We start from the raw sequence: 288,358 nt of genomic DNA, 5'->3' as shown, positions 1-288,358 counted from the left end.
AAATGGAGAACAAAACTATAAATGACAGAATGTTGCTTCTGAAAATAACTGCTATTTCATAAAGAACAAATTGCATACTATTTTCTTGATTCATAAATGTACATCTACAGCCCACCTTAAGGTGCAACTATCAGGGACTACACCCATAAACTAGTAACAAACAAGACCATAATCAGGACTTGTAACCAAAGTCTGTCTCCCAAAACTTTTTCACTGTAAAGAGGAGACTTTAGGGGGATCATTTAGTTCTGTGTTTAAAGGGTCTCACACTATCTTAGCAGTTAAATATGTTTCAATTTCTTAAGTTTTAACAATAAAAATTCCATTAGTAGAAAAAATACTAGATTAATTTCTAAGAATAATTTCTAAGAGTAAGAGAATGAAAAGGAATGGAAAACAAAAAGCTTCATTTTTTAATTTAGATTTGAAAATTCTAGGTATTTCATACACTTACAGCCCACCTCCTGGTCAACACTCCTCATCTGATCTGAAATGTCTTGTGTATTGTTATAATTTCAAGTTTATTGTAAGAGAAACCTGCTTTCATAAAATAACTTACATTACATACATAGTTTTTTTATGCAAATAATGTATATTTCATTTATAGTTCCAAAGCCTTCTCACCTTCACCAGCATTCATACGTTGGTGTTTTACTGCAGTTTACATGCAGTTGTTTTACTGCATGCAGCAGTAAAATCCTTGGGGCATATCGCTAATTGTCAACGAGAAAGGTAAGGAAACCAGATGAACAGTATAAATTGCATGTGAAGGCTGAAATTAATGTTGAATTTAAGTTTCCTTGCAAGTTCCATTTAGGGTATTTAAAATTACTCCAAATGCATGATACACAGAAAGAAAAATAACTATACATGATGTTTACAATTCAAGTAATGAAATATTGCATGATATTATTTTAATGTATTATTATTACCATTATTATTATGCGGGTTTGTGTTTTTTTTTTCAAGAAAAATATACACAAGGTATATATACAAGGTAATAGCATCTACTAATAATTTTTTTTCCCTGTGGAATAAACAGATCTTTGTGGCTGAAACAAAACGTCTACTTAGCCTTGCCCTATTCTGCTGAACAGAACAGTCTCACTACCACAATCATATCATGGGTTCCATGTCAAAATTTTTTACAGCTGTTCTGAATGTTGCTTTTGCTGGCTCCTTCCTTGTGCAAAAGAAGTCATAATAAAACTGCAGTGAAATCTAAAAAAGGAAAATTACTCAGATATAGAATAATAACTTCTCAAAGAAAGACTCTTCCAAGGTGGTTCTGATTCTTATAAAACTTGGAATTCTACATTTTCCAGACACAGATTTGATTTCCAGAGGGTGTTAATAGTAGTGCAGAAAAGAGATGTAACATGTCACTGGAGGCATTGCTTTCTGTCCCCTTATATTTTGTTTTATCAATGTGTCGTGGTTTATACCCTAGTCAGACAGTTTGCTCGCTCACTCCCAGTGAGTGGTGCCGGGCTGAGAGCAATTGAGCCCCCCCTCCCAGGGCTCTCACCTTCCCACTACCGTGAGGGATGGGGAGGAGGACCAAACGAGTGCAACTTCCACAGGTTGAGACAAGAACGGTCCAGCAACCAATGTACAACACAAGTCACCACCGCTACCACCAACGACAACAATGATAAGAGAAAATAACAAGGGAAGAGAATACAATACCACTCGCCAAGAAATGAGTCCAACCCAGAAGCCCGTGTCCTTCCGGGTAACTCCCAGTTACCCCCACCCTGGGCATGACGTGCTGTTGTATGGAATACCTCTTTGGCTAGCCTGGGTCAGGCGCCCCATCTCTGCTTCCTCCCGGCTTCCCCTCCTCCCTGGCAGAGCATGAGCCTCACAAAGTCCTTGGTCAGGGTAAACATCATTTAGCAACAATTCAAAACATCGGTATCACCAGCACTGTTCCCAGGCTGGAAGTCAAAACACAGCACTGCACCAGCTACCACAAAGGAGAAAAATGACTGCTACTGCTGAACCCAGGACACAATGTCTTGTGAACTTTATTTCTATGTAGTTATTATGCACTGAATTTTGTGGTATATTATTCATTTGTTGTGTTTTCTACTCTTTTGCCTACTCAGAAGAGTACAGATTGTGTGTGGGCATACATTCTTTAATTGTGAGTGCACAGCTTGTTTGTGGAGGATTGTAGCTATCCCAGGACAAGCTCATGGAGTCATAGGAACACAAGAACTGACACTCTGCAAATGAGACACTTATAGCCCCAGCTCTGAAGAAGGTGTGGGATAATGTCCTGCCTGCGTGTCTGGCTCAATCTGTAGTTAATTTATTTGAGAAAAATGGTGGAAGCCTAGACCATCCTGCTAGATGATATGGCTCAACTTTCCTGGCTCTTCCTGAAAAATAGTTTGTGTTCTGAAGCACAGAATTTTCATATCTGGAAGCCTGTGCACCATGTACATCTTACAGAATCTAGCCCTTCATAGATTATCCCTCTGGAAAGATCATGATTTTATCCAAAAAGTGAATCCTAAATAAGTTTTGTTGAGGAAACTTCTTAACGTACCTATTGCAGAGTAAGTGGATAATATTTTATGTTCATGATATGAGAGTCTGGTTTTTATGTGGTTTTGCTTATTTATAAATGGGAAGACTAAGCTAACATGCTACCTAATTGAAGAGTCGAGATTTCTGCACCTCGTTTTCTCAACTTTATTAAATGGCCCTTTGGGATTTAAAACATGTACCTGAGGGAAATGTCTTGTTTAAGATAATGGGAAATTTTAACCACTGTTCATTAACTTCTAACAATGAAGCCCTGATGAAGCAGGTGCCAAGAAACCAGGTAATTAAAACCTGTTGAATAAAGCAAGACAGTAATGCAGATAGATATACACTAAAACACTTGAGGGATTTTAGAAAGCAACCTAGGAAGTTGTTCTGCTCCCTGACAGATAAAGTCTTTACTAAGACTTGAGAATTTGCCTTTCTGTGTCTCACACTAGAGTGACAGGCTTGGTATACCAGGGGATAGAAATCTAATCCTTTCTAATGGATGATAGAGCTCAAATCTTTTGACCTCCCAGGATAAAAACGAGAACAAATCTTAGATATTTTGTAACAGTTCTGATACCTTCATGTAAGAAAAGATACTACAACAGGAAAAGTTACACTTAGGGCAACAAGGATGATCAAAAGTATGACATGGCTTCTGTATGAAGGATGATTAAATAGTAGTCTGGTCTGGAAGAGAAACGATGTAAGGTGGATATGGCAGAATGTCATGACTGTCAGGGAGAAGGTAAATAGGGAAAGATTGTTTACTGTCTTTTCAGTAGGGGACATAAGATGAGACAAGTATGTGTCAAGCTCTAAACAAATAAAAGAAGATACTTCTTTAGATATAGCTTTCCATGGAATTCTCTGCTACAGGATATTAGAGGTACTCTGAGAGTAAAAAACAGAATGTCACATGTACAAGGGGAAAAATTCACTGACAGCTACAGGAGAGTAGTACCTTTCTACATGCTGTCCCTGGCCACTATAGATTTGGTGTGTATTTTAAGGAGTGTCTTTGCTGTGTTTGCTAGAGATCTGCTATTGGCTATGTCATGTACACAAAATCAGAATAACTGCTTCATTGGTCTCATATGATATAACTTAGGTTATTCCTGCAAATGTGTCTTGTTACAGAAAATTCTATTGCCTAACTGTAGTTCCTACCAATGCCCACAGCTCCAATTCTGATTACGTTTTGTTTGGAAACTAATTTCTGTGGTCACAGAGTTAAATAGGAAGTCTGTGACTTCAGAGTAGTGGTTTAGCTATAAAAACTTGCCTTTACACAAATACTGTACCAGGAACAAGAGGGACTACATGAAAAGCTAAGAGCTCTAGGGAAAAAAAAGACAAACCAAACCCTTCAGTATCATCTATAATATTCGGCAAAAATAAATAACATTGTATAAGTATGTATATTTAACAATGATGGGACTATCTCAAGTACAGAGCATGTAATTATGTATGAAACCTGCTCAGTTCTTTCATGCATGTTGTACTGAGTTTGAGTGGCAAGGTTTTGTTAGGTGGAGGGCCACAGGGGTAGCCTTTGTGAGAAGCTGCTAGAAGCTTCCCCCATGTATGACAGAGCCAGTGCCAACTGGCTCCAAGACATATTTGCTGCTGGCCAAGTCTCAGCCCATCAGAGATGGTGGTAGAGCCTCTGGGATAACAGATTTAAGAGGAAAAAGTTGCTGCACAACAGCAACTGCAGCTGGAGAAAGGAGTGAGAATATGTGAGATCAACAACTCTTTAGACATCAATGTCAAGTGCAGAAGGAAGGGAGGAGGTTTTCCAAGTGCTGGAGCAGAGTAGAGGTGAGGCAGACCATGGTGAGGCAGGCTGTGCCCCTTCAGCCCATGGAGGTCCCTGGTGGAGCATATCTCCACCTGCAGCCCAGGAAAGACTCAGCACCACTGCAGGTGGCTGCTTGAAAGAGGCTGTGACTCTGTGGGAAACCTGTGCTAGAGCAGAATCCTGGCAGGCCCTGTGGCCCCATGAAGACAGGAGCAGGTTTGCTGCAGGATGTGTGACCCTACAGTGGATCCACACTGCAGCAATCTGTTCCTGAAGGACAGAACCTCATGACAGGGACACACACCATGGAGCAGTTCATTAAGAACTGTATCTCATGGGAAGGACTCACATTGGAGGAATTTGAGGAGGATTGTCTCCCCTGAAAGGGACCCCATGCTGAAGCAGGGAAGAGTGTGAGCAGTCCCATCCCTGAAGAGGTAGGAGTGACAGAGACAGTGTGTGATGAACTGACCACAACATCCATTTCTTGTCCCCCTGTGTGGCTCATCAGGAAGAGATAAAGAATTCAGGAGTGAAGCTGAGCCCAGTAAGAAGGGAGGGGTGGGGAGTCGTGTTTTTAAGATTTGGGTTTACTTCTTAGTACCTACTGTAATTTTGATTGGTAATAAAATAAACTAATTTCCCTAAGTTGAGTCTGTTTTACCAATGACTGTACTTGGTGAATGATTTCACCTTGTCCCTATCTCGGCCCATGAGCCTCTCATATTTTCTCTTCCCTGTCCAGTTTATGAGGCGCAATCATAAGAGTGGCTTTGGTGTCCAGTCAGGGTCAACTAATGATGCATTTGTATGTGTGGGAAGTTAAATTAAACCTGCAGAGGTGTAAAGGAACAACTGTTCCTAGTCACCTTTCACTGAAATTTTCCCTAACAATTTACATATACAGCATGTGTTACAAAATCAAGATATGCTTTCAGATGGGTCTATATACCTATGGAGGATTTTCAAAAGCTTACCTCAAAGGAAAAGGGCCTATTTCTTTTGAAAATTATGTTCACCACAATGTGGCTTTTTTTTGAGAAAAAACTAGAAATAACATTTTTTGCTTTGATACACACCACAGAGATAAAATAGGGGTCTTTCCATTTTCTGAAAGATAGAAGCAGTTTTATATAAGGTTGTGTTATCTCTATTTTTTAATATTAGGAAAACTATCAATCACTATTATGGACTGCACATTTTTGAACAATGTCTCTATCTCTCTATTGATGAAAAGACATTTTTGCGGAAGAATTGGTTACAGAATAGGATAAACTCTCTTTGTTTACTCTTTTAGTTGGTTGGAGTGTGGTGTTGCACAATGACATCTTTCGGCTAGTTAACTGTCAATGTTGTTTTGGTTACTAGTGGAAAAAAATCCATTCATGTATTAGGCCTTTAGATCTCTCTGAAATTGCTTATGATTTCACTCTGTCAGTAAAGCATTGAATAAGGAGGAGTGGGTGGGTATTTCATTATTTACATCTAAGATCTTTTCATAAAGAATACCAGTTCAGCTACTGTTTCAGTCCTGAATCAGTAAATGCTTTTTGCTTTTTTTTAATGAACAAACATCAGAAGGAGGGAAAATTTTGGTGATGCTCATATTCAATTCAACAAACCAACACAAACCAATTAAATTACATTGATTTCGTAATCTGGAATCATATTAGACCTCTACATAAACATCTTTGGCCTTTATACTTTGAAGGCATTACTACTAAAACGGTTCAAGTTATTATTACAGAAAACTATGAGACAGTGACTAATAGCATATATTTTGGTTGTAATTATGCCCAGATTTAAACAGAATGACACAAAACTAGGGAAAATCAGTATTACATCCATATATACTCTTAATCTCATAAGCATGAAAAATGAATGAGAAGTTGGAGCTTTAAGAAAAGGATTAAAATGCCAATTTTTTAACCTGGTGGATCAGAACAATGGCAGTCCTAAATGCTCATTATTACTGGTAAATATCTCTTCTTATTCAGGCTTCCAAACAATGCTTTAATAAACCAGGTGCATTATTTTATTGTTAGCCCTTGATTTCTACTTCATTTTCTGTATCCTGTGATGGTTACAGATACAGTTAATAGGCATTTAATCAGCTGTCAGTAATATATTTGTTACCATTTTCAGATAATTGCATTTAGAGTGGTCCTGTCTAGAATGTGAAACAGGTATTAACAATGCTATCCTTTACTTCAAGTAGCTAAGCTTTCTCAGTGGCAGATGAACGCATCTGCTGTTTTCTTGACATATATACGAAGCTTTCAGCTTCTAGAGTACCCTGGCATCTCTCACTCTTCTCACTTTAAATCAAGTAATTTTACCCTACACCATTTGCCATCTAACAGTAATTAATTTTATGGTATATTTGGCAACAGTTGCATATTGATTCATTAATGACTCTGATATTTGGTTTATTATGTTGTTTTAAACTTTATCACAATTAAGAGAGCAGATACATCTGAAGGAGTGGTTCTCTGTAAGCTTTTTCCACACATCTATTTGTCCTTGACAGTACTGTGATGGATAAATAACCATACCAAGTGAAAATATATTGATTTAAGTCCATCAGGATCGTGTACGCTGAGCACACTGCTGGATAGAATCAAACAATTCCAATTACACTGAGCTAATACAGAAAATTGCCCATTACTTGTTTTACTTTTTCTTGTTGGAATGAGATATTTACTGCTGATATTGCTGATTCTCTTATTACCTAAGTGTATGTATCAAGGTATCATGAAATAAAATCAAGAATAAAAAAAAAAATGTAAAGCATGTTCTTCAAGAAGAGAAAGGATAACTGGTTGGACTCTTTACACACATAGAAATGTCACTTACATCTACTCTGATGCATAATTTTTTGTTGTACTGAACAAAACATTATCAATTTTGTGAATTTTTTCAACTGCAAGAAAATTGAGTTCACACAAACTCTGAAGTATGCAAACATTTAATTTCATAGGTTTTAAAAAATAACATATCCAGACTTTCCAAGCATAGCTACACTGCACAGTGCACTGCAACATCAGTATCACAGTTAGCTCTGAGTGGAAGCTACTTCCACACAGATCAATTAGCTCTGCAGAGTATATAAACCCTGAAGAAGTAACACTGCACTGAATATGATTGGACTTTCTCTGAACAATGTTTTAGAGGCACACCTGTATAGACTTTTCCTTTGTTCAAAACCACGTTTTGCTCAGAATTAAAGGAATTTAATTACCTTTATAATTAAAAAAGGTAAAATCAACCACAATTAACAATTTTCCGCTTTCGAACTTTATTCTCACATATTCACTTGAGAGAAAAAAAAAAGAGAGAGAAAATAAATATATATTAATCTAAAATGATCTTTTTTTTTTCCCTGGGTTTTGTTTTTCTTTGTTTTGTCACTAAAATGGAGCAGGGAAACACCATAACAACCAGAAATATAAATACTAGTCACTCAGCACAAATACTGACATTTTTCAGCGTAATTCATCCTTGTGTTTTAAGTAGCTTTCAGTCTAAAAGTAAAGTATGGAGATTTGAAATATTGATATTAGAATGGTGTTCAGTTCAAAGGGTGTAGTTCTGAGAACTGGCCATTGAAAGTGACCCAATTCACACACAGGATAGGTGGTTCTGGTGGCAGAAACAGACATACATAAAATGTAGGCTGAAATCTAAATTTCATTACAGGACCTTGAAGCAAGGACAAGAAATTGTGAGATGATTTTCTGAAGAGCCAGTGGAGAGTTTCAAGGAGGGAGTAATCATAGTCTGACTAATGGCTAGCTAAGCTAATTTTTAATGGCCTACAAAGAACAGCAGTACTAATCATAAGTAATTCATAGACCTAAGCTGCGTTCATATTTGCTGGATAAACCCTCTATTCCATAACTGCTTCCTGAAGCTTCTTTTATTATTCCCTGAATCTTCTCCTAGATATTCTCTTTGCACAAAGGGGCTATTCCTTTCATGGTTAAGTCTAACAGTAATGCACTGGAACACATCAGCATGAAATATGGGGTTTGATTTTTCGATGTTCTTGATCATATTTTTAAAGTATAGATACTGAAACTACTTTAGGGCATAACTGAAGAGCCCTTTTAAAATGTCCCTGCTGGCCATAGTGTGCTGATGAGCTTGATAGTGAAACTGTCTTTGCTGATATAATATTATCTTTGCTAGGCTGTAAACAATGGCTTTAATCAAGATCCTTTAGAGACAACATGTTCTTTTAGGGTTTACTGATTTTTATGGAATCAGAGTAAGGGTTTTGCTTTTGCTCCTGTTGTGTAATTCTCCCCACCCTCAATGTCTTCTTATCCTTATAAATCTTAACATCTAAAGGCAATTGCTTAAACTGTTTTTAAGGCACTCACAGCTGTTAATATTACAGATTACTGTATGCTCTAAGTAATGTCTTTGCTATATCTTGTTGAAAAAGAAAGACAAGATGTGGTAAAATTTCCTCTTTGGAAAACGTTTCATTCTATTTCTGAAGCATGCACACGAGAAAGAGTTGCACTCTTTGTACTGAAAACCCTCTCAGTTTCTAAAATGATAGGCATCAGTATACCTACATGCTGGGGAGGGACTGTTCATTAGGGACTGTAGTGAGAGGACAGGGGGTAACGGGTTAAGACTTAAACAGGGGAAGTTGAGATCGGATATAAGGAGGAAGTTCTTTACTGTAAGGGTGATGAGGCACTGGAATGGGTTGCCCAGGGAGGTTGTGAATGCTCCATCCTTGGTGGTGTTCAAGGCCAGGATGGACAAAGCCTTGGGTGGCATAGTTTAGTGTGAGATGTCCCTTCCCGTGGCAGGAGGGGCTGGAACTATATGATCTTAAGGTCCTTTCCAACCCTAACTATTCTATGATTCTCCGATTCTACACTGAGGAGTTCATGATTCCTAAACAAAACCAACAAAAGTAGGTAATTTGGGTCCATGAATGCACACTTGACAGGCACAAATGGCTTATCATGTTTATCGTGGGTTGGCCTCAGCTCACAGCCAAGCGTTTGCACAGCCACTCACTCACCTCTAACCCCCTCAGGTGGTACAGGAAGAATGAGAATCAGAGAGACAATACTAGTGGGTTGACTGGGAAATTCCGGTTGTAACTGTTCAGCAGTGGTAATCTGTGACCAAGAAACTACTCTAACCTTGATGTCACCTCTGCTATTCCTCACACTTTTCTCTGGCACCCAGCTCTATCCCTATCATCTTCTGCCATTTCTTAAATACACTTACCCAGAGGCGCCATTATCTTGGCTGATAGGCTGCAGTGGCTCCATTGGAGACTGCTGGAACAGACTGTGTCCATCATGGGGCAGCCCCAACCTCTCCTTAATACTTACCAGTGAAAAAAGCAGAAAAGTCAACAGTTCTTTTATTAAATGCATTTTATTTTGAACAAGGTGTTTTTTTTTGTTTGTTTTTTTTTTTTTACTTTGTAATATGGCACAGCACACAAAAGAAGCACTGAAATTAAAAGTCATTTAGCCTAATTCTAAACACTTCTCTTACAAAATGTAGAAATGGAGAATGTTCTTTTCTTTTGGAAGGCAGTTCTTCATATTTGAAGTGTTTTGATTGATTATGACTCTGTAGAGTTTTCTTAAGGAACTCCTCTTACACATTCCTCCCTGAAATGCAGTCTATTCCAAGTGACACATGAAAATCAGATCTGCAGCTTCAACACCTAGTTTATGTGCTCATAGGGGGAAGTTCTGGAATACAAAATTGCTACCTGCATGGCATGCCTGTAGCCTGGATTTTGGTAAATTGTATGTAAGGATCCTTCCTCTCCCACTCAGAAAAGTCAAATGCCAATTTACCTGTAACTTTCTAAACCTTTAAAAGAAATCCCAAACTTAGCGTGGCCCTCTGGTAGTTCTGTTTATTGGGTTGATGTATTACAGAAGAAACAGCTGTAGACCTTAATATCTTTTTTACTGATACTTTCCATGTCAAAAATATTTTTATTTTATTGCATCCAGGATTATCAAGAGTCTTTAAATATTTTAAAGAACCATAGAATCATTCAGTTTGGAAAAGACTTTTAAGATCATGGAGTCCAACCATAAAGCTAACACACCACCCTCTAGTTGGTTTAGAGGTTTGTCTATGTTACTTAGGTGACCAGTAGCAGCTGCTTAGAGAAACTATATAAAATGCAAGTATAGGGCAAGCAGTCATTTTTTAATTCTGATGTTTGGTGTACAAGTCTGCTCAGGCAGGGGTGGTTTTTGAACTCCTGAATGTCGTTCCTCATTTAGGAACTGGTTTTGACAGAACACCAGTATCACCCAACCACCCATCCACCCATGTGTGCAGTATTTCAGTATGTCACCTCCTAAGCACATGTATTAAGCAAGTACTTCTAAGGTGGATGAAAAAAGATGGCTGCTTCTTCCCTTACAAAAAATACCCTCCAACTTGAAGGAAGATGTGTCAAGCCCAGCAAAATAGTTACACCCATATGCCTATTGCCATGTATAGCCCTATCTAACAAGAGCAGGCATGAATATTTCTGTGGTCTTCCCAACCCCAATTACTAAGGGAAAAAATGTCTCATAGCACTGCATAAAAACCTCAGATGTCTTAAAAACCAGAAGGGGACCTCAGTCACATGCAAGTCATCCCTCACAGAGTCTGACAGCTACAGTCTGCCTGCCTGTACACATTCTGATTATAAAATGAGGTAACCCTAGTGTGGTCTCCTATCTATCTGACCTTGCATATTCTGGGGCAAGATGTGACTTCCTGGAAAAAGTAGCTCATGTGTCTGCCCACTGTGCAGTCTTCATGAAGGAGAACAGCGTGATTGTATAGCTCTGTGTCCTGGGTTCAGCAGTAGCAGTCATTTCTTCTCCTTCTTAGTAGCTGGTGCAGCGCTGTGTTTTTGACTTTTGGCCTGGGAACAGCATTGATATCACCGATGTTTTTAGTCACTGCTCAAATGTTTAGGCTGACCAAGGGCTTTCTGAGTCTCATGCTCTGCCAGGGAGGAGGGGAAGCCGGGAGGAAGCAGAGACAGGACACCTGACCCAAACTGACAAAAGAGGTATTCCATACCACAGCACATCATGCCCAGGATGTAACTGAGAGTTACCCGGAAGGGCTAGTTCACTGCAGGGTGGGGTGAGTTATTGGTCGGTGGGTGGTGAGGTATTGTATTTTCTTCCCTTGTTATTTCCTTTATCATTATTATTATTGGTGGTAGCATTAGTGATTTGTGTTATACCTTAGTTACTGGGCTGTTCTTATCTCAACCCATGGGAGTTATATTCTTTTGATTCTCTTCCCCATCCCTCCGAGAGTGGGGGGAGGAAGGGGGGGAATGAGTGAAAGAGCTGCGTGGCTGGGCTTAAACCACTACACTCTGCTAATGCCCACCCCACTGTTAGGGTGGAATAATTTCTAGGTGCTCTGTCAACTGTGGATTTTTCAGTGTTATGAACATTTAGTAAATGGAATTGTCTCTTTTTAGCTAAGGGAAGTCAAACTAAAGAAGTTGAGTTTTTTTCATCAGACTTAACAGTTGCTTATCAGTCATAATATTTTGGATATATTTTCTTCAAAGACACTACATCCCAAACCCCAACCCACAATATGGTGGAAAAGATGAATGCCACACTGTGATATGAATTCAAAAACAAAGCTTTTACTCATGTAAAATGCAAACTTAGAGTGTTTTTAGTGGCAAATGCATTTCTATTCAAAATGAAAAGTGTAGGCATATTTAAGGTTCAGTAATATGGAATCATATTTTTAGCAAAACCAAAGAGTTTAGTTTACTGATTTCTGTATAGAATATATGCAGGTTATTTTGAAACTAAGCTTAGATACAGTTTACCTTTTTCTGACAGTCACTGCTTCCCCATGTGCTAGAATAGACAGGAATACTATTCGTATGCTAACTGGACAAGAAGACTCATTACAGTATCACAGTATCACAGTATGTTGGAGATTGGAAGGGACCTCAAAAGTCATCTCAGAGCAGGAACACCTAGATAACGTTACACAGGAATGTGTCCATTTGAATGTCTCCAGGGAAGGAGACTCCACAACCTCCCTGGGCAGCCTGTTCCAGTGTTCCGTCACCCTCACTGAGAAGAAGTTCCTTCTCATTTAAGTGGAACCTCTTGTGTTCCATTTTTACCCCTTGTCCTATCATTGTTTGCCACTGAGTAAGCCTGGCTCCATCCTCGTTTACTGACACTCCCCCTTTATATATTTATAGACACTTATAAGGTCACCCCTCAGTCCTCTAAACTATAAAGACCCAGCTCCCTCAGTCTTTCCTCATAAGGGAGATGCTCCACTCCCTTAATCATCTTGGTTGCCCTGCGCTGGACTCTCTCCAGCAGCTCCCTGTCCTTCTTGAACTGAGGGGCCCATGGACACAATATTCCAGTGGGGTCTCACCAGGGCAGAGTAGAGGGGAAGGAGGACCTAATACATCCCAGGATGCCATAGTGTTGGCTCATGGTCATCCTGTCGTCCACTAGGACCCCCAGGTCCCTCTCCCCTACACTGCTCTCTAGCAGGTCGTTCCCCAACCTATACTGGAACCTGGGGTTGTTCCTGCCCAGATGCAGGACTCTACACTTTCCCTTGTTATATTTCATCCCGTTATTCCCTGCCCAACTCTCCAGCCTGTCCAGGTCTCGCTGGATGGCAGCACAGCCTTCTGGCGTGTCAGCCACTCCTCCCAGCTTAGTGTCATCAGCAAACTTGCTGATAGTACACTCAATATCTAAATCATTGATGAATATATTAAATAATACCGGTCCCAGTACTGACCCTTGAGGCACTCCACTAGTTACAGGCCTCCAACTAGACTCCGCCCCTGCACTGTCACTGCTGTCACTGCAGCGTATCATCAATATTTGTATTTCATATTTGGCTATCCATTTTTCCCAAGTTACTAGAAGGAGCACCCAATTATGCTCATCAATGCATCCATTAGTCTTGATACTATGTCCATCTGCCATGGACTAGTGTAAAGATAAAATAATATAAGAAAAAAAAAAGAAAACCGTTAATGTAATTCTGTCAATGTCTCAAAAATGTTGATGAAACATTTCCATAGTTTGCAAATGTTTTACATATTTACCAACAGGAATCAGTAAGCTGCCCAGAAAATGGCTCTTACTTGGCAGGTGGCTTTTTTTTTTAAGTTATTTATTTTTATCTTTCTGTCTTGTGTTTGGTTTTGGTTTTAGTTTCTTTTTGTTTTTTTGTTTTTTTGCTTTTTAATAGCAGATTTAAACTCTCAGGTTGGTAGTCCAAAATAATTAGACTGGACCCACTATTAGCACACTGCTGAAGGCACTAAGATAATTAATTATACCAAGTCAGAAAGAATCTAGTAAGATGCTGACACTTTGTAACACCCAGAATCTATCACAAACAAACCAAATCTGAAAGAAACAAGAGAGGAAGCAGCATTACAGTGTTCCAAAGATATTTTGGTGATTTGATCTATAGTATATTGCTGTGGTGAGTAGCTCGAGAGATGACGCCTTCAACACCTGAGCAGGGGGAAGCTCAGCGTCCAGGAACCTCAATTGAGAGCAACAACGGCCACCGAGGGAGCCTCAAGTCCTCGACAGGACCTGCCCAGGAGCCGGCAGCTCAGCTGACGAGAGCGAGCAGCTGACTCACACGGGGCGGAGCCAGGAGCAGCGGCACCAGCCCTGGGTGGGTAAAAACCTGCCCCAGGGAGCGCGGCGCGGCAGTTGGCGGGCAGTCAACGTAGTTTGTGCGGGCCGGTGAGCGGGATGGTGAGCACTCGCCGTACGACCAGGGCCGGCTCTGGGAGTTCTGCTCTGGCTGCCCCGGCGGTGGCCAGCCTGGGCACCCAGACAGAGCCGATGAGAGAGGAGGCTGCGGTGCAGAGCTGGGAGTGTAGAGAGTGCCTGCACTGGTCTGGTGAGGGGAGGGTGCGCAATGGGCAGGGCTGCACTCCGTCCTCCCGGGTGGAGGTCCTCCTGCAGCAGGGGCTGAACTGCGGGATGCTGTTAATAGGCTGCGAGATGTCAGGGAAGCTGAGAGGAAGCAAGAATGCTTGCTCCCGGCCCAAACTGTGCAGGGGCCTCAAGCGTCCACTGCAGCTCATGGAGGAAAGAAGGAGGCCGTTAACTCAGGAAGCTGGGAACTAGTAAGAAAAAAAAAGAGGAAGACAATTAAAAGCAAGGGACTTCCTCCTAAATCTGATGTCCCCACCCAGAACCACTTTGCTGTCCTGCAGGGAGCTAAGGAGGAAACACACACCAGAAACAGCCAGCTGATGCGCTGGTAAAGATCTCTACTGGTGCTGTCAGGAAAAAGCGGTGGGTCGTAGTAGTAGGGGACTCTACTTTGAAAGGCACAGAGGCACCCATCTGTTGGCCTGACCCAGTCTCAAGGGAGGTGTGTCGCCTACCAGGGGCACGGATCAGGGATGTTGCAGAGAGGCTGCCTGCTCTAGTAAGTCCCACAGGCTATTACCCACTTCTAGTGATCCATGTGGGTGCTAGTGGTATAGATAGCAGTAGCCCAGAGAACATAAAGAAGGACTATAGATCCCTGGGAGAGGTGGTTAGGGGCTCTGGAGCTCAGATTATCTTTTCATCAATTCTCCAGGATAAAGGGGAGGACCTTAAAAAGGCTAGGAAGATTGGCTAGGTTAATAAATGGTTAGAACAGTGATGCCATAGTCAGGGGTTTGGGTATTTAGAACATGGGCGTAGGACTCCAGGTCTAGTGGGGGCTTGTGGAGCTGCTCTGACAACAAGAGGAGGAGCAGTTTTGGTATGAGGCTTGCCAGGCTGGTCAAGAAAGCCTTAAACTAGATGTGTTGAGGGAGAGGGGCATCATTCCATCCCAACTCCCTCAGTCAGTTGCCAGCACCTATAATGAATGCTCGGAGCAATGTAGAGATATTCCAGCTGCTCCAGCCAATTAGCCAGCTTCATTTGGAGCTCAGCTCAGATGCTTCTATACAAATGCCTGTAGCATGGGGAACAAAAAAGAGAAATTAGAGATGTGTGCACGTCTACAGGGATATGATATCATTGGTATCACAGAAACATGGTGGGATGGCTCCTATGACTGGAGCGTTGGAATGAAAGCTTACAGGCTTTTTAAAAAAGACAGGTCTGGCAGACGGGGAGGGGGGTTGCTTTATATGTTAGGGATAGGCTGGAGAGTATGGAACTCTGTCTGGGGACAGGTGATCTGTCAACAGAGAGTTTGTGGGTCAGGGTTAAAGGGAATATAGCTATGGGAGACATTACTGTGGATTTTTTCCTCTTACCGCTGGTGGCATCTAGTCCTCTGATGACCTGTGATCACATAGCATTTTACTCCAGTTTCACACAAGTGCAAATAGCCACATACGTTTGTGGTGAACCACATCCATGGTATTTCATTCATGCAAGCATCATTTTGATGAACCATATCCATGGTATTTCATTCATGTAAGCAGCATTTTGATACTACAGCATCCTGCCCCTTGAGAGTGCAAAGCTGCCCATAGAAGTAAGCATGCAACATAAAAGTTCATTTATCTACAGGAAAGAAATATTTGCCTGTTCTACTAGAATAACCAATAAACATGTTTGTCAGAGTTTGTGTGATGTGTCTTATTATTCATCTTTTTGATTGCCTTCTTCCTATGTTTTCATATCAATTCCAAACTCTTCTATTCCACTCTACCTTTTTTCTCTAAAGACTGCAATAATTTCTGGGACAAGTGGCCATATTAAATTCATATGCTTTTCCAAATTGTACCATATCCTGCAATCAGACACATTATGGGTCACTCAAGGTGAGTCAAGAAATAGAAATTTCCATTGAGTTGTTTACATATGTATGTATACAAATGAGAAATACGGAATGCAGTGTCAAAAAGCAAGAAAATGTAATCATGAATTTATATTAAATTTACCATTCAAGTGGAAAAAAGCTTCTGTAAAACAATGAAGTCACCCGGGATCTGTCAGCTACAAACAAAAGGCAGTGGAAGTGATTACCACTAATATTACATGTAGGAAAGTGGCATCTATACATGCAACAACTATTTTTTTTAGAGCACTATTTGGTGGCATTGAAAAGAGCAATACTTCCCTCTTGCTTTGCCTTTCTCCTTGAAGGTACTCTTTTTTTTTTTATGAGGAAGTGCAATGTGAATTGGAACAGATACAATCACTGGGTTTGAATTCAATTATTTCCTGATTTTCCTTTTAGGGCATGACCTGCAATCCTATAATGTTCAGCATGCCTATAAGTTTAAATTTTTAACCAGAGCAACCATGATATCTACTTTTGTCACTAGTGCTCTTTGATCATTTTTATTTATGCCCTCCATGTTACTGAGTACCTTACTGTGGCACCACCTGCATCCTTGTGTTTTGCTGCCATGAAAATACACAATAAATAAACAAAAAGAATATGGTTCAACAAACTCCAAATATATTGTTTAATATTCTAGGGTTAAATAATAGGAAGAATATCAACATAGAAGAGGCATAGACAAAAGCAAAATAAAGATTTCCTCAACTAAGTCATTTGTGCTCCTGATTTCCCTGTGTCCTTTTACCTGTGCAGATACACACATCTCCACATAGTCGAGCCACTGTGCTGGGAATTCAGCAATGCTCACTCCAAAAACATGCAAAATGGACAGAGCAGCACTTTGTCCAAGGACAGAGCTGCAGAGGGAGGACTAGGACTGCAACCAAAATGCATGGTTAATCAGAGGTACTGTCCATTCAGAACTGTTGCTATCAATGTGTTTCCACTGCGCAAGGCAGTGTAGCAGAGTGTCCTGGGTTCAGCAGTAGCAGTCATTTTTTCTCCTTAGTAGCTGGTGCCATGCTGTGGTTTTGACTTTTGGCCTGGGAACAGCATTGATAACACCGATGGTTTTAGTTATTGCTCAAATGTTTAGGCTGACCAAGGACTTTCTGACCCTCATGCTCTGCCAGGGAGGAGGGGAAGCCAGGAGGAAGCAGAGACAGGAAACCTGACGCAAAGCCAAAGAGGTATTCCATACCACAGTGCATCATGCCCAGGATGTAACTGAGAGTTACCCAGAAGGGCTGGCTCACTGCTTGGTCAGGCTGGTTTTCGACGGGTGGTGTATTCTCTTCCCTTGTTATTTCCCTTATCATTATTATTATTATTGGTCGTAGCATTAGTGATTTGTGTTATACTGTAGTTACTGGGCTGTTCTTATCTCAACCCATGGGAGTTACATGCTTTCCATTCTCTTCCCTGTCCCTCCGGGAGCCGGGGAGGAAGGGAGGGAGAAAAGGCCGGGGGGAGGGGAGAAGGGGGGGGGGGGAGGTGGACTGCATGGCTAACTTGACGACAAGTTTTAAACCACGACACAGACAACAAAGCTGAAGGTCATCTTCTCACTTCTAATCCAACTGCAGCAGTTTGGAGCTTGAAATGGTCTAATTTGTCTTGCTTTTGAAAACAAGAGAAAATTTTCCAGCTAAGAACCAGAAAACAACTTGAAAAACAGTACCATTCTTCTCAGCTAACTCTTTAGGGACTATTCCAGGGTCAACTCCTGTGATAACATTTATTTGGCATATACTAGTCTGGCTGAGAGCAAAACCAGTAGCTGAAATAGCTTAACTGTGCTTGGAATGCAAAACCTTCAAGAAAAAGAATATCAAATTAAAAAAAAAAGCAAAACTAAATGCCAAAAAAATTCCCTCAAAAAAAAAACCCAAACAAAACAACCAAACCAAAAAAAACCCACCACCACAACAACAAAAGAAACCCAACAAAAACCAAAAAACACAAAACCAAACCAAAAAGAAAAAAAAAAAAAAACAAAAAAGGAGGGGGAAGAAAAAGAAGTACCAAGGTTACACTGATCACTTAGTTTTGGAGGAGAAACATGCAAGAATTTGTTATACTCTACAAATACTTGCATGGAAATTTAGTAAGGAACTAACTTTTTCATTTTGGATTAAGCCAAGACTGAATTTTTTCTAATTTCATAATTTGTTGTTTTCATTAGAAATCTTATTTAAGTATTTTTATTTGAGAGTAATGTTTATTTGAGGACAGTTTCTAGTGAATTGCAGGTCTTGTGTCAGTTAAACAGTGGAGCAGCCTCCATATGGTGGAAAGGTCTTTTGAATGGTTAGATCCTTTTTAAACACTGAATAGTTTTGTCTAAATAAATATTCCCAGTAGTAAATAACGCTGATCTACAGCACATCTGCAAAATCTAGTCATTCTTCTTTCCTCACAGGCTTTCCATTGTGCTTAGGTGTGTGCTGCGAGTTTACTGTGCACAAACACTTATTGAGAACAAAATTTATGTCAATATACTAATCTGACCTCTTGATCTAAACTGACTAGACCCTGGGGTTTTGAGGTTAAGGATGTTTGAATTAATGGCCTCCGTGACAGAGTTCAGGAACTTCAACAATTAAAATTTTCAGAGATATTTTGCTACCATAAATCGAAGCAATTCCAACTTTTAATAGTATTGGTAGGATTTTCAAGTATATCTGAAGGGAACTAATCTCCCATATCCCTTTGGCACTCAGATGGATCTCTTTTTCGGAAAATCCTGTCTATATTGTCTTGCCCATGACTCTTGTGATTTTGAAGGAACTGAATGGATTTCAAGGGCGGAAGGATACAAACACATCTACTGGGAACTTCTGTATAACCCATGCCATTTAGCTTCATCCATTTATTGATCTCTGTCATGGTTTAAACCTGGCTGGCAACTATTAACTCTCAAATTTACCAGCAAAAATTAACTATCTCAGCTGAAACCAGGACACTCTAAGCATAATACTCATATTTAACAAGTGTATGGCTGTCTACTATGTGTGAGAAGATATTGAACAATGGAAATGGCACCTTTCCTAGACAGTGTATTTAGATAGTGTATTTTCATTGCTTTATCACTGTTTGCTTAAAATAATTTTTTTTTTGTGTTGAAATTTAAACTAGACTAGCTTTAATTTCCAGAGGCTTCCAGCAGTGATTTCTCTACCAGATGAAATACTTCCGTTTTAGAATTTTATCCCCCTGAAAACCATCTACACTAGATATATATATAATGCTAGTAATGTGTTCTTCCTTGTGATAAAAAACCCAAACAAACCTTTCACTCTGGGGCATTTTTACTCCAGGTGCTATATCACTTCTATTGCTCTTCTAAGCTTTCTTCATACCTTTCTTCAAAGTGTAGGCACCAAAGATGAAGAAACTCTTCTAGTATCAGACTTGACAGTGTCACACATAGAGAATCACCTCTCCACTGAGAAATGCTTCTCTTAAATTGGATTAAAATCCAATAATTGACTAGGAAGACTTTTGCCCCCTTACTATGCAAATGAAAAGGAATTCAGTCTGTAAGAAATAGGAAGCTTGTTAGCTGGCATAAGTAAAATTATTTCTAAGAGGTAATAAAGATTAAAGTCTACCTTTATACCAAGAGAGCATTTAGCTTGTCTTCTGGGCTAATAAACATTGTCCTGCTATGTGTGTAGATAACATACCAATGTTGTTATGACACTAAGAATCTTGATTCTTGCATGGTTAACTTACAGAAGCATGACAACCATGGTGATGTTGTCAGTGATGCTGTAATGTGTCCTTGTCAGTGCTTAGAATATCTCCAAAATAAAGGAAGGTACATGACCATGTATGGCTTTTGTATGAATATATTAATAGATTAATTAAAATAAAATTTTGAGGGTTGTTTCTTTGAAGCTTTTACTCAAAGATAAGATCTATGATATCTGCCACTTATTATGTTGCTGCCAAATCATTAATATGTGGAAAGAAATTACTGCTAGCTTTTGTTCTAATGAAAGAACTCTCCAGATTTCAACAGTATGTGACAGTTAATTCACATCTTGTCTAGTTTCTGCTGTGCAAATGTTCAACACCCCAGGAATAACTTCAAATATTAAGTGACTACTCATAAGGACAAGCTTATAAAAGGAACAGGTGTATAACTGGCCATGCCTCTATGTGGCAGTCAACACTAAGGATTTCATTAGCTTGATTTAAGTCAGCCTCCCACAGGCAGCTCATGTTGAATTGTTTTAGTTCTGTTATGAACTCCAGATTTTTTTTCCACAATCATAATTTTCTAGGATACAGTTGCAAATGCTAGAGATGTAGACTCTGGTTCAGAGTGTCTGTAACCTTGTTTCTTTAGCTACATTAGGACTCATTAAATTACATGGTCTGATGCAGTCAACAGTTTCAGTAGCTTGGAATGAACACCTACCCACCATTATTTGATACTCTACAAGTCCATCCACCATTTGAAAAACAGTGATTTGATATTTATTTCCAGACCACTAAGAGGAATATTGAACAAGGTCAGGTCTAATACTAATGACTGCAAACAGTGCTAGCAACATTCCTGTACAGAGGTGGCTCCCCTTTGGCAACTACTTTGAGAGCAGTTAGTCAGTACTTAATCCATTTAACACAAGCCTTATTTGCCTTATGGAAAGTTCATTTTTACATTGGAAAATCCATGATAAAAAGTCAAGTTTCTTACAGAATACTTAAGTATTTTAAGTCCATATATCAAGCAGGAAAACATCAGTAAACTGGTGAAACTCTAATGCTTTGGAAAACAGAATACCACAGGATTAACATTTTTCAGCAAGAGACCTCCTTAACACTAAAATTGTGGAAATTAGCTTTAATGGACAGTATAGATTTAGTTGAATGCAGTTTTCAGGTTTTGTTGTGACAGAATTACATAAAGGATCACTGTGATTCAACTATCATTTCCTTCCTTCAGTTTTATAAAACTTCTGAGGTTGAAAAAAGGGTCTGTCAATGAAAGATCTTCATACCCTTTCTCTGGTTGCATGTGTTATCTATGTGTGAAAATAAAGTATAAAAAAAAATCAATACATTGGAAATGAACCTGAGAAACCTAGGACTTGGAAATTGTTTGATACTTTACTAGGAAAATCTGACCATCCCAGTGAATTCAGCGTTTTAAATCTATCTCATTAGGGGTTTATGGGGTTTATGGATTGGCTTTTTTTTTTTTTAATTCCCCCAGTGGTGAGAGTCAACTGGTGTTAAAGATACGTATCTAGGATTGGTGTTCACTTTCTCTAGCCTTTATGGTATGACAATTAACTATTTGGTTAATCTTTTAGGTAAGAGATAAAGAGAAATCCTAAAATGAATCATCTTCTGAATCTCATTCTTCAATTTACAAGAGACATGGAAGTGATTAAATGTTAAAGTTGGCAGAGGTGACTCCTATCCCCTAGTATTCATTATTTCAAGGTCTCCTAACGCACTCTGCAAAGCTTCTTAAAAGTAGACTTTTGTGGTATTATTTTGTATTATGTTACAATGCATAGTTTCAGGAATAACTGTCAGGCATAAGTATGGTGACAAGGTGGAATAGTGACCCTGAGATATAGTTACATACATCCTAAGAAAGAACTTATCCAATTTAGTTAGAAGATTATTCCTGTCCACTCGGACCTCCTGATGCACAGTAGTTACAATTCAGTACCTAAGACAAAGAATACATAGATTTAAATATAAAGTAAGAAAAAAAAAAAAGAGATTCTCAAGTAGATATTTTGTGTCTGCAGTGAGTAACAGCCATGCCACTGAATGCTACCAGATTTTACCCAGGTAAAACATGCAAAACACGCATTTGCTGCTAGGTAGCATGATAATGTTTTTTATTTCCAGAAAGAGTGAAGGTCAAAGGGAGCCAGGCTGGACTAGTGAGCTTGGGTGGTAAAACTGTCAGTTGAAAGACATTTTCTGTTCACTCTATTGCCACAGAAAAGCTGAGATTATCTTGGAGTTACAGCTTCTGAAAAAGTGGAAAGTTGATACATTCCTGCATCATTGCTTTTCAACCCCAAGTCTGTTGTGCTATCCTTAGGATACTCACTGATTCAGTTCTATCCATGGATTAGCACTTTAATCAAGGAAAAATGGAGAAACACATTTCATGGCATTTCAGATTCCAGTGTGGGGGCAGAAGATGACCATTTGAACTGGGAGAAAGTGAGTGACTGACTACAAGCATAAGTAATTCTTGTGTCAAGACTTTGACAACTCGTTTGTTGGAAAACCAATTTTACTGGTTACAGTCTACACTTAATAGATGTGCCATCCAGGGATGTGTCAACTCCCTTGCAGCATACCAATTAATGGTAGTTACTGGTGGTGAAAGTAGCTCTTTTAATCTTATTAAAAAGGTGGCATACAATATAAGTTCCGTTGTGGAAATGTCTGAATGAGTTTTATCTGCTGAAAAAAAGAACACCACCATATAATAACACACTATACAAAAACCTGCCAGCCTCCTTCTGCTTTTTAACTAGCTATCTTTTGCTTTCTGATAGAGTTCACACTTTTAAAATCTTAGAATCATAGAATAGCTAGGGTTGGAAGGGACGTTAAGATCATCTAGTTCCAACTTTCTCAGCCAACTTTCTCATTGCCATTTATGGCAATTTTTAAATCATAGAATATAATTTATATCTGTCCTGGGTTCAGCAGTAGCAGTCACTTTTCTCCTTTGTGGTAGCTGGTGCAGTGCTGTGTTTTGACTTCCAGTCTGGGAACAGTGCTGGTGATACCGATGTTTTCGCTTGTTGCTAAGTGATGTTTACCCTGACCAAGGACTTTGTGAGGCTCATGCTCTGCCAGGGAGGAGGGGAAGCCAGGAGGAAGCAGAGATGGGGTGCCTGACCCAGGCTAGCCAAAGAGGTATTCCATACCACAGCACGTCATGCCCGGGGTGGGGTGGGGGGTAATAGAAGTACTTAGCAATTACACATCATTTTTCTCCTTCTCGGGTGGTCAACCTGTGAAGGAAACATTCTTTTCCCCTCCCAGTCCTCCCCCCTGACCATTTACATTTGAGAGTTTTGAAGTTTTTGAATGGCCTCTTAATGCTGTTGAGACTTGTTTGCTGATCGTGATGGGAATCGCCATGTTGGCACGCATACAGAGTGTGTTTTGCCCACGACTGATTTCAAGACTTAAGCAGAGTCAGGTCTGGGTTTTGTCTGGCATCAAACGACGATATAGGAGGACCAAGAAATTTTCCCTGAGACTGGACAGTCATGAGTGGCAGGGTGTGTGGGATAGTATGGGCAAGTATCTAGGTCAGTGGGCCCCTCCAGTACTTTGGAATTTCACCACCGAACAACTGCAAAATCCAGAAGAATTAGTAAAACATTCAAATGAGGTGTGTGGTCATTCTGGCCATACCAGAGACGGACAAATCATGGCAACGTGCTGGAGCTTGGCCTATGCTTACAAGGCCTTGTTCAACACTATCCAGCACCTTCAAAAGGAAAAGAATGTCGGTGGATCTGAGGGCAAAGCAGCAGTCAGCACAGCTACTCCAGCTCCAGGCACAGCAGCTTCACCACCCCCAGCGACAAGTACAGTCGCTACTCAAACTTTGGTTGCAATGAACAGCACAGCTACCCCAGCGGCAAGTACAGCAGCTACTCAAACTTTGACTGCAACAGACAGCGCGGCTACCCCAGCTCCAAGCACAGCAGCTACACCACCCCCAGCAACAAGTACAGTCGCTACTCAAACCCCAGTGATAATCACTGCAGCCAAACCAGAGGACCAATTTGTACCAATATCGGTTGCCCCTGTACATAAGAGAAAAAGAAAAAAAGAGGCAAAAAGGGTGAAGCAAGATGAAGAAACAATGTATTCACCACCCGGTCTAGCATCTGATCAGGAGTCATCATCACATGACGAAGAAGAAGAAGAAGAGGTAACTTCTTGACCTTGGACCTCGACCGAGCTACGGAACATGCAAAAAGATTTTACCCGTCAACCAGGGGAGCACATCATCACCTGGTTACTCCGATGCTGGGACAATGGGGCCGATGGTCACGAACTAGAAGGTACAGAAGCCAAGCAGCTGGGATCACTTGCTAGAGAAGGGGGAATTGACAAAGCAATTGCAAGAGAGAAAAAGTCCCTCAGTCTTTGGAAGTGGCTCTTGGCAGCTGTGAAAGAAAGGTTTCCATACAAGGACGATGTTATGAGTCATTTGGCCAAGTGGACTACTATAGACAAAGGCATCCAGTCTCTGAGAGAATCAACCATCGTAGAGATGATCTATCACATCAAGCTGAATAATGGGGATATACCCATAGATCCAGATGAAGTTGAATGTACATGACCCATGTGGCGAAAACTTACACGGAATGCACCGTCATCATATGCTCATTCATTGGCAACAGTAACCTGGAATGACATAGTACCACTAACAGTGGATGAAGTGGTTCATAAACTCTGAGAGTTCGAAGACAATCTCACCCCTTCCATCATCTCAGCTGTGGAAAAACTGTCCCAGGACCTCAAACAATTGAGGGACGATCTATCTGATTTACCAGCTCCTCACGTGTACCAAAACATGTCTCAGCTATTAACAAAAGTCGTCCTATTGTTCGAGAGAGGAGATACAGGAGGTATACGCCACAGGCTACTCTATGGTTTTACCTGCGGGATAATGGAGAAGACATGAAAAAGTGGGATGGAAAACCTACTTCAGCTTTGGAGGAACGGGTGAGTGAACTGAAGAGGGGAGCAAGGGCCAAGACTGATCGTCCCATGAGAGCTACGGCTTCAGTCTCTGGTGAGCAGTTTCCCAGATGGAGTGGAAGAGCTGATTTTACTCCAGCTCATGTGATAATGAAGAATAATCCCTTTCACCGCGACTTAAGTGTCCAACGCTGTAATGACCATTAGAGGGGCCCTGCCTCCAGCCAGGTGGAGGTAGGGGACCATTGGATTTACTGGACTGTGTGGATCAGATGGCCTGGCACATCAGTCCCACAGAAGTATAAGGCTCTAGTAGATACCGGTGCACAGTGTACCCTGATGCCATCAAGCTGTCAAGGGGTGGAACCCATCTATATTTCTGGAGTGACAGGAGGATCCCAAGAGTTGACTGTGCTGGAGGCTGAAATCAGCCTGACTGGGAGGGAATGGCAAAAGAACCCTATTGTGACTGGTCCAGAGACACCATGCACCCTCGACATAGACTACCTCAAGAGAGGGTACTTCAATGACCCAAAAGGGTACCGGTGGGCTTTTGGTGTTGCTGCTTTGGAGACAGGAAATTGAGCAGCTGTCCACCTTGCCTGGTCTCTCAGATGATCCTTCTGTTGTGGGTTGGTGAAGGTCAAACAACAACAAGTGCCAATCACGACCACAACAGTGCACCGGCGGCAATATCACACCAACCGAGACTCCCTGATTCCCATCCATCAGCTGATCCGTAGAGTGGAGAGTCAGGGAGTGATCAGCAGGACCTGCTCACCCTTTAATAGCCCCGTATGGCCACTGTGAAAGTCTAATGGAGAATGGAGACTAACAGTAGACTATCGTGGCCTGAATGAAGTCACACCACCATTGAGTGCTGCCGTACCGGACATGCTAGGACTTCAGTATGAGCTGGAGTCAAAGGCAGCCAAGTGGTATGCCTTGACTGATATTGCCAATGCATTTTTCTCAATTCCTTTGGCAGCAGAGTGCAGGCCACAGTTTTTTACTTGGAGGGGTGCCCAGTTCACCTGGAACCGACTGCCCCAGGGATGGAAACACAGCCCTACCATTTGCCATGGACTGATCCAGACTGCACTGAACAGGGGCAAGCTCCAGAACACCTGCAATACATTGATGACATTATTGTGTGGGGTGATACAACAGAAGAAGTCTTTGAGAAAGGGAGGAAAATAATCCAAATCCTGCTGAAAGCCGGTTTTGCCATAAAACGGAGTAAGGTCAAGAGACCTGCACAGGAGATTCAATTTTTGGGAATAAAATAGCAAGATGGATGTAGGCAGATCCCCACAGATGTGATCAACAAGATAACAGCAATGTCTCCACCAACTAATAAGAAAGAAACACAAGCTTTCTTGGGTGTTGTGGGGTTCTGGAGAATGCACATCCCAAATTACAGTTTGATTGTAAGCCCTCTCTATCATGTGACCCGGAAGAAGAATGATTTTAAATGGGGCCCTGAGCAACAACAAGCCTTTGAGTAAATTTAACGCAAGATAGTTCATGCAGTAGCCCTTGGACCTGTCCAGACTGGGCCAGAGGTAGAAAATGTACTGTACACTGCAGCTGGGGAGAACGGTCCTACCTGGAGCCTCTGGCAGAAAGCTCCAGGGGAGACTCGAGGTCAACCCCTCAGCTTTTGGAGTCAGGGATACAAAGGATCTGAGGCCAGCTATACCCCAACTGAGAAAGAGATACTGGCAGCCTATGAAGGGGTTCGAGCTGCTTCGGAAGTGATTGGCACTGAAGCACAGCTTCTCCTGGCACCCTGGTTGCCTGTGCTGGGCTGGATGTTCAAAGGCAGGGTCTCCTCTACACATCATGCAACTGATGCTACATGGAGTAAATGGGCTGCACTAATTACACAACGAACTCGAATAGGAAATCCCAGTCGTCCAGGCATTCTAGAAGTCATCATGGACTGGCCAGAGGGCAGAGATTTCGGAATGTCACCAGAGAAGGAGGTGATGCGTGCTGAAGAGGCCCCACCATATAATAAACTGCCAGGAAGTGAAAAGCAGTATGCCTTGTTTACTGATGGGTTCTGCCATATTGTGGGAAAGCATCGGAGATGGAAGGCAGCTGTATGGAGTCCTGGACGACAAGTTGCAGAAACTGCTGAAGGAGAGGGTGAATCGAGTCAGTTTGCCGAGGTGAAAGCCATCCAGCTGGCCCTGGACATTGCTGAACAAGAAAAGTGGCCAGTACTTTACCTCTATATTGACTCATGGATGGTGGCAAATGCCCTGTGGGTGTGGTTGAAGCAATGGAAACAGAGCAACTGGCAACACAGAGGTAAACCCATCTGGGCTGCTGCACTGTGGAAAGATATTGCTGCCCGGGTGCAGAACCTGTTGGTGAAGGTACGTCATGTAGATCCCCATGTACCCAAGAGTTGGGCCACTGAGGAACACCAGAACAACCAACAAGTGGATAAAGCGGCTAAGATTGAAGTGGCTCAGATGGACTTAGATTGGCAACATAAAGGTGAATTATTTTTGGCCTGGTGGGCCCATGACACGTCAGGCCATCAGGGCAGAGATGCAACATATAGATGGGCCCGTGATCGAGGGGTGGACTTAACAATGGACACTATTGCCCAGGTTATTCATGAGTGTGAAACATGTGCTGCAATTAAACAAGCCAAGCGGTTAAAGCCTCTTTGGTATGGAGGACAATGGTTGAAGTATAAATATGGGGAAGCCTGGCAAATTGACTATATCACACTGCCGACAACCCGCCAAGGCAAGCGCCATGTGCTTATCATGGTGGAAGCAACCACCGAATGGCTGGAAACATACGCTGTGCCCCATGCCACTGCCCGGAACCCTGTCCTGGGCCTTGAGAAACAGATTCTGTGGCGACACGGCACCCCAGAGAGAATTGAGTCAGACAATGGGACTCATTTCCGGAATAACCTTATAGATATTTGGGCCAAAGAGCATGGCATTGAGTGGGTATATCACATCCCCTACCATGCACCAGCCTCTGGGAAAATCGAATGGTACAATGGGCTGTTAAAAACTACACTGAGAGCAATGGGTGGGGGAACTTTCAAGCATTGGGATACACACTTACCAAAGGCCACCTGGTTGGTCAACCCCAGAGGATCTGCCAACAGGGCTGGCCCAGCCCAGTCAGAACTTTTACATATTGTAGAGGGGGACAAAGTTCCTGTGGTGCATATGAAGAATTTGCTGGGGAAGACAGTCTGGGTTATTCCTGCTTCAGGTGAAGACAAACCCACTCGTGGGATTGCTTTTGCTCAGGGACCCGGATATACTTGGTGGGTAATGCGGGAAGATGGGGAAGTCCGATGTATACCTCAAGGGGATTTGATTTTAGGGGAAAACAGCCAATGAACTTAATTGTATGCTGTTGCCTGCTGTGTAATACTTTTATAGCCCATCAACTAGATGTCTCCAGGTCACCAGTGACTAGCCATGACTTCCCTCCAACCATCATCCCAACAGAGAATGAACTTTGATAGAACCGGATGAGTTCCACAGTAAAGGAACGACCAGCATCAGCAGGCAACGATCCAGTACTGCACACAGCCTTTCCTGCCCTGAAAGATTGTTACAAGAGATGGAACCTGACATCATGGAGTGAATGGACTCGGCAGCATTGTAGGGATTGGTCCATGCACTAAGAAAATGATCTCTTTCTCTTGGTCTGTGTGTATATGGATGTATATATGTGGGAGAGCGATGGTATATTGAAAATGTGGGATCTGAGCATGACATGAATGGTATGGAAAAAGGGGTGAATAATGTCCTGGGTTCAGTAGTAGCAGTCATTTTTCTCCTTTGTGGTAGCTGGTGCAGTGCTGTGTTTTGACTTCCAGCCTGGGAACAGTGCTGGTGATACCGATGTTTCCAGTTGTTGCTAAATGATGTTTACCCTGACCAAGGACTTTGTGAGGCTCATGCTCTGCCGGGGAGGAGGGGAAGCCAGGAGGAAACAGAGATGGGGTGCCTGACCTGGGCTAGCCAGGGAGGTATTCCATACCACAGCACGTCATGCCCGGTGTGGGGTGGGGGGGTAACTGGGAGTTACCCGGAAGGACACGGGTTTCTGTGTTGGACGCGTTTTTGGTGGGTGGTATTGTATTCTCTTCCCTTGTTATTTTCTCTTATCATTGTTGTCGTTGGTGGCAGCGGTGGTGATTTGTGTTGTACATTGGTTACTGGACTGTTCTTGTCTCAACCTGTGGGAGTTGCACTCGTTCGATCCTCCTCCCTTTTCCTCCGGGAGCGGGGAAGGGGAATGCCCCGGGAGGGGGCCTTGGTTGCTCTCAGCCCAGCACCACTCACTGGGAGCGAGTGAACCAGCTGTCTGGCTAGGGTTTAAACCACCACAGTATCATAACCTAATATATAATAAAGTATATTTTTTAATAATTTATAAGATACATTAAATATTTTATACATATAAGACATACACATGTATGTATATGACTTTTGAAAGTCTTCAGTTTCTTTTTATAGTCCCCCAAAACAATGGAGTTCATAAAAGGAAACTGCAGGTAAGCAAAATGCCCAGTAGCTCAAAGTCTGTAAGATGCAACCTCCTTGTGAAAATCTGTTATTCCAGAAGGCTTGCTTCCATGTTGCAAGAAGTCAGCGTATTCTGAAGAGTGTACTACATGTGGAAATGAACTAGGGAGCACAGGACTACGACTTTCCTCTGAAGAGAGGCAGTGTTTCAATTATCTCAAAATATTTTGAGAATGTCTGTAAGTAATAAGAAAACTGAAGCTGAACACACTGAGATATTGGAAACATTCTTTGGGTTTGTTTTTTTTTTTTTTTAGAGAAACCAAAGTTTTTAGAGGAAATTGGAAATTCAGAGGGCAAGATTATTTCTACCTATTCTGATTTGTTTTGGTTTGTTTTGTTCAGTTTTTAGTTTAACTGCACTTGTGGTGACCTTGAATGTACTTTCTCTGAACATGTACAAAACAAACATCCCCATAACAGGAATGATTAAACAGTGAATTTGATCTTTCTAGATGTCTAGGACAGGTTTGATATCATAAAAATATGCTCCATTCTGGATGCATCTTCCTAACAGCTGCAGAAGGCATCTGTCCACTTCCATGGACAGCCAATACAGTCAGTTTCAAACACTCCAAACACTACATATACCTCCAAACTCATGGACAGTAACAGATTTACTTATTTTTACATGCTGGGAGCATCTTCACTGACTTTGGTGGAACTATTCCCAGTGCATAAAGTGAGGCATGTTCATGAAATCTAGGCAGGATTTGGGCTTAAGACATTAAGTTTTCATTGTGCTCTGCAGAAGACTGATGGAGGAGCTAATTTGACTAATGCCAGCATCCTTTTCACTAAAAGTATACTTTTGTATACTGTATATGTTCAGCAGTGGGTAGTTACTGATGACTTTTTTGCTGCTCTAGTAGCCTTTTCAATATGTAAATGTTAAGCATCAGTGAGCTGGCATTTCTTACTTTAACTGGCATATGAATAGGCTGTTCCTCTGTAGCAGTTCCAGAAGACTGTTATGGGCCTGAGCTAAGTAAAATAGGTGAAGATATTTCAGTAAATGCAGAAATTGCTAGCACCATCTATTGGTAAAAAATATAGAAAATTGAAAAGATTTTCACAAAATATGCATGTACTCAAATTAGAGTCTGATTGAATAAATGAGTGCTCTTGTTTTAATTATTTTAAATGCCATTAAAATATATGTAAATAAATCTTTTTATAACCAGACATTTCGTCTAGGGTTTGCATCTTATTGAAAACACTTGTGACTTTAAAACGCTCACTGTTTTGTAGAAAGTCCTGATGAGTCTCTAAAAAACATTCTTTCCTTGGAAAGGCTAACCAACCTGGGAAACTGGATGGAATCCTGGCTGTAACACAGGTTTTAAAAATTAATTAAATCTCAGTGTTAGTCTACAGAGAGAATATTATGCCTAACTAATATTTGTATTTTATTATCCAAATGTTTTCATTTTCTGCAACAAAGACAAAAGACACCAAGAATGAAAGGAGTTCAGTACCTGTAGAAACCGAGAAAAAGATTCCTGAGGAATAGCTGGCTTTGAGTTAGAGAGCATTGTCACTATGTAGTCATCTAGCCCATACATGAATGAGCTCATATTCTTATTGTGCTCACACATTGACTCAGGTACTGCAGTAATAAAACCGAGTGAAGGACTTGACAGGCTTGACAGATAAGACACATGTTGATCTGTTCTTGATATGATGATATATTGACTTCTGTGTGATCTTTGAAAAAGACAGAGACACAAAGTACGGCATGTTTCAAATGAGATTTCTAGTGGCTAAAGCAGACTTCTGGAAAAATATTTATAGGTCTCTTATACTGTTGTATGTCATAGCGTTTCTTCAAGTAGTGTTCCTCTGGTTCATGAGCTCAGAGCCTTTTACTTTTAAATCAAGTTTTACTGCTATCTGATATGGAATTGCAAAAACTGAATGAAAAATGACTGTGAATATGGTGGAACATCCACAGCTAGACTTTATTTTTCTTTATATTCATGTTTTACACAACAGTACAGGGAGTTTATACACGAAGTAATGTGTAGTGGTAACATTGTGAGGGATTTGATAGCAGTGACTTTTTTTCTTTCTGATATATAAGAGATATAAGATATAATGAGCTGTTCTGCATTTTTCTGTCATGGCTAGTCTTCAATTCATCCTGGTAAAGTCACTTTCAGAAACCTATTCTTCCCTTGTGGGATTGCCAAAATAACTGGTAGGGCCCCAAGCTGAGGCTAAAGATAATATTTGAATTGTTTCTATGAAGCATTTAATTATGTCTGAAATTCTGATTGAAGGTCAGGATGCATGGGAGCATAGAAGTACTCAGGTTTTTAATACATTGCCAGTTATAGTAATCACCAGGGAAGCAGAGGCAAGAAGATATTCTGATTCCAAGTATAACAATGAGTAGGATGCATTAATTTCTTCACCTCGAACCTAATGTACCTCAGCAGTTCATTCCTTTCCTCAAGAAAATAATTCCAAAGGAATACTTTAGGAACTGTTAGGTGGAAAGATTCAGAAGATTTTTACAAGGGGTGTATTCTGTCATGAGAGATATCCAGGGGTACTTAAAGAACATGCTAAGTAAAGGCAGAAGGGAGTCTCTGGGCACTCTCTTGGTTCCTGTGCCCTTCTGTGGAGTTGAAGGTTCTGTAGGAGTTTCCCCTGCTGCTGCACAGAGTACAACCTTTGGGGGCCTGGTCATCAGCAGTCTCTGCCTTCACATCTTTATTCACTGCCTCACATATGCTAGCTGCTTCTTTGGCAACACGGTGATCACTGGAATTAAGTAGCTTAAAAACAGTCCTAGAAACAGAGATTACTTTCATCCTATCACTATTTATAGGGTGGACTGGGTTATAGGGTGACCCTGAAAATAGCTATAGAAGATCAGGGAACAGGGTCACAGACAAATGAAAGATATGCTTGTGGCTTTTCCATTGAAGTCTGTGTCTTGTGGAGTCACATGATAGTTTATTTTACAAGCAGAAGAGCAGGAGTGATGTAACAGGTCTAAAGTGTTTCCAACATCTAAGAAAGATGATGGTTAAACTGTGTTCTGTTTTTTTTGCTTTTATCACACACTTTCTGTGTCTTCTTAGAGAAAACGCCCTCAAATGGGTTTATTTGCTGATAAAATTGCATCTGTCCCCTTCACCTCAAAAAAATGTGCTCCAGATTGAGTAATGTATTTTACCTGCTAATTAGAATTGGTCTCTGCTAAGGTGAAAGCAATCACAATGGACACAGCAAAATATGAAAGAATTCCCAGGCTAGCTCTGAAAGAGTTAGTACTAGGATAAGGAGAGACTCATAAGCAAAGTCTAGTCCTTATTATTAGTCTAGCACAGCCAATTAGATTGTGTGAGTACTGTGTTAGTATAGCTAGCACACTTATTAATGCGTTAACTTTACATTGTACATACCCCATGTGGCAACCAAACTCTGCCATATACCACAGCCTTGACAGGGAAAACCAACATCAAGTCCACCTGGTGGAATTTGAGCCAGTGCAGTTGGAAGAAGGAGAAAAATTAGCAGTTCCTATGTGAATTCTAACTGGTACTGGTTTCAAAAGTCCTGTGTCAAAGCGCTTAATACTATATAAATAATATCCCAGTTTCCTCTTTGGGTCAGCTGTCATGTGTTTTCCCCTGAGGTTAGGAAAGGAAACCTGAATATAATAAAGTCTAACGTATGATAGTTTATATTCATTATGGAAATATTTGCATCATGTTCCCTTGCAGAAAGCATTCTTTTTCATTTTTTATCACTAAGCTAGCTTCAGACATGAAAAAAGCTGTAGCTAGAGGGGGTCCTCTTTAGAAGGCATTTCAAAACTCCTGAAACAAAAATAAACTATTGAAAATAATGAGCTTTTGATATAGGATCTCAGTAAATGTTATAGGGAAATTTTTTTGCAACATTGTAATCACATGAAAACTTTTTCTCTCCTGAGAATCAGTATCTTCTTGCTTATCATTGGATAAGACTCAGCAGTTGGTTACAGTGCTCACTGACCTTTTTTACTGGATCATCTTCCCCCACCTCCCCCAAAAAAACCAACAAACTGTGCTGCTGCATCATTTGCTAAAAGAATTGTCAACCAAATAAGTGAATTTCAAAAGCTCTTTGTTCACTCTCAAGTCTTCTTGCCGTGCATAAGCACTGTCATTGCCCGGCTCTACCTTCCGTCTTGCAAGCAAAGCAGGCTTTGTAACAAATCTTTTCAATCCAAACTAGCTGTTTCCTATTGCTGTTGGGAGTTTAAACTTTGTTTTCTTGAAATAAAAGGTACAGATAATAGAGATTTTGATTTTTGGACAGTCAACAGTTTAAGTAACAATTCATAAAAGAAGCTGAGTCTTCCTAATCAGCTATATGCATCTCAAAATCCAACTGCAGGCTAAACTCAAAATGTTCCATGTGAGAAGTCACACAGGAGTGCTTTAACCCAGCTTGGGTCAAACTAAAAGTTTAGGCTTAAGGTAGGAATTAATCTCAATTTAAGTCATAAAGACAAAATCGCATATACAGAAATCAATTTGTTATTATTATAATTTTTAATGAGAAGTCAATATTTCTTAAAGGGCATACATGGATTGTATAAAAAACAACCTTCCAAACACCATTTGGCTGCCTAACTGTCATCTCCCAGCTCTGATCTATCATAAAAACATTCTTTAGTTTATTCCGATATGGAAAAGAAAAAAAAATATCTAGTTTTTACAAAACAATAAATTAGTATTACACCTAATTCCACTTTTCTCCCCTTGCTGAAAGTCAGCGCAATAAGTAGACTTTGCCTTCTTGGTATAACAGAAATTGAACCATTCCATGGTTGCAAAATAATTTCACAATCATTTTACTAAATCACTAAACAGAATCACATCAATCTTGCACAGTAATAGTAATGCAGTATATATATACTAGGTTAATGAGATAAGCTCTGACACTAAAGCTTTTCAGTGGGGATTCTAATATGGTTGAGGATACTCTTTCATTTATAGTCCTATTTTCAAGCTCTTATCCATTTGCAGAGTATTGCCTTATGAGGTGAAATTCGTCAGGCTGCATCCAAAAGGTAGACTATTTTGTGTAAGGAAAACTTGCAATATTCTCTTTTATTGTATATAAGAATACAGCTATTTCTTCATGGTGTTCACATATTTCAGTCCTTTCTTCTTTACGAGCATGCTCATGCTCTTTCTCTTCCCTCTCCCGCGCCTTTGTTGTTAGCTCAGAAATTATTTTGTTTTTAACAGAACAGAAAACACAGTTTTCCCAGAGCACAGGTTGTGCTTGGCTATGTTACATACAAGCGAAAGAGAAAATGAGAAATAAAGGACGTGAAGTACATCATTTTTCAGACTGATGTAAGAGGCTGATCCTGTAGTGACTCTGCATGCAGAATATTCATTAAGAGCAAAGCAATACAGAATGCCCATACAGTTGGCCACCCTGTTGGAATAAATATAGCTGGCATATAAACCTGAATGGACTGTTGATCTGGCTGTCATTTCTAGATGATCTTGATCTTAAATCTGCTCCCTTTTGTGGCCACTGCTGTGCCTGACATTTTCCGTAATGACACTAGGTAAAGATCTATTGTTTCTCCAGAGCAAGTAGGCTTCATCGGCAGCAAGGAATAGCTCCACTGGAGGTGACTTTCAAGTACAGGATACACACTAGTTTAACAGACTGGGGTATAATTCAACTTGTTTTGCACACAAAGTCCCTGCCAAACTGGCAGGGCTGGAAGAAGGGCATTTCCCTCATAGCCTCTAACCTTCCTCCTAGTCTCTGAGGTATGATGGCCCAACTGCCCTGCTATGGGAGCCTGCCCTACCTAGAAGCTACCATGTTTCTACAGCACTTCCTAGAAGGACCACTGGAAAAAACATGAGTGCCCAGAGAAGAGCTGTTAAGGAAGATGTCATAAAAACTCTGGGAAATACTTTACAGAGAGAGTGTTTTGGACCACCCCCTGGTGAAAACAATGCTGAGAGGTGTTTTAATAACAATGCAATTTTACTGGAATAAAACCAAGGGTAATAAAGGGATCTTAAATCCGTTGGAAAAGGGCAGAGCAAGGTGCAAGTACTTGGATAACAATTGTATATGGATAGATTCTCCATTTCTTAATGTCTTCAAATCAAAATAAACACAATTTGAAGAAGTGTGCTTGAACCAAAAGTAAGCTCATGATTCGCTACGTAGAGACTGGCTGAGATCCCTGCCTGTATGCATATTCTCAGTCAGTAAAATCCCTATCTACAGCCAAGTGTGTGCAATCTTGAAATCCCAAACTGCAGCTCCCTGGGACATAAGTGTGCCCCGTTTTTGCTCAGCCTACGGTTCACTGCGGGTGGTAGGTGCTGCCTCAATAGGCCAGATGAGCTGATACAACTGGTAGTCAGAAAGGGTTTCACCGGTTGTTCAGTCCCATCATCAGCTAAGCAGATAGGAAAAATGTGTGTAGTTAAAAGTAAAAACTGAAAATTTGAGAGCAGATTAAAAAGAAAGATAAAGCATATTTAACAATCACATTTCTCATTAGCTACCACAATGTTTCAGTTAACTTGGCCTTTCTCAACTTTGGTCTGTGTTGCCCTGGGGAGTTTCTTTTGTTCCTTTTTTTTAACATAGTCTCTCTCTCTTCCTGTGCTCGCTCTCTGGCAGGACTTTGAGAAACCCTTTTTCCTTTGTCCAGTTTGGAATGTTAATTTTTATTTTTTTTTTAAATTTGCCCTCCAGGAGAACTTTTTCCTTATTTTTTCACTTAGAAATCTTGTCCGTATCTGACACCAATTATCATAGCTTTTCTCTCTTCTATTAACCTCTGCCAAGGGATTTGAGGTATCATATGTAGACAGAAATATTACAGCCTGCAGTTTTGGGAAACTGAATTTCCCTTCCCTCCTCTCCAGTTTTCCCCTATTTTCATTCCCATTACAATTTTTAATGTGTTCTTTTTACCTCAGGTTAACTACTCTCATTTATACCATTTTTCAAAACTGACAAGAATGTATGTTTCATGTGTGCTAAGAAACAGTTATTGTACAAACAGCTGATTAATGCCAGAATGACCACTTGTCTTGCAGCACTGTATATAACTATGTAGAAAAAAGAGAAAAACAGAAATAAACATCTAGGAATGAGTTGTTAGCTGCCTAAAGTATCGTCCCACTTGCCACAGATACTAGCAATTTCAGATTGGACTTTGTCATGTATTTATTTTATGGAAAGACAAAGTAAATGATCAGACAGTTAAAGCAACAGTCAAGATTAGCTTATGTTGCAGAAAAGTACAGTTACCTGATGGGACAGCACAGCTACACTTCACATTCTGCCCATACCACAGTGGCATGATCAAACTGCATGCATATGCTATTAGCCAGGCACTTTCTTTGAGAAATTACTTAATTCTTCTACCTCTCTCTTCTTCTAACTTTCTATGAGTTTCTTTGAAACCCTATTCCCAATGGAAAATTTAGCATTAGCTTTAGAAGTTCCTTAAATCTGTTTGATAAGGTAAATCTTAGCACATCTTACTGCAGGCTTTTTATTGCTGGGGGGGGGGGGGGGGTGTACATTGATTTTGGACCACAAGCATTCTAATCTCTTTGTAAATATCTTTACTTGATTGACAGCGGTGTGTCTCAAGAGACACTGGGAGCTGTAGTCTCTTATTTAAAAGTTTTCCATCCCTGTCTTCTCAAATGACATTTCTGAAAATATCTATCACAAGACACTGTCATTGGACAAATAAAGGACCTGCATGATAGCAGTTCAGATACACACAGACTCTCTGCTTCAATGACAGGTCCTGCTGTTGGCTACTTGATATAATAGAAGAGTTCAGATCTGTCAATAGATGCAGAGGGAAGGACACAGGACAGTATCTGAAATGGCACTGCACATGCTCAGTGGAGACAGGAGAGCTGTCTGTGTGGAGTAAGTGCAGATTGCAGCAGAGATAGAGCTCCTTGGGAAATGATAACATTTGTTGAAAGGGCAAGAGAGACATCCGCTCACAGAACTTGCACGCGGTTAGATGTGCATCAGTACAGTTCATGCATTATAACAATTGTGTGCTTATTTTCAAATGAAGCTCTGTGCTTTCTTTACAGGCTTTGTAAAGCTCTTTATGGTATTTCTTCCAGTTATGTCTGTTGTGGTTGTTGGGTTTTTGTTTGTTTGTTTTGCTGTTTCTTTGTTGTTTTTTTTTTGAATGGTGAAATTTTCTTGTCAAAGTAACTTTAAAGGGAAAAATTATTTTCTGCTTCAGTATTGCTCTTGGTTTTATCCAGTAGACCTTGTCTAACAGAATAGCTGGAAAAAAAGTAATAGGGGGAAGGAGTGGGCTTTCCTTAACAAAACAACTAAGAGAATAAATCAGTCTGGGGAGGTTTTCAAAGATACTGTGAGGCATAAATAATTCTCCCATGCCTTGTTTCCACAGTAATGAAAGAAAGTTAAGTCCCTACACCTGAAGGATCTGTCTTGATTTTCACTGAAACCTGAGATCCAAAGTGTTAATTTTTACAGTATTTAGAAGCATTTTAAGCACACAGCAATGAAAATATAGGCAGACATTGTCATATCCTAAAACAGTACACAGGCTGGATTTTCTCATGACCCGACAGTGAAAACTAGCAAAGCAGAGATAACGGCATGAGGAAATACCACAATCCAAGATGTCAACACATTTAACTTAGTTTGAGCATATGATCCTCTGCACGAATTCCCAAGGTGTTATTTTTGTTTGGTACAAGCTGTGTTGTTATAGCTATCTCAAGAAAGATAGCTATAGCTACCTTCCTTTCACAGAAACATGTTTGTTATATATGCATACAGTTTATTCATAAAAGAAAAAATAAAGAGGATATGAAATACAGAAAAGATAGGAAATCTGAACTGAATGGAGTTGGTAATTAGGATTCAATACAGTCTTTTTGCCTAATGCTGGTTTTGGTGTGGTTTTGAAATACATTCTTAAGCCAAAAAAAAAAACAGAAAAAGAAAAAAGATACATGGAAGCATCCTTAGACCAAAACCTGTAAAAAAAAGAGTGATTTTCCCTCCCTCTTAATGTTTACAGGATGCTTATCTGCAGTTACATTAGAAATGACTGTACTGTCCTCGGAATTACCGTGTAAAAGTCTGCCATTTGGGTTAAAATTCTCAGGCTCATTAGTGTTCTTTAAGGGCTCAAGTTTCAAAGAGAGTTAATGGAATATTTCTCACAGATCACATAATGTATTTTAGGAACTTTTACCTTTAATTAAGAGTCTATAAGTTGCTTTGAGCTCCTTTGGTGAAAAAATGCTATAGAATGCTTTTGTACTTACTATTTTTGAGATAAGCCAAGCTAGAACAGAAACATTTTTTCTTGGAAAGGTATTTTTCACCATTCTGACCTGTCATTGTGTCTTTATTTCTTAGCTCATTTGGAATTTTTTTCTTCTTCTTCCATGTACTTTCTACTAAATTAAGAGTTTAAACTGGGGGAATAATAGAATCCTTGTAAGCTCTGTCTGTACTCACTATTCATTATTTATCTGGTGACCAGGTACAGTAGAGGCAGGCACAAAGCTAAATGCTATTGGAGTAACTTTTGATGCAGACAGTTCATTGTCTGAGAAAAAAAGCATTTAAGCCTCAATGTTCTCAGTTCCATGATTTTCAACACTACCTCTTCCCCCTCCTCCTTTCCTTTTCATAAACCGCTTTACTCCAATGTCCTTTTGATTGCTGTAACTGGCACTGTCTGCAAAATCCAGTACAATGGTACTATTCATGCTGGCTGTGCCATTTATAGATTCCATAGCATGCTCTATCCCTATGGTAAAGATCATACCGCCTTGTCACTTTCCGTCTTTTGAGGAAGTGATTGCTGAAGCAAAGGCCAGTATTTTGGATCTGATTAGTACATCCAAGCTCTAAAAAGCTGAAATCAAGAAGGAAGGATTGGAAACTCGTGTGTGTGCACGCACAGAAGGTATAATGAGGCACACAGTGTCTCACAACACTGACATGGTCACACTTCAGCAGCAAGAGTGCCAGATGCGCTGTTCATTAGTACGCCCTGCCTGACCATCCACAGAGCAGCATCAGTATCCTCTGCAGGGGTGCCGCTCTCCTGCCTTCTAGCTAGTAATGTACCACAAAGCAGACAGGAACAAAAGTGAGAAAATTTTAAGGAAAATATTCATACTGACAAAGTGAACTCTAAATTAACGTGTTAATATTAGTTTATCTCTCAACTAAATCTATCAGGTTTTAATGTTCCCATTTCATGCTATTGCCCTTCTTGCAGTTTTTATCATTTTACGAAGTTCCTAGAAGCATGAAATGTCACTCTTGGGCATGCTATTGAACAAATTTTTCTCAGTTTTCTTTCTAATTGTTGCTTTATTATTTACAAATTATATTTTGTGCTTTCTTATAAGTCTGGTTTTGTTTTTTGGTTTTTGTTCATTTTACATTTACAGTAGTTATTTTTTCTCATAAAATGTCAATTTTCATGAAGAATCCAAAGGTGTGTGTTGGGGAGCAGAGATCAATATCAGCATGTGCAATATTCTAACCTTACATATGAATCTAGACTTCATAGCCCAAGATGTGAAGGAGAGAAGAACAAATAGAAATGGGGAAGAGAAAACAAGCAGAAGGAAGAGGAAAGGAAGAGGAAAGGAAAGGAAGGCAAGGCAAGGCAAGGCAAGGGAATTTTAAATACATATAAAAGAAGATCTGTTCTGGTCTTTGGGTAACCTGGATGTTTGTTTATGTTAGTTCCTCTTTTATTATATTAGGAGTTAAGTATACTGTGTGGTAACTCTTGGGAAACCCAAAAAGCAGCATACAGTCAAACACCATAAAAAGACTCAGTTCATTTTTTATTAGGGAAGCAGTTTTGGAATGTATGGAGGGTCAGATTAAGACTGCTACCCATAGTACTACATCATCTGTCTACACCTGAAACTGAATAATTTTTACTACAAAACATTGTTTCTTCTCTTTCAAATGCATTATCTGAATTTTAGATCATAGTTTTTGAAAACAGGAGCTAGATTTTCTTCTAAGCAAGTGACTTTATTTCAGTTAACAAAGCAGGGTTTAACAGCTTTTGTGAGTCTCCCAGATTTTACATTTATCTTGCTTGTTTCCATTTTTTAACTTATTAATATTTAGAAGAGTCTTTACAGTTTAACCTACCGAATTGATTAACCAAAATCAAATCAAGTCCAACCTCAAATCCCCTCAAGAAGGTGAGTTGAAAAAACTCTATGGACCAATTCATGTGCAAGTCTGTGAGACCAATGATAAGAAACTCCCGGGTAAACAAGTCTGATGATGTCTGCTTGATAAATGTGGTGAAAGTTCCAGAGCTCTGCATGATTTCCAGTTAAAAATATCTTTGTTTTCAGTCACTAATACAGCTTGAATCCTTCTACATTGCAAACTCATCAAGGAAAAGTAACATCTGATATTTCTGAGGAAACTTAGGGGGGTAGCTTCAAGCACAGGACATGATGGAAGTTCAGTTTAAGGTTCCAATGGATGGATGAGCTTGGCATGAAAAGATGGAATGGGCTTAGTGATTCAGAATAAAAAGTAAAACTCCTTGAAAACAGAGTGACAAATGTTATGACTTTCCTGCTCTGTATGTGTAAAAAATTACCTGAATTTGAGACAAACCCCTGTATTTGTAGGACCAGGAAAAAAAGGATGAATAGTCTACCAATGCAAAAGAACACCAATATTATTTACACTAAGACTGGGATGGCCTGCAATGACCTGGATCTGTGTCAAAACAAATATTTATTTTATATTTATTTGCTGAAAGGCATTTCAGCCTCACCTGAAGGAAAACCCCGAGACTGTTAGGCAAACATTTTGGCAGCTAGCAGAGTGCGCTATAATGTTTTGACTTGACACTGGTGTTCATATAACACATCTAGAAAATAGAAGAGTCTTTTTTTTTTTTTTCTGTGAACAGTAGAGAAATCCTTGAAAAGAGAAGTGCTAAGTTCTTTGCCCATGAAAGACTCAGAAGTTTTGTATTTCAAATACAAAGGCTTGTGCTTTGGTTTAATAAAGATATAACACCTCTTATTTTAAATCTTGCCTCTTTTACTCAAAAGAGATAATATCAGAACTTTTCTCTGCACTGGAGATTTACCAGTTCAACAAAAAAACAAATCAATAAAGAATTCAGAATATCAAAATATATTCTAGATAAATTTTATCCTTATTCTAACTGAAACATGTCTTATGAACTGCTTACATCATAAAGCATCATAAGCTTTTTTATCATGACAACTTTATTTCCAGCACTTAACTCATTATGTCAGCCCATGTCTTCTAATTCTATTTTGAGACTTGAAGAGGTAATAAAACTCTTAACACTCTGCAAAGGAATAATTTTCACCAAATAATGTTTAGCCTAAGTCACGATGTTTGGTTCTACAGCTATCCTATTACAATCATCACAAAGAAAACTCCTTCTAAAATTACTCTTATTGAAATGCAGATTGTCAGATTTAAACTCTGATAAAAGTTGAATGTTTCAGGTTATGATTAGTTCAAAACCTAGACTAGCCCTTTAAGTAACTCCTGACTGATGGAACAGGATATGGCTAGTATATAATACATACCTTCATTGTTCTTTTCTTGCAAAAGCACCTTTACAATAAAGGATGCTGAATAAAAAGATTCTGAAAGACCAACAGTTCCTACTATTTAAAAGTAAAACATCAGCGTGTCTCTCATTTGTGCACAGCAAGCTTACTACTTCCTTTTCCATTTTCTTTTGGCAGAAATGCTATCTTGCAGCAGCGCTGTTCAGCATACCCAGGGGAGACAAATGTCAGTCTCCCAGATGGCAAACTGCCAGCCTGGTGATGCCACACTGAAAGGCACTGAGGGAATTCACTTTGTTGCAGAAGCAAAAAAATATCATTTCCTAACACACCTGATGTACATACTTGCTTCACAGCAGCTGATGAAGTGGCCAGAAAAGTTTCAGCAGCCCTCCTCAGATGCCTGTTTAGATAGCATTAAGTTTCTACATGGCCCCAGCAGCTGTTTAAAGTTTTTGCTGATTTACAAAAAAGAAACTTCCTTCTTATGAGAAACAAGCATTAAAATCTACCTCTGTCAAACTGGCATATTTCCAGCTTAAACTGAGACATCCTCTGTTTCATAAAAATGCTACCTAAATTTGTTAAGTCAGATGTCTAGCTAACATTGTTATGCACTTTTTGCCTCTAGATAACAAAAGCTACTGTACAACCAGAATCCTGAGTGGAAAATTACTTTGCTATCATTACTACTGTATTCTAGTATGGTATCTTTATGAAGTTGGCAAGTTATTAGAATACCTGTCACTGGGGACAGCCTGGTCTGGGAAAAAAACCCACAACATGTTATTAAGTATACTAATAAAAATTTTAAATGCTGGGATTTATCTGATCATAGATGTTTTTCAAGTGTAGAATACAAATGTCTTACAAATTAATGGCCTATCACCCACTGGATGACTTTCTTGTACAGGAATACAATTGTTTTAGAAACATATAAATACTTTATTTTATTAAAAAAAAAGATTTTAAAAAATCATACAATTTTAATTCAATATTTTCTGTGGAAAACTGTCATGTTTCTAGGTCTGTGCTGCTAAAGCCCTTTGTCATAAGAGGTAAAAGAGTAGCCTTGTTCTGCCTGGGGGGAGTCTGTCAGAGGCTAGTACTTTCACAGGTAAAAAGTTAACAGTGATGATATAGATTCTTCATGCACTAGTTACTTGCTCTTCCAATTCTGAGTGGATGAAGGAGCCATGTAACACAGCTTAAAATGCATTTACATCTGTCTTGCACTATAGGAGTGTCTTGCTGAAGAAGGACAAGATGTGTAGAGGTCAGACAAGGTTCCAGTTGGTCTTTACTTTCACACAAACAGCACAGAGCTGATTTCAGCTGAATGTTGTTTTGAATATATTTAGAGAATTACAATGCATTTTGACTTTCAGCAGAGAAACAACCCTTGGAGATACAGCACTAACCAGTTGATGGGTGTAAGTGGATAATGCGATACAACTGAGTTCCTGAGTAACTCTCTCCCTGCACAGTTCCTGTCAGATCTCTTTTAAGGTGTGCAAAGAGCTCTATATAACAGTTATTTTATCAGCAATGAGCAAAGTTCTCTATCCCACCTGGAATACTGCATCTGGCTCAGAGGGCCTCAACATAAGAGGGACATGAACCTGCTCGAGCAAGTCCAGAGGAGGGTCACAAAGATGATCAGAGGGCTGGAGCATCTCTGCTACAAAGATGCTCAGGCTCAAAGAGTTGGACTTGTTCCGCATGGAGAAGAGAAGGCTCATGGGAGACCTTACAGCAGCCTTCCAGGACCAAAAACGGGCCTATAGGAAATCTGGAGAGGAACTTTTTACCTGTATAGCAGGTAGTGACAGGACAAGGGGGAATGGCCTTAAGGTGAAAGAGGGAAGATTTAAATTAGACATTAGGAAAAAAAATAATTCTATATGGTGGTGAGACACTGGAGCAGTTTGCCCAGGGAAGCTGTGGCTGCCCTATCCCTGGCGGTGTTCAAGGCCAGGTTGGATGGGGCTTTTAGCACCCTGATCTAGTGGAAGGTGTCCCTGCCCGTGGCAGGGTTTCTTCCAACCCAAGCCATTCTATGGTTCTATATATGGTTCTAACATATTTTATTTTACAAACATTATTATATTCAAATCCATGTAACACCAAAAAGTAAATTGTAGCAATGACTCATGTAAAGAGGTTTTAATGGCAAGAAAGTAAAATGTAATATTTTTTTACAGCAAGTAGTTTGAAAAAAAAATATGTTCATACATTCAAACTCATGAATTACTTCAAAACTAAGTTATCTGAAAAGATAAAATTAGGACGTTCTGGCTTCAGCTTATTACATTTAATGCTTTTTAATGAGTTGGTTTCAAATTAAGACCCCAAAAAACCTAATAATTTATTACTTACAAAACACATTTTGAGGTAGACGTGCATAACAATATTAGCCAGCAAAAAAAATCATACTATCATATTAAGATGCTCAACACGGTATTGTATTAATGTTTATATGCACGTTACTGCAGTTACTGGTTTGTATTCGGAAAAGATCATTTATGCATATATTTGTGCATGTTTGTTCATGCATAAGGTTCACTACAACTGTTCCATCTGTAATTACAAATTTGATCATCTTTTGTCATGTAGGGCTTATTCAGAACAAAGTTTCATTACTCCATGATCCAGTAATGGCCATTTGGAACTTCTTTTGGCGTCCAACCAACATATCTCAAAATACTAAAATGTTATTGCCAGAAATCAAATTTAATAATGTTTCTAGTCCAACCAAAACAAAAAAAAAATCTTGTGAAAAATGCATATAAGCCTGGCCAAGCAGAGTTTTGAATGGATTTAAAAACTAGCAACATTTTGACTAATACTTGAAGAACTCAATGTTTTTTCTTTTCCCTGTTGAGCAATACTTTATAGGTACAATTTCACTCTTGTTTGTTTATTCTATGGTTATTCAACTGCACTATAGAATGATAAAATGTACTATTAATTGGTTTTTGCCATCAGATGATTGATTTATTTTCTCGTAATACATACATGACCAGCTGGAAAGCCAACTCCTCACTTAAATTCTAGAAAAAAAGGCTCACATTATTTAATCAAGGAGGGAACATAACATGTGCTTAGGTGTTATTTAATTTGCTAGCTTGTTATTTTACTGCAAGGAGGCTCTGCTCTTCCAAGCTGTTTCTTGAGATGTGCTCTTTTCTTCCATGAACTAAAGGGGCATTCATGAATCCTCTGTAGGTTGTTAAAGCATGCTCATCACTCTAATACGGGAAAGCTCTTAGTACTGCTTTGATCAAGGTGAGTAACATCTATCACACATTTGTTCCCTCCATCCACTGGAGGAGAAGTGTGGGCAGTTGAGTGTTTTGTCTTGGATTTTACAAATACACACATGCATGCATACAGTGCTTGAATACCACTTTTGAAAACTTTTGCAGCTTGCTTATGGTACAATTTTTAATGTCAACTGGAGACAAAATGTCACAGACATGACCTTCTTTATAGACGGAAGTAAGATGACACAATGACAGTTGGCAGACCGGGAAAGGTGACTGTCGTGGTTTAAACCCAGTCAGGTAACTTGTTCACTCACTCCCCCCCTTCTTTCCCTCCCCCTACTCCCGGAGGGACAGAGAGGAGAATCGAAAAGAATGCAACTCCCACGGGTTGAGATAAGAACAGTTTAGTAACTAAGGTATAACACAAATCACTACTGCTACTACCAATAATAACAATGATAAAGGAAATAACAAGGGAAGAGAATACATCATCTCACCACCAGCCGACCGATAACTTGCCCCCCAAGCCTGACCAAGCACTGACCCATACCTCCTCCAACCCTGCAGACTCCCAGCCCTTCTGGGTAACTCCCAGTTACATCCTGGGCATGACATGCTGTGGTATGGAATACCTCTTTAGTCAGTCTGGGTCAGGTGTCCTGTCTCTGCTTCCTTCTGGCTTTCCCTCCTCCCTGGCAGAGCATGAGGCTCACAAAGTCCTTGGCCAAACCAAAACATCCTTGTTATCAGCTCTGTTCCCAGGCCGAAAGTCAAAACACTGCACTGCACCAGCTACTAAGAAGGAAAAAAATGACAGCTACTGCTGAACCCAGGACAGTGACTAAAATGATTTAAAAGAGGAAGGACAGATGACCAGTTAATGAAACAAGGGCAGTAGCCCTGCACTGATGCTTGAACCTCTTTGCACAGTGGAAAAGGCCCTGTTTTATCAGAACTCAAACAGATTTGGAAATATTCTTCATCTTTTGTAAAGTTTTTCTTTTTCTCAAGAGTTTTCATCTAACTGCAGGTAGAATTAAATAATCACATGCAAGTATTTAATATTTATTTTGTTTTTACTTTTTTGGTTTATACTAAGAGGGTGAAAGGCCAACAAACTCTAAAGCACCCAGAGTTCATCAGTCCTGAGCTGCTGCCAGTTTATCCAGTTTATAGCTTTCTTTACTGTATTTTTTTCATTATTATTATTTCATTCTTATAAGGTCTCCTTTTCTGATCTAACCTGGTTTTTACTAGAGTTGGAAAGGGTCCAATTCACAGGTGAATGTTGCCCCAGCTGCTCAGAATATCACATTCTCTCCAGTAATCACTTAATGGATAATAAAATCTAAGACAGGATTCAGTGGCTCCCAAGAGCATTATGTTCCTCAGCACTTATAAAACCTCAGAAAATGAAACTTTCTCATTGGAATGTGGGTTAAAATGTCAAATTCAACTTTCTAAATTACTGCCAAAAATATAGGGATATACTGCACTCTAAGATTGTAACCCTGGATTCAAAACCATGACAAAATTAGTCCTCAGTATTTTTCAGTCCTCAGAATCATCTTGCAAATACAGCACAACTAATGCTTCATGTAAGATTTGGCTGCAAATTCCTTGCTGACATAGTTTTCCCAGGACCTTTAATAGATATTCTCTGCCAAATGTCAAATTGTGCAGCATTTGAAGCCTTACCTGTCTTCACGTATCACTTGAGTGAGGAGTAAAGTTGGGGGTTGTACAACTTCCTTTGCTTTTCATGCCCTCTCCAACCCCTGTGAAGTCAAGGACAGAGAAGGAAACTCCTTTATGCCCATTTGTCTGCTTCCCTCTTTCCAGTGAGCTTCACACCCTTTCACACAACCAAAAGGAAATATGTGAGTTACCAGTCCCATATTCCCACAAGATGTCATCCCAACAAGGTAAATAGGCATTAAGTGTTGGGAATAAACAGAGCATGGATTTGGTTCCCTCAGTCTATCAAACACCAGCTACTTAAATGAGAGATCACTGAGCAAGATGAAGACTCTTATGGCTGGTGACTGATTTCCTTTTTTGGTTTTGTGCCTGACTCCATCTCATACTGCAGGTTGGACACCTCTGGGGGTTGTAGTTGTGTTTCTGCCAATTCTCCTTCCTCTTGCTTCCAAAGATGGGAACCATGACAGCTTCACTGAGTTTCCCCACTGTTAGAAGCAACTTTTACATACACAGGATAGGAGTAAGAGGCTCCACAGTTCCTCTGCTGGACATAAGTTGTACACACAAGCATACACGTGCATATGTGCGTGCCCTATATATAGGAACACATTCATAAAAGCATAAAAAATACAACTTTAATTTTAATTCTGTCCTCTTCTTTAGGTAGGTTAAATTCTGACTTCTGTGGGATCTCCTGTTTTTTGTTTCTTTTTTTTAATGTGCAACCTATTCTTCTATGACTGTTTGGGAATTTTGAGCTTTCATATGTTAAATTTATATGATATCAGTTTTCTCAGTACAGTAATAGCAACTGCTTCTCTAGCTATACTTTAGTGCAGAAACACAAGACAGAGAATCTTCCACTTTATCCTCGGGTATGGCTGTGGATGTTGTGCATGCATAACCCAGCCCTCCCTTTCTATCAACAGCCTCTCCTCCCCATCCCCATCCTGAATTTCTTCTGAATTTCTTCACAGCAGCTGTTCTTGATAACACTTAAAAAGTGATTATATCTGTTGTCAAATTGGGTAAATTATTAACATCAAAGTCAGAAGCAGGCTCCCTGACATTAAATTTCAGAATTTCCACAAGAAAAGAAGGACAAGTCAGAGGAGACAATAATGGGTGGAAATGGTTGGAGGACAGTTGGCTGGAGGAAATGATGAGTGCATAAAAAGAAGACTAATTGATCAGAAAATTACTTCAAATTTTAGCTTGTATTAGAGATGCTTTTCTGTTTTCTGTTATGTTTCCAATATATGGATAATCCTTGCAGCGAGGAGTGCTGAGAGTGGAGAGACCCAAAGTCTGGCCTGTGCAGAGGTACAGCCAGATTAGGAAAACTAATACCTTTTCAACCTCTTTTTTTTTAACTTGTGACTTAGGTGTGGCAGTGAGCTAATACTATCACCTCTTGTTTAACAACAGCTTGCCATTATTTTGGGTTATCCAGCAAGGAGTTTCTGACTAGTTTCATGAAATGATAATTTATTGAATTCTAAGAGAAGAACAATGAAGATAAATTGGGATATGTCTAAATTAAATTAAAAATTATTACTTGTACAAAATCTAGACTGTGGCTGGCTGTACAACCAAATTTGCAGTTAACATTGTTAGGAATTAAAGGTATGTTACTGATAGAGATGGATGTCTCACTTTCTTAGTTTCAACCTGTGCCGTTTAAAATAAATATTATAATAATTGATCTCTGTGAATGATGTGCATGTGCTAAATGACACTTGATGTATGACACCAACTTCCTGCTTTTGGCACTGATGGATGAGCTTAGTCTTCCTATAATGAAAAGATGGTCAAACTTTCAATTATACATATCACACCTCCACAGACAAAGTGTGATGAAAATAGATTTGATACCGTTCAGCTACCGCCAATCTAACAGTAGCACAGACCAAAAAAAAAAGATTTAATCGAAACTCTGTGAGGATGAAATGGATACCATTTACCATTTAATATTAACTCCTGAATATATTACTCTGTGGCATTAAATGTGAAATGAACACCTCTTTTTATTTCAGAGCATTTGTTGCATTGCCTCCTCTGGGATCAGTTGCACCATAAGTGGGATTCATGCAGACCATAAAGCACCCTGGGGAAACCCACAGGAAAAAAAATTACCACAGCAAAGAAAAAAAAACCATACTTTTTCATGCACACCTTGAAGAACAGCAACATAATATCTGCAGTGCATTGTTATATGGTACAGGTAAACACCACTAGTCAGGGATTCAACTATTTTCCAACCCTAACTATTCTATGATTCTATGATTCTATTTTTGCTAATTATTCATACACTTTCAGGATAATCTTAGAAGATGATACCATATTTGTAGCAGTGGAGTTTTTCCCCTGGAAAAAGTCGAATTTACTGAGGATCTTTCTGGAGTTCTATCCCTCTCCTTCCCTTCCACAAGTACTGCAATTGCACCTACCCAATTGTTCTGCAATTGCAACTGTGTAAGAGTTTTCCTCAAAATAATGGCATCAGAGGTCAGCTTCTGCAGGACACTTCATGGGTATTCCAGATATTGTCCTTTTACATCTAATTGTGAAAACTTCATTATCATCTTTATAAATGTCTAATTCTTTGGGGGATTTCTACAGAAGTTGTTCAAATTAATTTGTGATGTGGATAATTTATTTTATTAATCTCATATAGATATGAAGACAGACTTTCAAGGTACTATAAAATGCTGTAACTAGATATCTAAGTTTTCATTGCAGTCCGTTGAAATAAGGTTGATCGAGTCTTGAGAGTTATTTTACTGAAAAATATAGGCAAATAGTAGAGGATACTCAGCTATGGTACTCAGTACTTCCACTGAGCTCCCTTTGCACAAATGGATAAATTCAGTCTCAGTGTCCTAAAATGAGTTAAATCTTCCCCTGTCCTTAAATTACAGACAAGTCTATCCCAGCTCAATAATCACTTCCTTCAGGTTAATTTGAAATTTTCTTTGCTCTTAAATGTACATCACTAAGAATCACAAGCAGATGAGGAAAATAGCATATCTCTTTATAATTAATTCTAAATTGAGAAACTTTAGCTAAATCTCATCTTTTCCATAGCCTCTTTAAATTTCACGTCAATATTTTCAAATCTTCCTGATGAACAATTATTTTTGTACTTTAATTTTAAACTGCAATGCTTCTTTCCAGTTTTCCTTCCGTGCCTTTGTTGAGACAGGACTCCACTAACTGATAAAGAATTTAGAGAGAGAGCTTGCAATTGATATTGAAATAAGATTACATTAATTTCATTTATTTTCTGTCCAATATATGACACAGCTGCAGACCATTACCAGATGTCCCTTTCCAGATCCAGCTGTGCGTGCTACCTTTGGGTGTTAATACTTCCAGCTGCTTGCCACAGCTCATCAGCTGATGAAGGTAATTTGAGCTAGCCCTTCTCAAATCATATGTTTTAAGGGGTTACTCTCCAAGCCTTTCATAGAGCTGGGCAGCAATTAGTATCTTGCAGAATAGCAGTGGGAAGAAACAGGGTGTCAATAACCATCTCATGTGGTATAGATATTCAGAAATAAATCTCAGTTTGTGGTGCATAATTTTTATCATTGAGGTTTGTTGGGCTGATATTTTCATCCACAAGAATTTCCCCTGGTTAGTAAAGATTAGTGTATAATTTAGTAATCCAGTGGTATAAGGAATAAGAAATGTGAAGAGGTTGTTTTCCAAGATTAGTTTCCTCTCCACCCTCCTTTATATACAAAATGCAAGGTGGATACATTCTCTTTGAAGAATTTAAAACACCACCCTGGTCTGTCTAATGTAACAACATCTCTTCTGAGACTTCTCTTTCTCCATACTGGATTCCTAACCAGGCTTGGGGAAGTTAATAAAACCCCTTTGGACCTTTGCTGAAGTTTCTGTTTACGCTTCTCAATCCAAAGCCTCTTTTTCAACCTATGAATAATAATAGTTTCTTATATTTCATTTGACAACATAGTTCATTTTTTAATTGATGAAAAACACCTCTACTATTTTTTATGAATGTTAAATCATGCAAAGATAATTCCTATATTTAGTTACACCCATAATAGAAAAAAGGATTGGATAGTGCTCAGAAATCACATCTGTTTCCCAGTGTGGCATAAGAATTCTTCATGCATGGAGAAGTTACTGAGTTTATTTTCAGACATTATTCACCGGACCCTAGATCTGAGTGCCCTTTAGAACATGTTTACCATTTCAGTCAGATTGGTCTTCAAAATTACTAATAATTAAATTCTAAAAAGCATAAGGATGACCTTGACTTGCAACTGAGTGGTTCTTTTTCTCCAGAGGACTGTTCATTTCTGTTTAATTTAAAATATGCTATATTTTCAATGATGTACTTCAAATATTGTATTTTAAAGAATTTGTTGGTGCCTGGATGTTGCAAAAGATAAAATTTGCTCTAAGGACATATTATTTATTTGAAATATCCACACCTTGGGAACACTGTGTGATGCACTGAATGTTTTTTCAGCCACATAATGGGTATACAGTGGATACATTCATGATATATTTAGAAATCTGTGCTTAGAAGAATTAGTAATCAATCTCAATCTATTTATAATTTTCAAATTATTTACCAGAAAAAATAATCATTTTCAAATATATTTAGCATATTTTCAATGAATGTTTTAAAACTGACTAATTTTGACCCTGGTAGTTATTAACAAAAAAATAACAGTGCAACATCTGTTAATATCCACAAAACAAGATCATATTAGAAAGTGTTAGAGGTAATGTCCATGGAAGAGAAATTCAGGTCAGATTCTGCATTTAAAAACATAAGTAAATACGTGGAACAATCTGTTTTTACAAAGACTATGAAATCTGTCTGATGAAATCAGTAACTTCAGTTTTATGGTATCTAAAATGTCTATAAAAAAAATTGAACCTCTCTCATGTAAAGGAAACGTAGTGTATTCAAAAAAAAGAACCTACTAAAATATATTTGAGACTTTCATGAAGTCTTTCATGCCTCGGTCTTCACTGGCAAAGGCTCTGACCAAACCACCCAAGTCTTGGAAGGCAGATGCAGGGACTGTGAGAATGAAGACCTTGCGCCCACTGTAGGAGAGGATCTGGTTCGAGACAATCTTAAAAACCTGAACATGCACAAGTCCATGGGTCCTGATGAGATCCATCTGCGGGTCCTGAAGGAGCTGGCAAATGAAGTTGCAAAGCCGCTGGCCATCATATTTGAGAAATCATGGCAGTCAGGTGAAGTTCCCCATGATTGGTAAAAGGGAAGTATAACCTCCAGTTTCAAGAAGGGGAAAATGGATGAGCCAGGGAATTACAGACCAGTCAGTGTCAGCTCTGTGCCTGGCAAAATCTTGGAGCAGATTCTCCTGGAAGGCATGCTAATGCACATGAAAATCAACAAGGTGCTTGGTGACAGCCAGCATGGCTTCACCAAGGGGAAATCCTGCCTGACCAATTTGGTGGCCTTCTATGATGGGGCTACAGAACTGATGGACAGGGGTAGAGCAGTTGATGTCATCCACCTGGACTTGTGTAAAGCGTTTGACACTGTCCCACACGACATCCTTGTCTCTAAATTGGAGAGACATCAATTTGATGGATGGACCACTCGGTGGATAAAGAACTGGCTGGATGGCCGCACACAAAGAGTTGTGGTCAATGGCTCAATGTCCAGCTGGAGACCAGTAACGAGTGGCGTCCCTCAGGGATCAATGCTGGGACCGGTCTTGTTTAACATCTTGGTCCCTGACATGGACAGTGGGTTTGAGTGCGCCCTCAGCAAGTTTGCCCATGACACCAAGCTATGCGGTTTGGTTGATACGCTGGAGGGAAGGAATGCCATCCAGAGGGACCTTGACAAGCTTGTGAGGTGGGCTGATGCCAACCTCATGAAGTTTAACCATGCCAAGTGCAAGGTCCTACACCTGGGTCGGAGCAATCCCAGGCACAGCTACAGGTTGGGCAGAGAAGAGATTCAGAGCAGCCCTGCGGAGAAGGACTTGGGGGTGCTGGTTGATGAGAAAATGAACATGAGCTGGCTTCAGTGTGCGCTTGCAGACCAGAAAGCCAACCGTATCCTGGGCTGCATCCAGGATGTGACCAGCAGGTTGAAGGAGGTGATCCTGCCCCTGTACTCTGCTCTCGTGAGACCTCACCTGGAGTACTGTGTGCAGTTCTGGTGTCCTCAACATAAAAAGGACATGGAACTGTTGGAACAAGTCCGGAGAAGGGCCATGAGGATGATCAGGGGACTGGAGCACCTCCCGTATGAAGATAGGCTGAGAAAGTTGGGGCTGTTCAGCCTGGAGAAGAGAAGGCTGCGTGGAGACCTCATAGCAGCCTTCCAGTATCTGAAGGGGGCCTATAGGGATGCTGGGGAGGGACTCTTCATTAGAGACTGTAGTGACAGGACAAGGGGTAATGGGTTCAAACTTAAACAGGGGAAGTTTAGGTTGGATATAAGAAGGAAATTCTATCCTGTTAGGGTGGTGAGGCACTGGAATGGGTTGCCCAGGGAGGTTGTGAATGCTCCATCCCTGGCAGTGTTCAAGACCAGGTTGGACGAGGCCTTGGGTGATATGATTTAGCGTAAGGTGTCCCTGCCCACGGCAGGGAGGTTAGAACTAGATGATCTTAAGGTCCTTTCCAACCCTAACTATTCTATGATTCTATGATTCTAAATATCTAATGGTAATCTGCTCAATAGTTATATAACTGTCAAAATGAGCTGAAGGAGGAGTAGAAGTACTCATATTAAGCAAGTATTTATCACTTCAAGAATATTTTAGCAAAGATATAATCCAAGACAAGAGTACATTTGACCTTTTAATGTACAAAATCATTCCTCAGTAGTGTTGCATTTCAGTATAGACCTATAACCACAGTGTAGCATAAAGAGTAGCTCTCTGCTTGGCACTCACACTGAGAGTGAAGAGGCTGAATATTAGAAAATAGTATGATGATGGTGAGATGATGTTTATGTACATTGTACAAGAAGATGAAAAAAAATTGCAGGTTTGGCTGTATATGTCTATAATTGCAGAACCAGTTGATAGAAAGATGCTTTGCTCTTAAGCCATACAGTATTTGGGGGGGCATTAATTGAAGTGGCAATGTAGAGGAAACAAAGAACATAGTCCTCCTGTGATAAAGAATGAACAAAACCCTGAACAGAAAACAGTAAAGAGCCTAGTATAAGTCCTGCTTCTAAATCTAATAATAACAGGATCTAGCTGCCAGAAATATCCAGTCGTCTCGCAAGCCATAAAGGCTTCCTACTTGTGAATTGACATGTAGAACACAGTTGTTGAGAGGAAAAAGAAAATATAGGTGAACAAATTAGTATCTCCCAAAGAAAAAACCTTACTGTGGAGGAGCTGTTTGTCTTTCCCTATACAGATAGGCAGGGGATATGTATAGCCTGACTCCTCAGCATTAGAGATTGTTAGACGTTGTGCTGTGAAGCTGTCAGAAGCTGAAGTGTAACTTATATGAGTATTTAACTTATACTTACATTTGTAAAATATTATTCTGTTATTAGATACTTTTTTTTTGATATGGGGAAGTGCTGTTTTCATGGTTTTATAGACAAAGACTTGAAGTATAAAATTTATGTCTGAAAAATTCATGCTTAGATGGCTTAAATGCACTCTTTCTAAGGATTTTGAAACCAAATCTGGTCTGGTGTCCTAAGTACAGAACTTTGACTACAGTGCCTGGTTTACAATCAACACTAAAAATAGCTTCTGCCCCAGGGAGCTACTGGATGAAGCCTATTATTATGGCACAAATATAACATAGAACAGCATAGCATAGCATCCCATCCCATCTCATCACTTTTATTTCTTAATTTCTAAGTTTCCTCATCTCAATTGTTGTACCTCCAGTCTGAGGGTAAAACAAGCTAAAGGATTATGCAGTTTTGGTTCATTTTATCATTGCAAGTCAGAGGATGCAGCACATTTTTCTAGTGAGATGGTAATAAAAAATAATGTAAGAGCAAAAGATGGATATTCTCAACATACTAAAATATACATAATTAATATATTTTAATTAAAAGAACTTCAAATGGAGTGAATTTTTTTTCTTATCTTTTGAAACAATTTACTGAAACCGACTTTTGTTTTCTAACATTCTCATTAGAATTACTTTAATGTGTAATGGGACAGATAACTTAAAAATGAAAACTTACAGAATTTTTAACTTAGCAGATGAGAATATAAGAATATTTCACTGCTTAATCTTTACTTTTAAGTTTTTTCAATCATGAAGTTTGTCATATTTAAGATTTTTGTGCACTTTTCCACAAACGTTCACTTCAGAATCTCTACTTTTTCTTTAAAAAACATGTCCTGCAAATAATTAACCCTCTGCTAATAAACACCAAGGGGGTTTGTATGGCTGCTGGGTTTTTTTAATACCTGTTTTTCAATATTTTTTTTTTCTTTAAGTCTTTTAAAATATGGTGCCTTTTCTGACTTCTCGGATTAAGACCAAGATAGATAGATAGAAAAAGCATCTTAATCAGATGTGGCATGCATAGAATCAAAACTTTTTAACAAAGCCCAACCAAAAAAAGTAGGTATTTCCCCCTGAAATTGTCTGAGAACCTAAAAGCAACTCAAAAATCCACCACCACTACCAAAACTGTCAAGTAAGTTCTTATATAAAATTCTCTTCTGTCTTAGAAGGAAAGTATCAGGAAAATAAAATAAGCCAATGTTACTCTTGCTAGACATCTTCTTCAGAAAAATAACGATTATTATTATTAATATTATTAATATTAATGTTTTTATTTTTCATTTAAATCCAATATTAAATAATAAAAAATACTTTTGTTTAGAATTAAGAATAATAAATTATAGATGCAAAAATAAATTTTACATTTTTACCCTGGTAAATTAAAAAAAATAACAAAAACCAAAAACAGAGCAGGGAGTTTCTCAAAAATTATGAATTAGTTAATGACTTGCATATTTACATAAATAAACAAAAATAAAGAGCTAAAGGGAATAACCTGGCTATTGAAGGGGTGCTTTGAAAGAGGTGCAATCCACTGAGGAAAAGGTCACAAGATCCAAACAGCATGCAATGAGCAAACATATGTTGAATGGTTGTTGGTCTCATGGGACACATACTACCCAGCTACCAGTTGCTTATTTTGTAGCAGAGCACTCTGTTGGGATTTGCCAAATCAATGAGCTGAACTGCTGACACCTGCGAGCCACAACATGCAGAAACTCAGTCTGTTGTGATTTGCAGTTATCGTAAGTCTCACAGTCACAGAAAGGTAGAACTATCTGGGATTTAAAAAGCATGAGGAATACAGGAGAAACATTTCTTAGATATCCTCTTCCACAGGAGCAATATGTCTCAAGACCTGACTCGTTCAGACAAAAATGCAAGCCTTGATTGTCACCTTTTTTTAGTACTCACAATGTCACAGACTGCGTTATCTATTTTGATCTCTTAGCAATTTTTTTTCTTCAAAGATATCAAAATAGCCATAATCCCTGATTTACAAACTGTAGCTTTTGAGAAGCATAGACTCACAGAACCATTCTGCTATAACTTCCAGAGCGGCAAACTGGAAGCCTAAATGATCCATATGGTTGCATGGTGAATTTCCTAGAAAATTATGCCATATGATCAGTGTACATATTTCTAAACCTTTTCTGCTTGCAAGAATGTTTCAGAGGCAGGTTTCTATGTACCAGAAAAGTCTGGGCTGCCTCGACTGACAATGTAACAATAAAAGGAGATTTGCCAAGATCCACCACTTAGAAGGTTTTATAGCTTTGGATACATTGAGACTGAATGATAATGCAGGGAAATCCTTCCAAAAGGACCTAACATCTCAGTGCCAGGAAAGAATGGCTCTATGACTATCAGAAGTCTAAGGTATCAACAGCCTCCTTGATGACTGCAGGTGGCAGCCATTACCAAGGTGGCAAATGCGACTTTAAAAAAATAAAGGATCGGGGGGGTGGAACTAGAAGATCCGAAGGTTCTTTCCAACCCTAACTATTCTATGATTCTGTGATTCTAGAATGTATTTTTAGACACTATACTCTTCCCAAAAAGAGATTGGACGTAAGATATAACCAACATCTCTATGGGGCAAAATGAGACAAAGTCTTTTAGAGCTGTAAATAAGAGATGGAAGCCATACTTGTAAAGAGAAAAATAAATCTTTCTAGCTTGGTTTCTCTGGGATGCATATTAAGTAAAAAAACACATATAGAAGTGGGTAAACTGGGAGAGAAAGCTTGTGCAAAAGTATTTAGACTGTTTAAGTGCTTAAGATGACTAAAGCAAAGAAGATGAAAATATTGATGGAGCACCTATGTAAAAAGCATTCAACACTTGTTGTGGGTTATAGCCATCTCTCCAAGATGGAGTGATAACATGGGCCTGAATAATGGCCAGGTTGCATCCAGCAGTGTGGTAGAGGGGGCTGCAACTATAATTCCATGAAGATGGAATGAATTTATGAAGATTATAATCTTCATAAGGGACAATAAAAAGAAATAAGGGTGGTTGTTCAAGCCCTATCATGGGTGTGCCATGTCTTTTTCTGATCCTTTCCTACTTGAACTCTGTTCCATCTTTTCCTCTACTCTGCTCTAGTGAGACCCCATTTGGAGTACTGCATCCAGCTCGAGTCCTCAGTACAGGAAAGACATAGACCTGTTGGACAGGGTCCAGAGGAGAGCCACAAAAATGATCAGAATGGTGGAGCCCCTCTCCTATGAAGACAGGCTGAGAGAGTTGGGCTTGTTCAGTCTGGAGAAGACTCTGGAGACACATTATTGTGGCCTTTCAGATTGTAAAAGGGGCCTATAAGAAAGATGGGGAGAGAACTTTAACAGGGCCTGCTGTGATAGGATGAGGGGTAGTGGTTTTAAACTGAAAGGGGGAGATTCAGGCTGGACACAAGGAAGACTGTTTTTACCATGTGGGTGGTAAAACACTGGCACACACTGCCACATCTACCATGTTGAGGTGGTAGATGCAGCATCCCTGGAGACGTTCAAGGCCAGGCTGGGTGAAGTTCTTAGCACCCTGATCTACTTGAAGATGTCCCTGCTCACTGCAGGGATGTTGGACTAGATGAACTTTGAAGGTCCCTTTCAACCCAAACTATTCTGATTCTATGGCCAACTCAGTAAGTGATATCTCAGTGTGCTGAGGACTTTCTGATAAGACATATCATGTGTGAAAACAGAGGAGCTCTGGAGCAAGCATCATGGTCTTATGCTGATCTGTAGGAAACAGCTTCTGGATCATCTTCTGGAGATACATTACCACCAAACAGCCTAAGGTGCACAGGAAGAGCCAGGGAGGCTCAACATTATTGAATTTTTCTCTTAGACAATAATTCTATTAGTCACTCATAGAAAAAAAAAATAAAAAAAAAATTCTCTAAGTCCAGTCTGATCTTGGTGTTTGATCATGAAGATCCTTCAGCAGAAACTTATAGATTAATATTGCAGGATTCCCGAATCTTATGACACATTTGGTTGCTTTCAGAGTTATTCTTTTTGCCCTTAAGAAGAAGTTATAACAACAAACTGAAAGTAGCTCAGCACGATTCGATACAGTTGGGAGCCTTTTAAATAACTCTTTCCAGTAAGCTTTGGGAACATATGAAAAGATCTTTGGCCATCAGCATAGCTGTTTCTGAATTTAGCAAGTTTTTACTGTAAATGAAAAATTTAAGCTCCACATTCTTTTTAGCTTTACATCATCACTGAACAGATTTCAACATAATAATCATGTTATTTACTGCTTGGTCAGAGTTAGGATTAGTTTGGCACCACAGAAGGGATAGCTGAGAATATGAGATTCAGTTAAAATTACTTCCAGGGTCTTTTTGAAAGTTAATAGTCTTTAAATTGAATCAGGAATACATCTTTTGATATTGGGGGTTTGAGTGAGGGGATAGTATATGGGAGGATTTATTTTTTGAAAAAAAAAAAAAAAAAGGAGTTACTGTGTTGTTCTTGAATTTTCTGGCTAGAGTTTCATTCTAAAACTGCAGGATATTACATGCTGGAAGTTCAGGATATTCCAAGGTCAGAATTAAGCTTCTCTGAGCCAAGTTCTTGATCTTTGAAACATAGACTAGTTTTAGCTAGATTAAAAATATCAGACTTTCCCTTAAATTATATAAACTCTTTAACTTTGGTCACTCATGTTATCTTGCAAATACTATACTAATTCCTCTGCAAATTAAAGAAGTGAAGACTGACAGTGCCACAATATCTGTTTAGGTCAAAACTTTCAGTTATTCCGGAAATAAATCTCTTGTTGTCATAATCTGGTTAGATCAGCTCTGTAGTTCTGTTAAGAAAGGAATTTGAAATTTAAGGTCTTCACTAAAAATGGGCAAAGATGGTGAGACTAAATTATTCTGTTATTTTCAAAGGTATCACACTAACAAACGGAGCCTGCAGAACCTAATAGTTTAACATTCAAAAGAACAATAAAATCAATCTGCCAGTGCAACAAACGTACTAACATGTAAGCAAAAAGTATAGTAATAAACCTTGGCTGTTCCTGGGTAACCATAGTAGCTGTGTGGAGTGAACACTCAACTATTAATTGTCAGTTCCCCTAAAACTCTCACCTAAGAGTGATACTGCCACTGAACTAACTGCCCAAAAGTAGTGTCATTTGGCATTCAGAGGACGTAGGTGTGTGTTTTGGAGGCCTTGAGAATCTTCAAAGAAGTCAAACGAAGTCTTACTTTGACCAATATTGGGTGGATCAGTATGGATTCATAGCTAAAGAGAATGTTTGTTTTCTAATTAATTAATTAATTAATGGGGTATAGGAAAAACAATATTTGTTTTACTATGCCCTGCATTGCAAGATTCATGATAAGCTTGTTTAAGTTCAGTCAATAGATAAAACTTCTCTCATGACACAGTTGGAATTAGTGGACAAACTGAGATACCATTTTCTGCAAATATTTGCCAAAGACATACAAAAGGACTTCTATCAAGCTTCCATGCTTTTTTAAGAATTGCTATAATGCCCCTCCCAGGCCTTTCTGGAACTAAAAGCTTTTATCACACAGCTAAAAAAAATGCTGGGCTGTAGCTTTTTTGAAAGGGATGACATTATTCGGATGGATCTCCAGGCACCAGTGGCTGCACATGACAGCAAGGAGACACAGTCATGTTCACAAGGGAATGGGTGACGAACCAAATACTTAGCTCCACTAAGGGGTGAAGAACCTATTAAGGAAATGGGTGCTGAACTGTGCAGATCATGATATCCTTGTGAAATAAAATCCACAATTGTGAAACAATATATAATTGGGTTGCAAAATGCTCAAGATGTCTAAATCCTTTTCTAAAATGCTGTCCTGTAAACTTCTTGACTTTACAAAACTGAACAGGAAATATTGTATGAAAATGCCTTCCCATGATTTTCTAGTATTTTGTGCTTTCAAAAGAAAATATTATGAGTACATAAGTACTTTTGCTCTGGGATCAGAATGTAAAACTATGGAGGTGTCTGAAGTCAATTTTTTTCAATTTTGTTCAATATTTCAGTCTCAAAATTGTAGCCAAGATTCTTACAAATTTCTAGTTTTTCTATACTAGTCCTACCACATAGAACGTGGTGGAACTGATCAGAAAGTATAGTTTCTATTTCCCAAGAAATTAAAAAATATATTTTTCAAAGTGGTTTTTAAAAATACTAATTACAAATATGTTTGTTTGTTTGTTTGTTTGAAAGAATGAAAGTTTAAACCTAAACCCCAAATTAATTAATTAAATGAAGCCTCCATTTGGGAAATGTTGAAAGGAGATTGTTACCAGTAGTAAAAGTTTTCAGAATTTTCAAGTGTCTTCTTCATCAGTAAATAGATCTGATACAGCTCAAGGATTCTGTGTGCTGGAATTCCTAGAACTTCAAATCCATGTCTTAAATCCCAGAAGACTCAATGAAAGAAAGATTATCAGGGCTTCTAGGGATTTTGGCTTGGGAGAAACATTCTCAGGATTTCTTGCCTTCCTTGAAATCACTGGGTCAAAAGCAATGAGAGTCAACAGTGTGGGAATATTTCAGAGTTGTGGCTTCCAATTCAGCAGCCACCAGGCAGTTAAAATAATGGTGTGCTCTGTTCTAAGTTCAAAAAAGAAAAAAACAAACACCATTCCTTTGCTTGAGAGTTTATCTTTTGCTTGAAAGTTTATCTTTTGTTGAGAAAACATTTAGCATAGGGGAAAAAAATATAGCTACAGTAGAATATTTAAGCAAGTTACATGTTCTAATAAAGAGATAAAAATCGGGCCTACTCATTTCTGTTGTTTTACAGACTGTATAGAAAAGATCTGATTACCTTACGAAATAGGTGTCAGAACAGGGATTAAAAAGCATGGTTTAGAATGTAATCTTTTAGACATGTGATGTTCTCTCCAAGGAAATTACAGATGTCTTGTCATTCAAGTTCTTTGCAAATAAAATTAGGAAACAGGAAAATACATAGTAGGGATAAAGCCTGCAAAAGACAGCTGGGAATAATGAATGTTGCTCCTTTAATTATAATTCTATTACTGGAAAGATAATGCAACAGGAAAAGCAAGTCGTCTTTTAAAGAGAAGTTTTTAATGAGATTGAACCTCTGAAAGACATATCCAGGTGTTCAGGCTAAACTGATCGCAGAGCTATAAAAAGACAAATATGTACAGGTAGTACAAATTTCCTCCCACTCAGAGGTGTGTTAATTTCATTCAGTCACCTTACATTGTCTCTGACAAAAATTCTCCGTTATTTGTGATTCTTTTGCTTTTTAGCTTAATTTCCTGTGGATAAACAGTATATATGATTATTACTGTCTATGCATATGTCATATGTCTGTTCTCTGAGTTTTAATAAAATTGGAGCAAGCAGAATGTGTTGTAAAGATAATTATTCCTACTAGAAAATGCATGAAAACAAGAAGGAAGAATAGAAAATCTATTAGTGTCCCACAGACCCAGAGCATACTTACAAGTGCCAGAATCAGGACCAAACCTTCAAACAATTCTCAGATCTTCTTAGCAACCTCAAAAAGACAGAAATCTATGGGAAATCACATTCACTAGTTCATATGCTCAAGGAACTATTTTTATTCTTTTGTATTTCTCAGCAAATGGCAAGCTTCCATGCAATTTGCCTGGAGGTTAACATCAAGCATTCTCAGAAACAGATTAGAAATGAATATTTTTTTTCAATATTGGTATGATCTGGGATTAGCAAAGAAAGGATCAAGAAGTTAGAAACTTCACTGATTTACTTATTTCTGTACTAAACCTGTGAATAACCATACCATGGGAATTTCTTCTCTGAGCTGCTGTAAAAATGTGTGACTTATCTATTATCTGTTTATGTCTACTAAGCCTACTATGCCCAGTCTTATATTCTGATGATAACACAATGGTATCCTCAATATCTGGCATCTAGGTAATTATAAAATAATTACTATTGGCTGCTGTGAAAAAAAATTAATGAAATATCATTCCAGATTTGAGCAAGCTTTTCTGGAGCAAATTGTAAAGCATACAGACATCACTAAATATTTCTATAAGCAGCTGCATAATTATGGCCAGCAGTGAAGAGGAAATCAATCAGCAGCACAGCCACATAGAATGAAAAGACACAAATAAGTAGAAAGGCTTAGCTTTCTGTTCTGTGATCTTCCTAGGCACAGAGGTGAGGCTGACAGGTAACCCAGGGTACCCTACATGCTACATAGGATGCCTGTTTGCATCCACAGAATAATTTCACTGGGAGAAGACTACACACAGAGCCATATTGAGAACCAGAGATGACCTCCCTTCCAAACAGCAACACTACACAGCTCTGCCCTTCAGAGATGGCCTGACATTTCTGTTTCACTTGCCTCCACTTCTTTCTAATGAAGCAGACATCAATAGCTAAGCAACTATCCACATCTGATCTTAGGTCAGTGCTCGCCAAACTCAGCACATCTGGGATAGCATAAAAAACACTGCTCACCAGCACATCGTGAATAGACTGCCAGGTAGATATTCCAGAGCTCAGTAAAGGTCACATCCAGCCCTGTAGGAGTTTGTAACCTCAGTTCTGGGAAAATGTCATCATTTGGTATAGTCAGTGTAGGTTCCTCAGAGTATGCTACCTGCTGAAATCTTAAATTGTCTCCAACTTGGATTAAACTGCAATTTAAAGCCTTATAAATTGTCTAACCTTTAATAATTTTCCACAGGGATAACAAAATGTGTACATCTCACCCCAAACCACCTTCAAATCTTGTTTTCAAAAAGTCATGAGGGGACATGAAAGTATCTAGGCTTTAAGACAGGCAGAAGACAGAATTAACATCATTAATCCTTGAAGAAGCTAAAGCATTTAGGCAAAATTTTCACCAAATAAGGAAAAATGCTCTGATCTTGTGACAGACAAAGCATAAAGAATGTTAACACGAATATGTAAAATTTGCAAAGCTATGAACAACTGGAAACAAGCTCTGCTATTATAAAATACGTGGCAGCTCTAATAGTAGGTGTTGTTATCAGCCCTACCTGCAGTAGTGTGTAAAGTACAAAAGGTATATTTACATACCCCAGTGAAAACAGGAGAGATTTTTAATACCTCCCATTACCATAACAAATTGGTTTGTTGGATCTGTCATTTCATTAGAGAAAGTAGAAGGGGAAAATGTAAGCATAACTGCAATAGTACCCGCTATGATATTACTGGCACTGTACAGTAGATTATACATTATTAAAATCTACTCTAACTCTGCTGCCCATCTGGACATGAGCTGTACATGCTGCAAGCACTGGATTCATGCAGTACTGGTAGGAAGACTGTAGTACTGTGGGAGGTGATCCAAAAAGAATGACAAGCCTATTAATAAGAACTTTCATTCCATTGTTACCATGGTTTGTACCTTTTCCGTTTGCTGTTTGGACTGTGGAAAATGTCGACAACATTACTTAATGAAAGATTCTATCAGAGAAAACTCTGGGAGTGGTGAGCCCTGCTGGCAGTTTACAGGAGTTCATAAAGAGCAACCCAAGTGCTCTCCAAATTAAGAACGCATTTTTTCACATGAACTAGGATAATGAGCAAGGCTGACTACCCTAGTAGGAATTAGGATAAAAAAAAGCATAACAGATACATCAATTTCAGAAGTTAAAAATAATTCAGAATATTCTGTCGGAGATTGCAGCTTTGTGTCTAACTGTAAGAGGTAGCCTTGCCTTTGTAAATTATGGGCATTGCATGCAAACAATGGCTTCATTTATTGGTCTGCTGTATGTGTGCTTACAGTGCTTGCAATTGAAGATGATTATGGTCAATGATTCTAGTAATGTGTACTTTCAAAACAGCAGGACAGTGTAATTTGTATCAAACCTATTCAGTATCTCTTCAGGCATTTTGCCTAGTTTAATCTTAACCCACTGCTTGCTGTAGAAGAAACCTCTCAAATTTTCACAGCTGTCTTGAGTAGATTTCATGGTACTTTCACAGTGCACTCAAAAGAAATGAAAACTTCCACTGCCTTCATATCATCTGGATGACTTCTAGCCTGTCATACTTTAATATGACAAGGCCAAGATCTCTAGAACATGAAACAGTTGTATGTAGGACACAGGACAAGAGCAAAACATCTGTCTGTGAACAGTTGACAACATATTCACAAAGAAAATTAAGTGTTCCTGAACAGTGGACTCAGATTTCTATAATTCTTGGAATAATGAAAAAAAGTCCATAGTTAGGTATCCTTTTCAAGAGGCAGAACTAAGTTGCCAGGGCACTTTACTGCATGTCTAAACAAAAGAACTTCCTCAGCTCACCATTTAAATATGGGCACAGTGTATGGGTAAATCTAGAAGCCCTTATCTTAACTCTGGGTTACAGAGAAGGAAAAGAGAAATTAGAGGCATGCTAAACACATAGAAAAACAAACAAGTAAGGCTGAAAAAGGATTTGAACTTAACTGAGATCTTAACTGGCTTTCTTTGCAGTGTTTTAAAGGCAAGAATATATTCCCATCCCAGTTGTGTTTGATGTCAATATTGTGTTTGCTTTTTTTTTTTTTTAGTTCTCTCTACTGTTTTTGTACTTTGTGAAGCCAGTCAATAATTTTCATGCACAATAAAGACAATTAACATGACTGTCAGCTTGGCCAGTTTGGTCTGACACATAACCTATTTTTGTGCAAATATGTATTTACTGAAATGTTGGCTTTTATTCTGGAAGGTTGCCTGAGTTTTTTCCCAGACTTACCAAATTGCTTATTGATTTTATAATTACTGAGGGTTTGTGATTGCTTTGGTTTTCTTGTCTTGTGTTCTGTAATGCCTTGTTGGTGTCACTTGTGCTCTTTTCTGCTAGGCCATAGAGTTCAGCATGTGGCTCAAGAATTGGGATTTTCAAGAGTTTTAGAAAAAGCAAGCATGAAAATACTTTTTTTAGCTTGTAATGCTTTCATAACTCTTGCAGGGACTCAAGGCTGCTGGGATTTCTAGACTGCAGGATAGAATACTGAGTATTCACGTAATACTTTCTCTCTACATAAGAACTGCAATTTTTGCTCCATTCTGGCTCCCACTGTGAGAGTGTGGGAGGAGACTACAGGGAATGACCCTCCTTTTTATGTCAGCTCTGCCTCACTTCTACCACTGAAATTACAATTCACTGTCTTCAATTGTCTTGCCATCTCTTCCCTAGGGGAAAAGGCAAACTGCTCCCTGAAGTCCATACTTTATATTTAAAATTTCAGTGAGTAGACTATTCATGGGAACTTTTTCACTCTACTGAAAATTCAAGATGACTGTAAAAGGAAAGCAAAATCTAAACCTTGAAATAAAATGAGAAACCTATTACCATGAGAGTGCATAGCATAAACATATGCATCTGATGTAGGTCTTTCACAAACAACTTACTGTCTTGTCAAAGGGAGATGAATGAAATCCCACAAAGAGTCTGAACTCCTCATACATTTTCATAGTTGCAGCTGTAGCTTTCAAGGGTTCCATTTCAAAAGGGAAATAAGTCAGAACTGCTTACATACAAAAATATACAACAATCCTACAACCCAGGAGGAACTCTGATTTTGAGCAATACAATTGTATTGCAAATCCAATATCATAAAATTCTTTTCATTGACTAAATTCTAATGGAAATAGCTCAATTTATCAGGAAAGAAACAATTTTTCTAGCCCAAATAAAACGTTATGCTGCTTGAAAAATATTAGGAGGGTTTGAGGTGAAAGATGAACATTTGCTTTCACATGGAAGAGGCCATAAGTGGTGGGGAATAGTGGTTGTAAGCTGTGATACTGGAACTAGACATGGAGTAAATTAATATATCTCCATTGACTTCAGCAAATCTGGGAAACTTTAATAAACTTATGTTAATGCAGTTTAGGTGTCTTTTAGATGCCTATATTATAAAAGGAGGTTTCTATTAAATTTATAAACCATCAAACCATTTTTTTTTAATGCTCATTTTGGTAGCTGATGGACTCAAGGATAGTAATTGTAGTTAAACTTTGCCTCCCGAATATCAAAACTCGTGCTTTGAAAAAGAAGTGATGACTCACGAAAAACACTAATATGCATCCTAGAAACTGAAATATATCAGGAGAGACAAGTTCACAGGCTATTATGTAACTGCAGCTTTTTCAGAACTTTTCCAAGTCCAATAAAAAACGTTTTTCTGTTCTTAGATGAAACTGAAAATGATTCTGATTTTTGAGCACTTAAAGATGAAAACCTGAACAAAACAATATCCCAACATATTGCATTGAAATCAGACAAAAAAAGATAAATAAAATGCTTTAATGCTCTCCATTATAAACATTTACGAAAAATGTTAGCACAGTACTGACAAAAAAGATAATAAATGCAAAGCATCCTAAAATGTCCTTTAACAGTTCCAGACACCTTCTTTCACTAAGTTTTGAGGACACAAGTAATTTCAGTCATTTACTTTTATGGCTGAGTAATTTCACAGAGAAACCATTTCAATCTAGCTTGAAGTTACGAAAAGTATACTCAGCAACTGTCCAATTGTATAGTGTTGACACACTGCAGGCAGTTGGTATATTTGCTGACTTTTTATTTTGCAAATGTAATATGTGTGGATGCATAAACTTCTTTAAGAAGCAAAGGTTCTGCTTACAAGTTCTTACTATTTCTGGAACCTCAGAAAAAATGAAGAGTGAAGGTTGCATTATTGTTTTCATAATTTTCCGTGTATCAGCTAATGACATGTAATACAAACCCAGGTTACTTGGTGCTTTATTCTGAGTTTCTGTTCAAATGGAGCAGTGTTTTATGCTTCAACATAAGCAATCCTTGATTTATCTTCATACAATAGCTTCTATTACTAAAATCAGTTGTAATAAATTGTGGTTTGCAAAAAGCCGTAATTGTTGCAAAACAAACTTCAGTCAACTGTATAGATGAGTCACTTATAGCAAGAGAAGTGGATTTTTATTCATAGAATCATAGAATAGTTAGGGTTGGAAAGGACCTTAAGATCCTCTAGTTCCACCCCCCCGCCATGGGCAGGGACACCTCACATTAAACCATGTCACTCAAGGCTCTGTCCAACCTGGCCTTGAACACTGACAGGGATGGAGCATTCACAACTTCCTTGGGCAACCTATTCCAGTGCCTCACCACCCTAACAGGAAATAAATTCTTCCTTATATTCAATCTAAACTTCCCCTGTTTAAGTTTTAACCTGCTACCCCTTGTCCTATCGCTACAGTCCCTAATGAAGAGTCCCTCCACAGCATCCTTATAGGCCCCCTTCAGATACTGGAAGGCTGCTATGAGGTCTCCACACAGCCTTCTCTTCTCCAGGATGAACAGCCCCAAATTTCTGAGCCTATCTTCATACAGGAGGTGCTCCAGTCCCCTGATCATCCTTGTGGCCCTCCTCTGGACTTGCTCCAACAGTTCCATGTCCTTTTTATGTTGAGGACACCAGAATTGCACACAATGAATACTCCAAGTGAGGAGTAGGTAGGTGGGGTATTTAGAACTTTAGGCAATGTCTTGTAGGAGTTATTGCTTATTAGGGTATTTATTAGAATGGATACTGCTTATTGTTTAACATAAGACCTATTTTCCTTTCTCTTTCTTGACATTATTGCCTGAAATCAGATTATTGACTAGTTTTTATTCTTGCAAGCTGGTATATATCTTCTCATAGTGGTCTCCAAACTTCTCAACACAGTGACTTCACTCTTGGAATTTAATTGAAATATGTTTCTTTATGAGATAGCCTTTTGCAATTTTGTGCAGTGTTAGCAGAGTTAGGATTTTATAACTGCTAGAACCCGACTGACTATATGAAAAGCAATTTCAGTCCATTAGAAAAGATAATGACCTCAGTAAAGGGACTAAGAGCAAGCTAAGGCTTTGCGTTTTGCAGCTTTAAAAATGCAAGATCATCCACTTGTGGTTGTTTTGAATAGGATATAATTTCTGATTTTACAAGTAGCAGTGTTTGAATTGCAAGGATATTCATCTAATGTGCTTCAGCTGTTATCCTTTAACTAGAGTTTATCATGGCCGTGTGTACATCATAAGTATATTAGGGATCATGAAATAATTGAAGTAAGTCAGAGAAAAGGTCCAAAAGTGAATTAAATAAAAATTGTGTGATTCGGAGGGTCATCTCTAATTTCTACATATTTAAAAAACAAAAAATTTGTCATGTTTCACATTTTTAAACATTCCTTTGAAGCTGTAAAACTTTACATTTTTGTCACTTGTGTTCTTTCTTTCTCATTTAAGGGTGTTTTTCCAGCTAAAGATGGTATTGCACCACTGGAGAACATCCATTTCTGAAGACTTTTATCAGGATGACACTGAAACTCTGAGGCAGTTGTGTAATTGTCACAGAGGGTACATGGCATTTTGTGGAGACTCAGCATTTCCTCCTACATGAAAAGAAAAGCTTCCAGGAGGAAGATATTCTTTAGGTATTCTGTGTTCTTATAAGCCTGAGATGGTAACCACATTACAATAATCTCATTAAATATAGAATAAGACTAAACAGCAGACACAGTTTCCTATTAGCATATTATTCTCTTTTCTTCCAAAGACAGCTGGTAACCTTTCATTTTCTGACATCTACTACAGGGGCAAACTGTAGAGATTTGCTCTCTAATTGACACTGAATCCCAAGTTCCATGTATTCTGTGTATTCTTTCAATAGGTAAGGATCAGAAGGTAAGATATTTTCCTGATACCACAAGCTGCTTTATGAAAGTGACTGCTAGTAGGGGTTCCGATTTTAATCTGTACTGGAGGCAGTCACATCGTAGATGCAAATTGCAATAACTTCCACACTATTTTTTTTTCATTCTTATATCCATAACTGTTTCTCTCAACCTGAGAATCACTCTTTGTGGCTCTTATGACATATCTATTTTGTGATAGATGTTCTTTTTTAAGAACTTTACTTGACTGGAATTGCAAAGTAAATTTCTAGTTTATGCAAGACTTGCCCCAGCTGAAACGTGTAACATACTGTAAAATTACTTAAATGTGCCTGGGCACACGTATGCATGTATTCAAAAGTACTAGTTTCCCAGGCTATAGAGTATTTCAGTGACAATCTTATACAAACTTTTTTTCAAACAAACAAACAATATGGTTTTTATGAATCCTGTATATTTTTTCTTTCTCTTTACCTTTTAGGTTTTTTTTAATATTATGTATTATTGATGTTATTGAATTCTTGGGATAGAAGCATTATTTTGTTATACCTTTATACAGTGCTTAGCACAAGAGGCTGTTTTTCTAAGGTTCCTAGATGCAATTGTAAAGTAAATAATACTTTCTATTGTCTTCTGTCTCTTTGAAATACAAGAAAATTTACACACACGATTTTGTATTATTTGCTGTTGGGTTTGATTTGTTGTTTCGTTGGTTTTGTTTAGGTTTGGGTTTTTTTTCAGTAAAAGGTTCAATACCACTGCAAGGTTATAGTAAATTATGAATGCCTGGTAAACAGCCTACCTTTACAATGTTATTCCTAACAATAAAAATTATCAAGAGCTTTTATGTCAGGTATATTTAAAGATCTTTGCTCAGAAGCAGTGATACAGAATGAGATGCAACAGCCTGTATGGGTTGCAAATGCAACTGTAAATAAATATTTTATATCATGCATAGACATAGCTATTTGATAAGTGAGTACCTGACGTTAAAATTCATACGTATTTATTGACATTAGTGTCTTCAGGGTTGTCATGTAGATTAAATATTCTGCCAGCATTTTGTTAATAACCTGATACTTAATCAGGTTTTTAACAAAATAATTAATAGGTAAGTTTTTAAGTTTATGGCTGCTCTTTTTGATTAATATAGTATTATATGATCAGGTATTCAAAATAAATGAGATTCAAGAGAGTTTTATTGACTGTCAACAGTTGTTTCATAGAATCATAGAATAGTTAGGGTTGGAAAGGACCTTAAGATCATCTAGTTCCAACCCCCCTGCCAGGGGCAGGGGCACCTTACACTAAACCATGTCACCCAAGGCTTTGTCCAACCTGGCCTTGAGCACTGACAGGGATGGAGCATTCACAACCTCCCTAGGCAACCCATTCCAGGCCATTGACCACAACTCTTTGTGAGCAGCCATCCAGCCAGTTCTTTATCCACCGAGTGGTCCATCCATCAAATTGAGGTCTCTCCAATTTAGAGACAAGGATGTAGTGTGGGACAGTGTCAAACGCTTTGTACAAATCCAGGTAGATGACTTCAAATGCTCTACCCCTGTCCATCAGTTCTGTAGCCCCATCATAGAAGGCCACCAAATTGGTCAGGCAGGATTTCCCCTTAGTGAAGCCATGCTGGCTGTCACCAAGCACCTTGTTGGTTTTCATGTGCCTTAGCATGCCTTCCAGGAGAATCTGCTCTAAGATTTTGCCAGGCACAGAGCTGGCACTGACTGGTCTGTAATTCCCTGGGTCATCCATTTTCCCCTTCTTGAAAATGGGGCTTATATTTCCCTTTTTCCAGTCATGGGGAACTTCACCTGACTGCCATGATTTCTCAAATATGATGGCCAGTGGCTTAACAACTTCATTTGCCAGCTCCTTCAGGACCTGCAGATGGATTTCATCAGGACCCATGGACTTGTGCATGTTCAGGTTTTTAAGATGGTCTCGAACCAGATCCTCTCCTACAGTGGGCGCAAGGTCTTCATTCTCACAGTCCCTGCATCTGCCTTCCAAGACTTGGGTGGTGCGGTCAGAGCCTTTGCCAGTGAAGACTGAGGCAAAGAAGACATTCAGAACCTCAGCTTTCTCCAAATACTGTGTAGCCAGTTCTCCCGAGAGCTTCCTGAGGGGGCCTATGTTGACCCTAGTCTGATTTTTATTTGCTACGTACCTATAGAATCCCTTCCTGTTATCGTTAATATCCCTAGCTCAGTTTAATGCTAAGTGGGCCTTAGCTTTCCTAACCTGGTCCCTAGCTTCCCAGACAATATCCCTGTACTCTTCCCAGTCCGCCTGTCCTTGCTTCCACTTTTCATAAGCCTCTTTTTTCATTTTCCAAAAATGAAAACTACAGCCTCAACAGTTTATGCAGAACTCAAAACCTACATTTCTCTGAGTAAAATTTTCTTATTTCTTTAAAGAAAAATATATACTATTTTCTATATGACCATTGATTTATTATAATCAGACACATATGCCAATCTTTGCAGAAAATGCATTAACATATAAATATGGATTTGCTTCACTTACAATTTTGTGTTTAATTTCTAAAGATATTTTATCAAACATAGCCATTAGTACTTTTTGTGAAAACAGCAAATTGTAACCAGTGCTTCCAGAAAACAGTGGTTAATATGCACTTAAGAGATAAAAAAAGAAACATAGTTCATGGGGCTGGATGCATAACACACATTTGTCAGCCAATCGTAAAGATCAAATTTTGATGCATAATATCACTCAATAGTTTGTTTGCCCAGCTTTTGAGTTGCATAGGAATATACAGAGTTTTGACCAGGATGTCTTAAGACACATTTCCCAGAAAAAATTTCCTCCAGCCAGCTTTCTCTGAAGAAGTGTTTCTCAAAAGAGTTATTTTCTCTGAATCAGTAGTAAGCTGAATGTCATCACAGGATTTCCCTCCTCCCTGCTGCTACAATCCTGTAACAACCCCCTGTTGATAAATCCAGTCTAATACTGCCTCAGGGTCTTGTGGTGCAGCTACTACTACTTGCTTAACTAATACTAGCAGAAAGATGGATTGTGAATGTGTTGCAAATGGATTTAACCTTTAAGAAAATAAATCCCCCAGGTTTTACTTGGCAAGGGTCTTGCTCCAGATCTCCTATTATTTGGTCCAAAAGTTAGTGCCAGAAACCAGCTGCACATGTGAGGTACAAATCAAATGGTTTCTTGAACCTACATCCTGTGTTGCATCCAATAGATGCTCAAACCTTTTGGCTTGGAAACCTTGAACCTTTCTAGGAGTAAGAAATAGCATAGCATTATTTGGGGGGGAGAGCTAGCATGTTCTTCCTGAGTTCTCTGCAATACAGTCCTGATGGAGAGGCTTTTTAAACTTTGCATGATGATTTTCATATAAATTTCTAGCATATGCTCATATGTTGGCATTTTTTAGTTGACACAGATGTTAACCTTTGCTTCATGTATGTCCATTGTTTCTATTGAGAGGTAGAAATAACCACTCATTATAACTTCACAGTCTCTCTTCCAGGGCTTTTTCCTCCAAGAAAAATATATGTGATCCAGGCAGACTGTGCTGCCTTCTGCCAAACACCTGCTGTCAGCTCAACAGTACAGGCAGCAGCACAACAGTGAGCTTATAGTGGCCATCTTACCACAGCAACCATGTCTTGGCACTAGAGTCAAATGCTCACTGGTTACCACTGTGAAATACCCCCATGTCCCTCTGTGAATTATCACGCTAGAGATCCTTGAAGGGGTTGTGGTACCTGCACAGGAGATTGCAGCATCATGTGAAGGCTGTAACTCTGTCCCAAGAGCAGTATGGCAGCTGGCAGCAAGACAGGGCCAACAGGCATGTTGCTGCCACAGATTTGTGCCACACATCTGCTATATAGTAACAAAAAACTTCTCCTTTCTCTCTGTCTCTTTGCTTTTGACATGTTTCTGCCTTCCCTGTTCCCATATGCAAAACTCCCTCTTTTCACTTTGGGTAGGTTCTTATATTTATACAACTATAAAGTATATGACTGTATCTGAACTCTTCATTCAGTTTTTTTTTTTTGTAGCTGGGGAGAAAAGCAGACATTTCTTGAGAAAAAGCTTGTTTTACCCAAAGGTTGGGGCCAAAAATGAGTGAGATGAACCATGCTTACATGGGCTTTTATCTCCATTGATTTTAAGCACATTTGGACTGCGTGCCCTAGGCAAAGGTGTCTCCATTGTAGATAAATCCAAATTTCCACAAAATCAACTCCACTATGTAACCTAATTGCCTTACTTTACTAGTAAACATGGGTATCTCTTAATGTTCTGTTCTTTGCACTTTCCAGCCCCCATAAACACTACCCAAACAGTAAGAATATGTTCACATTCTAGTTTTATGAAGCATTGCTTTCATAAAAGTCTTTAAAAGTCATCTTTCAAAAGAAGGTATGTGGTACTGAAAATAAAGACACAGCTCCTTCTCACCCTGCATATAGATCTTCTATTTATTATTATTTGTTAGCTGCAGGAACAATAAATGTCAAAAGCAGAAAAATGATAGCTTTGATAAAATATTTGAACTTAAGAGTAAGACCAAATTTCAGTTTGATTTTAATAAACATTAGGTATCTGGTAACTGATGTCTTTTGTTTGCACATAAAGTATTGTGTTGAAGAAGAAATACCCATTTTACTCAGTAATTCACTTGGTCAGTAATTCATAGCAAGACTTGGCTCATTAAATACTTACATGCTTTATTTATTATACACGTGTTATCTTCTCTTAATGCCTTTTTATATTTCTGCCTATTTGTAAGTGTTCTCAGTTGTATAATGTTTGCACATATTTTTTACTTTTCAAAATGGGAATGTCAGTGCAAATTAGTACGGTTTTCATAATCTGAAAGGAAACTTCAATTTTTAAAAAATTATAAATAAGAGCCTGTAAATGAGACTTAATTGTTTAGTGGTACCACCTGGCATGATGATCTGTCACAGTAGTGTTAATGAGGAATTTTTAGGCTTTGGTGGTGGAAAAAGTGTTAAAGCCAGAAGTCAGTAGATGAATCAGCTACCAAAATATCTGTTTGACAGCCTTTCAAAACATTATAAGAAGTTGTTACTTCTCTAAAGAAAAAGAAACCATGACACTTTCCTGATCTTTCCTTCCCACTATTTTGTTTTGCATGTATATTCAGCGACTGAATTCCTGTTCATTATTTAAATGGGGAGCATTAGAGAAGCCTCCAGGTTGAGTAAACAGAAAATAGTCATTGTAGTTTTTGGGGGATATAATTATTTAGTCTTCTGTGAAAACAACAGTACTGAAAAACATTTACCTGTTTGTATATTCTACACAAGCAGATGACTCAGGGCTAGATTTTTTTTTCAAAAAATGTAAGTATCATAGAAAGCTAGTTTGAATTGTGGTATTTTCAAGTCTCAGAGCATGGATATTCTTGAAAAATGTCAACTCCATTTCAAAACAGATTTCAGATTCTTAGGTTTACATTTTTAAGAAAGAAGTGATACCTTTATAGGGAAATTAGGTACCAAGAAATTATCAAAAATTTTAATTAGCTTCCCCCTTTCTCTATAGAGTACCTAAGCTTTACAGGCCAGGATAAATAATGTCACCTAATGGCTCATATAGCTTGACAGATAGCCAACTGTTCTTACTCATAACATTCGAGTAAAGATTTGATTTCTTGTTTCTGGCATTTTGTGTTTGCACAAAATTCATTGGCATTGCAGAAGAAGTGTCCATTTTACTCGAATTCACTTTACTGTTACAACTGTATAATGAGTAAAACCAGCTATTTCCAAGGTGCTCCAAGTGCACCTCTGTCATGATTTAAGACATTCCAAAGCAGTAGAGTGTGTTTTGGAGGTAAGAAATATGCTGAAATAGATATCTTGTGTCAGAAGCTGGAATCTACCCCTCACCTAACATCTATAACACCTGGTTCTTCAGGTTTTTGACAGTCCTAGTTCTGAGATTTAATCTGTCTTCAAAATCATCCTCGGTAACTATTTGAGTCCCGCTGAATACGAAACTTATGTTTCAGTGAGATCCACCTTGTAAAACTCTGAACAAAATGACACAAATTGGAAAAAATGTATTAATCATGCAGAGAGGTTAACTTATTTGTGAGATTAGTTTAATGACCTACTGTCCTCCAAAGGTACCTTACTACCTTTTCATCTGATATTATATAAACAGTGACCAAATAAATCTATTACAATAAAGAATGTTGCTTCTAACTATTTTTTCTTCTTAGAAGTTGACTCCATCAAAGCAAACTTAGCTTTTTAAAATATAATTGTCTAAGCACATCTAAATCCTACCTTTTGGTGAAAAGACAGAATAAAATTATTAAAAGTTGAATTTTTTCCCTTGGAATGCTTTTGCTTTATTTTTCACTATACCCATTTTGTCACGTTGAAATTGTACCTCACCTATGCAATACTCTCTTACTTTACAATTGCACTACTTGGACTGCAAAGCTTTCTTCACTGCTTTTAATAAAAACCTCGCAGTTTTAGCAGAGGTTGAGCTTATCAGAATCAAGTGATCCAAGTGGTCAAGACCAAGTGTTCCATTAGGATTTTTCAGCTGTCCAATATAAAGATAGTCATAAAATCACTAAATGTAAATACATCTTAATTTTCTGATTATGTGATCATAGGTACAATAGAAACTTAGTATGAAAGAAAGGGCAGTAAAATACATGAAAACCTTACTAATTTATACTGACAGAGTCATCACATTATCAGGTGCATATGCAAACAACAAATAAGCAAGCTAAAGACTCACAGAAATTATGAGTGTTAACCCAAGTTCTTAAAAAGTTCAAGTACCTTTATAATGTGAGACCTCATAACTACATTCCCTGTGAAGTGGAGATAATTTAGATTTTAGATACTTTTCTGCTTATTAATAATGTAGAATGTCTTATCCATGGAAAAAGATTAAGTGTATAAATCATATCAGCTTATTCCTTTCTGTCTCTCAGGCTCTCTGATAGCACTGGATGGAAGCACTTTATTTTTTTTTTTTTTAAACTTGGTTGTTCTACTTTCTGACTCATTTTTTTCCTTTATTTTTTTTTCTTCTATTCTAAGAAACTTAGGCCAAATGTCTAGCTTCACACAGCCTCCTGCTGAGAAAGATCTGAACATTCTTGTTTATTTTTTGTTTGTCATTTATTCTGAACATCTTGTGTTTATTTTTTGCTGGCAGTTTCACTCTTTCAGGAGACTGCAGATGTGATAAAAGGGCCTCGATTTACATGTATAAGAGGTTGTCAGTAAAAATTCCAGTGATTTTTTTCCCCCTATTTCCAAGGATAATGAAATTTTAAGTATGTGTCAGTATTCCATCAGAATTCAGTTCCATAGCCCCCTGACATGATGATGAATATATCATAAGTTTGTACTGCAGCAATCTCCCTTCTTAATATTCTCTCTCTTCTAGCAGGAGAATTAAAGTTGCCACATTGCTTCTGAGAAGATTATTGAAGTTCGTAGCATTTGCCTAAAGCACAAGAGCATCCATCATTCTAAGAAGAATATAAGGGTTAGTTTTCAGTCCATCTAGCAAGAAACAATTTTTCCATCTGTTGTTGTATGGTTATCCAGGAATTGAGCAACCAAAGTAGGATTGAAAAGCTATGGAAATAACTGTCAAGTGATCTCTATCCTAACTGGACAGTGAATTAAAAATAGAATAAGTCATACTTACTACAGTACATTATTAGAATTTTGCTTGAAATTCTTTTCAGTGGTGAAAGAGTTAAACCAAAGGTTTTTCTTGACAGTATTTCTGTTTGTCAATTACTAGTATGAACTAAGTTCTGCCTTCTCATTTTTGTAGTTTATGGAATGGTTGCTGCAGATATGAATATAAAATAGCAAAATATTAGTATGCATTCACAGTTATTACCTCACATAATGATTTTTAACGCTACAAAACTTCCCATTCATCACATGTATTAGGAGCTCATGTAGAATAAAAGAATATTATGAAAATTACTGTGTTTGTTCAGGGCTCATTTTTCAAATGTACTATTTAGCTTACAAAAAGAATTGTCAGAAACACTTTAAATGAATGTTACATACCTAAATAATGAATAGAAGATTATCATAAATTCCTCCTATTCCTTATGAATTATTGACCTTTATTTATTTTGAAATATTTAAAATACAGCTATTCAGAAATCTAGGTGCATTCAAAGGTCATTTTGTTAGCAAAATTTATGCATGGGCTACCTTGCACCGTTTCCTACATCATCCTGAACAGAAATATTTCTGATTTCACTCTTATTCCCAGATTAATTCCCTTTTTCCATTTCCTACATTTTAATTTCCTTTCATTGGTATTTCATTCAGTGAAAGAGAAATTTGAATGGTAGGACACTGAAATTGGAACCTAGGACAGCAATTTCAAAGTGAAAAAAAAGAAAACCATTAGCTTCATTTCTACACTAATGCTAAACTTCAAAGACGCTTAGACCAGATGTTTCAGTTGGTGTGTAATAAACTGAGAGGGAAAATGCCAGACTTACTGAAGATAGTTTTCTCATAGAGCTATATAGAGCTTTTATACAATGTTTTAAAATATTATTTCTGCAGATTATTTATTTCCCATGATCATGTTGGTGACTGCAATTTTTCTGCATCGACTTCTGGAAAGGTAATCCTTGATGAAAGAAGCAGATCCTGTGGAGTCCATGGAAGATAAGACATACAGGCTACTCTACACACCAGGAAACTCTCCTGAGGTATTATCAGAGTGGACAGATTGTGTATCAACAGGAATTGACCTAGTGGGCATTTCTTAGCCATGAACATGGTTTGTATGAGCTGCTTGGAAAAGGCTAAGACAAGGCCATGGAAACAAACAGAAATTCAGCATTTCTTTCACTCCAAATCCTCCTTAAATTTTGGTCTTATCAGATAAAGAGGTCATACATCCAGTGTCCTGGTTCTGGCCTGGAACATATTGAGGCTGGGATTTATTTCTTCCTCCAGCAATAGCAACCACTCTTTGACCTTGGGCAGGTTGTTCTTTGGGCATGTGCCTTCATTTCCCCTTCTATTCTGTGTATGTTACACAACTTTAGAGACCATATATTATCTTAGAGATGTACCGTGTCTAACACAAGAGAAAAAATAATTAAATGTCTGTGGAATGATAAATTTCTTGCTTGTCTGGCCTAGAATTAATAAACAGGAAAAGATTTTAAAAATCAAAAAATCACAGCAGTTTTGATCCATTCAGGATATTGGACTGGGACAATATTTTAGACATTTGAGCAATACAAGCAAGCTTATGGCATTTTTCTCCAGTTAAAAGCCTTCTTTTCTATCCTCTTTTGTACATGCAAAAAATTGTACATGAACCCAAGGTATAAAAATAGCCAGTTTCTGTCTTTGATTGAAGGAGAAAGACACAAGCCAGATTTATTGGCTGTCTAGAGACCTTATGTTCAGTTTTCTCTTGTCACATTCACACCAATTAAATGTGAGAGTTTATATGTTGTCCTATCTGTAAAGATGACAGCCAGATCCTTGTCTGGCTCACTTAATTGTCTCTGTGGGATAAGTTCCCCCACCCTTGTATAGAAAGCAGTTTTTCATATAACTACTGTAAAACCCTGCTTGCTTGAATATTTTCAAGCCAAAACAAAAGTATTAAGCAATATGTAAGAGAAGATTGTGTTCCTTTCTCTCAAGTAAGCACAAGTTTTTAAAATGGTAGAAACACAATCTTATGTTGAATGTGAAACACCATATATAATACCAACTGTACCTATAAAGACATGTATCACAAGTAAGTGTTACGGCCAGGTGTTGTTGCTAGCATGTACAGTCAAGCTACTGCTGTTACCTGGAATGCACAATCAGAAACTGAAGGTCCAGTGAAGCCATAATACTCCAAAACAAAGTGTGAAAAACAGGAAAAATCTTCCAGGTGATGTAGCTTATCATCTCTTCTACATTTGTTTTTCCCCATCTCATTGCAAGACTTTATGCTTCTGCTTCACCTTCTTTAAATATCTCTTTTATTCAGTTTGAGAGTATTTGTCAACTACACCACAAAGCTCAGACAAGATAGACATGCAGTACCTTTGGTATAGCGAAGCCTACAGTGGCTTTTTCATCTTTTTTAAGAGGGTTTAGTCAATATTAGAAAGAGTAGATGAGGAATTTTAAGCATGGATATTGTAAGTAATTTGCCAGATATTTTTGGACCAGCAAAACTGATGAAGCTCAGAAACTGGAAATATTTAAGGCCAGGTTGAACAGGGCTTTGAGCAACCTGGTCTAGTGGGAGGTGTCCCTGCCTGTGCAGGGGGCTTGGAACTAGATGACCTCTAAGATCCCTTCCAACCCAAACCATTCTGTGATTCTGTGAAAATGTTCTTTGTTGTAAAACTGGTTTCACAGGAATCAAGGGAATCTGAGAACTAGAATATTCTCTGAAATTTAGAGAGTAAATGAAAAAACAAATAAATTGGCAAATTACATAAAACATGATCTTAACATGAAATATTTCCTAAAAATTCTTTAAATTTTACCTTTCTACAGAATGTTTCATCAGTCTTTTAAAGCTGATTTTTTTTTTTTTTTAGTTATACGCTACCCATGATTTAACTCCATGTTGAACTTCAAGTATTGTGTATTCTATTTTTTTTCAAATATTCCATTTTTGTGACTTTCTGTTTCATAATTGTAAATCCAGTCTTTTGTTATTTTGCAATCCCTACTGTGACCTAAACTGACCTTGGTTAGAAGCTGCTATAAAATTAAGAGATTGAGATTTAATAGTATTCCAAATGGAGGTTTTTAAAGAACACTGATAGTATATCCTAATGTTGCCAATGAAATGAGATCATATTTCCAATATAACTGAAGTCATATACAGTAGCTGTTGAAATTGACATATTATGACTAGGATCTGTTTTATGACACACATATGTGATGATGCCTTTGCATATGTTAACCAGTACTATATTCAGTTACTGTTTCCACCAGTTTTATAAGTACTGTTGAAAATAGGTAAAGGTATTAGAATTTATTTCAAAACAAAAGCATAATGTGACTATTTAATTATTGCTCTGTTAACGAGAAAATGTCTGCATTTCATCTTTTTCCGTTGTATTGTTTCAATGGAAGATTAAAGCATAGAATATAATTGAAATAACAACTTCTGCATTTTAAAACGTATTATTTTCTTTCCAGAATTAACCAGCAAAATTGTACTGCAATTCATTTTTTTAGCATTTCTTCTAGATTAAAACTTTCCCCATTACTTCTGTTTACATGTCTGTTGTAAGGTCTACTTTTACTTTCCAAATCCTTTCTGCTTTACTGAACCAGAGAAGGAGGACATTGTCTCCAACTGCTAAGAATCATCTTTTTGCCAGTTGCAGCCTCTGAGATCTGCTTGAAGTTCAAATAGATCTGTTCATTTTCTGACTATCACTCGGTACAGTTCTGTGAACTGCCACACTGAAAACAAGTAGAGACCTCCCGGAACGATGCAGTACATTTACATCTTGGATTACTTTGAGCATATTCATTTCAGCTCATTCTCTGAGACAACTTTCCACCAAATCAGCAGTACTCCAGCAGGTAATTTATACCTTTCTGGACCTTTACACTTGTGTTTATAAAGCAAGTTTTAATTCAGAATACAAACCATTTCAGGAGGTAGGCTTCACCTTACAATTTTATACCAGGTTTTGTTAACAGCTGTGGCATATTATTTATAACTGGAGGTATCCTTTTACCAGTAACTTCCCCCACTTACTGGTGGGGTGAGCAAAGAAATGGCAGCATCCAATTTCTTGCTTTTTCAGTGGCTTCCCGAAGTTCTACATATTCATATTTAGATTCTCTGAAGAGCAATCGTTCCATGTTAGACTTCTGTCATTTCACTGATGGAAAGTAATTTAAAGAATAGTGCCTGCAACAAGGCTGTGTGTTTTTTAATGGTCATTAACTAGTAACGTATGCTTATTTGAAAAAAAGAAAAAATGCCACATGACCTATATACCCACTATAATGACTTTGCCTTTAGGTCCTGAAAACCCTCTTTTAAGTCTTGAGGGAATTATTTTTTTCTTTCTGCAGTAGAAATATACAGGAGTCTACCAGCAAGATAAAATATATTGCAATAACTCTCTATGTTAACAACTCTATTGTCACAGTCAACTATGCATTCCTGATTTATTCTCTTACTGGAGTGAAAAGTCATCTCCTTTTTGAAACTGGTGACTCAAGATGCACTAAACTTTTAATGAAATATAATTTAAGAAAAAAGTTACCAATTTTTGGTTTCTAAGACCAAAGCAGAAGTTGTGTCTTATTCCATGTAAAATACTTTGAAAGTGAAGGTTTTCCCATAATTTCAACTTAGGTTTATTTTCTAAATTGCTCAAGGTAAAAAAAAAAAATCAAATTGAGTCATTCTCATCCTGTAGATTTTGAAAGAGAAAACCTGTTGTAATCCCTAAAACACTGAATTAATGGCTCATAGTTCCAGGAATCATTCATATTGGCTAATATTAGTAAATAGGGGATGAGAAAACAAGGAACAAAACAGGCAGTCTAGATTTTATGTGATAAACAAAGTCATGTAGGAGATTGGAGTATATTTCAAATCCTCTGACAACCCACAATTTGGCTGATTTGGTGAGAATTAATGCACAGGAAGAGGTGGGCTCTGACACTGTGCCAGCTACATGCTAGTAAATTCCTACCATCTCCTCCTGGCATCACAACAGTTATCCCTAAACATCTTAAGCCTCCACCACCTAGTACTTATAAGATGAAAGGGAACCAAAAGATTATGATACTTCTACTTGTCTTGGTTAAATCCTCAGTGTTATCCTGGACATTTTGATTGGAATTATGACTTCAGCTTTTTTAACTATTTTTTTCTAATTTATACCCATTCTAATTTCTCTTTTTTTTCCCCTTCTCCATTCAGCTGATCCCTTCCTATCTCTGTTTCCTGCTTTCTGTTTGAAAACAGTCTGACTTTGCCATTCAAGACAGATTTTTTTGCAGTACTTCTGTGAGACTCTGACCAAAAAAGAAGCTGAAAGCAAAGCCTTAAATGCTATGACATTGACAAAAGCTTGCCAGATCTTGGGGTAGATTATAAAACCATGTTCTTGTTTGGATGGTTTTGTGTGGGTTTTTTGTGTGTGTGTGGTTTTTTTGTTTGTTTGTTTGTTTGTTTTGTTGTGGTTTTTTTGCTTTGGGTTTTTTGTTTGTTTGGTTTTGGTTTTGGGGTTTTTTGTTTGTTTTTGATAGAAACCAGGTAGGTAACAATCAAGATTCTTGATTGCTGTTTTTTTCTCCCCTTTTTCTCTTTGTTCTTTTTTTTGTTTTCAGTAAACAGGATCAAATTCCAGCAAGAACAATTGCTCAAGCACTTCTTAATATATTTCTCTTTCTGTCCAAGAAAGGATAGTAATTACCGATATTCATATCATCTATAAAACTGTCAAACAGGGTAAGGATTTTTTATGAAATTATATCAGTGAATGGAAAATGGAATGGAGTGAAATATCTGCTTAATTCTTTATATTTCAGTGTAAATGCCTTTAAACATTTTTTATATTAATCCTTACACATGGTTTAAAAGTTCTTTTGTTCATGGTTTTTCATGAGGTAAAGCAGATTGAAGTCTCTAAATAAGAAACATGAATTAACTACTTAGTATTGCACACTGACATTATCATATTAAAAGCCTCATCTTTCTCAGACTACTTGTTTCATGACATTTTATATATTACAATCCCATTTTGGATAAAGAATGTTTCTGATTTTGTTTTGACTTCTAGTGTTTTTGAGTTTCAGACTTTGGTATGAAATGTAGGTAACACCCAAGAACTGAAATATCATAGATGGCTCATTTGAACTTCACTAAACAAAAAAGCACATTGACTTTCATTTTTCTGTATGAGCATTTTACCAAGAGTGTGAAAACAACCCTGAAACGAAATTAAATAGTTTTTACATTTGACTTTAAAGCTGGGTATAAATTCAATACATGTCCCCAGTTTAAACAATAACAGAATGAAACTATAAGTTGGACTTTCATTCAGAATCCATATTAATATCTGGAAACATTCAGAGTCAGGACCTGATTCAGTCTATGAAAGACAAGACAGAACTTCAGTGAATCTGATGAATGTGCTTTGCAAACATACATTATTAATCTGATGTGCAACTCAGTGTATGGGTATGACTAAAAATCACAGAGAAATAAAAATGAAGATGAATAATCAAGTATTGAAAAGAAAATTTACATTTACTAAAAGAAATTTAGAAAAGATTAAATAGTGACAGTGTAAGAAGAAAAACATGAGTGTTGAGGGCAGAAGTGACCATCTCAAACCTGAAGACTGTGCAGCCTCTGTGCAAGGCTCCTCTTCTGAAGGAAAACTTGATAGAAAAGCCTGCCTCAGATAAGGATGTCGACACAGATAGAAGCTAGTGCAGAGCTATTACTTATTCTCTCTTTTTTCTTTCTTTGATGGCAAAAATACCACTAGGATTATGCAGAGAATCTAACCTAGACAAATGAATTTGTTCTGTCGCACAGACATTTTTCTGTTAATAGTGCTATGATATTGAAAGCCAATCCTCTATGACATTTGACTTATTTGAAGTGAAATGGACAAGCATTTACTGTATATGGCACTTCCTTTATGCCATATACATAAATATTTATTTATATGCATTGCCTATATGGCAATGCATATATATGAATTTATATATTTTATATATAAAGTATTTATAATATATTTATATTTCTTTTATGGCATATACATAAATATTATATACAGGCATTGCCTATATGGCCACTGTTATTCTGAGGTTATGTCAATATAAAATTCTATATCATCAAGAAAAAAAAAAGATGCTGAAGCAATCACATGAATAAAAATGTCTAATTTCTCAGAAGCTTAGAATAGGAAACAAAAATTAAACATTTTGGATATGAAATGATACAGAAGTCATGTAAATTATTAGCCTGGATTTAATAGCTAATAATAAGACTTAAAGTAGGGCTTTGTAGATTTTTAAATATGGCTTTACATGCTTAGTTTAACAACTTCTTTTTCAGCAGAAGCTGAGTAAATTCCATGTGGTTTTGGCAATGTTTTTTGACAATGTTCTTCATAAAATGATTATTTTAATAGATATACATGCTTTAGTTCCCCATGTAATCCTCACACACTTCCTAATTGTCAAATAAATGTTCTAATCTGTTGCTCTGGGGACAACTATTGTGCTGCCAGTGGAATAAGGGGAGTGATTATGAAACTCTCTGAAAAAAACTGTGGGTTATAGAAAATTAATTTTACATGGTGCATCATGTTTGATTTCAGCTTCCAGTGGCCAAAGAACAAACAATGTTTTATAAGCTTGATTGTGTATTTATTGGCAGGTCCCTACTACATTTAAATAATTAATGAATTGTCCTTTAAAAACTCTACTAGAGTTATTATTATTATTGTAATTGTGATTTGTAACACAGGACTACATTTTTTTCTTATAACTGCATACTCTAATTATATATATTAAAACACAAATCCTACTCTAGAATGCTTGGTAGATAAAATACACAATAAAGAGAAGGTTGTCACATAACCAAAGCCATACAAGACATAGAAGGAAAACAGGAAAAGAATTCTTTTCTTAGAGCCAGGGTACTGTATTCAAAGAAAGTTCTCAGATGCACAAGACAGGGTAGGTTTCAAGCCTGTATAAATGTCAGCTGTGGATATAGAAAGGATTCATTCATCAGACTGTGGAGCGTAACTTAGCTACAACTTGACAACAGTTCTCTCAAAGATTTCAGTAAGAGTTTACATTCTAAAAGAGAAAAAAAAATATCCCAAATGCTTCTCACATTTTATTTCTAAAAGCACAGGAAACAAAACACTCAAAAAAAAGCCCACTTGGAACTGATAACAAAGCAATGTCAGAATCAAAGAAGTCAGTAATCTTGCATCTTTTACATTTCAGGTGTTCCACTGGGATCAGTATCTGTTGAAATATAGAAGTTGTGGTTAGAATTCAGAAAGGCTCCTTAGACGTATAGGTGAGAGGCCAGTCCTTGGTACAAATCTGAGTACCATCAAAGAACTTCAGAATCTACCAGCTCACTCCAGCACAAGGGAAGCAACAGATTAGAAATTACAATGTTAGTTCCCTTTTGCCATTGATGCTTCCTTTTTACATGTCGGATAAGTGTTGTAAAAGTCATTTTAGCAACCAAAAGTCCCTGAAGGAATTGACACATGAACCAGGCAGGATCAAAAGGGCAAGTCCTTTGGAAATTTTTGGAATAAAGGATTTGGGGGATGAAGGTTTGATTTTCCCTTTCTTTCCCAAAACATTGCTATTATACTCAGGGAAGATTTGGAAGGAAAAGCATACTCTCCAAGAGACTATACAGAAAGAGTTTGTGGCTCCTGCTAATATCTCATGTAAAAGTTACTTCTGCTGTTTATGATCCCACCACCTATTTACCACATCCCCTTACTTAATCCTTGAATATTTAATCTCAAATTAGCAATATATCTTATAACAACTGTGAGATCACAGGGAATAAAATTCAGCACAAACCAAAAACCTCTGACAGGTTTTTACCCAGATCATTGAGTGTATTTTCTGTGAGGAAAATTCTGTATGGGCTACAAAAGATCACTTCCAAATAGCACAAGGAAGACACATGCAAAATCATTTCATTGCCTTCAGAGAGCTTTACAGCAGGATACCAGTACACTATATCCCATTGCATTTACCATCCAAAGGTGACCCAGGTAACTGCATTGTCCACCTGTACCACAGGCAGTACAAAGAAGAAAGTCAGAACAAAGTGTCACATACGTTCTCTTGTATTGGGTAGCTCATCCAATGCCCAGCAGAGCTTGAGTGTTCCCTGTGAGAAAGTAGGTTTGAGATTGGTTTCTCTCAAGGCTATGAATATCCCAGGTGCACACTGTAGGTAAAGTCAGCTTCATACACCTGCATTTGCTCCAGAGCTATCTAAGCTTGACCCATTCATAATGCAAGCAGAGATTTAAAATTGTGTCCAATTCACACATCAGAAAAATGTGTACAGAATTAATCTCACATAAAAGGTAAGATCAGATTAAAAAATCTCAGGGAAAGGATGTAGGAAAACTCCCTAGAAGCATTTTTATCATCTACAATGCTAAATTGGCAATATGCAGCATGTGTTAAAAGGGACATTTTAGTTTCTGTTTAATTGAGTAAAAGTGAATATAGTAACTTAGCACCTGTGGAAGAAAATCATACATTATTTAAATGATTTTATATGGCTGTGTGCAATGTTTACATTAGCTAAACCCTGAAAGCCAGACAAACACAGGAACAAAACAGCCACTCAGAGAACAACACAGCAAGGTAAGAACTTGTGATTGAAATATGTGATCCTATAGAAGTTAACAGCAAAGTCAAACTGATTTCCAGCAGACTAAATATTAATGTAGCCACAGCCCCCAAACAATTCCTAAAACTTTTTCATATGGAATATTCTTAATATGTAGTCAGACTTTCAGATGCAATACCTTAAGCTTCAGAGATAGCCTAGATTAAAAAAAAATGCTTCTGAAGCATCTGAAATTAGATTAATGTTTGGTTTTGAGAAGAAAAAAAACCATTCTTTTTATCAAGAAACACAAAGCTTTATTGTCAGGATTTAACATTTATTTGCTTTTGGTTTCTAGAAATGTAATTAGAATTCTCCCCCATCCCTGACACAACTCTTGACCTGTATACAGGGGAATCTATTCTATAGGATCCTAGCCTTCAGTATGAATTTTTAACAGAAAATAACACTCCAGGTTCTGCTGGCCAGCTAGTAATGATGATAAGAAATTTTTATTCATCTAAGAACATTTCCATTCCAAATTAAATGTGTTGGTTCAAATCATACTAAAATAGAGAGATAAGGGATTCAGAACTGGATTTAGCTCCCAAAGCCATTCACAAACCAAGTGTCAACAGATAAATGTCACATCTAGGATTCTGACTTTTGCCTACCTCCTGTTCCTCAAACATTTGGTCAGAAGAAATAGAATACAAATTTTCATAATCCTTCAGGGACTTCTCAGCCTTATGGAAAGGGCAATACATTTTAAGCCATTTAGAAGTGTGTTGACTGTGAAATCAGATTGTACCAAGAAATGCACCTGCTTTAAAAATTCATACTTTTAAGAAGCTGTTTAACACATTAACTTCAAATTCTTTCTTTAGACATGCAGTATTCTCCTAATTCTTTATTAATTTAAAAAAAAAAAATTCTAATGAATGATAGCTTTGGACAGTCTTGTCTTGGTATTCGTTTTCCAGCAGCTTGTAAATTTGATATACACTAGAGAAGGATGACCATATTTCACTTTCCGCAGAAGATAATTTCTAAGACTCTTCACCAGGATTTGTTATACCCTAACAGAGCAATAGAAGTAATTGGACCTATATTTTTTTGGATTATTTTTCTTTGTGTTTTTTTTTTTAAGGTGGTGTTTTGGTTTTTTTTTGTGGTTTTTTTTTTTGTTTGTCTGGGCTTTTGTTGTTGTTGTCGTTTATTTTTTTCCTCCTTACACTGCAAGGTAGTTTGTGATTACAAAAAATATCCAAAATGCTTTCTTTCTCAAAACCCCTTTCATTCATCTTCTTTTCATGAATCCAGCATGCCTGTTTCTGGGGAAGGACAAATATCTTATGTAACAGAACCTGCATTTTTCTTTTAAGCCCACCTCATTGTGGGCTTAATGAACTTGATAACGAACAATCACTCTTTCCATGGCAGGGAGCAGAAATACTAAATCACCATATATACACCAGAGAATGTATACAATATATTTACAAACGCTGTTATCAGTAAAAACATGCTCTCAAGCATCTCTTTTCATCACCATTTGGTTTTATGCACAATAATGTCAAAAAAATATTTGGGATTGCGTGCTTTTTTTTTCTTTAATATGAGGGCTTTATTACGGCAAATTTTTAGACAATGCCTAATGACTGATCTTCAGATGTCTTCCAGGCATCTGCTGGAATTCTGATCCCATATATATTTCTATATCAACAATACATACAGCTCCTTTGTGGCTGGCAAGAGAAGAAGGGGAAGATACTTTAGCTTATAATAACAATTAGAACCTTCCTTTCTCAAATTTCAGTAAGTTCCATGCAGAAACAAATGTGATTATTTTCTTCAGGAAGTTCTAAAAAGCCACTGGTAAGCCAGAGGGATGTACCTGGGAGGTGATCACTCTGTTCTCCCTTTGTTCCTTCTGCCACTTCCCCAAGCCCCTGCTAGTGCTCAGGAATGAAAATTGCATGCTGCAGAAGACAGAATATATGACTTGGCTCAGTAAAAGCTCATATTATATTAATACTTTCAGAATGGACGCAGATCTTGTTCATAAATATGTGTATTTATGTGTGTGAACAGCATAAATGTTACAATTTTTGTACTTCTTCCAATTATGTAAGTTAAATATAGCAGAAAATTCTATTAAACCATTTTGCACTTGTTTTGTCCCCCTCCTATTCAGGGAGGAATGCTTTCAGAAACATATAATAATTAAGTCTTAAATGTGTCTACAAGGTAGGTAAGTATGAGTTTCTTACTTGGGTTCCAAGATACAAGAAATATAATTTTCCATCTGATCCAATATATAGTAGATGACCCAATAAAAAAGCTCTTTTACCATGTTTCAATAGCACTCTAAAAAATATGTACTTATTTTTCACCTGTTTCTTAGTTGGTGTTTGTCGAAGTAGCTGTGATTTTTAGGTCATTTTACTTTACATTTACATCATCTATATAAAAAAAATGCATTTATAGAGTTTTGTAATAATGAAATGATTTCCCACAGCAAACTATAAGCTATGCATGAGGATATGGGCAGTAACAGAGCTTGGCTTCATGAACCTGGTAACCTTTTCTCAGCCTCACCTCACCAGGACCACTGGACTTCTTTCTCTGTAGCCTAACTAGTAATTTAAAAATTAAGATATTATCCATTAACATTCCTCCTGCATACATATCATGTCTGTGTTGTGTTTGAAACATATGTTGAGAGTTGGTGCATCCAGTATAAATACAACAAACAAAGAAAAGGAAAAAAAAAAATAAGTAAAGCAGCGACAGCAATCAGGTAAATTTAAGAAGCTAAGCATCTTCCCTTTTTTTCTCCCATTATTCTTGTGCTTATAAGCCATGGGGGGGGGGGGGCGTGTGTGTGTGTGTGTGTGTGTGTGTGTGTGTGTGTGTGTGTCGCTCATGTCGTGTGTTTTTTTTTCTTTGCTCAAAAAAGTACCTTTTATTTCCCATAACTGTAATAAAAACAAGTTTCAGTCTGCCATTCAGATATTCTGAGTGCACACATATTAAATACCTGTTCATGCAATGTTTCACCATTTTACATTTGCTTGCCAAGCAGTGATTTGATTTATAACTGTATCAGTGCATCATTTCCTTGAACTGTAAAAGTCATTGTACTGTTCTCTTAATTATCTTCTCAAGAATCAGCAGTACATTATTTGCAACATTATTAGGTTCATCAAATGCTTACTTTGTGATGAAGGACAAAAAAAATATGCATGCAGGAAACAAAGGATGATCTAATATGGCTGTGATCTCTAATACTAAACACCTGGTATGAACTGATAGGAGAGTGAAAGGAAAAAAACAAAAAGCCTTACAGCTCAGCTGCTTTTAACTGATTTACACCAGTTATGGGTACATCCACTGCAGTCATCCTTAAGCCAGTAAACTTGGAGTGTTCAGTTAGGAATGTTCTAGTTCTCATTTGTGTCTGCAGGCATTACTGAGACCTCAATAACAATAGCTGCAAAAGCTATTGTTATTAGCATAATTAGCAACAAATGCAGGCGCATTTTCTTCAGTGTTACTACAATGCCTTCTTTTTATATGACTTTCACACTTACAAGGACATACAGCTGACAAGTGAGCTTTAGAAATCATCTTCTAATTTAGAGAAAAAAAAACCCTGCAACACAATCAAATATAAACTGGTGGTTTAATCTGGTTTACCTAAACCAAGGATCTGGGGGTGTATCCAAGGGTATATTTATGACTATATTTTGTTGGATCTTTTTTGTGTTCTTTTTTTCCCATGTAGTGCTTAGAATTTTCACCCCATTGCTAGAAAGCAATAGCATGCCCTAACCATATCTACCCAAATGTGAATCCAGTTTACCTTATATCTTGGATTTGTGCATATGATTGACATAATAATTAAAGTTTCTTGCCAAAAAGGTGCTGAAAGCAGCTTTGGGGCCAGATAAAAAAGGTATAATTAGAAAAGAAGCACAAAGCTTGTGTTTCCGTATCATGGGTAGCTGTTCCCTGAAATTGTATGAACACACACACAGTGGGACAAGTTCTGACACAAAAAACTAGTCACAAGGGGGAAAAAAATACAGCTATCAAGAGCTTGCTGTTTTCAGCTTGGTTAACAGTGGAGAAGGTTTTAACCCCTACTTTTCTCTTCCACAGTTGAGAATTGCCTTTTGTCTTTAGTTTCATTCTCTAGCCACAGTCTATGATGGCCTAAACCACCTACAGCACACTTGGAATGGTTGAAGCCCGGTCGTAGCTGAAAGAAAATAAATGCTGAAAAATCAGTTTGTCTAGCCCTCACAGTAAAGGGGAATTGTGGATTTTAATGTTCTAATATTTCTAGAAGATGCCACTGCATAAGGACATCATTTTCCCGAGTTCAAATGTGGTGAGCAGTATTAGACTGTAAATTCTGCAAAACAAACCCCAAACCCTACAGCGATCATCTCTTACCACTGTTTATACATAATACTGAAAGCAACCATATCCCCATAGATAGCTACAGTTTCCAAGTTTTGTGAAAATAAAACCAGTAAAACAACAGTGAAGACAGTCCCACATTTCAAGATAGGATTGCTGAGGGCTTTATATATAAAAATACTATGACTAAAGCAGATTAAAGGTACTACTTCACTTCAGGGTTGGGCCAAAAATGGCAGGTTCTGGTGTGAAGCCCAGTAAGGTTTTATTCTTACCATATTCTCTCTAAAACTATAAAACAATTTTCTTTGTCATTCCATAAGATATTAGTTTATTGGACCCCTTCAGTACTAGTTGGCACCTTTTATGAATCTCTCAGTCTTCACAGCAGGCTTATTTCAGGCTTAGTAGCAGTCTGTCCTGGGTCCTACCATTAGTTGTAGGTCAATCTCTCAACCTTGCTACCCACTTGATTCGTGTTAAAGCAAATATAGTGCTCTTGCTGCATGTGTTTTTTGTTGCTGTTTTGGATTTTTTTGCTTTGTTTTGGGCTTATTTTTTTGTTTTGTTTTTTGTTTTGTTTTGTTTTTTGTTTTGTTTTTAAATCCCTGGAGAATCTTCCAGTAACTAATCTGAGCTTCTGTTTCACTATTAGCTACCTAAGTGTTCTTTTCCCATTTTCTTCAGTATCTTTCTTACACAATCAACCCACCCTATTTCTTGGTTGTGTTACTTCCTGCTCAGGGTTAAATCTGAGCCTATTAGTCTTAAGAGAACAACATTAATTGGAAACAGTGTGTAAACCTGAGAGTCTTCTACATAAACCACAAAAAATTCCAAACCAGTAATCAGACAGTCAATATTTTCCTAATCAATTATCACAGACATCTTAGGTTCCAAATACATGGAAAAACATAGGGATTTTGGACATAGCTGAAAGATAACTATGTGGCAGATGTTATCTTCTAAAGCCTATAACCCTGCCTGTTATGTTCTTTTAGGTTTGTAGAGAGCAAACATTAATGAAAAAGACTGTGTACCGAGTTGGGTTCAAATACATGATTATTGTCAACTGCCTATCCCAAAAACGAGGAAGTCAGCTGTAGGTGCCTCCAGCCTATCCAGGACCAACAGAACCAAAAGTTTCATATTCTTTCAAAGAACTACAGGGTTACCCGGATTACACTAAGACATCTTTCTAGTCCAGAATCTTTTAGAAAGTGTCTTATTTGTGGTTCTCCCATATTTCCTCTTTCACTGGAACTGGAGGTTTCCTGATAGGTTGGGCTTCATACTGTGATTATTTAGAGCTGCCCAGAAGCCCTATGTCCATCAGTAGGGTTTCTTGCTATTCAAAGCCCTGACTGTCCACAGTTCTAGTAGACTGTGACATCCAATTCATTGCACTCTGCAACTTATATTGCAACAGGACTTAGAAAGCATCTGCTCTGGTGTGAGGAAGAAGTTTGTGTCCTAAATAAGACTATTTCTGGATTTCATAGTTTCTCAGGGTCTAGAAAATAAGCATGTCTCCTATCTCTGATTTGCTGCACAAATGGCAATGTTTTACATTTACAGCTTTTTGTCTGTAATAGACACACTCTTCTGAGGCCATTATTTCAAAAAAGTAGAAACTAAACTACATATGACAGTAACTAAACATTCAACATCACCAGTGCAAAGAACTTACTGTAATGAGACCCCAGGCTTTCCCTGCTTCAAATGTGCCAGTTTTTCAGAGAGGAATGGAAAGCTCCTTTGTTTTGCTGACACTCAGACTGTATCTGTTATTGATTTTTCTTCATTGCTGATAACACAAATGCTCCTCCTGCTTCATCTGCTTCTTTTTTTTCCAAAGGACCCTGCAAATCACATGGGTGATGTGTTCCAACAGAGATTAGATCGCTTGCTTGCTCATTTGTTATCACTTCTGGCTTCTAAGTTATTTTTGCAATTTACACATTCAGCAGCTAATATGCTTACCTCAGACAGCCAGACACACTGCAATTTATCCCTTGCTCCAATGTCACAGTCTTGTAAGCTAAAGGCAATTTCGTCACCTTTTCTATTTTTCTTCCATAAATATGACAATGAAACCTTACACAAGTGCCTAGTATTTTTTTTTGTGAAATATTTCTTCAGTGACCAAACCCCACAATGTTAATATATGTTAAAAATCATTATAGAAAAAGTAGTATTAGTTTCTATTCTATTTTGATTCTCTTAAACTAGCATTTTCTGAGCACTCTTCAAATGCAGCTTAATGTAACTATCACACTGGGATCCAAATTTCAAACCATTGAGCTTTGTTGTAATTCCTTTGATAGGACTGTTGCTGTTTTTGTTAAGAGTATATCCATGTCTGAAATTTACACAATAAACCAGAAGCCATGCAGGTGGCTGGAATCTAAAAACTCTCCAAACATTAACATGCCCTTTGTTACCACTGAGTTTTCCAGGAAGAATTAATCAAGACTTAATTTTCCTGTAGAATGGACAGCCACATTTTGTCAATGAAAGCATGTGGGCAGCAGGCAAAAACAACTCCGAGAATAGCACCTCTAGTTTGGTCCCCCTCTGAAGCACATTGAAAACTGCCATTTCTTACAGTGATCATAAGGATCCAGAAGGATGATAACACATTGCTGTAGCTTGGGCTTATCTCTGCAGTCCTCCTCTTCCTACCCATGCTGACAAAATGCTTTCAGCTGTGACAAGGAATCAAAGCAGATGGAATGAAATCATAGCTTAAGAAATCTATTGTGCAAAGAGATTTTTATATTTTAATGTTTAAGCTTCTAATTACAATTAAGTTTACCACAATAAACTGGCCTGGTGTCTCCTTATGAAAACACTTACCTCTGCTTTTATTTGCCTACGTCCTATCTGGGACTGTCAGATGATCCAAATCACTGGCATGGACCAGGTGAAGGAAGCTAAACTTACCTTATGGCTTCAGACTTTCCCTTTCCCATATTATTAATATGTAGTAGTAAATGACAGTTGAAATGTCTATATAAAAATGTTTTTAGATGTCATATGAGTAAATATAAAGTGTTGATAAACTACAGTGAATGAGAGGGTGGCTTCAAATTAAATATAACTGTGGCACAAGAAGAGTTATAGTGCAGTGATTAATTCAATCACCAAGTCAAGGCTTGCAAAACCTGGCTTATAGCCTCTGCTGCAATGCAGTTGAAGGAAATGGAAAAGAGAGCATACATCTTACTGTTCATATCTGTGACTTCTTAAAAGAAACAAAATAATCTCAAGCAGAGTTGTGACAGGGAATCAGTCTAATAAGATGTCCTATTATTCATGTATGCAATTACTCAGTGAAATTAGGGCAAAAGTTTTTTTTGTTTTATTTTTTTGAAACAGCTTCTAATATCATATTCTAAACCAGTCTTATTTCTACTGTGAGACAGGCTTGCTGAAGGCTTCAGAGGAGGAATGTATAAGCTATTAGAAAAAATGCTTTAGTTTTCAGTTACACTTTTAACTCTGCAAGCTACCTAGGAAGATCAAAATAATGGTCCTGCATACTTCCTTTCTTTCTTATGGTCAGTTAGCTAGCCATCAGAGAAAGGATCTGTGTTTCCCATACCCTGGGTTTTACCATGGTGACTACAGATTTTCAGAAGAATAAGCCTTGATTCATAACAACATAACGCAGAAAATAGTTGAAAAGGTAGATAACATCTAGATATGTGTTTAGATACACATAGACTGAAATTTATTTTCACAAAATCAGGAAACATGGATATGGATTAAAATGGTAGTGCCAATTAATGAAATTTCTAAGACAAAAAAAGGTCAAGATTCAATATCATGCTCATTTTTGCTCAGAGAAGCTCTTCTGAGAACAGCCCCAGAGGATTAAACTGGAGCATAACAGTGTTAGATGGTAGAAGTGCTTCAAGGGCATGTGTTTCATCTTCACATTACCTGTCAAATTCTGCATGCTTTAGGCCCCATAGCTATTCCTCACCACTGTGCTCGCAATCCCTTGTAAACCAGGGAGCTGTCCCGGAAGTATTTAGAAATGCCAGTTTAAATAGGAAGGAAGGAAATAAGGGCAGCTGACTGTAAAAAAAGTTATAAATGGATTACAGTAAGTGGTGTGCATCTCCAACGTCAGTGAGAGATACTAGATAGAGAGAACTACATTGAATTATATCTACTAAAACTTTCAAGAAATATTATGGCAAAAAAGATGTGAAAATGGACATTTGCCTCATTTTGCTTTTTTGTTACTCATGGAGTTATGTTTTATTCAGTTTTGGGGGGTGAGGGGTAGGAAAAGGAGTTTAGTTTTGACAGCAGCAAATTTCATGATCACTACATGTTGCTGTGCTGTGTAAGAAAACTACAGCCAGCATTAATTTTGTTTAAGCACCAGTACCTAGTGCAGTTTCAGAGACTGTAATGTGCAGCAATGCAGTTACCTGTGTAAGACTTGTAGATTTGTAGAAGCTTGTGCAGCCAAACAAACAGTTAGATAGCTGTTTTAGCACTTCAGTCTTGCTGAACACTTTTAAAATTTTATTCTCTTTGAAAAATAATTATTTTACAAAAAGAAACAACTGTTTTTGCTATTCCAACAAAGTGCACACAGACAAACCTTTCATGCCTCTTGCCTTAATATCCACCTGCAACCTGTGTTACTCTATTCAAACTCAATAGATTGCTTTTAAAAAAGTTCTACTAATGTGGAACAATGGGTATGAACATTGTGACCCATTGCTTGGTAGGTCCAGAGCTTTGTAGAATTCAGCTTCCTATGAATAGGTGACTTTTACTGCCGTCAAAATCCTTCAAAAGATTGATCTTCAGCTCTCACCTTGTGCTGACACCCTCACTTCACTGTGAGATGTACTTATCTTTTGCTTTTTATGGTACTTTCATTCTATGCTGCTGTTTCTTCTGACTGTTCTTTGTAAACCAAACAATGGCTCAGACATTTTTCTGAATACCTCTAGTTCCTTTTACCTTGCTGTCCTGAGTTTCTTGCCTGCAGATATCTCATTTCTGTCACTAACAGTAACTTGTAGTTTGTCTCTGCATAATGTGACTTGAATATTCAAAACCACATATGCTTACCTGTGTACGTGGGCCTTTGGTACTTGTTTCCTTTGGTTTAGTGGGTTTCAGACTTTTTAACCAAATTTAGTGAGGAATTTTCCATTTTCTTACCTCTGGAGTGCAGCTAAATGTGGGTTGTCTAACATATCTGTCCTTGTCCTGGATGCTCTTTAATCCCTGGAAGAGAATGTGGGAACATTCAAAGTTAGATCATTGCTAGTATTTCATTTTTGTATGTGGATTGTTAGACTCATCATTCTTTCCAGCTTCTGTTACCTATCAATACTGAATTTCCTTGTTTCAGAGTATTTAGTCAGTGGCCAATATTTCCATCATTTTATGGTTTGAAGTTGCCATGATTCTGGGGAAAGAGTAGATCACAAGTCTCAACAGCACTGTCAAGTATAATCCATATACAGTAAGACATACGTGGTAGGATTTAGTTGGTAAATTTTGGTGTCTACAACCATTTTAGACTTCATGATATTTCAGACGAATGAAATGGCTCTCACAGGTTCTGTGTCATAACTGCAAACCTGCATAGGTGTCTTAAGGAATACCTAACAAGGATGTCCCTGGCACTAGTTACCTACGTCTGAGCAACAGATCATACCCCAAATATACTATGAAGAATCATGTAGTTGTAATTGTGTAATAACATCAGCTGCTTATCATACACCTTCATTTTACACCAGAAAGTATTATTTCCAGACTCTTTTATGTAGTTCCAGAAACAGTGACTTGTGGCTGTGAAGGTACAGGTACAGGTACAGATGGCTAAAAGCCAAAAAGTGGTAAAGATGGGTACATGTAGATGAAATTATTTCTGATATCTTTGGGTTTCAGGTTGTACAGAGAAAATCAAATATTATTCCAGATCTGAAGATTTATTTCTTTGAACCTGTACAAGAAAAAACAATGAGTGGTTTTCTGTTGGTTTAACCCCTTATACTGAATCACAGTAAGAACAGATGATGACTGATGCTGGCAAAGCACAGAGGACAAGACAAGAGTCCAAGGACAGCAGCAGCAGTACCAGCTTATGTTGATTTAAACTATTATGAAACTACATCCAAGGCAGAAATTGCCAGTTAAGGATGCTCAGGTTGTTCAGTGTAGCCATTTTTTTCTGTTCTTTGACTCATTGTTTTTAACAAGGATAGCATTCACATAGTAAGGCAGAAAGAGCTTATTTGACACAAATGTAACTTAGAATGTGTATAATTTGTATATTTTGTTGACAGTTTAGTCTCTGTAGTTTCTCAGTTCTTTCAGAAACTGATAAAACACTTCCTGAATATATGACATTGTCCTGGGTTCAGCTATAGCAGTTATTTTTCTTCTTCTTAGCAGGTGGTGCAGTGCTGTGTTTTGGTTTTAATCTGAGAATAATGCTGATAACACACTGATGTTTCTGTTGTTAAGCAACGCTTACTCTGATCAAGGACTTTTCTGTCTCATGATCTGCCAGTGAGGAGGAGCACAAGAAGCTGGGTGGAAGCAAAGATAGGACACCTGCCTCAAAGTATCCAAAGGGGTATTCCATACCACAGTACATCATGCCCAGTATACAAATAAGGGGGAGTCACCTAGAAGGCCCAGAATGCTGCTTGGGTCAGGCTGGGAATTGGTAAACAGGTGGTGAGCAGCTGTACTGTGCATCACTTGTGTTTATTGTTTTTTTCCCTTTCTTCTTTTAGTTTTATATTGTCTCCCCTTGTTATTTCCCTTATCATTGTTATTACTCGTGGTGGTAGTAGTAGTTTTGTATTATACCTTAGTTATTTGACTGTTCTTATCTCAATCCATGGGGTTTACATTCTTTCTATTCTCTTTTCCATCCTGCCAGGAGTTGGGGGGAAGAAGGAGAAGTGAGTGAGAGGCTGCATGTTTTTGAGTTACCAGCTGGAATTAAACCACAACTGTGATATAATACTTCTTATATTATGGGGAAAAAAATGTAAACAACTCAGGGCCATAGAGGTGGAAGAGCAGTTATGCATAACAGTAGTATGAAATCTGACAGGAAAATAGTTAAAATATTTCCATTCATCTGAGAGCTTTTGAATATATATATAAAAAAGTACTTTTACTGTATAATGTTACATATGTATAGTACACTGTGAAATGTAATGCTTATATCATGCTTTCAATACTTTTCAAGCAGTGAATATTAAAATTTTCCACAGGTATTATAATTATATACAGATGCATGTTTTAAACAAATTTATGAAAACTATTCTAAACTCTTCTGTGTCATGGTGATAAGTAATATATATGCCATTTATTATTCTACTGGAATATTTATACCTCTTAAACATTTGCTAAATCTTCTATTCCTGTTTAACGTATTAATATGTAATTTAATAGGAGTATAAACTATACAATCCTAACAAGCAGTAGTATACCAAAAAGGTATATAATAAGCGGATTTTGAAAGTCAGTATAATTCTATTATTTAATTAGATAAAAAAATCACAATTCTATCTTATTCCTTTAAAAAAAAAATGGTTTAACAGCTGGCAATATTTTATCACATTTAAGCTCTGTTAATGTTTTATATTCTCTTAAAAATGGTAAATTTCCTAAATATCCTATTGTATTTTTCTTAATTCAGTGAAAACTGGATTCTGAATTTGTGATGATAAACTAGTTCACAATGATAAAATACTAATTATGGTTTCAAAATTTAGCACATGTAAACAGTCAGCCGCTTATTGGGCAGTTAAGTCAAAAATCAAGCCAAATGATGATGAATTTCAAACTGATAAACCTAGGCTGTTACCAAATTAGATCACTTTATAATGAAGAGTTTGAAGGCTCTAGTCTAAGTTCATTGCTGCTGTGCTAGAAGCTATAAAGATGACACTAAAAGGATGGCTAAACTTTACAGGATTCCCTCTTTAGTCTACCGTGAAACACAGTTGTTGGATAAGAATTTTTAGAGGGGTATTTAGAAGTCATGTGCGCTTTTCAATGAGCACATGGCTGAAATAGTGGTCATTAAACCATTGTAGGCTACAGGCTAAAACCTAGATCAAGGTAAGTGAAGATTTAAATCAATCTAAATTCCTGTCGCCAATTTGACTTCTTTGACAAACACAGCAAAGGTAAAGTGGAGCATCAAGTTCAGATACCCAATGGATGTGTTCAAACTAGCAAATTGAAGCTACTTCCTTCTGCAGTGGCCTCTTCCAATCCACTCCAGTCCAATCCAGTCCACTTCAATCTACTCTACTTAGACGCCTAATTTAGATACCACAGTAAATCACCACAAAAAATTTTCCTTTTCACAGGAAGGAAAGGTGCAGCATTTCAATGCAACAATCCAGGCATGTCTGTCTTTCTGGGCAGCTTCCTTCTGCCTGTATAAAAAATTAAGCTTAAGGTAAGATTCCATATTGGTAGCAGAGCCACATGTGCTTTTAGCAACAGAACTCTGTAACAAGATAATGGACCTGGGAAGAGTTACTTTTTTCAGCACATTTTTTAGAAAAGTCTTTTCAACTCCTGAAAAGTGCATGATTGTGCAATGTGATTGTCTCAGTTGTGCTATTTATTTTCTTCAAAATAATCAAGTTCCAATGTTTTCTCTGAGCATCATTTTTAATATAATGGTAATATTTAAAGCATGTTTTTGATATAATTTGACAAATGTCTTTTCTTTTGTTAATGGCTATCTGTCAGGAAATGTGAATACTATCATGTTTTTTCTTGTTACATGAATCTATGAATTCCAATTCAACCATTAGGATTTTCCTAATTTTTAAAGTTATGAGTGACACTGCATGAATAGAAAAAGATTATTGACTTTTGCTTTTTTTATTAAGCTATTGTATTCATATCTTACAAAATATATTAAAATGAAAGTAAAAAATGAAAAAGCCCTGAAGAAGTAGTTTGCTATTTTTGTCAAAGCAGATCACACTTTTTCAAGCCTCTTGTGGCTCAGAAAACCATATTGGGAATTAAGTGGAGAATAAAAAGAAGTCTTTCAAAGCTAGTTTCAAAGCATAGAATAAGTTAGAAAACATTAGTATCTTATCGTATACTAGTTTCCTTTCCTATAAGCCAACTAATTTTGGCACTTTTTTGTAAACTTTTCAGTCCTCTTGGGAATTGGTCCTCGCATGTGGAATTTCCTACTTAGTAAGCTTAAAAAACTTAAACAGGGGAAGTTTAGGTTGGATATAAGGAAGAATTTCTTTACTGTGAGGGTGGTGAGGCACTAGAATGGGTTGCCCAAGGAAGTTGTGAATGCTCCATCCCTGGTGGTGTTCAAGGCCAGGTTGGACAGAGCCTTGAGTGACACGGTTTAGTGTGAGGTGTCCCTGCCCATGGCAGGGGGGTTGGAACTAGATGATCTTAAGGTCCTTTCCAACCCTAACTATTCTATGATTCTATAATATAATAAGATATACAAAAGTGTTGTTGAAGTGTAAAAGAGACAGACTGCTCAGGTATCTCGTACATAGTGTTTGAGGCTTTATATTGCATGTCTGTCTATCATAACTACCCATTTCTGTTCCTGTGACAGGTTTTAGAAAATGAAAAACAAACCTCCTAAGTGTATATCAGATGTGCAGCTATAAGGAGGTTTGCTCAGAAAGATGATGCATCCATCTCTATACCACTGAAACTTTATGTTATACTTCATATCAAGTGTAGAATTTCTAGGGCAAAGCACAGAGCTTGTGTCATGCAAATAGACTGGCAAAAGGAGCCTTTAAAAAAATCTAGATGAAAGTTTTAAAATGAGATACAGTTACCCATTTTTTAGGCAGCACCTGTATCAACTTACCCAACTATTTTACTCCTTTTTAGATATATTTAAACACTGAGTATCTAGAGGGTCATGGAAGGACATGGTAAATTGGGACATTCTTATGGCACATATATATATATATATATATTTATATATACACACAACTTTTTCTGTTTTTTAAGGGGATGAAATTTCCTCCTGGCTTAAATGCAACTTCAGTATTTGCAGATGTAACTATTATAGACACTATTTACGATTCTTATGCTGGCTCTTAAGATCAATTTCAGATTGTGCCAATAAGCACAAGTGCAAAACTGGATCCTCTGCTTCTCTGCTCTTGAACAGAAAATATAGTGATTGAGACTTGTTGTCCTAAATTTTATCCGCATATGCAAGGTGGAATCTCTCTTAATAGATATAAAATATGGTAATTTAACTTTAAATGTTTTTCTTATATGCTTTTAATTAGTTAACTTTTCAAATACTTAATGCTAAGTTAAAGAGGAAGCTTTATGTTTTCTTTCAGTCTGCCACTTCAGCTTTTATCCAGTTTTATTCCTTTAAAAAGAAGAAGAAAAAAAAAAGTCCTTCTAAAATTTACAGTTGAACTTTTTGGATCTGTTGTTTTCTTTTTCTGCATCTCAGTTAGGTGATTGGTCCTGGCTGTGACAGCTTTGTAGCATATTTCTGAAACATTACAGCAATAATTCTACACCATTATGCCTAATGCTACAGCAACATCCTGCAGTTTTGCACTCTGAATATGAGAGGAACCCAGGTTTATTTACTTTAATGACTAGATAATGAGTCTGAGCTACACAGATCAAAGTGAACTGCTAAGAGAGAAGCTGTTATGAGCCAAAACTAATAACAAGCTCCAGCTTGAGAAGAGGGATCTATTCACTTCGGTGCAGTGAGAGTGGGGATAAGTGTTGGAAAGAGAAAAAGGTGTTCCCCACCAAAATTTAAAATAATGTAGGCCAAACACTACATCTTTCACTGTCCACCATTTGGCAGCCCTTTGAACTTTGTAAGAAATTACTTCTTTATTAAAGTAGTTAGAATCTCATATTCTATGTTCACACTGGTTTTATGGAGTTGGGTTATCATCTGGAGATTTATATAGGCCCAAATTATCTTTCTGCATGTTGGCAGAGATTACTTTTCACTCATAAATGAAGAACCTCCTACTGGAACAGCTATATAGTGATAAAATAGACATACTGAAGACTTCAGAGACTGATTCCCTTCTATTAATGGAGAAGAGAATGATATAATATTAAATGAGATTTCAGGGATCTTTCAAGGCAAATGTGCCCTTCTGGACAGCATGAAAAGAAGCCTGAGAACAGAATATTACATACTTGTTCACCTATGTATTGGCAACCATAATGTCCTATATCCATCCATCGTGCATGGGACCACAACTCAAATTTTAGCTACTTGACGTTCCTCTCAATGAAGTCAAATGAATCAGGCAACTCTGGAGAAATAATGAGAGTGTGAAATTTATATAATCTGTTCTCATCTTTTTGTCTTTATATTTTAAGTGGAAGTGGAACAGAGGAGAAATAATATAAAACCTTGCTGAGTTCACACCAGATGTTTCTGCTTATGCAGTTGAAGGTCTTTTATTTTTGAGATTTCATACAGATAAGAACTTCCATGTGTTAAGTGACAGCAGACAGGGATTGCAGTGAAGTTCCTATGGCATTTCATGCTGCACATGCATCCAGCATTAGAGTAAATATTTAAAGTCATCATTTGGAATGACCATACTTTGTATTCCAAACTTATTTGTGGTAGGGGAAGTTACAGCTGTATACTGGTGCCAGATTCACAAGGCCTTCACTTTTTCCTCTTTCTAACAATTTTTGCATTATTCAGGGAATAGTGAGCAAATAAGTGGCATGTTAATTTCCAATTCTCCCAGAAATATTAAGTTCACATAAATTAAGAAATATCCAAAATAATTTGTGAATTGTAAATATCTGTAAATACAAAGAAATCAATAGGAAAAATACAAAAATTATGTAGGAGAAACTTATTAAAATATGCTTCTTGAATGCACATGATTTTTGTATTCTTTTACTGAAAATTAATATGAAATTAAGCATGCGGGTGGATGAAATATTTTATAAAGCAGATTGGTTCAAACACTCCTGTGTCTACTTTGCAAAAACCTTTAAGAAGGCTGAACAATATTCTTCTTCTTCTGCACTATTTTTTACCATCTTTTTGTTAATCTTATGAATATTTTTATCTTATTTTTTATATGATCTAAATGGGAAACCCCTTCTCTGCTTCTGCATTCTAATTTTACACTCCTTTATAGTGTCCAATAAGCTTTAGAAAAATTAATTATTAATATATCGAAACATAAAATACAGATTAATGGAAATGTCAGATAGTTCAGGCCAGTGATATTTTATATGATGGATTTGAAAATTAAAATTTTATCACAGTTCCAATTCTCAAGATGAAAGTTGTAGTTCAAACAGGAATTGACATAAAATCTATTCTGCATGGTACAGATTGTCATGGAAAAAAAGAAATTGTGAAAACTTAATTTTTGGTCCTCTCTCAAGATAGCAATCTCACAGTCATTTCTGGATGAGATTAAAAAAAGGGGCTCCTTAGCTTTTATTTGTAGCACTGATCTGCCACTGTCTCTTTTCCAAGCAGTTTTAAGGTAGGCACATTTGTTATTAAAGGAAAATCCACAAGGAATATTTTTATAGCACCAGAATAGAAATAATACCATAACAATAAAGATCAAAGATTGATGCAATTGTGAGTAGAAGTAATAGCTGCCTTGTGTGGCTGTTATCTCCTTAAGGGAATTCTTTAGAATGGCTTTCATTTTATAAAATGTGTTTGTTTCAGTGGTATAGTATACTAGTAGGGAACTGTACTCTGGTGTTTCTTTTCGTTTTTTTCTTTCTGCCCCAAGGAAAAAAATAATCGCCTCATTTAAAATTGGTGTGACTGGTTTCATGAACTTTGAGACTGCTCTGAACGTCAAACAAATAAAAAATCACACAGAAGCCATTGGTATGTGCATGTAGTTTAAAGGTATTTTGCCTGTATAACCTGTTTTTAAGCCAATAGATGCCAGTAGCTCTGATGTTGTTCAGGGAGGCTAATCCTTTTCTTGTGCAACAGTCAGGAAATACATCAGTGTCATGCATTACGTGCTGGCCAGTGCTGTTCAGACACTGCCTCTTTTCTGGAGGTATCAGGTCAGAGATGAAGCCAAAGCAATTTACATCAATTGATGTAAATGACAATGACAAAAAGACTGTACTCAAGTTGTGGAAAATTTTAGTCCATACATGATGTAAGTTTGTGTGTGTGTGTATGTATATATGATTATCTCTATATATAAAGATTAATATGATACATATATTTGTATATGGTGAAAACCTGATACCTGAGGGAATGCTGTAACACTCTTATTTTGTGAACATGACTTGACCTAATTTCTATCAAGACACTTTGCTATTGGTTTAATATTCATAAGGATGACATTCATATATGATTTGTCAGCAGTTATAACAAATGTGGCAAAAAGGTGACTGAGTTTTTAATAAGAGATCCAAACACAAGAAGAATCTGGGACAATACAATATTATTCTCCTTTTTCCTTCCCCATTATGAACTCCTTATTTCAGTGCTACCAAAACCAATCAAAACCAAAAAGTTTGTATTTTCACCTAGTTCGACATATTGCCAACAGAAGAAAAAAGAAAAAAAAAAAAAATAGAAACCAAAGAGGAAGTGGGGTGTGATGGAGTGGGAAGTTTTTATAGAAAGGCAGAAGGGAAAGCAGAAGTGATGTCCAGATGACAGGCTGGGAAATAGAACACTTTCTCAAGAGACTGATGTTGCATGTTGATGATGATCAAGATACATTTATAATGGTAATCAAAGATAAAGGGGAAATAAGTTCTGATATTTCTATGGTGGGTACTGAGGTTTAGCTACTGAGAAATCTAGAAGTAGTAACGCTGCATGGACATCCAGGTTTCTCCAAACTGTCAAGTAATGCTTCTTGATGCTTTGTACAACCATCCTGTAACTACTGCAAGGCTTCCAAGAAACCACTGTAAATATTTTACACATTCATTGTTCATTATTTCATTACTTCAGCTCACATTTCTGTAAGATAAAAGAGGTGATAGTGTATGACATTGCTGTAACACTGATTTATATTGCCAATAGTTCCTGTATTTTTTGTTTTATTTGGTCACTCTATATACAAAGAAACAAAGGTTCTCAGCCTCTCTCTGCAAACCACTTCTTGTATTTTCTAAGCTAAAATGTATTTCTGCTGTGTAGTAATCTTCTTGAGCTTCATTCCTTCATATTAATATTGAAATTTATTTGCTTTTTGTCAAGAACAGTCTTAATATCTTAACCATAATTTTTTATTACTGACTTGGATGAAGAAGTAAACAGCACATTAATTAAAATGTTCAGGCCTTATTTGATGTGAGGGGTTACAAGTGACAAGGAGGCCAAAGAGATAAATCAAAAAGGGTCAGTGACAAGAAGATGTGAAGAAAAAATTGTGACTTCATACATTACAGGAGAAAAAAAAAAAATCAGAATGTAGGCTTCTAATGTAAAAAGAAGTATTTGGAAGGACTTAATCCCCAGATTTACAGAAGACTGGGGATGGAGGTGCAAGGGCGGGGGGGGGGGGGGGAATAATGTAAAAAGTGGGAAGGTAAACTTTTCATTGCAAGTAAAACTCAGCTTTGAGAAGGATTTGGGATAAGAGTAATAAAAAATTATTAAGTCAATGGAAAGGCCAACTTATGAAGAAATGTTGAAAGAGCTAAATAAGTCAAATGACAACGGAAGGGAGACATGGTCACCTCCTGTAGAAATTTAAAAGGTCTATACTCTAGCCCAAAGGATTTTCCCCTACAGTCCACCAGGGTGTGTTGCATTGAACAGAGGCATATAATAAAGCAAAATAGTATCAAAAGAAATATTGGAATTTATTTATTTAAAGAACCAAGAAAATTGTAATGTCAGAATAAACGTGCTAGGACAATGTAGTACAGATAGAAAGAAATATCAGAAAATTAGCAAGAAAACAGGAGAGAATATCAGACACCCAATGGAAATAAACATGTCAAGTGCAATGTAAATTAGTACACCATGTGTATAAAGAGAACATAGGTACATCAGCATCAGAGTAATGCAGACAAGCAGTAAGAAACAATAGAAAGAAATAAATATGTAAAATTTAATCACAGGAGGCACTGGAAACAAATACAATCTTGCTTAGTAGCTAGTTGTCAGCAGCCACAAGGAGATGTCAGGAGCCAACAGCTCCTCCTTACTCTTTTAGCATTGTAAACCTACCTACAGTAATCCATCAGGAGAGGTCCTGACTGATAAAGGAGGCTAAGTGTATGTAACTACAGCTATTTTCTTCTACGTCTAAAATGTATTATTTGCTGCAGCATATGTTTATTCTTTATGTTGCCCTCCCAGAGGCTCTACAAGATGTTAGACCAATGCTACAAAGACATTGCTGCAGCCTCGTGTTTATTCCATGACACATACCCAAACATAAAAGGTCTCCAAATTAGGGATAAGATATGCTCAAATTCTTTCTTTTTTTTGTTAGCTAATTAACTGGCTGATAAATTAATGTGGCTTCTTTCCCCTCTATATGTTGCTTATAATCAGAGCAATTTAAACAAGAATACCTAATCATTTTATGGAGTCTGAACATCAACGCCTTATGAAACTGCACACTTAACTTTCAGTGGTGAGGTGTGACTGATACCCACAGGGATTCATCAAGGGTGTTCTGAAAGCTCTGAGAACTGAACTGTCATGATGTCCTGGATTATTAGTGCTACATGCTTTCTCAGGAAGCAAACCACAGTCCAAACACATTCCATACAGCTAGTCTCCATATTAAAAAAAAAAAAAGTACCTGTGGTAGTTTGTCTCTATTTCATACTAATTTAAGATTCAGAGTTGACAACTACTTCACCATCAACTGGAAACTGACATTTCCCCAAACTATTTTAAAATTAATTTACTTTTTTATTTAAAATTACCCTATTGTCTCAAATATATTCAACTTAAGCTATGTCTTAACTGAGTCCCGTGACATCTGACATGTCATCAATATGAGTCAGATACATCTCTCTGCTTTCAATGGAGACATGCCCCTTTACAGAGTTTAATGATGTAATTCAATGTGCATTAATTTCAGCCCCTAGAACTGTCATAACTGAAGATCTCTGATTTGTGCAGCTATTGCTGTGAAGCTGCCCTTTTGATTTCTCACTCAGAAGAAGCAGGTGTGGAAACAATCACAGTGACAAAATGCAGTAAAAATGGCTGAGCTTGTATTTTTCTTTTTGTGCCAGAAACTCTGTGTGAAAAAAAGAATATCTCTGAAAAAAAGACCAAGAGTATTGGGAGCGCTTATCTTGAAAGGAGATAATGTGATTATAACTTATAAAGAAAAAGCTGTTCTAGAGAAAGAATATTAAAATAATGTTATCACTGTCCTATACCATCCAAACTAGAGGATGTCTAGAAAGATGGTACATCTAACATTAACAAACTCTTTTAAGAAAGAGCATAAAATAACAGTGGGAATAATTAGCACAGGGTTCACTGAAACATCTTTTTTTTTTTTTTTTGAGTAAGGCTAAAGTCAGGTTCTGATTTTTGAGATAAAGGTAGAAAAAACAAGGGCTGAGGTTATCAGTACCAACCCTTCAGGGCACTCACAACTGGAAGTGATTGTGAAACATTTTGTTATACTAAACATTTTATCACCTGGGTGATAAAATGGGTGATGAAGTCAAATTTTAATAAATATACCAATCTGCCAATGTAGAGAAACAATTAGTAGTTGCAGTCAAGGAAGCATATCAATGTTAGGAATTCCTACAGAACTAGCAGAGGACAAACTAAAAAACATAAATCTTCACACCTTTCTTAAGGCAGGCCTGATCTCGCTAATCCAAGAAGGATACAGAAAAAAAAGAAATATTTAGAGAAGGATGTCAGAGGTAAATCAGTGTTATGGGTTGGCTTCTGCACAAGAGGACACTGATGAACAGACTAGGATCTTTTCATCTGAAAGAGAAACAGCTAAGGGGGAACATGATAGGGATCTACATAACCATGAGAATTCATGTAAAAATGACTGTTGACTGTTTCTTATCCAGGAAGCTTCAGATTAAATCATCACTGCATGACAAGTTTAAAGTGAAAAAGGAGTCATTATTTCACCCAATACTCCAACTCTGAAATTCATTGCCAGAGGCTATTGTGAATACCAAGGTTTCACAGCAGTCTAGGAAGCAATTAGAGACATTTATGGTACAAATGACCATTTTAAGCAATGAAATGATCGTTTCTCAGTCACCTATGGAAAAGCGTACCAAGGAACCATGATTGTTGTGGTCACTTTCACAGATATAATGGCAGGTTAACCGAAACTTTGATGTGACCCAGCCTGAACCCCTGTATTCCATCCTAATGGCAGGCACATTACCCCACAAGGTTCATCAGCCTGCCTCACAGCACTGGGCATGGGTAAGGCACATTATTGTTTTCAAGTGGAGCAGCACTAAAAAGTCCCCAGTTGGTTTGGTTCACATGCTAGCACGTTGAAGCACACACAGCTGTATTCCTTTCTGTTTAAACTAACCGAAGCTGTGCTCCAGGAGCTTATGTAACATGCTGCAGCTGATGGTTGTCCAGTGCATGAGTCCAGTGCTAGAACCAATTTCATTTAATTCTCCCAAACCTGCAGGTCTTGGGTCCGCAGTGCCCAGTTTCAATCTACAAATGTGTCACACTGCTTTCTGATGAAGACAACAACGATGAATATTAGACAGCCTAGGGCCTGCAGATGCTCCATCATGACCCTATGTTTTTCATAAGTATTCCTCATCATATTGACTACAATATATCTCCCACGTATCCTGAAGTGGGATGTGTAGTATCCCACATCTTTAATTATAATGGGGAGAAGAAAACCAGCATGTTTCCAATCTATTTGGAAAAGTATACTTTCACTTTGATCTCCTTTCTTTTCTTTCCTTCTATCCTCTTTGTTCTTCCATCCTCTTTGTAGTAGTAGCACAAAAACAGGAGAGGAATAACCTTACAGACCCTACAGTTACAGATGATTTAAAATGTCTGCAACTAATCTTTATAGAACAAGTAAGAAAGTTGTTTCCTGTTGGGTATAAAACAACATGAAAATACCAAACCTAAAGTATCTGCCTAGTTGCTACATTTTCTTGGATGTGCTGAATCTCACAGAGCTATGCAGAGCTTTCTCCTCAGCAAAACAATCATATTAAGGAAAAAATATTCTTACATTGCAGGCTGTAGAGATTCAGATGTGCAATAATTATATAAAATGTCTGTTCTACTTCTTCCTACACTGACAGCTTCAGATCTTTGTTTAATTGCATCAGCTTGTCTGAGCTTTGAATGCATTGTAAAAGAAAATCACAGCCACAGGGATTCAAAATACCTTTAGAGTTTTAGCAAGAGTAGCAAAATAATATGAGCTTGGATGACACTGAAATGAAAACTGACCTTTTCCCTAGAGATATATTACATTTGCAGTTGTATTGGGACCCATGCTGGAGTAGTTTGTGAAGAACTGCAGCCTGTGGGAAGGACTCATTTTGGAGAAGGTTGTGGAAAACTATGTTGTATGAGAAGTACCCCATTCTGGAGCAGGGGAAGAGTGTGAGGAGTCCTCCCTAAGGAGGAAGGAGCAGCAAAGACAATGTGTGATGAACTGCCCACAACTTCCATTCCCCGCCCCCCTGTACTGCTGGGGGAGACAAGATATTGAAAATCAGGAGTAAAGTTAAGCCTGGGCAGTAGGGAAGTATGTGGGGGAAGGTTTTTAAGATTTGGTTTTATTCTTCATTATCCTACTGTGATTTAATTGGTAAATTAAACTAATCTCCCCAAATCGAGTCTGTTTTGCCTGTGACGGTAATGGGTGATTGATCTTTCCCAGTCCTTATCTTGACTCGCAAGCCTTTCATTGTACTTTCTCTCCTCTCTATAGTTTAAGAGGGGACTGACAGAGCAGCTTTGGTGGGCACCCGGTCTCCAGCCGGGGTCAAGCCATCACAATGGTATAAACTGACAAGGTATTTTTCCTTAATTTTAGTGTCATATTTTATTATCAGTATTAGAATCTCAATATGACTTCAACTAGCCTATTTGGGCTGAATGTGTAACATCATAAAGCTTCAAAATAACAGTTAGCAAAACAGATCTGCTTGCATATCTGTAAGCTTTACCCTTAGAAACCTGAGTGACAACCTGAACAATGTTTGTTTAAGTTATATCTTTGAGTCAGACACTGAAGAAGGGAATTATGAGACAACACATATAAAAAAATAAAGGCCTGTATTTTAAACTTACAAGTGAACTCATAAAGAAGTGAAAGAAACTTGAATCTTTCACATAGAATATCAAATAAGTTTTAATATATTCATCTACATTTACATTTTGGATTTGAAATAAAGACTTTATTTGGGAAATAAAAATCTGCAAATATTAATTTATTCACTGACAAAAATATATATTTACTTTTAATTTGTGATGAAGCACCTTGGTATATTTTATTTAGTATTTCTTTCTGGTTGAGACATAAAAGCAAGTAACACACTGCACTGTTTAATGCAAGCATATGAAATTCAAGGGTTCTCTTGGTACAAATTATATTTACAAAAGGTCAGATCATGTGGATTAGAAGACTTTTAGGCAGAACAGGGAATTAGTACATCACTAATTTAGAGTATGTGTGGAGGCATAGTTTCAAACTTAGATCCAAAAAGAAAATAAGAAAAATACTGTGGTCTTATTCTACTCTCACACCAAGAAGTTAATAAAAAAAAATGTATTTCTGCTCTTTTCATCAGAGATTGCACACAAAATTGCATACTTCCAACAGCTAAAATGCAGAGACTGTCTATGGGCTAAAGACTCTCATTCATGCTCAGTAAAACAGATTGCTGTAGATACTTCAGATATTACCACTGCCCTGCTGCCTGCCTCATGCATTTGCAGAGCTGGCAAAAGGGAGACTGTGAGCATGTTTCATCTGCTTCATTCTGGCATACCAGCACAAACTACTATTGCTGGCAGTTTAAGAGATTACCCTAAACTGTGACTGGAGTGCTTTGAGTATGCTTTTCTTCTACTTCTCTGCATGTATCATAAATTACTGTCTTAAATCACCATAGCAAGATTCACCGCATTGTGTCTTTATGATAGAGTTGGTTGCATTTTCTCAGAACATTTTTCTGTTTAGAGTACCGTGCCAAAAAAAATCAAACCAGTCTGCAGACACTAATTTAACAAAGGTATTGTGGGCTGGTAACTTATCAGTCAGACCTACTTTATTTTCTTTCAGTTAACCTTCTTAACAGATCAGTCTCTCATTCTCAACATTGAGGACTGGGGATCCAGTTGGGAAAACGTGATGCTCTGTTTTCTTTGAAGAATTTTGTAGTTGTGAGGAAAAGCAAACTTCAAAAAAATCCCATAAACAAAATTACCTTTCTCTGTACATCTTTTGTAAGCCTGAACATTAGCTAGACTCAATAAAGAGCTATATACTTTAAAAGTTGTCTCATTGTAGAGCAATTGACGTCAGCACCTCAGTCTCCTACAGAGCTTATTTTGAAATTCTGTATGCGGATCCCATAAATGAAACCTTTTCTCTTTCCTGGGGAAAAAAAAACAAAACAACAAAACCCCCCAAAAGCTGCAACAGCACTCTCTCTCCCCTCTCCCCCACCCCTCAGCCCCTCCCCAGAATCATGGTTATTAACCAGCTTGAATTTTCCTCCACTGAGATAAAAAAATTTCTATTTTTCAGTAGATGTCTTCTACAGATACTTCATTCCTAAAAAAGAATCCTCGGTCTGTCAGTCTGACTGTGCCATCTGATCCCAACTCAATAGCTGCATAATTAATCTGGGGTTTAGATTATCTCTCTAGTCCACCCAAGTTAGAAATAGTAAAGAGCAATATTCTGAAATTCAGTACTTTGAAAGCAGGAAAGAACTATACACTGCACAGACACACATACAAACGCTGTTCTGCAAAGAAGACAAGCAATCCAGTGGTCTCATCCCTGCAACTGCTAAAACTCAACACAGAAGACTGAAAAAAACTATACGCAGTTCAGAAATTAACCTCACATCACAAATAGCAATACAGTTATGCCCAATATTGTACCTCTGGTCTGTATGGCTAAAGTAGGTGATGTAAAAAACTATAAATGATCTGATGAACTAAAAGATAGATCCTGGTTCCCAGTTATCTTCAGCCTAAGGAGTGACCTCTCATTACCCTCAGCATTTCAGAATATCCCACTTCCACCTGGTTACATATGAAACACTGGATTTAGTACTGGCAGACACAGCTTACCTATTATGAAGGCATTTCAAGGTTTAATAAGTTGTTTCAATGCGTTTTGTGAGTAAGCACTTAGAGCAGCCCAAACATAAGGGAGTGTGTAATCAAGCTATTAAATAAAACTGCAGTCTGCAGTTATATTTTTGAAATCAAATCATTAAAACGATTGTTGGTACAAAACATTCTTTAAGCACTAATATTTTAAACCTCAAATGTTTCTAGTCCTTTTCATTTAATGAAGATATATATGCTTTTTGCTGTTTTCAGGAAAGATTGCCAAGCAATATCATAGAACAAATTTATTTAGCCTAGAAATTCTGATACATTGAAGTTTTGTTAATAGCTCTGTTTTATCTCCCAAAAGACAGTTGGAAAGGTAATTATAACATGCAAATTGGGATGGAAATTAAAAATTATATAATGATGTACAATATCTAGTATTGCAGCCTGTGCTTAGTATTTCTTCAGGTAGACTGAATTCTGAGACTTTACTCACTGATTTATGTAGTTTAGTGTAATTTCTCCAAAGTGTAGTGTTGATGTTCCACCTTTCAATTCTATGTAAGTTTCCTTCTTCAGACCCACGGTTTCAAAATTTTCTTAGCTCACATATCGAAGATGTTTTTATTAAGAATTAATCTCTTAGTCTTGGGGGGTTCTTTAAAGCCTTTTGTCTTTGACAAAATGGTTGTCGCAGCCTTTACAGTATCTCTAATTAATGTAAAAGCCCCAAATCAAAACACCAGTCAGTCAGATTAAAACATTTGCAGTACATTTTAATTATAGTCCTTGTAGGGCTTTTTCTTATGACTATTTTCAATCCTTCTTTTATGAAAATCCTTCTTTTATGAAAGATTACGGGAAAAGGACATGAGGCACTGCTGCAGAAAGGAAAGGACACCTGACCCAATAAGACATTCCCTTTAAGTTAATCTCACATCCATTTTCTTGCTTAGTAACTATATCCTTTGATTCCTTCCCTGGTCAGACATGCAGAGTTCTCTTTTAAACTCATTTGAGCTATTTGCTTTGACGGCTTTACCTGGCAACTGCACTAAGTGAAATTCTCTGCTTGAACTCTTTGTGCGCTATATCTCTCTGCATTTAAATTGTGGTCTCTAATGTCTGAATCATTCTTACTGTGAATATTTTGTCCTATCTTTGCTGTTATTCCCCTCTCATAATTCTAGACATCATCTAGGTAATCTCAAGAGTTTTCCATTTGTCTTAATTTAAAAAAAAAATAAATTATAAAAATAGATTGAAAATCTCATTTCATTGCAATTGCTTCCAACATATGCTCTAGGCTGAGGAAAACCTCAATCTAAACCTCAAAACAATGCACTAGAAAAACTTAACAAACACTGCTTACTGAGAAAATAATTATCTTTCAACTTGGCTTTGGAATCAAGTTCTAACTAAAAATTCTAAGCTCATAGATTCTTGTATCTGCAAAATTATTCTATAGCCATTTAGCCTGAAATACTTATTGGTCCACCATTTTCAATCTTTCTGCTGTTTTTGGCCTTATTAAGGGGGTCATAAACAGTTCCTGACTTGAACCTTTGTGCTGGATTATACCATCTCTGGTTGGGCAAAGAAGATCAGATTAAAAAAAAAAACAAAACAACAGCAAGCAACAAACCAACAAATCACCACAAAACACAAGAACATTTAAAAAAATGTTATTTCCAGGCTAAAAAGTGGAGTTCAAGTAAAATTTGAGTTCTATAGCCTTCAAATTATTTTAATATCCGTCAGTTTTACCTCGGTTATGCAATGCAGGTGTAGCTAGTGCTTAAGCCTGTATTACAATGTAAGTGCATTCTGCAATATGCCCCACAGTCTCCAAATTGCCTGTATCAGGGATCCCTTACAAGTACATCCCTTGCCTGCATGCCTGGGCTTGCTTCCAGGGGAGAGCAAAGTGAAGGTCTCACCATCCCAACACAGTGTCATACTGCAGCTGCAAGAAGCATTTTGGAATTCATTAATGTGGGTGGGCACAGAAACCGAAAGAGTATCTGTTTACCTAGTAAGCTATAAGGGCACAGTTCAGTGCTTATTAAAAGAAAGGTCAGGCATGTGGGAAAGACAGACTGAGTTTTTAGAGGGAAAAAACAAATTTCTGCTCATCTTACCAACACTGATACTGTCTATAAAGTAACCAGAGAGAGCAAACAGTAATCTAATCCTCAGAATATTCCCTAGCTTGTAAGGGAGGTCTTTGTTGTGGTCGTGGTGCCAGGACAGTAGCGATTGCCTCTATAACTAAAAAAAAAGGCATGTAAACTTCATCTTCCTTGTAACCCCTTCCCTACTTTGGTTTTCATGGACAAAAAATAAGAATGGGTAAGAGCTGCAGCTCTCTGTCTGGAATACTGGATCAGTCTCATACAGTGAATTAGGTGACTAATGAAAGTTTGTGGTGGGTTGGTTCTGGCCAGCAGCCAAGCACCCACACAGCCCTTGACTCCCTCCTTCTCCACAGTGGTGTGGGGAAGGAAATTGGAAGACATCTCAAGGGAAACACCCCTTGCTTCCCCTTTCACCAGGTCAACCCAATGCAGTGTTTGAATTCCGCCCATCTGCAGGATCCACTGCTTATATTACCAGGCTTTTATGTTCTCTGCTTTTGAATGAGTAAGTACTGCATTCCCTAATTCTTGCAATCCAAGAGGTAAGTTGGATTTGCCCCTCAGAGCTTCAGCAGTGGGCTGTGGCATACCACTGGTTTACAGTATTAAATGAAAAAATATACCATAAAAGGAAAACCAATTACAGTGACCTTCGACTGGACACATTAGACTGAAATATTGGCTTCTGTTTGACTTTTTATGTTTGTTTTCTTCTATAATCATGATTTTAATTTGCCTCTGCTTTGTTGCTTTGGAACATTTTTAAAGTGTCCTGTATATTACTGAAATAGTAACCTTTGCATTGTAATTCTACCACATTGACCTCTAATAAAATTTCCCCCCTTTTAGATTGATAATAACTAGAAAAATATGCAAATATTCTGTAATCTCTTTACTCAATGCTTCAGGGTTTTTTTCCCCTATTTTTTAAATTTATTTTATTTTTAATTGTTTTGGTTGGTTTTAATGATCAGCTTCACGACCACTAAACATTATTTTAGTCAACATTACTATGGGGCATTTTATATTCATTAAAGATGTGAGGTTTTCTTATTAATTCAGAACATTTAGTAGCTAACAGAGGTATTTTATCTTCATAGCTCCTAGCACAAAAGAAATAAGACAGTCAGGGAGCAGAAAGCATGTATAGTTTTACTTCATCACCCCTGCTTGTTTGATGTTGTTTTTTTTTTTCCCAACCACATCTATTGGTCAAGTAAAAGTACATCTTCTCTGTAATGGAATCAGTGTAGTACTCACTGATAGAGGCAGAGAATCATGGCAAAGTATCTGGCTGTCATAAGAGACCACATAATTACCCGCTGGTGTTTTACCAAAACCAGGCATCAAACTGGGGAGGGGAAAGGTTAATTGTCTCAAAACTCAGGTTCATCATTCAATAGTCTCTGTGCAGCTGGGAGCAAAAGAAGGCATAGGCAGTGGTATTTCCTATGTTTGGGAAGGAGATGTTCACTCCAGCAGCTTGGGGAATTTAGACAGTCTGAGGGGGACAATGTTCTCCCAGTTTCTGCCCATATTCATAAAAAGTATTCTTCATTATCATAACTGATGTGAGAACTTTACCTCTTAATTTTTTAATTCTTGCCTGGCTGCAATCTCTCAGCACAGAAATTTTTCCTTTTCACTAGGATAGATATAAGAAAGAAGTTCTTTACTGTGAGGGTGGTGAGGCACTGAAACAGGCTGCCCAAAGAAGTGGTAAATGCTCCATCCCTGGCATTGTCCAAGACCAGGTTGGACAGATCCTTGGGCAGCATGCTCTAGTGTGAGTCGCTCCTGCACCAGCAGGGGGATTAGAAGTAGATAATTTTAAGGTCCTTTCCAATCCAAGTTGTTCTATGATTCTATAATTCTATGATTCTATGATATTTGCGACAGAGTTAACTAGAGATCTAGGGAAAAGCCTGGATGGTTGTGCTTTTCAGAGTCCTGAGCTCTCTGACAGACTCTAAATGCCCTGACCTTCCTGTAAACATCACTGACAACAGCAGGCTAAGATGTGGTACACCTGTCTATGTAACCTTGCATCAGACCTCTGTGAACATAGTTAAGTTGTAGAAAACAAAATGTGAGAAGCTCACCCGGCTTTCTCCACTCTTTGACTGTGGCACCACACTTAAGCTCTGGTCCTGAGTCCACCACATATTGTAGGTTGTTGGTTACTCTCAGCAAACCTGCTTCATACTTCTTTTTTTGGCACTGTAGGGCTATACCCCTTGTCATTGAGGGCACTGTGCTGATGACCTCACAGTCTCTAACTTGCTTTATCTTGTACAGCAGGCTGCTCATGCTGCTGCCTTCCCTTGCATCCAAGCTGATTTCAATAAGGCACATCCCTGCAACAGACTGGTTGTATTTCCTCAGCTGTTGTTTCATTGTATCTGTTAGAAAAAGAATTAATTGAAAAGGGTTTTTTTTTGTTTGTTTGTTTGTTGTTGTTTTTTTTTTTTGCTCATGGTGAAGTATTTTGCTGGCTTTATTATTTAAAGAAATCCCCCCAAAATGGCTCTTGGCACTTTGAATTGTATTTAAGTATAAGGCAGATGTAGGACTCTAACCAAGTACATTGCTTCCCACTTTTTTTTTATCCAACCACTGCTGTGCTGTGCAGCTGAACAGGAGGAGCCAGATGCCACTGCTGCTTGAAATACCTCTCTGAAATGCAACTCTGAGGGAAATGCTACAGTTGTGCCACCTCTTCTCATTGTTTCAGGGACACTGTTATCCCAAGAACCAGTGGCATGTGGATCACACCCTGCTGTTATGTGAGCTGCTTGTACCGCTCACAGGTTAGGCAGCACTGAAAAGAAAACTTTAATTTGGGGGTTTTGTTGATATGTGATTTTTACCCCCCCTCCACTCTCCCCCCCCCCCCAATAATTTTGGCCCCTTTCACTTCTCTTTGTAAAACGTTTCACACTTTAGAAACAAAGTGTCTTTCCCAAAGTAAACCAAGAGAAGAAATATGTCTGCTCTTGTGAATGCAATAACAGCCCTGAAAAATCTTAAGCTTCATCCAAATTGCCCTATATTTCTCCCCTATAATGTTTTCACATATTTCAGTACAAGAACTACATTATTGCTTCTATAAAAACAAAACTCGTAATACCTCAGACTATTTTGCTTGTATTTTCTCTCATTCAGTAATTATATTCCAATACATATTTATTTTAAATATTTGTAAATTAAAAAAAAAACAACAAAAAAGACACCACCAGTTTCATTTGAATTGGGATCAGCAGTGCAATGCACAGATTGTTCTTATTATTTGGATGATAGATTTTAACAATTAGGAAAGTTTGCAGTTAATCTGATAAAGGAAAATACAATTAATTTTATTTATAAAGCTATTTTTAAATCACCTATTCATGGAACATAAATAATGGCATGTAATTTAGAGGAAAAATTATATAGTATAAATAATGAATATTTTCCATGACCAGCTCATTAACAAATCATGAGTTAAAATTTATTGATGGAAGACATTTACTGAAGCACTGTAAATAGAAAAAATTATTTGTAAAATTCATAACCTGTACCCAGATAATTTGCAAAGTGAAGAACGTTAAATTGTACAGATTGTATTATTCTAAGCAAATGAACAACATATACATGACCATTTAGCTGATTGGGTCTACCTGTAGAAAATAGACTTTTTTATCCCTTTGTTTATTGGTTTCTTACAAATCATGAAAGAAATAAATACTATGAACTGTCTAAGCTAGTGCAGATAGTTGATGAATCCTGGCTACCTCAAATCAGTTTGGTCTTCTTGTTGCCCTGAATCTCCTCAGTTATCTCAAAAAGCTGCCTTTGTTAATATCTAGATATATGAACTGCCGGAAAATAATGGTTTGATTATATTTTGTAAAACCAAATGAACCAGTAGTATTTTGAATGTTTAGACTGCCATGTAAGGCTCATTTGTGAGTACTTAAGGGTTGATGGCCAAACAGTATGTATTGTGTTAGGTGATTTATGAATACCAGACAAAAGATAGTCCTTGACTACTACAATTTAGAATCTGAATAATTTAATCATAAGTATCTGTAATTTTAATTTCAATAATGACAGGGTTAATGTCATGTAAAACAAATTGTGTGAGATCTCACTTTTTCTCTCGTTTATTTTTAAAATCTACCTACCTTTGTATCAGTAATGTATCCAACATTTTTTTTTTTTCCAGAAATAGTTGACGAAATGCAAGACAAGCCTTATTCCAGGCAATATCATCTTTCTTATTCATAGGGCTGGCCAAGAAAAAATTGTTGAGTCTCAAAACAGGCTTTTGGTTTGTAAAGTTCACACACATATTTTCTCAAAACAAATTGTTACAGCTGAGAGAGTACACCCAAGTCACATGGAAATGCAAACAAATATTTACAAAAAACTGCATGGCACCTAGCTATAAAACAAATATTTACATACACACCCCCTTCCCCCCCCCGCCCCGTACAGTAAGTTTTGCCTAACTTCCTAACTTGGTTTTCAACTTCCTGCAGAGTAAGAAGGTAATTCAAGGCCATGCTATGAAGAAGCCTTTTTGTTCAATTTTTTTTGTTTCATTTTTTTTTTGTTTTTCAATTGCTGAGGTGAGTAGCTCGAGAGAGGACGCCTTCAACATCGGAGCGAGGGGGAGATCAGCGTCCAGGAGCCTCAGCTCAGAGCGACAAGAGCCTCCCACCGAGGGAGCCTCAAGTCCTCGGCAGGACCTGCCCAGGAGCCGGCAGCTCAGCTGACGAGAGCGAGCAGCTGACTCACACGGGGCGGAGCCAGGAGCAGCGGCACCAGCCCCGAGTGGGTAAAAACCTGCCCCAGGGAGCGCGGCGAGGCAGTTCGTGCGGGCAGGCGAGTGGGATGGTGAGCACTCGCCTCATGACCAGGGCCCGGTCCGGCAGCTCTGCTCTGGCTGCCCCGGCGGTGGCCAGCGTAGGCACCCAGACAGAGCCGATGAGAGGGGAGGCTGCAGTGCAGAGCTCGGGGTGTAGAGAGGAGAGTGCCTGCACTGGTCTGGTGAGGGGAGGGTGCACAATGGGCAGGGCTGCACTCGGTGCTCCCTGGTGGAGGTGCTCCTGCAGCAGGTGGCTGAGCTGCGGGATGCTGTTAATAGGCTGCGAGATGTCAGGGAAGCTGAGAGGAAGCAGGAATGCTTGCTCCCGGCCCAAACTGTGCAGGGGCCTCGAGCCTCACCGCTACCTCATGAAGGAAAGAAGGAGGCCGTTAACCTGGGAAGCTGGGAATTAGTGACAAAAAAAAACAACAAAAAAAAAAAAAAAAGAAGGAAAAGGACAACCAAAAGCAAGGGTCTTCCCCCTAAATCCCCTGTCCCCACGCAGAACTGCTTTGCTGTCCTGCAGGGAGCTAATGAGGAAGCGCACTCGAGCCAGAAACAGCCAGCTGATGCCCTGCTAAAGAAGATCTCTACTGGTGCTGCTAGGAAAAAGCGGTGGGTCGTAGTACTAGGGGACTCTACCCTGAAAGGGACAGAAGCACTTGTCTGCCGGCCAGACCCTCTCTCAAGGGAGGTGTGTTGCCTAGCTGGGGCACGGATCAGGGATGTAGCAGAAAGGCTGCCTGCTCTAGTAAGTCCCACAGATTATTACCCACTCCTGGTGATACATGTGGGTGCTAGGGATATAGATAGTAGTAGCCTGGGGAACATAAAGAAGGACTACAGAGCCCTGGGGGAGGTGGTTAGGGGCTCTGGAGCTCAGGTGGTCTTTTCATCAATTCTCCAGGGTACAGGGGAGGACCTAAAAAAAGCTAGGAGGATTAGCCAGGTTAATAACTGGTTAAAAGGGTGGTGTCATAGTCAGGGGTTTGGGTGTCTTGAAGATGGGACCCAAGCTTGTAGGCCAGGTCTAGTGGGGGCTGGTGGAGCTGCTCTGATAAAGAAGGGAAAGAGCAGTTTTGGTAGGAGGCTTGCCAGTCTGGTCAAGGAGGCTTTAAACTAGATGTGTTGGGGGAGGGGAGCATCATTCCATTCCAACACACCCAGTCAGTTGCCAGAACCTATAATAAATGCTTGGAGCAATGTAGAGATTGGCCGCTCCAGCCAATAAGCCGGCTTCAGTTGGAGCTCGGCTCAGATGCCTCTATACAAATGCCCGTAGCATGGGGAACAAACAAGAGGAATTAGAGATGTGTGCACGTCTACGGGGGTATGATATAATAGGCATCACAGAAACATGGTGGGATGGCTCCTGTGACTGGAGTGTTGGAATGGAAGGATACATGCTCTTTAGGAAAGACAGGCTTGGCAGGCGGGGAGGGGGAGTTGCCCTTTATGTTAGGGATAGGCTGGAGAGTATGGAACTCTATCTGGGGACAGGTGAGCAGTCCACAGAGAGTTTGTGGGTCAGGGTTAAAGGGAATATAGCTATGGGAGACATTACTGTGGGGATCTGTTACAGACCGCCTGATCAAGGAGAACCTGCGGATGAAGCACTCCACAGACAGATAGGAAAAGCCTCCCGCTTGCAGGCCCTTGTTCTCATGGGTGACGTCAACCACCCTGACATCTGTTGGAAGGATGGTACAGCCCGGCCCAAGCAATCCAGGAGGTTCCTCGATTGTGTGGAAGACAACTTCCTTCTGCAAGTGATAGAGGAGCTGACAAGGAGAGGTGCCATGCTTGACCTCGTACTCACCAACAGGGAAGGGCTCGTTGGAAATGTGACTCTCCAGGGCAGCCTTGGATGCAGCAATCACATGATGCTTGAATTTGAGATCCTCAAATTGGGCTGATGCCAACCTCATGAGGTTTAACCATGCCAAGTGCAAGGTCCTACACCTGGGTTGGAGTAATCCCAGGCACAGCTACAGGTTGGGCTTAGAAAAGATTCAGAGCAGCCCTGCGGAGAAGGACTTGGGGGTGCTGGTTGATGAAAAAATGAACATGAGCCAGCAGTGTGTGCTTGCAGCCCAGAAAGCCAACCATATCTTGGGCTGCATCAAAAGGAGGGTGACCAGCAGGTCGAAGGAGGTGATCCTGCCCCTGTACTCTGCTCTTGTGAGACCTCACCTGGAGTATTGTGTGCAGTTCTGGTGTCCTCAACATCAAAAGGACATGGAACTGTTGGAACAAGTCCAGAGAAGGGCCACGAGGATGATCAGGGGACTGGAGCACCTCCCATATGAAGACAGGCTGAGAAAGTTGGGGCTGTTCAGCCTGGAGAAGAGAAGGCTGCATTGAGACCTCATAGCAGCCTTCCAGTATCTGAAGGGGGCCTATAGGGATGCTGGGGAGGGACTCTTCATTAGAGACTGTAGTGACAGGACAAGGGGTAAGAGGTTCAAACTTAAACAGGGGAAGTTTAGGTTGGATATAAGAAGAAAATTCTTTCCTGTTAGGGTGGTGAGGCACTGGAATAGGTTGCCCAGGGAGGTTGTGAATGCTCCATCCCTGGCAGTGTTCAAGGCCAGGTTGGACGAGGCCTTGGGTGATACGATTTTGCGTAAGGTGTCCCTGCCCGCGCCAGGGGGTTGGAACTAGATGATCTTAAGGTCCTTTCCAACCCTAACGATTCTTTGATTCTATGATTCATTACTATGGTCTGTTCAAATCCATGATAAAAACCTCCTGCTGAAATATATTCTCAAGCCATTACTGACTAAAAAGAGACCTAAATGGTTTCAGCTAAATGTGGTGTTATGGAGCCAGATCACCATGACTATCCTGATCTGAACTGCTGCATCACACACTTTGAGGATAAATGATTGTGCTTTTTTTGTTCGTTTGTTTTCAGCCCCCCAAAATGAACCACAATATTAAAAAGCAAGGCAGTTTTTAGATCACACAGGTAATTCCTTACACAGTGTATAGGCTTTCATCTCCAGAATGAAATGACTACAGTGAACTGCTTTCTCTGGACTGCCTTTTGAGACTGAGATTTGTCAAGTTCCAGACTGTTACAGCTAGTGGAGTTTACCTTTCAACACAAGTTGTATTTTCTTACAGTCAAGAAATGTTTTCTTATCAAGCACAAAGCTGTATTTCCAGACAAAAGACAAAAAAGTAATAAAATATTGCTTGTCTTATGGGGAAAAAAGGCAAAGTGACTCTGGTTAAAAATGGTCCTTTCTTGCTTTCTTGAACTGGCAAAAAGCTTAAATGTAGGCACTGAAGTTAAGACTGAGTAGCAACTTGCTTGAAGAAAGCCCCATAGGAAATAATGAGAAGTAGGTTTGATGGCATCAACAACCTCCAGAGAGATCACTTGACCTGCTCTAATCGTGAATTTTGAATCCAATTTAGTATATATCGGAAAGATCTATCTCAAGCTGTGGCTGTAATATATTATTTTCTGAAATTCCAATATACTGATAAAAGTGATGAGAAAAGTAAACAATGGCTTTTAATATACAGTCAGTTTTTCTTAGACCATTGTCAGAGCTTGCCAGTTTAATAGTGTAGATATAGTAACCGCAGTATGCGGATGTGCAGTGGGATGATTATTTCTTATTACTGCAAAACTAAAAGGCCTTTTTGAAATAGCTTTAAAGGTAGAAAGAAACAGTAGGTCTTTTATTCAAAATTCTTTCCTATCCAGAAATCTAATCTGACGACGGTGTGGAAATGAAACATAAGAGGATACATTTTGGAGTTCCATGTCACAGTGCTTCTAATCCCCCTGACTCTTCAGAACAGTATCAAGCTGTTGAAAATTGTGACAGGTAGTTAATCCTACTTAATAAATACAGCACCATTTGCTTTTCAAATGTCAAACATATAAATACAGTGTCAGTTAAGATAAATTCTGTCTCACTTTGTTACCTAGAGTCTAGTTTAGAAATGCTTTTTTTTTTTTTTTTCCCTCTTTTGATTTTCAGGAGGGAATGTGCTGTTATGTTTGGTGGCTGCAGTTGACGCAATCCATTTTTCTTTTAAGTCACCGATAGCATTTTCTTCAAACGAGCTCTTAACATATCCTCTCCTGTTACTTTAAAGCTCCAAACAATAAGTGCTTAATAAGATTATACCCTGATTTAGCTGATCTTTGATTTTAATTTCTTGCTTATGCTATGTAGGATTTCCTCTTATTTCGTACAAATTAATTTTCTCTTCATTGCTAGTATGCTCAGTGAATACAGAAGAATAATTTTCTCATCTTCACAGTTATTTTTAAACATCTTCTTTATCAAATTTACTCAAAATGTAGTGGGTATTTGTGTAACAATTTCCAGAATTTGGCATCTATGCTTTGACTTCTTATCATGTAAAAGAAAGTTGATCTTAGTTCTGACAATTTAGACACTAAATCAAAATTCTGTTGCAGATTCTTTGATTTGATCTTCAGATTCTTTGATTTGATCTTCAGTCCATTTTTGTTTTCCAAATTGCTGTTGCCATTTCAGTGTTACAAACGTGTTATGTTAGTTATTCAGAAGAAATTATTTATATTTTTATAAAAAAAGCTTGTCTGTCTTAGGAAAAATGAAGTTTAAAAGTCTCAAAATCATGCAGAGAAGAAATAAGTAAGTTTTAAAGAAACTTTTTAATGAAAAAGAAGGAAATACTTTCCAAGGGTATAAAATTTTCCTTTGTCAGTATTTAAAATATAAAACTACTTTTATTTTATAGGACAGAAAAAAAATGGGTCAGTTTTTTTAAATTTTTATTTCCATGTTAAATCAGTGTTAAAAAAAAGAGTTGACTATTTAAATTCTGTGTGGTATGAAATTTCCATTTTTTTCCTCACTCAAAATATGTCTTTATAGAAAAAAACATGGATTTTCATATATTAGCTTTTAGACCAAACCAATATTTTCATGTTAAGTCCATGCTTATCTGAATTACATAAAATATGGAAATTTCTTTACTCTTTGCCTTCTTGCAGCCCTTGTACTTACAAATTCCAAGTTTGATTATATATCAAAAAAGGCTCTTAAGATCACATTTTCAAAGTGCCAAGTCTATATTTTTCACAGTATAAAATTGCATTAATTAAATCTAGAAGCTAATATTGAAAAATTAGCCTTCTGTTTTTAAAGATGAAGGTTGTTCTGATTTTTAGTCAATAGCAAAATAATTTAATTCTAGTGGCTCTTCCTTTGGCAGAACAATAAATGGTATAACACCACTAATATTAACCCAAATTTTTAAGAGATAACGATTCAAATTATTGGTCTTTATTCCCTTTATATCAAGACATTCCAGAAAACTGGAAAAATGTATGAGTACATTGATATCAATGTATGAGTAAACCTGCAAATGTTTGTGTCTCCTGTTTTCAAGGCTCTAGACCTTGAGATGTACCCAGTTAATGTGGATCACCAGTAGTAGGAATTGGAGTACAATTCCAGGCTGTCAGAACCTGGCCTATGCTGCTTTTCTTTAAAAAAGCTGAAGAAACCATGGATTTGCATAACAGTTTGCATGACCTTAGTATCTGTGGAAAAAAAAAACAAAAACAAAAGAAACAAAGAATAAAAATGTCATCCCCTAAAAATCTTGACTGGGTAATGAGAAACAGCTGAAGTGTAACAAGGAGAGGAGTAAAAGACAACATTTGTAAAGAACAAAACTCTTCAAACATCCCTCATTTCTTTTTTAGTGGAACTTGTAATTATTTTTATTGAAATGTAATAGACATGGTACTTACAAGGTTTACTATTGATACCAAGGTAAGTAGACTACCACGTAATTCAGGGTAGAATAAATATACACATGACCCTAAGAATTTGAGAAGAAAATGAACTGTTGTTATTCAGGAAGTACCAAGTAGTAAAAAAATATCTTTAAGGAAAGAGTGAATAAATGGGATTTTATACTTGGGAATGTTATATGAAAAAGGTACTCAGATGTGTAAAGACTCCCATAAAAACAGAAGCAAAATTTTATTTCACAAATTTATAGCTATAACTGACCATGCCATGAGGCAAAGAAATAGTCTATATGCCATTGCTCCTCTCTTTCCCGGCATACTATAACTCTCACTATGGATGGATGCTTTAAAAAAAATCCTCTTCCTGTCTTTCAGTCATCCCTGATCTCCACAGGGACAGGTTTCTCTAATCTGTTTTTGTGCACTCCCTTTCAGTAAGCGGCGAGGAGAAGCAGACAGGCCAACCCAATATGGGTGATAAGCAACTTCTACCTTATTTGTGACGCAGTTCACACATATGTAGGAGTGGTATTCAGCCACTCCTTCTTGGCACAACAGTATTGGTTAGCCCCCCACAGCTTCCTCCACATTCTCCTCCCAGGTCCAGTCTCCATCTACCTGTGGGGGCCACCCCCTGCCTTGCTTGCACAGTCCTCCAGAACTCTATGGTCCTGCTCTTAGAGTCATTCTGCAACAATTCCCCCCTTTTTCTTTGTGCAAGCAAGGCATTATGGGTTATTCTGTTCACCTGTTTTATCACACAACTATAAAGAAGTCTAATAGCTACAATGATTAACCTAATCAATGATACATAAGTGCAATACTTTTAAACAGTGTTTGACTCAACCTGTAATGCCCCATGAAAACAACCATCTAATTATTCTTAGAATACTGCTCATTTACTATTGCTGGGTAAGCTGAGCCAGGGTTCTCAGCTGTGCGTACATCGAATTAGCATAATCAGAGACTCATACAACACATTCCAACAAACTCCTCAGATCCATGTCCCTGTTCCAACAACAAAAGGTTCTGCAGTGTTGCATGTCTTACAGAGTCAACATTAAAACAAATCAGAAATTGCCTTCGATGTAGAATTGTCTGCTTAGCAACTCAGCAACCCAGTCTGCTTAGTTAAGCCAAGGCCCCGGCTGAAGCACTTACAGTGATTTGGCATATTATGATTGGATACATGTTTTGAAGACCCTTAGTGACTAACATATAATTGGTTAAACACAGGTGTGAGAACTCAACTTTGAAAGCTTGCCAACAGTCCACAGTTCTCATTAACTTGGTGAATTCCAGCCTCTTATCTTGCTTGCTTAAGCTTCTTCAGGCCTCTCATGGCCTTGCTGTATCTTTCAGGACTATTCAAAGTTTATGTACCAATTATGCGTTCTCCCCTGAGAACACTGTCTCCACATCTTCCCCCTTTATGTTTTATATATGGTTTGGGTGACCCTACTTGAGCAGGGGATCTGGGCTAGATTATATCCCCAACATATGCCAACTAGAGGCTGCCTGGGCCTGCCCCTTTTTTCTGCTGTATGGCTCTCTGATAACAGGCTGTATAGCTCTCTGTTCCTTCACATCAAGGTCTGGCATGGCATGTGTCCCCACTGCTCCACACCTGCTGGGTTGCAGCCAACAGTGGAGCTGAAGGTTCTTCTTGGTGGCAAACACAGAAGCCAACCCAGTCTTGCCCTTGACTGTGGTAGCAGGTATTTTGTCAGCCTCAGTCCTTGCACCTTGTTGTCAATGCACAGTTTCACCTGCTTCATCCAGTAACAAGTCACTACTACAGCAAGGCACACACAAATTTACATTAGCAGAGTAACTATTACAGGGTGCAGCAGCATGTTGAAGATGCTGATGGCAGTGAAGGACTAGCCAAAGAAATTTCTTACCAGTGGAATTCTCCCCCCCTCTTAATTTGTTCCATCGCCTGCTTTATAACACTACCATTGTATTAAAATTTTTCTAGCTTTTGCCTTAGCATTTTCTAGCAGCTACTGCAAATTTCCATACTCTAACATCTCTTTTACAAGTGACAAATCTATACAATACAAGGTGCAGTTTCTTATTAGCAACTGGCTAGTAAATACAGGTGGTTTTATACACAAAATCACAACCTCTAATAATAGCTATTTTACAAGCACACATATTCAGGATGTTACTTTTCAGCTGCCCCCAAGTGATGTTTTGCAGTTATTTGTTCTTTCTCTTCCTCTATCTCATTCTGCTTGGGGTATTCACGGTCAGCTCCTGTAGCTGAGGCATCAGGTTTTTCCATTCGTCTGTCCAGCTCATGGCAAGGCTTGACAAACTTTGCAGGCAGTCGCCATGGACCTGTAGGCAGGAGGACACAAATATATCCCCTCCCCCAGGTTATCAGTTCTTCAGTTCTTGAGAAGTAGACAGGTTAAACAGGTTAAGTGCAGCATCATTACTCTCTCTCCCCCCCCTCTTTTTTTTTTTTTCAGTCCCTGCAAAAGCCATCATTACTCCCACTACAGTCCCACGTACAGAACGTGGCACAAGGACCCTGTGGAGACTAACAGCAAACCAGCTCCGAGAAGCATCATTGCAGTGCGAGGTGGCAGGCTCAACCTTAGTGGGCGTCCCCGCAGAGGCTCTGCCTCCCCTACATCGTACGAGGCTTGGGCTTTTATACTGACCAAAATGCACACTCATTCCGACACAGGTGGCCAGCCTGTGCTGGAAGAAGTGGCCAGCAGTATCTACAGAGGTCTCCAAGGGTTCATAGAAACCTGGACATACTTATATTTACCAACTTCTAATACATGAGTATCACAGAGAAACTGTATGGGCTCCCCCTGTCAATTGCAAGAAAAAATCATAACATATACAGCTTGAGTATAAGAGGATTTTAACGCATACGTGGTCACTGTTTGTCAGGCCTCCTTAACTATTTTGAGATCAAGAGCTTCCCACTCTTTAGCCCCCTGCTGTGCTAATGCAGGATATGCAGAGATGCTCATTGCAGAAAATTCCCCAGTAATGATCACATCTTTGGTTACCCATTGTTACAACTGACCGTCTCCAGGGCCAGTAAGTCTGAGCAGACCGACCCGGGAGACAAAGAGTCAGGGTCTGGAAGCAGAGGATAAAAATCTGGCTCGGATTCAGGGGATTTGGGGGCTGATCCTGCGCCAAACTCGGGGTCTCCGTTGCTCGCAGCTGTGTCTTTCTTATCAGATGTATCTCGTTCGGTATGTAGCCATCTGCAGACCTGGCTCCTCTGTAACCGAGTTAAAAATTTTTTCACTCTAGGGCATAGTGGGTTGGAGAGGCTCGCGGTTCCTTTAAATCTCCCACTAGCGCATGATCCCTATTTTCTACTGCGTGCTTCAGAGTGGCTCCGCAATGGATCCGGCGCCGAGGCACCGCCCTCTTTCTTTCGGATTCCTCGACATTTATCATGCGTATCCCTTCTAATATACTTTCTCTGTCCTTTTCAAAGTCCCTACTTTCGGAACTGGGGTGGTGGGGGAGCAGGGGGTTACACCTCCTCCGCGGCACCTTCTGATGGAGGGGGAGAAAAGGAAGGGGGGGGGGGGAAACCCTGTGCTCCCACGAGTTGGGGGGAACGAGTTGTAATCTTCCCCCGGTTTCAACCAACCGGGGACTTCTGTTCCTAGTTTCTCTGTTGCTACCGTGGCAGTTTTCTTTTCCGCCTTGTAACTTTTTATAGAGTTTATTACTTCTCTCCGTGGTTTACCGAGTTTCTGCCGTTTTTTCATCATTAAGCATTGAGTCAAATAACTCATCACCAAACTTTCGCCCCTCACTCTCCTCAAATACTGTATTAGGATCTGCAAAAAATCCCGTAGCCTCCCCTAGAGCCACTAGACCTGCTAGCTGCTTTAGAGTCTCAGGCTCAATTCCCCACTTTTATAAAAAGCACTGTAAAAGTTCAGGGCTCAGTTCCCCTCTTTTATAAAAAGCACTGTAATAAGTCCAGGGCTACCTCTCGGTCCATTTTCATGGCCAGCCTTTTCCGGATCGTCTTCTTCTGGGTCGTCCTGTAACCTCGGTCTCCGGATCAGCCTCCCGACGCAGCAGTGTCTGGTTCGCCCCAGCGGCGGATTCCTTTCGGTTAGTCCAAGCACCTGGCTCCGTCACGCCACCGCAGCAGCATTGCCCGCGCTTCCCGGCCGCTGCCGCCGGCGCCGCTCACTCGCCGTTCCGGGTCCCCATTAGCCGGGGCCCTGTATCCCGGGTCCCTGGTAAACTGGGGCCCTGTATCCCGGGTCCCCGTGGACCGGGGCCCTGTATCCGAGTCCCCGTTAAACCGGGGCACTGTATCCGGGTCCCTGCTAGTCGGGGCCCTGTATTCTGGGTCCCCGCTAGTCGGGACCCTGTATCCGGGTCCCCGTCGACCGGGGCCCTGTATTCCGGGTCCCCGTTAGTCGGGGCCCTGTAATCCAGGTCCCCGCTTGTCAGGGCCCTGTATCCGGGTCCCCACTAGTCGGGGCCCTGTATCCCGGGTCCCTGCTAGTCGGGGCCCTGTAATCCGGGTCCCCGCTAGTCGGGGCCCTGTAATCCGGGTCTCCAGCCACCAGGGCCCTGTAGTCCGCGTCCCTGTTTGGGCGCCATTTGTAGGCGGCGAGGAGAAGCAGACAGGCCAACCCAATATGGGTGATAAGCAACTTCTACCTTATTTGTGACACAGTTCACACATATATAGGAGTGGTATTCAGCCACTCCTTCTTGGCACAACAGTATTGGGTAGCCCCCCACAGCTTCCTCCACATTCTCCTCCCAGGTCCGGTCTCCGGCTACCTGTGGGGGCCACCCCCTGCCTTGCTTGCACAGTCCTCCAGAACTCTATGGTCCTGCTCTTAGAGTCATTCTGCAACAAGTAAGTAATCTAAATAATGTTCACCTGTCATCAAACATAGGTTTTATATCTTTTGAAAGAAAATGTCACGGCAAAATACATCTCAAGTTTACCCTGCCATTTCAGTCCATGATGAGTGGATTAGAATATTCACCCTCATAAGATACTATTCCTAGCAACATCAGTTTGGTTTGGTTTGGTTTGGTTTGTTTTTTTTTATGAAAACTGTCAAAGTGAGCACTCACTGCTGCTCATTTTTCCCAAGCACTCCAGAAGTTATTATACCCATTGAGAATGTGTCTTCTAAGTCCACATTCACTCATTTCCTTTTCTTCTAATTCACTCTTGCTCTAAAAGCATCAGAAACAGGTCATAAGATGATGTGAAATTATGACAATTTATTTAGAGATATATTTTATGAGTGGATCTGCAAAGTAGCATCTTGATGCTCTCTTTTTGGCACAACTCTTGCGCTCATGCTGAAATCAGTAGGCTTAGTAGAGATCACCCTGAGTGTGAATGAAGGATGAAATTTAGTTATGTGGTTTGTTGAGCAAGGTCTTTTCTAAAACGGCTGAATTTGTCTGCAGGAATGTCTGCCTAAGGAGATGTTGAAAATACATTAGACTTTGCCTCAGTTCTCATCTACCTAGTACAGAATGAACAGTGGTGGGGATCCCTAAAGATCCTACTTTCATTTTATCTCAGATATTTCATCAGTTTAGAGAGCCAACTCCTTTTTCCAGTCAGTTTCTCTTTTTAGCACACAAGAATAGCTTTTTTTTTGAAACGGATCCCAATTCCCACAAGATAATGCTTCCTTTTTCTATTGGAAACAAGATTTGGATCAAAAAATTCTAATCTTTAAGGATATTTTGAATCTATTAGTGATGTTACTAGGCTACTTTTCCAATTTAATTTTGGTCTAGTTTTACTTTCCTTTGTTGGTGACATTTTAACTCTTAGTAATGAGTGGTGTAAGATGACCTTTTATACATTTTCTCTCTTTTAACAGTGCTGTCTACCTCAGGACAAACAAGTGACTAATGCAAACCAAGCAAGGTTTTCTGCCATATGATAAAATAAGCATTTTAGGGCCCATCATACTATTTGCAGTATTTTATCCTAATTGTTTCCCTCTTATTTTGCATTATGTTAATTACTGGGATATTACACTACAATGCTCTAACACAGCTATTTGAAATAGCTGAATAGGTTTACTTGTAGTAATTAGAAGTAGTAACAGCAAATTTCATTGTAAGATAATAAGCAATTAAAGATTTATCTTTTTTTTTTTTTTCCAAAGTCATATTTTCAGTCAATCAGTGACTGCATATTTCAAGGTAAAATTTTTATCTTAATTTCTTCTTAGCCAAAAATAAAGTACAGGCATTCTGTCACTATGCTTATCTGTGCTAGAAAAAAAAAAAAAAGCTACGCTATTTGGCCTAGAAATATAAGCAAAAATCTAAATGTACTATTAGCCTTTAAGATACTTTTTTCAAATGTCATTCTTTGAGGATGAAAACATGTTTGCTTTGTAAAGCTCTTAACATTTCAAGCTGAAAGGCTTGAACAAGCTTTGAACTCTGGAGTTTGTGATGCCTATAAATTAAAGGGAAAAATAACATTAAATGGTACTGTAGCATGTGAAGCTTCCTTCTATAAGTCTCTGAACTGAGTATCTCAAAGCCTTCAAACTTACAACTTTCTTGGAGCAGCCTGTGAGCCAAAGAGCACCATGTAGCCTATGGAATGTTGTTGCTTTATTTGGAAATATAGGAGACATAAAATGTAAGTAATGTCAGTAAACAGTTGGCTGTCTGAACAATTATCTGTATATAGATACTGAAACATGCCAGTAGAAACAGAGTGCAGCACTGACTCAAAACACCTTTGTCCCTGGCCTGCATATCTGCCACCTTTGACAAGAGCCCTCTAGCTCTTTGAGATGCTGGCTGCTGCGGTCAAGTTTTAGCTGCTTGCAATAAAAATCTGTGTGCTTGATTTTCTGCCCTTTGAAAAGCCTATTTCTTTTTGACCTTAGTATTTAGTCCTCTCACCCCATTCCTCCTTCTCTCTTTATCTCTACCCTTTTTCCCAGATTGAGAACACAATTTTTTCATTTAATTGACACAAAATGAAAATAAAATGACTTCTAATTAATCATATATAAACTGAACAGAAGCCTATGAGTACAATTTCTAAGGGAATGATTTCAACACAGATTTCTTGATTATAAAATTATTTATTACTTCTAACACAAAAGTGACAAGAAAGGACTGTTTTCCCTAGAGAATATTTTAGTACAAGCAAGGGCCTGTTTCAGAGGCATGGCACAGATAGTTCATAAGTTTGTGTGGATTTTCCTATCAGATCTTCCACAAAAAAAAAAACAACAAAAAAAACAACCAACAAAAAACCCACCCTGAAAAACTGTCTTTTGTCTTATATGTCCTTCCATCACAAGGCAAAGTAATAAAATACTAATAATGGCTCACAGAGGCTGTAAAGAGACCCTAAATCTTTTAAACAAATGGTTACAGTCTAATTGTGTCATCTGCTTGTTGATATTATGGCCTTCCATCAACAGTGTGTTGTTGAACTTGTAGACTCTCCAAGTCACAGATAGGCTTTAAAGAGGGAAGATAACTTTTGTTTGTTATGGGCAATAAAGCTAGAGTCTCTACTGACTGTCTGACAAGGAGGGGTCTGATACTGTGGATCCAGTCAGGCAGAACACAAATCGAAACAGTATCTAAAGGGAAAGGCAATGGAGGAATGAGAAGTATAAAACCTACACAATAAAATTATATTGCTAGGAGAGAAAATTAGAAAATGAAAAGTAAAGCCTAAAAATAGAACAAACCCATCCTTTGAAGTCATATACAATAGGCAAGGTTGCTACCAGAATAGTACTGTGCTGCTTTGTCTTTAGTTTAGACTCAGCAGTAGTGATATATCAAAGCTGGATTGATGTAAGTGATATTGCTGGTGCATATGCACAACTACGCATTTACACACCCAACACTCACTGTGTTCCCTTAGTCGACTCTGTGGTATTAAGATGCTTTTATTTACTATAGAACAGGTAATTGTTTTGGTTTAATTTTGCATCTTCCAGGGTGGATTGAAAACCCCCACTGATCTTGGAAAAGTGCCTGAAGTTATTTTTTTAATCTGACAAAAAGGTTAGTTATTAAATTAAATAGCACTGACAACAAAGATATTACATACACACGGCCACATGCACACATGGATATATCTCTTCCATTATGCAGCTTTTGCAGTTTTTCCTCCAACCTGTCTTCAGCTTATTTGATACCACTATCTTACAATGACTCCTGCTAGAAAAACTTACCAGAGCCACTCACAGCTCACCTGGAGTTGCTGCCTGTCAGTGCCTAATTCTTGGTTAACAGTATATACCAGCTCTTATGTACGTTATATTTCTAATTTCTCTTTCTTTCTTCTTGGGGCAACCTATGCTTATTATTACTGTGGAGAATACTCCTAAGCCTGTTTTCCTGCCAGTCCTTCTCCTGAAGTGAAGGTGCAAATGTGATCTGAAAACCACCACAGTCTAATTGTGCTCTTAAATTTTAAATCCCTGTCTAGGAAAAGCCCTCATTGTTCCTCTTCCTTTCATGTCTACAGTTAATCCACTTAGTATTTTAAAAAAAGTGTTTTGTCTTTGTTTCAGGCTAGCTTTTCAAATGAACTTTTTGCTAGTTTTAATATATGAATGCTCAGCTTGCCATGGTCATTTGAGCTTAGTGTCTCTGAGGATTTCCACAGTGATAAAGGACATTTTTCTTCCCTTCCTCTTACCACAAGGTCTTTTACCCCTCTGGTGTAAATAACAACATAATTTTGCACATGTGTGTCAGGTTAAAGCTTGCACTGACAAAATAAGTGAGGTTCTTATTTGATTTTAATCCACTAAAATTAATATTCATATATCAGTATGAAAATAGTACGACAAGAATGGGATTTAATTCTTAAACATTTTTCTGGCTTTTGGATGAGGCTCTTAACAGTCTCCATGAACAGTTCCACAGAGATTGCAAGTAAGGAAATTGTGATCACATTTATGCTAAGTGCTACAGACACACCCAGCAACATGGTGCAGGTTTACTATATATAAAACACCCTTTTAAAGACAGATACTAAATGGTGAATCAAGAATTCCAATTTACTATGAATACAGTTATTTGCCCTAGATTAATGAAATATATTTTCATTTCTATAGCCAGTAACTAAATAATTAGAAAGAAAAAGGCTCAGAGGACATTAGGGATTCCATCTATTCCCTTTAACCTAAGAGATTATATAAATCAACTTCCCTTAGCATTTGCTTGAACTGTGTACAGAATAAGTTTCACATCAAGGTGGAAATCCTTTACCTTTATTCTCCCCTCCTCTAATGCATCCACATCCAACATTTAGAATTCACTGGCTACCACATTATTTGCATAGGCAAATTTAAAGGGTTTTGCAACAACAGTGATTCTAAGCTCATAATGAAAAAAATAATAGTATTCTAATTTTTAGTTAAGAGAGTTTCTGACCCTCTTTACCTGTAAGATGTAACTAGCTTTTAGAAAATATTCATTAAAGGGAAAAAAAAAAAAAAGCACATGAAACTTCTTACCATATGCTTTCACAGCAGATTTCTGCTTCTACTATGGAGGACTGATCATGTCTGCACGAAGCTGCATCCTTAGAGGGGGTAATGTCTATACCAAGAGACTTACTTGTCCTACATAGAGTGAGCACTTTGACAACCAGGAAAACAACAGATAGATAACTGATTTAGATAACCAGGCACAAATTGATGGGTAAGTTACATTTTCAGAATCTACATTGCAACCTACAGAATAAACAAATGCACACACACAAAAAGACCTGTCAAGTAATTTAGAATAACAAATATATGTAAAAAAGTTGTGATATGTTTGTAGACATTCTGCAGACAGAAAAAGAGACTAAACTCATTTAATAAATGATTCATAGTGAATCATTCTCTCAGCATGGTAACAAAATAAGAATTATTTTTTTATATACTTCCATGGGAACTTCTAGACATGGTGATAATTTTTTAGGTAGAGAATTTCATTTTTTAAAAAGCTATCTATATATAAAGCCACCCAGCAAGCTGGACTCCAGCTTTTGCAACATCATTTCCCCCTAATAATGGTTAAATAATAATCTTTTCATAAGCAAAGCCATTGTAGGAATAATAAAGATTTCTCCTGTTAATCTGCTAACCTTTCATAGAAATGGTTTAGAAAGAAATCCCATCTACAAAGTGTCGTGTAAACTGCTGGCAATATAAATGCTGAAATCAAATACTTGCTTCAATTTGTTGAGTAGAACCATCATAAATTTGTTTTTTCCCTCATTCCACTTTCATGAGCTGTGTCTTTTTTTGACAGACCTGGTTTGGTAGCAGCAAATTCTATGACTCTTGGGAAAGTAAGTATGAAAGTTTGTCACCTTGAGCCTTTCCATTTAACACTCTGCAAGCACAGTCCTTGCAGGTTGCTGAGGTGCTTTTATTTTTTTCCCTACTGATAGGGTGATATGTATGCAGTTCAGAAAGCATTCCCACAGAGAACCCCTGAAGGACAGGCAGCCTGTGTATCTGATTGCAAATCAGCCAAGTACCTGATTCCTAGAACAGCAGAGTAATTGTCTGGGGATTTTATCTGTTTCTCGGGCTAATGCCAGTAAGCAGGCATGTTTATTAACAATTTATTTACAGAACACAGATTGATTTCAGGAGAGAAACATCACCAGCTTCTGCAAAGTGTCAGCAAATGATTTCTTCCGGTCCCTAAAATAATCTTTTATTGTCAAGGTATCTGCTTCCCTTTGGTCTTTATTGCAAGGTTTTAGACCTAAACTCCAAACATGCATAGAGACACAACATGGAGTTCTTGCTTCCTGAAGAAAACCTAGGGAATAAGTGTTTCATAAGTAACAAAATTAGCTGAATAAAAACACCCCACACTTCTCTCAGGTTTCTTGGACAATATGAGGCAAATCCATTTTGCTCGCTAATTCACACAGCTCTTCCCTTAGAGGTGGTCAGGAAGCAGATACATAGAGTCAAGAATACATCAAGATGCCATTTATGCTATCTGGTATTCTTTGTGTTAGTCTTAGAAATCACCAGCTCACAAAATTATAATGATGAACAGTGCAGCATAACTCTTTCTAATCAGCCTATCTAGAAAATCTGCTTACTTTATTTTGTTGTTGTTGCTGTTGTTCCCTTCACAAGAAATTATGCTTTTTTCTTCTTCCTTCTCTTAAAATAACCAGGATACACAGAACCCATAGCAGCCTTCCGGTATCTGAAGGGCACCTGTAAGGATGCTAGGGAGGGACTCTTCCTTAGGGACTGTAGTGATATGACAAAGGGTAACAGGTTCAAACTTAACGAGGGGAAGTTTAGGTTGGATATAAGGAAGAAGTGCTTTACTGTAAGGGTGGTGAGGCACTGGAATGGGTTGCCCAAGGAAGTTGTGAATGCTCCATCCCTGGTAGTGTTCAAAGCCAGGTTGGACAGAGCCTTTGGTGACATGGTTTAGTGTAAGGTGTCCCTGCCCATGGCAGAGGGATTGGAACTAGATCCTTTCCAACCCTAAATATTCTATGATCTAGGATCTATGAAGTCAAAGACATCATGGTATTCTGTTTAGAAGTTAAACTGATTTTCCAAATACAATTAACTTAGTCAAAAATATTTCCTTTCATGATGAGGAGAATAGTTACACTAATACTATTCGGTTATTCTCAGGATCTGACTTAGAATTAGGCATTCTTATCTGAGCAAAATTCATTTTATGAAGTAATACTGGTAAATGTCACTTCTGTTATTTTTTTTATTTTTTAGTTTTAGTTCCACTGAAGGTCATGCCGAGCAACTTAAATGTATTCTGTCACAGATAATTTGTAATCCATAGATAGCTTGTTATCTCTTAAAAACAGTTTAAGAATGAAAAGCACTAGGTAAATGATGATGATAACTCAATTGTAAGGTCAATACTTAAAAAATTGATGAGTTGTACATAAACTGGAATTGCTACAGGAAGTGGTTCACTGCTTTCCCTATGATAATCCATCTCAGTCTGTAGACCCTCTCACTGTGATTATCACAGATTCATTGTTAAATTACAGTGCTCAGCATATTTTACATCTAGAGAAGATTATGAATAATAATAAAAATAAATATCTGAGTAGGGTTTCTATAAAGGAAAGTAAAATTCTGTGTAAATCTATTTCCATGAATAAATGATGTCCAAAAGCTTATAATTACCTTATTGTGGTAAATATTGAATTAATGGAGGAAATGATTTTGTGTATAACTTCTGAGAAATCACAAAATAGCAGTATGTTATCAGTCTACTTCAATGCAACCCAAACAAAATCTGCATTCAAGACATTGTCTTGTGTCTGCAATGTTGTGCCTAGTGCCGACCAAAATTCAGGTTTAGTGACATAGCTCAGTAAGATACTAACTTCTTGGAAGAGAAAATAGTGACATATGCATTTAGGCTTTTTTTTTTTTTTTTCCTGTAGTACCTTCTGCTGAGAGGTTTTTCTCCTAGTAAGATTCTATTTGAAAAACAAACTGACCTAAGACATGTCCTTTTCTTAATGGACCAAAACCTCCATTTAACACATTGAAAACGTAAAAGTTTTACCTTACCAATACAAATTTATTGGAGTTTTTCATACTTTTGTATTTGTTGCAGATGAATGAATTGCTCATTTCAGACAGAACTGGTATCTTACCCTCCCTAATAAAAGTGTGTTCTCATATCCTCAGGAAAATGTAAATGTAGTTTCAACCCATTCTTCTGCAGACCAGACACCTCATCAGATGGTCACAATTCCACTGCATCACCATGCTTGTATCTTATTCCTTTTTCTCTTTCTGACTTTTTCCTGAAGGGTAGTGTTCACGTACATGCAGAACTCCTCACAGCATAGACGAAAAATCTTTCTCCATCTGTTTGATTTCCAATCCCACTAACTCATAATGTCCTCACAACTTGCATCTCCAAAGAGGGTCATTCCTACTGAGTGGAATCTCAGGTAAGAAGTAATAAATTAATTAAGTATGAGGCTGTAGAACTCGATCTGGAATACAAAATCCCAAGCTATAATGAGACAGACTGAAGTGTGCCCATGATGATGACTGCCTGATGACTTTGACACTGTACCTTTTTTTTTAAAACAAACTAAAAAAAGTAAATAACAATTTAAAAAATCACTCAGAAGGGTTTACAGGATTGGTCAAGGTGGTAGAAGTACCTGAAAGAGGTATTTTAAATACACAGGATGACCAAGAGTTGGAAGAAGTCAAGGAAGAGAAGAAAATATTTCCAAGAAGAAACTGACATACAAACAAACACCTAAAGAAAAAAGAATGAGGAAAACTGTTACCTTTTCCATCCTTGAGTACAAATATCTGTACGTAAACTTGAAAGCATGTATCTGCATCTTTTACAGTACTTTCATATTTTTCTTTCAAGACAGGGGCTTTTAATGGCTTTTATTGAAAATGAATGAGTGTCCTTAGTAAAGGGCATGGCATGTAGACATACATACAAAGAATCTCTGCGACCCAGTGCCAACAGAAAATTTAGTATTATTAGAAATTTATTACTATTATTAGAAAAAAATAATTTATTACTGCCAACAGGGACGTGACACCTGAAGTCTAAGTGAGTGGTTTTGTCTATGATATATTGCTGTGTGCCTGCAATTCTTTCAGAATCCAGTGAAGACATCTCACCACACTGTGAAATACACTCAGGGTGAGCCAAATTTATTTATGGTATCCTCAGTAAATGCTCTTCCCAGTTGTCAAGTTTTCCCTTTTCTTTTAATTTCTGATATTACACTGAATTTTTTCTTTCAATTAAACTCTTCCCATTTTTTTCCCCCTTCTACAACCTTTTACAATTTCATTTTCTTATTTTTCTTGTGTTCCTCTTCTTGCCAGTGTTTGCTTTTCAGCTTACTGTTCATGATGCACTAAGCTGAAATCCTCAAAACCCAGAAAAGAATGGACATGCACTTCAGAGAACACATCAGTCATCCCCAGGTTCTTTATGACAATGAGCAGTAGGGTAAAATTTAGCACAAATGTCTGAGAAAACATCGAACAAGGCTTCAGAGTCATAGTTTGGCTATCACTTATTTGACTGTATCAATATGTCTGCATATTTACAGTGCACCTAGCAATTTGGAAAGTAATAGCAGAAATGGTTAGACCTTGTTTAATGTGTTCTAAACCTAGCTGGAGTCATATAGAGGCGTCTGCTGTGTGAGTAATTGGACTTCATACAGTACCATGCTAAGAAAGCCAAATGGCCTTGGAAAAAAAGGTATCTTATTTGATGGCGTTCAAAGAATAGTAAAATTACAGTTGTTAAACCTTGATCTTGACACAGAAATAGTTTTAATCCTGTGCAACAATCATGGTAATTAAGCAAGGAGCCTGAAAAGACTGGTGGTAGAAGAAGCGATGCTGATTTATTCCACAGATAACATTGATTTAAAACTTGATGAATCTGAGCTGGGGTTTGAGTCATTCACAGAAGTGGCTGCCAGGTCTAAAATTTGGATAAGGTCATGAATGGTTACTATTTGGCATTTCCACAAATCATCCCACTCAAAGATTCATTCTCTGGGTGACTCTCATGCAATAAAACTGCAATGCCTCATGTTTGTTTACTCAGTAACTTACAGTTTCATGTTCATAATTCTAGGACTTTCTTCTGGCTCTGCGTTGCTGAGAAGAGCTGGAAATCTCTTTCTAATAAAACCTGGGAAAAGTAATTGAAAATATGCCCTTAAAAAAGGAATCAAGTTGTTATTTATTCTGCAAAATAAAGCCAAGGCATTCATCCCAGATATTCTTGACAGTGAGAATGATAGAGGAAGGATGATATTTTATTGGGCAGTTTCTTGCTTGTGCTCTGGCTCTCACCCCAACACAATGACTACAATCAAGAGAGGAAAATTGCATGTGTCAGTGTCCTAAGGATAAAAAGCAAACAGGGTTTATAATAGCAATGTTTTGAAATTCAGTTATTACAGAGAGGTTATATGCAACTCTTCAAGCCCAGAGGGACTGGTTGGGGGGAGCGGGCGGGAAGTGTGATTGTTTATTTATTGATACAGTATTTCCTGAAATGCCCAGCTGTGTGAACAAGAAAGTATTTTTTACAGGATGGTAAAAAGGAAATGGACTCAATAAATGCACTAGTTTGAAGCACTTAGACATTTCTGTCACTTATGAAGTAGAAAAAGTATTGGTGTTTAGACTTCTTCAGACAATGGTGGATTAAAAATTAATCATAATGGTAAAATCTGAGGAATAATGAATAAACAAAGATCATGATCTGACATGGCATTCAAGACAGAGAACAGGTAATTACTAGGCCTATGTAAAGAAGCAAACTGCCCTCAAGGATCTTATCTGCTGAAAGAAATTATAATGCACAGCAGGACTGTTATTATAAAACTAAGGTTTTAATTTGCTAATACTAGATTAAATATGAAGTATGTTGAACTGTCATGTGTTACTGTATCTTCCTGAAACCTTAATTCTATAGCTCTGAAAGTAACAGTAAAAATGGAAGGGTTCCCTTGCTGCTCTAGACTTTGAAAGATTGTAGTTGTAAAATTTTTCCCATACTACAACACAGGAACCATTTTCTGTGGGACTTAAATAATAATATTTTGTCATAAATGAAGTTTTAATTTCTACTGAATTAAAGCTACCAGATTGGACAGAGAAGGCCCAATATTTTTTTGATGTATCTTTGTAAAAAAATCTGCTATGTCTACTTTATTTTCCTTGCAAAGGGAATATTTGTCTGCAAAATTTGGGAGATAAGCAAAATGCAGAGTTTAATACTCTAAGCCCACTTTATTATGTATGTAAAATCATTTGGGAGCAAAACATCAAATAGCTAACAGTATTTGGTCCTTTTTTGTCAGGCCTTTAAGAATGGAATAAGAACACATTTTAGAAGGAGATCGGAAATGTGATGGTTGGAAATGTGATGGTAAGAAATCATTACAGTAGAATTTGAGCTTTTAAAGTAGCCTGCAAATTACACCAAATTATACAGCTTCTCCTTCAAAGAGTACATAGAATACATGAACAACTTTCTTCCTTAATGCTAGCGTATGCCTTCTTTTCTCTCTTCAGTCATACTCCCCACTTACCCCACACCTCTGCATTTTCTTATTTACTTTCTTCATTTTGATCATTACGTGGATAATTTCTCATCAATCAATGTTCTAATATCTCAGATTTTGTCCTTTGCCTTGCATAAACCTGGTCTTGATTTGACAAACTATTTGATACAGACATGTTGGTAATTCCAAAACAAATCAAACTGCATAATAAAATGTAATGTTGCTTCTGTAACTGTTTTTGACAGAAAATCTTCTATAGTGAAACACTTCTGCAATATTATCAAAGAAAGAACTTCATTTGAATATTTTGTGAAAAAAAAAATCCACATATGTTTCTCATGCACTGTGGAAGTCAATACTTCCATATGAAAGCCGAAAAACAAAAAGAAGAGTCAGGAAAAAACAAACCAAAAAACATGCAGTGAATGCAGAAAACCAAGAAAGAAGGTTCTTACAAAACTGAAAATCAGAAACCCCTAAAAAAAAACAAATTCAAATGAAAGAAGGTAATTGAGGTATCGTTTGAGGACAAACAGAGGGCAATCTGTGCAGAAATGAATGTCTAAAGTTAAGCTCAAGGAGCATAAATACAATCTTTAGTAAGCAAAGTCTTCTGTGCAGGGAGCCAAGGCCTACTGTGACACTTAATAAGGGGACATCTGGCTACATAGATTTCATAGATTAGCATAAAATGATAGAAGAGATCATACTTAATGAGATCAAGCTCAATAGGTATTAAAGAAAAAATACTGTGGACAAAATTTATTCTAAAAACAGAAAAGTACATAAGATATCTGAAGAACAGATGAGATTTCTTGCTAATGCCAATAATGCCATACATGTGGCGGTACGAGCAAACAAGCACAGAAGATAGAAAGGAGTGAAATTTTCAGTATATGCTATGTGTATTTTTCCAAGGAAAAGTACAGCAAAGGCAGTGACATGACAGACCTGCAGCAAGGATCAATTTTGTCTTCTTGTCCACAAGTGCAAACCTAAGGAAGATGGTCATGACACATGCCACAACACAAACTTATTGGCATGAATGTGTTGCACACACCATTGGAACAGTACAAGGCATACAGTGGGATGTAACTGCAGGATTCATCACAGAAGAGGAACTCAGCAGCAGTCATGTTATGTCCTTGGTTGCAAAGTAGATTGAGAAGTATAGAATTATAAAGCTGTGTATTACCATCTTAAAATGGGCCCAAAGAAAATCACAGAGTTTTTAAAACATCAAAGTAATTGCATCCCTGAAACTGAATTAAGAAAAAGGTAGATCACAGCATGCAACTGCTAGAATTTGTATTGATATGATTTGCCACACTTACTGAATATTTAGTCCACACAAAGTATTAATAGTATCTTCAAGGAAAGTGTCAATGACTAGATATCTAGGTAATGAGTACCTAGCCAAAACAACCCTGGGGTGAAATCAGTAAAGAAAGCCAGATCTGTTCATGGAGTCTACACAGGTTGTCCGTAAACATAAGTCATGAAAACAAGAAAAGTAGTACTTTGATGAGGCATTAGGTTGCATGGGATATCTACCAGAACAATGACAAGTCAAACTTTCTACACCTGTGTTGCCAGTGTTGCCTGTAATATATGAATTGTCACAAATAGCTAGGTCCAAAGAGGACAAGGAATTCTGGCATTAAATATCTGAGTATTTATAAGTAGGAAAATGGGAGAACCACCTAAAGAGGTAAGCTTGATGACTGCAGAAGATAAGTGCTATGTGGGGCAGACATTTGAAACAAAATGAGAAAACTTGACACCCCTGCTTTTTAGATTGCAATATCACTTCCAAATGAGCAAGTCAATCAGACCCAACGTGTAAAGGTAGATCGGGAAGAATAAAGTAGCAAGGTAACCATTTTCACCACTCTTCAGATGGCACTTCAAAATAGTATTCAGCAAGCAGTACTCAATTGCACAAGAGATATTCCAGGAGAATGACATGCTAGAAAGTCTGATGGAAGTCAGAGTAACTTTTAAGACATTTTAGTATATTGCAGTACAGGAACAATGCACAACAGAAACTTAATCAGTGTTTACAAATGCAGGAAATGTCACCTAAAACTAAATCACAACAAAATGCAAATCAGAGTAGCACATATGAATTACTTTGATCGTTCCTTAGGAAGAAAGAAACACTATATCTCATCCAAAACACTGAAAACAACATAGCATTTAATAGTCCCCACACCATCCAAAAGTGCTGAAAGTTTTATTCGAGATGATGATCAGTTAAAATACACAGTGAGGTTAATAAAGCTCAGAGACCATGTCTGAGAAATGGAAAGCCAGGTGCTGAAAGAATGAAGGCAAAGCAAGAAATAAGTTATTTCAGTGTAATGATTTGCACCGAGTTTGAAGGACACCATTGCTTCTGAAAAAAAAAACACAATATGAAATTCAGTGAAAACGGGATGTAATAATAATCAAAGTACTGATAGACACTTTCTATGCATCTATAAGACAAAAATAACTGGAGAAAGTATTCAAGTAATGGCAGTACAGAAAGACATATTTTGCTACTACTAGTAAGCATGGTTAGCTACTAATAATAAGCATTTGTATAGGTCCAGCAGTATACAAACAACATATAAGGCTACAGTTTTCCTAAGAAAACCTCAGTATTTGGAGCACAAAAACTTCTAATTTGCATCTTAAAACTTTAGAAGTGTAACTCCAAACTCAATGACAGGAGTGTAAGATAAAGCCTCATTGCAGATCTTCACTTAAACACTTTTGCAGAATGAGGTGATACAAAACAGGTAAAGCAAATATGTGTAAAATACTACAGTGTTTATCAGCTCCTGCCAATAAGTCAGGACATAGGATAAAAGAAAAAGGAGTTAAAAAGCAACAAAGTTACACCTTTCAAAGGCAAAAATAAAGTCAGGCTACCTTGTCCAAAGACAAGTTTTCAGAGGTTTTTGGAATGCAAAAAGGGGATTTGTCTGAAGAGCATGTCTGTCTGACTTTTAGTATTTTCAGTGGAATCAGTCTGAAAAGTATTTGTGAATGTATGGTAAAATGCTAAAAGCGATCAACAACCATGTTTTATTAATGTAATATGGACATGTAAGAGGAAATGTGGCATTTGTGCAAATTAGCCAAGGCATGATTGTGAACAACCTGTGGCAGTCAGTGCTGCACGTCAGAGAATTGTGACGAGAACTGGCAACTGCTCTGCTTGAGCATGAGGAAAATTGCTATTTGCTGATAGCTTGTTACACTCATCCTTCTAAATACCTGAACAAAGCAGTATGTTTGCCAGCACTGCAGTGAGTCAAATTATGACAATTTCCAGGTGTGATCTTTACATTTCGGATCATGGACTACACCATGCTTTGGTATATGTTTTGGAAAATTTAGGAGTGACCAGATTTGCACACCTGCCATCTGCAGTCTGTGCTATCAGCTGTGTGATCAATGGCCTAGCCGAGTATTACATTCAAATCGTTAAGCCTTAACCTCTGTTTGCTAAACTCCTTAAGCGCATCTTCACTCTTGTGAGTGACAGAGTCTAACCAGTGATTTTCTTTTGCAATTCTTTTAACAACCAAGAGCTGTAAATCATGACATAGTACAATGGATCTTGGTGATTGATAAAATGAGAAAGAAACATCAGACTCACACTTTTCAGAAGGGTTTCTGTAGCACTTTTAGCAGAGGGCTGGAAGGCATGTCATAAGATAAGCTGCCAAAGAAACTGGGTTTGTCTAGTCTGGAGAAGAAGAGGCTAGGGGAGACCTCATTGCTCTCTACAGCTGCCCATGAAGGGGAAGTGGAGAGGGAAGTGCTTGTCTTTTCTTCCTGTTATCTGCCGATTGGACATGTAGGAACGGTCAAAGCTGTGCCAGGAGAGGTTTAAGCTGAACACTTGGAAGCATTTCTTTAGCAAGAGGGTAGTCAAATATTGGAACAGGTTTCCCAGAGAGGTGGTTGATGCCCCAAGCCTGTCAGTTATTGAGGCATTTGGACAACACCCTTAACGTGTTTTAACTTGGTCAGCCCTGGATTGTTCAGGCAGTTGGACTAGACAATCATTGCGGGCCCCTTCCAACTGAAATAGTTTATTCTGTTCTAAAGTGTGAGTTATCAGTGGCAAACTTGTAGTGTAATTACACTGGTAGCGTAAAACAGATCTCATGGAATCTATTAAATGGTATTTTCTAACACTTGTTACGGTCTGGACAGCACTTTTACTGGTACAGCTATGTGAATTCCATGGAACCAGAACCTGTGGTCTGAAATACCAGGCAAAGGGAGGGCAGACGCCATAAGGACTGCAGCTTTGCTGGCAGCAACACACTAGAACTATCATAGGCACAGGTATATGGCCTACGAGGGCAAATGGCAATATTCGTCTCAGTTGCAACAGAATTTTAGCTGAGGAGAAAGATAGAATATGATATGCATTGATGCAGTTATTAACTAGAGCATTATCTCCAGTGCTCTCACAGTAATGGAGGACATGCCTTATATGCAGCTGGGTAACAACCTCCATCATTCCTTTATTTGAAGTGGGAAGTCTTTCCACTTCTGGCTCCCAGTGGGAGCATCTTAAGCTAAGTTTCTAAGAATATATATTTGGGAATTTAGAAATGTCCTATGTAATTTCCTTGGCCTTGTGGGCAGTCCAAGCAGGTATAACTAGGCAGGCCACCAAAGCATAAGGCAAAGGCCTGGATGTGATCTCTTGAGTTCAGTTCATACTACTGGAGCAACTACAGCATAACTCACTGACAAATTTATATTACTTCATTGTGAACATAGTTAAGACTCCTTTTCCTTGCATTCTTGAAATACAGTACTTCTACATAGGAAAATACTGGAAGTGGGTGTAGCTCTGGCCTGCTGCAAGAGTATCACAGCTGCTCCAACTTACTGAGCCACAAAAAGCAGTGTCAGGACCATGTCAGCAAGGAGTAATTACTATCATACGCTTGGTATGAGGTTTCCTACTTTAAAACATCCTTGGGCTCAGTTCAAAGCATAATTTCAGCAGTGGCAAAAGAAACAGTGACAAGTTAGAACATGTTTTAAAAGCACAGAAACATGTAGCTGTTTTGTGGTTGAATTTAGTGTATATATCAGCACAATTCAGCTTTCTTCCTTGTTTTCGTTCTCTGGTTTGTGCTTCGAAATTTTAATTGCTCCCTGTACCGCAGAGGCAGAGAACCGGCTTGTACTGTAAAAGAACCAATAAGATTATTTAATTATATTTTTCTTTTACCTGACAACTAAGTTATCTTTAAAAAAATAGTCCAGAAAGACTGAAGAAAATGTAGCAAAAGGTGACAGCAGTTCTTTAATTTGGTCTTCTATTATTTCGAATCTATTCAGTATTCTTTGTAATACTGCCACTCATAATGACTGTATTTGGAATGAACATAGGTTTCGTGTGTAATTCAATGGGTATTCAGTGTAACTTAGCAACAGCTAAAGCAGTTGTTTTTCTTCTGGAAACTAGAGCATGGAAGTTGATGATTTAAGTTGGTAGACTGTGAGGCAAACATTACCCTGAATTTCCAATTTTCCCAATTAAAGGTGCGAGATACTATTTGTTTATAATATTAATTTGTGTTGGTTATCAGAAGTTACATAATGAAAAAATAAATTTAGTATTAAACCTCTGCAAGCTTTTAGAATTATCTGGATCATTGCATGGAAATAATATTTGAATCATAAAGGTAAAGTTCCTAGGCAATTAGAGCTACTACAATGGGAAAACCTTTTAAAATATGCAGTGTTCACACATCTCTGCATTTCAAGGGCTTTGTATGTGTGTCAATGTATTTTGTATAGCAAATGAAGTAGACAAGTGTTTTATTCTATAAATACATTTCTCTCAGGGCTCATGCTGTGTGTAGCAATATGTTCTCACTAAATATATAGTTGGAATCATAGAGTGGATAGGGTTGGAAAGAACCTTAAGATCATCTGGTTCCAACCCCCCTAGCATGGAAAAAGCTTCACTGTATTAACCCAGTTTAAGTAACGAATTAGTCCAAGTAAATATATGAAAGTTTTTTCCCTTAAAGATTAATATTTTTTGTTGCAGGATCAATATGCAGCAAGATACTTAGTTTGTATATTCAGAGGAGTTCATAATGGTTCAAAAGGCTATAGATTAGCAGGATGAGCTCACTTGTCTATAAGTCATTGATTTACAGTATTTAAAAAACAGTACTTAATTTTACTGAAGAACATTGGGTTTGCTTTTGTTAGTATGAAAACAAAAGTTGTTGATGGTTAAAACGTTCTTTTGTACTGTTGAATGGCTGTGATTACATGATTTTATGTTTTGGGGGTTTTCTTCATAATTTTTAAGAATTTTTAAACTTTATTGGTTAAACATTTTACAAGTGCACAATAGTGGACAGAGAAGCTGTCAATACATTGGTTTAATGTTTTATAATTACTATTGTAAATATATTCTAAAAGTTGAGATTGTGTTCTCAGGGGACTTTAAGCCCCTGCATGTGTATTCTGTCTGACATTTAGGTTGACTAACACTTCTTGTTCCTGTGCATCTCTCTAAATTTTCAGTGCCCAAAAAACAACTCAGCACTAGAAAAAGTAAACCAAGAGAAACAAACTGCTAAATTTTTCTACACTGTTCAGTCAATTGGGAGTTAACTTCAGAAATATAAATGGAGCAACATCACCTTGGAACATTTGTCAGATTCTTGGGCTTGGCAACTTAATTGACACAGGAAAAGGAGCAACAAGATAAATGGATATTCTTACATATGTGGAAAGTCAGCAGTAGACATATTTTTATGATCTAAAGAAGTAGTCAGTCTTTGGGTCTTTTGAGATCTGAGCATATAGCTATGGTGAAGTATAAAACCACATGTTCCAGTCCAACACCAGAAGTGTGAGAAACCCAAGTGCCAATCTCTTTTTTATTTAATTTAGTATACAGTATTCATGCAATGATGTATCAAGAAAGGCATCACTCATTATTTTGCTGCTGAAGTAACTTAGAAAGCATATTCAAGATTTCTCCTGGTAAGCAAACATACTGAGACAATCTCATAAGCATCCTATTTTACACTGCAGTTCACTGAGTGACTGAGTGACAGTTCACTGACACTGAGTTGTCAAAATTATCTAAATAATTTTTGTTTCATTTTTCTAAATAATTTAATTAGTAATTAAGAAAAGAAAGAAAAAATATACAGAGAGAGAAACCATATTTCTTTCTATATGCTGCTGGTAAAACATGCCTCAGCCTAGGCTGCAATTTGATGAATGATTGATAAATTTTGCACAGACTTGAGATACTGCAGTTGATATTCAAACATCATCATTTGAACTGAAAATAAGAATAAATATCAAAAGGATTGAGTACATCTGTGGAGCGACACACAAACTCTAATAAGCACCAGGGGAGAAGGAAGCATGTGGAAAGGACAAGAAACAGGACTACTGTTATTTAGCTCATACTTTGAGAGTGAAATTCCTGCCTCCAGGACGATTCAAGTAACATTTATGCTGTGAGGAGACAACAGCTGAGAACTGCTGAACAGCTCCAAGCAAACCTCACTGTATGAAATGGACATGACACTGTTGAGGCAACCAGCAACAGCTCTGCCAATTAAGCTGGTGAATTAGGTAATAAAATTACCACACATCATTGATGAGACACATAGGTCTGTATTACATAGCCTGGTAAACAACCATTCATTTTTGGGCCTTCATTGAAATATGCTGAATTCAGATGGACCGGATAAAAAGGTAAAAGTTTCTGAAGATCATTACTTTTTTTCTTATCCACATAGGCCTCTGCACCTAGTTCACTTTTAATGTATTTCCTACCCAGCTATTTCAAAACAGCCACTGGGACATGTGTGAGTCTGCAATGTCCATTTGCAGTAATTTCCACCATTCTGCAGATAGCGAGTATAGGTTGATCAGTCCTTTGTATCACCAGATCCTAACAAAATCACCTTTTTTCATGAGCAAATGAATGAATGGCATGAACAAATGCAATTCAACAAACAGGTATGATCTAAACATAATCAAAAATACACCTGTCTTAAATATATTAATTGCTGAAACAAAACATTAAAATCTCACTTGTCTTCCTAATGCCTATTTAAAGAGATTTGTGATTTATAAAAAACATTCCATGCAAATTCCTGTGGGTTTTTTTTCCCTGTTTTCTCTTATTCCATGTAAAGAATAATGCACCCACTTTGATACAGATCTTGTACCTTCACAGTATTCTGTAGAGTATGAAATGAGTCCTTTTGTCTTTCATACATTTATCTGGACATTCATATTCCTTGATGCGCAGAGGTATTGGGTTGGTAATTTTGGTGAATAGTACATTACATATGCTTTATAATATCTGTATTTGACTTACCTAAACTATATCAAAGCAAATCAATAACATTTTGTTTAATGTATATTATCCAGTATATTCCTTTCAGGTGTGTTGCAAGAGAGGCGACTCTTCTTAAAAAAAAAAACAACTAAATTTGCATAGTCACTTAGAAGCAATTTTCTGAGTTTAAGTACCTTCCTGTGTAGTACTTTTCTCAAATCTGTCTTCTTTAAGTGATTTGAATACTTTACTTTCAAATAAAAAACCTGGAAGTTAATGAATATCAGCTCATTCTTTACTCTTGTTAAACAGTTCAAAATATTCCCTCAGAAATTATTCTGCTTCCATTAGTAGAGATCTTGAATCCTCAAGAGAAAGGATTACTGTTGAGTTTGAAAATTATTGCTCTCTGACTTCATATAGTGACATTAAACTTGAAGACAAAAGCTTATAAAAAAATAGTAAAATATGCAAACTGAACCCAAAGGAAAAAAGAAATGATTGAGCAGGATAAAACCTGTGAACTCACTAGATGCTAGATGTGGAGACTAGCTACCTGTTCAGGCATTGCATTTTACACTGTCAATTTCCTTCTATTAGCACATAAATGTGCTGTGAAAAGAGAGGCTTTTTCAGCCTTCTTGGCTTTGTGATCCTGCTCAAGTCCCTTGTCTCCTAATCTTTTGAAAGAGTCATATTTCACTAAGGAGATCTTAATGTTTTCTTGTAAACAACTTCATTCTTTAATATCTACTTCTGACCAGTGCTCTTGTATGTTTTGTCTGAATAGTATAAATCTAATAATGCCTTTTGTGGGTAGTGGAAAAAAAAATAACTGTCCTGTATTCAGCAGTAGCAGTCATTTTTTTTCCTTCTTAGTAGCTGGTGCAGTGCTGTTTTTGACTTTCAACCTGGGAACAGCTCTGATAACACCGACATTTTTAGTTACTGCTTAAATGTTTAGTCTGACCAAGAACTTTCTGAGTCTTATGCTCTGCCAGGGAGGAGGGGAACCTGGAAGGAAGCAGAGACAGGACATCTGAGCCAAACTGACCAAAGAGGTATTCCATACCACAGCACATCATGCCCAGGATGTAACTGAGAGTTACCCAGAAGGGCTAGTTCACTGCTGGGTGGGGTGAGTTATCGGTCGGCGGGTGGTGAGGTATTGTATTTTCTTCCCTTGTTATTTCCCTTATCATTATTATTATTGGTGGTAGCAGTAGTGATTTGTGTTATACTTTAGTTACTGGGCTGTTCTTATCTCAGCCCATGGGAGTTACATTCTTTTCGATTCTCCTTCCTGTCCCTCCAGGAGTAGGGGGAGGGAAAGAAGGCAGGGAGTGAGAGAGAGACTGCATGGCTGATTTATAGCTGACTGGGTTTAAACCATGACAGTTCTTTTCAAAAAGATCCTGCCGTGACTCGAACCACTTTGCTGGGTGGGTAAGAGAATGTCTCCTTCACAGGTTGACCACCCGAGAAGGAGAAAAAAGATGTGTAGTTGCTAAGCACTTCTGTTATATACCTCCCAAAGTATAAAGGTGGTGACCACACTGGGAACATAAGCCAGATCAGTTTCATTACTGTATTCTATTGTATTCTATTGTATTAGTCATTACCATAAAGTACAATGAGACAAGAACCTTCGCCCAAGACCCCACTTGATAAACACTAACACAGCAAATACCATCTGTAAGTAAGGTACGACATACTGAAACTGAGATCATGAGCAACAACTTTGAGAGCCAATAAATCAGCACTGTGATGAGTGACTATTAATCCAAAACAATGAATGCTTATCACAGATACGATTAGACACACTCCGGTCAGATTTGTCGTTATCTCAACCCTTTGTGCGCCATGTTGAGTGCCAAAAAGGACTGTCATGGTTTAAACCCAGTCAGCTATAAATCAGCCATGGAGTCTCTCTCTCACTCTCTCCCTTCTTTCCCTCCCCCTACTCCCAGAGGGACGGGAAGGAGAATCGAAAAGAATGTAACTCCTATGGGTTGAGAGAAGAACAGTTTAGTAACTAAGGTATAACACAAACCACTACTGCTACCACCAATAATAATAATGATAAAGGAAATAACAAGGGGAGGAAATACAATACCTCACCACCCGCTGACCGATAACTCACCCCACCCTGCAGTGAACTAGCCCTTCTGGGTAACTCTCAGTTACATCCTGGGCATGACATGCTGTGGTGTGGAATACCTCTTTGGTCAGTTTGGCTCAGGTGTCCTGTCTCTGCTTCCTTCCGGCTTCCCCTCCTCCCTGGCAGAGCATGAGGCTCAGAAAGTTCTTGGTCAGACTAAACATTTGAGCAGTAACTAAAAATGTTGGTGTTATCAGAGCTGTTCCCAGGCTGAAAGTAAAAAGCAAAGCTCTGCACCAGCTACTAAGGACTAAAAATGACTGCTACTGCTGAACCCAGGACACTAACATATTATTGCCGCAGATGGGACAGTGCACAAGAAGAAAAAATTCAAATGATATAAAGGTGCAGTGCCACAGTGTCACTGAAAAGCAGCAACATCCCTAGCAAAGTGCACTGTATGAGTAGGTTTCCCTGGACCACATTCATACTTGGTGTCTCTACTACCAATAGTTTTCAGTTTAAAAGTGTGTTAATGTAGAAAGGAAGCAGCTCATAATTAGCTGTAGACATCATAACATCTGAGTCGCTGCTGATTTGGTAAATTTTCTCATGGAATAAGTACCAAAAGTAAATAATTTTTTGCAATATTTCAGTAATGTAGTGTAGAGTAAACATTAAATTACTGAACTCTTCCTCATAGGGTAGTATCCTGAGGTCTAATTCAAGATGTTTTAGTCCTGAAGAAGAATGTGAATGCTTTCTTAAACTGGTCAGCAGAACTGTGAAAATTCTCACAGCATTCCTACAATTACTTAATTGAAAAAAATAAACTGTGTTTCTGTGGTGACAAATGCAACAAGGAGTGGTTTTGGGGACAGCAGTGTAGCATGAAAAAGTAAGAAAGCAGAAAGGATAATAAATTTAAAAGAACCATGAAAGTGCTAGTAATATTAATAAGAATGTTTTGATTATGAAGATTTATAAGAACATTCTTAAGAGAGACAGAATGTTGTCATTAAACTATGTCTCCAGTGCAAACTCAAAAATTATGGTCTTATATAGGATCCATCTTTGCTTTGCAAAGAACAGGCTTGGTTTAGGTTCATAGCTGAAAAAGTTGTTGCAGTTCCAGCCTGGTCATTATATGTGCCACTTCTGGATCCCAGTGAGCACATCAAACCAAAGCAACCCTTTCTAGTCATCTTTAAATCTGCTTTCTCAAAGATTTCACAGATATTTCCCCCAGGCCTTTTGAAACAAATGCTGTGAGTTTTTCTTCTTCCCACTCCCTGGCACAGGAACAGGAGAAGGAACTGGAAAATGGGGAGAAGGGAAGGAAGAGGTGGTACCATTTTATTTGCAGAACACAGAAATGAAACAAAATTGCTGTAATATTTGGCAGTTTCCTGCTTGTCTTCCTTTGCTAACAATATTTATTTTCCAGAAGGAATGGGACATGCTTAGTTAGAGGAGAAAATCTTAGCCTGCTTTTCCATCAACAATTGTTGGCTGCTACTAGCCAAAAATATGAGACAGGAAAATAATCAAATGATCCCTACAGCCAGGATTAAAAAGTGATCTGACATTTGGAGTTTCTATTAATAGATCTCTTTTCTCTTATAACTCAAATTATCCCAGGGCTACAGAAAACCAAGGAATCCTCTAATATATACATAATAATAGAAAAAAAATCCAGGAAAACATGTGGATACTTCTAAATTAATTTCCAGTCTGAATGCAGAGATTGATTGAAGAAAATGGGCATTTAGGTTACTTGAAACATAGCTATGGAAATGAACCAGAAATTAATGAAGCAATAACAGGGTGTGGGAAATTTTCATTCAGCCTCAGCATTTGTCATTTTTATGAAGATGTAGCCCATGTCTTCCTTTTCATCCAAAGGCAGAATAAGGGTTCCTCAGTGCTAAAATGAACTTTTTCCTTTTTAGCACCTTTTGTTCATAATTTCTGAGATAGAAGAACCAGAGGCAATAATGTCACAGTCACCGCAGATACAGATTAAATATTTTAATTTCAGTAATATTCCTATTTTCACTGGCATGCATATTTATCAAAAAAATACCATTTTTCACATCATATTTTCCCACAGCAGTTAATACTTAATCTCTTATTCAGAAGAATGTATCATCTTTTTTTTCAGTGAATAGATTATAACAATTCAGTATTGCTTTTATTTCAAAAAGTATTATTAAATGTCTTTTCATTGAGTATTCTCTATTAATTTTATGTTCCTCCAGACCTCTGAACATATAACCTAGTGAAAATTTTCTTTGGGCAAATCTATCTTTTATATTTTTTATTTGAAAACACACACACTCAAGAAATAGAAATTACATCCCGCACTATTCTTGTATAATAAACTGCAGTTTCTATGTGGCTTGTTAAAATGAGGCAAGGAGAGAGACTTGATTTCAGGAGTCATGAAAAAAAATGTCTTGAAAGAGGGAGAAATGCTGAAGACCAAAAAGCATTACTGTGAAAGCTTGCTAGCATTATAATAGAAATTTATTTATTTATTGTTTCTTCCTACCCCTCCCCAAAATGCAAATGAATCTATTCAGTTAGAAAACAATTATTGTTTACTTAGAGAACCTAACTTGAATAATTTCCAGCTATCTTCTCAGTTATTAACTTTTCTTAGATCTTTTACTCTTTCATGAGATATAAAAAGGGTTGTTTTTCACACATTTTGAATTTGTTGGTTTTTTTTTCGGGTGCTTTTTTTTTTTTTGAGAAACAGCAGGGTTGAAGGATGAGTGGGAGGAATTGTTTAGCTTCTAAGTCTTCTGATAGGGAAAAATTGCTGAAAAATTAGGCTTTGAAGAATAGATTTACAATTTTCCCCTCATTTCATAACAAAGACCATTGACAAAATTGTCTTGGAGACATTTAATTGTAGTTTACTTGGTAAAAACTATACTTTGCTAATTCTAAACTCATTTTTAAATATTTTTATTTAGGTTTAGCAAGAAAGATCACCAGTTCTGTAAAGGTTCCAGAGTTAATAAACCAACATTATCTTCCAGCTTTTCCTTAAGAATATTAGTCATACTAATTATAAGCAATCTATTGTAAATGTTATCTTATAAGCCGTTTACTGAATTATCTATTTTGCTTAAACAGTTATAAACTCTATTTTTACATTGTTTAATATGAAGTATGACCACAAGCAAAATCTTGAGTTCTTTTCTGTAGAGTATTTTAACTGCTTTCCAACTATTCATCACAAAATAAGAAAGACCAAGTTATATCTCTTTAAATACACTTCCTATTTTGTTATCCTTCTCCTAGGCTTATGTGCAGTTTAAGCCTTGCATATCTTGATGACTTTCATGTATTTAAATAATCTTTTGTCTCCATCCTTCAGATTAATTTCACTTCTGTGAAACTGGTGATAAATGGGACCATTGAGACATAACATATCTGGGTTAGTGTGACTTCAGGCCCTGTACAGTGTCTAACAAACTGCTAGCTGATTTCTTTTTGGACCAGTATTGTCTCCCTGCAAATTATGTGTTGGATAAACTTATCTTGATTCTTTGCTTCTGCGGTATAAATTCATTGTAAGCACGATTCAACAGTCCCATTAACAATGATGCCTGCACTGTTTCTTAACTGGATCATACTGAACCTTCCTTGCTCATCTTGTTTTAAATATACAGTGAAGATAAAAATGAGTAAATACATCTCAGCCTTCTCCAAGAAACCTAGTGATTCATTTACCTACCAGCAGCCTCCATAAGGACATGGACATTTCTCTTAGTAGCTGTACCAGCTATTTCCTTCTCCCTTCAGTAGTCTGTGAGTCTCCTGCCGTTGTTTTGTCCCTCAGTTGTGCTTGGAAAAATGTTTACAGGATTAGCAGAAAAATACATGAAAGAACAGATTATAAAGTATCCCACTCTGTAACTTTCTTGCTCTCACACTTTGCTGCATCTCAATCTGGTGTTCTGCCTGAATGACCTTTTAAAAGCCCAGCTAGTGAAAAATATAGCAGTCTACCAGATGGAGAGCACACTTCCAGTATATCTTCATGCTGGTTTTGTGGTTTTTCTCTTTGTCCCACAATAGTGTTTAACCTTTAAAACTTTGGGATGGATTTCTTCTTGCATTCTTTGGTTAGCTCCTAACCGACACTAGGCAGATGCCAGCTGTGAACTGCTGAATGAATAGCACAATTATATAGTGAAGGAAGTATGAGGAAGCTGTGGTCTCTTTGTCAGTTAAATGAATTTGCACAGAAGGATATGATCTCTGCAACTCCATGCACTAGTGACAATGCTAACAATAAGCATTCTCATTAAGGCATCAGAGTCTTAATTTTTGCCTTCAGTCCAGGGCAATTGTGACAGAAGCGACTGACCTCCCAAGCATAGTGCAAAGCATGTTTTTTTCAGTCAGGATTTTGGAAGAAGTGGGTAGAAGGAAAGTGTTTTTATGGAGGCTACAACACATTGGTAGATACGGTCACAGTCATAGTTGATGTTAAATGAAGGTGCAAAATGCAGGTGCAAATGCAGATGCAAAATGCAGGTGCATATCACCAACTAAAACAAGGGAACCCTGTGAATCCAGTTTGAAATCTGACTAGACTGAATGGAATGTATTTGCCTGTTGCAGTTTCCAAAGCTGTAAGAAGGAGCACATGGAAAATGTGAGAGAACCAGTTGCTGTGCTGAGATCAAGAGCAAGAACCCGATGTTTCAGAGTAAAAGTGCTTTACATTTCATATTAGCAAGGACACCTTTTCATAAGATTCCTCCTCTATTAAGAAATGATTATACATCTTTTGTAAATAAACATGTTTGTATCAAAGATATCTAGGTTCATCTTACACTCTTTGCTAAGGAACTATTTCATTGTGTTAAGAGGCTAGCAAAGGATTAAGTATCTTTCTTCATAATGATAAACTTTTCAGTGAGTTCGTCCTGCAGTCATAATGTTTTGGAATCAATTTACTTGGAAAGACATGGACATAAGTAATGACTAGATTCTCCTCTCTCCTCTCCTCTCCTCTCCTCTCCTCTCCTCTCCTCTCCTCTCCTCTCCTCTCCTCTCCTCTCCTCTCCTCTCCTCTCCTCTCCTCTCCTCTCCTCTCCTCCTTTTCATTTAAATAAAATGCATATATTTATTTAAGCTGTGCTAACAGCCTGTATCTTTCTATGCTAAATCCAGCTTTCTGAAAGAGCATCTCCACAGATCTTTCCCAAGGCTGAAATCATTCCAATTATTTGCTTGCCAATCAGATTTTTAAAATTATTATTTTGAGACCAAATTGACTTTGAAGCAAAAAAATTGCTAAGGCTTTTTCTATGTTCTCCTGTCACTGGGAGAAAAGCCAAGCCCAGCTGCCTTATTTTATCTTTTCCTGTATTGGACATCACTACTCCCTGCTTGTTGAGGAAGTCTTTGCTAGTGAGCTGTAGGGCTGAATTGCTCCTTGTTTATTGATACCTCCAAGATACAAATAACTCATGATACACATAACTCAAGATACAAATAACTTTTTTGACGCCTACTCAGGTTGTCTTTGAGATACATCTTTGCCAGTGTACAGAGCTATATCTCTAATAATACAGGGGCACTGCCAGAATGTCTAATTTTTATCATAGGGTGGAAAGCTTAAGGTTGCTTGGAATTTTTTGTCTGAAAGGTATAAGAGTTGCAGAGACAGCTTTGTCGTTGTTTATTGTCTTATTATATGCTACAATGTAAAAATGACTGAACCCCCAGGAAATCCTTTTCTTATTAATGTTTATTAAATAAAATAATCTAAATTGAAGAAACAAGTCTCTTCCTTCCACGACATAGAAATTATCCCTATTACTGGACAAGTACACTTAAGGATATTGCTTCTGTATATTTAAACACAGAAAAGAAATAATGAGGCCATTTATAAAGAGAGTTGTCATACTAAAAGTGTTAGACAGCACTTCAGCTTGTATGTAGAGCATAAGCAGTCAATAATATCACCCATAGAAACAAATTACACTGTGTGACACCTGGATTCTTTAGATCTAGTACAACCAATTACTCTGAAGAATTGCACTGAGTCTTACACACAGATTTCCATTTTCAAGCTTTTGAAGACTGGAGATGAACACATAAATATATGGTTAAATCTTTCATGTTTCTTTCCAGAGTGCCTGTTTTAGGCTATCAAGATGCTGAAGTAAGCAAAGAAGTAATTTAAAACTACTGAAGCAGATTTCCAGCAGGTGCAACCTGCCTGAGTCTTATTCATTTAGATGTAATTTTGTTTTGATTATCAATTACATGAGGAGTAAATCCTTGAAGTCGCGTACACCAATGTGGAATCAGAATAGGTCCAACAGTTCCCACAGCCTTTGGAAGAGGGAATTACTGCTGAAGGCACATTCTCACAAGGTACCATGTAGCTGCAGGAGTGATACATCCTCTCTGAGACAGCTTGTTATAGCCAATATTCTGTGTGTCACTCTCTACTTTCAAGTCCTTGTTTCTAAAGCACTAGGTATCTCCATTTACTTCATCATAGAATAGCATTACTGATAAAATACATTTAGTGTTTTATTTCCTTAAAAAAAACACTTCCTACCCATGACCTTTAGTGGGGAATCACACCTGTGCCGAGTTTTTAACTTATAGTTAAAGGCACTATCATATGTATCCGAGTAAAATGGCCTGACAAAAGTTCAGAAAACACTGATTTTTCAAATTTAAAAAAAAATTTTTAAATTTTGAGTTGCATTCCATCAAATTGACCTGAACGGACTATTTTGTGATTTCCTGAATTTCCAGATGAGTACAATATGAAAAAGGGAAAAAGACATTCTGTGAAACATTTAATTTGGGTATTAGTACAACATGTGCTGTGAACGATGGTGACATTTAACTAAAAAATCTGAATATGTCCTATGTGGGTGAAAATCTTTTTTCCTATTCTGCAAAATAATATTGTTTGCAAACATTATTTATAAGGGTCTGAACTAGCACTAATCACATCACAGCCGCCATTATTGTGCAAAACGAATAAAAACCAAAGTCTAAATGCTTAGAATGCAGGCTAGGTTTGTAGTCTGTTCCTCTTGTGAAAGTACTATAAGACATTTCAGTAACTATCCTAAACACTGCAGCCCCACTTAGATAAATTGAAATATGAATAATCGTCATGTGATAACACAGTGTAATCTTAAGATTGGGCCTCTTTTCAGTTCTTAGAATAATAATGCCTCATTGACAGATCACTTTGGACATGTCCCCACTAAGAAGCTGAACCAAGAGTCTGCAGCTACAACAATTAAATATATGCACATTTGTCATGATTTTTCAGCCATGCATTTATCCTTTCCTCACATGTACCCTCCCCACTTTTGTGACAATGACACAATTACTACATTACAGTAGCTAAAGAGGGAAAGGGACTTCTGATGGAAAGAGACAAATTTGTTTCCTGGGAATCTTCAGCAAGTTTTTAGAAATCACATCTCTTGTCATGGTGAAAGCTAGGGTAGAACATCCTTCTATTTTGGCATCACAGATTTCAAAGCAGTGTTCCAAGGAGTCTTAAATGGTTTCAGCAAAGCAACAACTCCCATTTTTATCATGTCATCCACTGCAAGGTAGTGAAATAAATTAAACACGAATTGTTGCTGAGGTTTACCTGCTCTGTGAGTTAGCCTTGTGGCTATTTGGAGGTGCATTTTAATTATTACACAAGCAAAACTGATTGAGCAAGTTCACTGTCACTGAATAAAAGTCTGTCCAGTTAAGCTGACAGTTTGCACAGCTTTAGAGGATGGCATTCATTAGGCAGAAGGCCACTTCTGGCTTTGGAGGTGCAGACCATAAGGCCAAATTACTGTGGACTGAAGGTGTACATCCTTCATAACTCAGCACCTTCTGCACACCTAGACCTTTGCTTGCTTCATCATACCACCATCCTCATATGTAATCAATTTTGATCCTGCCAAGAGGTCTTCACTCTGTTTGATTACTTTCAAGTTAATGGTGCATTTTTTCCAGCCATAAAGTCTGTTTTATCTCTTTTGGGTGTAAACAAACTAGTGTCTACCCTTTAACCTATTTTATCAAAGCAGTATTTCCTTCTTCTCTTCTGAGGCTGGTTAAATTAACTGAAATGACCTGCAAGGTCTTTGCTATCTCTAGACTGGATCAAAGAATGTAGGCAGTGCACTACAATCTACTTTAATCCCGTTACAGCCATGTCACTCCTAGGCCTTCGCTGTGATTAAACAATTAGATGCCAATGGCTTTCTAATGGATTTACCACAAAGCATTAGCTAATGAAAATTCTGCAGTGTTAGCTGTTTGCCTTTTCACTATAACGAGAAATGAAACACTGTCACAGAAATCTGTTAATTTAATAGCTTTCATAACAATGTTAGGAGTGGTAGTGAAAGAAGTTAAGCATGATTCTATGAATTGTTGCTGAGGTTTACCTGTTTTGTGAGTTAGCCTTGTGGCTATTTGGAGATGCATTTTAGTTATTATATAAGCAAAACTAATTGAGCAAACATTAAAACAAATGCAATTGATTTGTATCTCCAAGAAATGTGAGTGGCTGAATGTTGCCACAATACCTGAAGATTTTGTGAATAGTTTAGAAGACATGGAAATAAAGGGGAGGTGATTTGTTATGGCCTCTGAAGAATTTAACTTATCAGGAGGAGGTAGGGATTTGTGTTAGCTTATATCTGTGTGTGTATTCCTCATTCCTTAGAAGAAAGTGAAAGTACTGAGGAAAGTAAAACTGAAAAATAACTGAAGAAAGTAATACCTGGGGTGGTGTGAACTTTCCTCAGCACTTTCATTGGGTTTGAGCCTAGATGTCTTGTGTCTCATTTGAGACAACAGACCACTCCAGAAGCTACTTTAAACAGTCAATCAGGCAGTTTCCAAATTGATCTAACTGTAAAATCTTTACCATAAAAAGAGCATAATCATGATCTTGATTGCTGTGGTATGTAACACAGGACAAAATGGCTCTGAGTGGATAGTGTATGAAATCCTTCAAATGCGGTGGCTATTCACTGGCCTGTTTATGAAACCCATGGGCAGATGTATATCACAGTAAAACCAGTACCCATTTTCACTCTGTTGGCAGATGAAGACGAGCCAATGACTGAATGCACTTTTGAGATTTTATTACCTATTGCCTGATCCCTGTCAGGAAGTTGTGAGATTCCCTGGATGGCTGATATGTGTGAGCTTGAATTGCTGAGCTCATGACTGCAGACATTTTGTGCATAAAAGCTTTCACACTCTAATCATGTCTCTTGAGTGTTCTTCACAGGCATTCAGAAGAAAAAGGATGATTTAATGTATATTAACATCTGAACTTAATCAGCTAAGCTAACGGGAAAGGTAAACAAACATGATGTCCATGAATTTGCCCCTTCTCTGAGATTTTATGAAACATTAAGCTTTTTCCCCATGACTTAAAAGTGACTGGTAAAAGTGGGCAGATTCTTTTAAACTGAGACATACTGACCCTAAATGTTGTATCTTTGTGCTGCGCTTTGCCAATGTAACTGCCTTGCTATTTACGCTGCTGCAAGGGTTTTGCCAGCATCCACTGCATTAAAAAATGGGTTTCTTTGATGACACTGGCCAGAAATATCAGTTTATATTTTTTTGGATGTTTCACCACTCCAAATTGAAGCTAACTTTTTTTTCTTTCTTTTTTTTTTTTTAAATCTTTTTGTCTCGAGCACATAAATTCCAGTTGACAACATACCAACTGTTTTGATAACATAGAAATGCTATAATGTCAGCAATTCAGGTACAGTCATATTTCAAAATATGTAATGTGTGTATACATACATATATTAGCGTATCAAACACACTGTCTTAGAATTAATATTAACATATAATCTAAATGCCAAATGAAACACAGTGATACTTTTGAAATGAAATGTTTTGGCATTATCAAAATGAAACAAGAAAAATGAAATGATTCATTTTGACACTTGCATGTGGAACATTTATTCCAAATTGAAATGTTCCTGTAGATCAATTTGATTGCAACAAAACTGCATTTTTGGAGTTGAACACTGTTCTCCTGAAACATTTTTTAGCAGCTGTAGGTGAAGCCTACTTGCAGGTGTCCGCATTTGTAGACTTACCTTTCAGCAAGATGAAGGCTACCAGGCATGTTAAATCCACCATTCATTTCAGAAACTGGTCATGAGTTATGCAACTTCATCTGAAGCCAGAGTCATACTGTGACAAGACAGGGTCAAATCACAGCATGAAATATTTTGATATGTGCTCTCCACTGATGAGACTCCCACACAGATCTAGCAGAAACATGCCTTCACATAGAATGATATCAGTATCGGGAACTTTTCCTCCAGGAGTTATTTGTGCATCAGATGCACCTGGATGTATCATCCAAATGGAAAATTTGGTTGTTACGGCATTTCCTAAGAGTTTACTAGGGCATTTAACTCATAAAACAAAACATGAAATACCTCTGTTTCATGATTTATTACAGTTGTAATTTCATTGTATTAACGATCACTGATGGTGGCTCTTATTGTGGGCACTTTAGTTTGTATTGTTACACAAAAGGATACCATTTTCAGAATATAAACTCCCAAAAATATAAATTACATTGCAGGGGTGATTTTATGGCTTAACCCTGGCAAAAATCACACTGTTAAGCTATGGATGCAAGCATGAACAGTGTATGTGGATCAAATAAACAAAACCTTGGCCCTATTAAAGATAAGCAAGCATAGTACCTGGAGATAGCAGCCCAGATATGGCTCAGCACCGCTGTCCATTGCTCTGTGGCACCAGGGTGGCTGGCAAAGGGGCAGTGCAAAGTGTGATGGTGGGCTCCTGGGTATGGTTTCTTACAGTTCTGTGAGCTGGGGAACCCACACTTCCCCACAAGGATAGTGCTTGTGGCACAGGCTGCCCATCAGAGGGTATGGATGGGTGTGTATGTGTGCATGTGCATGGGTGAGTGTGTGTCAGCAATGTCAGCCTGGGTTAGCTAAAGAAGGGCTGTTAGACATTCAGAAGTGTTTATTAGCGGCTTGTAACTGCATACTATTGTGGTTTCTCCGCTGTATTACATTGATCCTGAATGTACAGTTTACTGATTGCTTGTTAAGTACATTAGATTAATAATTCAAAAAACTCCTTTGGTTTAAATTATGTAAGCAATTTTTGCCTGTGACAGATAGAAACTGGATGGTTAAAATCTAGGCAGTGGCTTCAAGACACAATTTAAAATTTCCTGTCTTTTCATTCATCCTTAAACCCACCAGTCATCAATGCAGCTCTTCTATTTAACTACATTGCTGTGTATTGCTGAACAACTTATTCCTTGACTAGAGTCCAAGAATTATGTTCTGTAGCTTGCATGTATTATTTCCATACCCCTTTAAATCATAAAAATGTGATTTAAAGTCACATTTTATTTATAATGGATTCTGACAGAAACCAGCCCTGCCTTCTGCTTAAATAGCAAAATTTAATATAAATGCTGTAATTTTTCCTGATTTTAAAATCTTTATTTTTAATGTTTATTTATTAATTGTCTGCATTTACTATTCAGGCTTCCTGACCATGTACCATAAATAATAAATAAATAAATAAAACCAATTTGTACATTTTGATACCAAGTTTCTTTCACTTGTTTTTGCATCATCATAGGGATTATCCAAAGTCTCCTAGTAGGATTTAATATCCGTACATAATGGGTAGCATAACAAGACATGAAGTTCATTATGAAACTCAGAGTCATTTAATTTTTTTTACTTTAATATCTTCCTTTGAGGATGAAAAAGCCCCAGCTTAAGACAAAAAACCTCATCAGTTTATTATTTATGGTATTTCATGGTCAAATAAATGCCCTCTAGCTTTCCACACTATTCACCAACAACTGTCACCAGCAGAAATACTGTAACAATCAGGGTGGATTAAATCCTATGAATAAATAATGAAATCTGTTTTCATTTTACATTCAGCATCACTATCAAAGAGAAACAACAAAACCATCAACAAAACCCAGGAGCAATTTATCTAAAGAGTAATAATAAAATTACTTAGATTCGGGAGGGGTAAAAAACAACACTAACAGAGCAATGAGTGATTATACAACTTATTTGTGTTTTCACAGCGAGGCACAAGTAACATACCAGATAGACTGAGTCAGCAACAGCACATGTTCTACTGTGAATGTTTAGAACCGTGTGAATCTTTATAATGGTGTGGAAATAAGGAACTGCAAGATGTCGATATACTGTAATATATCCATGAAGGCTGCAGTTGGACAGGTAAGTACTTCTTCCATGGACAACCATGGAAACAGGGATCTGTGGGTAGAGAAGATAAACCAGGGCAAAAGAAATGAACTGGAGACACTGTGTTGGTTGTTTTCTTCACTTGCCTTGGCATTGGCCAGGAGAAAAATATGGTATAACAAACAATATGATATGAACAATATGATATAACATTTAGTGCAATATTTGTAGATAGAATGAAACTCCTATAGGTTTGCAATAAGATGCATTTCTGCCGACAGTAGAAAATCACTAGATGATTCAACTACGGAAGTGTCCTGGGTTCAGCAGTAGCAGTCATTTTTCCCCTTCTTGGTAGCTGGTGGAGTGCAGTGTTTTGACTTTCAGCTCGGGAACAGAGCTGATAACAAGGATGTTTTGGTTTGGCCAAGGACTTTGTGAGCCTGATGCTCTGCCAGGGAGGAGGGGGAGCCAGGAGGAAGCAGAGACAGGACACCTGACCCAAACTGACCAAAGAGGTATTCCATACCACAGCACGTCATGCCCAGGAGGTGACTGGGAGTGAGCCGGAAGGGCTGGGAGACTGCAGGGTTGGAGGAGGTATCGGTCAGAGCTTGGTCGGGCTGGGGGGGGGGCGAGTTATCGGTCAGCTGGTGCTGAGGTGTTGTATTCTCTTCCCTTGTTATTTCCTTTATCATTATTATCATTGGTGGTAGCAGTAGTGATCTGTGTTATACCTTAGTTACTAAACTGTTCTTATCTCAGCCCGTGGGAGTTGCATTCTTTTCGATTCTCCTCTCCGTCCCTCCAGGAGCAGGGGGAGGGCAAGAAAGGGGGGGGAAGTGAGTGAACGAGTTACCTGACTGGGTTTAAACCACGACAGGAAGTAATGTTATCAAGGTTGTTTAAGCCTTCTTGTCATCCAACTTCTGTGGTATTACGCTTATTTTTCCAAAGTCCTTCAAAATGCTTCCTCTGATTTCAAAATTCTATGGCACAAATCTATCACCATATCACCCAGGAAAGCCAGGGAAACACATATGAGATGCAGGCTTCATGTGTGTCTACAGCTCTTTGATGCATCCTTATCACAGGGGGTTGGAACTAGATGATCTTAAGGTTCTTTCCAAACCAAACCATTCTGATTCTATGATTCTATAAATAAAATATTATTTTGGCTTTTTTTGTTATTTCCTTGCAAAGTCAAACATTGACAAATGTGTATTAAACCCTAAAAGTATAGCACTGTTTCTCTTAATGGTATTGGTATTTAATATTAAATACTAGAAGACTTAGGATAAACTCGTGGTAAAGCAGATAAGTAGTTTTAAGGAAAATTTACAAAGATAGAAGAACAAGGTGCCACTGGGGAGTCCCAAATTCCATGGAGACGGGGTTAGATTCTGAACACCAAAGGAACAGCTCCAGCTTCGAGCAACAATGGTTAAAAAAAAACACAGTCCCAGCTAGTTGTCTCTTCACTTAGCATACAACAGTGAGAAAAGCAAGTCAATGTCTTACTTCATAATTTGCAAAATGTTATCAAATTTCATAATGAAATCTTTGTACAACTGTATTACTAGGATTCTTAAAAAAAAAAAAAAAGAAAAAGAAAAAGAAAAAGAAAAAAGAAAAAGAAAAAAGAAAAAGAAAAAGAAAAAGAAAAAGAAAAAGAAAAGGAGAAAGAAATGATTTAATGCAAGGCGATATCTTGTAAAGACAGGTGCAGGAAGCATTACGCAATACAGCTTCAGGAATTGCTAAAACCTCGGGGAATTGGTGAAAGGCTTATAAGTGAAAAAAGAAACTGACATCAATGGAATAATACTACAAAAACATTGATTTTGTTTTGGTATTGGCAACATTGCACCATGAAGAAATGGAGGAAAAAGACTCTAAAATACATACTTAAGATGAAATGTGAACCTTCTGAAAAGATTAATTGTTCTCTGTTACTGCAGCTTTGAATCAGTGCACGTACACATTGACAGTTGAATTTTCTGCCATCTGAATGAAAGTTAATGAAATTACATTGTATGCTTCTGATGTACCCCTATACATTCTTACAGTAAATTGCATGTTTCTAGTAAGTAATTGAAAGGGTTATTTGCAGGTTGAATACCACTGGTAAATTTCTAATAGCTGCTGTAGTAGCCCTTAAAAAGGTATCCAACCATGCCATTGTACTGAAAACATACATGAAGACATACATGAAGGATGCTGATGACACAGCTGAAGAAAATTCAAAGCTTAGGATTTTTGTGAAAGATGGGAACTTAATTAAAAATAAAGTAAGCATACATTCATTCATCCATTCGGCCAGCTAGAACAGTGATCAAAATATTCTTAAAAAATTCAGGTAAGTAGGTTCCCCATAACCCTTTAATCTGAATTTGTAGTGTAAGGCTGAGTAGCATCAGAAATCCTGTAGCAATTAAGTCAATGCAGAATGCCCCTAATTAAGTTACATCTTGTGGAACACCTTTTTACCAGGTTTAATAAAGGTGCTTGCAGTGTGCAGTAACTAATACCAGACTTTAGGTCACCTGAGCTCCTTAAAAATATGTCACATGGTAGGCAGAGATCAAAGTTCAGAAAAACAACCTCACAAATCTTTGCATATAAATATGTCTGTACAAGACTAGATGCAAGGTACAATGGATTAATTGCAAAACTTACATCTTCACGACACACTGAATGATAGCTCCTTTTGAACAAAAGTTAATGAAATAACACTGTATGGCTTCAATAACCTTTTCTTAACCTTTCAAAGCCTCAATTACCAACTCTCTTAAATGGTACAAGCATCAGGTAGAGATTTTAAATATTGAAAAAACAGATTTTTTTTTTTTTCTGTATGCTAGTCAGAAGATGTTTTGTTTCATGTTTGGGTGTTGTTTTCTTACATGGAGATCCTGGGTAATGCTTTAAAACCACAGATTATGCCAGGTATGTTCCATAAAGAAAGAGACAGCTCTAAGGCACTAAAAAACCAAAAATATCTTCTTAGTTTTATAGTATTGAATTAAGTTTTCATTCTTTGGTTACTCAGTAATTTGAAACAGCTGTGGACAAGTAATTTCACTGTTGCATACTGGAGTTCCCCAGTTTTGAAAGAAGATCAAAAAGTATTTTTTAAAATTATATTTTGCTTTTGTTGCTTGACTGTTTAAACTAAATAGAGTTAACCCTTGTCACACCATATAGCATTAATTTTTGTATCATTTAAAAATAAATAGAAACTGGATTTGTTTTGTATTTTGTCACCAAAACAGTGAATACTAGCAGGAAAATAATCCTAATCTATCCCTTTTCTGTTTAACAAGTTGAAAAGTTTCAGGGACTTTAGAAATCGTATATTCTTCAAGGCTCTCATACCATAGGAGAGAGCTTCTACTGATGCATTTCTTCCAGGGCATATTTAATCATGTGGATCAAAATGTGGATAGAAGGAATGCATCTTGGGTGGGAAGAGTTGCGGGCCCTTTATCCAATCACAGTGAGAGCAGGAGAAGGGAGAACAGAAGAAGCCTAGAAAAAGATTCCAAAGACAGTACATAAAATATGTAAATTAATTTTAAAAGAACAGTCTGGTTTATACATTTGTCTTAAAAAAGCTGCATTAGAAGCAATAGATAATAATGATAAAAGGGTGATCTGTTGAGAACAAAGGGTTAATAGAGTTAACTTGCACCTGGAAAAATGCTCTAACTTTGCTGTATGAGATTTATTCTGGTCATTGGCAGGGCTCATTACAATCATTGAAGTTCTTACAGACTTAAACTGGACTCATTATTAAATTCTCATAACCAAATCAGCCCTCTGCTGGGTTTTAATGAACTTAAAATCCCAGGCAGGATATTTATTGCAAAACAATTAAATGTTGAACATGTCACATGTTGTTTTGTACATACATATGTAATCTTCAAGTGTGATTCAGACAATGAGGCTCTGATTACTTAGCAGCTGCATTTGAGCAATATTCTATTCTTCTGTATTATACACTGACACCCTATTTTCATAAACAATTCTGATTAGAATAAAAATACAATACATGGTCCAGATTCTGCTTCCTTTTGAATCATGGTATATTCTTTATCACAGCAGAGTAGCTGTGGTTTTACACCATTATGAAGGACATAAGAGCTGACTTACTTACAAATCTGCAGCATCTAAGACTGTGCACCCAGGGAGCTTTTCTTAATATTAGACACTGTCATTTGCCACACGTGTAAACACTGTGTGTTTACGGAACTCCCTTCCTTCCTTCCTTCCCTCCTTCCTTCCTCCCTCCCTCCCTCCCTTCACTCCGTATCTCCTTCCCTCCTTCCTTCCTCCCTCCCTCCCTTCACTCCTTACCTCCTTCCCTTCTTCTTTCCTTTCCCTCTTAATTTTTTCCTCTTTTCCTTACTTCCTTGCTTTCTTCTTGCTTCTTGGTTGCTTCATTTTCTCCTTCCCTTCCCTTCCCTTCCCTTCCCTTCCCTTCCCTTCCCTTCCCTTCCCTTCCCTTCCCTTCCCTTCCCTTCCCTTCCCTTCCCTTCCCTTCCCTTCCCTTCCCTTCCCTTCCCTTCCCTTCCCTTCCCCGTTCTTCATTGTTCCACATCTTTAGATAATACAGCTAATAAGTTCCTGCATTAATAACATCCGCCATATGAAAACAATCATTGCATGACCATTTAAAATTGCCTTCTCTCTGCAATGTTACATATCTGTGACTTCAATGGTTCTTTTCAAACTTGTATTAGTTTGTACTTAATCTCTACAGAGTCCATTATAGATAGTTTCCAGACATATATAAATATTAAGGGAAAAAAAAAAAAACAAACTACAAACAAGAACCCAAACATTCAAATTTTATTGAGAGTTTTCTACCATTTTCATGCTACAGTAAAATCCACCATGTTTTGTAAATAAACTCATGATATCAAACATACTTGTTGCAGTGTTCCTGACTAAATTTCCTGAAAAACACAAACCCAAAATATAGCTTTGGAAGTGTGTCCCTTCCTGTATTAACAACACTGCAAGTTTTGGCAGTATGGATTGCTTAAAAAAATATAAGATAAATATGATTACTGTGGAGTCTCACATGTTAAAGTCCTGTATTACACTTATATTATTGATCCCTCTGTGCCTTCAAGTGCACCAGTACCAGAAATAGTTCACCAAGATGCATGACTACTACATTTTTTCCAGTGAAAGAGGTAGTTTCAGTGAGAAACCAGGTGGCTGATGGAAATGCATCTCTCCATGCTGCTAACGTTAGTACAGATCTTCTTCCATGGATGAATCCATAGCAGGTGTATAATATCAGAAGCAGTGACTAATATTAAAGCAAGTTCTTCCTGCTGGTTCTTATGGCAATATTTGAAATATAGTACCACTTTTTCTTCAGTTTGCTCTCCTTTTCAACAGTCATTCTTCATCTTCTTAAGTGTTTATGCTAATCATCCCATAATGTACAATCACTCCAGTCTAACAATTATCAAACTACAAAATGTTGCTTTACAGCAAACTGTACATAGATAATGTAGAAACGATTAATATCTTTAGTAGTGTTCATTTGTTGCTATGGAAATACTTTTCCTCTACAGAGCTATTAGTAAACACTGTATTTGTAATACAGCCAATGATAAAGCAAACTTTGGCAAGCACTGTGCTAAAATTAGAATATATATTGTTAGAGATCTACAGTTTCAGCATAAATGCATAGAAATATATTTCTTCCCCAAGCCTTTGTATGCTAAAATCATGCATTTCAAGTGCAGCCTATATGGACAAAAACATTAAAGACCAGTCATTGGAATATCATATACAAGCATATTTTAAATCAGACGGTCAAAAATAAGAAGCTTTTGCATGTTTTCATCCATATAAGTAGAAGTGTATCTGCCCTACTAGATATACCTGTGGGTTTTGTTTTGTCTTATTTTTCCCAGAGTTAATGTTCTTATACTTTCCTGCCATATAGAACAGCTCTTCTGTATTTATCATTAAGTTTTCTTTTCCTTGTATATAACCACATGATTAGGAGGGAAAAATTTTAAATAGTTCTAATGTTCCACTGTGAGTATATTTTTAACTGTTCTGATGTCTGAATTTTCCATGCTTAATATGCTGGACAGACAAAGGCCTTTAGAGATAGGATAAGGGTAAAATATTTCTAAACTGAAAGAAGGTAGGTTTAGATTGGGCATAAGGAAGAAATTTTTTATGATACAAGTGGTGGGACACTGGAAGAGGTTGCCCAAAAAACTTGGAGATACCCTATCACCACAAGTGAGGTATGGTTAGATGGGCAACCTGATATAGTGGAAGATATCCTTGCCTGTGGCAAAAAGTCTGGAACTAGATGATCTTTAAAAGTGCCTTCCAACTCAAACCAATCTGTGATTCTATAATTTTGGGGAACAGTTGAATGAGTAGGTGGGTGGTGTTATATAACATCCGTGTTTGTAGGAATGAGCCACTGGAATAGAGAACTCTAATAGGTATTCAAAATTATTTTTATATGTATAATTTCAGTCACATGCTTTTACATGTAGGATAATATAAAATGCTCGCTGCTACACTGACCTGGAGGAGCTCCATAAAATCACTTAATGGTCTACATCACAGCTTCAAATGATTCAGTTCATTACAATTAATGAAGGGTTGTAGATCTGGAAAAGATTTCATATTGGATATGGTCATAGTCATTTGTTCTGTTCACTAAATCATTATATTATCTCACTGGCATGAATCTTTCAATTTTAATATATTAATTTAAAGCTGCCTCTTTTAGAGTTTGTTTTTGTAACCTTTGTTGTATAAAAAATCCAAAATTGTTCACTCTGAGGAATAATCTATAATTTAAAAAGGCATAAAAATACTCTGTTCCAGTTGCCAGAGTACACAGTTTTATAATGTTACATAATGCATAAACAGCTTTGAAGAATCCATATAGTCATTCCTATCGTATTATGATGTTGACATTTCATCAATTTCAAGATTGCTGTAGATCTCAGGGAGAGAAGCCAACTCAATTTTAAAGATTTTACTTAGTAAAATCCAAAAAAACAGAAAGTCTTTCTAGCCCTAGTATTATAACGAAATATCTTCATGCAAGGTGTTTTTCCGTAATCGACATTAATGCGGGACAAACTATTCAGATTCCTGGGGGAACCTGGAACACATTTCATCTGGCTTTTCATTATGGAAATTTTGACCATTGGCTGTTAATTAGGTATTCTCATTTACATGATGGAAGTTCATGATTTTGGCTAGATAACATTCATAGCTCTCTTTTGCTTAAATTGCTTTGTAGAGAGAGTTATATTGCACCACTATGAACAGGAAAAAAAACAAAACCTTGTTAAAAGCTGAAGATAGCTTGGCACTTATGTTGTATATTTAACATACAAAAAATGTTATGTATTTAGCATGCAAAAAAGGCTTTCTTAGGGCTAAAACAATTGTAGCTGGAGGCAGTAGTAGCAGCTGCCACTATGTTTAGCTGAATTAAAATCTTTCTATGGGCTGAGAAGATCCACTGCTAGTCCTACCGGTTAAAATACTGAAAATAATCTCATGGTCAATAAAATAATGGTGGTTGTGACCAGCCTGGGGCTGTAAAACAACAAGAATGGAAAGGCCAAGGATCTTAAGTGTATTTCAACTCTGATAGCTAAAAAAGTGTTCAAATAATCACAGACTTACAAAAATTACAGAGCCATGCCTCATTTCATCAAAACAAAACAAAAAGTCATAGTATAATTTTGTCAGTGCTCAGTGGAAACACCACGTATACTGTAAGAGAAGCTCAGATGACTTCAAATCAAAATCTAAAGACAAATATTCACTGTTCCTTAAAAAAAAAAAAAAAAAAAGTAGGCAAACTGGAGAATGGTAATCTGGGTGTGTTAGACTGAATACAGGTTACCAGTACTATCTGTGTTGAGGTAACTGCTGATTTTAGCCTGAGGCTGTGAAGCCTGGCTGAATATTCTACATATCATGAGAAAATACCTCATATCATTGACTTAATGAAAATGAGATAATTAATCATTGCTGTATCTGCCTTTGGGAATAAAATTTTTCTAAATGTTAATTAGCCTACACAAGTAGCAAGTGATCTTTTTAATCTCCTTTACCTCTTTATTAGCTGGTGATCTTAGCTCCTCAAGAGAACCTCAGCTTGTACCCTCATCATTTTGACTCCTTGAATAGTGCCCAAGTATCACACAACTGGGTCTCTTTCTTGAAAATTGCCTGTTGAGCGTTATGCTCTGCAAAGAACAGAAATGAAAAATGAATGCAGAAACCAAAACCAGAATTGATATTCTGCCCAGTAAGCATGCTGAAATTATATAATTTGTGTTTTAATTCAGGATAAGGCTCAGGTGAAATAATTCATTTCACGTTACAAACCTGATAAATTCTTACAACTCATTTTTCACTGTTGAAATAATTTTAATAATCATTATGTAAATCACTCAATTTGCTTCAGAGCAGCCTTGTTATCATGAATCAAAGGAAAAAAAAAAAGAGGTGAGAAGCAGGATCTGGCTGAGAGAGTTTCATGAAGCCTTCGCTATAGAGTAACAAAGTACCAACAAAGAAGGTAAAAATTTAAGAGAGGTTGTTAGGAAATAGAATTCATTTTTTTTTTCCCTTAAAACAGAAAAAAAAATTGAAAAATACTATCAAAAATAAATTTCAGAAAGTAGCTCTAAGAAAATATCAGATTACATATGTATTTTCAGTTATTAAAACAAACAGGGTGTCAGTTTGGGATTTTTTTAAGAAAAGCTCTAAAGATGTTGTTAAAAAGCAGAACTAAAACTCATGTTTCTAGACAGATGGAGTTTGCAAAAAACTTAAAGCTGCACAGATCCAAATATAAATTCTGTTTTCTTCCTTGAAATCTCCAGGTTGTTAAGGTGTAGATTCCAGGCATTTCATTCCAAGCCTGCAGGATTTTTCTTCTCCATGTCCCAGATCTCCAGGTCTGGCTGTGTGACAAAAGTTTCAGAAGGTCTCTCACCCTGTCATAATCAAGATCAGTCATTTCACACTACCAGCAGGCCCTTTTCTAGCACAGAACTGAAAGTGTTAGTAACACTTGCTTTTCCTAGAATCACTTTTGGACTGGTTGATAGGATGAGGAAGTGTGTGTGTATAAAAATGCGTGTTCCTTTTGGAGACACAGTTGCCATTTAGAAAAATATGAAAACTACACATAAATTAAAAAAAAAAGACCCTTACTTCATATATATATGTGTATGTATTTATGCATGTAAAATAAATATGCATGTATATAGATGTGTGTGTCTCTATATACACACGCACATTTTTGTGTGTGATCCCTGTGTATGTTCTTGCAAGTAAAACCCCTAGTGGAATGAAAGAAATATTGCAAAACTACTGTCATGGTTTAAACCCAGCCAGTAACTCAGAACCACACAGCCTTTTGCTCACATACCCCTAATCCCCCCACTTCAGGTGGGATAAGGAGGAGAATCAAAAGAATGTAAACCACACAGGTTGAGATAAAAAAAGTTTAATAACTGAAGTACAATATACTACTACTAATAACAATAATGGAAATAGCAAGGTGAGAGAATAAAAAGCTAAAAGGGAAAAGGAAAAAAAAAGCAATAAATACAAGTGATGCACAATATAATTGCTCACCACATGCCAACTGATACCCATCCTGACCTCAGCAGTGATCTACTCTTCTGGGTAACTACCCCCAGTTTATATACTGGGCACGACATGCTGTGATATGGAATACCCCTTTGGCTAGTTTGGGTCAGGTGTCCTATCATTGCTTCCACCCAGCTTCTTGTGCCCCTCCTCACTGGCAGAGCATGAGAGACAAATCCTTGATCAGGGTAAGCATTACTTAGCAACAACTAAAACATCAGTATGTTACCAGCATTTATCTCAGACTAAAAATGAAACACAGCACTGCACCAGCTACTAGGAAGAAAAAATACTCTTACAGTTGAAAAAATGACAACTATGTAAGAGGCAACATATATTTCTTCCTTTCTCTGGTATTTACAGTAATACCATTAATAATGATGAATTTTCTTGGTATTCATGGGGTTGCACTACATAATCCCTTAGGAGTTCTGTTGTAATTTAGCATTAATTAATTTCCACCTACAATAAAGCCTTATCAAAACTTGAATAATGTAGTGCTTATTGCCTTTGTTATTAGTATCTCTGATTTTTTCCAGTGTCTTCCTCCTTTTACCTCTAGTAGTCAGAAGGTTATTCTGTTCCAGACAGCAATATACAGAACTGTTTCCCTACTACCACTCAGAGCTAAAGTAATTTAAATGCATTATTTATCTCCTGAGTAATTTGCCACAACTAATCCTCACAAGAAGGTCTAATGCTGTATCCTCTGGGATATTCCTCGTTTCTGATTAATATTAACCGTGAATGTACATCCTGAAAAATACACCAGTGGGGTATTGCTGTGAGGCCTCTTTGATGCTGAAAACTGGAACACCTGTTTTTCAGTACCAGTGAAGCTGCATCAGATCTCTCAAACACATGAAGCCCTGTGACACAGCTGGGGGGAGTGCCCTGACATCAACCCATCCAGCCTGGCAGCTGCACCGTTTTGAATGTACTTGAACATGGACTACAAGTAAAACTGTGATCCTGATCTTACACCCTTTGTTCCCAGGCCTGAAACTGATAGCATATCTATCCATACATTGTAAAGCACATGGGTAAATATCACACTTCAACCTTTAGAAAATCTATATTTAAGTAGCAGTAGCGTAGGTAGTGTAACTGGGATGCAATCTCTCCATAGCTGTTTCTTAGCTAGCTATATCTATAATGATAGTTCTTTCTCACTCTCCTGTTACTCAGCTGGTTATACCTTAAAAAAAAAAAAAAAAACTAACAAAAAAAAAACAACCAAAAAAAACCACAAAAAAAACCAAAACAAAACAAGGCTGCAACACTCTTTTCAGAAGGTGTTTCAAATATTCCAGTTTAGAAAGACAGTGTCTCTTGAACATAACAACTACCATATTAAAAAAAAAAAACAAACAAACAAAAAAACAACTGTATTTGGGAATTCAGGGGATTGTTGAATTGTTTTGGTTTACTTCCTTCTCTTTCAGCACAACTGGATTTGAACTGTCACATTTTTCAGTCACATGGATGAGAAGAAAGAATTATACAAAGCTTTGCTTTTCTGACAGTACTTTTAAAACCTCCTTTATACTTCTTAAATATTGTTACTGATGTTTCTTAAAAGAAGCACCTTCCATTTAGATGACTTAGAAATTACACATATCCTTTCAAAAAACAGCCAATACTGTTTTAATAAAAGGCGAAGTATTTAAAGCACACTAGAGACCAATACAAATTATTGTGATAACAGAAACAGTGAGAAGAGCAAACAAAATATGTTTTATTGAAAATACTAAAGGTCATTTTGTAAAGAAACTAGAGAACACTACCAGTAGTTTTCCAAGCTACATCCCCAGTCAGTTTCATGGGACAATAACATAGTAACAACTTCAATAAGACTTTAATGCAAGTCTTTAATGGAGCCCCTTTAATGGAGCCCCTTTAATGGAGCCATTTACGGTGTGAGCTAATGATGGCAAGATGATTTCAGTATCAGTGTAAGGGGATTCCATTATGAAGCCATTACAATATGAAGCTGCAATAGCAAAATACTTTCACAGCAAATCCACAGAGATAGTGTGATGGTTCCATTACTGGTTCCAAAGTGATACGTTGACACTCCAAGGATTTCAGTACAAACCTACAGAGACCATACCAGCATATAAAATGATGATATGGATTATATATTTCTTTGTAGATAGACTTGTATTTCCACTCTAGAATATAGCTTTGTTCTGAGACATTGCAAAAAAGTCATTTTATGAATCATGCCTTGTTTCCTACATGCACTCCAAGATACATTGTCTTAACAAGCAAAGCCCTTCAGTCTTCATTCTTTTTCAGCGCTAGTCCTGCTGACTTGTTTGAGAGAATGAAATTAAAATCAAAACGTATGGGGGTAAGGGGAGCACATGGAGGGTAGTATATATGGGTTTGCTTTTTGCCTTAGTTTGTTTTTCCTAAAGTAAAGTTTAAGTACACTTAATCTGCACAGACATTCCTTTCTGGAATCTTGAAGAGGTTTTGTTCACCTTTGGCATGAAGCTCAATTTCTGGAATTCTGAAGTCCTCTTTAAATGAAATTACTATTTTTCTCTCAGCTCTATAACATATATAGAAAGCTTCAGTTGGCAAGCAGTGTTTACCTTTAAAACACTTTATGAATGTTAAAGTCTATAAGTCTAAATTTAAGCATTTCTAAAACAGTGAATTTAAGACCCCTTTTTATATGACTACCATTCAGTTATCTGGAATTCTTATCAAATCTCCATTCTCTTCTTCTATGCTACAAATGCAAGCACGTATCATAGGCAAACAAATGCCTAAAAAATCACGCAACACATGCAGGTAGGTTAAATTACATATCTTGTTTCTGCTTATGCTCTTTGTCTGACATCTTATTAATTAAAGTGTTCAGCTCAGCAGATCAAATGCTTTTGGTTGAAGGATCAGTTACCACAGCATATTCCACCATTTGCTGGTTTTAACTAGTTGCCTTCCTTAGATTCTAAGGAGCATTAGGCAAATCTAAAAGATGTGCTTTTTATCTTCTCACGTGTTTGCAATTATGTTCATTGTATTTCATAACTTTAAAATCAAATTGCTAATTTTAACCAAATTTTACAGCAGATAAATAGTCTCAAAGATGTTGTTTCTGAAAATTTAAGCAATACAGAAGACAGGTTAGAGGAGACAAAAAAATGAGAAAAGTTATTATATATATATATATATATTGTATTACTGCAGTATTCAATGATTCCTCTCAGTGATGATACTGTCTAGAAGAGTGACAGAGTCTTGACACAAAATTGCAACTATTTATGTCAAAGTATCATGAACTCATCCCTGTTGTGATTCCAGCTTGCATACTGTGTCCAAACTATCTAGAGAAAACTTAGCCAGGTTATTTCTATACTGAAGTTGTGGCAGTAGTGTAGTTGTATGAAAACAGGAACTACTATCAGACTTGAATCTAATTAGAAAATGAATGACAACTGCAAGGGGCTGTGAATCTTTTACTGAGAAAGAAGTCTTCTCCAGTAAGGAGACTTTTGGAAACCTCACACAGGGTGCCCAGTATTCTGTTCTTAAACAAGAGTATGAAGAACCAGAGAGCACTAGGCTACACTGCATTCTTTTTATGATTTCTAACCTCATAGTACTTCAGACAAGCATATCAAACTTTATTCTAGCTATTTTTCCTTTTTCTTCTAAGAGGTCTTAACATTATTTCAACCTCATTTTTCTCAATGGTATAAATTGTTAGTAATTCTCATCCCAGCTCAATTGTCATTTACTTTTGTTGTGTATATTTGAAATCTGTTCAGCAATCATTTTTTTGGCTTTTTACAATCCTTTGAAAAGCTTGAATGAGTGAACACTGTGTGTTTGTTTTATATGCCATGTGTAATAGGCAGAGAATCAAAGTGCTGGTTAAAATTCAATGCTGGCATTCACAGCTTGCTTGACTTCAGCCGCAATGTCATCAGTGCTCACAAAATCAAGAAAAAAATAAAAAGCAGAACAGACCGTAATTTGTCCACATATTCTGCTGCTTCCACAATTGCAGTCTGCAGGCCACAGGGCTTGTGATGCTGCAAAAAAGACAACAATTTTTATACAATTTCAAAATGAGTTTGTGACATGATGTACTTATTTGACACTAATACACTAATAGATGTGGGGTAATATGGCTATTGCAATAGCAGGGTCTTGTCCACAATTAAAGTATGAATACTGAAAAATAGTAGAATTCTGACTGACAAAAAAAAAAAAGAGCTTGGCAAGATACATTTTGAGGAAACAGTTGCTTCCTTTACAAGAATTCTTAAAATTCAAAATTATGTGTTCTTAAAATAATGGAGGTGTTCCCATCATTCACTTACATCTGAAAATCCTACTTAGGGAAGAACATTTTGTTGTTATGGATAAGATATAAAAGATGTCAGTGAATTAGACAGCACTTTATCTGTATTATGATTTAGAAAAAAAAAAGGAAAATGAGATGTAAAATTTGGGTTTAGGGTTTAGCTTCTTACTTTCAAAGTTCACCACTTTAAGCCTTCATCTGTATTTTTTTTGTTTGTTTTTTGGTTTTTTTTTTTACTTTTATATGTCATCATGTAAACCTTACTGGTCAAATCTTGACATTTGATGATGCTTGGGTTAGGAAAATATTGGCAACCATGACAATCATAATTTTGACAAAAAAAAAACCCCGAAGAATACTTTGTTGGTTTTTTTTTTCAGTTTTGAGACACGGGAAAATTAAAGAGGGTGCTCTGGTTAGTTTCTTTAAAACATATAACACATTTAAATGTTGACAGCTGAAGAGAAAATTTTTTGAGTGAGTGACATCCCTATGGAAGAACAGAAACATGCTATGAAAAATAAATCTCAGGAAAACTCAGTTTAGGTGATTATTTCAGCTCTGTGTTCACATTAGGAGTTCTTTTGGATTCAATGGAATCTTTCACTGATGCTATCAACACAGGCTTCTGCAAAAGGAGGGCAAGACATGAGTTGCCTCAGCCTCGGTGATACCAATAGCAAGCGGCATAGTAGATGCTAACCAGGAGGAGCAATCTGTGAGATAAGGGAAGAGGAAAGCTGGCATAAATATGCGTCATCCCTGGCAGTGTTCAAAGCCAGACTGGATGGGGATTTAAGCAACCTGGTCTAGTGGAAGGTGTCCATGTCTGTGACAGAGGTGAGGTGGAACTAGAACTTTTATGGTCCCTTCTAACCCGAACCATTCTATGATCTCATGACGTTATGATTTGTGGGTGTAACAGAATACAGAAGTTCTGTAAAGGAGCCTCTTTAAGCTAAGAAGCATAAGAAACACCAGGATGTGTTTCTTCTCACATGTAATACCAGGTAGAAATAAAATAAACTTATATAGACCTGATATTTTTTTCAGTAAGCACAAGCTGCCAAATTGTAGATTAATACGTGGTTGAAGTACATTAGGACTTGTTTGCAGTCTTTTTGGAAGGGTAACAGTTATTTCAGTGGTAATGGATGTGTTATCACTTATTTGAATTGATAATAGTACCTTCATTGTGCAAGATCTGATGAAAACAAATGATCAAAAAACAGTTCCTCCTCCAAAAGCTTTCAGCCAAAGATGATTGACAACAGATGGATAAAATACAGATTGTTGTAGCACAAGAAAGTATTACACAAATACTGATCAACCTGATAACAGCAATAATTGCAAATTACTCAAATAACTATCATCTAGCTTTCCTCTGAGCATCATGGCCACAAAGAGTTTTAAGGAACATGTATTTATGTCCATATTCCCTTTGTAGTTGCGGTGCAAACTGCATAAAAATAAATGATGTTATTTTCACTATGTGAGATCTGGAAAAGAAGCAGGCAACTTGTAGCTATAACAGGCAGCAGCAGTAGCCAACACCACTGGCAAAATCTGGCAGACATTTTAGTTGTCAGCATTATTTCTTAAAATAAAAAGTTTATTGTTAACATCTCTCTTTTTCATTCTCATGCCATCTTGATATCTCTGCTTGCTTCACTGCCTTGGTAAGGGCATTGGGAGAGGAACTTAAGGAGTTCCAAATTTGATATGAAACCCTTGTGGATGTACAACCAAAGTTCATATATCTCTGGTTATATATGACTTCTCCAATCTCTCTTTGTCTCAAGAGGAGTGTAAATATAAAATTATAGCTTTTTAAGATTTTGTACTTTTTCTCAAGCCAAAATTGTTAAAGATAATTGCGCAGATGAAAAAGTAGATTTTAACACATAAATTACAAAACAGTACTCTTCAGCACTATGGGTGCTTCCGACATAATATAAAATAATCCAGAGAACAGCTGATGAAATTTTGTTTAAATTAAAACTAACTAAAACTAGAGAAATAAGGCAACAACCCTTCCAAATAAAAGCATTACAGTATTTGAGAAAGAAGTAGGAGGATTAGATGTAAATAGATAGTGGTAGTATACCTAAATTGTCATTCTTGCTATCATCATTGCTATGCAAATAAAGACCTCTGGTGCACTGAATTATCTCTTCTGTCCTCTGTATTCCCTGATATGATTCATAGTTCTTCTTTTGCCATAGTTATTGCTCATTAGAGTTTAGAAGTTGTTACCAATCTTGTGTTGGGAAAATGGAACGCACCTTAGCAAAGGATTTATTAGTCTAACCAGCTCACCTACCAGTTATTATTAGCATAATGATACTAACCCTTATAGCTGAAGATTTCTATGCACAAGCCTTTTAGTATCTGATCTTCTCCTCTAGTGTAAATTTTAGTGTCTCTCTAGATCTCAAAATCAACAGCTTCAAAAAGAAGGGGAAGAATGGGGTTTACAGCAAGTTATCAAAATCCTGAATCTTTTTCTGGGAGAAACACAGCAGGGGTTTCTTCTCCTTCATACTTCTGCCATGCATGGTCACTAGCTTACAAGGCTGTGCTTCTTTAGTGATCAGTAACTGATAACTGTGCTTTGTGCTTATAGTTTGGGGTCCCTGGTATCATCCGACATCTTTGCCTTCTTGCACGATGTTTTTGTTTTAGGTTCATAGACATCTTGCTCCACAATGACTAGCTACTCTTTATTCCTCCTCAGTAAATTACAAGATGTTACACCAAGGGCAGGCAATAGTATTTTACCACTGAACTTTCACTGGTCTATGTGATTTATCTTGAGAAAATTTTTGTTTAATCCCTGGGAAAGCTCGATCTCAAATATGAGAATCTGTACCCAAAGACTGTGAGGTAATTAAACTACAGAGAAGTGAACAGTAAATTTCACAAGCAAGAGAAGTATGGTATTTTTGTGTCTGCTGCTTGATAAGGATACTTCCCTTGACCTTGTGGCACCTAAATAAGAGGATCACATTCACTGCTTATATAAACCCAGTATATCCACTGCTTATATAAATCCAGTAATATTAGTAAAGTCATACAAAGGAATGCATTTCGCTTAGAAACTAGTCTTGTGCAATAAGTTGGTATTTGTCAGTCCTAAAATTCCACCGCTCACAGACACATGATAAAATTTCCACTCCATTATCATTAATGTGATAATTGTTCTTCTTCTGTGTGATGACTTTTGAATTCTTTGACTGTAAATATACTCAAACTGTCCTGGGTTCAGCAGTAGCAGTCATTTTTCTCCTTCTTAGTAGCTGGTGCAGTGCTCCGTTTTTGACTTTCAGCTTGGGAACGATGCTGACAACACCGATGGTTTTAGTTTTTGCTAAGTAATGTTTAGTCTGACCAAGGACGTTCGGAGACTCAGGCTCTGCCAGGGAGGAGGGGAAGCCAGGAGGAAGCAGAGACAGGACACCTGACCGAAACTAGCCAAAGGGGTAATCCAGACCACAGCACGTCATGCCCAGTATACAAACTGGGGGCAGTTACCTGGAAGGGCTAGATTGCTTCTTGGGTCAGGCTGGGTATCGGTCAGCGGGTGGTAAGCGGTTGTATTCTCTTCCCTTGTTATTCCCCTTATCATGATTATTATTGGTGGCAGCAGCAGTGGTTTGTGTTATACCTTAGTTACTGGACTGTTCTTATCTCAGCCCGTGGGAGTTACGTTCTTTCGATTCTCCTCCCCATCCCTCTGGGAGCAGAGGGAGGAAGAAGAGTGGGGAGTGAGCTAGTGGCTGCGTGGTTCTGGGCTGCCAGCTGGGCTTAAACCATGACACAAACCTAATGCTTTTTTCCTTGTGGGAAAGTATGCATACTTTTGATATATTAAAGATTTAGCTATCCCATAGAAGAAAAAAAAAGAAAAGAAATTATTTCACAATATTTACAAATTTTCAAAAAAAAAAAAAAGGTGACAATGAAATTTTTAAAGAATACTGTATTTTCTTTTACCTATATTTGTGAAAAAGAAAAGAAGAAAACTGTGTATCACAGACTTAAATTTCAGAAATCATCAATCACTTGCAGAAAAATTACTCATTCTCCTGATCTCTTTAATCCTTATATTTGGGACTGTGGAACAAAGACTTCAAAAGGAACAGCAAAAATGTAGTTCCAGTTCCAGAAATTGGGTATAATGAGCACCCAAATCGTTAGACTGGGCTGACTTCCCTCTGACCCTCAAAGAATTTTCGAGGTAGTATTTTCTCCAAACACAAGTCTATGTGTGTGGTTGTGTCCACTGTGCCCCAGTTCACATGGTATAGTTCTTTTATGTTAAGGGTGCCATTCAGATGTTTTTATCACCCTTTATGAAGGTGCCGGAATGTCTGGGGAGTGACTCTGTGGCAAAAGTAACAGAATCCCTTGTCAGTTGTTATACATGATATCTTCTTTCATTTTCCTGATGACTTCACAGGAACAAAGGAGTATACCTTAATTATTTTTCATTAACAGGCTCTATTTAACATCATGGCAGATAGTTATTTTTTAGTTGTTTATTTTTTCTCATCTTTAACATACTGATACAAGTAACTAAGAGCTTGTTAATGAACACTTACTGCTTTCACCCAGTAAAGCATATGTTGTAAAGCAGAGCAGAATACTGTTAGGTGCTGTAGTTTTTCATGTGCCATTTTATATGTGGCTAGAATATTTCTTGCCATACAGAGAATTAATCAAATGGGAGCGGTAAATGAGAACTATGGTTGTAAAATATTTTAAAGTTAGGAAATTTCAGGATTAAGTCTGCCAGTCAAATTAAAATTATTATTCTTTGCATACACGTGATTTTTAAGTATCTGATCACAAACCACTTTTTACCTACATGCCACTGAGCCTCTAATTTTTGCAATCTAACCATCAGTGGGTTTCAGATCAGTTGCATCAACCTCAACTTCAACAGCATTCTAAATATAACTTAATCTCTCTTCTACTGTCTAGTATGGCTGGAGTGCAGCATAGCATGGTTATACCTTCTCCCCATGCATGACCTGAAAGAAACTGCAAGAGGTGATGTAGAGCAGTTACCTGTTCATCTGAGGACCTATTATTGCAGGCATGTTTCTCAACGCCCTTTTTAGCTTTTTCATGGCCAGTATAATTACAGAATTGGATCTGTTGCACCTAATAAAGTGCTGCTCATTGAACAATACTAAGAAGTATTAAGTAACATTAACTGATAGATCATAGTATTTTAAAGGTGTTGATTAAAATAAAAGCATTGATTAAAATTAGAAGAAAATCATGCAGTCGATGAAAGATTTGCCAACACTTCAGCAATGAGCAAGAAAGCAACATCACCCTATGCTGTATGGCTATGGAAAGTGTCTTGCTCCTGGCCTTTTTTTTCTCCACCACAGCATTTTTCCTAAGTGGATTTTCAAGAAGGTGTAAAGGCATTAAGAGCTTCTGTGTATTTTATAGTCTATCTTCACCCCATCTGCTATCCATTACATTCTACATGGCTACTGTACGTAGAGTCAAGGGTCCTAAACATTCGCCCTATGGATGTCATACTCAAGAAGCAGTAGGGTTACATTATGAAACAGCTCTACATGGATATTGCCTCTCTGCTATCAACCAGCTCCTGCCTGATGCACGGTGGAGTGAATAGAGCTCTTTGGTATAAGGGTAGGGACATCACCAAAGGGTAGATGAAATACTACATTCTTACCCATACACTAAATCCTGCCTGCTAGATGTGTGAAATCTGAAATCTGCTGGATTTCTTTACACATAATGAAGGCAAAGAGCAGGGTGGCATCACATCAGGGCCACAAACACATGTCAGGATACAGAATAGGCTGACTGAACCAGAATGGGATTTGCAGGGACCTACTGCTGTTGACTGAACCACACTGCGATTACCTTATGCTTCCTCTTTATTCCAGGGAAGCCACTGGGCTGGCCTGGGTCCTGTCTCTCAGTATCAGACATCAGCAGTAGGAGTGCTTATGAAAGGGAAGACTCTTCTCTCAGCATAGGTTTTCTCTTTGAATGGAAAAGTGTAAGTAAGTCTACCCTATAAGAAACATATACAGACATATATGTCTGTAAAACCCTGATAAAAAATGCTTTCACCTTCCCACAATGTCCCAGGCTGAGTCAATGCTACTCTGTCATACCATACTCTAATTGGAGATCCTTAGGGGTAAAAAGTCTGCATAACATTTAAAATGGGATGCTAACAGTTTTCTGTCACTGGTAGTAGTCCCTGAGTATTCTGTGATGGAGTTTATTTTCATTAATATGGTAGAGAAACATGATTTTATTTTTGCCTTTTCTATTGAGTTATTCAAGTTTGTAAATCATAGTAAAATAATGCAAACCTGATATAATGCAGGAGTGAGCTTTACATGTGTGTGTAGATATGTATGTATGTGTGTATGCGTATGTATGTGTGTATGCGTATATATGTGTATATGCATATGCATATGTATATGTACCCACTCACTTTTCACTTCAGGACTTGTGTTTTCAGACTCTGTCTTCCATTTTCTATTTCTTCCCTGATACAATTGAAACTTCAAGTCTGCACCTGTTTTTTTTTTTTATCTGCATGATAAGCAATGATCCTTTTACACAGCCCCACTGATTTCATGTGAAGATAGCAGCCCACCTGTGTGTCAGCACTTACATGTAATTTAAGATCTTCAATGTGTAAGTGATAGCATAATCAGATATTAAGCTGCATGAACTGTTTACACTGTCTGACAGATAAAAGTTGCTACCTTCTAATTCACTGTACAAGTGCAAATTTAGAGGTCTGTCTTAAGATTAGCTTGCAGATTAGTCTTTGTTTCCTGAAACTGAAAGTAAAGCCTGAATATCTTGCTCTGGTAAAAACAAACAAAGAAAAAAAGAAAACCAAAAAAAACAAAACAAACCTCCAAAACAAAAAAAAAAAAACACAACAAACCAACAAACAAACAAAAAAAAAACAAACAAAAAAGCAAAGAAACAAACAAAAAGCAGGTGAAAGGCCTTCATTAAAGAAAGCCATCACAACTAATTAATAAAAAAGAAGGTGCTGCCAGTGAAGTTTTTAACATGCAATTTTCTAGTATGTAAATACACATAATAGAAATAAGAACCTTCCTTTGTGAACCAAAAGTTAAATGCTTAGACATGACATACATCATCCTCCCAGGAAATAAGCATCATGTGGTTTCACAAGCTGGGGTCACACAAGCTTGTAGTAACTGGATGTCAATTATGTTCCTTGATAACAATGACAACTAGAGGCATTAAACTCCCAGGCTTCTGTGAGAGCATAGTATTTTACCTTGTGAAGATAGCAATGATATTGCTTATTGCTACTGTTGATACTATGTCTGTGTAATGCAATGGAAACATATTTCTTTTCACCTGCTGCATGTCTAACCTTTTTGATTTGATTAGTGATGTTGTGTGAATGAAGGTGCCAGGATTACTGAATCATTTCTGATTAATGGTGATATCATCAGCAGCAATTTTTTAGGCTTAAAGTATTGGTTAGTCCTCAGAACCGAAATGAAGTACATTAGAGAGGTAGAACCACAGAACACAAATCTGACTCAACTAAGCATGAGATTTATTGGCATTTCTAAAACATGTTAGATGGAGATACTATTTATGGGGTGAATCCAGTGTAGGGAAAAAAAGTTTTAAATCCAGTTTCAAATGCTTTCCTATATCTATTTGTTATTTGTTATCCCTAGTAACTTAGCTGCCTAGCCATAATTTTTCAAAAGCTTATGTTTATCAAGAAGCTGGAATGTTTCTTTTTCCTTCCTTAATGATTTCCACCATGAAAGATACTTTTAGACACTCTGTCACCTTTCTACAAAATGAAAACTTCTGGTGACTAAAATATTGAGAGAGGAAACTGCTCTGGACCTTAGGTAATCTGAATTTGGTTTTAATTTTAAATTTAAAATTATTCCAATATAGAAATGTCAGGGGGAAGAAAGTAAATTAACAGACACCAAAATTTACCTAGCTTCTTATCTCCGTATAGAAAATTGTTAAATGTTGGTAACACATTTCCCAGAACCCTTTAGGTACTTGCAAATTAAAATCTTTAGAGTTTGTTGATAAATACAGACAGGAAAAGCATTGTTGTTTTCTACAGAGCAAGCATACTAACTATAATGTTATGAGCATATCAAATTCTATATTTTCTGGCCAGCGTCCTCTGTACTTGAGGGAGAAGTTTTCATTCTGTTGTAAGCTGTCATGTAGATAGATATTTAGATATCTCTACTACCTCAATATGATTATGGTGACGTTTTCGTAGTGGGCACATACAGTGAATTAAATTGGCAGTCTTTGTGTCATTGTACTGTGCTCAGCAATTATTTAGCTGCAAGATCAGTAAGCAGTAAAACTTTTACTATCCTGTAAAAGAATACTTGTGAAAAAGGAAACTAGATGCTGGTGCTGTAGTTGGTCTGTGTGCGTATCAGTTAACCATGGACAGATGCTAAGCAACATTAACTGAGCAGCTGCTGAACAGAGATTAACAAGATAAGGAAACTGGTGGGAAAATCCCTCCTGATTTCTAGTCAGTATTTCAGTCTGAAGATCAGGCCTGAATTTAGGCAATCCTCTAAAAACTAGTGCCTGGACACAATATTTGATAATATGAGACCCTACCTGGAGTACTGTGTCCAGCTCTGGGACCCCAACACAACAGGGACATGCACCTGCTTGAGAGAGTCCAAAGGAGTGACACAGAGATGGTCTGAGAGCTGGAGTACCTATACTATGAAGACAGGCTGAGAGAGCGGGGGCTGGTCAGCCTGGAGAAGAGAAGCCCTGGGGAATCCTTCTAGCAGCCTTCCAGTACATGAAGGGGGTCTACCAGAAATCTGGAGACTTTTTACAAGTACAGCATGTGACAAGACAAGAAGGAATAGCTTTAAGATGAAAGAGGGTAAATTTATATATTAGTAGGGTGGTGAGACACTGCAATAGGTTGCCCAGAGAAATTGTGCCCCCAGGTAGGATGGGGCTTTGAGCAACCTGGTCTAATGGAAGGTTGCCCTACCCATGGCAGGAGGTTGGAACTAGAAGATCTTTAAGGTCCCTTCCAACACAAAGCATTCTATGATTCTATAATTAAATGCTTGTTTAGAAGTAATTTAAAATAAACAAAGAAAAAAAACCTGAAATTACATTTGAAACAATTCAATAAACTTTACCTCACTAAATGTGACTATTTTATTATAATCTCTATGATATCAGGACAATTTTTCTTTAAAAAATAAGCAAAAGGAGATTACAGCACTTGTGTTTACATGCTTTTGAATTTAGCCTTAATAGAGCTAGAATTGTTTTCTTTTTTATTTCTCCCATCAGAAATTTTATAACTTTATAAGTCTGAAATAATTTTCCCTTGACCTCTGGGCAAAATCTCAAGACTTCTGAGTCTGCCAAATTCAGTATACATAAACTTCTACTTACAGCCTGAAAAATGAAGTATTTTTCCATGCAAATCCCAATCTTTAGAAATCCTATAAGAAAGCATGCTCTTCTTCAAGGAGCACTGAATGAGCTTCTAAGTAAAAATAGTTTTGTTTTACAAGCTGACACTTTTTTATTCTCTGTTAATTCTAATGACATCTTAGAAACATGAAAAGATTGACTTTGTCTTTTGATATGTAATATTTATAAATTCTCATCTATTTTAATCTTTTTCTCATGCCTGGCATTATTACTAGAATTATTTGATAAAGTACACGTTTATTAAGCTCTCCCTCAAATTTTAAGGAATGCTATGTCCCTTTTCATTTATTCTAACACAGCAGCAAACAAAATAACTTGAATAAATTTACAGTAATTTCTTTCAAATTCATGGTAGCAGTTTTCAAATTATTTAAGAAAGTTAAGGAATAAATAAGTAATTGCTCTAGATCTCCAAATTACAGACATAAATTTCAGATACACATCTGTTCACGAAAAGTAAAACTATTAATAGGATAAAAAGAGACCTTTAAGCACACAGGTAAACCAACCAAGTCACCTGCTATTTATTTTGCACTTACCAATGCATAACTAGAACACGGAAAATGTTCTTATTCAAATGCTTCTCTAAATGCTATAGTACATAAGTAGTTAAGGCTTGAAATATGTGAGTTTTTTCCTAGTTATAAAGAATAATAACATAGCAGTAATAGTTTATCCTGTAATAGCATTTAACAGATATTAATTTTTTAACGTTAATAAATATCTGTTAAAGACTATTACAGGACAACCTTCTGAAATGGCCAACATGCAAAGATAAACAAGAAAAGGAAGATTTTTTTTTTTCCAGAATCCTATAAAGTTGAAGCTTTTTGTTGTTCTTTCCTTCTTTAACAATTGCTTCCCACAAGAATATATAAATTCTTTCCTCAAGGTCATATGACTTGTTAGTATAAAGAACCATGAGTAAGTTATTCTGGGTCAGGAAAGACTATTATCTACTTTATGACAGTAGCTAATAGCAGTCCTCAACCAAAGAATATAAAATATACAGTAATGCTTACCCATTTTCCAGCACTCTGTGGCTTAGAAGCTTCTTAAGTTACATTTATTTTCTTGTTGTTTAAAACTTTAAATAGTATTTAGTTCATTGTTTTGTTTAACTGCTTTTTGTATCTATTTATAATTTGACATTAACTACTTCCTTGTAACAAAAGGCTTTTCCACAGTCTATCTGCAGCATGGAGCAAGTACTTTCCTTTTGTTTTACAACTGTCCTTAGTGATTTTTTTTATTAATTTTAGTGCTTTTATTAACAGAAATATTGCGAAATCACTCAGTTTCTGCACACCTATGTCCTGGGTTCAGCAGTACCAGTCATTTTTCTCCTTCTTAGTATCTGGTTCAGTGTTGTGGTTTTGACTCTCAGATTGGGAACAGCGCTGATAATACCAATATTATGATGTTAACACCATGATTATATAGTTGTTTTCCCTTCATTGCTTCTTTTCAAAGTTGAAGTGCATTTTTCTATATCCTACTCCAACCTGATCTATAAGTTTAGATTGGATATAAGGAAGAAATTCTTTACTCAATGTCCAGCTGGAGACCTGTAACAAGTGGTGTTCCTCAGGGTCTGGGGGACATGTCATATTCAATTTCTTTGTCGGCGACATGGACAGTGGGATTGAGTGCACCCTCAGCAAGTTTGCCGATGACACCAATGTTGACGCGGGTGTCATGGACAACGCACAGAGGATCAATGTGATCAAGTGATTGCCAAATTTATTACAAAGCCTTAACTCCTTATATACTATCTGTTACATGCACTTACAGTGATTTGGCATATTATGATTGGATACATGTCTTGAAGACCCTTAGTGACTAACATATAATTGGTTAAACACAGGTGTGAGAACTCGACCTCGAAAGCTTGCCAACAGTCCACAGTTCTCATTAACTCAGTGAATTCCAGCTTCTTCTTATCTTGCTTGCTTAAGCTTCTTCTGGCCTCTCATGGCCTTGCTGTATCTTTCAGGATTATTCAGAGTTTGTGTACTAATTATGCATTCTCCAGTGAGAACACTGTCTGCACACACCAAGCTGTGTGGTTCGGTTGACATGCTGGAGGGAAGGAATGCTATCCAGAGGGACCTCGACACTCTTGTAAGGTAGGCTGATGCCAACCTCATGAAGTTTAACCATGCCAAGTGCAAGGTCCTACACCTGGGTTGGAGCAATCCCAGGCACAGCTACAGGTTGGGCAAAGAAGAGATTCAGAGCAGCCCTGTGGAGAAAGACTTTGGGGTGTTGGTCGATGAGAAAATGAACATGAGCCAGCAGTGTGCGCTTGCAGTCCAGAAAGCCAACCGTATCCTGGGCTGCATCAAAAGCAGCATGACCAGCAGGTCGAAGAAGGTGATCCTACCCCTTTTCTCTGCTCTTGTGAGACCTCACTTGGAGTATTGTGTGCACTTCTGGTGTCCTCAACATAAAAAGGACATGGAACTGCTGGAACAAGTCCAGAGAAGGGCCACGAGGATGATCAAGGGACTGGAGCAGCTCCTGTATGAAGATAGGCTGAGAAAGTTGGGGCTGTTCAGCCTGCTTCTCCAGGCTGCATAGAGACCTCATAGCAGCCTTCCAGTATCTGAAGGGGGCCTATAGGGATGCGGGGGATGGACTGTTCAATAGGGACTGTAGTGATAGGACAAGGGGTAACGGGTTAAAACTTAAAGAGGGGAAGTTTAGATTGGATGTAAGGAAGAATTTCTTTCCTGTTAGGGTGGTGAGGCACTGGAATGGGTTGCCCAGGGAAGCTGTGAATGCTCCATCCCTGGCGGTGTTTAAGGCCAGGTTGAACGAAGCCTTGGGTGGCATGGTTTAGTGTGAGGTGTTCCTGCCCATGGCAGGGGGTTGGAACTTGATGATCTTAAGATCCTTTCCAACCCTAACTATTCTATGATTCTACTGTGAGGGTGGTGAGGCACTGGAATGGGTTGCCCAGGGAGGTTGTGAATGCTCCATCCCTGGCATTGTTCAAGGCCAGGCTGGATGAAGCCTTGGGTGGCATGGTTTAGTGTGAGGTGTCCCTGCCATGGCAGGGGCGGTGGAACTAGGTGATATTAAGGTCCTTTCCAAACCGAACTAGTCTATGATTCTGTGATTCTATACTCATGAAAAGGCAATTATTTCCTCCATAACTGCTTTGAGTGGTGGGGATGAAACTCTCAGTACTCAGCACTCATGATACAGACACATCATATTTATACAGTCGTTTAATTATGCAGTGTTTAATTTTCCTTTTTTTTTTTCCCTGAGTAACTCCTACATTTAGACCATCTTTTTGATTAACACTCTTCACAATAATTTTCAAATCTCTTTCTTGTGTAAAGTAGGTAGCTTAGAGCATGACTCAGCACATATGGTCAGGGCTATTTTTCATCATGTGTATTACTTTGAATTTATCATTCTTGGATATAATCTGCCACTTTATCATTTAGTCTCTTGATACCATGATATTCTCTGGAGCTCTTTAGAGCCAGCTGTTTTTATTATCCTCAGTAATTTTAAATCACCAGGAAGCTTTGTCATTTCACTAATTATCCCCTTCTGCATATTATTTTTCAATATGGTGAACATCAAAAGTCCAAGCACAAATCCCTGTGGGATGTGCCTGAAAAGTGATCATTTATTTGCCCCTTACCACATCATTTAGCTGACTATTCATCCACAAATTCTTAAGATCCTTTACTGAAGGATCTTGCCCAAAGTTTTTCAGTGTCAACAAATGTAGTACATACTTTTAAATAGCTACATAAAATTCATAGTAAAAATTGACTCATGATGGTCGTATATGACAAATAAAGATGAAATTGCTAATTTTGCTGCCTAAAATTTAAAAGGACACAATAACTATATAACTTTTTTCCTTAGCCTATGGGCTAAATGAGATGCTGTTGTCTGCCCTTGCAAAGGCTTTAGCCATGAAAACAAACTCTTCTTTATAAGGGAAAAGTTGACTTCCCAATATTTTTGTTGCTTGTTTTTGTTTCGTTGTTTTCTCTTTTGCTGTCCTTCACACTTTTCTGTGATCTGGCCCATATACAGAAACCAAAAATCCTGTTTGAAATCCAGAAGGATGACAGAACTATTGGTCTGGATTTAGGCATTTTTATAGCAATGCTCCTGAGCGAAGTCATACAGAAGTGGCTCTACTGTCCTTTGAATCCCCCAAAAATAACAAAATGTGGTTCTTGTTATAAGGCAATCATGGCTAATTTTCTATACAACACATGTGGTCTGATTCGTTCCCATTACATTCTGTTCATTACTTATCGCTTGCCTTGTGTTTATCTGCATTCTAATTTGTATTTAGGAAGAAAGGTTTTCCCATTTCCCCCAAAGGCATTTAATTGAAGTGAAGGTGACCAGCAGGTGGTTTGCATAAAATTTCATTAGCCTCTTAGATTGTTTTTGACACCTTTATGAAAGAATGTTTCATTACCATGTAAATGGTCATCAGCCCCATTTCTAAACTAATCTCCATATAACATGACATATATATCGCAGTGTTATATTCTCTAAGATTTATATGATTAATTCAGCTAATTTCAGAGTTATAATGAAACAAATAACTGCAGAATGGCAAGTATCTTATACAAGCCACATCATATTATGCCATTAAGAGTATCAAGTTCTATTCAGATAAGAAAAGAACCAAAATGAAAAAAGAACCAAACCGTGTTTGTTTGATACAATCATCCTTTGAGATAAAGAAAATTGTGATTTCTTGCCAGGCTTAAGATGGTACTGAGGCAACTCAGTACAAGAACTGGTATTAACTTTCATTTCTTTGGTTATCTCTTGTGAATATGAATAAATTAAGGTCTTTTTGCATACAAGTTTGTTTACTATAGACCCCAAGATTATCCCCTGTAGGACTGGTGCTTTAGGCTCTCTCACACAGACTTCCTTGAGGTCACTGCCTATCCACACATTACCATCTCAGGTCCCCTTGAGGTCACTGCCTGTCTGCAGGACCCAATAGGCACACAGTCACCACATGTATGAACTGATTTCTTGCTGAAGGAAAGCACAGGTCCTCCAAATAGCTGCCTGATTATTGTATTAAGATCCTATTAGTGTTCTCTATGTATAGCTGGAGCTCTAGTAATCATAGATAATGATGTTATTAAATCATCATACTCAGGAAGGGCCCCTGTAAAAAAATGGGAATGCTCTAAAAAGTGTTACACTTCTGTTACAGCAGATTAGATAACTATGACTTTCATCTCTTGCCTATCACCACAACCGTATGATGATGAAGATTACATATTCATAGTGCTTTTCTGAAGTCTGGCATCAAATTAAATTCATTTATTTTACATGACTGTTACTCTTTTTCTTTCATTTTCAAATATATATACATAAAGTGAAATTCACACGTGCCCTTCTTTGGAAAGGAGACTCTTTCAGCAGATTCATACCTATGTATACTCCGGCCCTGGTCTGGTGGTCCAGAAGGGTTTGCAATGAGAGTAGGAGACTACTAACATGAAATTAATTGCAAAATTTCAGTGTTAGCAACACTAAATGATATTCAGTTAGCTAGCTGACAATGTTGCTGTCATGACAATGGTTGGTGCTACTACTGCTACTACAGACAATTTCTGACTTTAACAAGCAGTGTCATCTTTTCTGAAATTCATAATTTGCTACGATAACAAGTGAAATAATATTGCTTAAAGGACCATGTCTTATTCTGACATATGACTTTCTCAATTAGTGGTGTAAATCTTCCTGCAAATCATGGAAAATAAGTCTCAAAAGCAGTATTGGGAAATGAGTTAGGCTCCTGAATAATTTAGCGGCTTCAAAAAATACACAAAATCTCAAGACTTTTTTTAAATTAAATTTTAGCATCATTTATGCCTTGAGTTATTTACTTACTGTAATAGTAAAGACTTCTTAGTCAGTCTAGAATAAGTGAAATTAATGCAAATCTCAGGAATACAGACTTTTTCCATAGGAACTTCCCAAATCATTATCCTTATTTAATAATTTATTAAACAGATCTGCAACCTTCCCTGAAGAATCACGAGATTGGAATGACTGTGATCAAGAAGAGAGGGCAATTTCAAAATTTCACGGTCTTCATCAAAAAGCTCCAAGTACTGACCTTCTGCTCTTTTATCAAGGAAGAAAGAAAATAATTTAAAGCTTTTCTGCTGACTCCATGGGTAATGCAGAATAGGGAGAGGGAAGTGATTTTTCTTTTAAACTAATCTCAGACCATTTCAGATTACTATACATCGTAACCATGTATTTAAATTCCATGAAAAGATGAATGGACAATCACTGACAGTCTCTTAACATCTGTTTTGCATTTCAACATCTTTGCCTTTTGAATAGTACTAAGGTATGCTATAGTGCTGGGTGTTTTTTAGTTAAAGACTGTTTGCCATGTTTCCATTACTTTGGTATTCTACTACTGATTTGTGTCATGCACAGTATAACATGCAAAATATATGGTAGAGTGTGTTGACTCCCCCCCCACACCCACCATGGCAGAGTGGTTGAAACCAGATGATCTTTAAGGTCTCTTCCAACACAAACTGTTCTATGATTCTAAATGCATGGTATAATTTGCATAGTGCAGTTGTACAATGCATAGAAAATAAAAGCATGTGAAACTGTGTTGCAAGCTAACTGAAGAAGATAAGCTCACTGGAGCACTTGTATAACAATTCAGATGCCAGCTGGAAGTCTAAAATCATGCCTCTGTTATAAGTACCAGTAGATCCTGATAAAACTACAGCATGGTAATTAACTATTAAATCAATGAGAGTAACACTGCTCACACCCAACCTATTTCTCCAGCCTCAGCTTTCTTGACTCAGTCTTGACTTGGTTGAGCTTCAGAAAACCCATTCACTGTACAGAACCAATCTCACGTAAGTACTGCTTGAACAGTACTTAGGGCAACTAAGATAATTAAGGGAGTGGAGCATCTCCCTTATGAGGAAAGACTGAGGGAGCTGGGTCTCCATAGTTTAGAGAAGAGGAGACTGAGGGGTGACCTTATTAGTGTATATAAATATATAAATGGGGAATGTCATGAGGATGGAGCCAGGCTCTACTCAGTGGCAAACAATGATAGGACAAGGGGTAATGGGTGCAAACTGGAACACAAGAGGTTCCACTTAAACTTGAGAAGAAACTTCTTCTCAGTGAGGGTGACGGAACACTGGAACAGGCTGCCCAGGGAGGTTGTGGAGTCTCCTTCCCTGGAGACATTCAAAACTCCCCTGGACACATTCCTGTGTAACATTATCTAGGTGTTCCTGCTCCGGCAGGGGGACTGGACTAGATGATCTTTTGAGGTCCCTTCCAATCTCTAGCATACTGTGATACTGTGATATGGTATGAATCAATGCTGCTTCTGGAACCAGACAGTCAGGATAAGCATACAAGTATGAATACAAGGTGAAATTTTATATTTTCCTGATGTTTACTTAAAAACTCTCAGTTTCCACAAATACACATTCAAAAAAATCATTACTTAGGACAGCAACAGAGATACAAATGAGGCTAATGTGCAGCTATGGTGATTGATTTCAAGATGTAAATTAGTATTTGCAGATTTTTTCGAGAGCAGAAATTAATCAGTTTCACCTAAATTGTAAAAACAACATAAATAATATTTATATATCTTATTCATAACATTCTATTTCCCTGCAGAAGCATCATGAGGTATAGATGATGTAGAGCATTTTTACCCTAATGTCTCTTTTTTTTGAGACTTTAAGGATTACAGTATTCCCACAGTTGGGAAAATGAGGAAGAAAAAAAAAAGAGCTAAAAAATCAAGGGTTTCATGTGTGTTTAACTAATCTAGAAAAGCCAAGGTCCTATTCCCCTTCAGAACCAACAGAAAGCATCTTCTTTCAAGAGTGTGTGTGAGGGGAGAAAACCCTCAGTATTGTCCTATATAAAAAGATTCTGATAAGAATTTATAGTTATAACTTGACCTTAAACTTTTCCAGGATCAGCACAGCTGTACACAGCTGCAAAGTTCTAGCTAAATACTGCAATATAGTCTTTGATATCTTTATCTGTTATGATTAATTTAATATTTTAATTAATTAAGCATTTCCATATTTATAATTGAGTGGGTATGCATGGGTAATTTTCACATTACTACTTAACTAATGTAAACAGGTTCCCTCTCAGATTTTTTTGTCCTTTTTTGCTTTTATTTCAAATGCAGTGTGTTTATATGTAACATTATTCAGCAAATACAAATAGTAAGATAAATATTTGTCTTAAGATACTTTAATTTAAATGTAATTGTCTTTTACATGTTTAATATAAATAATGCATAATTAATATATTGTAATTAATAATATAAAGAATAATATTACTAATTAATAATATAAATATAACTGAGTTATGCTGACTAGCTATTATTACCTGACAACACACAGTAGTAGTCCCACCTGATGTATGGCTGAATCCAACTTAATCCTAAATTGCTTTAACATTCACAGAAAAAGTTTCAACTTTAGAAGTTAAAGATAACTCTATTTATAAAATCTACGATGTATTAAATTTTCTATCACAGCAGTGCCTTAATCTTTTATAAATTTCCTAGGCTGTATTTCTCTTGTGCTAGGTTGGAGATTCACGTTCCATGACATGGCTGCATCAGCTAATATCAACCCTTATCGCCAGGCAATTTTTCCCACCATCAAGGCTCCATCTGTATTTGCTGCTACTTGCGGTTGCATCCAGCTGTTTATGCAGTGAACTGGGGAATTGATCCAGCTGTAAAAAAACTCAAACATTCTTTTGTAGAGATAACTTAGGATAAATTAGTTCATCAATCCAATCCATTCTGTGGCTGCATAAACACTTGTGCTGGTGCTGAGCAGTGGCTCCTGCAGCAGAAAAAGCCTGAGGGATATGAGTGAGCTGGTGTATTTTACAGCACAGTTGCTGCTGAAAGATCACAACCTCAGCATCCAGGACTTATATTCAATTGTAGCATAGCTGGGACATATAATTAGCTCATTCTGATTAAGGCCAGTTTTCATCATTATGCTGTGTGCGCACATTTTTTGTGAGGAGCAGTTACATTAAATTTCTGTGTTTTCGGAAAGTTAAGACTTACATTTTTCTCCCAAAAGAGAAACTGGTAGCTGCAAATCTCACAGGCCCAAAAGGTGCCTGACTTTCTTAGATTTATTTATGAACCATCCTGTGCCCTGATCTTGCCTCCAGATCTGTCAGTGTGGACTTCTGTGCCTGTCACTTGAATGAGAAGAGTTTCTCAGAGGCCAAAGGGCCAGTAAATGAAGATGAGAAGCGCTTAAAGCAGGATAGAGTTAGAGAAGTAAAAATACTATCAGAGTTGACTTCAGCATCTTTTTTACTTTCAGCCACTGACAGTTCTTTCAAACGCTTAGTTCTTTCTAGAATATTTTCTGATGAAACTGAAGATGATAATTTGATTCTTAGAATCGTATAATACCAAATTGGAAGGATCATCTGGTCCAACCTTCTTCACAAAGGCACATTCTAGACAAGATAGCCCAGAAACGTGTACAGCTGAATCTTAAGGGTGTCCAATTGTGGGGAATCTACAATTTCCCTGGCAAAACTATTCCAATGACTGATTGTTTTCACTGTGAAAAATTTTCTTTTTGTGTCCAAGCAGAATATCCCTGGGAATAACTTGTACCCACTACCCTCATCTTTTCTATATTACTCCTTGTATAAAGGGAGTCTCCATCTTCTTTATATACACCCTTTAAATACTGAACCATGGTGATAAAGTCTCTCCTAAGCCTTTTTTTTCTCAAGGCTGAGCAAGACCACTTCTCTCACCATTTCCTTATATGGCAGGCTTCACAGTCTTTTTATCATCTTTGTGGCCCCTTCCTGGACCCTCTCCAGACTGTCATATCTTTTTTATACAGAGAAGCAAAACTTAACACAGTATTCCAGGTGTGACCTGACAAGTGTTGTGTAGAGAACGTGATAATGATTTCTGTATCTCTATTGATGATGGCTTTGTTGTTGCAGCCCATCATCCTGTTGGGTTTCTTAGCTTCAGCTGCACAGTGTTCACTCATATGAGCTTGTTGTCCACCAGGACCTGCAGGTTTATTTCCACTGAGCTGCTCCCAAGCTGGAGAGATCCCAGACTGTGTTTCACTGTTGTGTTTTAAGTCCAGCCAGTAACTCAGAACCATGCAGCCACTCGCTCACTCCCCCACCCCCACCTTATTCCTCCCCCTGCTCCCGGAGTGATGGGGAGGAGAATCGAAAGAATGTAACTCCCACGGGTTGAGACAAGAGAAGTCCAGTAACTAAGGTATAACACAAACCACTACTGCTACCACCAATATTAATAATGATAAAGGAAATAACAAGGGAAGAGAATACAACCACTCACTACCTGCCAACCGATACCCAGCCTGACCCGAGCAGCGATCTAGCCCTTCCAGGTAACTGTCCCCAGCTTCTATCCTGGGCATGATGTACTGTGGTATGGAATACCTCCTTGGCTAGTTTGGGTCAGGTGTCCTGTCTCTACTTCCTCCCAGCTTCCCCTCCTCCCTGGCAGAGCTTGAGTATCAGAAAGTCCTTGGTCAGAGTAAGCATTACTTAGCAACAACTGAAAGCATTGGTGATACCAGCATTGCTCCCAGGCTGAAAGTCAAAACCACAGCACTGCACCAGCTACTAAGGAGGAGAAAAATGACTGCTACTGCTGAACTCAGGACAGTATCCACCCCTTATACCATTCACGTCATGCTCAGATCCCACATGTTTCATATACCATCACTCTTGTCTCATGTATATATATGTATATATATATATATATATACACACATCCATACACAAAGAGAGATATATCATTCCTTAGTGCATGGACCAATCCCTGTAAAGCTGCTGGGTTTATCTGGTCCATGATGTCAGGCTCTATCTCTTGTAACAGTCTTTCAGAGCAGGAGAGATGGTGTGCAATGTTGTATTGTTGCCTACTGATGCCACTGTGGAACTTGTCTGGTCACTGCTGAACTTGTCTGGTTTCGTCAAAGTTAATTCTCTGTTGGGATCATGGTCAGGGCCAGTTGCTGGTGACCTGAAGACATCTAGTTGGTGGGCTATAAAAGTATTACACAGCAGGCAACAGCATACAATTAAGTTCATTGGCTGTTTTCCCCTAAAATCAAATCCCCTTGAGGTATACATTGGATTTCCTCATCTTCCCACATTACCCACCAAATATATCCGGGTCCCTGAGCAGAAGCAATCCCACTAGTGGGTTTGCCTTCACCTGAAGCAGGAATAACCCAGACTGTCTTCCCCAGCAAATTCTTTATGTGTGCCACAGGAACTTTATCTCCTTCTACAGTATGTAAAAGTTCTGACTGGGCTGGGACAGCCCTATTGGCAGATCCTCTGGGGTTGACCAACCAGGTGGCCTTTGGTAAGTGTGTATCCCAATGCTTGAAATTTCCCCCACCCATTGCTCTCAGTGTAGTTTTTAACAGCCCATTGTACCGTTCGATTTTCCCAGAGGCTGGTGCGTGGTAGGGGATGTGATATACCCACTCAATGCCATGCTCTTTGGCCCAAATATCTATAAGGTTATTCCGGAAATGAGTCCCATTGTCTGACTCAATTCTCTCTGGGGTGCCGTGTCGCCACAGAATCTGTTTCTCAAGGCCCAGGATGGTGTTCCGGGCAGTGGCATGGGGCACGGCGTATGTTTCCAGCCTCCCGGTGCTTGCTTCCACCATGGTAAGCACATGGCGCTTGCCTTGGCGGGTTGGTGGCAGTGTGATATAGTCAATCTGCCAGGCCTCCCCATATTTATACTTCAACCATTGTCCTCCATACCAAAGAGGCTTTAACCGCTTGGCTTGTTTAATTGCAGCACATGTTTCACACTCATGAATAACCTGGGCAATAGTGTCCATTGTTAAGTCCACCCCTAGATCACGGGCCCATCGGTATGTTGCATCTCTGCCCTGATGGCCTGAAGTGTCATGGGCCCACCAGGCCAAAAATAATTTACCTTTATGTTGCCAATCTAAGTCCATGTGAGCCACTTCAATCTTAGCCGCTTTATCCACTTGCTGGTTGTTTTGGTGTTACTCAGTGACCCAACTCTTGGGTACATGGGCATCTACATGATGTACCTTCACCACCATGTTCTGCACCTGGGCAGCAATATCTTTCCACAGTGCAGCAGCCCAGGTGGGTTTACCTCTGTGTTGCCAGTTGCTCTGCTTCCATTGCTTCAACCACACCCACAGGGCATTTGCCACCATCCGTGAGTCAGTATAGAGGTAAAGTACTGGCCACTTTTCTTGTTCAGCAATGTCCAAGGCCAGCTGAATGGCTTTCACCTTGGCAAACTGACTTGATTCACCCTCTCCTTCAGCAGTTTCTGCAACTTGTCGGCCAGGACTCCATACAGCTGCCTTCCATCTCTGATGCTTTCCCACAATACGGCAAGAGCCATCAGTAAACAAGGCATACTGCTTTTCACTTTCTGACAGTTTATTATATGGTAAGGCCTCTTCAGCACGCACCGCCTCCTCCTCTGGTGACATTCTGAAATCTTTGCCCTCTGGCCAGTCCATGATGACTTCTGGAATTCCTGGACGACTGAGATTTCCTATTCGAGTTCGTTGTGCAATTAGTGCAGCCCAGTTACTCCATGTAGTATTGGTTGCATGATGTGTAGAGGGGACCCTGCCTTTGAACATCCAGCCCAGCACGGGCAACCGGGGTGCCCGGAGGAGCTGTGCTTCACTTCCGAAGCAGCTCGAACCCCTTTATAGGCTGCCAGTATCTCTTTCTCAGTTGGGGTATAGCTGGCCTCAGATCCTCTGTATCCCTGACTCCAACATCCAAGGGGTCAACCCTGAGTCTCTCCTGGAGCTTTCTGCCAGAGGCTCCAGGTAGGACCGTTCTCCCCAGCTGCAGTGTACAGTACATTTTCTACCTCTGGCCCAGTCTGGACTGGTCCAAGGGCTACTGCATGAACTATCTTGCGTTAAATTTGCTCAAAGGCTTGCTGTTGCTCAGGCCCCCATTTAAAATCGTTTTTCGTAAACCCCCCGCATGAGGGAGTTTACAATCAAACTGTAATTTGGGATGTGCATTCTTCAGAACCCCCGACATCCAAGAAAGCTTGTGTTTCTTTCTTATTAGTTGGTGGAGACATTGCTGTTATCTTGTTGATCACATCTGTGGGGATCTGTCTACGTCCATCTTGCCATTTTATTCCCAAAAATTGAATCTCCTGTGCAGGTCCCTTTACCTTACTCCGTTTTATGGCAAAACTGTCTTTCAGCAAGATTTGGATTATTTTCCTCCCTTTCTCAAAGACTTCTTCTGTTGTATCACCCCACACAATAATGTCATCAATGTATTGCAGGTGTTCTGGAGCTTGCCCCTGTTCCAGTGCAGTCTGGATCAGTCCGTGGCAAATGGTAGGGCTGTGTTACTACCCCTGGGGCAGTCGGTTCCAAGTGAACTGGACACCCCTCCAAGTAAAAGCAAACTGTGGCCTGCACTCTGCTGCCAAAGGAATCGAGAAAAATGCATTGGCAATATCAGTTGTGGCATACCACTTGGCTGCCTTTGACTCCAGCTCATACTGAAGTTCTAGCATGTCCGGTACGGCAGCACTCAATGGTGGTGTGACTTCATTCAGGCCACGATAGTCTACTTACTGTTAGTCTCCACTCTCCGTTAGACTTTCGCAGTGGCCATACGGGGCTATTAAAGGGTGAGCAGGTCCTGCTGATCACCCCCTGACTCTCCACTCTATGGATCAGCTGATGGATGGGAATCAGGGAGTCTTGGTTGGTGCGATATTGCCACCGGTGCACTGTTGTGGTCGTGATTGGCACTTGTTGTTGTTTGACCTTCATCAACCCTACAACAGAAGGATCCTCTGAGAGACCAGGCAAGGTGGACAGCTGCTCAATTTCCTCAGTCTCCAAAGCAGCAATACCAAAAGCCCACCGGTACCCTTTTGGGTCTTTGAAGTACCCTCTCTTAAGGTAGTCTACGCTGAGGATGCATGGAGCCCCTGGACCAGTTAAAATAGTGTACTTTTGCTACTTCCTCCCAGTCAGGCTGATTTCAGCCTCCAGTACAGTCACTCTTGGGATCCTCCTGTCACTCCAGAAACATAAATGGGTTCCACCCCTTGACAGCTTGATGGCATCAGGGTACACCGTGCACCGGTATCTACTAGAGCCTTATACTTCTGTGGGACTGATGTGCCAGGCCATCTGATCCACACAGTCCAGTATATATGATTGTCCCCTACCTCCTCCTGGCTGGAGGCAGGGCCCCTCTAATAGTGATCACAATATTGGTCACTTATGCCTTGTAGACAGGGATTAGTCTTCTTTATCACAGGAGCTGGAGTAAAATCAGCTCTTCCTCTCCATCTGGGAACCTGCTCACCAGGGACCAAAGCTGCAGCTTTCATGGGATGATCATCCTTGACTTTTGTTCTCCTCTTCAATTCACCTACCCGTTCCTCCAGAGCTGAGATAGGTTTTCCATCCCACTTCCTCATGTCTTTTCCATTATCCCACAAGTAAAACCATATGGTGTCCCTTGGTGTGCACCTCCTATATATTCTCTCTCAAGCAGTAGGACACCTTTTATTAATAGCTGAGATGTGCATTGGTACACGTGGGGAGCTGGATAGATCGGATATATCATCTCTCAATTGTTTGAACTTCTGGGACGGTTTTCCCAAGCTGTAATGATGGAAGGGGTGAGATTGTCTTCAAACTCTCAGAGCTGATGAATCGCTTCATCCACTGTTGGTGGTACTATGTCATGCCAGGTTATTGCTGTCAATGAGCGGGCCTATGATGATGGTGCTCTCTGTGTAAATTTCAGCCACATGGGTCGTGTACATTTGACTTCATCTGGATCTACGGATGCATTCCCAGCATCCGCCCTGAGATGGATCATCTCTGCAATGGCTGATTCCCTCAGAGACTGGATGCCTTTCTCTAGCGTACTCCACTTGGCCAAACAACTCATAACGACATCTTTGTATGGAAACTTTTTTCACAGCTGCCAAGAGCTGATTCCAAAGGCTGAGTGACCTTTTCTCTTTTTTAATTGCTTTGTTAATTCCCCTTCCCCTATCAAGTGGTTTCAGCTTCTTAGCTTACTGTCGTGGTTTAAACTCAGTCAGGTAATTCGTTCGCTCACTTCCCCCCCTTTGCCCTCCCCCTGCTCCCGGAGGGACGGAGAGGAGAATTGAAAGGAATGCAACTCCCACGGGTTGAGATAAGAACAGTTTAGTAACTAAGGTATAACACAGATCACTACTGCTACCACCAGTGATAATAATGATAAAGGAAATAACAAGGGAAGAGAATACATCATCTCACCACCAGCCGACCGATAACTCGCCCCCCCAGCCCGACCAAGCTCTGACCGATACCTCCTCCAACCCTGCAGACTCCCAGCCCTTCCGGCTCACTCCCAGTTACATCCTGGGCATGACGTGCTGTGGTATGGAATACCTCTTTGGTCAGTTTGGGTCAGGTGTCCTGTCTCTGCTTCCTCCTGGCTCCCCCTCCTCCCTGGCAGAGCATGAGGCTCACAAAGTCCTTGGCCAAACCAAAACATCGCTTGTTATCAGCTCTGTTCCCGAGCTGAAAGTCAAAACACTGCACTGCACCAGCTACCAGGAAGGGGAAAAATGACTGCTACTGCTGAACCCAGGACACTTACCTACCTTCTAGTTTGTGACCTTCGACCCCATTGTCCCAGCATGGGAACAACCAGGTGATGATGTGCTCCCCTGGTTGACCGGTAAATTCTTTTCTCATATTCCATAGCTCAGTTGAAGTCCGGGGTCGAGAAGTCATCTCTTCTTCCTCTTCCTCTGATCCACATAATAATAACTCTTGTTCAGATTCTGCCCCTTGTAGTAAGCACACTGGTTCTTCATTTTTGTTGACTGTATGGATTGTTTTTTGTGCCTCTTGCTTGCTTTTCCCCTCGTGTACAGGGGCAACCAATATTGGCACGAACTGGTCCTTTGGTTTAGCTGCAGTTATTATCACTGTGGTTGGAATGGCTGCAGTATCTGGTGTCAGGGTTGGTGCAGCTGCTGTGCTTGAGGGTGGAGTAGCACCAGCAGCTGCACTGTCTGTTGCTGTCGGGGTTTGAGTATCTGCTGTACTTGTCGCTGGGGTTGGTGGAGCTGCTGTATTTGGACTTGGAGTAGCTGTGCTGTCTGTTGCTTTGCCATCAGATTCACAGACATTTTTTCCCCTTGAAGGTGATGGATGGTGTTGAACAGGGCTCTGTAAGCACAGGCCAAGCCCCAGCACATTGCCATGATTTGTCTGTCTCTGGTATGACCAGGATGACAACACACCTCATTTAAATGTTTTACTAGTTTTTCTGGATTTTGTACTTGTTCAGTGGTGAAGTTCCAAAGTACTGGAAGGGCCCAGTGGCCTAGATACTTGCTCATACTATCCCACACACCCTGCCACTCATGACTGCCCATCCTCAGTGCTGCTCCTAGGCTGAAAATCAGAAACTGCACCAGCTACTAAGAAGGAGAAAAATGACTGCTACTGCTGAATCCAGGACATTGACTCTTGGCTTATATCTTCCCAGGTGTCCTCTCTGAACTTCATAAAGTTCTTGTTAAACCACTCTTTCAGGTTATCTAGGTCTTCCGGGAGGGTGGCTCTTCCCCACTCAGTTTAATATCATTTGTCAGTGTATGCTTAATCTCGTCTTTCAGATAATTTTTGAAGATGTCAAACAGTGTTTGGCCCAATATTGATCCTTGGGGGACCCCACTGGTGACAGGTTGCTAGTCGGAGGAGCTATTTATCACTACCCTCTGGGTGCGAGTGCTCAGGCAGTTCCCCACCCACCACGCAGACCACTTGTCTAGACCATACTTTTTCTTTTCAGCATTACTGGTGACTCAATCACCTCTCCTGATGAAAAGTAGGCCAGTATTTCCCTTGTTTTTTCTTGTTGTCTGCATACATGAAGACCCCTTTCTTGTAGTTTTTGCCATTCCTAGCCAAATTCAGTTCCAGCTTTTGCTTTTCTAATTGTGTCTTTGCCCACCCTTGCAATGCCCTTGTAATTCTAAATGGGTATTCATCTGCTTTTCCATCTCTGTTATGCTTTTCTTTTGTTTTTGAACAAACTCAGAAGCTTGCAGATAAACCAAGGGGTCTCTTGATTTGCATACTTCACTTACCTTTAAAGCAGCTGAACTGTTTTTGTGCTTCCAGGAAAGTGTTCTTGAAAATCTCCCATCATTTTCTGCTCCTTTATCCGCCGTGGAAGCTTCCCATGGAATCCTTCCCAGCTGAGCTCTGAGCAAGCTGAAGTTCGCTCTTCTAAAATCTAAACCCTTTGTCTTTGTACTAACCTTCACCATGCTCAGCTGGAACTCAAACTCCACAGGGTATCCAAGGCTATTGCTAATTGAGATATTGCAAAGCAGGTCCCTAATAGGCTATAGTCATCAAATAATGTCCTTTTATCATAAAAGCCAAACTTCTCACAACAGCACTAGCCAGGAAGTCAGAAGTTGGTTTGCATATATGTCCCCGAGCAGCAATCCGTCCATTCTGGCTGACTCCCCCTAATTTATATACCGAGCATAATGCTCTACGGCATAGAATATCCCTTTGGCTAGTTTGGACAGGTGTCCTGTCTGTTTCCTTCCAGCTTCTTGTGTCACTCTTCACTGGCAGAGCTTGAGAGATTAGAAAGCCCTTGATCAGGGTAATCATTACTTAGCAAGAACTGAATCATAGGTGTGCTATCAACAATATTCTCAGGCAAAACACAGCACTGTACTAGCTACTAGGAAGACAATTAACTCTATCCCAACCAAAACCAGGGCATTCTGGCTGCACCTTTTAGTATAACTGCTAAAATGGAAGGAAAGATAAACTGGGCACCGATACTTTTTGCACTTCTGTGCATGTTTTTCTATTATATCATCTGGCAAGACAATTCAATAGGGGCTTTGAACACTGGATTTATGTTTCTGGAATGGATTTTTAGGAATTCCCTTAATTTGTTCAATTCTAGTTTTGAAAGAATTGTAAATGCAGTCTTATATATTCATCTTTTACTGAGAAATAGTTTGTAGTCTACTTCTGCTCATCAGCACTCATGTTGTCTATATTGCCTACCAATATTTAGATTTCATTATGCTATTTTTGAGCAAAACTGAATACCGGCTTACCACAGTAATAGTCTAGTGTTAGCAGTAAAGGGACTTGGATTCAGCACTCCAGTGTCATACTAATGTTGTATCAAAGCAAATCCCCTAGAAAGCTGAATTAGAGTTGGTAGTTGAATCAGAACATATTTCTCATTCTCTTTACATTATTCCTGAAAGTGATATCTTTCAGAGGCAGTGCTCTCAGGAATTAAAATAATGTTCTGTTTTTGTGTCTAGGTTATGTATTTGTAAAACTACTCAGGCAGCAAGAGAAGTTGAATGCTTCAGTATCTGTCCAGTCCTACTACATGGAGACAGAAAAAAAAATGAACACTGAATGAAAGGTGCTATATTTCTTTAACACGTACCAGTGCAGATTTCTGAGATAATTTTCTAACAAGGAGTAAAAGTGCAGCAGTTCTGTTTGAAAATACTTGCACATCCGGCAACCGTGTATCAAAGCTCCTTGTTTGTTAACTTACATCCTTTGCACTGCAGTTGTTCAGAGTATCAGAGTGCATGTCTTTGTTGAAAAACAATTTCCCTGAAGATATGCAGAGTGCAACCTGAATAAATCAGCTAGAAGGACCCAGAAATATACAGACATAAAACGTGCACATTAATTTATATGTTCTATACCTGGTTTTGAAATTGCAGAGTAAGTTGTTCACACTAAGCAATGATAACAGTAAGTACAGCATGTTATCTTCTAAAAGCGGAACCAAAAGAGCTAAGTGTAAAAAAGTTTTAACTTATTAGTAAAAGTCAGACATACAGAGTTAGGAGATATGACTTCTCTAATGCATTTTATATTAGATCCATATTTTATGGATATAGAAGAAAAATTGTGAGAGGACCGAAGGTCTGATGCTAAGTAGAGATTCAGAACTAACATTTGTATACAAGAAAATTATTAAAAGTAGATTTTCCTGTAGATGCAATCAGTGTAGAGCTGCTTATGGTAGATATTTGCACATTTTTATTAAACATTGCCTCAGTGTATTGAGAAACGATATTTCACAGGGAGAGAACGTTACAATAGTCTAGCAGATTACCATCTTCATGTGTAGATCTCAACACTGGCAGTGCTTCCAACATACACTGTAAAATACTGGCTGTCTTGCAGGACCAGTAACTTGCTAACCCAAGTCTTTGGAGTTAGCTAATCATAGAGCTCTTTAAATTGCTTGTTGTTGGCAGGGGAAATAAGGTTGGCAGGGTTGAGGCGCTTCTGTGTTTCGAGCTCTGCAGTCTCTGTATAAGAGCTCTGTGGCCATAAACACAGAGATTGGTGCATTTACTCTCCACAGCAGGTTGCAGTGCAGAGGTCTCCAAGCTAGCAGAAGATATTTAAACTCCAGAGCTTGAAGATGTATAAATACGTGGATGGCCTGAGATTGCTCGGAGTTAATAAGCCCTGCTAATGGGCAGCTATTTAGCTGCATCATAGCACTGTGATGATTCTGCTGGGCTGTTTTGGAAAGTATGTATGTACAGCACCCCAGCTCATTGAGTAGACATAACGGTTTGCTCAGAGGGCTTTAGTGCAATGCTTCACTGGGCTCTGAAGACTTGTTCATATCTCAAATACTCTAAAGAAATGTACAAGATGAAGTTTGCATGACGAAAGGATCATACTTATACCCACATATCTTGTCTTGCTCATGTAAAAATGTGAGAAATCACCCTAGAAGATGAGAGGAAGTATTCTATGGTATTCCCTTACTGAAGATGTCAGGCAGCTACTTATATGACTGACTAGGGTTATATACAGGTTCAATTCTGTGAACAGTTCTTTGAATAGTGTGAGGTGTCCCTGCTCATGGCAGGGGGGTTGGAACTAGATGATCTTAAGGTCCTTTCCAACCCTACCTGTTCTATGATTCTATGGTTCTATAAATAGTTTCAAAAAGCCACAGCTCTGGTGTGTGCTTCAGCAAAGAGCTGCAGAGGAGAGCAGTGGTATTGTGCAGGAAATTCTTGACTATTTCCTGGCTACTTTACCGTTTACCTAAAAAATAAAATTTTTTTGCATGTGAAACTTTCAGTCAGTGTGGATGTAGGTATGGTTTAGGCACACTTTGATTTAAATAAATAAATACATAAAAAAGAAGACCTCCATGTCCAGAACAGATTGTTCACATTAAATACAAATAACCAGGACTCAAAAAAAATCATCTGTCATTCTGGTACATGTATTTTTCACTTTATATAAAGGGTCCCCATTTCTGATTAAGGAGCTGTTGCCCCTGTGCTATATCTCTGTGTCCTAATTGGACTTGCTGATGATACTATAATGACTAGCAGTCAACATTTTACAGACATTAGCATAAAGAATTCATTATACCACCATTCAAAAGCCACATGACACATTATGAAGTTGTTTCATTATTACCATAATTGGTAGTATTTTCAATATTCACATTCCAAAGTTTGAGAACTGAGCTTCAACATCTGATAATATTTTGCTTTCTGGTGGCTTAGAGGATCTTTCTTCTTCTGACATTCACATTTCAAAAGAATAAGTAAATTCAGTATCTGTGCTGGAACTAATGATCATCCCCTTCAATATGTGATAAAGAGTTTATGGAGAAAGTCATGACTTAGATACAGTTTCAAGATCTGTCTAATAACAGGTAGACTTTATAGTCAATCTTCAACAATTAATAGGGTTTTTATTAACTGGCCTAGGACAGTAGATTTTTATTTTTCTGTTGGACATTTTTGTGATTACTTCAAGTTTCCTATCCTTGACCTCACCCCCTAATCCATTTTCATTCCATGGGAATACGTGGAAAAACAAGCAAAAGGAATTTGGTTTTGCACTATCATTGTGGTTTAGACCCAGCTAGTAACTCAGAACCATGCAGTTGCTCTCTCACCTCCAGTCCATGGTGGGATGGGGAGGAGAACTGAATGAATGCAAACCCCACAGGTCGAGATAAGAACAGTTTAATAATCAAAATAAAGTAAAATATAGTGATAATAGAAAGAATATCTTTAATAATAATAATAATAGGAAACAACAAGAGAAGAAATGAAAGCTCAGAAAACACAAGTGATGCACAATGCAATTATGCACCATCCACTGACTGATACCAAGCCTGACCCAAGCAGCGATCTTGGCCTTCTGGATAACTCCCTCAATTTATATATTGGGCATGATGTGTTGTGGTTTGGCTAGTTCGGGTCAGGTGTCCTTTCTCTCTCCCTTTCCAGCTTCTTGTGCCCCTTCTCTGGCAGAGCATCAGAGACTGAAAAGTCCTTGATCAGGGTAAGCATTAATTAGCAACAACTAAAACATCAGAGTGTTATCAGCATTATTCTCAGACTAAAGCGAAAACAGCACTGTACCAGCTACTAGGAAAAAAAATAACTGTTATAGCTGAAACCAGGTCATACTGGAACATAGATTGTGTGTCTCAAGAAAACTAAAATAATGCCTCAACAGAAGTGATTTTGTCTCTTAGAATGTGACATACCTGTGGGGTATTTTATTATCCTACTAATTAGTTTTGGCATAAGTTAAAACAACTTTTAAACATTACAACAAAGGAAAAAATTTATAGTGTTACTTGCTAGAAGAGCAGACCGTTTTCTGAAAGAGTAGATGACACTATTTTACGTAAAAAACTTTATGCCTGAGCATGGTTGTTACCTCTTCGATTGCTCCTCCATTCTCTTCACCCAGCACCTCATGAGCCTAAATTAAACAGGGTAGGGAGATAAAATTAGCATTTTAATATATGCACATTATAGGGTAAAAATAAATAAATAAATAAACAAAATTTCAGACATACCTCTTAACAGAGATATCCTTACAGTTTAATGAATCAAAGTGCTGATAACTCCACACTGAAATGTGTAATTCAGCCCCATGGAATACATTTATATAGCAAAGATGTGTTTTGTAAGTATGTATGAATAGGTATCAAGTTCCTCTGGGTATCTACACTTCAGCTGCCTTTGATTTTACAAAATTTCTCAGAAAAACAATATTAGACATAGGAGGAACTGGTTACAAGAGCTACAATCCAATAACTTAAGTACATAAAATTTAAAACAAATAGTACAATATTTCCTTTTTCTTTCTTTTTCTGCCTTCGCTTCCTGTGGTTGCATGATTAGGTGTCTGTTTGTAACTACACTATAGTGTTTCAAAAACAACACTGAAAAATTATGTCAGATTTGCCATATTTATTGAGGCATTTTATTAATTAAAAAAAAATCTTCCAAGCTCCTCCATATTGACAGCTACCCTTGTACTTAATCTAAACTTAATCTGATCTCACACAAGATTTACAGTGGAGTATTGCTAGCAATTTACCAGAATTAATCATGTCTTATGGTGGCCTATACCTGTCATTAAATAGCTTCTATTCTTTATGACCTGAAAGGTTAAATTTCAGTATTTCTGAGGCTTGCTTCTTTTCTTTTTTTTTTCCCAACTTCAGTATTCTTCCATGCCTTAATAGTTAGGTAATTTATAAGCAATATTTAGTTAAATGAGTTACATGGTATTTTTTTAATATATTTTTAATGAAGGAATGTTTAACATCTTAGAGAACAGAAAATGCTTTTCAATGGCACGATGAAGTTTTCCTTCAGAAATCTCTACTGCTCATTTACACAACACGCTTGATAACTTTTCCAACTTAACTGAAGGGTACTTCTGCTGAGTAGAGGCACTTCAACACAAAATCAATCTTCCTAATGGCAGGGAGAATTGTGCCACCTCCGTTGGTATTACAGGTTATTTAGCACAAATATATGTGTTCCCATTAAGGGCCATCCACGTTCAACTCAAATGAGCCACTTGTGTAAGAAGTTTTGTTTATAAATCTGAGACTAATTTCCCTAGTCTATTCTGTATGTGCCATGTGGTGTAAAATTGTACAAATGTCAGTGTGTAGCCTCATAATATATTTCTCTGAGAGCGAAAAGTAAAGTCATTATGCAGTATATTTCTCAGCAGAATTATAAATAAATAGAACATGAAATATGAAATCAGTTCTAGGTGAAGACCTTCACTACTTACCTCTCAGTTAAAAATGCAAATTTTCAGTAACAACAACTCACTGACATGGGTTATATTAATATATATTTAATTCAGATTATATCAATTATGTGCACAGGTAATGACCTGCTGGTTAAAAGGATCCATTCCTACTGGCTTTTATAGCTGACTGTATGCTCCACATGCACATGACTGTACTGTGGCTGCCTTTATCTGCAAGAGGGCTTTTTTCAGTCTTGCACAACATAGATGGAGCCAGTCAGGTTTTCAACTTCTTAGAGGTGCCCTCTTTCAAGCTAGAGTCTCTTTCACCTGTAATAGTTAGAGAAGAGAGTTTTGCATTTCAGAAATTGTTTAGTCTAGATTTTGGCAGCCTTTTATATTCTAAAGTCTGTTGAAATTTCAGCCTTCCTGTTCCTGCCTGAGCCTCTTATGGTGCTCAGTGCTCACCCAGCTACACCTGTGCCACCACTGAAGGACAGCTGAGTTGAGGAACAGGAGGATGATACAGACATGCAACCCAGGCATCCCACACCCACTCTCCTTCAAGCCCTGCAGTGGTGATTGGCTATTGCTGAAAGGCCTCACTACAGCAGGAGTGCCCCAGTGCACCCTTCCATGCTCCCACTTCATCTCATAGGGACTACACTCAGCCACACTACTAGCACAGAAATCATTGTGGTATTTTATCATGAGCTCTCCCTGGCATATCTGCATGAGGTACATCTGGATGTCACCTCAGGACTCTGCCTGACTTGTATTAGCAGCATCTGCTGAATGACGTCCAGACTGTCCCTAAACAGTGATCAGCCCCTTCTGGCCAACTTCTCCCAGTTTATATAATGAGCATGACATACTATAGTGTTATGGTTTAAGGCCAGTAAGCAACTCAGAACCATGCAGCCACTCGCTCACTCCCCCCTTTCTTTCCTCCCCGACTCCTGGAGGGATGGGGAGGAGAATTGAAAGAATATAACTCCCACGGGTTGAGATAAGAACAGTCCAGTAACTAAGGTATAACACAAACCACTACTGCTACCACCAATAATAATAATGATAAGGAAAATAACAAAGGAAGAGAATACAACTGCTCACCACCTTCCGACTGACACCCAGCCTGACCCAAGCAGCGATCTAGCCCTTCCGGGTAACTGCCCCCAGTTTATACACTGGGCATGACGTGCTGTGGTATGAAATACCTCTTTGGCTAGTTTGAGTCAGGTGTCCTCTCTCAGCTTCCTCTCGGCTTCCTCTCCTCCCTGGCAGAGCATGAGGCTCAGAAAGTCCTTGATCGGAGTACACATTAATTAGCAACAGCTAAAACCGTCAGTATTATCAGTGCTGTTCCCAGGCTGGAAGTCAAAAACACAGCACTGCACCAGCTACTAAGGAGATGACTGCTACTGCTGAACCCAGGACATATGGTATGGGATATCCCTTTGACTGGTTTGGGTCAGGTGTCCTGTCCCTGCTTCCCCCGTGCTTCTTGTGCCCCTCCTCACTGGCAGAGCATGAGAGACTGAAAAGTCCTTGATTAGGGTAAGAACTACTTAGCAACAACTAAAACATTGGTGTGTTATCAGCATTTATCTCATACAAAAGAAAAAACACAGCACTGCACCAGCTACTAGAAAGAAAATTAACTCTATCCCAGCCAATACAAGCACAATGTCCTGCACAGACAATGACACCCTTATATGCCATCACTTCTTAGAGTTCATACTATTCCTGTAATCCATATAGAACTTTACATGACAGAATTTGATAAAAGTGTTGAAAAGGGGAGTCTCAAATAAAGACAGTACATACTAGAATACAATTGCTAATGTCAGATCTCAGGGTTAAGAAATCATTTAAAAGAGCAATTGTTTAAATTAGGATTGTACTTTCGTGGTACACTTTACAAAAGAATTTTTAAGTACATGCTCACACGATCTTTTTTTTTTCCCAACAAAATATACTTGCATTATCGAATAAACATCAGGCCTTTTCTAAAGATGAAACAGAGTAATATATTCAAGACATGTGTTTCCCGCAGTTGCACAAAAAGTACCATAAGGTCATGCAATTAAAGACTATCATAAATCATTTGTTGAATAGGCAACTTCAGTTATGACATTTCCTGACTTTCTAGTATTAAATTAAAAGTTTTTGATGTACTCATAAAGTAGCTTTTTCTGTGCATCTATTTCCTGTGTTAGCTTTCTTTTTGTTTGGTTTACTTTATTATGTAGTCAAAATGAATTTAGTTTGCCTAATTAGAATATATACAAGCCTGTATCATCTTTAGAAATGGAGAATTTCCAGTTTAAATGTGCAATAATTAAGAGAAAATGGGACTGAGTACTTAAAATAATGACAGCTCTGTATTTTAACATGTTGAGATGCAGTTGTTTGGTTATAGAGAACAAGAAAGGAAAGCTGGAAGGATGCCAGTAAAAGCATACTTACTGAGAATTTACTTTTATCTCAAAGATCAAAGGAACCCATGGTTTTCAGCAAAAAATCAGATTGAAAGTGATGAAATTATAATGTGCTTTGCAGATGATAAACTAAGTAATTGTTTAGCAATTTGTGGGAAGGTGAAGAGCTTTTATAAGAGAGCAAATGAAGACATAGAGTAGCCTCACCACATGTTTATAGTTTGTTAGAGGCTATGCTTTGAAAAGTGGAAGGGTAACAGCCACTAGATATATTTTTCAACAGAAACCATATCAAAAATCAGGATGTACTCTTGCATAATTGGCACAACTGGGGACAGCTAATCTTACTAATGTCTCTGTAATTGGTACAGACTATAAAAACAAAGGAATAAAGAACACAATTAGTATAATGAGTTAGACTGTTCAACCCTGACTTTTGGCAAGCACTTACCTAAATATTTCCACTGTATATTTTCTCAGAAATAGAGTAGAATGATATACCTTCTTTCTTAACAAAATAGCTTGACCATTTGTAATATTTATTATACAGGTTAGCCAAGAACGTCCATACATGGAAGAGAGGGTCACAAGTTTTTCATTTGCTCCCTTTTTGTCCTGCGTAAAACAGGAATGAGAAAGTGTAGTACAGGGGCAAATATGTCGCTTTCCCCCAGTATTATAGCATTGATGGACATTATAAAAAGATTTAAAACCATCCTAAAACATACAGAAGTTTAAGATAAGAAAGCTTCCTAAAAGCAAGCCTCCTGTGCCTGTTCTGAAAAAGAAAGTTTAAAGCCAATCCAGGGCTCTACATCAGCAAATGTGAATAGTGTATTTTTATTGACTCTGATGACTGTTCCTACTTGTTAAGTTAATTTGTTTTCAGAGCACCATTCAAATGCTTGATCTCCCACAGTTGCATGAAGAAATGGAGTTTAAGGATTAAATTTATTTTCCCTTTACATTGATTTGTGTGCAGTTCTGCAGTTTTGAAGGATCTGGAGTTTACTTATAGCAGCATGAGCTTCTTTCTATTTCAGGACTTTAATACTATATCCCTAAAGTTCAGAGACGAGCTGAATGACTGAATCTTAACAGTGGCTACTGTTCTCACAGTAAGAATACACATACTATTCATAAACTGGTCTCACCAGATAGTAATTTTTTTTGCAGTTTGCTCTCAATGAGCTGTTTAGAATTCTATAATTAATTTAGTGTACATGGCAAAAATGACAGATGGTTATGATAAAGGAACTTAATGCCTTGTGGAAGAAAGTCAAACCATAGTCAGTAACAGATGTTTTCTGCAAAACCAGATTGTGTGCGTATGTATATATACATACTACATATATATGTGTATAGTAGGAATATGTATTTATATATGTGTGTTTATGTGTATGTCTGTATCTGTAAATGTTACTTGAACATGTCTCCCACACAGGGCAATATCTGAAATATTTCTTAGTGGGGTAATGACCCCATTTATTCCTGTAGTCGTATAAAAGAATTCTATCAAGAACAATTCCTTCAATATTCTTTAGATATTAAGAAAACATTTACACCACTATCACTTTTGCTGACTGGTTTATAAAGTAGAAATAGATGGTTCTGGTTGTCAAGACAAAAAAAATCAAAGCAACGGTTCCCAAAATTTTTAAAGTATGGTAATACTATACAGAATTAATTGTACTGCCTTATTAGAGATTTCTGAAAGGCAGTTACTGAAGACACCAGTGAAACCCAGCTGGTATTTAGTAGCAGTCAGAACAGCTGTTAGCATCTGACTGGACATAGAGCCAGTGAGGCTACAGTACCATGGTCAGTCATTGGTTTTCAATATTATCAAACATTGATCAAAACAGATACTTTATAGCACGTGCAAATACACATTTATAAATCTAACCATCATAATCTCACAGGTCAAACTTGGTGAGTAAAACAAGGTAAAGAGGGATTGGACATCTCATGACAATTCTTTCTACATCAGGCTGCAATCTCCAATATTAGTAATCTCTCATACAGTCTTCTATTCTGACCAACACCTTCCCTCGCAGGGGCCTGACATGACTGAAGCATGCCTTGGTATATGCTTAGGACCATCAAAGTGTGTCATGAACAAGCAACGCAAGCAATTCAGGGACTGGTGATTTAGGCTCTAGACTTTGGCTCTGAAAGGCTGAGAACCTGAAATGGGCATACATCCCAGACAAGACACAGCTCCATATTCATTTAATAGCAGCACACATGTCAGCCATTCTGCTCTTACATGCCTTCCTTCTCTTTGCAGAAAGGAATTAGGCAGAAATCATGGTATGCTCTGAGAAGGTTCTTGGCTTGGATGATCAGAAGCTAGGACTCCAGAGGTGTATAGACCTTAGCTGTACTTTGCAGACCCTAGGTGTTCTGAACTGATGTGATTTTCGCCACGATTCTAGGCTCTTTCAGCTCAGCTGGTGTTCACTACTGCCTGTGAAGACTTTTTCATCCATATACATTGACACTGAATATCTATTTGTGCTGTTGAAGAGAAGAAAACAGGAATGAATGACTTCTTGATTTAAATTCTGACACTTCTAAACCTGAAGAGCTCACTTGAGCTACAGAGAGAATGCAACCTGTTAGTTATAAGAAAAAAATAAAATCGGGTGGGAAGTACTTAATTAAAAATTCTTTTCAGGATCACAACACTCTATTTAAGGAAAGAATTCTTTAAAAATAATTGTCAGGTAACCAAGTTAAACTATTATGGGTATGAATAAGGCTTTCAGATACTTCAGGTTATAGACATTTTATTTATTTATCACAGGAAAAATGCTCAGCTCTTACTTCAGAGATTAAGAATTCTTTTTTAGTAACTTTATATTGTTACAGTGATGTCTTTGTATTGTGTCCCTGCTCTTAGATTTTTTTATCTTGAACTTGATAATTCCTGTGATACACTGAGTAATCAAACCCTCAGGGAACTGAAGTGTCTTCCAAGTTATTTAGTGCTCTAAGAAAAGCCCACTTTTAGAGATACAGTGTATAAGAGAATGGTGTGCTTCTGAAGTCAATACTTTATTCACGATTTATGATACACGGAAATAAGACTGCACATGCAATAACCCCATTTGCAGTAAACTAATAGGAATAGTTGCCCAACATTAAAGATAAATTTAATGGCAATATTCAAAATCAAGGGCTGCAAAATCAGAGAATTATTGCTATAAATCAGTAGAAGATGTGCAATGCTGAATGGTGAGAGCTTGTTTTCTCTGAGCTTGCATAACCAGCTCCTTCTGGCTCTCAGGCTAATCATTAGACTAAACATGCTGTTTCATGATGTGGATCCTATCAGGATTTCTAGCTTAGTTTTTGTCATGCAAAAGATGCTACAAGGCTTGAAGTAATCTCACTGAAATGAATAACTCATTTGAAAGTGAATGAAATAGAGACCTGTCTTGGAAATGTTTAAAGATTTCAGAAGGCTACATTAAAGCACCCACACAAAGGGTCCTCCTAATTATACTAGAGCTTTCACAAGCATGTAGTCCCTCCAGATGAAATCTATTAGGGTCAAGGAGATTTGAATCAAAGATATAATCATTCTTCTAGAGAGCTTCTGTTGTAAACAGACAATACTGACAAAAGTACAGTAACCCAGATACATGAATAGCCATGAATAAATCTCACAGACATTCAGTGATGAGACTGGCTTAGAACTCAAGTCCTGCCTCCAAAAGTGTTTGTAAATGTCCAGATTTATATGTTGTGATCATTGTAAAAATACATGTTCTGATTCTGTAGTGTATTTTGTATAGGCTGAGGCTCAGTATAAAAAGCAAAACCAAACAAAATCATATTGTAACGTTCTATAGGAAAAATTAGGACTAACACTGCAAAATAAAAAGCATTATCAATTTAAAAATCATATTTGAAAGTGTTAAACTGGTAATCTGCAAGTTGTTTGGAAATATTTAAACATGCTGCGTCTTAAGTTACAGGATCATGTTCTATCACTCACTTCAGTACTTCTCAGAGAAGAGAAGTACTTCATTGTACACTTTCAATAAATCCTAATTTCTCTTCTCTTAACCTTTGATACCCTGGCAGCAAGCCATATGATGGGAGGTAAACCTTAGGGTAGGTTACCTGTTGGGTCCAGGATATTACTGTCTTGACCCTCTCCAAAGGATCTTTGGACTGTACTCTCCTATTAGGTAGCAAACTCCTAGTTAAAACTCCACATCCCTCTTCCATTAAGTGACCTATGTGTCAGATGCACCTGGTACAGGATACCTGGTGTAAAGAGTGACAGAGCAAGCAATACCTTAGAGCAGCACTGCAAAGCAGAAAGGCAAGAGCCTGACAGATGGGGAATAGGAGACAGGAGCAGGTGTGATGATACTCACATTTAGTGTTTAAGAGTTGACAGGCAGCTGGTTTACCTGGTGGTGTTCCCAAGTCTGCAACAGCTGAGTCACCTGAAAAAAAGAGAACAGAAAAGCCTTTAGGGAGCAGGTGCTGACCCATTACTATCCCTAGCTTAGAAATTTTAGGGACAGTTCCATAAAGGACTCAGCTAGAGCTTCATTTGCATAACTTAGTGCAAATCTACTCATTCCTTTGTCACACTTTTGGTATGCTTTATTTTGTTTGTTTTTTTTTGGTTTTTTTGTTTGTTGGTTTTTTTTTTGTGGGAGTTTTAGGTGTATCTGTTGGCTAATCAAATTATAATTTAAAACTATTACTACTACTGTTACTACTGCTACTATTACTACTTCTTCAACTGATAATTCACATTTTCCGATCACATTCTTTTATACACTATTTTTTATTATCAGGAAAATTATTGTGCTCTGAAACAGTATCCTTCACTGAGACAATGGATTTTTTAATTTGGTTAATATGAGTTTCTCTTTGTTTAAAAATTGTGCAAACTATGTCTTGTATTATTGTTTAAATTTTAATTTCAGATGGTACTAATCTTCTACCATAAATGTGACATTCTGATATTATATTAGAATATAGCGAATGAAATTTGATGGAAAAAATATTCTTGGAAATATTAATGCCTCTATCTGTGTATTTTGGCATTTGTCCACATTAGAGTCTTTTCATTATTCATAAACATTCAGCTGGAGATTCCAGTAAAGTTTAAAAAATAGCAATCTGGGCATGAAAAATAAAAAATATAATAAATTAGAAATCAGGAAATATTTTCTTTGGAGAATCTGAAACCACTTATCAAGATCTTCTTCCTTTCTTCGTATAGGCCATTTCTAAACATGCTACAAGAAACAGGAAATGCATCAGTACCAGAATGCCTTTTGTTTTACAGATTTTTGAAATTCCTCTAGAATTTACCCTCAAGGACAGAAATTCCTCTCTTGAATAAAAAAGAACTTTAGAACTCCCATATGGCTGTTTCTCTTTTCCTTTGAATCGTTATCTAAATTTTAAATAAGTCTCTAAATGATGAAGCTCACATTCTGAGTTTTTACTGAAATGACTTATAATAAAATTACTTCAACTAAAGCACAATCATTTAAGAAGTCTGAAAATACCTTCTCTCCTGATGCATTTGATGTCAAAATGGAATAATTATCTATACACCCCAGAAAGCTCATATTCATTTTGCATTATCAATGATATAGTTGAGCAAACAGATAAGAGTTCATATTAAGAAATCCTCATATTAAATCAGTATATACATATTCTCATATATACATGTGTATACATAAAGTATGGATGTATATTTATATGTGTGTGCATATATATATTCACATATATATATATATACACACATATAATTGAGATTTCTTCATCTTTTTCTGCTCTTTAAAATGTAATGAGCAGACAGGTGGGATATCTTTGATAACAAGTTCCTCAGGAGAAAACTTCCATGAAAAGAAACTGTAAGCTTGGACACCAGCAGTGGCATACTAGAGATTAATTAGAATTTTAAATTTTAAACATGAATGAAGTGGGCCTCTGCTTGACAAATTATTCCAGTTCTAGTGAAAGCTCTTTAACTTGGGCAGAAAGATGAGAAGGACATCATAAACTCACATCCAGTGATTGCAGATATTTTATAAGCCAGAGGAAAAAGAAGGTTTCTTTACATTTATGGTTTGTACGCCAGTGGCCTCGAATTCCCATCAGTGCTAAAAGGCAACAGCACATCACAGTGGCATAGGCTGATCAAAGTCAGAAATCCTTGAAACAACCATAACACACACAAAATGCTGTCACAAAGATTCTATGAGAGACCGAGAGCACACACACACTCAAAAAAGTCTATGAAATGCAAAAACAGCATCACCAGCCTGGAAAATAGAGACGTTATTCTCACTATTGGAATGTATTTTCTCATTTGGTTCCTGGGCTTTTTCACAGTTAGACATTTCTTACAGTACATAAGCCTTGCAACAAGATTCAGTGCTTACAGTACAATAACAAGCAGCAGCAAGACTTTTCTACATATTCCTCTAAGTTATTTTCCTTTGCATGTGATCAGACTGAAAAATATGTTGTTTTGTAGCTGATTTTGTCATGTAAGCTTCTGCATTTAGAAATAGCTGCGTGAGCAGCAGGAGAATTTGTTCTCTGGCTTGGTCTCTGATTAGATTCAACTCTTGAGGCAAAGTTTCTCTCTGAATGTTACTGCGTGGGCTGGGATTTCTGAAAGAAGAGATTACCAGTTGTGACGATCTGTTCCAGAACTGGTACACGTGTTTTCAAAACAAATGACACTGAATGTTTATTTGAGCTTCCTGCCACTGAAGCCCCTATAGCTGGCAAACTGGAGCCACAATACAATACTGGTATGAGAAAAAGGAAGCAGTAATTTAATTTCTCTAGAAATTCTTTTCTACTCTTATCAGAAGTTACTATTCAACATCAAGCAAATAGATACACAAGGTTATATGTAAATACATATATATATATATATATAACACCACCTAACTAAATGACATTGAAATGACTTTGATTCTTCCATCACTGGTAGTTCAGGAATTCACAATATCAAGCAATAAGCTCTAATTTAAAAACACACACACAACCCAAAAAAAAACAAACCCCAAACCCAAACCCAACAAACAAACACAACCAAACAAAAACAACAACAAAAAACCAAAACAGAAACAAAAACCCCCAAGGACACCTCCCCCCACCCAGACTCCAAAACCAGACAAAAAAGACAAAAAAGACTCAAAAAAAAAAAGGCAAAAAACCCACAACCTTGAACTGATTCCTGCTTAATTCTGGAAGCCTCTTTTTAACAAACGCTTTTGTACAGTTAGAAACACTATCTTCATCATTAACATGTGAGTAGTGTAAGTTGCTTCTGCTTCGTGTTGAAACCCTGTACTCACAAATCCAAAGTCTTAATCTCAAATAGCTGGAAGAAAAATTCAGTCTAAGTAATAAATGCTTTGAAACATTAAGGGATGCAAGTCAGGAACATGCCAGATAAAGCCCAAAGTTTTGCAACAAACTTTATTTTGAAAAATTTAAAGTGTACATTTGATGCAAAATAAAGCATGTCTCTTTTAACAGCATGTATATGATGGTGTATTTAATTGTGTGAAGGATTTTATCTTAAATTCGATTACACTCCAACTGTCTTGCAAAAGAACAGTATTTTTAAAAGGCCCACTCCCTGCTGGTTTTATTGCTATGTGTGTATGAGAAGCACAGTGTGCATACTGTTAGTAGTTTCTCTTAGCAACATTAAATTAAAGTCTTATGCAAAGTATCAGGGAAAACTGTGATATTCTTTGTCCTTCTTAACAAAATGCCTGGTAAATCTTTTACCTTCTTATCCTCTCTCCACAGCTGCTGATTAGAAACAAACACTTTTCTCAAGTTTGAGAAGCATTACTTAGAAAAAACCTAAATTATTACTCTCATCCCAAGCCCCTATAAGTCTGTAAATCCCAATTCATTAATCTCTAATATTTTGTGTTCAAGGTGTGATTGATGCAAAATTTCAGCTCTCTGCCTTGTGTTTTCTTGGAGTGGAAGTGAAATCTGAAAAGCACACTGGTTGCTCTGGGTGTAATGTCAGCCTGACAGCCTACCTGGCTAACCATCCTTCCCAGCAGCACTAAGCTGTGTGCTCCTTGGCCATGCTGAGTGACTGTATCTTCCATTTACTTTAGTTATATAGCTTAAATTCAAGCCATTCAAGAATCAAAAAATATGAGGCTGAGCACTACAAAAAGTCAAGGGAGACAGGTAGCTGCTGCCTGAGGATGAAACAAAGTTGCCGGAACTGAAATGGTATCCACAATCAGAGGATTAAAAGAGGAACTGAGCAAAATAAGCTCTACTTCTGAGTTAGAGGTAGATGTTTCACTGTCTTCCTGTTTCAGCTGTTAAATCTCTATCCTACATTAAAGAACTTTCACACAACTAGTTCAGGTTCTCAGGGCAACAAGGCTCACCTTCAGTCACAGAAAAACATGCTGACCATGGCAAACACACTGATACTGTTAGAACAGGGAAAAAAATCACAGCTGAAAGGCAGCTCAAGAATCTGATCTTAACCACCATTCCACTACTAATTGTGGAAGAGAATAAGAGGCAGTCTTAATGGTGACCTTTGGACCCAGCTAGAAAGTAGCTGTCAAAAGGTCTCAGGCTGTTGCTTTTCTCTTTTCTCCCATTTCTGAGAAGCCAATTACTGCTGAGCAGTCGTACTGGCTTGGTTCCACCTGCTTGCAGATTAAGACTTCCTAAATGCATCAGTAGTAGTCATCTGAAGAAAATTTATCTCCAATATGCAGCATAAAGTGCATATACATAAATGCTTTATAAAGCATAAAAATATAAAGCACAGGTTTTCTGCTCCAAACTTAAATAAAGCATCTTTGCACCAATCTGCAAAAAAGAGCTTCACATTAAGAGTAGAATTTGCACTTTGCATCTACTGTAGTTAGAAGACATATGATGCTGCAAGCTCAAATTCTGTATGCCCTAACAGGGTAATAAAAATTTAGAGCTTAAACAATGAAGAATGCATCTTGTTAATGTAGTCCCTCGACAGGTATTTGTGTAATATTGGTTTTGGGTTTTTTTTTGTTTGTTTGTTTGTTTTCCCTGAATAGGACTGAACACTAGCAAAATGCTAGTCAACTAATTGAACACTGGATGAGTTCTTCCCTTTGTGAAGGAATTCTTTTATTACCATCATGCTAGTAATTCAGTATGGTCATTTCTACTGTTGTATTTTGGGAGCTGTTGGATGTAATTGAATTATCCTAGCATAGAAGTGAAGTTCAGAATGAGACTCCTCTATCCTAGCATAGAAGTGAAGTTCAGAATGAGACTCCTCTAGCTACAGCTATATCCCAGGATTGAAAAGCAGTTAGCAGAATACAGATTATTTTTTCTACCAAAAAAGCTAGTTTAATGGAAAAAACTATTATTTCACTACTTGGTTACAAATCCTCTATTCCACATTCAGTAATAGAATAATAATTCTTTATAAGTTCCTGACTTCTGGTTGAGACTATCCAGCTGCTGAAAAAGAATGCAAGAACATTGTTAGCAAGTTGTTCAAATTATTTACTTTAAAGTGTTAATTTTATTTCTAGCTGAACCTCCCTAGCTGGGCTCTATTCTTGAATTTGAAAGCATTCAAGCTTTTTTTTGGGGAATCATTCTTGAACTGCTTCATTTGGTGTGCTCTCTTTTAGACCAGACACATGTTTTTATCAGGTGATATACTTGTTTTCAACAAAACTCTCCTCCAGTTTTGGTGACTGGTAGCTCAACATAGATGTACAAAAATGTTAAACGCAACACAATTTTTCATACATATGAAAAATTCTGCTAGATAAACTGCAGGGAATGTTGCACAAGAAGCTGCGCCAGCAGACCTGGGTGAGAGCATGAACATCCTGACCCTCATCAGCTGCAAACCATGGGAGTCAAGAGGAATCAAAGTTAAAACAATACTCTCCGAGAACTGTAGATATTGAAACAAAGAAGTTACTAAGGACAAAGGTATAATGTTGCACCCAGGACTTTTCTAGGAGCTAATGAAAGCCTCCAATGTGGACTGAGGGGACAAAAAAATGCGTGTTCAAGGAAAATGGAAAGCAATAATGTAGCAGAAAGTGGTAACAGAAAAATGTGCTTATACATCTGGGTACAAATAAGTTGTTCAAGCAAAGGTTCGTGGACAACAATGTGATTGGTTGAAAAGGCACATGACCAGTAATGTCATTGGCTGGGAAAAGTGTATGATGTTGTGAGAAGTACCGAAAAGAAACTAAAACTGATACTAAAAATTACTAACTGCTAGGCAGGGGTCTATAAAAACCTGTAAACTCACTCAATAAATGATTTTGGTTTCACCACAACTGGAGTCCATGCCTCAGTTGCCACAATAAACTAAGTGGCTTGCCTGACTCTGCACCAAAAAAAGATGGAGTGCTGCAGAGTGTATGGTTCTTGCATCCATGGATCAGACATACCACAAAATTCATGACATACCAAAGCCTTCCAAATGCAATTTACTATGAGTCACTATTAGCAGTTGTCTTGGGCAAAATGGCACTGAATTGTGTCATCAAAAATGTACCGTGGTATATTATGTACTTATTCAGATGCAATAATTAGCTCACATTAATGCAGTGTGCATTTTGGATTTTGTAGCACAGGTTACTCATGACAGCAAATCTGAAAGAGAGGTCTCTTTTTATTAGCATTTCTGGCATGTTGCATTTTATTTAATTAGCTCAATAAAACTAATACCATCATAAAACTCTTGCATACTGTATCATGTGATTGGGATTTAAAGAACCAGTGGCAGATGCAAGGTTTTACAAGGAGTTCTGTGGCATAACCTCTGGAGAAATATGGTCAAATACCAATAATAGATCAATAGTTATTACTTTCAGATGCAAGAGCTTTGATAGTTTCCCTAGAAGTTGTTTACAGTATGTAAAGGTGCCATGCATCTGCCAGGAAACCTACTCTCTACTACCCCAAATTTCCCTGTCAATAAGAATGAAAATATTTTGACCATCAGCACTCAGGGGGACAGACTGCATTCAATATCCATTGAAGACAGTATACCAGACCTCTAGAGGCATTAGGGTTTATCCATTAGGATTTATCCTTTGAGAATACTTATACTCTCTGAATATTTTACATTTCAGCACCTATTTTTACACATTGTGAATAATTGTATATCACTTCTGTGCCATGAAGTAGTCCTAGTATTACAGTAATTCAATGTTCTTTTCCTTCCATTGTCACTAGTTACTGAGTAAATTACATTGCAGTGTGAACTTTCCTTCATATACATTTGTTTGATATGTCTTGGCGCAATAGTAATCTTCAAAATCGAAACCAAGGAATATGCTATTGCATGATTTACTGGGTAACAGATGAACTTTCCATGGCTATATCATACAAGATACTTCTCCAAATATGCCAAATTTTTCCTGACTTTCTTCCTGTTTCAAAGGTAAGACATAGTTGAGACTCTTAATTCGTCTTAAAAAATAAAACTTGAAGTTCTTAAGAAGCAAATTATAGGCTTTTGTAGTGAGCATTAGCAATAGTATTGAATCACCATTTATATGGGAAATAGAACCTCACAGCAAAGAAGATGACTGAACAAAACATGACATTTTAATTTCCTTCTTGAGGTTCAGTTCTTGCTTTTATGAGATTCATTTTCTTAATAGAAGCACAAAAGTTTAACTTTAGAAGCATTTTTTAAATAATATATTTTTACATTCTGCTGTTTAAAACTGCAAATTTTTTTTTTTTTCAGTCATTTTTGGAGGTCTGGAACTCTATTTGCTACAAAACACTCTTTGAAATATATAAAAAATTGAGTTGGTACACACAACTGTTGTGCTTTAGCACCACCCTGACCTTGTCTGAGTAGCTGGAAGCATAAGATTTCCCTGAAAAGACATTGTTTACATGATTATTCTTTTCTTATGTACAGATCTTATAGTGTCTGGTTTAATATCTAGCCAAATCTGAAAAATTCAGCTAAAGTAACCAAGTAGCTGTTTTCTGCTGGTCCAGCAGAGGGAGGTTTGAATTCCTTCCTTTTATTCTTCAAAGAGCTAGTGAAACTGCGAAAGCCATAAGGTGTATAGTCTGACATTAAAATGTCAGTACATATCCAGTTGTTGTTATAAATATGAGAAAATCAGATTTCTTAGCATCAGATTAGAAAAAAAATAAATCTGTAGAATTTATTGATTTGACACTCTTACATTTTTTATGCATTGAGAAAACCACAACAGCTTTTTTTCTTGGTTTGTTTTTTGGTTATTTTGGTGTTTTTTTAATACAATATTTTTTCTGTATGAGAAAATGCAACCTGTATACCTCGCAGGCAGAACTTGAGTTGCTCTTTGACAGCGGAAATAATTTTTTTAATATATTTGACTCTTAACATCTTAGCGGTGTATTTCAAGGATTCTTTTCAAATATTTCAGTATCTTGTTTGAATTCACTGTAGAATGGCACTGCTTGTTTTATCTTCTATTCAAAACTCCATCTGATTGCTGGCAGATTCAGGAATGTGCAGAGGCAGAGAACATTATTCCATGGAATGGCAATGCAGCCACTACAAATTGTCTTCTTGTTTAAGTATGTGACAACATAAAAAAAAAAAAAAAGAGTTCTCTTTCATATGAAAAATACTTTTAAATTGCATATTTGAATATTGGTTTACTGCTGACATTTGTAATAATAAGCAATCAGCAGCACAATAGAAAAAATGCAAACCCAGATTTTCTAAACCAAATGCACTCAATCTGTATTTTCTAGGTTGTTTTAATGAATATAAATATATGTCTATATGTCTATTGGATAGTTTCAGGGCTAGCTCAGACACTAGAGTGCACATGAAGAGTTTTAGCAAGTGGAGAAAAAGGCAGCAAAGGTACAATTTTTTCACAGCATGTCAATAGCCCTTCTGAAAGCACACATAAGACTACTCACACATGTAAAACTATTTGAAAATGTAAATATACATTCAAAGAGCCAGGGAAAAGGTCTAGGTAAGTATTCTTCCCGTAAACAAGCATGGTAAGAATTGCCTGTGTTAGGAATCTTCTGTAAATAGCTAAGCAAAATAGGATGCCTTCATTTCTAATATCAGTAAACTTCCCTTAAACTTTTCAATGCTAAAGGATATACATAAGGAGAATATTGTGATTGCTCTTTTAGCACAATAGAGACCATTGCTCATTTCATCAAATCAGAACTTTGACATTACTTTTATTTTCTTCTTAATTTCCTTTTAGTCCAGAAAAGCTCAATACTGGAACACAACAAAGTGGAAAGAAGTGATTTGGACTTTGCTGATTTGGACTTTGCCGATTTGGACTTTGCCTTTAGTAATCTAATCAAGATAAAATTCTAGTTCACAGTAAAATATTGATGATTCAAAAAACCACTTTTTCTTGCCAAAATATATTGCAGTGCAGTGGTAGTCTAACCCTGCCTCTTAGCTTTTTGTTGTATTTTGTCGGGTTTTTTTTAAGCTTTCTGACACATGTAACAACATGCTTGAGTTCAGGAGCAATGATGTTCTCTATCCCGTCCTTTCGCTTTGCAGTTTCAGTCAAGAATCACGTGGTAGAGTAAAATATTTTGTTCTGTCATAAAACTGTTTTCCTTGACACTGAGAAAGAAGGAATATGCATCTATCTAGGTGATTCTGCATTATTTTTATCAGCACATATCAAAGGGCTTTATCAAACCTGAATATCTTTACTTCGCCATCATTCATATATCAATGAGGAAGAAAACATATGGGTTTTGAAACTGTCAGATCTCATAAACTAGTTTTCTCTCTGGAGAGCCACATGGAGCAATTCCAAGACCAAATATGCCTCTTTTTAATTAGGTTAGGCCCCAGATATCATATTTCTATCATATTCTGTCAGAATGCTGGCTTCTGTGCCTGAATTTCTTTGTTACAAAAAAAAATGTGTGTTTGTGTAGCCAGAATTGTCAGTGGGGACTGCTTTATCTGCAAGATGAGAGATTGCCTTACCTAGTCCCCTGGAGAATGGTGTACTCTCCAAGAGGCCATTTACTCTTCCAAGAAGGCTCCCTAATTTGAATGAGAAACTGTTGTCTCTAAGAATTTCTTTGTATAGAGAATCTGAAAGAAAAATAAAAGGTGATAATGATTCTGGGAAGAGTGTGATGTGCCTTTCTTTTGTATACCTAAGGCAAGAATTCTAAGAAAATATTGCAACAGAATACTTTGTTCTTACTTGCTTACTTACTGTAGTTGTATACCCTTTCAACAGAACTGGGGATAGTTATGAAAGAAACAGGCTTTAATGATCCTTCAGAGTCTGGCTAAGTGTTTTTGAAAGCTGGCAATGCTGCTGTATATAAGAACATAAGAAAGGTCCAGCTGGGTTCTGTCACTCTGGACCATGATCCTGCTCCTGAGAGGGCACCTACAAGAAATGTGGAGAGGGAATTTTACAAAGACATGCAGTGATAGCACAAGGGAGAATTGCTTTAAACTGGCAGAGTATAGGTTTAGATTAGTTATAAGGAAGAAATTCTTTACTATGAGGGTGGTGAGACACTGGAACAGGTTATCTAAAAAAAGTTGTATCTGCCCCATCCCTGGCAGTATCCAAGGGCAGGTCGGAGGGGGCTTTGAGCAGCCTGGGCTAGTGGAAAGTGTCCCAGCCTGTGGTGGAAGGGTTTAAATTAGATGTTTTTTAAGGTCCCTTCCAACCCAAACCATTCTATGATTCTATGATTCTATGATTCTATGCAATACAGAAGGCAGAGAAAGGGCAGGCTAAGCTTACCTGATGGTTTCCCCTCATGCTCTCCTAGTCTCCAAAAATTTCAGCTACCTTTCTCAGGTATGGTAGCAATTGGTAATTGTCAATGCATTCTCTGGCATGTATATGTTCAGTTTCCTTTTGAGGCCACACAATTTTTTAGCATCTATAGCATCCTTTAGAATAGAGTTCCACAGACCTGCTTTCTGTTCAGAGCATATTTTAGTGTTCATAATGGAATATACAGATGGAGTATAATTGCATCTCATAAAGTCTAAACTAAGAAAAGGAAATAAAAGAGGTTTTCTAACATCTTTACAAAACTCTAAACTAGCAACAGATGCATAGCAAATGTAGCATCCTGTTTAAGGAATTTTATTTTGCCTGTCTTGCAGTCAAGAATGTTGGTAAATACTTCTCCATCTTCAGAGCTAAATTTATCATCTTGAACAAAAAGTAGTACCTACGTCACAAATCCTCCACTGGTGCCAAACCACTCTTTTGGAAAGCCTTAAAGTGTGTAGATTAAGTACCATGTATAGAAAGCTTTACTTGAATCAAATCCCTTACTTTGTATTAGTTATTTGTATAAGAAAGTACAGTCATTGCAGAAACTTCTCTGTTGTTAAATACAATCAGTTGAGCACAGAGAAACTGATTAAGACTTAAAATTCACAGCAAAACTGAAGTACACTAAGTTAAAAGTAAGAAAAGATTTGCAGTCACCTTGAATACCTCCATTTAGCATCATACGTAAAGCTATTACTGAAGGAACCTCATAAATTCATGCTGTAGAGCCTGTGGCATACCAACATGATATGTAGATTTTCTTTTATGTATGTGTGTATGTCTTTGTGTGTGATTAAGTAATAGCTGGCAGCAGGAGTTTGGCAGGAACAGGCAAGTTAGTTGTTGAGTAATGACTCACAGATAACTAGGTTCTTGGAGGTTTTCTGGTGGTATTTATGTTTTTTTAAGATTTTTGGCCCAAAGACACCATTAGAGCCTCTTGAGCAATGGAGGCCATAGAATTGCTCCAAGTAAGTCTCACAGAAAATAAATAGCATCTCAAAGCAAACACTGCTTTTCAGAAAATGTTCTGCCTTCTGTTTAAAAGCTCACATTACAGAGAATCCACAAAGATCTTTGTAAAATATTTCAAGCATTACCAAGCTTCCAAAGAAGCCAACCGTTTTTCCCAAACCTAAATTAGTTTAGCATTTAATTCTAATTTTTGTTCTGTTATTTCTTTGCCTGTTAAATGGCAGAATCTTTCACACTCAAATATTGTATTGACTTAGGACTGGGAGTGAAGGAAAATAAATCCTCCTTTGATTTAAAAGACAAGGTATTTTCTAAACAAACATCCACAATTAAGTATTATGTAGAAATGCATTAGAAAGTGTAAATATGGCATGTTTATGATTGTGATTATAATGTGTAGAAATGAAAAGGAGAAATGTTCATTTATCTCCTTCCTAAGTACTTGGTTTATGTACTTACAGTAAAACACAATGCAGCCTACTTCATCATGGTACACTGCCTGGCACTCATTCTACACCTACATGCAGAAAATCCCCCGGGAAGAGGAATCTGCTCCCCTATTGTCGTGGTTTAAACCCAGTCAGGTAACTCGTTCACTCACTCCCCCCCTTCTTTCCCTCCCCCTACTCCCGGAGGGACGGAGAGGAGAATCGAAAAGAATGCAACTCCCACGGGTTGAGATAAGAACAGTTTAGTAACTAAGGTATAACACAAATCACTACTGCTACCACCAATGATAATAATGATAAAGGAAATAACAAGGGAAGAGAATACAGCACCTCAGCACCAGCCGACCGATAACTCGCCCCCCCCAGCCCGACCAAGCTCTGACCGATACCTCCTCCAACCCTGCAGTCCCCCAGCCCTTCTGGCTAACTCCCAGTTACCTCCTGGGCATGACGTGCTGTGGTATGGAATACCTCTTTGGTCAGTTTGGGTCAGGTGTCCTGTCTCTGCTTCCTCCTGGCTTCCCCTCCTCCCTGGCAGAGCATGAGGCTCACAAAGTCCTTGGCCAAACCAAAACATCTCTATCAGCTCTGTTCCCGAGCTGAAAGTCAAAACACTGCACTGCACCAGCTACCAAGAAGGAGAAAAATGACTGCTACTGCTGAACCCAGGACACCTATATACAGGGTGATGAGTTCTGAAGTACATAGAAGCAGGACTTGTTCATCTGCATTATCTCTGCATTGAAGATTTCAGACAAGAGCATGAAATGTAAATGTAAGAAATCCTGATCACTCTCGGAGAAAGGTTGAGGTATAAAACTTTCATTAAGATTGATTTTGAACTTTCCTGCTCTTTGAGTTAATTAATTAAAAGCAGAAACAGCTGAAAGATACATATTAATATTAATACTCTACCAGAAAGAACTTCCTTCAGTCAACAGAAGAGGATGAACCAGGGAGACCTTTCCTAAAATATATGACTTGGCCTTCAGGCCCTTTCACAGCACTTCTTTTAATACTGCTAGCTGAGAAAAGGAGTGCCTTTCAGGCTCTCCTTTAGAGGATCAGTAGTCTTCATACACTGTTACTTCATGCCATGTTTTTGCAATGATACTCTTGTTCATTAGGAATGCTCTGTAGTATTGAGCCTAGACCAGCTACGCAGTGATAATAGCCCCATCTTTGAGTGGCATGAAAATAGATGACCTCTAGTATCAGTGAATCATAATGAATGCAAGTGTGCCCTGAAATTACTCCCATCATATTCACATCCGATTATATACACTGAAATTGGAACAGGCTCCGGACAGCAATGTTTATGTAATCAAACTCAGTGAATAGGGATATAATACAGAATTGAGTGCAGGCAGTGTTGGCAGGCATCCTCAAGCCTCACCTATCTTTTTGTGCTCTTTGTCTTCAGGGAAATAGGAGATTGGATGCCTTTCATTAACTGTTGAGAGTATTTCCACAGCTGATTAAAAAAAAAAATGATTTTCATGGCTAGGAAAATTTGGATCACAACATTCTTTTGCATATAAACAACAAAAACTATGTAATATATTTTCTTTTAAGATTTTTTCTTGTTTCAGTAGTGCTAAGGTCTGTGTATATGTGGACAGGAAATAAAGGGAAATTCAATCTTTTTTTTTCCCCAGTAAATTATTTAATTCTAAATTTAGGATAAATTAAATTTGATTTGGCTGTAACTGCAATTTCAAGTCTACTCATGCCACAGTTGCAGGTTTTCAGGTTCACAGTAGGAGTCTCTATAGATAGAGTCTATCTGGCTATATATTCTCAGTAAATCAGAGAAAAAGAGACACAGTTGTTTTGTGGTTTTCTATTGCTTTCCATATGCTAACATTACATTTTCTTTTTTTAAGCAATAAACATTATATACTTTCAGACAAGGAAAGTGTATCCAAGCAAGACTGAGAGGTTCAGCTTGAGGCTTTTTCAAATTATGCTTCCCACGTGAGAGATTTGAGGGAACAAGAAGGAAATAAAATAAACGTCATGAGGATCTGCAAAACACACAGATCTGCAGGAAAAGGAGCTTAAACTACAACACACTGTCTCAAAGTCTCCTGTGTGGAAGCTCTTCTAATATCACAGGACCCTCTGCCCAAAGGAGTGCAGGGGTAGCCACATGTCCTAATGCTGTTCCTTAGAATCATAGAATCATATAATAGGGTTGGAAAGGACCTTAAGATCATCTAGTTCCAACCCCACCGCCATGAGCAGGGACATCTCACACTAAACCATGCCACCCAAGGCTTTGTCCAACCTGGCCTTGAACACTGACAGGGATGGAGCATTCACAACCTCCCTGGGCAACCCATTCCAGTGCCTCACCACCCTAACAGGAAAAAATTTCTTCCTTACATCCAATCAAAACTTCCCCTCTTTAAGTTTTAACCTGTTACCCCTTGTCCTGTCACTACAGTCCCTAATGAAGAGTCCCTCCCCAGCATCCCTATAGGCACCCTTCAGATGCTGGAAGGCTACTATGAGGTCTCCACACACACTTCTCTTCTTCAGGCTGAACAGCCCCAACTTTCTCAGCCTGTCTTCGTATGGGAGATGCTCCAGTCCCCTGATCATCCTCGTGGCCCTCCTCTGGACTTGTTCCAACAGTTCCATGCCCTTTTTATGCTGGGGACACCAGGACAGCACACAATACTGCAAGTAGAGGGGCAGGATTACCTCCTTTGACCTGCTGTCCATACTCCTTTTGATGCAGCCCAGGATACAGTTGGCTTTCTGGGCTGCAAGCGCATACTGCTGGCTCATGTTCAGTTTCTTGTTAACCAACTCCACCAAGTCCTCTACAGGGCTGCTCTGAATCATTTCTCTGCCCATCCTGCAGCTGTGCCTGGGATTGCTCTGACCCAGGTGTAGGACCTTGCACTTGTCATGGTTAAACTTCATGAGGTTGGCATCAGCCCACCTCACAAGTGTGTCAAGGTCCCTCTGGATGGCATTCCTTCCCTCCAGCGTATCAACCGAACCACACAGCCCGGTGTCATCGGCAAGCTTGCTGAGGGTGCACTCAATCCCACTGTCCACAGTGACAAAGATGTTGAACAAGACTGGTCCCAACACCGATCCCTGAGTGACACCACTCATGACTGTTCTCCAGCCAGACATTGAGCCATTGACCACAACTCTTTGTGAGCAGCCATCCAGCCAGTTCTTTATCCCCCGAGTTATCCATCCATCAAACTGATGTCTCTCCAATTTAGAGACAAGGATGTCATGTGGGACAGTGTTGAATGCTCTACACGAGTCCAGGTAGATGACATCAACTGCTCTACCCCTGTCCATCAGCTGCATAGCGCAATCATAGAAGGCCACCAAATTGGTCAGGCAGGATTTCCCCTTAGTGAAGCCATGCTGGCTGTCACCAAGCACCTTGTTGGTTTTCATGTGCCTTAGCATGCCTTCCAGGAGAATCTGCTCCAAGATTTTGCCAGGCACAGTGATGAGGCTGACTTCATAAGAGGTGAGACTCTCCTTCATAAGAGACAGGGGAGCATACAGGAATGTTATTGCAGCTAAAGAGGGCAACTCTCCTGTAGCATTAGAAAAATATCTAAGCAATGTGTAGGCCATTCTGAGAAATGGGTGGTTGCTGCACAGAGGAGAAGGACTGCCACGGAAAGGGACTGTAGTGTGGTGGAGAACAGGGCCCTCTGTGCACCCCTTGCTCCCTCTATTTTGCTCAAGTCTTTGCCCCTTGTTCATTCATTCTCGGTTGCTTTCTCTGTCTCACTGATCAGTGAAAAACAATGCAATGGATTATTAGCATGTGCTAGCCTCAGTGTGGCTTTTTTTATGCCTTCTTAAAATATGATTTTTTTTTTTGAGAAATAGTGTTTGTTTCATCTAAAAACCATGATTTTAAACTTCTGGCACATACAAGTGTTTGAATTAATCCTTTCTAAACTGGTCAAGGAAATGCTGTTTGATGTATATATGTCCCAAAAAGTCATAGTTATTCTATGTGATAATGTGGCTGTACACTTGCATGTGTGTGCATATGCTTAACCACCTAAAAAAAAAAAAGCAGCCTAGTGGTAGTGTCTTTACCCTAATATTAGCCTTACTGGTAGCCTTTGGAATAACACTGATGCCTTTGGAAGGCAGTTTATTTTGAGCATCAAGCTACATGCATAAATATCTGAGCTAAAAAATTTCTAAGCCATATGCAGTGGCCATAAATGCTCCTTTGATCTCAGCCTCTGCATGTTCATTCTTCTTCATATGAAGTATGATTTAACCCTCTCCTCTTTTGTCAGATTACCTGTGTTTTCTCACTTTTTCTGACTCATAAGGTCTATCAAGTAACCTTTTGAAACAAGGATGGGTTGCTTTATGTAACAACCCACCTCCTTTGAAAAATCACATCCACAGCCTGATGCTAGGTGGCACTCTGCTGGTTTTATGACTGTCAAAAAGGATTCTGTTGTCATGACAATTTTAAACTGATATAACTATACTGATGTTAATGGAGTGCTCTTGGTTCACGCTTGAATAAGTGACAATAGACAGATGCCATTTATTTTAAAGCATGTAAAACAGAGGACAGTTTACACTAGAATCTTTATCAAATGCTGGTTTGAGTGGTCAAACCAGGATTATTTCATTAATCTGTGACAATAATTTTAGATTAATGTAGCTAATTTCACTGTGAAATTAGCTAATTCCATAGAAGGGACTCAATGAACTGAAGAATCAAACCTGAAATCTATAATTCAGATTTATTATAACTCAGGAGTCTTAACAGGAGCAGATCCATGACTAGTGATAAATAGTATAACTGTATTGAAAACAGTGGCACTTTTCCAGTTAAATTAAGTGAGATAAAGGTTACATAAAAGAGTTTTTGATTTTCAATTAGACCCATATAAACACTCAAACTATACAAATGTTTCTTTTTTTAAAATTCTATACTGCAAAAGTTTTAGGTATCAGGAAAAATCTCATTATAATTCACACAGAACTTCTCCAGAGCTGTCATGTAGAGACTACCTCTAGTTAATACAAAATACAAACTGTTCCGTTCATCTAAACCTCAGAAACGTAGAACTTTCCAATAATGAAAAGCAGATTTTTTTTTTTTTTTTTTTGTTAACTAACTGTTGTGATTCTTTATAGAAAGTTTGGGTTTGATTCATTCTTATGGAATGAAAACCCCTCTCAAATGAGGGGCAAATGAGGGGAAATGAAAGAGTAGCAAATCAGACTCAATTTTCTTCTGTGAACTGATACAGAGGTAGAATTAGAGATAACCACAGCAATAGGGAAAACTTATCAGAACTTCACCTTGCATTCTCTGTAACTCTGTATGAAAATCCCCAGATTAAAGTTTCAAATCAGACAATGCCCATGAAGGTTAGAGATGTCTGGGAAAACATCTCTGTACGGCTGAGTGGCATCTAACAAAGACAAGCTAATGCCTCATGTTCCAATTACCAAGAGCTGTTATCAGGACTTTTTTGCCAAGCTCTTAGATTTCTTGATAAATAAGAGAGACAAGTGTTATATGTTATTGTTATGGTTAATGACATTGATTTCTTGGCATGACAGCTGGAAAGATACAAAGACAGACTGAACTATATGCAATGTCTGCTTTTTTTAGTGCTAGAATTTTGAAATATTAGGGGTTGTGGTTTTTTTTTTTTTTGTAGACAGAATCAAATGAATTCTGAATTATCCTTACCTTTTAACTAAAGTGTGCTTTCAAAAGAAGATGGGTACTTCTGCATGGAAGAGTTAATGTGGTTAAAGGTAAATTTCTTTACTGCTTGGATATTTAGCTTTATTTTCCTTGTTCAAATCAGTATGATATTCTGATCTGAAAACTACTTCAACTGTCAGGAAAAAAGGTGGAGAATTTCTTCCTCCCACCCAAATAAAGCATATTCCTTGTGGTTGGAATCAGTCACGTTTTAGTCAGTTTAAAGGATCTGATCTAATCTCAGTGCTGCTCAGGACAGTTTTGGATATACTGAACTCAATATGCCAGGCAGAAGTGACACCTGCCAATTAATGGCAGTTAAATAAAATGCTAGAAACTTTACCAGGATCTGAATGTAAGTGTAAAGTTTTCCTGCTTCAACAGTGGAATTTTTTGCTTCTTTAGCTGTTCCTTTTTCTTCCACTTGTTTTGTTTCTGTCTATGCATTGCGTCCTGAATGCTGCTTGGATTTGTTCAGTTAAGTGTTTGTTATTGTCTTTTGACTTCTGAAGAAAGAATATTAAGATGGGCAGTATAGAAATAAATAAAATAGGATTCCAGACAGATACATCCAAAAATCCTCTTATGGATTATGGATTCTTATTTCCTAAACACAATAGCTGAGATTCTATAGTGTATGCTTCTAAAAAAAAGAAAACACATCAGAGTCTTGAGAAACAAATGAAAGCTAGACTGATGTTAAGCTTGTCTTACTATTTTCTTTGGGTTAGATATTGGTTCTGCTAGTATTTCAAAAAGCCTCAAGGGACAAATAGCCTTTCTGTCTGTCTGGTGGGATGTAGCACCACATGGAGTGTCTGCTGCCCCATGTAACCTGTCCCTGGCTTCATTCAGATGTTCTTACCCTTATCAAGCTGCTATCATCACGTTTATAAGAGGATATCTTTGTCTCAGTTTGTAAGCTAAAATTAGCATGCCCAATCCAAACTGGAGCATTAAAGAACATGTAGACCTTCTGCCAGACAAAAAAAGGGTGAAAATTTTACTCATTTTTTCAAAAACCAGGACATTTTGTTAATACAGTTGTATTAATATTATCTTTATCTCCTCTGTTCTCAAACTATTTAGGGTCTAGACCTTTAAGAATTCCTTGATCCTTTTTTTTTTTTTTTTTTTTTTTTTTGGTACAGCCCTTCTTCAGAGTCTGATATGAGTCAGAAAAAAAAAAAACCTTTGGCCCACTCAACAGATTGTAGTTCAAACAAATAAATAGGCCCTATAATATGACTTAAAGAAAGCAAATTCAGTCAGACTGCAGAAGCAGATTACAGTGATGAAGGTTCTCCACTGAGATTATAAGATTTAAACTTAAATCAAGTAATACAGGTGCTGTTCTTCTTAGAATCACAGTTTATTCTACTTGTCAGTAAGAATAAATAAGAAAGATCTTGCTAAGAAATGCAGTTAGGTCATAAGCAGCAAAATCTTTCCCCAGCTTGCAAATTGAAATCAATGCTATTTTTTTTTTGTGGAATATGCATATAATATGTACCAGTCATGAAGAAAAAGTAAGAAGGCAGCTATTTAAAGGTGCTGAGATACCTTTTTCACTAAGTAACTGCCAAAATTAAATACTGACAATATTTAATTAGAAGTAAATAAACATTACATTAAAAAGTTATTAATCTGCGTATCTGTTTGTACGTGTTCAAAACAACAGTTTTATCCTGGAGCCACTGAAACTGATGAATCAAGTTCAGCATGAAAGCTATGATATTTCTTTGATTACGTGTAAAAGAGCTGATCAGAACCAGAAGACTGTGATTTTTATTAGTTACATGATGCTGTACAGATAATTGACTAACTGAACATCTGTCATTATTGCATCAACAATTAGTAACAAATAGGTAAAACCAGTTTAAAATAATTCCCAACTGCATCCTGCTATTTAGAATTAGGGGTTTTATGCCCACTCAGTCATCTACTTACTCAATTTCTCTTCAAAACAGAAATGCTAGGAAGTTGTCAAAACCTAGAATAAAGAATTTTCCCTTCTCATTTTATACAGTTAATTTCATTTGGGCAGAGATGTTAACTATCTGCCTAAAAATATTACCCTTATTGCTCATCAAGTATTTGGTGGATATGCAGTACTTCATCAATGCAGCTGTAAACTCAGTTTAATGGATCCCACAAGAATTCACTGTAAACAGACACTTTATACTATGAAAGTAATGCAAACCATCAAAACATATCAGTTTTTCTGTAGCACCACTGACTTTAACATTTGGTGATTTACACCTTATGAACATTTGGCAACTCTGCCCATGTTTACAGAAACAGTGCTAACAACCAGATAACAAAGAGCCCACCTTAAAAAGAAATAAAAATCTTGACAAGCAAATACCCTTATTAGTATGAATTGTTGAAAGCTATAAGAAGTCAAACTTCTTTCCCATTACATTGTGTTTCTCTGGTTTTAATTTTTTATGTGATTTCAAACACTATTGACAATGAATGCACGAAGTATCAGTGCTCAGTTTATTTAAGTTCACCTTCCTTCTAATTATGACTCTTCTATTTGCTGCCACAGGCAAGCTATTTATTTTTACAGTACCTGTGCATTTCATTATTTTTGTGAAATTAAAACCAAGGACATTAACTCTGGATGCTCTGATGCACCCTTACAATGATTTTCCTGAATCTTTTGTTGCCACTTGTTTTGCAATATTTATTATTCATTTTATCTTATTATTATTATTTCTTATTCACTTTTCTGCTACACATGACATCTTGTGTAGTCCTACGTAAACAAGTAAACAAACCTCAGAAGTATTTTCTTGTATTTCTTCCCCTGGATCTCTTCTGCAATCTGAGATTTTCTTCTTTCCTGTGTAACTAACTTGCAAAAGTGAAAAGTCTCAGAAATGGACAAAATGTGCCAGTAGCTAGATCTCCAGTTAAATCAGCTGAAAGCTGCTGAGTTCACTGCCCAAAACCTGATGACTCAAAAATGAAGCCTTTACTTCAAGCAATGTTATTCAAGAAGCTTTTCCATATTAGATCCTGAGAGAATTTAATGTAAAGTGTCTCACACTCTTAACTCTTGAAAAGAGACTTCTAGGGCATTTTTTTAGTGCTTGAGAAGGAGAGATATTTTGAGTTTTTCAGCAGAACAGGCACTGTGAAGAGCTTTGTTACCCTCACACGTTGCATAAACACACACTTTGAAATTTCAGTTCCTGAGTTTGTCATACTTCAGATTTTAAAATGTCGTTAAGGATTAAGTGGTTCTTGGTTTATATTGACAGTGGTACCTTCTTCAGATTCTTAAATAATAAGGAATATGAAACATCTGTTTTTCTTTAGATCATAAATGCACAATTACTTAAAATCTCAAAATAAAGAGTAACAGTATAGGATGTAAAGAGTAATCTCTAATCTGAAAGATTTCATTAAAAAATATAATAATATTAAGGGCTAATTATAACACATCTGTTCATAATGATAGCACCACCCTTAATGGGAAGTCAGAAGAAAATCACTAAAGTTGCATTGAAATTACATGCTACCCATTCTGAGTGAGATGGCAGAATCTGGTCCTTATATTTTTAATATATTTTATCACTAAGTAGCAACATTTATCCAGCCACCTTGATTATTAGTTAAACTAAGAGGAAAACTTACATTCAGCTGTCACCTACTCCAGAAGTTTTAATCTGAGATTTATAGCATGAACACCAATTATTCTGTTCTTTGGGGCTTTTTTTAGGTTTTTTGGTTTTGGTTTATTTTGTTGGGGTTTTTTGTTTGTTTGTTTTTGGCTTGTTTTGCTTTTTCTCAATGGAAATTCAACTGTTATATACTATGCTATATTCTACTACACTATACTATATTCTATAATAAATTATTATAAATAATAGACTACTTACAATACTTTATAAACTATTAAAAATTGTAAAAGTATTATAAATTATTGTAAAAGAATAATTTATTTTCTAAATTATTATAAATACTACTGAAAAATTCACCTGAGCAAAACTATTTTATAATTCAAACACCCTGCATGACAGGTGTGATATTTAATAGACTTCCTAGGATTCTATCATAATAGTCTACAGTTTTTTCCTGAATCTGAAAAATAATAAAACCACATTTTCAGATTCCAAAAGACATCTGTTATTGTTGTTATAAATACCATGTTGCCTTGATACTAAGGAAATAGTGCCCACCACCTAAGCCCCTCAAAATGTTTGATCTCCTAAATAAATCAATGTGTCTTTTCTGTCACCACACAAATGTCATGCCAGACCATCTTTTCCCTTACATAGCTCTAGTAACTAATGTACTTAATATTTTTATCATAACCATGCAAAGTAAAAAGTATATGAAACCCTCACACTGAGCCTTGTTTCCTGTATGAAGAAATGTGATGTACAGCATGTGGAGTTAAAAAAAATTAGCATATTCAAGTCTACATTTCAGAAGTTTATTCAGAAGCTTGAGTTTATTAATGTTACTCCACACTGAGAAAAAAGGCTTGTTAGGCTGGGTAGAGACAAATTAGAAAGGAGATGGGTTTCTACCAGCAAATATTAGTTACATTTTTTTTTAAATAATTTAACTTGGTAGCATAGCAAGAACATAAGCAGTCATTCCCTACCACAAACAAGCAAGCAAACAAGCAAGCAACAAACAACTCCCCCCCCCAAAAAAAAAAAAAAAAATAGAACCCCGTCAGAACACAGAGGGTCCTGACTTAGTGTAAATGCAGACTGCATGTCAGAACATTCACCACAAATTTCAAGCCACCTTCATGCTACTTTAACTACCTTTTTCTCACAATTTACCCTTTGATGTCACAGACACCTCCAGTCACATACATAAACACAACAGCAAATAGAAGAAGGTGTGTGCTCAATGTGGTTCTGAGATGTGGGCAAGCTCAGGAACTATTAATGAATGTATTTATAGTAGAAATACTTGAGATTAAGGTAAAGTTAAGCAGATGAATTTGAGACTATTTTTGTGCTTTGAAAATAAGGCAAGTTACAAGTATAACTGCTTCTTAATTGAAGTTATCCTCTTCCCTGGATTTCAAAAGCATTTAATAATGCTTCCAAGACAACAAATAGGAGTTAGGATTTTAAGAATGTCTTATTCTATTGCATAATAGACTACTTGGAGCCATTACAGTCTATATGAGGTCAATAATACTCATTCTGAAACTCAGCAAATAAATATTTATAAATGATAAAGAAACATTGCTCCTTGGAGTCTATCAATAATTCATATTTTGGAAGGCCTTAAATACATGATAAACCATAATGGCTCCAATGGAACAGTCAAGTTTCATAAACTTCCAGGAGGAATTATTTTTTTATTTCATGTAAACCTGTATTACAATTCTATAGTAGAAGAACCATGCATTAAAGTAGCTCTGTAAAAGTGATCCTGATCCTGTAGATGTAGATGATTAAGACTAATTCTCTCTGTGGCTAGGGATAAACTTCCATTAAATATAAGGAATTTAGGCTTTTATTTTTTATGCAGTATTACTGTACAAAGTGCGTAGGAATTTCCTTTGTTCCTAATAATTATTTTTAGTTGGTTTGCAGCTGTGTTGAAGAAATCCCCAGTGCATTAAATACCATGCAGAACGTAGGAAACTTTAATATACATGCGTGTTGTTTAAATTGAACAACATAAACACTATGAGCAGCACAGCATCAAAATATTAAATGGGCATAAAAATGCTTAGACCAATCTACATTAATCCTGTGAGAAAAGATGGACATGTATGTTTTTTACTCCTAAATGAAGTAGTTACCAGTGCCAAAGTCTTCTTTTGAACAAGGATTGAGAAGTGGTTCCCATGTTGCTTACTATTTTGCCAGGTAAGACAAACATAAGGTAAAGCCAAGAAAATGAGAGATTCATGAGGAGGTGAAATGACTTTCACATATTAACACAGCAGGTTAATAATGGCAACAATGAATCATTAATAACCAGGGAAGTATGTGGAATACTTACTGCCATATATGCACAATCCAGCTCTCTCACTGTTCACTTAACAACATGGAGGGAATTAATGAGTTTCATCCTTTAACACTGCATTGCATTTACCTTCTGTGTCTATACTATCAATTTAAGCTGACCTAGTGAAGCATGATACTATGATACTTCCTCTGCGACTCTATTCAGTGTCACTAGAGAGTAATTCAGGTAAAGAGACCTCCTCATGAAGTAGATTAGGACATCAGCAGCACTGAATCATAACCAGAGGAAAAAAAAATATTTTTTTTATTATCAGGCAGTGCCTGCTTCTTTCTCTCTAGAAACCTCCTAGCAGAATAAGTCCTCTTAAGATCTCTCTATATGACAGATGCAGTTGCTATTAATTTTTTTAAAAAAACATTTTAAAAAATAATTAACATTTTTACAGTAAAATCTAAACTATTTGGTGAGGCCAGTTTGGAAAAGGATGATTAATTTCTCCTGATTTATTCCAGTAGCAGCCTGGTACTTTGTTGGCTCTGGAAAGTTTTTCCATATTTCAACCAGTATTAATAAGAGTAAGTTTTAGCTTAGGTAAACCCATAATGAAGGTAAGGCATACACACACTGAAGCAGAAGTAAACATGTTGAGATGCTGGCACAGGTTGCCCGGAGAAGCTGTGGCTGGCCCATCCCTGGCAGTGTTCAAGGCCAGGTCGGATGAGGATTTGAGCAACCTGGTCTAGTGGAAAGTATCACTACCTATGGCAGGGATTTGGAACTAGATGATCTTTAAGGTCCATTCCAACCCTAACTATTCTATGATTCTATGATTTTATGTTCACTTAAAGGAGGGATGAATTCCTTGCTCATGGGTCTCAGCAGCTCAGGAAACAGGTGAAGGCATACATGAAGCCACCCTCCTCGCTTTGAATTTCTCCCATGATCCTCCACATCAGCCAGTGTGGCTGCAGGAGGAAGCACCAGAGGAACCAACCCAACAATGGGGCAAATGAAAGAGTTAAAATTACTTTTCTACTGAAGAGGTGATTTTTCTGAAAACAGCCAGCTTAGTCACAGAAGCTCAGGCCTCTGAGTGCACCATCGGTCCATATTTTTTCTGACCCCCTCTCCTGGGACTTCCAGCCCTGTGCCCCTGCCCAGGAGCCCCACTGAAGCTCAGGCCTGAGCCCCCAGACTCAGATGAGCTGTGCCACAGGCAGGTGAGGTCCAGTGTTGTCCAAGGCTGCGCCTGACTTGCTGCTGGCCCTTCCTGCATTGCGTTCAGACCTGCTAACCACTGTCCTACTCATCTGCTGGTCACTGGGCTGTCAGTGGGACCTGCCATTGCCAGGAACTCTGTCCTGCTGGTCCTACTCTATCTGGGGGGCAGTTCCCTTTTTGGAGGGAGCATCACCACTAGTTGTGTTGTGGTCACCCTTGGCTTTAGCTTGTCTTCCCTCAAAGAGCTGCCCCCTGACCAGTGGTAGACAGCCCTTATCTGTATGCAGCTTCAGTTTGTAAAGAGGGAAAGAAACAGAATAGTGCAGATGCTACTGTGTTTGCACTCTCCAAGTACAAAATCAAAGGATTAAGAAGTGATGACTGGGAACTGCAGCTCCTGCAGTCCTTTGAGTTTTACCAAAGGCCACTGTACTCATCTGCATGATACTAAGACACATAGAATCATAGAATAATTAGGGTTGGAAAGGACCTTAAGATCATCTAGTTCCAACCCCCCTGCCATGGGCAGGGACACCTTACACTAAATCATATCACCCAAGGCCTTGTCCAACCTGTCCTTGAACATTCAGTCAGCATACATTGAGAACAGGACCATTGGTAGCACAGCCCGCACTTAAATGTCCTTCACTAGGTTTTGAGTATGCAGAAAGTGTGTTACCTTAATATTTCCTGTTTTTAAGATGTCTCTATTGATTTTCATTAACCTTCCCTTAGGTTCACAAACATAACACGGCTCCTAAAAGCAAATAAAATCGACTGTGTTCCATATGATTTTCAAGGCATTTCAAGCTTCTAAATATACAAATATAGGCTTTAGCAGGCAGCTTTTAAAGATATAAGCATTATTACAATATATCAGTCAGATTTCATTGATCTGGCTAGCCAACAGTTCAACATCATTAAGGTTCATGCCATAAGCATGCTATAAAACCGTAAAATGAATTAGACTGGCATAAGCTTTTGAGGAACAATTACATCATATTTTCCTTGACCTTTATGTGCTGTTTACACAGTTACAACCTTCAAGCAGAACACTTTGAACTTGAGAAAGTAATTTATACTAGATATATGAAAACTTAACTGGTAGTACAATGTAGGTGATCTCAGAATTTTTCCACAGTCACGGTCCTGTAGACTAAGGTTTCTGGTTTTGGAAGTAACCCAGAAAAGTAGAAGGAATGAAGTATAGGGATATTAGTCTTCTCTCAAAGCCAAGTCTGCAGATAAAAAGCCTTAACAACCTCTCTAAAAAAGAAAAACCAAAACGTTGATAAAAATGAAGTTGCACTGTGCTATAGCTACAAATGTTCTTCAGGTCAGTCTTTCCTGGAATGTTGCTACCAGCCAGCTACTTTGTACACGGCATTCATCTATAATATTTTGGGGTTGGTTTGGGGTTGTTTTTTTTTGTTTGTTTGGTTGGTTTTGGTTTTGTTTTTTTTTTTTTTTTTTTACATGGCTATAGCAGAGAAAACTTGCATAAAATGTAATAAGAAATAAAGACAGAGACATTTAATTTTTCTACAGATTGATGCAACAAAATAATCCTTGTGTTATTGAGTGTAAATGGGATTACTTGAGTCATAACTAACACTGATCTCCTATGTTTTGAATAAATTATATAGAGTTATTCCAGCAGTATAGCCAGAAGAAGACAAAGGAAAAAGAAAGTTACTTAATATTCCGGCAGTCTTTAGGGTATCTACTGAAGCAGTTGGGCAATTGTAACAACCTGTTTTGTTTCCACTGCACATCTGGATTATACATGAGAATTCTTCTAAAATAGCATAATCAAATAAGGTCATTGGTTTTGCTTCAATATAAGATCATAAAGCAAAATTTAAAATATCACTAACATTCTGCCTCTCCAGGCCATTCTTGCTTCTCAAAGAAGTTAAACTTGAATGCTCACACTGCAGTATTTTTCACTGACAGATCTAGAGAGCCTGTAGGCTTTCTTAAGCTGTAATACAACTGATAACTCTCATGACTTTTTTGCTTCTCATTACTTCTGCAACAGCTGCCAGTGTACTAATAAAGTAGTTTTACTGATGCTGAACTACTGTGAATATCCATGTAAAATATGGTTTCTCCACCCCATCTTTTATTTATCTGCTCTCAGAATTGCTTGAGCATGAAGGCAGAATAGTCTCTGAAGATCCCTCTTTTTTTTTCTGTTTTTGAGGGCAGGACTAGGATGCTGGATGCTTCTCATTTACTAACAAAAATCTGCATGAGGTACTTATTCTGTCTCAGTGTTTAGTGCTTCTACCTGGGCAACATTCCAATTGGAAGTACCATTAATCTGAAGTATTCCCCTTTGTGCTTCAGTTTCAGGGACAGCACAAAATGCAAAGCTTAATGTAAAGCTCCGCAATTCCCTGACTAGGATTATCTGATAACCTTCCACTACCCAAAGTCTGTGATTGGTAAACAATAGCTGGCGGAATTGACTTCCAAAAAATTACATGCTCTTTGTATGTCTCATGGATGAGTTTGTTCTGAGAGAGATAATCTCTATGCAGTATTGTCCCCCAGACCCTAGGATTTTTTAGTGAGCAATTCCTTAAATAGGTCTTTATCATATTTTTCCAATAACTTTTTTGAGATTATATTTTGAAATGTGTAAAGGCAATAATAAATCTTGCTCCTGAGAAGCACACTCATAAAGCAGTATTGAAAAGGTTAACATTCCCAGTTAAAGCAATTAAATGTTTTGTTTATTTCAAGGGAATTAAACAAGCAATTCAGGCATTGTAACAAATCAAGCTGACAAGTCCTATTCACGTAAATGACAACGTGCAGACAAAAATTAGATTAATTTCCAAAATAACAGTAATTCCTTTACCCAGAATGCCATATTTATAGAAAGTGTTCAGACCATCACTTCCAATTATTTCCAACTTTGCAACATATTTTTACAGAACAACTTTTACTTTATAAAATTACCCAGTTTTGATGACTCGTACTTTTTCATTCTTTGTATAAGTGGACCTTCTCCATTATGTAGACACAGAAGGGATGTAATTGCAAAACAAAAGCAAGACAGAGGGGAAAAAAATAGTTTCCTCGTTAATGTAGCCACACATTTATGAAAACTTTCCTAAATTAATGTAGCTTCAGGGTTCATAATAAACTATGTGCACTTATGCCTTGCCAGATGATGCATAGGTTACTTCCATGGAATTAAGCAGTCATGCATATTTACCTCACAGTAATATCTTCTGACAGACATGTATGCATATATACAACTACATTTACAATCATGCATGAAAAAGTCTGAAAATTAATCAATCTAGGATTTTTCAATGAGAAGAAAAACAAATTAAAGAAAATGGTCATACGATACAGTAGGTAAAAGTGACCAACACAGCAAAAGTTAAGAAATGGCAGGGCAAGGTCCAACTGTTTCCTTATAAATGTCTCTTTGGTTTTTGATTGTTAGTTCAGTTTTAAATCACAGTTCTTGTGGTTGTTAGGCTTTTGGTACTCAGTTGCCAGTTGATGCTGATCACCCTAAAAAACATGAGAGTCAGCTTTGTATCCCTGATATCTAGCTGCTGCATAGTTACATTAGGTTTGCTTTTAGATCTGGCCCCTGCTGTCCAAAGTCTTTTAAACATTAGGTTATTACAATGCATAATTTATCACTACAGATAGAAGTGCATAGAAGACAAAAAGTGCATAGAAGACAAAAGACTGATCAGGGTGCTTGTCTAGGGGGATCTGTTCTGAATATTCATGGTTGTTGGTCATTGTCTCTCTAGTCCTAAATCAGAGACCTGATTATCCAAGAACTTTTCTGTCCCCTACCAGGGTGCATACTACTGGCAGAATATGCTTTGTAAGTGCTCCTGGATCTCTGTCACTTGCCTTTATTCAGGAACAGTCCAAGAATACAGCCAAAGTCATTTGTGTATAAGGATTTTTTTCAGAGAGAGGTAACACTATTTTTTAGGAGATAATTGTTCATGAAAATACTGTGGTTTACGTTATTCACTGGCTGGCTAAACTGAGTTGATTTGTTCACACTGAATATTTGTTTTTTTTAATCCTGCTGGATGTAGAATACCTCTCAGGAGACTGAGAGGTGACCTCGTCAATACAAGTATGTAAAGGGTGTCAGGATGATGGAGCTAGGTTTTTTTTTCAGTGATGTTCAGTGATAGAACAAGGGGCAATGGGTGTAAACTGGAGCATAGGAGGTTCCATGTGAACATCAGGAAAAATTTCTTTGATGTGAGAGTGACAGATCACTGGAACAGGTTGCCCAGGGGGGTTGTGGAGTCTCCTACGTTGGAGATATTCAAGGCCCGCCTGGCCAAGCTCCTGTGTGATGTACTCCAGGTCACCCTGCTCCTGCAGGAGGGTTGGACTAGATGATCTTTTGAGGTCCCTTCCAGATTCTGTGATTCTGTGAAAAGATTAAGTAGGAGAGCCTAGAGCTTTATATACGCATTTTTTTTTACTTGACATTAACTAAATAAAGATCAAAACCTAGAATGAATAGGGGGAGCACCGTTTGCTTTTGTCATTTTCCTGCAGTCTATGGTTTTTTCTTTAGTTACACTCATATAAATTCTTACCAAGCTTGATCCTCTTAGCTAAAAAAAAGTTGCCCCATAAACTATCACATAAAAACAATATTCAGATGCTAGTCTAAAAGCTGGACTGCACTTTGCCCTATGTGTAAATGTTCTTTCACAAAAACACAACTAGAAAACTTTTCTTTATCCTACTTAGTTTAACAAATAGTAAGTTTCTTTTTCCCTATAACAGTTATAGAAGTAGTAATTATCTGCTCACATTGTGCTGCACATATTTGGCTACTCAGCCAACTTTCCTTTGTTGGCCATCCTCTCAGGATAAGATACCCTGAGTGAACAGTGTTATTTATCCCACCTTTTACTTCCTCCCTCTAGGCACCTCTAAACCCTCTGTGTGATTCATTAACTTTCATCAAAGTTGTAATGTTGCACAGAGATATTTTTGTGTTCCTACTACTTTCCAGGAACACAGAACCTTCCCTGAATAATAAAATAGGGGGCCATTCTGTCTTCTCTACTGTAATAGTTCTTTATCACATCAACATGATATATCTGGCTGGAGATCAGTAACAAGCACTGTCTCTCAGGGATCCGTGTTGGGACCAGTCTTGTTTAACACCTTTGTTGGTGACACAGACAGTGGGACTGAGTGCACCCTCAGCAAGTTTGCCGATGACACCAAGCTGTGTGGTTCAGTTGATACGCTGGAGGGAAGGAATGCCCTCCAGAGGGACCTCGACTCACTTGTGAGATGGGCAGATGCCAACCTCATGAAGTTTAACCATGCCAAGTGCAAGGTCCTACACCTGGGTCGGAACAATCCCAGGCACAGCTACAGGTTGGGCAGAGAAGAGATTCAGAGCAGCCCTGCGAAGAAGGACTTGGGGGTGTTGGTTGATGAGAAAATGAACATGAGCCAGCTTCAATGTGCACTCGCAGCCTAGAAAGCCAACCGTGTCCTGGGCTGCATCAAAAGCAGCATGACCAGCAGGTCGAAGGAGGTGATCCTGCCCCTCTACTCTGCTCTTGTGAGACCTCACCTGGAGTACTGTGTGCAGTTCTGGTGTCCTTAACATAAAAAGGACATGGAACTGTTGGAACAAGTCCAGAGAAGGGCCACGAGGATGATCAGGGGACTGGAGCACCTCCCGTATGAAGATAGGCTGAGAAAGTTGGGGCTGTTCAGCCTGGAGAAGAGAAGGCTGCGTGGAGACTTCAGAGCAGCCTTCCAGTATCTGAAGGGGGCCTATAGGGGTGCTGGGGAGGGACTCTTCATTAGGGACTGTAGTGACAGGACAAGGGGTAACGGGTTAAAACTTAAACAGGGGAAGTTTAGATTGGATATAAGGAAGAAATTTTTTCCTGTTAGGGTGGTGAGGCACTGGAATGGGTTGCCCAGGGAGGTTGTGAATGATCCATCCCTGTCAGTGTTCAAGGCCAGGTTGGACAAAGCCTTGGGTGGCATGGTTTAGTGTGAGGTGTCCCTGCCCATGGCGGTGGGGTTTGGAACTAGATGTTCTTAAAGTCCTTTCCAACCCTAACTATTCTATGATTCTAAATGTGAATGCACTGAGATTGTATAAGCAAGGAAAAGAAAGACTGCACTGGGAAGGGTTCAATGTAATTTCTAAAATGCCTGATCAAATGCCATAGGAAAATTATGTTCTTCATTCCCAGAAACCAACTCTGTAAATCAAAGGCCAAAAGAACATACAGCTGATAATGGTTAAAAAGAGGCACCTTGCAACTGCAACTTGCAGTTGTTGAGATACATTACTAAAAGTGACAGATTTTAGATCTGATCTTTTTTCAAGTCCCCTGTGAGTTACATTACCATTATTTCTTCATCTGTATGGGACAAAGTCTGTCCCTTCTGTGAAATATGTCAGCAATCTTCTATCAAACACATGCAATATTGTTAGGTGACACCTTGCAGCAGGTGTTCACTTCTTCCATATGGTACTTCACACATTTACTTGAACTATCATATCTGAAGCATATTGAATTTGCTCAGCCTACAGAAGTTGTCAAGTTAGATGGAAGACTTTCTTTTAAGTATGTACATTCCTCATGGCTTGACAAGTGTCCATTTGATACTGAGTAGAAATTCTTTTCCTGAGAAGGCTCCAGAATACCATATTACCTGTCACTATAATTCTTGTGCTGCCAGAACTTTACAAGAAATATTTGTGGATTCCCACTGGAAAATTACTTTTATATTGATATGTCAAAGTGTAAAGTATCAGGACTTCTTGTTCTGAACTGGACAAGTGAGCATATTTTATAAACAGTAGAAAAATTCTTACCTCCTTTCAGTCTTTCATTCTTTCATTTCATGAGAGTGTCCCCCCTGGACAAGTTCCTGTGTGATGTACTCTAGGTTACCCTGCTCTTGCAGGAGGGTTGGACTAGATGATCTTTTGAGGTCCCTTCCAACCTTTAGGATTCTGTGATTCTGTGATTCTGAGTGTTGGGTCTGTGCTACTGCCTGTTTCAATACAGTATTTATGTAATTTAGAATGGCCTCTACTGGGAACTTGAATTCTTATTAAAAAAAAACAAAAACAAACAAACATAAAACCAGAACCAAAAAATCTTTTTTTTTAGAGCACATCCTATTGACAGGCTATGTAATTATTCTCCATTCACTCGTTCAGCACAATGCTACCTGCAGCAATGAATCTTTAGCTGCTCCTGTATTTACTGAAAGCAGTCACTTATGTGTGTGTAACATTTGGCATCTTGATTTAATTGAGGCTGTAAAGTCTGAGACAGTTTAGTAAGAATACTTATTGACTTGGACAAAACAGGGAAGTGGGATTCAAAATCAGCAGGCTACAATGTCATTTGTAATCTGACAAAAATTGTGCTCTGTGAAAACAAGAGACCTTCTTTATTTATCTTTTTTTTTTTTTAACCCAATATATCATGATAGCAAAAAAAAGCAGAAAGAAAAAGAATTTTTGGTCAATCTATGCTAGGATGATACATATGAAAAGACTGGTACATATGTAGTAGCAAAGGTGTCAAGCTCCCATCTATAAAGGGCTAAAGATCCTCTAGCCTAATTCCTAGTATTTTTCTGCACTGAACAGATTCTTGGCAGTAGCCCCAAAATTAATGAAGCAAACACGTTTGTTCTACAAAATCTCTTCCAAAATAATGTTTTCCATAGCAGATTTCACTCTAACAAGCTGGTGTCACTTGGTACTTATTGCTGTATCTTCAGGATTTTATCTTGTTACTTGCTCTGGCACTGGATATCAGAAGCTGAGGCGAAAATATCCACAAAAATAACATTTTATTAAAACTAAAACTGGAGAGAGGATGATTCAGACTTTTAGGTCATGAAATACTGAGTCTTATAATCTGTTGTTGATTACATTTAGGGAAATTGCTCATAAAGCGTGTTAGCCCTGGTTTCACTGGCTAGTGTCATGTAGGTGATGGCCTTATGAACAGATATTTCTTCTTGCATGTGCTGTGATTTTACTAGAAATCAGGTTCATAAATAAATCAATCCTGCGGTTGCTGAGGGTTTCACCCACAGGCACTGCTATCCAAGGAATTAGTGTTCAATATTTTCAGGCGCTTCTGGCCTGGCTGAAGAGGCTGGTGATTGTGCGAATGGCTGTGGGCATTTTCCTGCCGGTCTTGTCCCACTAGTGAGGTTAAAAGCAGTCTATGAGAAAATCTATGAAGAACTCGTATACATTTCTTTTGTATATCCTGATCCTAGTAAACTGTCTAGAATATGGTAATGTTTATGAAGGGTTAAATCAAAAGTTCACCTAGCTCAATATCTTGTCCCTCATCCCGAATAAGGACAAATTTTATTTTGCCATAATGTCACTCAAACACACAGTATCATTTGAGATCTTTCTTCAAGAGTGTGTTACCTTCCCATTACAACACCCCATGCCCTTTTCTCAGCAATCTCTCAGAGGCCTGCTGGTTACCCCCTCCCTCCCTCTTCATTCTTAGTTTAAAACCTTTGTAATGAGGTCAGATATCGTATTGGCAAAAATAGTTTTGCCTTGCTCAGCAAGGTGAGACCCATCTCCCCCAAGCACACACTGGTCTGCAAACTGGGTCACATGGCAGTAAAACCCAAACTCCTGCTACCAGCACCATTTCTTCAGCCAATTAACTTGTTCTACTAGTGCCCTTCTACTCACACCCTTTGCCCTCACTGGCAGGATTGAGCCCACCTGGGGCCCCATGCTCTTGTGTACTGTCCTCAGAGCTTTGTAATCACTTTTGATACTTTTATAACTCTTAATAATTTTATGGTCATGATTTTGAATTTTCTTTGGGGTCTTCATTCATCTGTTGTGATGGCTATGGTAGCCTTTGTAAATGTAACTTCTTTTTTTTAAAAACTAACCTCTATTTCCCTTATGCTAAAAGCTAGTTTGAAAAGCAGATTATGCCCTATAAAGAGCTTTATTAAACTCATATTAGAGTTTCTTAAAAATACTTGGCATTTTTTTACTATAAAGTTTCGCAGTTTGTTGTAAAATCTTTTGCATCAACATTTCAATTTTACGCAGATCATCACTGTAAGTACAGAGAGAAATGATCAGTGTGAGAACCTCCCAAAATCCTTCTGTGTAGATCAATGAAAAATGTTACTTAGTCTTGCAAAGAGATGAGTTTCCTTTCATAGCATCATAACTTACAAGCTTCATGACCTAGTGCTTTATGCATTAAACTTATGCTTCTGTGGTGTTTTAAAATGTGTTGGGATGAGGAAGCTGCCCATAAAAATTTTTTCTTATGCACCTTATTATACTTTTAAGTTATCAAAGTTTGCTCTTTTCAGTTTTCCCCATTAAGACACAGCTTTCTCTTTCTGGGGAATGTCTGTGCTTGTAATCATTTTCTAATGGTACAATGGTAACAAATTAACACTTAAACAGGGGAACTTTAGATTGGATATAAGGAGGAAGTTCTTCACTATAAGGGTGATGAGGCACTGGAATGGGTTGCCCAGGGAAGTTGTGAATGCTCCATCACTGGTGATGTTCAGGGCCAGGTTGGACAGAGCCTTGGATGACATGGTTTAGTCTGAGGTGTCCTTGCCCATGGCAGGGGGGTTGGAACCACATGATCTTAAGCTCCTTTCCAACCCAAACGAGTCTATGATTCTAATACTTTTATTTGATCACATGATTTTTTTATTGAGTTCTTTTAAAGTCACACTTAATTTGTGGCTTATATTACTGATCCTCTGTGGTAGCAATGGCTATTCTCTGTGTGCCATACAGGCCCTTTACTTTTCAGCTGTGCTTTTTGACTTTCTCCTTCCTCATTTTGTTTGTTCCCCTTTTCAAATTAGACATTTACTACATGGTATTTTTAATTTTTCTTTTTCTTTTTTTTTTTTTCCCCCACAAGGATTGCTATTTCACTACATTATTGCCACTATAATAGAACTTTCCTTTGTCAGTTTTATCTTGAACAGTAATCTCAACAATTCTCAAGACATAACCAAGGACTGTCACAGATCTTGAAGTCTGTAACCAGTTGATTCAAGAAATGTACGTTTATGTTTTCAAAAATATTAATCACCATGATTGACCCTTTTTGTGTTAGTCTCAAAACAACCCAAAAGACAGAAGGAGCTGAGAGCTCACTATCGCTTGGGCAAAGCCATGGGGGCAGAGCAGTGGATCATACTCCTCGATGATGGGGGATGTTTTCTTGTGTTGTCTACCCTGAGACCATGAAGATCAACTGCCCTGGCAACAAACTTCCTGGAGACAGTGCAGATACTGTGTCACCTGTCAGGGCACAAAATGAACTGGTTCTGGGGCTCAACAGATCCCCTGTGAGTGAGTCTCCACCTGTGGGAGGGTTCCAAGAGAGCCTTACTCTATAAAAAGGCACCGTCCTGCAGCCACGTGGCCCCACACCTCTGCACCCTGGACATCCACCAACTCACTGACTGAAAGGACCACAAGTACTCCAAGGACGACAACTCAAAGGCCTACAACGAGAAGAATTTCCACTTGCTGACTGAGAAGAGGTTGCTGGATCCACAAGGTGGTGATCCTACTCCTCTTGTTTTCTTTTGTTCCTTCTTATATTTCTCCTTTTCTCCTGATACTTCATATCTGTTATAAGAATAAGAACAAGAACATGCCAAGATTTTGTTCCTCCTGACATAATTTTAGGGAAGTTTACAATAAAATTAATTGAAGAGCCTGTGGTTTCTCCTGTGAACCATGCAGAGTATGGTAAAAGATCAGCTCGCTCCACACCTGCTGAGCAGACACATGGTGCATTATGAAATTGACCCACTCTGCACAAAGTCATCAAAACATCCTCTGTTGTGCACTTGCATCCTTTTAAACGTCTCTTGCTTTTCACACTAATTTTTATCACATTAAATGGCTTACAGCAAAACCATATAATTATACTTCAACACAGAACTTTATTTTTTTTTAGTCACAATTCTTATTTTTTTCTTGTTTACAAACTTGCCACCTTGCTTTAATCACCTTTGGAGAAATTTGTTATATTTCCATTTTAACCAACAGATTTTCATTAACCTTTTAATTTTGTAGGTTCTGACCATTTGTAAAGAGGTATATACACATTTCATGTATGTCTGTACATTTTTATGTGCATTGAATATTGATTAATATTTCTTAATGTTACTCTGCAGTATTTTCTACCCATATTTTAGGACTTCCTTCTTATTCATACTCAGAGAATACAGCATTTTTCTGAGGGGATTGTGATAATCATTATCTTAAACAGGGTGTTCTTTCCACCATTTTAGGTATAAAGAGAAAAAACCTCAAAGACCATCTCAGTTTTAATTGTTGTGATCTGACGCAGTGTCGGCAAGAGACCATTTTGCTGTAGCACAGTTCTTCCTGTAGAAGTTTCTTTCACTGTAAAGCTTTTCTGAGTTCTTATGAACCATTAACATCTCTCATGTTTTTTCCACTATCCTGCCAACACTCATTCTCCTTCTCTTCTCTCTGTGCATGTTTGTGTCTTCAAGAATCATAGAATCATAAAATAGTTAGGGTTGGAAAGGACCTTAAGATCATCTAGTTCCAACCCCACTGACAAGGGCAGGGACACCTCACACTAACCCCATGTCACCCAAGGCTCTGTTCAACCCTGCCAGGGATGGAGAATTTACCACTTCTTTGGCCAATCTGTTCCAGTGCCTCACCACCCTCACAGTAAAGAAATTTTTCCTTATATCTAACCTGAACTTTCACTGTTTAAGTTTAAACTCATTACCCTATCCCTATTAAGTTTAAACTCATTGTCCTATCCCTACAGTCCCTGATGAAGAGTCCCTCTCCATCATCCTTGTAGGCCCCCTTCAGATACTGGAAGGTTGCTAGAAGGGTTTACATTTTATATTTTCACATCTCTATATCGAAATACTGATACCATAATATCTCACTGAGAGGGCTAGAACTGATAGTCTCACAGGCTTTAAAAAGATGTTTTTACCTGGGTCTAGAATCAAAGGCTCACCGTCTCAGGTTTGGTTGACCTGCCAGCAAATCTGGTCTTCATGTATTGCTTGGGAACCTCCTTAGAAAATAATCTTCTTATAATAATCAGACAGAAAATAGGGAAATTTCCAAGACTGGTAAGAAAAATATTGTTGCCCACAAAGACTATGTTTTCAAGCTTACAAGAAGCAAACAAATAACTAAATCATTAAGCATCACTATTAAGAGCACTGCTGACTGGTAGAAATCTGATACTGAACCTGAAAATCTGCTCCAACAATGTGCTGCAGTTTCCAGCAAGGGAAGAAAATGCTGCTGCACTGGTTATAGCATAGCAGTATGAGCAAACAGTGAGGGAGAAGAGAAAGAAAAACTAGAAATTTCTATCAGTCACTGCCCAAAAGATTTAGTATTATTATAGTATATTATAAGTAAGGTGAAAGAATTAAATGGTTCTTATCAATTTTTGCCATAGAGTGGAAACACAGTTGCAGAAACTTCTGACCATTGCCATCCTCAGTCATTCTTCAGTAAATGTCAGCATTTAATTCATTACTTGAGCTTGTCAAACTTACCTTCCTATATGCACCCATTTTCCTCTGCTGCAACTTTTTAAAATAAGCAAGTTCACTTTTCTTCTGCAAAGTTGAGTTGTTTTTTTTATTATTATTTTTGATTTTTTTTCCTTTTGCATTACTGTTATTTACACAGCACTGCTTGTCACAAGTGCATGTGCTAATATAGGAAAATCATCTGTATTTTATATTATCCCTCGTGTAGAGATTTGTCTGCAACTAATCAGAACTGATGAGCTCACTTGAAAGATGTGAGAAAAAAATATGACAGCCAATGTCAGAGGAAAAGAGTAAATTGTTTGGTAGCAGCTCCCATACATAGCTGAACGCACAAACGCCCCTTTCTGGCTCTCCATTGGAAGGAAAAAGTATATATTTTAGTAACACAACAAGGAGAAGCTCTTTTGTAACTGGCTGGATCCCAAAGATAACAATGCTGGTGATAATTAATTACATGTGTTGTGTACAATGTTTTCTACTTTGACAAGACAGTAACAACTTTATTTGTACTTTGTAGAGGGAATACCTGGGAGACCAGGTGAGAACTCTTCAGTGTGTCATGTGCATAGGGTGCACTCTGCATTGTGATTGATAACTGGGAAATTATTCCCTACTTTGAGAAAAGACAGGAAAAGAGGAGAATAAACACAAAATACAAAAAAAGTGAATGCACAGATGTATCTCTCCCATTACCATAATGGCACAGCAGTAATAACAATGAGATACTTTAGTCTGGTAGTAAAGTTAAATTATAAGGATTAACAAAGCCAAACCAGCCAGGAGTCAGAAGAGCAGGTGGACTGAAAGGAGTGAACGTTAGTCACCATAATCTTCTTGAGACCTTGAGATCTAAAGACAGAAGTGTAAAAAGTATTTAATAATATTAATCATATTTGCAGAGTAGAAAATCAGCTAAAATTTTCTGTGATGTAAATTTGACCTAAGAAGAGTCTTAATGATTTGCTTGATTGTCTGGTTTTGTTGCAAAAGTCTAAGCACATTCATTTGAAGTATTATGCATGTATAAGCAGACAAGAGATTGTCTGGAATAAGATATCTCTAGACTTCTGTTCTTTAAGTGTCAGGATATCCGGACTGCTGATCTGAATAAAATAGACCTTGCCTTATAGAATCTGACAATCAAATAATTAAAAATTTCTGGTCTGACTTCCTTCTTCAAGCAAGGCTTACTCCAAACTTAATATTCTCATGGCCTTTTCCAGTTGTGCTTTGAGTATCTCAAAAAATTGAGACTCTACAGCATCTCTGGACAACCTGTACTCACCACTCTTGTAATGAACCCTTTTAATTTTTCTTTGGGACTAATAAGTTTTTCTTGTAACCATTGCCTCTTGTCCTTTAACTGTGAATCTCTGAGAAGGTTCTGACTCCATCTTCTCTCTAACCTCACTTCTGGAAATGAAGATCATTTCTGACTTAAACAAACCCGACTTAAACAAACCCTAGTCTCAGTCTGTCCTATGTTATACGCTTCAGCAACCTGAGCATTTTAGGAACCTCCCACCAGACTTTTTCCAGGTTGTTAAAAGCTTCCCTGTGTCCAGAGCTGTATGCAGTATTCCAGATGTAACCTCAGTTAGGTAGAAATGATCACTTTCTTTGATCCACTCTCCATGGACATGGTTACTTCCCACAATGACACGACTGACTCATATTCAACTCTGTGTTCACCAGAACTCCTGGATCCTTCTCTGGAAGTGAAGTACAGGTTTCCAGCCTGTGCCAGTTCTTGGGGTTCTTCCATTGCAGTTTGCAAGCTGGTCTTGGCGCTTGTCCATGTTGAACTTCATCTTGTTTCTGTTGGACAATTCCTCAAATTTATCAAGGTCACTCTGAGCACTATTTTGCTGCAATGTTTAACAAAACATTGTTAAAGTCAGGATAAATGATACCCACTGCCTTCCCCTTGCTGATAGATCTAGTCATTTTGTGATAAAAGATAGTCAAGCTGATAAAGAATGATTTCCCCATGGGAAGTGTGTGCTATTAGTTTTCACCTGATATTTTTTACTTTCTTTTACCTGGAAATGGCTTCCATGGTGACATGTTCCCAAGAGCTAAGGAGAGGTTGTCTAGCTTGTAATTTCCCAGATCTTTCTTCTGGCATTTGTTGAAGACAGGTGTTACATGTGGTGTTCTGTGCATACCAGGGACCCTCATTGCTGCAGTCCTCCAAGATATTGGGGAATGGTTTTGAAATATAGCAGCTAAGTCCCTATTTTACAACCACATTGAAATAAGAGTTTCAAACTAACTCTAAAGAATTGAAAGAACTTGTGCTGTGATATTGTACATCCTATGAGTTTGCTTTGGACTTCATCAATGTTTTTTACAGACTTGTGGTTCATAGGATCTACCAGATTTTGACACAGTGACAGGTGGATGAAAAGGAAGAACATTAAATTTGGTTCACAGGCACACCTTTCCACAAATGAAGCATAAATTAGAGTCTGGTAGTTTTAGAGTTCAAATTAAATGTGAATGAAGAAAACTTCACAAGAGAGTCAGTCATTCTAAGGACACGTATTGTACAAGGCCAATTATCACCATATGTTTCTGAAGATATTTAAGGTCTTCCAGACTTTGGCAGGGAGGGCTACACAGGTTAGTTTGTTCCCTAATAGAATCAGCAAAGATTCACTTTAGGCTTGGAGCTTTAATTCTGACTGCCCTTTCTGTCACCAATTATTCTGTGCGCACACCAAAGGAAATCAGTCAAGACTGTCAGCAGCATTGATCTCGCTTCTCTCTGCCAGATGTTATTCTTGTCCATCTGCTCACACTTGCTTTGCACAACATGAAAAAAAACTGAAGGCTGTGAGGTGACACTGCAATTAACCTTGTAAATTATTTCTGTTTTGCAGATGAAACTAGCAATTGGGTCCATAACTTGCACAATTAAGAACAATGCATCTTAGTCATTTTTTGTAATCCTCCATTTAGTATTTGATAACTGATTTAATATTTAATACTGTGGAATCATCGTTCTGTGTTCCACAGTTCTTGAATGTCCTTGATTTTGAGGATAGTCAGCAAGATAGTAGCTTGATCTTGCAAAGCTTTACTTGTGTGAGTACTTTGATGAAGGCCAGTGTGATTATTCACGTGACTAAGGGTTTGCATGTTTAAATTCTTATATTTGAAACACCTTATCCCTGTCTTAGTAGTCTTTTTTAACTATTTTCTTTTCTTTGGGGTTAGGTTAAAATTAATTGTATGTGTGGAGGAGTCTATAGGTGTTAAATATAATTACTTTCAAAACTTAAATTTCTGTGCAACATGAAGTTTAGCCCTGGAAAATTTAAGCTTCCTATCAGTATCGTGACATCTTGTGAATGAGACCACATATATGTGTGGTTGATATATATTAAAGTGAAAAACTTGGAAGAGTGAAAATTTCAGGCATATATATTGCTGATCTACCTAGATATTAAAATATCTTAATCCTTAAATAAAATGTTTCTGTTATTCCAGACCTCTGATTCCATTAACTGTAAAGACTGCCAGTATGTTGAAGGCTTGGGGGTTTTTGTTTGGTTGTTTGGTTTTGGTTTTGTTTGTTTTTTTTTTAGGAAAACTGTTATTCACTGACAAATAAATTAAATAAATTACCAGGAACTTGTTATAATGGATGATTCAGATGATCAGTTCAGGAACTGCACTTAGGTTTCCAGAGGTGAAAGCACATTTCATTAAATTATTATATCACATATCTTTTCTGTTATTTAATTTCAAACTGCACAAATATTTTCTTATTCAGATGAAAGTCACTAGGTTACTATAATAAGCACTTGTGTTGTGTGACAACTGCCATCTTGGTCATGACCTGGAATTGAAAATTGAGTCTTCAGCTGATAAAAGCTTTGGGTACTTAGCTGGAGCTACGGGGCTGACCCCTACACTTTGCTATAGCAGCATGACTTTAGACACAGGGCAAGATGTACCACTTACTGCATCATGTGTTGTTGCAGACGAACGCAGAAATAGAAGAACAACCAAGGGAAGTTACCACCATTGTGCTAGATCTTGGTAGATATGGTAGTAACTTCCAGGTTGCTTTAAATAACAGCTCCTTTTTGGGGGTTGGAAAATTAAAAAGTCAGCTATGAATCAGTTTTGAAATGTATGCTTCCCTCACAATGCCTGAGGAATCTATTTCAAATAATAGTTAAAATAAGTTATAGTGAATTATGTTAGACTTTCCTGATAACTATAAAATATTAAGCAGAATATGTTTGGCAAGTAAGACCTGTCGCTAATGTGTATCCTTTTGTTTTGTTTGGTTGGTTTTGGTTTTGTTTGGTTTTGGGTTGATTTTTTGTTTAGTTTTTGTAGAACCTATTTTAAATCAGCTGAGAAGGTTCATTAATTGTCAACCATAATAACAACAGCTATATCATTTTCCTGTTGTGTGTGCAAAACTTCATCTTAGACTCACTGGAATAATCTTGTCTTCAAGGTTTTCAGTCATTGGGCTTTTTTATAGATTGTAACTTTTACAGCGCGGGTCTGGAGATACTGGAAAAATAACAACGCAAAATTCCAGATTTTTAAAATTCTGGCTTCTCTGCATGGGGATGATCAAATTAAGAGCAAAAGGATCCTGAATCTATCACTATTTTAAGTGATATTATATGAGTAAGTTTTGCTTTTTCTCAAAAAATGACTGATTATGAGAATTCAGTAACTCTTGTCACATTGTTTACAAATAATTGATAGATTAGCTTGTGCTGTGTTGCATGGGCTGATTCTGAAAGTAGAGCATTATCGTAGCATCAATCATGAAGTAAGGTATAGTTCACTCTAAATAAGTATGAAATATCTTGGAACTAGATGGAGACGCATATTATTTATGAGTGTGTCCTTGGATAATGAAATTTTAAGAAATAAACTTACCCCAAGCACATAAGCAAATAATTTTAGTTCTTGTCACCTTCAGATATCTCCAACATTTCTCACTGTGTGTCTTTTTCAGTATTTAGAAAATGAAATGTAGGGTAAGAATATGATAGGCTTTACTACTTACTGTCCAAGGGAAGTGACAATCAGGACAAGTGAATGCCAAAGCTTTTCTAGTATTCATTTTTATTCAGCAGCAAATGAACAAGTTCTCTACAGAGTAAAAACAAAGACAGCTTCCAAATATATTCTGCTCAAATTTAAATAATGACTTTTCCTTCCCTTCCCTTCCTTCTCCTCCCTTCTCCTCCCCTCCCCTCCCCTCTCCTTTCCTCCTTTAAATCCAGAGTTACTTTGCTGTTTAACTAATAAAGCAGAACTTCTTCTGACTTTTTTTCTGTGTCTTTACTTTTTCCCTCTACACCAAGTGAGAGAAAAACTAAATTTGTAAAATCTACCACCGGTTACAGTCCCTTTTCTGCTTCACAGACTTGCTACAGAGACAGTAAAAGTTGTTACTTTTTTTGTGCAAGTTTGTTTATCTTTCTCTCTCTCTTTGTGCTGCCCATTTAATTAAAGGTCAGGATCTATGACTATAATCTTCTTCTGGGATAATAGCTAAACCTAATAGGGTATCTTCTTTATGACACTGACAGTCTATCACTGCTGACTCCTCATGGTAGCTATTCCGTGCACCTCATCATTCTGCGGGATCTTTCAGTAGACACTCTCTTTAAAATCCCATTTGTACCATTTGGGTCAGGTCAGCAAGAGTAATGGCTCTAATCTCGTTGGAGTGATATTATTAATCCTGAAGCAGGTGAGGAGCAAGATGCTTTCTACTGCCAAAGAACTCAGACTTCAGTTCTGCAGTGGGTAAACCCAGGTTTACTGCACATGGAAAAATGACTCAAAGATTAAGCTATCATTTTTTGTCTTATTCAAATGCGTATGCTATGTTTTCAAAGAACTAAGATGGAGTGTTAAAGTTTCCCTCTCCAGTTTCAGACAGTTTGTTTTAAATTTTCTTAATATGTTTTTAGCAGATAATAGGCAAAAGTAAACAGGAGTAGCTATGAATCACAGCAGTATTCCTCTATGATCATAATTGTATGCTGAGCTTTTTGCTTCTGGGCATAACAGGTGCATATTTGCTGATATCTAGAAATTTGAGAAATTAAGTTCACAATGCCAGATTCAGCAATTTGACATTTAAATTCAGGACTGACCTGTTGTTTATAAAAGCCATCAACATCAGCTGTAGTCACTCTCACTTCTGAACATCTAACCAGGATTTTTTAGCATCTTGAAATAAGACTTTCACAATGCTCTATGTGTGCATCTGTTTTGTGTACCCATTCAAATGGGTAATGATTTAGGGGTAAGATTCACTGCTTTGTGAACAAGAAGGTCAGCAAAGAACAGGAGGGAGTATCAGGCTTCTGTTTCCTCTTGGTTTAGGTCCCCATGCACATTAAGCTGGAAAATGCTAAGCCTACTGTAACTGGCCAAGGTGTTTCTGTAAATTACACCCCCATATGTTAAATATTGGTAAAATAACACATGTAACACCATTCCTAAAAAGGTCTCAAAACAGCCTTCCGCAAAAGCAGATAGGTTTGTAGGCACTGAGACATAGTCATTCCAGCCTTTCACATTTCCAGGTATCTTTTGTTCCATTGAAGTTTCTTGCAAAAAAGTATTTCCCTGATTCTAGTCCACACACAGCTTCATTAAGCTGTCACAGACTGAGAGATCTTAAAACCCCAAACTGGTTTCAAAGCACTAGCTGAAGGATGGTGTACGTGTTGGATGATCTTTAATACTGAAGACATGGACCCTAGCTCTTTGTTTAGTAGACTGGTTCACTCTCACAGTTGTGTGAACTATTACAGACTATGCTGGGATACCTTTGAGTACAAACAGAAACTCAGCACAGGTGTAAGTTAACATGCCAAATAAACTGACTAAGACCAACTGAAGAAAATTCGGTAGAATGTACCCATTCTGTTAACTGTCTGCTATGTGGAATCACAACATTTAGAGAAAAAGGGGGAACTGTTTCCATTTCTAGTTTGAATTGGCCCATCTTCAAATGTTAATAATACATTTCCAACAGATCATAGTATCATGGAATTATAGAATAGCTAGGGTCATAAAAGAGGTAAACAGTAGTAGTTGTACATGAAACACATGTATATACTATTTAAATCAAATGAATCCTAGAAAAGCTCCACTGAAATTTAAGAAAATAAACCCCACATGTATACTATAAAAATAGAGGTTTTGGTGACTCTTTTGGTCACACTCAACCTTGTTTGAATTCTCACCTGTATTACTCAAGAAGTTTAAAATGACAGAATACCTTTATTTTTGTCAAAAAAGGTTTTGCATAACAATGTTTTGTATAAATTGGTATTTTTCATGATAAAAAAGCAACTGAACCTAAGAACTATCATTTTCTTTTTCAGCTCTAAGATGGAAATAAATCAGATTTGCAAAATGCTTGCCAAAAGAGAAACTTCTCAACCTACTAGCACCAGCAGCTTAGACACAGAATGTTTTCTTTGTAAATGGTAGTGTAATAAAAATAACATGCATTAAAGCTGGTCAGCAAAGAGGTGGTAAATAAGCCTTATTCCTGGCGCATCTTGATGTTGCTATGAAGAAAAAGCTATTACAGAAAATAAGAATCAAATTCATTGTCATTTCATAAGCTTTAAAAATATTTTCAGGCTCTTTCTCCACCCCAACATATTGACTGCCTTGATTTCACTTTCCAGGGAGGCTGCTATTTAACTTGCTAGATATTCAATGAAACATGAAAATGACAGACTAAGTGTTGCACAAAGCTCACAGAAAGAGAGTGTACAGCTGGAGCACAAAGATGCATATTGCATCAGACCACTGAGGAGCACTCCATGCTCACTGCTGTTTCCATTGCTGAAGTTTAGCTTTTCCTTTTTGGGCATGTAAAGGGTGTTCTTCTTGCTCCCCACATAGAAACAGGGACCATCTTCAGATGGTCCACGTTCTCCCTAAATCTCTCTGCCCAATAACTTTTACAATTTGACTTCCATTCAACACTCTTCAAAAAACTTTCAAGAATTCCTAGCCCTCTGTTGATGGAAAGTCAAAGGCATGAAAGGAATTTACATATCCCAGGGAAATTTGGGGAAAATTATATATTCTCTACAGACCAGTGTTCTTTCTTTAATCTTCACCTGCACAAGGGAAGGACCAACCTCATATTTTGCTAAATGAAATCTATGGTGAGACCTCACCTACTTGAAGTATAAGGATGTGTATATTTAGGTCTGTGGTTTATTACTCAGTTTAAGGTCCCCCAGTCTTGTTTGTCCACTTGTATAAAATAAAAAATAAAAAATAAAAAAGAGGAAGTTTTAATAACAGCACACTTTTTAGTAATATTTTTTTTTCCTTTTGATTTAACCACATAAATAGTGTTATGCACTGGGTACTAGTTGATCAAAACCTCAATTTTCTGTTTTGAAGGTGGGGGCTAAGCGGTGGAACACACCTGGTCTCTCTCTCTAGGCCCAGTTCAATCTGAAGGAGTCAGATTTCCTTTAGGGCAAAGAAGTAATTTCTAATTTCACATTATAATGTATAACTAGTGAAGCACTGAAAATAAGAACAAGCTGTTTTCTATTCTGGCCACTGCTGCCTAGTCAGAATTATTTTGACAGAATCTTTACTAATGATGAAGAAGAAAGGAAAATTACTCTCTCTATACTTATACTGCCATTGAGGCAGTACGATAAATATTTTATAGAAAACATTTACTGCAGTTAATCCATAGCAAAAATAACTTCATGACTGTTATTATTATTTTAACTAATAATATTTTTTTTTTCATTGTAAAGTCATGATTAAAACTTAAGCAAGTATGGTTTCAGAGCTGGTTTTTGTTGTTTTTTTTCCCCCAAGTTACCGCTTGTCTGATGTGAGATATTCAAAACACCCCACAGACTTTATTGAATCTTCTTTTTGTCATAGCAAATGTTTATAACAGAAATAGAGCCAGCTTTGTATCCTATTATTACATCTCCATAGCCTGGATCTTTTTTACATGGTACAAATAGCTGCCTTTTTTTACCGGACTCACCGATCTTTCTATGTCTTGTGTGATTTGTTCTGCTTTGATTGGTGAATTTACATGTAGTTTGGAAATTGTAAATTACATCTGCTCCAGGCTCCTGGGTTTTGGAGTACTGTAAGACTGAACCAAATTCTCTGCAGATCTTCTTCAGCTTGCTTGATAATTTTGCTCTTCTTTGTAAAACCTCAGTGCTTATAAACCTCTTGAGTGAATCAAGCCTATGTATTAATGGCCAAAAACATGTCAGCAAGCAATCAGGGAATTCGAACTGCTGCATGAAGAGGAAATATTAAGAGCTGCTAAAGTGAGAAGTGATATTATGTAGATCACTGAAATGTTATCATCTTCTTAGCATTTTGGAAAATGTGAGGAAAGTTCAAAGCTATAGTATATTTTGTAAAAGGAATTGGACTATTGTCTTCTGTCTGCATATATGCCTAATTTCTTCTGCAGAAATACGTGTATTCAGAGATTAGAATCCCACATGTAATTAGGAAAATGGAATTTTTATAATGAATGTTCTTATCAATTATATTAAGAAAAGAAATGAACATTTGTCTGATCTTGAGAATGAAATTACTTGCCCATTGAGTAGGATTTCAAGTCTTCTTATCTATTTCCAGTGACAAGCTCAAATTATTAGAGTTACATGGTTTGTTTAGGAAAACTTATGAATCTCCTTACAAGGAAGAAATGTTTTCTTCACAGAAGAAAGCATTTGTCTTAAAAGAAACACCTCAACAGACGTGTCAATATAGCAATGAGAAGCTCTAAAATGATCTGATTACTTCTTCAGCATCAGTGAGATTAGGCAGCAACTTTTCTTTGGGAGGTGTCACCCAAGCAGTCAATAGAAGAAGGTATTTTTGTCAGAAAAGGAAGAAAAAAGCAGTTAAAAATAAGCAAGCTTTAGCAACTGCTAAATGAGGTTTTTTACTTTTGGGGAGATATTTTTTTAGGTGCATATTAAATTGCTGTCTTTTGATAACCTAAATACACTTAGAAGGTAATGCAATTTTCAGGCAGTGCTTCATGCCTAAAGCTATGGTTTAAGTTTAGTCATTTCTTTTTATCAGTTGAATATTATGACCATAGAAACAAAACACCAAAATTATAGACACCAAATGTGTTTTAAACAAATAGTAAATGACTTCTTGTCTCTGTGTGACTACAAACAGGGAGCTGTGTTTTCAAGCAGATCAAGCAGATCACCCTCAAGATTTCTAAGTCTCCTCAGTATCAATCCATTGTTTGCCTGTCTTGTTTCTTTTGTGACCATTTACAGGTCATGGTTTGGCTTCATCAACATGCAGCAATCTCCTGTGTGTTCCAGGCAAAAATATTTTTTTTAAAAAAAGCTTTGTATCAGTGCAGAATCTTTTCTTTTATTTCTCCTTTTAAATGAAAGATAGAGGAAGACAGTCTTCATTGTCCAAATGTTTCACTTCAGCTTCAAAGAACCAAGCTGGCATTTTAAAAGACGGATGGAAAACAGAAGCTGAGTTCAACAGAAGTTGTGAGAGGGCAGAAAAAGAACATGAAATTAAATCAGTGTCTTCCCAAAACCTAAGAATATAGTTAAAAATAATGGTCTTAATATGCATTTCCTGAAGGTATATGAAGTGCAATAGTTATTGAGAGAGATTGTGATGACTCACGCTAGATTGGAAAATTGACAGCTACAGAGGAGAATGAGACCTAATCCCATGGTTCTTATATCCTTTTTACTCAGGCAAGTTGCCAGTGGCACAAAGAAACCAGAATACGAGGGAGCCGTAAGAGTTAGATTACAAAATCATTCTCTTCTTCCAATGCTAAGTTGTTCCCAGCAGTACACTCTGAATTGTTTTGTCCTGGGGTGCCTAAGTGACACATGCAGTGAAGCTGAAACCCCTGAGCAATCTGTATGTGCTACTTAAAAGTCCCATTGGTTTAATGTATAGAATAAAAACCTGAAACCTTTTAATGTCCTGACTACTAGGCAGTTACTGCTGATATTCAAGTTCCATGCTCTTTTCTTCCTTTTATCACTTATAAGCCTTTTATTGCATTTTGTATTTGTCTCCAGAGTGATCAGAATCACCAGCAGTGCAGTGGACTACCTCAATTTAAAAACACATGGTCCTCATTACACTCCACCTCCAAGAAAAAAAGTATGTGTCTTTCCTATAGGTCTTCCTATTGTGTAGGGAAGCTAAATATATCTGATTCATTTTACTTTTCCTCAAAGACCTGCCCGTTCAGTTTTGATGCTGAATGACACCCACTAAGAGAACACTTTTCTGAAGAGCCACACAAAATTATAGCGTATAGGTATGTCTAACAGATCCGTGCGGGTAAAGCTTTTTTTAAAGGCATGGTAGCTGCACTGAGATAGCTAAAGTGGTAATGTTTTCTTCCTTATATATCAACTATTAACTGTGTCTATTATCATCAACCAAAATTCTATCATTATTACTCCTTGTCATCTATTTCATTATATAGCCTTTAGATCATTAGTTCCTGAGGTTTTTTTTTTTTATCCTTATTCATTCTGATATTAAACATCAGCAAGTATTATAGTATATCTACTGAACTTTATACTTTTCAATACCAGCAATATTGCCAAGGCCCTGATTTCAACTACCAATGCTCAAGGCTAGCTCTTAGGTGTGCAGTCGGGTAACCCTGGGCTTTGTGGAAACAGATGTCTTGTGGGGCTGAGAAGAAGGACCACCTCCCTCCTCTCTCCCATCCCCATTTTGCTCAGGCCCTTGCACTTGGTCAGGGCCTTGCACTTTATCATTGCCTGAGCAACACTGTGGCTGTGTCACTACCTTCCTGACTCTGGCCTCTTGACCTGGCCACATGCCCATTGCTATGGTCCTGCCTGGTGGTCTGGGCTGTGGGTGGCCCTGGATACTGTCACTGGACCTGCTCTGGTGTTCCTGTGTGGGTGAGGGCACTGACCTGATGGCTCCCTCCACCCCAAACCCTACAGTGAAGCTGACACCACTGCTTCCTGGTGCATACTTTAGTCTGTGGGGGGCTGATGTTTAGTGGCTGGCTCAGCAGAGAGGTACTTGAGGTAGCAGAGGAAAATTTCTAAAATCGGTCTCATTTTAAGTATAGAAGTTCATATGTTCAGCTGCAACATGCACATGGTCAGTGCTTGCTATGCTGAAGTGAAGAAAGACTGCAGCAAGGAAGATGTCTGCTTTTTCCAAGCTGGGTGTCTTCCAGAATTTGAGTCCAGAGTAACTTCCACATTGTTTTAGTGTTCAATAGCTGGAAATCATTAAGTGGAATATTACATGAATCTGACATTTTTAGGAAGATTTCCAGGGTGAAATCTGAGGATGGAAAGGAATCTGGCTCAGGACACTTTTGTTTCACCAAGCCACTCTTTTTTTTTTCCTTTTAAAGAAAAATTAGGTAAACAGGTTTAACAAAAAAGCTCAAGTTATTCATTAGGCACAGGGGATCCAAAGTTCAAGTTAAATATCTTTTTGATTTTCACATTTCACTTTTTACCTTTTTTTTTTGTTTGCTTGTTTGTTTGTTTTGTATTTAATAATTTTTTATAACCTATAGCTGAAGCTGATTACATGTTGGAGGAAAAAAGTCTAATACCTTGCATATCTGCCTTTATGTGGGTTAAAATTAAACCAAGCAATTATTCCTTTACTGTTACATTGAACTAAGTAATTGAACATGATTTGCAGTTTACACCTTGCTTTATAAGAGATAGTTTATGAATTAATTGGACAATTTTGCTATAATTATAATATTTTTATTCCCCCTTAGCTGTATTAAGAAAGGAGTTACTTTTTTATGAAAGTCTATCCCTAAAATCTATGCATTGTTTTAACATTTTCTGGAATCCACAGCATTCATTCAGAATACTGTGCCTTTCATAATGTGCCAAAAAAAAAAAAAAAAAAAAGGTAAATGCAGACTTCATTATAGAACGAAGTGGCTTTAATGGCTTTAAGCTGAAAAAGGGTAGATTTACATTAGACATTAGGAAGAAGTTCTTCACTATCAGGCTGGTGAGGCAGTGGCACAGGTTGCCCTGAGAAGTTGTGGATGCCACATTCCCAGAAAAGTTCAAGGCCAGGTTGTATGGGGCTTTGAGCAACCTGGTCTAGTGGAAGGTGTCCCTGGCATGGGGGTTGGAAGTATAAGATTGTTAAGGTCTTTTACAACCCAAACCATTCTATGATTCTATGATATTAATACATTCTATGAATGTATTAATCCAATTAGAGTTTGGTCTATAAGAGCAGCATCCATAGTCCAATGTACTGGACACTGATAGATTATTGGTTTGTCAGATAATCTGAAACAGCATGGCAAACAATTAAAAAATGGAACCATTCTGCTTTTGAGCAGAATATCTTGAAATTAAATCTGCCATTTTAAATTTTCCAGACACAAAATCTAAATCTGTGGTCAAAATTCAAATATCAACAGGTATATCTTATGAAAAATAAGATACACATGTGCTAGTTTATGTAATGACTTATATTTAATGGAAATTACATTTTCAGAAGAAAAAAATTTCTAAACTCAAATTCCTTGCCAATTATCAAACCTCATGGATTTCCACATTCCACAGAGAAAACATACATTTTCAAAGAATAGCAGTTGTAGCTAGTGTTTGCACTGAATAACATAGAGTAGCCAGACCTAAAGTTTTACTCATTTTAATATCTTCATAAAGAGCAATCACTGATATCTGTGTTTCTAAAACTCAGTGCATGTACATGCTTAGCCCATAAACTTTTGAGACAGGAACTTTGTGAAATGAATACACAATATTCATTTATTTTGTTTAAAATTGTTTAAATTATACTAGGATCCATACCTTGCTTGCAAGTATTTTTAGGTGTGTATAGGTTGAAAAACAAAATCCTAGAGTCATCATGCAAATTATGAAATACATAATCTGCAGTTGAGAGTTCAATGTAAAAAGGAGGCAAAAATTCACTGTTTGAAAATATTACAAAAGATGCTCAAAGACACTACAGAGTAGTGAGAATTTTTCTACAGTAAATTCAAGCAAGGCTGAACAATCCTACCTTGAGTTTATATCAATAAATCATACCATGAATTATTTTACCATGTAATGAGGTTCATGTATTTGAAATAAGTGAAGAAATTTAATGTGGGTATAAGAAAAGTTAATGCCATTTAAAGAAATTGGAAAATACAGGTAATGTGATCTAAATGAGATATTCAACCAGAAGTTGAAATATATTAAGTAATGGAGATCTCATAATCCAAGTATGGGTTTGGGAGCAGCATAAGTATTTAAGCACAGTGTAATTTTAGTAACTTTCTTCATATAATTACTGACAAATTAACTGCAGTATACACGATCAACAACAAATGAATATTTCATAACTGATTACAAGTATAAAAAGAATTTACCCCTGGAAGGTTATTGTGATAGTGTTTTCAATGAACACTTGACATTATTAATACTGCAATTATATATTTATTTCACATTGGAGTTGTACCTGGCATTTGGCAATGATATAAAAATAGATGGTCGCTGACTTGGGGATCTTATATAAAATAACGATAGGGCAAAGTAGAGAAAGGATAAGAACAGGTAAGTTGATAAAGCTCTTTGGAAGTCTAAGATGACTCTCTCTAGCTGAATTGCTGAGGTGAGTAGCTGCAGAGAGGACGCCTTCAACACCTGAGCGGGGGGAGATCAGCGTCCAGGAGCCTCAACTCAGAGCGACAAGAGCCTCCCACCGAGCTAGCCTCAAGTCCTCGACAGGACCTGCCCAGGAGCCTGCAGCTCAGCTGACGAGAGCGAGCAGCTGACTCACACGGGGCGGAGCCAGGAGCAGCGGCACCAGCCTTGGGTGGTTGTAAGCCTGCCCCAGGGAGCGCGACGACCAGGGTGGGTGGAAGCAGTTCGAGCAGGAGGTTGAACAGTTGCCGTATGATCAGGGTCCGATCTGGGAGCTCTGCTCTGGCTGCCCCGGCGGTGGCCAGCCTGGGCACCCAGACAGAGCCGATGAGAGGGGAGGCTGCAGTGCAGAGCTGGGAGTGTAGAGAGTGCCTGCACTGGTCTGGTGAGGGGAGGGTGCACGATGGGCAGGGCTGCACTCGGTGCTCCCTGGTGGAGGTGCTCCTGCAGCAGGGGCTGAGCTGCGGGACACTGTCAATAGGCTGAAAGATGTCAGGGAAACTGAGAAGAAGCAGGAATGCTTGCTCCCGGCCCAAACTGTGCAGGGGCCTCAAGCGTCCACTGCAGCTCATGGAGGAAAGAAGGAGGCTGTTAACCCAGGAAGCTGGGAAACAGCAACAAAAAGATACAAAAAAAAAGGAGAAAGAGGACAACTAAAAGCAAGGGACTTCCTCCTAAATCTGCTGTCCCCACCCAGAACCGCTTTGCTGTCCTGCAGGGGCCTGATGAGGAAACACACACCAGAAACAGCCGGCTGATGTGCTGGTAAAGAAGATCTCTACTGGTGCTGTCAGGAAAAAGCGGTGGGTCATAGTAGTAGGGGAGTCTACTTTGAAAGGAACAGAGGCACCCATCTGTTGGCCTGACCCAGTCTCAAGGGAGGTGTGTTGCCTACCAGGGGCACGGATCAGGGATGTTGCAGAGAGGCTGCCTGCTCTAGTAAGTCCCACAGGCTATTACCCACTTCTAGTGATCCATGTGGGTGCTAGTGATATAGATAGAAGTAGCCCAGAGAACATAAAGAAGGACTATAGATCCCTGGGAGAGGTGGTTAGGGGCTCTGGAGCTCAGATTATCTTTTCATCAATTCTTCAGGATAAAGGGGAGGACCTTAAAAAGGCTAGGAGGATTGGCTAGGTTAATAAATGGTTAGAACAGTGATGCCATAGAGATTCATTAGAGATGCATGCACATCTATGGGAATATGATATAATAGGCATTACAGAAACATGGTGGGATGGCTCCTGTGACTGGAATGTTGGAATGGAAGGTTACAGGCTCTTTAGAAAAGACAGGCCTGGCAGGCGGGGAGAGGGAGTTGCTCTTTATGTTAAGGATAGGCTGGAGAGTATGAAACTCTGTCTGGGGACAGATGAGCATTCAACAGAGAGCTTGTGGATCAGGGTTAAAGGGAGAACAGCTATGGGATATATTATTGTGGGGACCTGTTACAGACTGCCTGATCAAGAGGTCTGTGTGGATGAAGCACTCTATAGACAGATAGGAACAGCCTCATGCCTGTAGGCCTTTGTTCTCATGGGGGACTTTAACCACCCTGATATCTGTTGGAGCAATGCTACAGCCCGGCACAAGCAATCCAGGAGGTTCTTTGATTGTGTGGAAGACAACTTCCTTTTGCAAGTAATAGAGGAGCTGACAAGGAGAGGTGCCTTGCTTGACCTTGTGCTCACCAACAGGGAAGGGCTCGTTGGAAATGTGACGCTGCAGGGCAGCCTTGGTTGCAGCAATCATGAGATGGTTGAATTCGAAATCCTCAGGCCAGTGAGAAGAGCGTGCAGCAAGCTCACTGCCCTGGACTTCAAAAGAGCAGACTTTGGTCTCTTCAGGAATCTGATTAGTAAGATTCCATGGGATGTAGCCCTAGAGGGCAGGGGGGCCCGAGACTGTTGGTTGACATTCAAGGATCACCTACTACAAGCTCAGGAGTGTTGCATCCCAACTAGAAGGAAGTGCAGCAGGAGGGCCAGGAGACCTCCTTGGATGGATAAGGAGCTGCTGAGGAAAACTCAAAGGAAAAAAGAGGCTTATAAAAGGTGGAAACAAGGACAGGTTTCCTGGGAAGAATACAGGGATGTTGTCTGGGAAGCTAGGGACCAGGTTAGGAAAGCTAAGGCCCAGCTAGAATTAAACTTGGCTAGGGATATTAAGGATAACAGGAAGGGATTCTACAGGTACATAGCAAATAAAAAACAGACTAGGGAGAACATAGTCCTCCTCAGAAAGCTCTCGGGAGAACTGCCTACACAGGATTTGGAGAAGGCTGAGGTTCTGAATGTCTTCTTTGCCTCAGTCTTCACTGGCAAAGGCTCTGACCAAACCACCCAAAACTTTGAAGGCAGATGCAGGGACTGTGAGAACGAAGACCCTTGGCCCACTGTAGGAGAGGATCTGGTTCGAGACCGTCTTAAGAATCTGAACGTATACAAGTACATGGGACCTGAAGAAATCCATCTGCGGGTCCTGAAGGAGCTGGCAAATGAAGTTGCTAAGCCACCGGCCATCATATTTGAAAAATCGTGGCAGTCCGGTGAAGTTCCCAACGACTGGGAAAAGGGAAATATAACCCCCATTTTCAAGAAGGGGAAAATGGATGACCCAGGGAATTACAGACCAGTCAGTCTCACCTCTGTGCCTGGCAAAATCTTGGAGCAGATTCTCCTGGAAGGCATGAAAAATATGAAAAACAACAAGTTTCTTGGTGGCAGCCAGCATGGCTGCACAAAGGGGGAATGCTGCCTGACCAATTTGGTGGCCTTCTATGATGGGGCTACAGAACTGATGGACAGGGGCAGAGCAGTTGATGTCATCTACCTGGACTTGTGTAAAGCGTTTGACATTGTCCCACATGACATCCTTGTCTCTAAATTGGAGAGACATCAATTTGATAGGTGGACCACTCAGTGGATAAAGAACTCTCTGGATGGCTGCATGCAAGGAGTCATGGTCAATGGCTCAATGTCTGGCTGGAGACCAGTAACGAGTGGTGTCCCTCAGGGATGGGTGTTGGGACTGGTCTTGTTCAACATCTTTGTTGGTGAGACATTGACAGTGGGATTGAGTGCGCCCTCAGCAAGGCTGCTGATGATACCAAACTGTGGTTTGGTTGGTACGCTGGACGAAAGGAATGCCATCCAAAGAGACCTTGACATGCTTGTGAGGTGGGCTGATGCCAACCTTATGAAGTTTAAGCATGTCAAGTGCAAGGTCCTACACCCGGTTTGGAGCAATCCCAGGCACAGCTACAGGTTGGGCAGAGAAGAGATTCAGAGCAGCCCTGCGGAGAAGGACCTGGGGGTGTTGATTGATGAGAAAATGAACATGAGCTGGCTTCAGTGTCTGCTTGCAGCCCAGAAAGCCAACCATATCCTGGGCTGCATCAAAGGAGGTGATCCTGCCCCTCTACTCTGCTCTCATGAGACCTCACCTGGAGTATTGTGTGCAGTTCTGGTGTCCTCAACATAAAAAGGACATGGAACTGTTGGAACAAGTCCAGAGAAGGGCCATGAGGATGATGAGGGGACTGGAGCAGCTCCTGTATGAAGATAGGCTGAGAAAGTCAGGGCTGTTCAGCCTGGAGAAGAGAAGGCTGCAGAGAGACCTCATAGCAGCCTTCCAGTATCTGAAGAGGGGGCTTTAGGGATGCTGGAGAGGGACTCTTCATCAGGGACTGTAGTGGCAGGACAAGGGGTAACGGGTTAAAACTTAAACAGGGGAAGTTTATATTGGATATAAGGAGGAAGTTCTTTCCTGTGAGTGTGGTGAGGCACTGGAATGGGTTGCCCAGGGAATTTGTTAATGCTCCATCCCTGTCAGTGTTCACGGCCAGGCTGGACAGAGCCTTGGGTGGCATGGTTTAGTGTGAGGTGTCCCTGCCCATGGTGGGGGATTTGGAACTAGATGTTCTTAAAGTCCTTTCCAACCCTAACTATTCTATGATTCTGTATCCTAAAAATAACCGTTAATCCTGAGACTAACACAGGGAAATGCTTTCCTCCACCTACCTGTGCTTTACCTCATAATTCTTACAGGGAAACTGAAGGATTCTTTTGTTGTCATTGTCTTTTCATTCAGTGTTGTGATTTATTTAGTGATTTAAATTATTCTGTTAGTTGTCTGCATAAAATTGTTCTTAGACTTCGGCCCCTCCACCCCCAATTTTATCATTCCTCTTTTTTGATCTCCAGTTACGTTTCTTACCATGTGAGAACTTAAAAACATAGTTTTAAAGAAACAGACATTTTCAAGGAAAGTTGGTATTGTGACTGCTGGCATTTTAAGGAGTATACCAAATATCAGGAAACATGATAAAAATCATGAGAGTTGACAATGCTGCCATCTAGCCTTTGAAATATAATCAACAGGAGAGATCTAATACAAAGTAGTGAGTCTCCGAATGTCTCCATTAGCTCCCTAATTTTCAAGAATCTAAAAGCACTCCTTTCTGTGAATTCACAGCATCTTCAGCATGGACAAGAAGTCCTCTGACATCATTCTCAAGAGCAAAATTGTAAATATGTTGAGCTAGTGACATCATATACTCAGATATTCACAGGTTGCACACATGGGACATTGCTGTGAAACATCTCATTAGAAAAATTAAAAAGCCAGAAAAATTATGTGTTATCCTTTAAGAAAGGTTTGTGATCTCTTCAATAAATCATACATTCTCACCACTGGCTTCCTTTGTAAGTTGGGCTATTGCTATGACAAGCTAAAATTAAAAGATTTATAAGATAAGGAAACATTTTTTCTATGTCTGATTATATTCCTCCCATTAGTATTTCTTTGATTTAAGCCACAAGTTTGAGATTTTTTGTGTTACCTAAGAAGATCAAAGAGCAATCTTCTTCCTATGCATATAGGTAGAATTGGTGGTGGGTTTTGTTTTAAATGCTGCATTTTTAGATGTGTTTTGTGAGCACATGAAAATCTTTGTATGAAATATAGCATTCTTATATGTATTAATACCTGTAGACTGTTACTATTTATGTTTGAAATGCTAATTTGTTGTTTTTTTTTCCTGTTCTTGTTTTAAAACTATCATTTGTCATTGTTTTGTTCTAGCCTATTTCACAATAATTGATTTTGTGTTCACTTGTTAATTGCTTTAGTTGTTACTTTATTGAAATTTATGGATTTGCTGATGTCCTGTGGAGGATGTGTTTTCACTGGCAGTCACTAATTGCAGTGTTAAGGATTCATAAGCTTGCAACTTCTTCCTAAAGCAATCAACACATTTTATTAACTTCCTGAGTCTCTGCTCCGCTCCCTGAATCATAGCATTTGTGATCCTGCTCTTAGCTGAAAACAGGTGCCATATTTGTATAATAAGAATCTCTTTAAAAAGAACACATATTTTACTTTTAAAAGAGAAATTTCTTGGAGACAAGTTGCTGTAATTATTATTATTTACTTCTACAATGGAAGCACTGGGAGCATCAAAATCAGAAATAAATTCTCTTACTTACAGAGCAGGGGAATAAAAGACACCTAAAGAACCAGTGAGCCTGCAAAGTAAGGTTTACATGATTGCTAACCACATTAGTCACATGAGCCTAGAATGAAAGCAAGCATAAGTGCCACATGCACCAGCGTAGCTTTACAAAAGCAATGCCTATCTTCTGGTTAGGAACTCCCCGTGGTGGCTGCTGCTTTCTGATGCAAGCAAAGATGCTGGATGCCTCATCTGTTGACCCGGCAGAAACAGCACCATCTGGTGTCTGTCCTTTAGGAAAGTGGGTAAGTAAGAGCAGTATGTGTCCTATTACTGAACAGATCCCATTACCCTGTAGGCCAGACCTTGCTGAGAGTCTCAGTGGAGGCTGGAGCTCTTCTTCTCACAGCCTGAAAAACAAAAGGACAATGAAACCCAGCCTGACACAGATGTCAAAGTTTCTACAGCTGTGCTGTGAAAGGAAATACACAAATCAGGAGACCGGTCACAGATTCCTTAGCCTTGGGTTTCCCTCTTAAATTTCTTTAATTTTCATCCTTATGTCTTTGGGCATCTCCTCAAAAAATACTGTAGCTGCCTTTTATCCTTTTGTAATCCTCTTAACATGAGAAAATTGAGGTTATATTGTCTTAATAATGTTGCCTGTAACATTTCCAAATGCTTCCTGCCACTGAGTTTTTGTGTTGTTCTTCATTGCTCTTTGTCTAAATAAAATCAGACTGAGTATATGGCTGTATATTCCAGCTTCTCTCTCTCCAGCTCTCTTGGTGATAAACTCATATATAACTACCGTATATTTAGTTATTGGCCACCTAGAATAACCATAGGTTACAGTAGTATGAATGCGTGTTATGCATATGAAAGAGGACAGCCCAGGACACCTGACTCAAGCTCTCCCTTTAACACAACCAGCTTTTGCCTTTAATGATCATGTACTCTTTGCTTGTTGTTGCTCACTGTACCTCAGGTCTGGAGGGATCCATCTTTCTCTGCAGACCTGAGGAGAAAATTGGTGAAATGGGCTTCCTGGAGCTCAACCTTATTCCTACTCACATGACGGGTTCAGCTATATGTGTCATAAGCTATCAGGGTCTGACTGACAAAACCAGGATAAAATTCTGTGGCTGACTGAATCTAGGTAATTCAGACTCATATTACTAGCATGCATTTTTTACTTTATCAATGATTCACGTAGGTTTGTGTCATACACCTATCTAGACAGACACCCGAACAGCGAGTCTGGAAACAATCATATTCAAAATCAGCTGTACAGAATAACCCAGATTCACTCAATACATTGATTACATATGAAACCTAACTGTCTGCATTATTTCACAGCAACAGGTCCTTAGTTGTTTTGAGTTTTGTTTTGGTCGGTTGGTTGGTTGGGGGGGTGGGGGAGGGTGTGTTTTTCTTTGTTTATTTTATTACTGCTGTGATTTTTTTTTAAGAACATTTTTACCTGTTTCACTAATCCCATGCTTTCTATAAAGAAGCACATGTGGATATTTTGTACCTATCACCTTTGTATACAGACAAATCCCATTTCCTTTTCTGTGTGTTCTTCAATCCTTTCTTTGCCCTTCAGTCTCTCACCATTCCTTTGTCTGACAAATCCTGTATCTCTTCCCATTTAAATCCCACCTCAGAATACGTTTGGAGGAGAAAATGTCATTGCTTGTTGACCACTGGAAGGAAAGACTTAGCCAGAACAAGTTTTTCCAACTTTTTTAGAAAAAGATTTCTGAGGAAAAAAGGTGATTTTTTTTGTTGTTTTTGTTGCTTAGAAATATTATCATAGCCTGATTATCCAGTGTTTATGTTGTCTGGCTTAAATAATGCACTACTGGCCTGGAAACTGTTGTTTTTTTGCTTTATGTCTTGTACTGAGAAACACAGTAGAAAAATCATGTAGTTTATATCCTTCCATTTATGTTGTAAACTGTAAACTCTGTGTTCAAACAACCATATAATATTCTAGCTGTACTTCCAACCTGAATAAGAAACTGCATATCTGTGTTTGTACTGAGAAAGGAAAATGCAGCAGTTAGCTGTCCTTCCTGTGAATCACCCCTAATTCATCTGAACATGGCTAAGAGAGCGTGATGTTGATGAAATTCTGTTCCTGCAAGGGAGGAGGGGGGTTTTGCTTGTAACATTGACAGGAATCTGTATACTATGGTCATTCCACACTTCATCGCAAAATTTCTAAGACTTCATAAAGGTGCTCATGTCCACTTTAAATTTATGAAAAAGTTGAACTGCCTTTGCATTTTTTAAAAATATTGTTTTATATTAAGAAGTAGTTCCTGTCTCCCAGTCTGGTATGGTTTTGTGCATGGAAAAATCACTTCATAATCTTTATTAACTTGCAAGCTTATTGTGAAACTTAATTAGCGAATATACATGAGCCACATTGAGATCCTTAGGTGTTCTCTATCATACATAGACATTAATACCTTTAAAAGCAGATAATTTGTACAGCCAAAGCTGTTCTCTATTTCATGCTATTTCACAGGCTGCATAAATCAGTGCTTCAGTTAGAAAATGAAAGCAGAGGAGATTGCAGCCATACATTAACGACCTAACCTTACATGATATTTTTCTCTTTTATGCAAATATTCAACTAATCTCACCAAAGCAACTATTTATCATCACATCATTTAAATTCTTCAAGGCTGATGAATTTTGGCAGCATTTGTTTTTGAATGTCTTCAGTATGATTAATTTTAGATCAGGCAGAGAAAACACAGGGGAAAAAAAAAAGTCTCTTCACTTTAAAAGCAACATAGAAATACTAGAAAATGTCTATTAGTAGAATGTTTACTTTTTGATGAAATAATGAATTGGTGATATATATTATCTTTCTGAAATACACTGTAAGGCTGGGAAATGCAAAAAAATTTTTTTTTTTTTAAAGAAAATAAATGATGAGAAACACATTTTTTGAAAAGGATGAAGAAAGACCAGAAGCACAGAAGTAAAGATTTTCTTGCAAATGAATTATAATATGTTTTCTAGTTCCCAGCTTCTTATTTTCTGACTTTCTGTGGATCAGGAGCTGCTCTTAAGCAATGCATCATGTTTCTTAATGAGAGATTGTTCCTTGTACCATCTCCTCCCACATTTAGAACTGCAAGACCCCATTACAGCTACAGACATTGTTTACCTGTAACATGAACACTGGGCAGACTTTAAATCTGGCTTCCCATTGCCTCTCTCCACACCCCATCCTCTCTTTTAATGGCATTTAGGGATAGTAAAGAAAGAGAATGGTACCAGGTGACAAAGGCAGTTGTCCATGAATGTGGTTGTACATGACAGTTCACATGGGCTCTGCAAGTTGCCAAATTTCAATTAACTCCAGAGTGGGAGGTTGCACTGTTAAGTCAGAACTCACTGAAGTTACTTGGAAAAACGGCCATTGGCTGAGACGTTTTGCATTACCCACTAGATTAAGGAATTCTGTTGGACCAGTAAAAGTATCCTGCACAAACCCCATTTGACTGTGATCAAGTACAATCCAATCCTGATAGCCTGCTAGCAAATTTACTCTGTCTCCAGGGAAGTATTTTAATCATTGTCTTTTGATAGGGCGTGGAAATGGGTGGGCAAAAAAAATGTTTGAGCATAATTTGTTTTTTAATTTCTGTTAAAGTCATTCCATAGCCCCACCAATTCCCCCCAGTCAGTTAAAATTCACTGAGCCAGGGACTCCACAGCCCATTGGCAAGTGCCCATCGTTTTTCAGAACAAGCAGGGTTATTAATCCATTTAAATTTACTGCACAGGAAATATTGGGAGAGGCAGATGCTTTCCTCAGTTGTGATTTACATTGAGAAGAAAATTAAAATCCTAACCATAACAATTAATTGACTGCTCCACTAAATCCAGTATCATCTCTACCTTTTTTTCTTCTGGAGAATGTGACTATAAATGTTTTCAGCTTTCATGGCATGAAGAGGTGAGGGGCTGGGGGTTTTGTTTTGTTTTTCCCTTGTTGTTTTATTTCTTTATTTCTTAATTATTAATGACATTCAGTTGCTTGTTTTGGGTTATGATTTTTGGGGTGGGGAACCACTGGGGAATGCTGCTTTAGAAAGTGATTAATCTGTAGTCATTAAAACACTTCACAGACACTGTAGCAAAACTGTCAGTATCTCTTCATTAGCTCCAAGATAGGGAGTTAAGTACAGCTAAACCTCAGCTGTAATATCCTCCACAGGGTATATTAACAGTGCAGGATTTTACAACATTTCAGGACTAATTTCCTGCTTATTCAGATACTTTTTCATCACAGAGAATTTACACAGCTACAGACATCTGTCTTAATAACACTCAGCATGTTAATATGGGTCTTGAGGACATTAGGTGATTGAAACTGTAGCTAGTCAATTCTCCCATCATTTTGAAATGATCAAAAGAGAATCCTTCATGGCTTTGGAAGATTTACTGAGTTGATTCACTTTTATTATGTAAATTATACTTCTGTTTTTTTTTCTTGAAACCAGGGGCTGTACCTAAGATACGCAGTGACATTTCAAGGAGCAAGACCCATTACATTAAATGATATAGGTTTACGATACCAAACTTTGTGAACTTTCTCTTCCACCAGTATAAATCAAACAAACAAAGCAATGCATTAACTGCACTCATTACCAAATTATCAGAGTAGGATGTATGTAGGTAAAACTATATTTTGCTTGACGTCTTCTTTATACTTTCAGAATCTGTCCAACCTTAGCAAGAGATAAAACCGAATTATTTCTCACCAATATGTATTTTTAATGAACAGTCACTGTATTCTTAAGCCAGGGGATTCTCAAACTTTTCAGGATGTAGGCTGCAAAACAATGAAGGCAATCACATCATGAGTGATGTGATGCCATCCAATTACAAGTGTCAGAGCTGAACGTATATGTGCTAAGGTGAAATGTCAATCCACTTGAGGTTTTTTTGGTTTTCTCTAGAAATTTCCCTATAGACACTGTTGGAAACAAGATAATGAGCTAGGAAGTTTAGGACTAAAGTAGCATATACAAACTTATGCTGATGGACAAGTAGAGGAGATAAATCCTGACACATCTGCAGAATTAGTCTTGTGTGTAATTGGTGTAAGTAACCGCATATGACACTTTATAAAATACATCTTAACTAATTAATTGTATTTAAACATAGTAAACATGTCCTTCTTTCTACCAGATGGGCCCTACTTCTACAGGAAAAAACGTGGGAAAGTGCTTGAATACACATTATCTGATCGTATAACAAAGCCTTACATTGTGCATCTTGAGCACTGATTTTGGAAGGCAGTTTTTCAGAAGTCTTGGGATCAGCATTGAAATCCTCAAATTTTTAACTTCTGTGACCAGGCAGTCAAAGAATTGCTGCCACCTCTGTTGTCCACTGCTGGCTTTTTCTTCAATGAGATTAAAAGAAGCAACTCCATTTGCCACAAACCTGATGAACTACATCTTCAGTTCAAAGCTCAGTTGAGAAGAGAAAGAATGACAGAAGCTGGATACATGGTTGCTATTCTTCAGCTTTTCAACTTCCTTGTTCTTTTATTTGCAGTTTTGCAATATGTCTGAGACAATTATAACTATGTCTGAGGACCTAGACTTCATGCCTTGTTTTCACCCAGTTTTGCAAACGCGTGGGATTCTCTTTGCTAAGGTATGGGTAAAAAGGAAAATAGGAAACATCATGTGATTGATGCAAATATAAAATCCTGTTCTAATAATCATAAGGAAGATATTTACAGTAGCTCATTTTATTAATGAAGGAAAAAGTGTATCTGTTTCTTCTTGCATTTTATGCATAATCAAATGAGAATAGTATTCACTCCTTTGGAAAACCACAACAAATACTTGTAAATGTTTCATAAGTCCATTCTGAAATCCACAGATATGAAAGGAATATTTATCAATTTTTATCTTCAGGAAGAAAAGATCAATTTTTGCAGTTTTTTCTTATTTTACAAAAGTCTACATTAATTGTTACTAATCACATTTTATAAATGAGAAAACAAAGATAGAATTGGAAATTTATTAAGATTACAGAAAAGAGAACGCGGAAGAAAACAGTTTTTTTAGCTCTCTGTTTCTATAACTTGTTACCTCTTACAGTAATTAGCTGCACAAAAAATTTTTACTCAGTGGACATGAGGAAAGGCCATTAGCATGGTTATTCTGCTGCTCAGAACTTTGTTATACTTTCCCTGTAGTTTCCCAACTGATAATAAAAGTTCCTGCCATAGAATCTACATTTTGTGGGGAACAAACTCTTTCATTCAAAAGAAAGATATTTATTTGCATGGACTTTTCTCAGAGGAGGCAAAACTGACTTTGCACTCAATTTTTCTTCATGCACGCATATCAGCAGGGAGTAGGAAGTTTGGGGGAAAAATCTCTGTATATAGCTGAACTTATGCTCTAAGGGGAGCAAGATGAGTTACGTAGAAGAATGAAGTGACTTACACCTCCATTAGGGCAAAGAGAAATCCAGGAACGACTGTGACACAGTCCACAACTTTTGATCTGGTCTCCTGGGGTACTGCTGTCTTGAACTGTCTTGAACCTGCTGTTCAGGTTAGATAGCCAAGTCGCACACCAACCTATAACATTTTTACTGACAAATGTGCAGGTCCTCTTTTCTCTTACTGGCGTCCAAGACTGGTAATGAGTTTGATGTAATCTCAGTTCAGTGCTCAAATAACAAGTCCAATACATTGTGAATATCTTACCAAGGCTAATTGCATTTACATAGATTTGGATTTTAATATATAATTTGGTTAATAGTGTGTTTTATCTGTTTTTTATCTATATGTTAACTTCTGAGTCCTTTGAATGACTTTGTCATGAAATAAATAATTTTTTAAATAAAAATGGATTGCTCTTCATAAAAAGCAGCTGGAAATTTCAGCTTCTTTGTTGAACTAGGAAGAATTGTTTTAAAATATGTCCATAGTTATTGGAATGATTCCTAATTTCTAAAACAACAGTGTAAAGATTAAATAACTTTCTTAAACACAAATAATGAAACTGAGTCTTATTCTACTCATCAGTTTCTATAAGATTAAAAAGGATGTGGGCCTTTTTTGTGAAGTGTCTTGCTGTTTCAAGACCACAGAAAATGTGCTGCCTAACTTATAGAGTTTGCAAGATAATAAAACAAATTGTAGGTAGGCAGCAAATCTACAGTGAAACAAAAGATGAGGACAGGAGCCATACTAAGATTATGAGAATTATAATAAATGTTATCTATCATGGTATTTTTTAACCCATAGTTCTACATCATAATAAATTTTTAAAATAGGTATCAGCACTCCCCAGAGGCCTTTTACCTAGCCATTATTAGTTGGCTCTTTCCAAATCCTGTAGGTCTCAAGATGGGAATAGAAAGATGAGAGATTAATGGCTTTACGCACTAATTCAAGGAGTACATGCTATTTATAAAAGTGCTAGGACTCCTGTGGCAAAAACTGTCAAGTGAATAGTTTGGGCTGCTATCACTGATGGAGTGGAAATGCCAAAGAGCAACTCATTAGAGTCAGAGAACAAATAAATAGGGATACTCAGAGCTTTGAAAACCATGAAATAAGAAGTAGGTGAACCAGATGTGATGGTAAAAAAGAAGAGTCCATGAAAGGATGTAGGGAAGAGTGATGAGTGAAAACAAATATGACCTTGCATGTAGGAAAATGCAAACACAGATTGTACACCATCTTTCTGCTAATGTTTCTGTGACTAATTTTGATTCTGAAACAGACTTGAAAAAGTTTTTTATACTTACATATTTTCAGATTCACAGGAATAATGTCTAGAAGGACATTTAACAGTCATTTAAGCACCCTCCCACTTGGATCAGGACTGCTTTCAGTTCTAGTATGTATCACCTGTTGTTTTGTCTAATGGAGTCCTGGAAGGACCGAAATTGGCAAGCTGTTTCTCTACTGCCCTAACTTCATAACAATGAACTTCTTCAAATGTCAGTCTGACATGTCCCAAGCCCTTATTTGTAACTGTTGTATTTTGGTTTATCATCTGCCACTTACGAATATAGCTTAGCTCAATCCAGCTAGACTTTGGCTTTTCTGTATTCATCCCTGAACACCTAAGAAATGCTGTTGAACTTTTCTTTCATTGCCTGTCCTTGATTCTACTTCATGTATGCTCTCTCTTTGCAATTTAGTTCTTTAAGAATTTCCTGCTTAGACTCCTCCCAAAATGTTTTACCTTTCTGTAGAAGAGGCTGCTTTCTTCACAAGTGCTAATAATTACTATTATTTTTTAAAATAGTACCATAAGCTATGTGGTAGAAAAATTGGGTCCCTATTCTTCGTTTAAGTGTCAGTTAATGAAAGAGGAAGGCCTGAAAGTTTGATGAACAGAAAAAAAATCCATTCTTTTTTTTTTCTTTTTGTACGAAGAGAGCTATACTTATTTGCAACTCTGCAAAAAAAAACCCTAAATATTTTTATGAATATCATACATTGTTTGACACAAAACTTGATGTCTATGAAATATACAGTCCATCTTGTTATAAAATGACAAAGATTCTTTCTTTTCTGAAAAGAGAATTAATTGTTAAAATCTCAAAGATTGCACTAGTGACCCAAAACAGTATATTTGCTTTCATGTGGCATTTTAATTACTACCTCTTTATAAAAGCTCTCTTCTCATTGAATCATGTAATATCAGGGTGATGTTTCCAGAGTACCTGTGAGTGGTGATCCCAGTCTAAGCGAGCTCTTGAGGACTTATATCAGGCCATCTCATGCTTTCATATAGCAAGAGGTGTGGTAAAAAAGATAGAGTGATGAGACTAAACTTTTTGAGGCAGCAAAGTAGAATATGGACTGTTTGATCAGCTTCTGCTTTTGCTGCAAACAGCCTGTGCACCTGATACCTGAGCAGTATCTACTGCAGTACCTACTAGTCTAGACCTCTTATTATCTGAAGCTCTAAAATCTTTCATTTTTGTCAAAGATCTTTTGATGTGCCAATAAAGTCACCCTCCATCTTCTGCTCAGTATTCCAGAAAATTTACACTCTTGTATATCCTTGGTATATTCAGCAAGTAGTTTAAGTCATTCAAACTAGCTGTGCACTTGCTGAAATGTGCAAAGGCTGAGAACAAGCTCCAAAGGAACATAGGCACTGGGTGAGTTATGCAGAATTGCTGTTAAGACAACAGATAAGAAAATTCCTTTGTCTGCTTGGAAGTTCTAACCATGAAATCTCTTCCGATGTACCAAACCAGACTACTGGTACAGAAAGACTACTGTTATTGAGGTTGAACAGTCCACCTTCTGCCTCTATCAGGGCAGGATTTCTGCTTGCTGTCTTTCTTGTTCTGTGATTGCTGCGTTCATATCTGGACAAAACCAAGCTTGAACAAGAGATATACAAGCTTGTACGTTATCTGGTCTATAACTTGATAGTTAGAATTATTTTGTAGGAAAGGAAAAGTCTCTTAGGCTGATAAAATGAACCCATCTCTATTTTCTTAGGCATATGTTCTAACCATTCTGTTATTATGCAGAAGAGAGGAAAGATAGATAGCACTATCCTTTCAATAAAAGGAGTGCTAGATATCCAACTACGTATCATGTTCCTCAAGGCAAACTGTCAGGATGTAAAATATCCAATGCCCACAAAGTTACGACACTAAAGTTACCCCACTGAAGAATTGGTCCATAATCCAAAAAAGTGTTCAGCATGTTGGTCTTGTCAGTCCCAGTCATGGGGACCAACCTCTTCAATGTGACTTCCATAACCCACAGTTTGGTGTTTACTTTTGGAGAAAACCGTTGCATAGCAACTGAGTCCTGTTTCTAATCTGATGCTAAGTGAATATGTTAGTGAATTACTGCCTAATGAACAGGCACCACATTAAGGCCATAAGAATTCCATGAACATCCTTAAGCATGTTGCTAAATTGTTCTAATATTTGAAATCTGAAAGCTGAGTTTCTACATTTAGACTATGTAAGGGCCAAAGGACGTGTTTTGTTTGCAATAAACCATAATAACTCTTTCAGAACCATTGAATTGAATGTAGTAAAGGTATGTAAGGAACATTAGGCTTTATGCAACTTAGTAAAAGTGCTTATTTCTTGTTTTTTTTTTTTTTGTTTTTGTTTTTTTTTTTTGTTTTTTGTTTTGTGGTTGGTTTTGTTGTTGGTTTTGGGTTTTGTTAGTCTGTGGTTGTGGTTTTTTTGTTTGGTTGGGTTTGGGTTTCTTTTTAATTGTATCTGCCTTTGAATTACATTCTTGTAAAACCACTTTAATATATGAAAATATAATAGTAATTTTAAGTTAGTTTAACACATCTGAAACATTCCAAATTAAGGGCCTTATTCTCAGGTGCACTGAGGCTGCTTTATGTTGTCTGGCATCAGTTACAGTTATGTGCATTTTAAAGCCCCTATGCACTTGTGAAGAGGTAAAGACTACTTGATGTAAACGGTAATTCCATCCTAATCTTTTGGGATGAATTGAACTGATCATTTATAAATGGGAATAATTCACAGAACACACCTTTGTCTTCTTCATGTCAACCTTTCCTAAACTATGGACCAGCTCCTGTTAATTTTACTTATTTGAATACGTATTTCCATGTGAGTATCCCCTTATAATTTAGATTTTTATGTAATTATTTTCTAATGAGAGAAAGAGTGATTTCCATTTTGCCATTTAATAATATCAATTATCTGTGAGTATAGTAGTGGCTCCGTATTCAGAGAGCACTTCTTTTTCAAATACAAAAGTAAAAACGAACTCCTCTTCAATTAAAATGATGATGTTTGCCTAAAGCCTTTCAAGCAGTTTAGAACTCCTCCAGAAATTCTCAAGGCCTTCCTAGAATGCCACTTGGGTAGGAAAACCCAGTAAACTGCTGCTTTGAATTTGAGTAATGATTTTCACTGATTTTAAGGTGAGAAAAGGTTTTAAGTTCTGTATTCTGTGCTAGCATTCTGCTTTTACTCAGTTCTCTTTATAGTCAATGCAAAAAGACAGGTAAGGCAACTCATATGTTAAAGAGCTTTATTTTAAAACTGCATTTGTATGTCCAATGACTATTTGAAGACTTTACATACAAGAAAACACTTCCTCTAGTATCTGAGCCTTCTAAATGTCAGAAATCTATTATTATTCATCTAAGTATAGCCAAGGTACAAAGTCGTTTGTCCTGTAATGAAAGTAACGCAATAATTAGAAAGTAGTGCAGGACATAAGTTAAGTGGTAGTTATATAAGCACATATCAGTATGGCCAAAGACTGAATAGAATGGAAAAATGGCATTAGAGAGTGAAATATTATTTATATCATACCAGAAATCTACTTTCTTTTCTATTCAGAGATGACCATAAGGTAACGGGTATACTGTGTGTCCAGTGAAAAAGAAATGGAAAATACCATAATCAAGCCGTCCCAGTCAGGAGGCTTAGTAGACTAGGAACAGAGGAAAAATGAGTCCCATGTGAAGACTAAGTTTTGACAAGTAAGATTCAGGGGCAAAATCTTTGTGGCATAAGCTAATAAGGACTATTAACTCTCATCTAAACAATTACATAAACAAGAATGCCTGGTAGAAAAAGCAACAGCCAAAACTATAAAGGAGTTAAACAGATTGATTAGACAGGTCAGCTGTATCTTTTCTATCTCAAACAGATTGACAGATACTATGAGCAACAACAACAAAAAGTTTATTTAGTCTCCTCAGCTTTGTCATAATTCTCTTAGGAGACTATGAGGATGAAAGCCATTTGTTTGACTTTCTGTCTGAAGTAATCTGATTATATTAGAATGGGCTTTGGTAAATCAAATAGGTCCATTTCTAAAAAGTAACTCCCCATCATCGTCTCTTCAAATAAGCAAAATGGCATATCTCTAGCAAGAGAAAAAAATAAAATAAGTGAAAATTCATGTTGCATCTCCTCTGAAGCCAGTACTGGATGATTCTATATTTCTTGGAATATAGAGAATGCACAGACAAGAATCTAACATATCTGTAAATACCACCTTTTCATTTACATCCTCAGTATAAATCTCTGTATAGCTGTAATTAGGTGGAATTTTTTCCCTGAAGTCGATGCATAAAAATTCTTCATGTAGACCAATTAATTTTTTTCTTTCTTTTGCTGAACATAAGCAATTTACATAGTGCTTCAATACCATGCAGAGTTCAGTGGAAGGCCACCAATATGGACAGGGAGTGGCGCATTTATTATGGCAGGAGAAACTGAGGAAGCGGGGCCTGCTCAATACGAAGACTGTCTTTAAGTGCACATAACAGAAGCCTTCCCAGTATCTGGGGGGGGGAAGATAGAACCTGTCTTTTCACAGTGATACATGGCTGGAGGGCAAGAGGAAAAGCACATATACAGAACTAAGTTTCAGATTGGATATAAGGAGAAACGTTTTCACCAGGGGACATAAACAGTACAGGCAGTGAGGGAGGCTATGAAGTCTTCATCCTTGGAGGTTTTTAAGAACAGACTAGACAAAGCCCCAAGTAATCTGTTTTGATCCCCTGAATAACCTCACTTGATCCTATAGCTGACCCTGCTTTGAATTGGGAGCTTAAGACTAGAGACCCTGAGGTCCCTTCCAACTTTATTTTATAAACCTACAGTAAGCTACATGTATAATAAATCAACATAAAAAGTTATGGTAAAACCTATGAACACTGAACAGTAAAATAATTCATATTCATACAGCAGATGACATATCTCACAGAAGATGGTGTCACCAATCGAACAAAATATTATCCACATTATTTCCACTGTACAAACTTAGATCCTTTTGTCTACTCTTCATGTGTCTACTATGCCGATGAAAGAAATTTGGAGGAGGTGTTTATTCTGGTCTGCTATTACAGCTTGGACTGAACTCTGCCACCTGTACCATGTGAAGAACTTTGCAATGCCCAGTTGCAATGTGAATGGTTATCTATGCT

This window comes from Pezoporus occidentalis, unplaced genomic scaffold (assembly GCF_034315485.1).
Source record: "Pezoporus occidentalis ecotype Australia unplaced genomic scaffold, CSIRO_AGI_Poc_V1 ctg4, whole genome shotgun sequence".
Classification (NCBI taxonomy): Eukaryota; Metazoa; Chordata; class Aves; order Psittaciformes; family Psittacidae; genus Pezoporus; species Pezoporus occidentalis.
Note: the sequence above shows the minus strand (reverse complement) of the source record.